The 282470-nt window shown below is 35.8% G+C and overlaps 3 protein-coding genes across 7 annotated transcripts; 1 reads left to right on the top strand and 2 right to left on the bottom strand.

The window, feature by feature from the left end:
* The first annotated feature begins 3007 nt into the window (after positions 1-3007).
* WDR17 (WD repeat domain 17) lies at positions 3008-152461 on the top strand. 5 transcript variants are annotated; one of them, XM_037831043.1, is made up of 31 exons: positions 3008-3204; positions 32993-33115; positions 39182-39310; positions 45397-45580; positions 47686-47916; positions 56188-56439; positions 90757-90879; positions 100296-100480; positions 101149-101317; positions 109569-109660; positions 111900-111982; positions 113697-113783; positions 117119-117283; positions 119463-119665; positions 120746-120895; positions 120981-121111; positions 121392-121517; positions 122499-122654; positions 124974-125038; positions 128144-128276; positions 128747-128838; positions 129921-130020; positions 132322-132461; positions 133446-133466; positions 135326-135437; positions 140207-140348; positions 140658-140760; positions 141729-141830; positions 147264-147362; positions 147689-147872; positions 150051-152461. In XM_037831043.1, exons 2-31 carry the CDS (start codon positions 33050-33052, stop codon positions 150168-150170), a joined length of 3945 nt encoding a protein of 1314 aa, XP_037686971.1. In that variant the 5' UTR covers positions 3008-3204; positions 32993-33049; the 3' UTR covers positions 150171-152461. The 5 variants fall into 5 exon arrangements, with proteins under 5 accessions (XP_037686971.1, XP_037686974.1, XP_037686975.1 ...); XM_037831044.1 differs by lacking the exon at positions 3008-3204 and adding an exon at positions 13172-13190; XM_037831046.1 differs by lacking the exon at positions 32993-33115.
* On the bottom strand, positions 150514-162266 carry SPATA4 (spermatogenesis associated 4). The gene is made up of 6 exons (XM_037831048.1): positions 162036-162266; positions 161021-161150; positions 160504-160622; positions 160175-160395; positions 156242-156358; positions 150514-152704 (listed from the first exon to the last, which is right to left on the bottom strand). The coding sequence occupies exons 1-6, from the start codon at positions 162251-162253 to the stop codon at positions 152631-152633; spliced, it is 879 nt and encodes a 292-aa protein (XP_037686976.1). The 5' UTR covers positions 162254-162266; the 3' UTR covers positions 150514-152630.
* A 26746-nt stretch (positions 162267-189012) lies between these two features.
* ASB5 (ankyrin repeat and SOCS box containing 5) lies at positions 189013-238876 on the bottom strand. The gene is made up of 7 exons (XM_037829109.1): positions 238548-238876; positions 197919-197998; positions 195749-195856; positions 194377-194527; positions 194079-194213; positions 191820-192011; positions 189013-191050 (listed from the first exon to the last, which is right to left on the bottom strand). The coding sequence occupies exons 1-7, from the start codon at positions 238741-238743 to the stop codon at positions 190923-190925; spliced, it is 990 nt and encodes a 329-aa protein (XP_037685037.1). The 5' UTR covers positions 238744-238876; the 3' UTR covers positions 189013-190922.
* Positions 238877-282470: the final 43594 nt, after the last annotated feature.

Below are 282470 nucleotides of genomic sequence, written 5' to 3' on the forward strand. Positions count from 1 at the left end.
CTGCGAATGGGATGCCTGCCCAGCCTGAGAGAGCCATCATGATCTCTCCACGACTTCTCGCCCTGTAAGTAAGCCCTGAATAAAAGTTCATGTATCAGAAAATGCTCGTTGTCTTCTTTGGCCTCTGGACTGACATGGCCCTCTTGGACTGTGACAACATCTGAGCTTGGAGTTTACTTGTGAGAATATTTTTTATTATATATTCAATTTTCTAAATAGATAAAAGAATATTTAGAATCTCTATTTATTCTTGGGTTAACCTTATAACTTCTGGTTTTCAAAAATTTGCCCATTTTGCCCAAGTTGTAAACTTTATGGATAATTTTTTTCATAATAAAATTTAACATCTGTGGTAATATTCTTTCATTAGTGACACTGGATTTCAGTGTTTTTCCTCTTGTAATTACAGAGATGTTGATTTTTCAATACATTTTTTGGTTTTCTATACATTTATTGCACATCAGTTTGACCAGTTTATAATCAGTTTTTTTTCTGTTTTCTTAACCTTTTTACATTATATAAGGGTGAGAGGGCTTTTCAGCTATGTGAAATAAAGTACATTTGGCTAAATTTTCCTACAATTCAAATTTAAGAAGTTCTTCCCTTTTTGTTTTCTATTTAAAATATACACTTATAAGGCATTTTACTACATTAAATTACATTAAACACATTTTCAAAACCACTGCTCTCACAGAACATGCCTAGCTTTGAAGATGTCATTTAGTTCCCCTAATTACCCTGCTTTCAAATTTAATCATGAAGAACCTAATATACTCTAAATGTTAAGAACTAATGATTGCCCTGAAACTAAGTCAGAGTGACTGACAATTTTCTTTGTTGTGAGATGAGAACATCACATTAAATATCTGTTCAATAAAAGAATGAAAATCAGAGAAAAGAGACAGTTCCCTTAGAAATTAGGTTATATATTTTTTCTCCAGGTTCTAGAACTAGCTGTAGCCATGATTTGTTAAATCTCTTGTTCAAAAATAATTAAAAATCATGATAAAGGGAGAAGAGTACTGAACTGGGAGTCTGGTTTGTGATTCCACTTCTGTTACAAATATAGCTCCATAAATTTTGAAAATTCTGTAAGTTTTCAGGCCTCAATAACCTCACCTCTAAATTGTGAGTGCATAACCAGAACTCATTCAGTTTTATTTTTCTAACCGGAGAGTTGGAGCAATTATGACCAAACAAGACAAAAGACTTCTATCCAACAAATGGACCAAGCTAGAAATTTTGTCTTTGACAAATTGACTTCATGTACATTATCAACCATTAAGCACAGGACCTGGCAAAGTATTAGCTATAAATGAAATTAAAGAGCATAGAATTATATAAAAATGAAATTATTCTCACATGATATTCTCTTTTCACGGTTCTTATTTTCATTGTCTTGGTTCAGGCCATAGCATCTTTTCCATGATGGACCGCATTTTTTCCTCACTAATCATGCTTTTATCTCTCCCCACCCTTATATATCTCCAACATTTCCAGAGGTATCTTTCTTCAAGACAAAGTCCTACTTTTAAAAATTTCAATGGCTTCTCTTGGCTTGGAGGTTAAAGTCTAAACTAAATGTAGTTTTCAATGTCCTCCTCAATCTGGTCTCTTCTAATTTTACCATTTTAATCTTTTGCTAATTTCTATCTCTCCTCATTATCCTTAGATATTCACCTCACCTCCTCCAGAGAAGAAAAAAAAAAAAAAAATCAAAATTAACTAAACTAATCCGGTACTTTCCTCATTTTGTGCTTTTTGTCCAGGCTGTTTCTGCTGCACGATATGTCCTTTCCTCTTTTTTAATCTGGTGAAATCCTATTTATTAATTAAGTCCCTGTGCAAGTACCATCCTTCCACCGAAGGCTTCCCTGAATATCCTCCCTCATCTATAATCATCTCATAGCATTTTTATATAATCCCATTTTAGAACTTAATGCATCGAGTTATGTTAATATGTTCTCTGGTAGACTATGTGCTAATTTCTTCATTTATTTATCTATTCATCAAATAATCATCAGGTATTTTTTTTAGAATGCAAGAAACAGAGTTCAAGATATTTATCCTAGCTTTTAACAAGTATTTTCTATGTGGGGAACCAACTTAAAATTTTACAACATATCGTATTACCTGCCTTGGAAGGGAATAGTCTCTGCAGAGACTACTTTGGAAAAAAAAGAGAAGAAACATCTACTGTAAAAGAAAGTAGAAATAACGTCCCAGTAATTTTCCCTGGTTAGGGTAGACCATTAATTTATTAACTACTCAGGGTCCAGCACACAAGCTCTTAAATATCATTGAATTCACTTTATTCAGTATATATGAAGGTTTGTTTTCCTCGAGTGTGTTCTGCTACAGGCCAATGGTAGTGAAGATAGTTCAGAGATATAAAGAAAACATGAATGATACCAGGTATTTCCATTCAACCAGATTCCACAGGAAAATGTCGGTTTTGCTCACTGTGAAGGCAGGTATATTTAGTAACAACATACAACTCGCCTAAAAGAGATAATCTCATCTTCAGAGGTTTTCTGCAGAGCAATTTGAGCCCAATCAGCGAATAATGAAGGGCATGAGAGACAGCATCTTGCACTCACACTCCGGGATAAGGCTCAAGAGGAGGGCAGCCACAGGCTAAATCCACCCCACCCCTCCCCAAATCTCCCAAGAATGAGTCAGGGTGATTTATTTATTGTATCTTTGACTCATCTCCCTACAAAGTTCAGACAACGTACTTGGGAAAGTGTTAGGTGGTGAGAACCCTGGCGGTTCATCCTTAAATCGGTTCCTCTTCACTTGGCCTCATGACAAACCTGCCTGAAGCCTTGCTCCAGTGCCTGGGATGTACATCATCTGCGCAGACTCCCCGTTGCCAAGTAACCACCTCCCAGGAAGTAAGTCCCCGGGGATCGTCACACGCTTCCGCCTTTCCCCCAGGCTCTCCAATCAGCGACCAGTGTGGCTGTCACGCGGACCTCTGGGGCGTGGCGAGGAGAGCGAAGATCACTGTTCCCTGCGCCCGGTTGCCGCTGTCGGATTTATGGAGCGCCTCTCCCCGCCCCTCGGAATCCCCGGACCGGTCACCCCGCCCCCGGGAGCCCGCGCGGGCGGGGCGGGTTCGCTCCCGGGTCGGGCTCGCGCCGTCTCTAAGCTGCTTCAGCACCTCGGGCTGTCCGCTGCTGCAGACGCTTCCTCCTCCAGGTACGGAGCGGGTGAGGCCGCTGGGTGTGAGATCTGGGCGAGGGCCGACTTCAAGATGGTCTTTGAACTGCGGTGGCATAATGTCAGGGGGAGCCTTGACCGCTACTGCGACCATGGACTAGCGTTTTGTGCTTCCCTCAGGGTTTTGAGCTCGATGGTGCCTAATGGGTTAATCTCCAGAGTTTTATTAGAGTCACGAAGCGGATTATTACAAAGCATAGCAATCAGCCGACATTTATATATTTGAACTACTACCGGAGTGTAAACTAGGGCCTTTAGGAGAGATGTCTTTATTTTCTTTTTAAAGGTAATTAAGCAAGTGGATGTTGGGAGTTTAGATTGCCATTCTTATCACCGTGCCGCCAGGCACTTCTGTAAAGGTTTCCCCTTTAACATGGTGTTAATAGTGAGGTTTTTATCAAGCAAAGAGCTTTGAGTAAAGAGGAAATGTTTTCCACAAATAAAATGGTTTGGGATGTAAGGTAGGTTTATTATCTGTTAAGTAAGTCATGAAAAATTTCCCCCCAAAACTTAGAGTTTTGAGCATGCAATTAAACAAAAAATTAAGCTGATCTTTTACTGTAGTAATAAAAAGCAATTGATTTGAGTGAAATTTACCGAAAGTTTTGCATTAAAAATGTCACACTTGTTTATGTAATTTCTTTATCTTCCCTTAAAAGATGATATTAAAGTCTTTAAGAAGTTTCTAAATAGGAATATTCCATTCTGGAATCCTTCATTTTTAGAGTAATAAAGAAATACCCTTCAGGGAAAACTAACCAAAAAACAAAGACACAAGTTCATTATGATAAAGGTACAATATATGGTCAACAAAGTTCAATAACATGAGATTATAAAATGCCATGTTTAGCACTCATAACATTTCTGGGTAGCAATAACCAGAAAATAAATGAAAATACATTATGAAGATTTTTAAAATTGGACCCCGCAACATTCTATGTGTTTTCAGATACATGAATTGTCTTGTGCCTACCCTGCTTGAGGGGAGCTCAAGCTTGTGATGCTTTCTTACATCCTCTACAGAAAAAACACCGCTTTACATCCTTTTGAGATTCTGCCTCACTGGCCTAAGTGTGCAAGAAAATGGGCATAGTTACACCCTATCAGTTTGAGGGCCGAGGTTTGCAACAAGTGGTCTGAAAACCCTCTCTATTTTATGACCTAAAATTAAATATAGTAATTTAGTGATTATGAAAAGTTGTCAGTATAATAAAATTTGGGGAAACATGCCTAAGTGGCTTGTTTATAGATTAATGTTAGAAATGGTAGTTTAAAGCTACTGCATTAAGGGTTTCTGGGGGCTATTCTAAATTGGAATAGATCAATGACCTGTTTTAAAGGGCGTAGGAGAGAAAAAATCATGTATATTGAGTGAACACCAGGAACTGAAACCATATTAAAATGACTAGTTGAATTTTATCATTTATGTTGATATTAACAGAAATGCTTAAAGAACCTGGGCATCTCTGAAAAAAAATATGAAATAATGTTACTTACTAGTTTTGAAATTCTTTATTCTTTTTAATAATTAAAATATTGGTATGCTAAAATTGTTAAGTTACTTAGTAGTCATAATAATACCATATATTTTTAAAACCATAAATTAAATTAATTTAGAAAAAATATTTTTAAATTACTCTGTTCCCAGTGGAGGGGCTACTAGTTTTATTTTGTTGTTGTTTTTTACAGACTCTGTCTTGTGGCCCTTAGCCTGTCATCAAGGGGGCCAGTGGCAGTTTTTAAATTCCTCAAAGGATAGTAGCAACAGTTTTATTTTTGTATTTGTTTTTCCCTGAGAGATGCTAGAAGCCCAACATAAATGATTAGGTTGTCACTATCAATAAAATATGTGCAAATACTTCAGACTATCTAACTTGATTTGCCTACACACTGTAATGAAAACTAAAAAACATTTAAACAGCTTTGAAGGATTCACAATTCCTTTGTATATTCCAGAATTTATTTTGAAATCTGAAATATACAAGAAAGGGAACAGTTTATCAGATTACTGACTATCAATTTACCCAGCCATTCATGGTACTGCTTTCTGCAATTGCTGAATTCTCATTTAATGTTTTGTATATCTCATTTTATATTTTGTATATTTTGTATTTCAATTTAGCAGATTGAAATATTAAAGTGAAGTTAGTCATGTAGCTTCCCATGTATTTTCAGGAACAGAGATTTCATTGAGAGTATTTTAATCCATAGAAATCTAAGTATTGGGAGATTGGGAAAGAATTCTTATTAACTCTGGCTCCTTCTTTTCTTTTGTATCAGAAGCATATATATATTTCCAACATCAAAGACCTTGCTTTCTTCTGTGATAATCATGTGGAGATTTTTCTCTCACTGATGAAGAGAGTATTCCTTGGAGAGTAGTAAGCAATACATTAGATAGGGATATCTGAAGAGAATCTCAGAAATTCTCCAAAGAATCTACTCTGTAGAGAAATAAAACCAACGGGGAGCCTTTTTCTTATTTTGAGGTTACTTAAAATGTTTAAGAACTAGTAAGTTATTTGGTAGGGAAATAGTATGAAATTACCAGCTTGGACCTTGCCTATATTGACCAAAAAAAAAAAAAAAAAAAGAATCCCAACATGATTGATTAGAAAGATTTTAAAAATTCACATGGTAAAGCATTGTCTGTAACATTAGAAAACAGGAAGCAGATTGTTTTTCCTGATTTTAGTGACTAGACAAATATAATTGAAGATGAATTCAAACATTTTAAGTAGACTAGACTTTGCGAAGGACAGCCTGAAATTGGAGCCACAGCTGGCAGTTGTCATCCAGATGCCATATTATCAGCTGCTTGAGTGAGATAACTTTTTTTACATAATTATAAAGGCCCTGTTTTTACTTTACATGCACTTACAAGGCATGGTTTAGTAGGCTTATCTTTTAAAACTCTGGAATTTTACATTCTACTTTGAGAAACATGTAATATAGAAACAGACAGTAATATAAATCTACAGTAAGCTAGAGAAAGTATTGATATTATTTGCTATTATAGGGATAATTGCCACTGTTGTGTTCAGGAAAATACTGGTGAAAGGTATAAAAAAAAGAAATCCCCATGCTCCAATAGGATTTTGTAGCATTCACTACTTGGTTTATGGGTTTGAACGCTCAGTTTATCTCACAATAGGGGTTAGCAGTTTGATTTGTTGTTTTTTCTCCCAAATTCTTGACTCTTTAATTTCGCATGCATGGTACTCCAGGCAGGCCCATTTGCAATGATATATAATAATTTCAGTTTCATATCACACATATAAAAAACTCACTTTCAAATTGGGAAGTAGAAAATAATTCTCATTACACAGAGCACCACATGTTTGATGTGCTAGAGAAAAACCTTCATTTTCTAATGTAAATAGCTCCACACAGAGTCTTAAAAATAGAACATCTGGTTCATAAGAAATAGCTAATATTTAATTTAGTTCCACTTCTTGAAGGTAAAACATTAACTCTTAATGAAAAGAATTATGCAACATTTTATTCCTAAAGTAAACATGGTAACAAGTTTGAAGGAGTCATTTCAGAATTTAAACAAGAAGGATCCTTGGAGACTAGTTATTCCATCACCATTATTTTGTAGATGAGTACACAGAACACACAAGGGTTATGCTGCTCAAAATTAGGCAATAGGAAAACTGCTCTCAAACTCTGGCTTCTGACACTCAACATATTGCTTGCTGCCCCACTAAAGAGATACAAAATATATCACCAACGAATTTCTTCAAGTAAGTCACTCAAAAGTTTGAATAAATAAGATTAGATCACTTTTGTATTGTTAAACTATTTATTCTACATAATAAGCCAATGCATGTAGTCTCATCAGATAGAAAGTTTACTTAAAATATCAGTTCAAAAGTATATTCCATAATTTGTAAAATTAATTGATTTACTTAGCACAATTTTTTTTTTCTAAAATGTTTTTTGTGCTTTGAGATGCAGTTATCTTAGAAACTCTTTAATCTGCTTGTATCCCTATGGTATGTAAGTGTACATAGTCATCACACCTAGAATTGAATGTTAAGAATATAGGAAATAAGATGCTTTCAGAAGTTACCTCTGAAGCCTAGATTATGATTACTCTTAGGTAAAATTGTCAAGTTGGATATGTGTATTTTCTAGGCTTTCTCCCATTTTGGTATCAGATGCCACCTAGTACGGTGCTACTCAAAGTGTACTTTAAACTGTTAGCATCAGTATCACCAGGAAGCTTGTCGGAAATGCAAATTCTCAGGCTCTGCCCCTATCAAATCAGAATGTCTGAGGGAGGGGACCAGGAATCTTTGTTTTAGCAAGCCTCCCAGTGATTCTTATGCAAGAAAGAATTGGAGAAGCGCTCATAACAAGTACATTAAGTCATTGGATCTGGTCACTTCTTGAGCTGGTACTGTCCAAGAACAATTCCACTTTTGAAACTTTGCTTGAGAGTACCATGAACTACTAAATAAATGAACTCATTCCTGAAAATGTGATGATAGATACATTTCATTAATATTTGCATTGAAATAATAATAGCTTTTTGGACATAATGTTTCACCTCCATTATTTAGTTCATTGGTTCATCTTTAGGGAAATTTTTATGTAGACTAAGGACATAATTTTTGACAGATGGGTATTACATAGATAGCCGTCTGTTTTGATCTATACATAGTTCCTGCCTTAATTTAGGTTACTCATTGATTTTAGGACTAATTTCAGCCGTCTCTTAATGTATTAGATGCATATATTGAAGAAATTTTCAAGTTTACTGACTTTATGTAGGCTGTTTTCATTTTAGAGCTTCAAAACTTCCATTTGATTTCCTTTGCTAGTTTTTTCCAATTGACTTGTCAAAAAAAATTTTAACACCCTTTGCTCAAAACATAATAATACTGGTTTAAGTGACTTCTGCCAAATGGGGATCCAGAGTTTCACAGACAGATAAGCATAAAGACCCATATGCAAAACCCAACCGACTAATTAGAAGGAGAGGGGTAGTCCTTTGTTTACAGAAAAACATTAGTGGTATAACTTCTCAAGTCTTCATAGGCCAGTGAGGAATGATTCTGTTTACAAAAATAAATCATTTTTTTGCCGCATCCAATGATAGAACTACCCTATATATTTTTACAGTAATGATTTACTTAAATAAGTAAATCATTTCATAATCCTTCTTTCAGTGGAATATTTGCTTCTAATTTCTTATTTTGTGGGTGAAAATGTGTGATTTCTCTCTCTTTTATTTTTCCTTTGGCTGACTCTCAGAATGGTCATACCAAAGGTACATGAAATGACCCTGTTCAAGTGAAAGTATAATTACTTCTTCAGTCAAATCAAAAGTCATTTCCAGTTTTCAGCATAGGGAACTCTGTAATCCTCCAAGCTGCTAGAAAAATCTAATTCCGTAATTGAAATCCATAGAATTCTCATTTTAGTGGTTAAAATGTAGGATAGTTTAAAAATAAATATAGTGTGTAGATGGATGAAGATAACTGCATTCACTTTTCCAAGTCTTTGGGTCAGGATCTTGTTCTTCTGATAAACTATGCTTCTTCTCATATATAATTCCAGGTTTTTTTTTTTTTATTGTTTTTGTTTTTTTTCTTGATCAAATTGAAATCCATATCAGTGCAAGTGGTCATTTTGTGAGCCCAAGCTGGAGCTGTTCTAATGACATTATTCTTTTCTATTTGCAACCTAATCCAGGATTCTAACTCAGGATAATACCATACTTGTGACTTATTTTAGCATCTAAGCTTTTAAGAACATCATGATTTGACATATATTGGGAATGCTTAGATAAAATGCCCTGCCAAACATGTGAAATTTTAAACTCAGGAATGCTAGAAATTTAACAGATTAATTTCAATTAGTAGAAGATACTAGAGGCAGTTTTTCTGTGAAACTCTCTCTACTATTTGTTAAACTAGGTCAGTAGTTTTCAAACTGCACTATGCTTAAGAATCATCTGGGGTGATGTTAAAAAGCAAGTTTCCAGACTCTACTCCCAGATTCTGATTGGCATTGAGGTATAATTCAGGAATTTGAATTTTTATCAAGTTTCCCAGTTAATTCTGATGCAAGAGAGTGAGAACAACACTTCAAGATGTACTGATTAGGTATCTTTAAAATCCTATTTATCTTTGATAATCCATGGCTCTTACATATCATGGTGAGAATAGTAGTTATTTAGGATTATGGATACTAGAAACAGGAAAAAGAGCTCAAGTTAGTGGAAAAGTGGCTGCATTTGCTAAATGTTTTATAATAAACACATAGTACTTATATAATTAGTAAAAATACTTTTGCATAACTCTGAGCATATAGAATATTCAAAGTTCAGACAGATTTTCAGTAAGTATCTTAGTTTTTTTAAATAATAATAAAGGCAATAGATTCTGATAACAGAAAATTTACAGAATTCAGAAGAGCAGTGGGTTTAACAAAATTACCTTGAATTTCTACATACTGATATAACTGATCTTTTAATACATATTTAATAAACATTTTTTGAAACTTTTATTGATTTTTCCTACTATCTCTCAGACTTGCCAAGAACTCTTTAATCTTAGAAATCTTTGTTTTTCACTATCTCGTCTGCTTAGAATGCTTTTCTCCCAGCTATCTTTATATTTTGCTCTCTCATCTTGAAATCTTAGCTCAGTATCACTTAGTGAGGCTTTCCCTTGCCATCTTTAAAAAACTGTCATCTCTGCTCCAGAACTCCTTATTCTCTTTCTCTGCATTTATTTTTCTCTATACATCAAATTCTCTTGTTATATAACATATAATTTACTTGTTTGTTTATTTCTTATAGGACTCCCTCCTACAAAAATAGAAGCTCTGGGAGGGCAGGATTTCTATCTGTTTGTTGAGTGCTTTTCTCCAGTACTACAATACTGCCTAACACATGGTTGCTACTCAATAAATATTTGTTGAATAAATGGATGTGTTAAGAAGTCATTGTTAAAATTTTAGAAGCTACAAATAAGTCAAAGGAATAATTAAAAATTCTCCAAAATCCTGCTACTCAGAAATAGCCAGTTATGATATATATCACACTGTGATGTATATTCTTTTAGTTTTTTTAAATTTGAGAGTATGTATATATATGCATAGATATTAATTTTAAAGTATAAAAGCATATTCTTTTGTAATGTACCTTTTAAGTTAACTTACATAGAGTTTTCTAAATCATTGATTTATAATCACTCTTATGTATTAACTAAGATGGCCTGGTATCTGTATCACATGTTCATTTATTTTTGCCTAGGTTGTTGTTTTTCCTTTGACTTTGTTTATGAAATATTTTAACATAGATTTAATTTTTGAATTTTATTTCATGATTATTTTTAAATTATAAAAATAACTTTGAGCCAATTTCCCCCTAAGTGTCAAGAAATAAATTGGATCTACTCATTACCTTCATAAAAGGAGAAATTTAGTCTACCTTTGTTACCTTCTCTTCTTTTCCTAAATCCCAGTGCCTGGGAAAATAATCTTGGTTTTTTAGATTTGTATAAATAATATTTGATATTATCTGTCTTCTCTTTCAATAATTACTTCTTACATTTACATTTTCATAACCATGTGACTAAAAATTTTAGGTTTCTTTGCTAACTAACACTTTGTAAAATACATGCACTTGTATTCTTGAGTTCCCTGTTTTGAATCATTTTTTAAAAGCCTGTCATTTTTTCTTTAAGTAATTTTTTTGTGAAGATTACATGGGTAAGTTGCTTTCTAAATCCTTGCATTTATAAGAGTATATTTTGTTTGTTTGTTTTTCATTCACATAGGAATATTTTGGCTATTGATAGAATAGTAAGATCATAGTAGTTCTTCAGTTCAACATGATTTTTATCATTGACATCTGGAATTTAGTGCAGTGCCAAGTATGATTCCAATTTGACTTTTTCCTGTATACATAATAAAAAAATTCTACTTAGATGTTCCCTAAGACTATAAAGAAGTAACCCTTGGATTTTACAAATAACTAGTTTCTTTGATTTTGTTTGAAACAGCAGAAGCACATTTGATCTTCTTAATCTGGGTCTTTTTCAACCAGAAATGTTTTGTTGGCTACATCTTGGATTGTTGCTTTTGTTTCTGGTGTTTGCTATGTTTTAGTTTTCTCTAAAAATGCTTATAATATTTAGTGTGGGTTTTGTTTCCCTGTACACCATATCTTTCATTTTCTCCTTAACTTGTGAAACAAAAATGAAAACAATGAAACCCAACCTCTTTTTCTATTTTCCCACAATGTTTTTGTACAGTTTTTCTATTTTGTTCTCTGAATAATTGTTACTCTTTTGGCAGTTTCAATTCTGCCCTTTACTGATCTTTAATGTGTATTTTTTTTCTGCAATTGTCTTTTATTTTCTGCATGATCATTATTTTAACTATCTTTGCTTTTAACTAATCCTGTCGCCTTTTTGTAAGAACTGGTCATATCTGTATTCCTATTCTTGAATGAAAGGAGGCTAATATAGGCATTGATTAATGTCTTAGTTTTCAGGTTGCTGTGACAAATACCATACAATGATTGGCTATTTAATAACAGGAATTTACTGGCTCATGGTTTCGGAGGCTGGAAATCTGGAATCTAGGCATTGGGAATATCTTATTTTCTCCCCGAAGTCTGTAGTGTTCTGACGCTGGCATACCACAATCCTTGGAATTCCTTGGCTTGCATTTCTGCTTCCCATCACATAGTGGGCTCTCTTTACTTTTGTCTGCCCTCGATGACTTCCTTCTTCTGGCTCCCCTTAATAAGTCCTCCTTAATATAGACTAAGGCCCACCCTGATCGTTTTGGCCACACCTAAATAGGACCATTGAAATCCTATTCACAAATGAGTCCATCTTAACTGATAATACATATTCAAAGGGTCCTCCTATTTGCAAATAGGTTCATACCCACAGGAACAATGATTAAGATTAAGAACATGCCTTTTATTGGGGTACCTGATTCAATCTACCAGTTACCAGAAGGCAGAATGTGCAGAATGCTGCTTTCCCCAAACTGACTCTTCTAGGATGCTGGTCAAATATGCTTCTTATATCAATTACTGGTCAGATGGTGATTTTTGCACATCTCCTACCCTACTTGTCTTTGTCTAGAAGGCTTTTTAAAAGATAACTAGTATGACTTTGTTGGATGTCCTGAGGTGGAATTTTCTCCTTTGGATACTGACTGAATTGATGGAGAAAATACAAATCCAGTATGTTACTTGCCTCCACCTATGCTATATTGCTAAAAGTGGAATTTCCCAGGGCAGAGTACTACTATCCTCCTCCTATTTTTTTTCTCAATTGTTTTTCTCTAAAGGTGTAGTTGCTGAGTAGATATAGAAAGGGTTAAGGGTTATGGAGCAAGGGAGGAAGGTCAGGGAAGAGGGACATGACAGGAATGCGATGGAGTGCCGTGGCTCCACAGCATTGGAGAATAGCTCTGTTATTTTCTGTTTGACATAGATCTTGCTTTTCTAATCTTGGGAGAGCTAGTGAGCCTATGACAACGTGATTTTATACAAAGGCTTACTTTATTTCTAGCAGCTAGATGGTCCACTTATGACACTTTATATTACTTTTAGGGTAGTACCTAAGAAATAAATTATAGTGCATTTGTATTTAGTAGGAATTCCTCCCAGATCATGATGAGGTTGGTGCTGAGAACTTGCTTTGATTGCTATAATGATTTTTTGTATTTTTTTCAACTGTGATCGTATGAGAGCCAAGTACGATTCTTTCAGTTGTAAGCAACAGAAAACACAACTCCTATTACTGGCTTATATAAATAAAAAGTCCAAGGGTAGAGTTGTATAGTGTATGTATCACTCGTAGCTGCTTTCAATTCTCATTGAATATCCTTGTGACTCAACCCCTCTCTTCTGTGCTGTCTTTATTTTCAGTCTCCAGATGGTAGCCCCTAGCAATTCTAGATTCTCTCCTCATGACAGCAAGGTAGGTGCATTAGCTCTGTTTTCACATCTGCCATGGTTCAGATCCATAGAAGGGAGAGCCTAGGTTTCATGGTGAGACACATTTAAGCTCTGATTCCATCACTGAGCCATCAAAATAGCCAGGAAAATGATTGTCATAAATCTGAATAACCTGTTGTGTTCCAGGGACTGGAGATCCACCTATATCTGGACTAAATCAGAAGATTACTATACACAAATGCAGAGCTATTGCTGAAATAATAGATAGAGAGAGAATAGAAGAATAGAAAGAATAGAAGAGATAGAATGGAGGCAAACAAAAAATGTTCACTGTTGTATTTAAGTGGAAAATTGGAAGATTGTAAGAGACTATCAGAAGCTGCCTTTTAGCCTATAAGGCCTTTATGCTCTTATAATGCAGGTGACTGCAGACAGTATTGAATCTATGAGAAAAATAGAGCTTTGAACCTTGCAAGTTGGAGGAATGAAAGTTTTCAATTTGAATCTGATTGTAACATTTTTTTAAATAAAAGATTTATTTTACTACTTATATTTCCAGTTCTACTCATGTTTTAATCTTAGTCATGGAATCTTTAATGTGTAAGTATTGAAATGTAAACTAATTAAGAAATGTATTGGTATTGGAAAAGTAAAACCCATAGTGAGTTATTAGTAATGTAAATATTTGCTGTTCCTTAGCTCTTTTAAAAGTTTACAAGTACAGCTTCTAAAACACTCCCCCACACACATACCTCAACTAAATAACTTATATTTTGAGTATCTCTATCACCAGAAGTTCCATATTGAGTTAAATCAAGGAAATACTTGTTATTCTTTATACCTAGTCATCAGTAGTTATTTACGGCAGTTGACTGGTAGCCATTACTAAATTAAAAAAGAGTATATTTTGTGGCAAACATCAGAAGTTTTGTTTTGAGTAAGTTTAAGTTTGAGATCCTATTTGATATCCATGCAGTTGCATGTATGAATCTGGAGATCAAGTTGACGATCAGAATGGAGATATAAATTTGGGAGAAGTCAGCATTTTGGTGGTAATTTAAAGCCATAAGACTGGATGGGATCACACAGGGAATGAGTATGGAGAAGAGATCCAAGGAGTGATCTCTGGGGGCACTCGTAAGTTTTAGTTCAGGGAGATGATGGGGACATTAAAAAAAAAAATAAAAGAAAGGAAATGGGAGTATGCACTGAAATAGGAGGAGAACAGAAAGAGAGCACTTTCCTTGAAGGCAAATGAAGAAAAATGTTTCAGAAGGATGGATTCAACTGTGACCAAAAGTTGCTACTTCTGTTGCTGATAAATAATGTAAAATGAACCCTGATAATTGGCCAGTGGAGTTTAACTAAGTTTGGTAATAATAAGGTATTTATTAATCCCCAAACATAAGATGCATATTTAAGTCAAAACATTAGTTAGTCTGTTTGTAATATTTGAATTGTTTTTTTTTGCGTGTGTGTCTAGCAGGTAACATTCTCAAATATTTTTACTTCTTGCATCTCTTGTCTTCAGTCTTCTCCATAGCCTTCTTTTCTTTATCTTCTACTTATAGCTTAAACATTGGTGTAGCCAAAAATCATGTCTTAAATACTTATCTCTAGCTGGTCTTCATGGTTTGGCTCCTAACCTCTGTTTCTCAATGATTTTTAGGCACTTCCATGTTGAAGGCCTACCCATAGTCTACATTCAACATATCTTAATTGAGCTTCACTCCAAGACCTGGTCCCAAACTGAATTCCCTCTTGCAATGAATGGTGAAGGTTACTCAGACAGCTGAGATGTCTTCCTGGAGTCCTTTCTCTCTATTCCCATTAAATTAATAGCTTAGTCCCTCATCATTTCTCGTCTTCTTTTTTAAGTCTTACCACCCACTATCCTTCTTATAATAGTGCTAGAATAATATTTGTAAATCACAAAATCTGATATCATTATTACCATGCTTAAAATGTTTCAAGGGTTCCTCATCACATATAAAATCCAGTCTTTAGCCTGACCTACATGAGTTTTCATTACTTTATGTCTACCTATCTGTCCGATCTCATTTGTCACCATTTCACCTTTTGTACCATTACACTTTAGGTACAAGTGTGCCTAAAAGGTAAAGCCTTATTTTTTTTTACAGCCTTCTTGACATCCTCAAGCAGATTCAGGCACGTTTTTTTTTCCCTGCTCTTCTAAACCCATGTTCATTTTCTATTATAGCAGTTATTGCCTCTTGTTTTATAAATGTATTTTTGTAATCAGAAATGAGTCAATTGCAAATTACAGCGAACATAGCTAAAAGATACACCATTATTTTCTTTTTCATATAACAAGATGTCTGGAGATAGTTCAACAGCAGTGGCAGAAATGCAACATTTCTGCGGTTTTCTTGGCTTTCATTCATGGATGCAAGATGGTTGCTGCAATAATAGTGTTACATTAGTGTGCAAGTCAGAAGAATGGTGGAAGAATGACATAAGAAACTCCCACTTATATTTCATTAGCCAGAAATGGTCAGATGCATACACTTAGGCTAGTAATTGTTCATAGATAATGAAATCACCATTAATGGTGTTCCAGTTTGCTAAAGCTGCTGTTTTGCAAAATACCAGAAATAGATTGGCTTTTGTAAAGGGGATTTATTAGGTTACAGATTTACAGTTCTAAGGCCACAAGAGTATCCAAACTAAGGCATCAACAAGAAGATACCTTCACTGAAGAAAGGCCGATGGTGTCCGAACACCTCTGTCAGCTGGGAAGGCACGTGGCTGGTGTCTGCTGGTCCTTTGCTTCCAGGTTCTTGTTTAAAAATGGCTCTCTCCAATGTCTCTGGGCTTCTGTCTCTTTTAGCTTCTCTCTCAGCTCCTGTGCATCCTTGCTTGTTCTCCCAGGGTGTTTCTCTCTAGGCGTCTGAGGGTCTACACTTAGCTCTTCCAGGGCAAACTCTGGGCTTCATTTCTTAGCTTAGCATCTCCAAACGCCTTTCTGTCTGCTTCTCTTAGTGTCTGGGTCTGTGGGGGCTCCTGAGTGCTCTTAAGGACTCCAGTAAACTAATCAAGACCCGCCTTTAACGGGTAGAGTCACAGCTCCATGGAAATAACCTAATCAAAAGATCTCAGCCACATTTGGGTGAGTCGCATCTCCACGAATACAACCTAATCAAAAGATCCCACCCATAATAAGTCTGTACCCATAAGACTGAATTTTAAAATGTGGCTTTTGTAGGGGGCATAATAGATTCAAACCAGCACAAGTGGTTTCCTAGGCCAAGGAAAAGACTCTCTCCTCCTGGAGATCAATGTAATTCCACCTGTACTAGAATGGGATTCAGTTGGCAGGAAAGGAGATAGGTGGGAACGTTGTTGGTTAGACACCAGGTAGTGTTTGCATGTGTTTAGCTCTCCCTGACTTGAAGGGTTTATTTTCCTGTTCATCTTGTATCCTTAACATCTAGCATTAGTACCTAGCCATAATAGATGCTTGCTAAATATTTGCTGAAATAAGTGAAGTAAAATGTTGCAGAAGATCAATACATATTTTTTCACTAATAATATATCAATGTTATATGTCTAGAAAAATAATACATTTAATAAATTAATAATATGTGTAATAAGTCAAAATAGGTAGCATTCACCCTGCTAATTATATACTGCAGAAAGAAGATGAAAACATGATAGTTAATTATATTTAAAAACAAGAATTAAGAAGACTATAACTAATTGACATTATTGACTAATTCCACTTTCTAAAATATAATTTGAAATTATACTAATCTGACAGCTAACTCAGGGTTTGGTTGCATGTAACAGAGAAATGCAAAATAATAGTTGCTTAAACAAAAATAGAAGTTAATTTCTTTCTCACATTAAAAAAAAAAAAAAAAAAAAAGCCAAAGGCTTGAAGTCCAAATAGCTTTCAGGGATTCAGGCTCCTTCCAGCTCTCTGTTCTGCCTTTCCTGAGTATAACCGTCATCTCATGATCCAGGCTGTTGGCTAGGGCTTCAGCCTCACCTGCAAGTTCTGGGTGACAGGATGAGGATGAGCTGAAAAGAAGCTCTTTCATGGTAAATAAACCCTAATGTTTTTTTACTGTCAAAACTTGTGTGTATACAGTATATAGTAATATCCTTTCTTCTACTTCTAAAAGTATTTTCTCTAATTCTATGTTTTGCATTTTAAATGTGCCTTTCAATAACATTTTGAATTCGTTTGTTCTTGGTCTTATGAAATGGAAAAGGCAAACATGACTTTTAGATAGGGAACATACCCTTACCAAAAAACACATATTATCTTCAATGTTTTATTATATTTTTTCTTGCTGCATCAAGCCACTTTCATAAAAAAGTAAAATGTTTTTCTTTGAATTTTGATAGAACTGCATTTATATTCCTCAGAAATATAGTACATCTAAGAAATTGCTCAAAACAGATTTCCTTAGAAAATCAAATTATATCAACTGTTAACTTGGAAGTCCATTACATAGTCTAAAAAACTAAAAATATTTTGTTTATGATGCACAATAACATGTCTAGAATGTTTTAGACTAAGTTACCCTAGTGTACCTTATTTTGTTGCTGTTGTCATTTGTTTGAGTAGGTCAGTTAAAACATTTGGTTAGGATTTCTGGTTACATATGTTATGGGTCACAGTTCTACAACTTCAGCTATTTCATTATTGCTAATATGACATACATACAGAAAGGAATTAACTTTTGATGTACAGTTCAGTAAGCTGTAAATAAGTAATTTCAAAAATTGTTGTGGGTTACAGTTCCACAGTTGCAGTTCTTTCCTTATTATGAAATAATAGGGTATATACAGAAAGATGAAGACCTTCAAGGCACAATTCAGCAAGTAGCTATAGAGCAAATTTCAAAGAATGTTATAGGATACAGTTCCACCATGTCATTTACCTCCTTCCAGCTATTCCAACACCCCAGCATCTAAAAATATATACATTTATATAAAGTTTCAGTATTCATAGACCTTTGTTAGATCTTATCTTGTTTGTTGCTACTCCTTCCTCTCACTTAAGCTCTTTCTCCATCTCTAGGGTGTCCAGGCAGTGACTACCCTAATTTATTCATATTGAAAAGGGATATTGACAGTATGGGGAAGGGGCTGCTGATCTTAAAGAGGCTGTTGCCTGTGGGTTTTAGGATTTGTTTGGTATAGGAATACTCTGGTGGATTTAAGTTTCTGAGAGATAAAACTTAGTGAGTGCATCTTTTATAGAATTTCAGGTAGGAACCTAGGTATTTGGGGGCTACTTTTGGTAAAGGCATGGCATATTGTGGCCATTCAGGATGTCTAGCTGGAGCACCCATTGGCTTATTATTAATATTTATTTATAGGAACATATTCCTTTGTTGGATACTGTATTGGAAACATTTTCTCCCACTCTGTGGCTTGCCTTTACTCTTTTAATCATGTCTTGATGGAAAGAAGTTTGTAACTTTAATTCAATATGTCAGCTTTTTCCTTTGTGGTTAGCATTTTTTGTGTTCTGTTTAGTAAATCATTCCCTATTCCAAAAACAAGATATTCTCATTATAGTTTTTTATTAAAAGATTTAATGTTTTACCCTACAAATTTAGATTTCTAGTCTCTCATATGTTGAATTGTCTGTATGATATGAGATGGGGTGAAGATATTTATATATTTTGCATAAAGGTATTTGGTTGATCCAGATTTATTGAAAGACTGTCCTTTCCTCAGTGCACAAAAATCAGTTTACAATATATGAAGGGATCTATACTGGACTCATATTCTGTTCCATTATTCAGCTTGTCGATTCATGCATGATTACTACACTGTCCTTTTTATAACTTTATAATAAATAGTGATAGTTGGTAATGTAAGACTCCATATTTGTTTGTCTTCTTAAATCTGTCTTGGGTATTCTTGGCTATTTGCATTTCCAAATAAATTTTAGAATCAGTTTATCAGTTTCCAAACAAACAAACAAAAAAACCTGCTGGAAGTTTTATTGGAATTGCATTGAATCTATAAATTAATTTTGAGAGAATTTAAATCTTTACAATATTAAATCTTCCAATCTATAAACATGGTATATCCCTCCATTTATTTAAGTATTTTACAATTTGTCTCAAATGTTTTGCAGTTCTCAGTAAAGAGATCTTGCATATCATTTATAAGATTTATCTCAAGGAATTTGTGTTTTTGATGCCATTCCAAAAGGTGTCTTTAAATTTAATTTTCTGATTTGTCTTAGTTTCTCAAGGCTGCTGTAACAAAGTACCACAAACTGGTTGGCTTAAAACAACAGAAATTTGTTGTCTTGCAATTTTGGAGGCTAAAAGTCTGAAATCTATGTGGGAGAAACCTTCTTTGCCTCTTTCTAGCTTCTGGTGGTTTACGAGCTTCATTCTCGGCCTTATCATCACATGGTGTTCATCGCTATGTCTCCATCTTCATATGGTATTCTTCCCCTGGAAGAATTCAAATTTCCCCTTCCTAGAAGGACACCAGTCATATCGGGTTAGGGTCCACCCCAATCCAGTTTGGCCTCATTTTTAACATAACTACTTTCATCTGAAATCACCTCGTTTCCAAGCAAGGTCGTATTCATGGGACTGGAGATTAGTATTAGGGGACACAATTCAACCTATAACAGTTGTCTGTTGCTTTGTTTTTTTAATCACCTTCATACCCAACAATCTTGAAAAGTACACTTATTAATTCTAACAGTTTGTAGATTCCTTTTGGATTCTCTATATATACAGTCTTTGAATGACAGTTTAATTTCTTCTTATCCAATCCTTATGCAGTTTATTTGTTTTTCTTGCCTTTTGGCTGTGGCTAATGCGGGTATCCTTGACATGTTCCTGATCTCAGTGGGAAGGCTTTCAATCTTTCCCCATCAATTTTAAGTTGTAAGAGTTTATGTCTATAAATCTATATATATCTATATATTCTTTATCACATTCAATAAGCTCTCATCTGTCCTACTTTGCAAAGAGTTTTTATCATGAATTTATGTTTTTTATTAACTTCTGAATGTTGAACCACCTTACATTTCTTGAAAAAACTCTTGATTATGATATAAGTCTATATGATGTTTGCTATTAATTTGTTTAGGATTTTTATATTCTCATAAATTAATGAGAGAAATTGGTCTGCAATTTCCTTTCCTGTAAAATCTTTTTCATGTTTTGACATAATACAAATAATTTGTATTGCATTTCTTTATATATTTGTGAGAATTCACTAGTGAAACCATTTGGACCTGGGAGATTGATTGTGGGAAAGTTTTAAATATAGACTCAATTTCTGTAATGGATACCAGGTGATTTAGATTTTTATCATTCTTTCATCAGCTTTGATATCTTGTATTTATTTATCTTTCTGAGAAACTTGTCCATTCATCCAAATTCTCTAATACATTGGTATAATAGTGTTCATAATATTCTCTTATTCTCTTTTTGATGACAGTGGTTTCTTTAGTGTTTTCTGTTTTTCATTCCTGGTGCTGAAATTCATTAAAACAATTTTTTTTTTCTGGATCTGTTTTCTAGGCATTGATCTAAAGGTATAGTTAATTTTTTTCTATTGTATGTTTGCAAACTGCTTCATTGCTTTTTGTTATTTTGTAATGATTTCTTTCTACATTTTTAGGTTTCCTTTGCTTTTTTTTTCCTCCTAGATCCTTGAGATAGAAGCTTAAATCCTTGATTTTCTTCCTTTCTTATTTTCCTATATATATTATATATATGTATGTATATATATATATATTATATATATATATATATATATATAATATATATATATATATATAATTAAGGCTATAAAACTCTTCCTGCCCAAGCTCTGCTTTAGGTGAAACCCACAAATTTTTGTTTATTATAGCTTTACCATTTAGTGCTAAATGCTTTTGAAATTCCATTTCTGTTTATTATTTAACCAACAACTATTAGAAGTATATTGTTTAATATCCAAGAAGTTGTATATTTTCTAGTTATCTTTCTCTTATAGATTTCAAACTTAATTCCATTGTGATCAGAAAATTTACTTTGAATGATTTCAATATTTTAAAAATTGTTATGGGTCTTCCTTAAAGCCCAGCACATGTTATTTTCATAAATATTCCATGTTCATTTGAAAAGAATGTGAATCCTAGCATTGTTGGCTGCTGTATTCTATGTCAGTTGGGTCATTTTAGTTTACTATGGTGTTCAGCTCTTTTATATCCCCCTCAGTATGGAAAGGGGGAAGATGAGTACCATTACAGTAGCAAAATTGACAATGTTATTTCAGTCAGGTGGTCAAAGTCAGTATCAACAATGATAAATCATTTTGATAGTATGTACTCTTGATACAATATGATGAAAATGACTCTCTACCATTGTGGTCTTTCCCCCCAAAACCCACAACTCAAAGTCTAACAATGAGAAAAACACGAGAGAAATTTCAATAGAGGGGCATTCTAGAAAACAGCCTGACCAGTATTCCTTAAACTGTCAAGATCATAAATAATAAGGAAAGTCTGATAAATTTTTACAGACAAGAGGAACCTTTGGAGAAATGAAAGTAAATGTAATGTGGTATCCTGGGAGAGATCCTAGAATAGAAAAAGAACATTAAGTTAAAAACTAAGGGTGTCTGAATGAAGTATGAACTTCACTTAATGATAATGTATCAGTGTTGGTTCATTAATTGTAACAAATGTACCATACTATTTTAAGATGTTAATAATAGGCAAAACTTGGTGCAGAATATATGAGAACTCTCAGTACTGTCTTCTCAAATTTTCTGCTAATCAAAACTGTTCTAAAAAATAAAATCTATTAAAAAATTTGGGAAGATTTATCCATTGAGGAATTTAAAGATTGGTTTAAAAAGTATAAAAATTAGTTGAATTGCTAGGAAAGACCTGCTTATATTTATATTTAAGAGAATTATTTTGTAAGAACTGGGAAATAAAATTGGAATTGAGCACTTCAAGAGAACAATTTTAAGAGGTTTAAGCCTCCTTAGGGATGTACTGCATATCAGTAAATGCTTCATAAGGATTGAAAAGTAGAGAGGCTTATCTAAGTATAAAATTGATGAATTAAATACTAGTTATTTCAATGCGTTGGCCCCTAAATAACACATTTTAAATAAAACTTTTATTGAAATGTTATTTTATCAGAAAATATGCATATCATTGATGTACAGTGATGTGAATTATAACAAAGCTCCGTGTAATCACTTTCACATAGAACATTGCCAGTTCCCCCAGAAATCCTCCTCCTGGCTTCTTCCTGTCACTACCACCTTTTCCCCAAAGGAAAACTACCTCATGACTTCCAATACCATAGATTAATTTTGCTTGTTAATGGAATTATATAGTATGTATTATTTTTCTGTTTGACTTTATCATTGCTTTGTAAGTTTCATTCATTTTGTTGTGTAGAGTTCACTCATTTTCATTATGGTATAGTATCTCAGTAAAGATTGAACTACAGTTTTTATCTCTGTATAAAATTGGGGATTTTGTATGATTAGGGATTTCAGATAATGCTGTTATGGACATTCTTAAACTTATGTTTCAGTACACATATATACACATTCTTTTTGGATGTATAGCTAGGATTGTTACTGCTGGGTCTTGGGGAACGTATGTGTTCAGCTTTAGTAGATACTACCAAACAATTTCCAAAATAGCTGTACTTATTTACATTCCTACCAGCAGTGGATTAGTATTCTAAATTTCCATATTCTCACCAACATTTGACATTATCAGTCTCTTAAATTTAGACGTTCTGATGGGTGTGTGGTGGTATTGAATTGTAGTTTTAATTTATATTTAAGTGATGATCCCTGAGGTTTAGGGCATTTTCATATATATTCATCAGTCATTTTTGAAGTTCCTGTATAAGTAATTCATCCATTTTTTCAATTGATTGCCTGTCACTTTTCTTATTTATTTGTAGGGTATACTTATTGGTAGTATTCTGGAAATTTTTTTTTTTACTGTTTTATATATTGAAAATACTTATTTAAGAATTTTTATGCTTAATTTCCAAATATTTGAGGATTTTCTAGTTATAGTATTTGTATTAATTTCTATCTTAATTCCTCTGTATGATTTCACACATAGGCACAAGGTACTTTCTGAGAATTCAATTGTTAGAAATTTGTTCACCTTTGATAAATGTACCATGTACATATGAATAACAACTGTCTACTGCAGTTATAGCGTACTGTGTTCTATGTAGTTTAATTGGATTAGTTTTGCTGGGTTAATTTTCTTAATTGTGTTGTTTGAATCCTCCATATGCTTTCTCTTTTCTTGGGTTCCAGATCATGAATTTAAGTTGTATTGTATCTCCATCTGTTTAGTTTTTCAGTCTTAAGTTACTATATTTTATAAATCTAGAATTTTTATTGACTTCTCTTCATATTTTCCAGGTATTTTCTGAAACTCTAAATAATTTCTGAAACAAAAAATATTTATCACACTTATTTTAGCTCCATATTTGATAATCCAAATTTCTGAATCTCCTGTGAACCTGATTTTACTCTTGGTTTTTCAGTTAATTTTTGTCTTTTTAAAAAATTTCAGTTTTATTGAGGTATAATTTAGAGACAGTAAAATTCACTCTTTTTAGGTGTAGACTTCCATGAGTTTGGTAAATGTCAATAGCCATGTAACTACCACGACAATCTAATAAATAGAATTTCCCTCATCCCAAACAGTTCCCTTATGGCCCTTTTGTAGTCAGTTGCATTTCCCTACTTCCAGCCTCTGATCTGATTTCTGTCCCTATAGTTTTGCCTTTTCCAGAATGTCATATAAATTAAATTATATAATATGTAGACCTTTTTTAAATCTGGCTGCTGCTGCTTAGAATAAAGCTTTGAGATTCGTCTATGTTGTTGCATGTATCAGTCTTGCACTATACCTGTGGATTTTTCTATTTCTCCTGCCAGTTCCATAAGGTTTTGTTTTATCTATTTTGAAGATCTATTTTGGAATTCATACACATTAGGAGTGCTATTATTTCTTCTTGAATTAACCCCTTTATCATTCTGCAATGTTCCCCTTATCCCTAATTTGTTCTGAAGTCTATTTTGCTGATACTAATAAACTCCAGCTTTGTTTTGATTAGTGTTTAAATGATATTTCTTTTTTCTACCCTTTCACTTTTAAACTATTATATTTATTTTTAAGGCAGGATTCTTACAAACAGCATGTAGTTGAGTTTTAATTTTTTTATCAAGTCTGATAATATCTGTAATTTATTAGGGGTTTTTCAACCATTTATATTAACTATTGTAACTGTTGATTTGGTTGAATTTAACCCTACCATCTTGCTAGGCATTTGTATTTGGCTCATTTATTCTTTATTCCTTTTTCCTCCTTTTTAATTGAGCATTTTTTATCATTCCATTTTATCTTCACTATTGGTTTATTAGATCTATCTCTTTTTAAGTTATTTTAGTGGTTGCTCTAAGGTTTGTAGTGTACACCTTTAAGTTATCACAATCTACCTTCAAATAATATTGTATCATTTCATGTATAGTGTAGGAACCTTTCAACAATATTCTTTCTTTTATTCCTATAATTTGAGCTAATATAGTCATATCTTTTACTTCTGCATATGTCATAAACCACACAGTTCAATGATACTGTTTTCTTTAGATAATCAGTTGTATTTAAAAATTTTTTAACAAAGTTCCGAATTTCTATTTGATAGCATATCCCTACTGCTTAAAAAACTTCCTTTGCATTTCTTATAATTAAGGTCTGCCAGCAGTGAGTTCTCTTAGCTTTTGTTTGTCCTGTAAAGACTGTATTTTCCTTCCTTTTGAAAGGTATTTTTACTGGGTTTAGAATTCTGGCTTGACATTGTTTTTTCTTTCAGAAATTTAAAGAGGTTGCTCCATTGTCCTCAGCTTTCATAGTTTCATTAACATGGAAAATTATCAGCTAGTGTCTCTTAAAATTTTTCTTCTGCCCTATTCCTTCTCTTCATCATCTAGAACTGCAATTAAATATTTATTAGACCACTTGATATTGTTCTTTAGTTCTTGGATACTCTGTTCTCTTTTTGTCACATTTCTTTTTGTTTGTGTTTCGATTTGAATAATTTTTCTATTGAAATATCTTCAAGTTCACTCATTCTTTCAATGTAATACTTCATCTCTGACTTAGTGTTTTTATTTTTACTTTTAATATTTCCATTTGGCCCTTTTTTAAAAAAAATTTCATTGAGCTGCTGAAATTCTCCCATTTGTCTTATATATTGTCCCACCTTTTCCATTAAATCTTATGTCAATCATAGTTATTTTAATGTCCCTGTTTGATAGTTTCAACATCTAGGTCATCTTTGCATCTTGTTTGGTTTTGATTGCTCTGTCTTGACAATGGGTCATTTTTTTCTTACTTTTATGTATATATCATAATTTTTATTGAATACTGGACACTGTTAGAAGAACAGTAGATCTGCAGATTAATAGTGTTTATGTCTGGAAGTGGGTATACTTCTTCTCTCAGGCCAATGAAAGGAGGAAGGGTTTGAGTTAATCTAATCAGTAGTTGAGCTGGTTAGTTTGAGGTCTGGGATACCAGAGGGTTTTCCTCCTGCTCTATCACCAGATTTCAACGATCTCTGCTCACCTGCACCACAGGGAGGGTCTCTTCCCATGCTTGTGCTTCTTCCTCAACAGTAAACCATATGCTGTTTCTTATTACTTAGTATTAGGCTTGTGGTGGAAATAGAGGCTTCTGATTCTTAGGCAGGGTCGGTGTCTCTTCTCTCCCCTCCGCTCTGTGGTAGCCAATCTCTGTTTTGTATCTATAGTGGTGCTGGGCAAGAGAGAATTTTCTTTATCTCCTCAAGCAGTAGCAGACTTTTGCTTTGTTTTTGTGCAGGATCTGAGGCCCAAGAGGTTTTCCCGTCCTTTCTTTGGACAGACAGCTCTTGCACATACTTTTCTTCCAGAAGTCATAGTTTTAGGGATAGGAAGAAAGGCTTCCTATCCCTCCCCCAGGGGCAGGCCAGTTTTGCTTTTACTCCTTTCCCATTGTCTTTGGATGCAGAGTTTGCTTTCTCTTGCCCAGCAGCTAAAGAGTTTTGCCTCCTGTGATACTATTCAAGTCAGTGAGCAGGGTTTCTTGCCCATCAGCCAGCAACCAACCATGATACACTTAGAGGGACTCTCCCTGTTCTGCTGCCAGCCTTTCTCTTAAGAATCCAGTTGAGGTATGTGGGTATCTTATGAGTAAGTATGAACTCCCTTTGTGTCTGGGACCCTCAGCTATTCTTATCTGATACTCAGTTCACACTTGACCTTTAGGAATTACAGTTTTAGATGATTACTTCTTATTTGCTTTTATGACAAAAATCTCTTCCTCCTATGCTCTGTCAAAGGTGAAATACTTTGTTATGTCCTGTTTCTTCTCTGAGGGGCTTGTCATTCATTGGAGTTCCCTTGGTTCACTTATGACCTCAACTCTCTCACAGGTTCAAGAAAAGTTATGGTTTTTATATTATCCTTTTTTCTTTCTCATTGTAGGATGGTAGCAATGTTTGTAGCCTCCATCGTAATTGGAAACATAACTCCCAATATCTGTGGTTTTGCATGCGTAGGCATTATTTTATTGAGTGATGATAATTTATTGTTATTTTCTTCCAGAGAAAATATACTTTTGCTTCTTGCGGATATCCAGGTGGGGTGAATTTATTGGAAGCTGGCCCTCAGTCTTTCTGAGGGATGGTTTATTTACATTTTGTCCTTATTCTTAAATGGTGTAGACCCAGAGTGGTCATTGCTGAAAGGATGCCTTTGTCAGAACACTTTCTCCTTAGCAGCTTTTGAACTCCAATTTTTGTCCTGCCTTCCTTGTGAGACTGCCACAAATTCTTCTCCGCTGCTTAGTATTTCATCCACTACTTTTAAACAGGTAAATACTTTTGGGGAAAAGAAGTGCCAAAAAAAAATGTCTGGCTTAATTCTTTGTACTTCCCTTGTCTTTGGGATGTTGGCCTGAGATTTTACATATTTTTGTCTGGTTTTGTAGTTGTCCTGAGTGGAAAGATTGGATATACATAAGCCTTTCTGACATTGCTGGAAGCCAAGGTCTTACAGGTAAATTAAAAAAAAAAATTAAAATTCAGAATCATTATGACTATTTGATGCATGCTGGGTAAACCCTATATCAGCTCTCAACTTAGATTTTCTTCTTAGGTTTTTTATGTAGGTTTTTAATCTACTCAGGATGGACAACTCCTAAAAGTTGTAGTGATATAATGCTTTTGGTATCTGACTTCCACTAATTCTGATTCCTCAAATAGACCATCTATTCATAGTAAGAGTAGGCAGGGAGGTATGCCTAGATCTATATCGACATTTGCAAGTAACACCTCCAGCATGAAGAACGTTTAACTTTCTGAGTCTATCTTTCACAACTCTATGCCCTCTCCCACAACTCACCCAACCATGATTCTAGACAGGATCACTATGGAGACATGAAAGAAAATAGTTTTCAGCAATGTCATATTTTTCATACTCAGTTCTGCTTGTTTGATTGAACAAGCAGTGGTCCATGTTTGTTTATGTGTTCCCTTAGATTGTTAGGAAGTTTTAAATAAGTATCATTGTTGTGTCAAAGACAGAAGAGACAAAGAATGACTAAGAGTCCAAGACCTACAGATAGTACAATAGGTAAGAAGACATGACTTGCAGGACAGGAATCTAGTAGAGAAAAAAGGTAGCCTTCAGATACCAAAAATCCAAGGGATTAAGACAATATCATGGTCCTTTTCAAGTAAAACTGGAAGGAAAAATTAAAGGTAAATTAAAAGCAGGCATAATTGAGACTGAGTTTTAGAGAACAGGGAAAAAAAATAGAAATCATTTTACTCTGTTTAGGATTTTAGCCAGGGATGAGTAAATAAACAGATTATTGAATTTAGAGAGATAGTGGAGTATAACAAGAGTTTATTATGCTCACAGGTATAATACTGGGGTTTAACTGATTTATGGTCTCAGCTGATTGGCTCTGCTTCTCAGTGGCGCTGTGCTCCATTTATCTCCCGTTCTTCTTGGACCAGTGATAGAACCATGGCATGTTGTTCTCATGTTGATGAGATGGTGTGAGTGGAAACTAACATTAAGACCAAGGCTTAAAGCTGGACCACCCTAACTTCTGCCCACTTACCACCAGGCAAATCAAATCACATGGCCAAGGCCCAAAGCAAAAGATATAGATGCCCAGGCTGAGAGAGAGATGCAAAGATATTGATGCAGAGAGGGAAATAAAACAATCAGGACTAATAATTAGACCACAGGTGTTTTAGTTTCTGAGGTTGCTGAAAGCAGATACCAGAAAATGGGTTGGCTTAAACAATGAAGATTTATTAGCTTACGGTTTGAGGTTGAGAAAATGTCCAAATCAGGACATCATCAAGATGATGCTTTCTTCTTGAAGAACAGCTGCCAGTGTTCCTGGGTTACTCTGTCACACAGCAAGGCACATGGTGTCTGCTGGTCTCTCCCTTCTCTTCCAGGTTTTGTTGATTTCAGCTTCTTGCTTCTGTGGCACGCGCTCTCCCCCCCCCCCCACCTCCCCCACCCCCCGCCTTTGTAATCATTCCATTTGTAAAGCACTCCTGTAAAAGGATTAAGACTCACTCTGGGCCACGCCTTAACCAAAATAACTTCATCAAAAAGTTCTATTTACAATAGGTTTACACCCACAGGAATGGATTAGTTCTAAGAATATGATTTTCTGGGGGTACATACCGTTCCAAACCACCACAGCAGGTTACTTGTATGTTTGCATACTTAATGCCTGCAGTAAGTTTTCTGATGTTGCAAAACACTTTACGTCATTATCTTTGTTAATTTTATTTTACTTTGTGACATTTAGCCTTTTATTATTGTCATTTTCTTTCATCACTCATTTTAATAGGTAGTGCTTTAGTTTTCTGGCTGCTAAAACAAATACCATACTATGATTTGGCTTATGATTTGGCTTAAACGGTGGGACTTTATTGGCTCATGGCTTTGAGGCTACAAGGGCAAAATTGAGGCATCAGGAAAATGATTCTCCCTGAAGAGTGTGGCATTCTTGGGCTTGCTAAGGTGATCCTTGGCTCTTGACATTTCTGTGAAGGACCAAAGACATAGTGACATCTTCTCTTTTCTCTTCTGGGTTCCATTGACTTCCAGCTTCTGGATCTTCTTTGTGGCTTATCCTTTTGTGTCCAATTTTTTTTTTTTTTTCCTTATAAGGACCTCAGCCTTTTGGATTAAGGCCCACCTTCATTCATTTGGGGACATCTTAACTAATAACATCTTCAAAGGTCCTATTTACAAATTTGTTCATACTCACAAGACCAGGGGTTGGGACCTCAACATGTCTTTTGTGAAGGACATGAATTCAATCCCCAACAGGTAAAAAGAATTTTCTGGCTATATTATCTGTGAAGCGAGTTGCTATATGGTGTGTCATGGGAACACAGGCTCAGGCAGAACAGAAACTTTTAACAAATGACCTTTTTGTTACTTACACAGCCCAAAGGGTCCAAAGGAGCAGGGGAAAAGATTTCATTGTGGCTGGTCTCCCGAGGTGGCCATCTGCTCAGGTCAGAGTCAGTGAATAGCAGCTCCACACATCCCACTTTATGTTGGAGAGGAGAGACAAATCTGTGCTGCTTGAGAATGGGTATTTATAAACCCCAGGGAGAGGGAGCCCTGTCACTGAGGGTTCTTGCCCTGATAAGTAGATGGAACTGCTCGTTCCAGGTTTCGGTTTCGGGGTTTATGGTATGGTCAGATGGCTCCATTAGACCTAACATCCCCCCTACACCAGGGTGCAGAATGGAAACATGAAAACATCTGCTCAGAATAGAAAAGGAAGCAGGGTAGGTGAGGCCACTCACCACTATGTGTTGTGACTTCCCCAGCAGACTAAAATTAAATTTGTGATTTTATAAAACTATTAGTCAATTAAACCTGTGGATTAATAAAGAGATGCAGAAATGTGAAATAAGTGCCACCATGGTTGTCTCTTTCCTGACTCAGTTACTGCTAATTGATCATGACACACTTCCCCACTGAGTTCAGCTAAAGGTTTCAACTTTGCACCGCACCTAGTCACAAACACTCAAGATGGGGTGAGAGTTGAAACCTAATTACCATTTTTACATTAAGTGAACCAGATCCCATTCACTCTCAGTTGACAAAATACCTGGAGTACTATTAAGATATATGTACTTTTGTACAAGTTAATGTTTCATCTGAGGTTCCATGATGTGAAATATTCTGTTTTTCTCAATTCTGGCAAATATGATAGTGTTCATGGAAGAATGCCAGGAATTAATAAATCAGACTATTTTTTGCCTTAGAATCAGAAAGCTAATTTTAATTATATCAGATTGGTTATAGTATAATAAATACAAACCTTGGTGTCTGGCATGATTACAAAAGTAATCATTTTACCAAATCAAGTTTTTGGTTTGTTTTTTTTTTTGACCGTTTTAATAAACAGTTTCTTAAATGATTTGATTAGCCACTTCCATGCAAGGAATTGGATAGTAAACAGTTTCACTTGTCAGTGAGCACAAGACCTGTCTCTTGGAGACATTCCATAAGATCCTTTCCAATTTTCGGTAATATGTGCCTTCAATTCACATGACTTGCCACCAGATGGCAAACTTTCCCATCATTGTGTGTGTCAGTTCACTCAAGGAGCATTTTTGAACTTTCCATACAAAGTTGAATAAGGCATAGTTCTTTGCCTTGGGCAGCTCACAGTTTATATATAAATAGATAATTACTTAGTGCATACACATATAGATATGCAAGCACACAGACAAAGGATTTGGAGGATTTGGGAAAGGTTTCAAGAAGAGGGATATTTAATTTGGGTCTTGAAAAATATGCAAGAGCTCATTATTCAGAGAAAAGGGTGAAGGGGAAGGACACGCCAGGCAAGAGCATTTAAAAACTTCAAGGTATAAAGTTTTGAATGTGTATCACATATTTGGGAATTGCAGTGAAAGCAGGGGGACTACCAACTAAGATATTTAATTTGTTTGTACAAGGCACGATGATGGGTTTCACCTTAAGTGTTGGCATTAGGCATGAAGAGAAAGGGCCTTTTGAAGACACATTTTAAGGGTATTTTGATGAGACTTGGGAATCAGATGTAGTAAGAGTGGGAGGGGGAGTTAAAGGAATCTAAGATGGCTTGATATATTCAACTTGGATTACTGTCTCAAGTATAATATATTCACTGAAATGAGTAATGCAGAAGAAAGTAAAGAATGTATGGGGTGGTAGGAATTTAAACCTCATACTTGAAATAGATAAACTAGACTTTAAACATTTTGATATTGAGATTTCCAGGTTAAAGCAGAGGGTATCTAGGTTCAGTATGTAGTTAAAATGGAATTCAGGTGCTTGGCATGGGTAGAAGGATGTTTAAGTGTACTGAGAGTGAAACTGGAACCACTGAAAGAGTGGCTAGTTAGTTAGTTGATGGATCAGGTCTAAGTAGAGGATAAAGGTGGGGTAAAAAAGCTTAAAGCAGGACATAGACAAAGAACTGTAACTCACAATAGGATAAAAAATAATAGACCAAGAGAGACAACAAAGAAGGGGAATTGGGGGTCTCAAGACTGTAGGATAATGCAAGAAATTCAAAGTCTGAGCAGAGAGGCAGGAACAAAGCAAATAAAAGTATTCTGTAGGGCAGAATAACAACGATCAAGATTCAGAGAAGTCATTAAGATGGAAATAAATTAAGCAAGAGATTATGCCACTCCTGGAGTTTCTGTGTGACAAGCATTTTGGTTTGAAGCTTCAAGCAGACACAATTGAAAATACTTTCAGAGAATAAGGAATCATACTAGAGATAAGGCTGTTCCCAACTGGCTACATTTGTATGTATATGCTTTACAAGTGTATTTTTCTCTGCCTGAAGAGTGGCTATCTTACTTTTTGGATATGAAGCATGAAATGTGAATTACTCACATTGCTCAGTCATCGTCTCCCAATTCCCTTTTCTCCTTCCTTCCCTCCCTTCCTTCTTTCCTCCTTTTAAGTGTAAGTGTTCTGAGTTTGGTCAGGAATGTATCACTTGGGTCCCGTTAAATGTTGGGTGAAGCACCTAAAAGTTGCAGAGGATATTTTGAAGTCCAAATGTTCTCCTGTGTCACAATAAATCTCATATTTACCATGGTGAGTAAATAATTTCTTCAGGAAGTGAGTACAACTAAATGAAACCTAATTCATGTGCTTTTGATTGTGTGCTCAGTATATTAGCTCTGTATTAAGTGATGTGGTTTCTTTAAACTTTTTGTTTAAATAATTTAACTCAAATATTTAACTGGAAGCAAATAGAAGTTTAAGACTGACCTTGTCAGTGTACATCCTTAAAGCTAGATGTGCTCTTCTGTAGCTTTATGCCTCATTCCTGGGGTTAAATGGAACTGATTTTCTGCTGCTTATTTTATGATTATTCTAGATTCATTATATTTAATTTGATAACTTTCAAAAATCTTTTGCCTGTTTCTCACCAGAGTTAAATCTAAGCTGTTTGCAAGAATGTAAACTTTAAACCTGATAAAATATGCTGCAGCATTCTTTGATACTACACAACATGATTACTAATTTTTTTCGTATTTGAATATAGGCTTACATTTTCTAATTTAGCATTCTTTTAACAGATACTGATGTTTGTAGATTTTCAAAACGATTTCAGCTAAAATATTTGTGCAGTTCCAGCTTCTTGTACTGAACATCAATTCACAAAGCTGATTTTGATAAAGCTTGTTTAGTTGAAACACATTGTTGTTACTTTAGGTGCTGACTGTTCTGATGCCGAGTTTCCAATTGCCTTGATTAAAGTAGAAACATTCTATGGCTTGGATGACTTACATTTCAAATTGGTTTGAGCAAGATGATTGGTATGAAGGACTACAAAGAGTAAGATACATTTATGTTGTAATTATGCATTTCTGTGGTTTTTTTTCTGCTTTGCTTCTCATACAGCTGTATTTCCATATCATTTATATTGTTTTGTATTGTAAAATCTGAGAGTGAATAAGAAATTTATTTGGTAAATTTCAATGCAGAGGTAAGATTAAAATATATAAGGAGATTTAAAATTATGCATCTAAGAAAATCCTTTTTTTTTCTTTCCTGACTTCAGATGAATTTTTAGTAATGTTTTCAGGTTGTCTTTAGATTTTAAATATAAAATAACATTTTATTTAATGAGATTAATGCATGAAAATAACAACAGTTTCAAGAAAGTTGTTTCATGTAGAGAAAAAGTGTATGATAATGATTATTTATTCGAAAAATATGTAAAGAACAGGCAAAAATTTTATGCAGGATTGCCATGTTGCATCTGGTAAATTTTTAGGTTATTAATTATATTTAAAAAAATTTGCACTGTTACTATGGCAACTTTTGCATAGTACTTTGAAAATAGCATTTCTAATCTGTTATTGCAATGGTAGGGAAAATGCTGTTTACAAATACATCCTCAAAATGGATTTTGTTTAGAACAACATATGATTTCTCTTTGATTATTTTCACCTTTGTAATGGATGGAGTTCTTAATTATTTAAATAAAAGCAATTTGTTAAATTTTCTTTTCATTGATGAGTGTAACAAAAGAGCTGGAATATGTTCATGCAGTTTCACCAGGTTTTTTTTCCATTGTTCGAGGGCATATGCTGCTAAAGATATGCAGCACTAAATTTTTCTCCTCTTTTTCCTCAGGTTCCTGTTCTAATCATGTCAATCAAAGACAATTTTCTCAGTATCTTTCTCCATTTTAAGTATCTTAAATCCTCAGAAGTTTAAAGCCACTTGAACTTTTCTTCATATTCTCTATCTGTTTTTTTTTTTTAATCTGTGAAACTTGCTGGTAACATCTCTGTGGCCAGTAAATATCTAATTCTGGAGAATGATCCTCCTACTGTGAATCCTAAAGTATTCTGCAGGAAAGAGGTGGGAATTGGTGGGTAGCTTTCAAGCCTGAATTCCAACTTTATCCATAAATGATGCAAATATTTCAGCTTATGGGTTTAATAGTAGCACTCCAATGTCCATTGGAAAACACTCCTACGCACAAACACCTACACACACACACTACAGTACCAGCATCCTTTGTACTCCATGTGTGTATTTTAAACCTAATAACAAGTACATACATTTCTGATGTTTTAAAACAGAAGGCTTTTTTTCAAATACAGCCCATATATTTCTATGCAAGGGGTTGGGGATGATAGTCCAGTTGGTAGGGGTTTTTGGGAAACTGATTTTAAGAAGAATGTTTATTACTGAAAGTGTATGTCTCTTTAAGGGAGGCAGCTCATGAAGATTATGAGGATTTCAAAGGCTCTCCCCAACCCAAGCTGCTCTTTAATACTGTTACTGGATTTTCCAAGTGAATTTCTGGTTCTAAGACATAATAAAAGAATAACTGTTCTTATATGGAGAAATAGTCTGACCTTAAAATTACCAAGTCATCTTTATGAGTTTGAGCTCTTTCTGGGCTGTTTTAATTAGTTCATTCTTACACAGACTTAGATGAGAAGGAAAGATAATATTCTAAAGAAAGAAAAATTGGTACATGAATATTGACTTTAATTTCTCTAAAAATCTAGCCTATCATTTTTCAGGTTATGTTTATATGTATATGTACTCATATAATCAGCATTCAAATAACAGATTTTTAAGTAGATCCATTTAAAAAATATTCATAGGGAGAGATAAGTTGGATTTTTGAGTTAAAAATAGTAATTTGGAAGCATAGTGTTGGAAAAAATCACATACAAGTGTGAGTTTGATCTTTTAGCATTAAATTGGCATTTTCACTTTGATATAATTATCTATGGCTTATGTATGTATTTATACATACACATATATATGAACTTGATTTTAACTTAGTTTTCTGGTTTTATTTTTGTCAGTGTTGTAACTCTAGATTAGCTCTGTGTTAAATTTCATTATGATTATTTCATATCTTAATAGTCTTGCGTATTTAAAAGTGTGCTTTATTGCCCCTGCAAATCTCATGTAGATATACTCTTATCATGTGTTTTTTTAACACTTCATTCACTTACTGTGCAAAGCATCTTCACCATATATTCCCTATTAGACCTAAGATTAAATGTAATATAACATGTGTGCCTGTGCGTGCGTGTGCCTGTGTTTCATATGGTATAAGATTGAAACCAAAAATAGAATTTAGGTTAAAAAAATGAAAATAATGTATCCTCAAGGACTGTAGTTGCCAGGTTACTGGCACTGCCAATTGCATGTAGAGTGAGATAATGCTCAGGCTTCCTTCCAGATCCTGAATAATGGTAATAAATCTTCATTATTCAGTGAGCTGCAGGGTTTACCACTTCATCTTTTAAGTGATGTATGTTGTTTCTGGGTCAAAAATATTAAATTTTCTGAAGCAACAACTGGAATGGACATGGAAGTTCTTCAGTGGTTCACATAAAAATGAAACATTCTAAATTAAGGGTAATGAAAGTGGGCATAATACCTACCTGAAAATATAATTTTCAGTCATAAACATTAAATTGTGTTTATTTACACATATATATGATATATTTTGTAGGATTTATATTTGAAACATAAGTATATATTTTGAAAAGGACATTCAGTTGAATATTTTCTATTTTTGGTAATGCCAAATCACCAATTGTGTAAACATTTGTGCTGATTACCATGATAACAAAAGATGACTCCATGTTACATGTTTAAAGATTTTTCCCTAAGTAGAAACAGTTTAGTATCCAAATATAAATTCAGAATTTGGTCGAACAGGAATCAAAAGGTATTTTTACTTATACATAAATATTACATCTTTTCATCTCCTTGGCAACTGTAGATATCACTAAATAAAGGTTACTAAAGTACTGAATATATTTTCCAATGCTTTTGAAGAAGTAATCTATAAGTTGCAAATACTTGCAGGTTGTTTAAACACATTTCAGATTTTAAAATGCAAATACATTTTATATTCAGTGATGCATAATATCTTTTTATGTTTCATTCAAAATCATAGCTTTTTTTAATAAGCTACCATTTTGTTTTGTCCTATTTATTATTTTAATGACTGGATTGGCCAACATATTCAATTCTGAATTTTAAAATAATTTCAGTTTTTGGAATGTAAGACTTGTAAAAAGTTATTTAGGAACAAGGTCATACCAAATTGTATGTCAATCCAGGAATGTTTATGTTATCTAACTGGAATCTAAATAATAAATCAAATTATGCTGATAATTAAAGTAAAAATTTGTTGGCATGAATTTAGAAATAATGTATTTGTTTTAAGTAAATAAAATGTCAGCAGAAAGCGAAAATAATAAAAATGGCTCCATTTTACATGTTTAAAGATTTTTCCCTAATTAGGAGCAGTTTAGTATCCAAGTATAAATTCAGAATTTGGTCAAACAGAAATCAAAAGGCGTTTTTACTTATACACAAATATTACATATAATGATTATAGATCCCCAGGATAACCTACAAAAGCTTAACTTACTTATATTGAGACTGAAATAGTGTATATTTTCAGTGAAAAACTATTTCTGCAGTGTTACTAATTGAAAAAAGAATATAACTTTTTATTTTATCCTAGCTGAAGAAAATAGGTTTTATTAGAAGAGGAAGAAAGGAGATTTTTGTAGGAGTTTCTGAATACTCGTAAGCATTAGAAGAATGACAGAACTATTTCTTCATCATGTTGATTTCCACTTCATATAATTTGAATTTTTCTATAAATCTATCACTAGTTCCACTTACATAAATGTATTAATTGGCATGAAGACAGAAAGAAGAAAGAAAAAAGGAAGAAGGAGGGAAAAGTAGATCCAGAAATAGAAATATGAAATAAATAGAAGAAAGTATCTTAAAATCAAATGTGGGTTAATGCTCCACTGAAGAAACACACCTGATGAGAATTTACTAACCACTGAGCATTAAAGGAAATAAGAAAAATGAGGTTATGGTCAATACATAATCCTACTGTTCTGGTTTGCTAATGCTGCCATTATGCAAATATCCCAGAAATGGATTGGTTTTTATAAAGGGGGTTTATTTGGTTACAAATTTACAGTCCTAAGGCCATAAAAGTGTCCCAGCTAAGGCATCAGCAAGAAAATACCTTCACTGAAGATGACTGATGGCATCTGGAACACCTCTGTCAGCTGGGAAGGCGCATGGCTGGCATCTGCTATTCCTTTGCTCCCAGGTTGTGTTTCAAAATGGCATTCTCCAAAATGTCTCTGGGCTTGTCTGTCTTAGCTTCTCCAGAGCAAACTCTGGGCTACCATCTCCAAACCTCTCCAAGGATCTCTAAGCGTCAGCAATCAAGCGTCTCTCCAAAAGGCTCTCTCATCTGCTCTTGGGGCATTTTGTCCTCTCTTAGCTTCTCCAGAGCAAACTCTGGGCTAGCATCTCAAAAAGTGTCACCAAGTGTCTGGGCCTTGACTTAGCACATCCCGGGGCATTCTCATCTCTCTACCCTCTACTCAAGCTCCATTTAAAGGACTCTAGTAAACTAATCAAGACCTACCCTGAATGGGCGGGATCAAATCTCCATGGAACCTTTTAAGCAAGAGGTCACACCCTAATCAAAAAGGTTAATCAATCTGCCCCCACAAGATGGCATTAAAGAATTTGGCTTTTTCTGGGGAACATAATATATACAAACTGGCACACCCATGTATACAGAAGGGAGTGCAGAAAATAAGAAGAGACTCTGGATTATTTTTTTCATGACAGTACTAGCTATCACTGGCCCAGGACAGCCTTCTTTAAATTACTAGGTAGCAGGGTAGAAAGAGAAGAGGATAGCTAGACTGAGGTGGAGGGCTCCTGGGGATACACTGAACTAGCAACCATGAGACTTGAGTAAGGTGGCCATTGATCAGATATTTAGATATTTGTTTCGTATTGTGATATTTTACATATTGTGGTTTTAAGGCATTAATGTTATACTATTCAAATAATGTACTATTATTATACTATAGTACTTTATACTATTAAAAAAGTGAGGATGTTTTGTTCAAAAATTTATTCTTGAATGTCATTCATTAAATAACTATACTGTGCAACAGTCATCACACACCTGTTTTGCCCTAATGAGATTTTCTTGTTTGATGGATTCCAATATGATAAAAGACTTAAACAACCTCACCCTTTCCTGTTCTGCAATTTGCTAGAACAATTGAATATAGTCTTTACATATAGATTCATAGAATTCTTTGAGCTGCAAGGAATCTTAGAGTAAATCTAAGATTTATTTTACATACAAAGAAACAGAGACCCAAGCTAATGTGCTGTACTACATTGTCTCCGTCTCGGGGTTGTTTACCTACAGTTTTTATTCACATATAAATTAGCTTCCATCTTCCTTCTGTCCCCTCTTACCAATGAGCAATGCTGTCAACCCAGGTTGTGTACCTGCCATGTCTATGTCAAATAGTTTTTGTGAGGCCAAAATGAGTCATTGTAAAAAGAAAACTGTGAAGTTCTGATAGAGATTATAATCCTCCTGATATTGGCCTGTACTGTTTTAAATTTGAATTTGTTGCTTTTGAATGAAAATCACTGTATTTCACCTAAAAATCTGGATATTTCAATTTCTCTGGGAAGTTTCATGATGAATCTGTCAATATAAGCTGGCTTTCTCTAGTGGAACTACAGCCCTTTAGTTAAGATATGCACTTTCTATTTCACTGTAGTTCCTGTCACTCCTTATGGGCTTCCCACGTCTGTGGCCTAGTGTCATTTTTCATCTGACAATCTCTTGCTTCCCTAACTAAGGTTACCTGTCTGATGTCTTTAGACATTTGGGGTTTTAACTCCTATTCTCTGAAAATATAAGCTGGTATTTGCCCTGAAATTTTTTTCAGGGCAGAAAGTTAAGGATTGGAGAAGATATATGTAAAACAATGAATAGGAAATTTCGCTAATAATGAAATTGACTGTGATATTTCTCCAAATTTGTTTTTCAAGGCAAACATGTCCCAGGTAAGGCAAGTGGGACTGCTGGCTGCTGGATGTCAGCCATGGAACAAAGATGTGTGTGCTGCCAATGGAGACAGGTTTGCATATTGTGCTACTTTGGCCATCTATATTTATCAGGTAAAATTCACACTGATTCATTTTCATTTCTAATTTTAATAGGTAAAATTAATATTTAATTAATGCTTATGTTCCCATTACATGAACTGTAATGCTATAATTTTATTGCTATTTATGTTTTCTATTTTACTGCTATTTATACTTCATTGGTTCTACAAGTCAAACTTTTAGAAAATTATTATATAATATTATTAAATTAATAGCCAAATTTTAATTGATTTTATAATCTTTTATGGCTATTATTTAAAAATACTTTCTCTAAGAATTAAAAAGTCCCTTTTTAGGAATGATGAGAAATTTGTTTTTAATTCTTTTTGAACTAAATACCCATATAAATCAAAGGAACCCCTTTCTTCATTTATTTCAACCTCTGCTAAGTAAGTACACTTAAGATGTGAAAATTCTCCTATCAGTTGAAGAATGTGGGTAGTCCTATAGATATTATATTTTAAAAATTAGGACAGATGTAGAATATTGAGATATTCTTGGGGAGTAAACTGTTATGCCTTCCTTTTTTTTTTTATATCAAAGCTACATCCAGATATCTCTCATCTGTTCCCAATTTATAGAGCCAATGACCTCCTGAATATTTCAATACAGATGTGCCATAAGCATCTTAAATTCCGAGTCTTGTCTTTCTCCTTAAATCTGGAGTCATATCTCCATGAAATATGTTACCAGCTAACCACTCATCCAAACCAGAATGTGAGAGTTACTTTTGACTCCCACCTATGTTAACATTCTCTACTCTAGGTGATTAAGAGTAATTCTAGTATTTTGAACTTTTTATCATCTTCTTAATGCCCTTTTTTGTTCAGACCTAAGTTAATTCTTACCTGACCTATCGTAGTAGTCTCTTAGTAGCTTTTCTGCCTCTAGTTCTACTCCCTCTAATTTGCTCTTCAGTGTAATGCAAATCCCAATGTAGTACTCCTCTGCATTAAAATCTTCAACTGCTCCTTGTTTTAGTTTCCTAGATGCTAAAACACTTACTATACAATGGGTTGGTTTAGCAATAGGAATTTATTGGCTTATTGTTTCAGAAGCCAGAAGGCTAACTTCCTCCTGGATCAATACCTTCTGGCTAACTGGCAATCTTTGGGGTACCTTGGTGTTCTAGTTTGCTGATGTGCCAGAATGCAAAACACCAGAGATGGATTGGCTTTTATAAAGGAGGTTTATTTGGTTACACAGTTATAGTCTTAAGGCCATAAAGTGTCCAAGGTAACACATGAGCAATCGGATACCTTCACTGGAGGATGGCCAATGGTGTCCAGAAAACCTCTGTTATCTGGGAAGTCGTGTGGCTGGTGTCTGCTCCAAAGTTCTGGGTTTGAAATGGCTTTTTCCCAGGACATTCCTCTCTAGACTGCAGTTCCTCAAAGATGTCACTCTCAGTTACTCTTGGGGCGTTTGTCCTTTCTTAGCTTCTGTGGAGCAAAAGTCTGCTTTCAACAGCTGTCTTCAAACGTCTCTCATTTGCAGCTACTCTCTCAGCTTCTGTGCATTCTTCAAAGTGTCTCTCTTGGCTGTAGCTCCTCTTCAAAATGTCACTCTCAGCTGCACTTCAAGATGTCACTCACAGCTGCATTGATTTCCTTCTATTTGTCAGCTCATTTATATGGCACCAGTGATTTAATTTAGACCCACGCTAAATGGGTGGGGTAACACTTCCGTGGAAATTATTCAGAGTCATCAACCACAGTTGGGTGAGGCACATCTCCACGGAAATGCTCGAAGAATTACAGTCTAATCAACACTGATAGGTCTGCCTGCACAAGATTACATCAAAGAAAATGGCGTTTTGGGGGACATAATACATTCAAACCAGCACACTTGGCTTTTCTGTCACATGGCAATGCTTACGGCCATGTCTTCTCCTTTCTTCTGTGGGTTCCATTGACTTCCAGCATTTGGCTGCTCTCCATGTCTCTCCCTCCATCTGACTTTCACTCTGCTTATAAAGGGTCCAGTAATCCAGATTAAAGCACAACCTGCTTATACTTTAACTGAAGTAATATCTTGATGAGATTTTATTTATAATGAGTTCACGTCTCCCAGAATGCAGACCCAAACCAAGAAAATGTCTAAACTGGGGTATTCACCCCACTATGCAACTCATTCCCTAATATTAACATCCAAACTTCATATTATGACATTCAAAATCTTTTGTAATCTTCCTGAATCTGCCTCCCTTTCACCTTGTACTCCAGACATACCAAACTAATTGACTTTTCCAAACCATCTCAGTTTCATATCTTGCTTTTGCTTACACTGATTCTGTTTGCCTAAATTGTCTGTATGGAAAATACTTAATCTTATGTTTCAAATCTCAGCTCAAGTGTACAAGCTCTTTTCTGTATCCTGCATTTTCCCCTTTCTAGTTAGTGAGGGGTAAAATTGACCACCTCCCTACATGCTTCTGTTTACCAGAAGTGAATCTTCCTCATCTTTGAATTCTCAAATTTTTACACTCTGCCTGTCACTTAGCAGACATCATTAAATGTTTCCTGAATGAATGGTTATTAAAAAAAAAAAAACAAAAAAAACCTTAAAACACGAATGTCATGGCCCATGAGGGCTTTGCCAGTCCAGACGCCAAGGAAGACACTGGGATGTTATGAGACCTGAGCTTTTATTCAGGGCTTACCTACAGAGTGGGAAGTCAGTATAGAGATCATAAGATAGAGATCATAACAGCTCTCTCACACTAGGCGGGTACTGCATTCACAGGGAAGTTGTCCACTCGATTAAAGAGGATGGCAAGCCAGTTATAAAGATTTGAGACAAAGACATGGGAGGGGGTGGTGATTGATAGATAACCACAAGAGTGTCAAAAAGGAAGTGAACTATTAACACTTGAAGGTGGGAGGTCTGGGGACCATAGATGAAGGCTTATTCAAATCTGGGTGCCAGACTTTACGTTTACGTCCCACTCATTTCATGTTTTAAAGCTACATTTTGAGATTAATTTGTCATTTCTTTTTACTGGTTTATAGAGATGATAGGTTAAACATTAGCTGCCCAGGTCACGCAGACTGCTGTGCGACAAGTTCCACAGGCCTGTTTTGCTCAGGCCAGGGACTGCCAAAACAAACTTATTTCAATTAGGAGTAAAAAAAGTATATTGTTTAATTCTGGAGTAAATATTCCTTTTCAGTACTACATATTACCTGATTTCTGATAGTTCTGTAGCTTATTGATATAATCGCATTAATCCATAAAACAGTTAAATTTTGACAGTAAAGAGTAAAATGCTATGTAGTCCATTCCTAAGACTGTGAAAACTTCCAGCAAAGTGTAATTTCATTATAATTCACATTCTTTCATTTCTCATCCCCCACACGTAGCATCAATGCTTCCAAAAATACCTTCTTTTTTCTTCCATCTATGTCCTTTAAACTCAGTGTGTACTCCTAAGCTTCTTGTTACAAAATGCCTGCTACCAAAGTATCCCCCATTGTTAGGTCCCTATTTCTTGTCTTTTGTCCTCTCCATTTCCTCCTAAAGAAAAAGAACTTATCAGACAAGACATGCTGTTCTCCTAGTTATACACATGGTAAGAAATTAAGTGGATGAAGCCAGAACTTATTATTTTTTTATGTTTGTGTGTGTCTTAAATTTTATGAAGACATTTTATGACTTGAATATTTAGAAAGATTGTTCTAAAATTATTATTATAAAAACCTTTTAAGAATGTTTGCATGTCATTAAAGACTGAGGCAAACTAAAAATTACTCAGATTTGGAATTCAATGCAAACAGAGGTGACAGTTTGTTACGATATCTACCACAGATCCTTATACAGAGTATGTCAGTAGAAAATTACAGGTGACATTAAAATTAATTGACCTTATATTAATAAGTTTTATTTTAATGTGATCATCTTAATTAAAGTTCTTTGAAATTTATGCTACTAATAAGTAACACATTATTATTGTTTTCAGAGGAACTGTTTATTGAAGAACATCTGGTGTCAATGTACAGTAAAAGTCTGATACTCTGTCACACTCTGGATAATGATACTGATGGGTTATTAGATTCTTCTGAACTATTGATGATACTAAGTACCATTAGAATTTCTTTGAACCATTGAGTTGCACTAATTTATTGTATTAATTACTCTAATATATGGTCCAACAATATAACAGTACACTCTCATAATATTGAATTGTATTTATAGTAGGATGCCTGTGCATTAATACATTAATCCCTACAAATATTTCAGTATTCTATAGTGTGCTTATGGATACTATCTGAATAATTTGTATAGTCAAGTCATTGAAGGTCATTACTGTGCAGTGTTTTTCTATACAGTTATTGTATTTATAGACTCTTCTCTTAAATGTGTAACTCATATAGCAGATCTGTTAGATACATTAGGAATATTCACAATGTCTGTGATAACGTTAACTTAAAATTTAAGAACCTATTCATTGCTAATGAACAGAAAACTCATATATATATATTTAAATAAGCTAACTTAAAATTGTTATAGCTGCACTGCTAATCAGAGAAAACACCATTGGTATACTCTGTTTATCTTTAACAATATTTTCATCCAAATTTGTCCAGGAATAGCTGGAGTTCAAGTAATAGGTGATACAGAAATTATAGAAGAGAAAGCCTTAGGAAATAATTGGATCTGTAGTCAAAATTGTAGATACGAAGATGCTTGCTGCAGCATTTTAGGATACCAAAAATTAAAAGTTGCCTGAATGCTAAGAACTAGCATAATGTTTCATTCTTTCAACAATATTTCCTGAATACCTTCTATTGGTCTGTCATTGCTAGGCACTAGCAATGCAACTATGAACAAATCAGGCAAATTCTTCTCATGGAACCTATATCTTAGTAAGGGCAAGGGGGAGAAGTTAAAAAATAAGTAAACAAGCAAGCAAGCATTTTAGGACGAAAGATGTTCTATAAAGGCTATAAAAACAGGGAATGAAGGTAAAGAATCATGGAATAGGCTACAGGAAGATATATGAATTTAGGTAATGTGTTCAGAAAACTTGAGGAGGCGCTTGTGAATTAGACCTGAACAAGGAAATGAATAAGCAGGAGCAAATCAATGGGGAGAGAATTCGAGGCTTGAAGAAAACAGTAAGCATAAGGCTCTAGAGCAGAAATTACTTCGCTGTATTGGAGAAGCAAGGTCAGAGTGGACAAGGAAGAGATGATAGCAGCTGAGATTGGCAAGAGTAACAGAAGTTTGATTGTGTGGGGTCTTGAAGGTCTTGTTAGAGTTGGGATTTTACTGAAAGTATATGGTACAGAAAGGTTCTCAAGGTAAATATTTAATATAATAATGATTAATAATAAAATATAATTATTAATATAAATCATTAATACAATGATTTGGAAGACTTTTTAATAACACCATGAAAGATTCATTATATGCTAAAGGAAAAAAGTCAGGTATAACAAAGTTACATATGCAGTATAATCCCAAATATATTAAAAATGATAGAGGAAGTATAACAAAATATTGACAGTGGTTTCTTCAATTGAGAAATTTGAAGCTTTCTGCAATGATAAGATAATATACTTTTTAAAGTCTAAAAAATGTTCATGGATTCAGTTTAATTTTGACTGTTGTATATAATCTCCACTAACTAATGGGGAAACATTTACAAAGGAAATAGGAAAAATGAGGCTATTCCTTTTGTTCATTTACATGTATAAACACGACATAGTGCCCCATCTGAAAAACAGTAACAAAACGAGTCAGTGACACCAGTGCTCTGGAAACTTTGGACATCATTATACTGTAATAATGAACAATGTTCATTTAACCTAATTTCTTTGTGTTCAAATTTAGGTGAAAAATCACTGAGAATTTATTATTCCAAAACCAGGTTTTTTCCCTTGTAGTAGGTAAAGCTATGGAAAATGCAATAAAACTGAATTATTATGCATATCTAATTTACAAACATTTGTTTTTACTTGTTTTTAAAATGTGTTCTTATTTTTTTATTAGGTATACTAATTTTCATGTATGTAGCTTTTGTTTTTAATGTGATTATTAATGAATAATGAATTATCTAAAGTACTGAAATCTTTTATTTATATATTTTCTATTAGTTGGATCACCATTATAATGAATTCAAACTTTATGCAATTATGTCTGAACATAAAAAAACAATCACAGCAATCTCTTGGTGTCCACATAATCCTGATTTGTTTGCAAGTGGCAGTACTGATAACTTAGTGATCATTTGGAACGTCGCAGAACAAAAAGTCGTTGCTAAACTCGACAGTACAAAAGGTATCTTTATAACTGGGATTCATTTTATTTAATGAAGAATTTTTAATTAACCAATCTCTTTTAGTGTTATTAGTTCAGTTTTGAAAGTAGTGTTTTTTAAACTTTCTATATGTAACCATTTTGTGTGTGTGTAGAACTGAAACAAAATTTCATGAAATAATTATACTTACTACATATGATAAAGTAAAAACATAATATCAAATATAATTTCATTAATGTTTAAGTATAACATAAAAATTCCAAAATAAATGTAAGACAATAGATAAGAATTTTTAATGAAACAAAAGGACTTGCCTGTTTATTACTTTATTCCTCTCTGAAACATGCAAGGACAATTTTATTTGTATATTTGCTGGGAGCACTGTTGTGCTAGTTTCTTTCCTTATTTTCACTTGTGTCCAAGTAGAGAGTCCTGCTCATGCAAACAGGTCTTCATGAGTGTTAATAATATCATGATACTCTTTCTACCTAGCATTGGGAATTCTTATTTAACCATGCCATATAATGATGATAAAGTTAAGGTTAAGTAATCTTTTTTCTGTGTTAACTGTTAAAATAATTCAGTCTCTTCACTGAACACCAAGTGTAGCTCTATTGATGAGGGTTTTGACAGCTATTGTTGGATATATTTTCCAAGTTTTTTCTTTAAGTTTTCAATTTTTTTCTCTTAAAAATTAATGACTATACTTCCAGATTTAAATGAGTTAATATTTCCAGAGCTCTTAGGAGTGCCTAGTACATAATAAGCCACTATAAAATGTCTTCTGTTAATATTACACAATATAGCTTCTGGTCCCTTCACTTTCTTTGCTGTTTCTCTAAATGTGCATTCAAAGAGCCAGCATTTTAGTGTCCTCTGAGTGTGCTATGGTGGTTTGACTGATGCAGAATATTTTATTCCTTACTGGGGAATGTATCCTGTTAATGTATCCTGAAAACATGTCAACTTTTTCATTGTCCTTATTCTTGTGTTCATTTATTCATTCAATATGTAGTTATTCTCCTTATGTGCCAGGCTCTAAAACAGGCATCAGGCTTCCAGTTCCTATCTCTTGGAGCTTATATACTGTTGACAACTAAGTCTTTTGTTCATATCATTTCCTCTTCTTGGGTAATGCTATTTATTCCACATGTTTAAATTCTACCCCTCCTTCAAGGTGTAATAAAAATCCAGTTTTTGTCCAGGGCAGTAGCTCAGTGGTTCCCAAACCTTCCTACCTGTCAAAATCATTTGAAGAAGCTTATTAAAAATAGATTTCTGGGCCCTAATGCCACATTTGCTGATATGCCATATTAAGTTTGATGATTCTGATGCAATCAGTGAATGTATCTGTGTTTGAGAAATTCAGTAATCTATCGCTTGAGTCATAGATTTACAATAACACTTATTTTATATATGAATTTTTTTATCACAATAAAAGTGGGAATATTAACAATTAACTTTTGCATTTTGTCTTATAATGTGAGGCACTTTTACGTACATTTTCATAATTTCTTTTCTTAACATTCATGTGAAATAAGTGGCCAGCTATTTTTATTATCTCCATTTTATAGATAAGGAAACAGAGGCTTAAAGAGGTAACTTTTTCAATTCATTGGAACAAAGCAAAGATTTGAATCTAAACTCCTAATAAGAATAGATTTTAACATTGATTTATCATTATTAAATTCTGATAGTAGCATTTAACTTTTCATGCATTTAATACTTATCTCTGCAGTTTATGTTTAAGGTACTTTAAAGCGGGAATTGTATCTCATACGACCTTGTAATGCTGAGGGCCTAGAGCACACCTATGCACAAGTACTCAATAAGTATGTATTGCTTTAACATATAGTCTACTGAATTAAAGACTTGGAAATTTCTTTGACTATATGGAAGCATATGGTCAAAAAAAAACACATTTCTGGTTTATGAATCTAACTCAATAGTTTTCATTTCATTATGGAAATACCTAAAAATCTTTGGGATTACTTTATAAACCCCATTTATAAGGTAAACTTTTTTTCTTGTACTTTAATTTCTTTTGGAAATATATAAGGCAAACAATATTTAATAGTATAATCTTATTCCATGTCTATTTTGTATTTATGTATATTTATTCCAGGAATGCCTGCCTCTCTCTGCTGGTGTTGGAATGCAGATGATGCTGTGGCATTTGTCTCCCACAGAGGTCCACTGTTCATTTGGACCATCTCAGGACCAGATATTGGAGTGACTATACACAAAGAAGCTCATAGCTTCTTGTCTGATATCTGTATATTTAGATGGCATACCCAAAAAAGGGGGAAAGTTGTGTTTGGTCATATTGATGGAAGTCTTTCAATTTTTCAACCAGGTAAGAATTTTATCAGTCAGATCTCTTAAATTTTTTTTCTTGGCATATGTATTTCTTATTTATGTGGCATAAAGTCAATGGTAACCAGATTTTACTTTAAAAATAAAAATTGTGGAAATATTATCTGTCATTATGCTAATTCCAAATAATCATTGAAGTAAATTTTATTTATAAGGCATTGTGATACGTTCAGCTCAGCTGTGCAGATTTGACTTTGTCCCATTCAGTTTTTTGCTTTTTAAATCAATTCTTCATTTCTGCATATTTACTAAGAAAGTAATCAGACTGAACAAAGACATATATGTCTTTGTTATGTGACATAATGGGTCACTGACATGACTCCAGATTATTTTCCTACCTGTTTGTAAAACCACCATTCTCATGTCACAGCTCCTTAGCAAAGGATTTGAACCTGGGATAAGAAGGAACAGTAACCTTTTGAATCCATATTTGTTAATTAATTGGCTGAAAGAAAGGGTCTGAGAAATTAGTTTAATGGTCATTTTAAAAATTTAAACAGTAAGGTATATTGAAGAAAATGAAAAATTGCCTGAATAGCTCTTTGCTCATAAATAAGCATTATTAATATTTGGGAAACATGGTTTTGGCCATCTGGCATCTCTGTTGATGTGTGTGACTATTGACGGCTAGATGGACAGATGAAATTACTTTTTCAAGAATAGGATCACTACTCTCACAAAACATATTTCATTCAATTTATCTGAAATTAATTGAGAAAAATTTACATTGAACAGAAGAAATTGTTGAAATTCTAATAAATCTTTCTTCAGGAAATGATCTTTTTTAATGCAATTTTATTGAAGTATATCCACACACCAAATAATCCATCCAAAGTGTACATTAGTGGCTCACAATGTTATCATATAGTTGTGCATTCATCCCCACAGTTTTTGAACATTTTCATTACTCCAAGAAAGAAAGAAAAATAGAGAGCACCCAAAACATCCCATACCCTTTGTTATCCTCCCCCATTATTTATTTATTTTTGTCTTTATTTTGTTACTCATCTGCCCATATACTGGATAAAGAGTGTCAGTCAAAAGGTTTTCACAATCACACAATCACTTGATAAAAGCTATATAGTTACATAGTCATCAAGAAGCCAGTCTACTGGATTGCAGTTCAACAAGGAGATGATCTTTCTAAAATTAAAAGAAGATTATGTAAAACACTGATTATATTTTAAATACATTTTAAGCAGTATCTATTATTTACCTTTTTTTAAAAAAATAAAAATAAATGTACATCTTTCCCACCTCCTCTCTCTGCCTCTTGATAATTGTGTTATTATTAGCTTTATAATAGTGAAACAGGCTTTATAACATTTGTATTTTGTAACCAATTACTACAGTGCTTTATCCTTTTTCCTGTATTTAAATAGTATTAATATTTTTCATAGGCTTCTGCTTCAGCTTTTTCAATCTCCAGTTCTTTATTTTGATTATACTCTTGGCTGGATGAATTTTTCACAACTCATGATGTTTTTTCAACAGCTCATGGGTATTCTGTCCCTGAAATATTTTTGGGTTGGAGATATCTGACTGTTCCTTTTGTACTTCAAGGATAACTTGGTTCAGCATAATACTCCTCAATTACTCTTTCTTTTCCTTAGAACTTTAGAGACTTTACCTCCCTGTCTTTTACCATTAAATGTTATAATGGAGAAGTAGAAGCCCATTCTGATTTTATCCTCTTGACCTGACTAGCTTATAACATGGCTTTGACTCTGTAATATTTTTCTTTTTCTCTTTGTTTCCTGATTTCTGTAATCTCACTTACTTTTTCCTTTTATTATTTTAATGATTATATTAGTTTCCTATTTGTGCCATAACAAATTACCACAAATTTAGGGATGTAAAACAATGCAAATTTACCATCTGTGCTGGTTTTGATCTGTCATGTACCCCAGAAAAGACTATGTTCTTTTAATCCAGTCTTGTGGGAGCAGACCTATTGTGGGTGGGACCTTTTGATTAGGTGTTTCCATGGAGATGGATGTTCCCAGCCCTTTCAAGGTAGGTCTTTTAGTTCTCTTGCTGGAATCATTTATGAGAGGATAAAAGGCAGAGACATTCTGGAGAGAGCTCAGAGAAGCTAAGATATGTAAACCAGAGTTTGCCCCTGGGAGAAGCAAGCAGAGACCCACAGGAGCTGAGACAGAAGCCCAGAGACATTTTGGAGAAAGTCACTGAAACTAGAAGCTAAACCTGGGAGAGAAAGTTCAGCAGAGCTATCCATGTGCCTTTCCATATGACAGAGGAACCCTAGATGCCATCAGCCTTTCCTCAGAGATGGCATTTCCTTCTTGATGCCGTAATTTGGACATTTTCATGGCATTAGAACTGTGAATTTGCAACCTAATAAATCCCCATTGAAAAAGCCGATCCGTTTCTGGTATACTGCGTTTCCAGCAGCTTGATCAAACCAAAACCCCATTATACAGTTCTGGAGGTCAGAAGTCCATAATGGGTTTCACTGGGTTAAAATCAAGGTGTTGGCAGAGCTGAGTTTCTTCTAGGGGCTCTAGGGGAGATTCCACTTCCTAGCCTTTCCCAGTTTTTAGAAACTGCCTGCATTCATTGTCTCTTGGCCCAGCATTACTCCAACTTCTGCTTTCATCATCACACCTCCTCTGACACTGACTCTCCTGTTGCCCTCCTTCTCTTGTAAGGACCTGATTACATTTTACTTTGGGTCCACCTGGATAATCCAGGATAATTTCCCCATCTCTGTATCCTTAAGTTTGTCATATCTGCAAAGTCTCTTTTTTCCAGATATTAGGATGTAGATATCTTTAGGGGCTTGTAATTCTGCCTTCCACAATGGTGTATGCACTGTGTCTGCCTTTTGTAATTTCCTCATTCTTTGACAGTATCTTTGTGTATGTCCTTTACTGTTCCTTCTGGTATTACTAAGTTAACATGGAGACAGTTCATCTATTTGTTAATGATTACTATCAAGAGGATCAGGGACTGTCTTTTGCTTCATTTGATTTTGTTGTTTCAAACACTTCGTTTCCAAATCTCTTACTTCCTCTGCATTGGAGTCAGATTCTGTTATATTTTTGGTCACTGAGGCTAACAGTTAAACAACATAATTCAAAGGCTTTCTCTGTTTGGATCTGGTGAGTACCAGTTCTCTTTTGTCTAGCACTCTTCATCTCCTCTGGCAGTCTTCCCCAGTAGCTGGGAGAATAAAGATGGCTATGCATTGTGTTTCCTCTTCTTGCCTCTCTGGGGTGTGTAAGCAGATCTTGTTAGAGACATTCCCCACTTCTCTCCAGAATGGACTACACCCATAGATTTCATCAGGATTGTGACACTTCATTTTGAGGAATCTGTTTGCTGCCTGCAATCTGAAGGGAATTATGAGGGCCATGCTTTTGTTTTGGTTAAAATTGCATTCTATATATTTTTCATATTTTGGTGGTTTTCATTGCGGTCATTTCCTTTTCATTGACTATGATTTTCTCTTGTTTTGTTATTGTTCTTAGGCATCTTTGAAAGCTTTAAGACATAAGACTTTGAGACATATTGTATCTCAGATATAAGACATTTAGATACTGTATGCATATTTTAGAATAAAAAGTTTAGGGAGGAATCAAGGTGTATTTGTTTTTCTCTTTCCTAGGTTTACATCAGGATAGAAAGTATAATATTTCAACAGTCTGAGCTATGTGGCTTCCAGAAGAGGTCACTGTTTACTAATAACTCAATTTTCCACTTATTAAACAAAATAATTTATGTATCTGTACCCAGTCACTCGGTGTTATTCTGCTGGAGCTGCCCAGTACAGACTACTTGACTTCATGTATTTCACAGGATTTTGGTAGCAATTAATATGCGCAAAAGATTATGCAAGATATAATCCTTCTAGATATTTCCTCTTGCATACACATGAGCTCACAGCTCATAAAGGAAACATTGCTATTAGATATTTCCTCTTGCATACACATAAGCTCATAGCTCATAAAGGAAACAACATTGCTTCAATTCTAACATGACATTCTGAATTGCAGATTTGAAAGCTTGACACTGTTACCACTGGTATTAAGTTTCTTAATTTTCAAGAGGAATTGTCAACATTACCTTCTTAAAGATTTACTGGCAACACAGATGATTCTGTCTTTACCTAACAATATAGGATTTCTGCCCTCCAGTTTCTGGCAGGAACTTATGGCCTCAAGCGCTCTGATGTCTAGTCTTTATTAAAAGCTCCTGTTTTAGTTTCCTAGGCTGCTGAAAGCAGATACCATGAAATGGCTTGGCTTAAACAATGGGAATTTATTAGCTTACAAGGTTACAGTTTTGAAGCTGAGAGAAATGTCCAAATCCAGACATCATCAAGGTAATGCTTTCTTCCTGAATACCAGCTGCAAGTGATCCTTGGCTTCTCTGCCACATGACAAGGCACATGGCAGTGTCAGCTGGTCTCTCCCTTCTCTTCCAGGTTTCATTAATTTCAGCTTCTTGCTTCTGTGGTTCTCTCTCTCTGTATTCATCCCATATGTAAATGACTCCAGTAAAAGGATTAAGGCCCATCCTGAATGAGGTGGGTCCCACCTTAACTGAAGTAGCCTCACCCAGAGATCCTACTTACTTTGGTTTACACCCACAGGAATGGATTAAATTTAAGAGCATGTCTTTTTGGAGTGCATTCAGTTTCAAACCACCACACACTATCCTCGGGGCCCCCAAAAGACATGGTTTTTCTATATGCAAAATACATTCAATCTATCATAATATCCCAAAAGCCTTAAGTCACTTCAGATACAACTCTTAATACAGTGTTTCATCAAAATTGGTTATAAGTGTGGTCTGGGGCTCAATTCCCCTCCATCTCTGGACCTGTGAAACCTAGAGAACAAGTTATCTTTTTCTAGTATACAAAGGAGGAACAAGCATAAGATATACATTCCCATTCCCGTAGGGAGAAATTAGAAGGAAAACAGGGTCCCCAACAATTCCAGAACACTTCATTCGGTTTTAAGGTCTGAGAGTCTTCTATGGAATGGTTTTGTTTTCAGGCCTGATGGAGAAGCAGCCACCCCTTTCCAAGCACTTGCACAGAGGCCTTGCTATCTCTGAACACTGAGATGAAGGCCCACCCTCTGAAAACACTGGGATGATGGCTAGACTCCCTGCAATCCTCAGGAAATAGGCTCCAACCTCTGAGAACACTGGGGTGTATTACTCTTCCTGAACAACGGAGTGGAAGTCCTGGCCTCTCCAAGCTCCAGGACAGACCCTGTTCACACACATGGGGGGGCCCACTCTCTTGGCCCAAGAAGATGTCTTTGGTCCAAACCTTAGCTTCCATGGTTCTGTCCTTGAGGTGATTGTTCCTTTAGTCTGTCCCTTTTTGTCCAAGCTGGCAGTAGTTCCATGCATACGGATCCTACAAAAACAAAACAAAACAAAACAAAACATACCTGTTTTGCATATAGTACAGAGGGTCCAAACCATCAGACAGTGGAACTTCCCACAGACCCATCCTGGAACATTGCATCTCCAGTCCTGACTGGATCCATGTTCAGTTAAATCCTAGCATGGAGCACTGTTTCTGGGAGCTTGCTTTCTGGGAGTCAGAATTTTCCAAACCATCAATTTCTGGTTTCTTTGTGCCCAGAAGTTCAGTTATCAGCTTTTCACTTTCATCTCGCATTTTATCTGTAAGCTGCAAGGAAAAACCATTTTCACTTTTCCTACTTAGCTTGGAAATCTCCTCAGCTAAATACTCAAGCTCAGTGATTTCAAATTCTGTCTTCCATCCAACATTAGGACTCAATTTTGCAAAGTTCTCTGCCACTTTAAAACAAGAATCATCTTTCTTCCAGTTTCCAATATCACATTCCTCATTTCCTTCTAAGTCCTCATCAGAAGTACCTTTAGCATTCATATTTCTACCAACAGTCTCTTCGAACCATTCTAAGCCTTTTCAAACAGCTCACAATTCTTCCAGTCTCTACCATTAATCAATTCCAAAGCTGTTTCTACATTTTTGGAATTTGCAATAGCAGCACCCTACTCTCCTGGTACCAAAATCTGCTTTAGTTTTCAAGGCTGCTAAGAACATATGCCATGAAATGGGGTGGTTTAAACAGTGGGAATTTATTAATTTACAGCTTGAGGCAAGAAAATGTCCAAATCAAGGCATCATCAGGGAGATGGCTTTCTTCTTGAAGACTGGCTGCCAGCAATCCTTGGCTCCTCTGCCACTTGGCTAGGTACATGGTGGCATCTGCTGGTCTCTCCCCCTCTCTTCTGGGTTTCATTGCTTTCAGCTTCTTGCTTCTCTGGCTTTCTGTCTTGTACATCGTCATTCTGTTTATAAAGAACTCTAGTAAAAGGTTTAAGACCCATTCTGATTGAGGTGAGACATATTTTAACTGAAGTAGCCTCATCAAAAGGTCCTACTTACAATAGTAAGAACATGCTATACCTACAGGAGTGGGTTAGATTTAAGAACATGCTTTTCAGAGTATATACAATTTCAAACCACCACAGCTCCCTTGAAAGAGAAAAGAAAATATTCATGTAGGACCTCCTACGATAATGCACTTTATCCTTCATTTTAAATCAGTGATTTTTAAACTGTGCATTGTGATTGTGCATATTTATTTGTATATATTGGAGGGTAGGAAAGCTGGGTAGGTGATTCACCTGGCTTTTGGCATTCTGCTCCCTTTCAGCATGAAAAGCACCACTTCTGTATTATGTATTGGATTTATATGTAAAAAATCTTACATGATTTGAGGATTCCAGAGCAAAAGAAGTTGTAAAACTACTGTTTTGAACTATTTCTTAGACTAAACCAGATCATCAGAGAATGTTGTTTTTATTTTCAGAATAGAAATGCTTTAATTGAATTGACATCGGTATTATCCCATGGGTGTGCATTAATCATATTTGCTTTGTTGTATTTTAGAAACATTGTTGAGTATATTGTCCTTGTGTAGCACTATTTCCCCCTTCTGAAAACACACAGGAAACATTTCTTTCTGTTCTTAATTCTGGGAAGAGTTATCCTTCTTCTAAGCACAATCTTTGTTTCTTTATTTTTATTTGTTTTTATGCTGTGGACACTGTGAATTATGTAAACTTTCATGTTTTATTTCATCTTTGTTTTGCCCACCTGATCTCAAAGTCAAAATTTTTGCTCAACACTAACAACTATATAGACCATAGAATAACTGTATTATTTTATTTTTTCAACCCCAATTTTCCTTTTATTCAATTTTTTATATAGAAGTTGTCAACCTCATCTTTTATATTGACTTATTCATATTACATGCTTCTCTCCTTACCTGACAACATAAGTTTCCTACTTGTGTAATAACATGGAAACTGTATAACAATGATAAGAAAATAGTTATATAAATGAAAATATTGTACTTTCTCTCTATTAAGTTATTTAGATCGTAGTCTCTACATTTTAGTCTCACAGCCTTTCTTTTAAGAATGAGAAGACTGATTGATTGGCATCCCCATGTGGTACATCCAGCAGAAACAGTTGTTCCGTAGTGCCAGTTGATGTTCCTTTGCTTCATTTAATTCCATTAAGCTTCCTATTTTTCTGGGTGCCTTATTTTTACTGATAGGTGTGAATTATGATTATGACAAATGAGATGATGAATGAGGAAAGAATAACAACAAATGCTGATATGCTTTTTATAATATGCCACATGCTGTTTTAAGCACTTTAGACCAATTAATTCATTTAATCTTTTAAAAAATCCTATGAGGTAAATACTGCTGTCTCCATTATAAAAGTAAAGAATCTGAGGCCAGAGATGTTAAGTATCTTGTCCAAGACCACAAAGCTAGTAAGTGGTGGAAGTAGAATTGGGACCCAGGGAGTCAGCTCCAAAGTCTATGCTTTAAATATGAATTTATGCTTGTTCTTTGGATAAGCACTTCCCATATTCCCATGCTATTTCAATTCTGTGAAAATTTTGTTTAAATGACCAAGTATGTTGTTTGTTATTTATCTGTTGTTTTCTTGCATCCTTTCAGTAATAGGAAAAACATTCAAGATACTAGAGACTGACAAAGCCAAGTGGTTCAGTCATACTTTAATTGGGACAAATTCTAATTCCCTTCTGTTCATTCACTTGTCAATTATGCCTTCCAGATTTCCATCCTCAGTGCTCTCAGAGATTAGTAGTTTACAGAAGAGATAAGTAATATGATCTAAATTGTTTATTTTTTGTGAATTTTGTCTGAAATTATTTTCTTCATATTTTATTAGGTAATAAAAGTCAGAAACATGTTCTGAGACCTGAATCTCTTGAAGGGACAGATGAAGAGGATCCAGTTACTGCCCTGGAATGGGACCCACTATCTACTGATTATCTTCTTGTGGCTAATTTGCATTATGGAATTCGCCTAGTAGATTCTGAATCACTTTATTGCATAACAACATTTAATTTTCCCAGTGCTGCAGCCTCTGTACAGTGCTTGTCCTGGGTTCCTAGTGCTCCTGGCATGTTTATAACTGGAGGTAAGCTTCTTCTTTCCATGAAGTTTTCAATATGTGTGTACTAGTTAATTTTGTGCCAAACTTATTGATTTCAAATATCATTTATGGTAGTAAATTCTGTAATTACTTTTTTATACTGTATGTCATAAACCTAGTGACAAACAAAAATTAAATTAAGGCCCATTATTCCAGGTTTCCAGAACTACATTGTAATATATTATATATATGCAAATGTGTATGTGCAAAAGACAGTGAAAGTTCAATTTCATGCATGGCAGGATGACACTGAATGTGCTGATCAGAAGGACAGCCTAACTGTTTGGGACCTGTATTAGCCATACTGATAAATTTTGGCAGTCAGTGAGCAGATATGCCTAGCTAGACTCAGGTTGAAAATGAGAGTGGGTTTTTTCACCATGGATTGAAAGGATACTCCTTCATGATCTCTTAATCATGAGAAAAGTAGCAAAGATAAGAAGTGATGGGGGATTAAATGGAACAAGATGGTAGAGTGATAGGCCCCAGTGTTCCTTTACTGCCTCTCCCCCAGCAGCATTGAAAAACCAGCAGAAACTGGCAGAATCAATTTTCTCAGAACTCTGTAAAAAAGTTAAATGGTTGCAATAACTGAGCAAGTACCACATCAAGGAAAGGGCAACTTAGAAATGGAAGAAAAACCTTGTAGCACCTTGACTGGTCTTTCCATCACTCCTGTCTGGCTCATTTTGGAGCAGTGCCAACCTGTACTTCCAGTCCAGGTTCCTGGTCTTGGGTTCTTGAGGGAGTGGAGTAACCCCTGGACATATATGAGGGTGTATATATGCTGACCAATCAGTCAGCAGCCTAAGGGTCTGAGCCAAAATGCTCCTATGGTGATCCCAGAACTTTCTTTGGGTATAGACGTATTAGCAGGGCCTTAAAAAAACAATCAAATTCACAGCCACCTGGGGAAAGGAATAACTGTTTAAGAGATGGCCAGGACCTGGAAGAAAGTCTGCCAAATTTTCTGGGGAATGAGGAGTGGGGGGTAAGTTGGGCACTTTTGTATCCCTGTATAAGGTGGAATTGATAAGGCCAAGTATATACCCATGACAAGACTCATGGTCAGAAAAGACCCAGAGGACCCTATACTTCTTCCTTGGGCTGTTCTTTCTACTTGCTGTAAGACTGGATAAGTGCTGAATGAGAGCATCAGCACAGGGCCTATCTGCAGAGACTGGGAAAGGCAGTTTCTTCTCCCTCTCTCTTTCCCTTCTTCTGTCTTCTCTGTCTCTTTTTCTCTTTTTTCTTCCTTTTTTGTTAGCTCATGACATTCAAGGAAATCGCTATCATAACACTAATTGAATACAAACTTAATGAATAGAGAATTCAGTAACTACATGCATCAAGGGATACAGTTGTTGCATAGATAGTTTGAAAAAAATCACTAAACAAATAGACTGTTATAACCTTTAACAATAAGAAGGAAAAAACTGCGCAATTCCTGGGGGAGGAGAGTGAATTTGATTTCCAGAGTTAACAAATTAAGAAATTTAAGTATCCAGATTTCAACATAAAACCTTGGAAGGCATACAAAACAATCAAGAAAAGATGGCCCATTCAAAGAAACAAAATACTTCAAACAGAAACCATTGAAGAAGATGAGACACTGGACATACCAAAGGCTTTAAAAAATCTGACTTAAATGTACTCAAAGAGTGAAAGGAAAACACGGACAAAGGACTAAAATAAATTGGAAAAAATATGATATATGGACAAAAGGAGAATTTCAATGATAAGATGGTAATTAATAAAAGGAACCAAACAGAAATACTGATGCTGAAAATTACAGTATCAGAAATATAAAAAAAAATTCCTAGAGGGGTTCAAAGGCAGATTGGAGCTGGTATAAGGAAGATTCAGCAAACTTGAAGATAGAACAATTGCTAGTTTGAGCAACAGAAAGAGAAAAGAATGCAGAAAGGTGAACAGAGCTGAAGAGACGTCTGAGACCACATCAAATTTATCAGTAGACACATTATGGGAGTCAAAGAGAGATAAAGGGCAGAAGGAACATTCAAAAAAATAATGGCAGAGAACTTCCCAAATTTAAAGAAACACATTAATATAAACATCTAAGTTGTGTATGCTCAACAGACTCCAACTAGGTCAAACTCAGAGATCCACACTGAGACACAATATTATCAAACTATTGAATACCAAAGACAAAGAGTCTTGAAAACAAGAGAAAAGCAACTCACCACACACAAGCAATCCTCAGTAACATTAAGTACTGATTTCTCATCAGAAACCATAGTGGTGAGAAGGCAGTGGGATGCCATATTTAAAATGCTGAGGGAGAAAATTGTAAACCAAGAATTCTATATCTGGCTAAACTGTCCATAAATGAGGGAACAATTAAGACATACCCAGATAAACAAAAGCTGAGGGAGCTCATTTTCCCTAGATCTTCCCTACAATAAATGCTAAAAGGATTGTCCAGGTTGAAAGGATAGGACACTATCCAATAACTTGAAGCTGCATGAAGAAATAAAGATCTCCAGTAGTAATAACTACATAGGTAAATATAAATGCTAGTAGTATTGTGTATCTTATAATGTAACTCCACTCCTTACTACCTCCATAATCAAAAATACAAATGCATGAAATGTAAACGTAAGTGTATGATGGACACACATTGTACAAAGATGTAAATTTGTGACAAGAAAAGCATAAAAGGAGAGAGCTTTGGGAGAGTATGGGAACATGGTAGCCCCATGCTGTTGAAGTTAAGTTGGTATCATTTCAAATGAAATGGTTATAGATTTAGCATGTGAAATGTAAGCCAGTTGCTAACCAGAAAGAATATATCTATAAGGAAATGAGATGGTATTCTAAATGGTTCACCATAAAGGGAAACTAAACACACAAGTAGGCAGTAATGGAAAAAATGATGGACAACAAAGTTAAAAGAGTCACAAAAAACAAATAGCAAAGTGGCAGAAGTTAGTCCTGTATTATTAGCAATTACTTTAATTGTAAACAGTTGCAACTTCCCAAGCAAAAAGCAGAGGCTGGCAAAATGATAAAAAAGCATGACCCAACCGTATGCTGTTTGCAAGAGACACACATTTAAAGATATAAAATAGGTTGAAAGTGAAACGATTGAAAAATATTGCATGCAAATAGAAATCAGAAGAGAGTTTGGCTGCTAAAATAATATCGATAAAATAGGCTTTAAGTCAAATAGTGTTACAGGGGACAAAGCAGATATTGATGGAATGGTTAATTCAATGAGAGATGTAACAATTATAAACATATATGAACCTAATAACAAAGCCCCCATATATATGAAGCAATCATTGCCATTGTAGGGAGGAATAGATGGCTCTACACTGAAAGAAAGAGACTTCAATACACCACTTTCAATAGTGGAGAGAACTTCGAGACAGAAAATCATTAAAGAAATACAGGACTTGAACAATAACCAACTATACCTAACAGACATGTACAGAACACTCCACTCTTTACCGCCTACATAATCAAAAATACAAATGCATAAAATGTTTAGTTGCCCTTTATGGTGAACCATTTAGAATACCATCTCATTTCCTTATAGATATATTCTTTCTGGTTAGCACCTGGCTTACATTTGACATACTTAATCTATATGCACATGGATCATTCTTCAAGATAGACCATATGTTTGGTCACAAAACAGCCTAAATAAATGAAAATGGTTGAAGTAATGCAAAGTATATTCTCAGTGAAAATGTAATAATACTAGAAATCGGTAGGAGATGGACAACTGGAAAATATTCAGATATGTGGAAATTAAAAAAAAACAATCTTAAAAACCAGTAAGTGAAAGAAGAAATCAGAGAAAAAATTAGAAAATACTTTGAGATGGATGGAAAAGAAAACACAACATACCAAAACTTAGAAAATACATCAAAGGTAATATTCAGAGGAAAATTATTAGCTATAAATGCTAAGATTATAAAAAAAGAAAGATGTCAAATCAGTAAGCTAATCTCACACCTGAAGGAACTAGAAAAAGAAGAGCAAACAAACACAAAGTGAAATAATAAAGACTAGAGCAGAAATAAATGAAATAGAAAATAGAAAAACTGTTGAGAAAATCAACAAAACTAAAAGTTGGTTTTTGAAAAGATCAATAAAATTGACAAACCTTTAGGTAGACTGACAAAGAAAAAAAGAGAGGGAATTTACATAACTAAAATAAAAAATGAAAGTGGGAACATTACTACTGGCATTATAGAAACAAAGCTTATAAGAGGATACAATGAACTGTTGTACCCAAACAAATTAGAGGCCTAGATAAAATGGAAAAATTCCTAGAAACACATGAATTATATAAACTGACTCAAGAAGAAATAGAAAATCTCAACAGAACAATAAAATGGAAAGAGATTGAATCAGTCTTTAAAAACCTCCCAACAAAGAGAAGTCCGGGACAAGATTTGGCTTCACTGGCAGATTTTACCAAACATTAAAAGTGGAATTAACACTGATCCTTTTCAAAATCTTCCAAAAAAATGGAGAGGAGGGACATTAACTCATTCTATGAGGCCAACATTACCCTAATACCAAACCTAGATAAAGACGTCACAAGAAAAGAATCACCAATAAAATACTCACAATTTCAATCCAACAGCATATTAAAAGGATATACTCCATGGCCAAATAGGATGTATCTGAGAATTGCAAGGGTAGTTCAACATAAGAAAGTCAACCACTGTTACACAACACATAAATAGAATGAAAGTTTTTAAAAAAAAAAGGTCATCTCAATTGATTTAGAAAAAGCATTTGACAAAATCTAGCACATTTTCTTGATTAAAACACTCAGAAAACTAGGATAGAGGGGAACTTCTGCAACATGATAAAGAGCATAAATGACAACTCTCAGATGACATCATACTCAATAGTGAAAACCAAAATCTTTCCCATAAGACCAAGAACAAGACAAGAATGCCACTTACACACTGCTGTACTACAAGTCCTAGCCGCATCAGTTAGGCAAGAAAAAGGAAATGAAGGGCTTCCAAACTGGGAAAGAAAAAAGTCAAACTGTCTGTATTTCTAAATGACGTGATCTTATATAGAGAAAATTCAAAAGAATATGCAATAAAACTATTAGAGCTGATAAATAAATTCAGAAAAGTTGCAGGGTATAAGATTAACTTGGAAAATCATTTGTGCTTTTATACACCATCAATGAATGATCTGAAAAGGAAATCTAGAAAACGATTCAATTTCTAGTAGCATCTAAAAAATAAAATGTCTATAAATAAATTTAACAAAGGACATAAAAGGCTTGTGCACTGAAAGCTACAAATCAATGCTGAGAGAAATTAAAGAAGACCTAAATAAATGGAAGTAAGCCTGTGGTCATGGGTTGGAAGAATTAATATTGCTAAGATGTCAGTACTCCCCAAAACAATTTACAGAATCAATGCAATGCCAGTCAAAATCACAGAAACCTTTTTTTTTTTTTTTTTTTTTTTTAAAGAAATGGAAAAGCCATTCATCTTATTCATATGGAATGGTAAGGGGTCCTAAATAATCACCAACATCTTAAAAAAGAAGAACAAAGTTGGAGGGTTTAACTTCCTGATTTCAAAACTTACTACAATCTACGCTATTTGAAATGCTGTGGTATTGGTATAAGGACAGAAAAATAGACCAATAGAATAGAATTCAGAGTTCAGAAATAAATCCACACATCTGTGGCCAATAGAAATTTTTTTTATTAGAGAGGAGTTGTAGGTTTATAGAATAATCATGCATAAAAATATGTAAATTAGAGAGTTCCCATATATGACCCTCTTATTAATACCTTGCATTAGTGTGACACATTGTAATAATTCATAAAAGAGCATTTTAATAATTGTGCTGTTAACTATAGTCCATCATTTGCAATAGGATTCACTGTGTTGTACAGTCATGTGTTTTCTTTTAAATTTTTATTCTAGTAACATATACACACCTAATATTTCCCCTTTTAACCACATTCACATATATAATTCAGTGCTGTTAATTACTTTCACAATATGAATTCGTCTATATGTCTTTCTTTGTGCCAGAACCATGCTATTATGACCACTGTAGTTTTTTAATAAGTTTTAAAGTGAGAAGTATGAGCCCTCTGCATTCGTTCTTCTTTTTGAAGTGGATTTTAGCTAATTGGGATACCTTACACTTATAAATAAATTTGATAATTGGGTTTTCCATTTCTGAAAAGTAGGATGTGGGAATTTTTATTGGGATTACATTGAATCTGTAAATTGTTTTGGGTAGAACTGACATCTTAACAATAATATTTAGTTTTCCAGTCCATGAGCATGGAATGTACTTCCATTTATTTAGATACTCATTCATTTTAGCAAAAATTTGCCGTTTTCCATGCAAAGGTCTTTTATATCCTTGGTTAAATTTATTCTTAGATATTTGATTCTTTTAGTTGCTATTGTAAATGGAATCTTTTTCTTGATTTCTTCCACAGGTTGCTCATTACTAACATATAGAAACACTACTCATTTTTGCATACTGACCTTGAATCTACCAGTTTGCAGATATAGTGTTTGTTTGTTTGTTTTTGTTTTTGTTTTGTTTTAGCTCTAGTAGCTTTGTTGTAAAATTTTCAGGACTTTCTATATATTGTATCATGTCATCTGCAAGTTATGAAACTTTTGCTTCTTCCTTTCCAATATGGATGTATTTTATTTCTTTTCCTTGGCTAATTGCTCTGGCAAGAACTTCCAGTCCAATGTTGAGTAACAATGGTGGCAGTGGGCATCGTTGTCTCATGGATAGCTTTCAGTCTTTCACTATTGTGTGTGATGGTAGCAGTGTGTTTTTATGTATGTCCTTTGTCTCATTGAGGAAGGTTCCTTCTATTACTATTTTTCTAAGTGTTTTCATCAAGAAAGGGTGCTGGATTTCATCAAGAAAGGATGCTTTTTCTGCATCATTCAAGATGATCATGTGGTTTTTCCCTTTCAGTTTGTTAATGTGGTTATGTTATATCAATGTATTTTCTTATGTTGAATCACCCTTGCATACCTGGGATAGAGCCCACTTGGTCATGGTGTATAATTCTTTTAAGGTGGTGTTGAATTTGACTTGCTAGTGTTTTGTTGAGGGTTTTTATATCTATATTTGTAAGAGAAATTGGTCTATAATTTTCTTTTCTTATAGTGTCTTTATCTGGCATTGCTATTAGGTTTATGTTGGTCTTATAGATGGAGTTAGGTAGTGTTTCTTCCTCTTCAATTTTTTGGAAGAGTTTGAGCAAAATTGGAATTAGCTCTTCTAGGAATGTTTGTTAAAATTCACCTGTGGAGCCCTCTAGTCCTAAGCTTTATTTCATCGGGAGGGTTTTGATTATGGATTCAAATTTTGTATTATTTATTTGTCTTTTGAAATCTATTTCTTCTTGAGTCAGGGTAGGTAGGTTGTGTGTTTCTATGAATTTGTCCATTTCTTCTAGGTTATCTAATCTGTGGGCATACAGTTGTTCATAATATCCTCTTTTTTTAAATTCAATTTTATTGAGATATATTCACATACCATACAGACATCCGAAGTATACAGTCAGTTGTTCACAGTACCATTACATAGTTGTGCATTCATCACCACAGTTAATTTTTGAACATTTTCATTAATGCAAAAAAAAAAAAAATGAGAATAAGAATAAAAAATAAAGTAGAAAAGAATACAAACACCCAAAACATCCTGTCCCCTCATCTTTCCCTATTATTAGTTTATTTTTGTCCCCATTTTCTGCTAATCTGTCAAAACACTGGCTAAAGGGAGTGTGAGCTATAAGGTTTTCACAATCACACAGTCACACTAGATAAGATATATATTTATACAATCATCTTCAAGAATCAAGGCTACTGAGTTGCAGTTCAACAATTTCAGGTATTTCCTTTTAGCTATTCCAGTACTTTAAAAACTAAAATGGAATATCTATATGCCATGTAAGAATAGCCTCCAGAATGTCCTCATGACTCCATTTGAAATCTCCCAGCCACTGAAACTTACTCTGTTTCATTTCTCTTCCCCCTTTTGGACAAAGAAGTCTTTCTCAATCCCACAATCTGGGTCCAGGCTCATCCCCAGGAATCATGTCCCATGGTGTCAGGGAGATTTATACCCCTGGGAGTCATGTCCCATGTAGGGGGTGGGCAGTGAGTTTGCCTGCAGAGTTGGTTAGAGAGACAGGCCACATTTAAGCAACAAAAGAGTTTCACTGAGGGTGACTCTTAGGCACAATTATAAGTAAGCTTAGCCTCTCCTTTGCAGTAACCAGCTTCACAAGGGCAAGCCCCAAGATCAAGGGCTCGGCCTTCTAAATTGGTAGTCCCCAATGCTTGTGAGAATGTCAGTAATTCCTCAGGTGGGGAAGTTTAATATTTCCACATTTTACCTTAGTCTCTAAATGGGATTTTGCAAATATATTTTTATTCTCTACCCAAATTACTCTGGTATATATCAGGGAATCACACTAACCTGTACAAACCAACCCAGTCTCACTCCCTATTCAATGTTCCATGTAATTATGATGTTTGAATTTACTGAACATACAAGTTAAATTATGTAGTGCGCTACAGAAAATATAGATTTTTCACCTAATAAACATCTCTTCCTTTGGTCTCACACAGAGTTGAAGTTTTAAAACACTGTCAATATCATCCTTTACTCTTTAGTCTGATGTAACTTAGTCCTAACCAAGTCCATTTTGTCCATATCTCTAATTGAAGTCTGATCTCTTTTTCATCCTCTTTAAGATTTGCTGTATGGGATAATGCTGACATTCATAGCTGCCAGACTCAGGCTCTTAGTCTCAGGTGTCACACAGATACCCGAAGTTCTAGGAACTGACGAGGTTATACACAAAGACCTTAGCTTCTCAGAATTTAGAAACATCCATTACAACTCAGAAATAGATGTAACTGCTGTTAAGAGCTTACAATCTAAGAACCTTAACCCTAAGGCTTCCCCTGATAACCTATGTTCTCAGATTCAGTTCTCAGAGTTTACACATTATAGTTAGTCCATATTAGTGAGGCATTATAATGTTTGTCTTTTCATTTCTGATTTATTTTACGCAACATACTGTCATCAAGGTCCACTCACCTAGTTGCATATCTCACATCTTCATTCCTTCTCATAGTTGCCCAATATTCCGTTGTATTTAAACACCACGGTTCACCATTTGGTTCATCAGTTGATATACCCTTAGGCTGCCTCCAGCCACTGTGAACTGTGAATACTGCTGCCATAAAATGCACTGTGCAAATGTCCATTCATGTCCCTGGTCTTCCATGTATATACCCAATAACAGGGTTCTAGGACCTTATGGCAACCCCATATTTAGCTTCCTGTAGAATAACCACACTGCTGTCCAGATGGGCTGCACCATTCTACTTCCCCACCAACAGTGTTTAGGTTCATCCCTCTTTCCACATTTTCTCCAGCATTTGTATCCTCCTGTTAATTTTTTAAAGTTTTATTCACACACCATACATTCCCTCCTAAGTAACCAATCAGTGGTTCCTGGTATAAATCACATAGTTATTCATTCACCACCACAATCTGTATGAGGACATTTCCATTTCTTCTGCAAAGAAAGAGGAAGAAGAGAAAAAAGACAACAAAATAAAAGAAAAAAATGATGAGTAAAAATAAAAAATAAAATAAAATACAGTTAAAAGGTCAGGCAACAACACCAATGCCAAAGAGTCCCTTACCCCTCACTTATATCCCCCTCTTCTAGACATTTGGCTTTGGTATATTGCCTTTGTTACAATTAATGGAAGCATATTACAATGTTACTCTTAACTATAGACTCTATTTTGCATTGTCTGTATTTTTCCCCCAATATCATCCCATATTCAATACCTTGCAAAGTTGACATTCATTTGTTCTCCCTTATGTAAAAACATCATATATTTGTACACTTAATTACAATCATTAACCATTCTAGGTTTCACTAAGTTATACAGTCTTGTCTTTAACTCTATCTTTCCTTTTGGTGTCATATATACTCCTAATGTCCCTATTTCAAGCATACTCACAGTCATCTTTGTTCAATGTAATTACAGTATTGTCCTGCCATCACATAGTATTTTGTTAGCCATTTCTGGATCTATACAATCAGTCCTCTTGAATATTCTATACTCCTTCAGCATCAAATGCCCAATCTCTACCCTCTTTCTATCTACTAATACCTCCATTTCAACACTGTTCTCCAAACCTCTCTCTCCTTTCTTTTCCTATCTGTCTGTAGCACTCCCTTTAGTATTTTTTGTAGAGGAGGTCTCCTGTTTAAGAACTCTCTCAATTTCTGTTTATCTGAAAATATTTAAAACTCTCCCTCATTTTTGAAGGACAGGTTTGTTGGATACAGGATTCTTGGTTGGCAGTTTGTCTCTTTGAGTATCTTGAATATATCATACCACTGCTTTCTTGCCTCCATGGTTTCTGCTGAGAGATCCTCATTTAGTCTTTTGAGCTTCCCTTGTATGTGATGGATTGCTTTTCTTTTCCTGCTTTCAGAATTCTCTTTGTCTTTGACATTGGAAAGTCTGATTAGTAAGTGTCTTTGAGTAAGTCTTTTTGGATCTATTCTGTTTGGTGTAAGCTGCACTTCTTGGACCTGTAATTTTAGGTCTTTCATAAAAGTTGGGAAATTTTCATTGATTATTTCCTCTATTATTCTTTCTTCCCCTTTTCCCTTCTCCTTCTGGGACAACACTTCATGTTGTCATTCATTCCTTGGGACCCTCCTCATATTTTTTCTATTCTCTTCCCTATCTGTTCTTTTACCTGTAGAATTTAAGATGGTCTCTATTCTAGTTCACTAATCCTTTCTTCTGCCTCTTCAAGTCTGCTGTTGTGTCTCCAGTGTGTTTTTCATCTCTTCTGGTTGTGCCTTTCATTCCCATAAATTCTGCCATTTCTTTTTTCAAGCTTACAAATTCTTCCTTTTGGTCACCCAGTGTCTTTTTTTTTTTTTTTTTTATTCATAAATTGGTCTAGGTTTTATATTTTGTGGTGGCAAAAAACCATAAAAATATAGGTATCTGGAATTGTGACCCTGTAGAAATAAAGTTTAATTATAAGTGATCACTTCATCAAAATACAACACAGAATAAGATATTATCACATACTTTGTTTACAACAATAACATAGGTGATTAACATCATAGTCTGATTCCAAGGAGAGAAATTTTCTGGTTTTCATCAATTTTTTTTTTCTTTTTGACATTACAGAGCTGCTGCTTCTTTTAAAACAACCATGTTAAGCTTAATTTGAATGATTTAAATTTGGGATCCTATTTGTGTGGGTAAAGACACAATTTGGAGGATACTCAATATTTTACTAGGGAGTGTTTATCACAAATGATGGGATAAAGGTGCTTGCAATTAGTCACTTGGGATATGTAAAAATGGAACCTCTGAAATTGGATTTGGAACTAACTGCTCTGTTCTTAGTGTCTGATCAGCCTTAGGCAGTATTACAGTGTTTCATTAATGTCACCATTTAGTTTCATGGGTTAGGACACACTCCTTTGTTTCCACAAAGTAGATCACATAATTTCTTCCCCAGTCCTTATTTCCCCAGAGTTCTGTTCTTGGAAATCTACATGCATGTTAATGAACTGGAACTGAAACCTCTTCTATCCCAAAGATGAGTCTCTGAGAAAGCCTTGCAGACAATGGCATGCATTTCTAAGGCTGAGTCTAATTTTGCTCCAGAAAATACCAGGGGAACCATAGGGGTCCAGCCTCACGTTTGGGCAGACATTTCTACCATACTATGTTTCCAGAGTGGCACTAAATTACTCAACAAATAAATGTGCTAAAAGGAACTTTTATGTATGTTACATATTAGGAGTTATATTTATGGTACTCTCTGAACAAATACATTTGTAAATATATGCTGCTGAGACAAATAGATGTCTCTGATCTGTAGTAATCTTTAGTTATGGAAGTAACCACATTGCCCTTATTTCCCTTTAAGCCAATGGATTTTCATGCCTCTTGGATTTCTGAAAGGTCTTCAGAAATTTATTGCCACAGTTTCCCTTAAGAAAGCAGAAAGTTAAATAGCCAAATATCTCATGCACACATACATTTTTTTTTCCTCTTTCTTTACTCTGATCAGTGTTTTTGCTGAAGAATATATATATATATACACATAGTTGACACATAGTTTTCTCGGGCTTCAAAGTTCTGGGTATTCTACCAAAAGTATAATTCTCTCTTACATTAAGAGATTTGGAATGACATTTAGGATATTGCTGGCATCCAAACTTCTTTTAAGATGACTATCTCATCCAGTACATGTAGTATGTATAATATACAGCCCTCTGTTTCCTGACACAACATGCCATCATCTTTTAAGCAGTCATCCCTTAAAATATTTCTGGTAAGACTATGTATTTATTCACTACTGTCTGCTTGAACTGAATGAAAGGCCAGGGAGAAGAGCATAGAAGAAAGGCATAAGCTTTCCTTTTGCTCCAAGTTTTGTTTTGTTTTTTTCCCCTGTATTTGCTCCCCTTCCTTCCAACAGCTGGTCTGTGTCCCAGCACATTGCTAATGAATGCTAGCAGCTGCCTGGGTAGTGATCCCATTTCTCAACTAGCCAATGGGGTATTGCCAGTGAGATCTGGGTTTTAACTCACTGGGGAAAAGAAGGTTAGCTCTGTTTGCTTGAAAATCATCTCTGGACCATATGTGTGAAACTGTTCAAAAAAAGAAAGGAACAAGATAAATACAGTTTGTCCCTGGGATCTTTGTATTGTCTTTTAAAAGGAGTGTGCAGATGGTATAATATGCACCATTGTAAGCGTAATATGTCTGCTCAAGAAAAACTTCCTTTCTTTATAACAATTTGATTTTCAAATTACCAATGATGGAAAACAATTGAAGAGCAGTCATCTATTATTGTAAAAAGATTTAGCTAAGTTTTCCCCAAGTCTTATCTTAGATCTTGTTCCTAAACTTCCTGTATTATTTTATCAGGTTAATATTAAACATATAGCTCTTAGAGTAATAGTATGGAATCAGATGAGGTTAGAACAGACACCTGTGACCAAGGTGACTGTCTCCTAAGCTAAAGGGCATCCTTAAGGGCATTGCCAAGCAAATGCTTCAAGGAATGAGGCACCTGGAGAGATTCCACAATAATTTGCCAGCTACAAATGACAGTTGCATCACAGTGGAGATTGCGTTTCCATTGCCAAAAATAGGCCAAAAAAAGGAATATACAATAAAATTATTGTGCTCTTACCATACCAAGAACTGGAAATTCTTTTTTTTTTAATGTCAGTTTTGGGGAATTGAAGGTTACCATCCACTCTTTTATAGAAGGACTCACATGTTGTTAGAATCTTAATTGCAAAAGCATTTTTTGAATATCAAATATGTGCCAGAAACTATACTCCGCCATGATGATTATGTAGATGAGAGTACTCTTGACTGAAGTTAGGTCCTTCTATCTGGTGAAACTATCTTTCATTCCTGAGAGTGCAGCTTTGGGAGGAAGATGCCTGTGGCCTATGGCAGGCAACATGCTTGGCATTTCACAGGTGGTATCTCATTTAATGTTCACAGTGTTCAACTCTAACGTAGAACGGTAACGAGAAGGGGATTCTGGAAGAGTAATTCTGGCCTTCCCTCTTCACTGGAGGATGGCCAATGGCATCCGGAAAACCTCTGTTAGCTGGGAAGGCACGTGGCTGGCGTCTGCTCCAAAGTTCTGGTTTCAAAATGGCTTTCTCCCAGGACATTCCTCTCTAGCAAGCTTGCTCTTCTTCAAAACGTCACTCACAGCTGCACTCCGTCCCAGTGTCTTTTTATATCCTTCATCTCTTTTTTTTGTATTTTCTTTCAATTCATTGATTTGATTTAGAAGATTTGTTTTAACATCTTTAGTTGTTTCAACTCTTGAATCTCAGTTGAGCTGTTAGTTTGTTCCTTTGACTGGGCCATATCTTTGTGTTTCATGGTGTGGCTCATGATTTTTTGCTCTCTTGGCATCTGATTTTCTTGATTAATTTTTCTGGAGGTTGTTTTCTTTCTTTTGCCTAGGGTTTTCTTGTTGGATGTCTTTAATCTCTATCTTTTCTTTTTTTCTCTTGCTGGCCAGTTGTCACATTGGCTCTTCCCCCTCAGTGTTCCACCCAAAGTCAGGTACGCACTGTGGCCTGCCACAGGGATGGGACGTAGGCACTGGGCACCCCAGCAAGTTCACTGTGTGTGATAATACAAATCTGCTAGCTTCCAGTGGTGCTCTGTTTTCAGTCACCCAGGAAGACCTGGGTTTGTTTTAGAGCCCTGCTTTAACAGTTGTGTCTTCTGTATTTCTCAGCCATAATGTGGCTGGGTTTCTGTGTAGGACATGTTGACCAGCATCTGTGTTCCTAAGAAAGGGTCTGGAGCATCTTTTTAAAACTGTTTCAATTCTCTTGCACTTTCCAGACTGTCTAACAGATGGCACTGTTTGGTAGCTTACTTGTCCTCAAAGGCTACTTTGCCTCTGAGCACAGTCTGCATATACACGGGTGAGCTGAAACTTCAGGATTCCTTTGCCCTCTCTTTGCCAGCCAAAATCTGGCTCAGTGTGGGACTTCACCTTTGGCAAAGTACTTCCTCAGCTGACCTGGTACTCCAGCCATCTGCAAAGCAAGGGAACAGCCACCAGCTGCTGCTTCCCTCAAGGGTTGGGGAAGGGCTTTCAGATCCAGGACTGGAAACACAGTCTCTGTCCATGTTCTGTCAGTCTCTTTGTCCTTCACTGATTTGGGCCTTGAAATGTCCTCCACTATCCCCTGGGTCTTCAAACAATGTGGGTATGTCTCACTACTGTAAGAAATTTTATAGACTGTGTCCCTGGTGGTAGGGGTCCTGTCTGCTGTTTCTGTGCCTTTCCCACACTGAAACCAAATGAGGGGTTGAGGAGAGGACCACCCGGTCCAGGACAGAAGATTCCTACCTGATATTTCTCCTTCTCCAATTTGGCATTGTTAGCATCCCTCTCCAGTCTATATATCTCCTCCAGAGTTTCATACTTTTTTTGTTTAATCTTTGGAGAGAAGTTTTCAGTAGCTGTTTATGTCACCATGTTGATAATTTCAGCCCCATCGAATCCTCTTATGATCCTTTTTATTTCTTTGGGGTTAGTACTAATGCCCCTTCTTATTTCTTATTATATTTATTTGCATCCTTTCTTTCTTTGTCAGTTAGCTAAAGGTTTGTCAATTTTATTGATCTTTTCAAAGAACCAACTTATGGTTTTGTTAATCCTCCCTGTTTTTCTTCTTAATTCTCTAATTTATTTTTAGTATAATCTTTATTATGTCTTTTCTTCTGCTCGCTTTGGATTTAGTTTGCTTTTCTTTTTCTATTTCCTACAAGTATATGCTTGGGTCTTTGATTTTAGATTTGTTCTTTATTTAGGGTATAATTTTTCCCTCTCAGCACTTCCTTCACCTCATCCCATGAGTTTTATGTTGTGTTCTCATTTTTGTTCATCTTGAGATATTTACTGTTTTGAATCTATTGATTGTTTAAGTTATTTAATAACTTTCATATATTTGTGGATTTTTCACCTTCTACCTGTTACTGATTTCCAGCTTCATTCCATTTGGTTAGAGAAGAGGCTTTGTGTAATTTCAAACTTTTAAAATTTATTGAGACTTGTTTTGTTACCCAACATGTGGTCTCTTCTTGAGAATGATCCATGTGCACTTGAGAAGAATGTGTATCCTGCTGTTTTGAGGTAAAATGCTCTGTACATGTCTGTTAGGTTTAGTTTATTTTTTATATTATTCAATTACCCTTTTAACTTAATTGTTCTTCTGTCTAGGTGTTCTTTCCATTATTGAAAGTGGTGTATTAAAGTCTGTTATTAATGTATAACTCTATGTCCCTTCAGTTTTCTAGTGTTTGCCTCATGTATTTTGGGGCACTCTGGTTAGGTGCATAAATATTTTTGATTTTTATTTCTTCTTGATTGACCCTTTATTAATATATAGTGTCCTTCTTTGTATCTTTTAACAGCTTTTTTACTTAAAAGTCTCTTTTGTCAGATATAAGTATAATTACCCCAATTGTCTCTTGTTTACTATTTGCCTGGATTATCTTTTTTCATCCTTTCATTTTTACCCTATTTGTGTCTAAGGTGAGTCTCTTGTAAACAACATATAGTTGGATCGTGCTTTTTTATCCATTCTGTCAATTGGAGCCTTTTGATTGGATAGTTTAATCCATTAACATTCAGTGTTACTATTATGAAGGTAGTACTTCAGCCATTTTGCCCTTTGGTTTTTATATGCCATATCATTTTTATCTCTCTTTTCCTTTATTACAGCCTTCTTTTATGAATAGTTGACCTTTTGTGATGTATCTCACTGGTCCTTTTCTTATTCTGTTTCTGTATATTTTTAAAATGCTTACTTCATGTTACCCTGTAATTCACAGCCTCCATCTATAGCCTACTAATTTGAAAAGATACCAACTTAACTTCAATAGCCTACAAATTCTCTATCCCCACATCCTCCATTTCCCTCTGTAGGTAGTTGTTGTCCATTACCTCTTTGTATTTTGCATGCCCATCATTAGGAAGTATGAATTTTTCCTATTCAATTGTATTCTTTCTCTTGTGGGAATTAAAGAGTAGAGTTATATTTTGAGGATACACTACTATTGGGTTTTGCATTCACCTTTTAGTTACCTTTTCTGAAGATCCTCCCTTCTTCACACTGCTCTAAGCCATTCTTTCTTATCTTTTCCTTTCAACCTGAAGAACTTCCTTTAGAAATTCTTGTAGGGCAAGTCTTTTGGTTATGAGCTGTCTCACTTTCTGTCTGTCTGTGAATTTTAAACTCATTTGTGAAGGACAGTTTTTCCAGATAAAGAATTTTGGGTTGGCAGTTTTTCTCTTTCAGCACTTTAAATGTATCATTCTCACCTCCATGGTTTCTGATGAGAAATCAGACTTAATCTTATTGTGGTTCCCATATATGTGATAAATTACCTTTCTCTTGTTGCTTTCAGAATTCTTTCTTTATATTTGGCATTTGACTTTCTGTCTCAGAGAAGGCCTGTTAGGGTTTATTCAAATAGGAGTATGTTGTGCTTTTTGGACATGTATATTTATGTCTTTCATAAGAATTGGGAAATTTTCAGCCATTATTTCCTGAAATATTATTTCTGCCCCTTTCCATTCTTTTCTTTCTGGGACTCCCATAATGTGTATGTTTGTATGCTTCATGCTGTCACTCAGTGTCTGAGGCACTGCTCATTTTTTTTTTTTCCTATTCTTTTCTCTATCTGTTCTTCTGAATCCATGATATTGATTTTTCTGTCTTCTAGTTCAGTGATTCTTCTTTCTGTTGAAATCTGATGTTGTATGCCTCTAGTGTATTTTTAATCTCCATTATTATGTCTTTCATCCCCATAATTTTTGTTGTGTTGCTTTTTAAACTTTCTAATTCTTGTTTTTGCTCACACATTGTCTTCTTAACATCCTTTAGGTCTGTATCCACCCAGCAGTTTATTTCTATCCATATTTTCCCTCATCTCCTTTAGAGAAGATTTGTTTGAACTTCTTTGATTAGTTGCTCCAAATACTGTGTCTCCTCTGAAGTTTTAATTTGTTCCCTTAACTGAGCCATATCTAGCTGTTTCTTTGTATGGCTTGTGATTTTTTTGCTGATGTCTATGTATCTGACTATTTGCTATGCTGATTCTGAAGGTACGTTTCTTCCTTTTGCCTTGGGTATTATAGTAGATTGGCTAAGTGTTAAGTCTCTTGTTTGTTGTGTGGTCCAACTTTTCTTGGACCTTTAGAGTAGTCTGTGTTTAACTGTTCAAATTTTATCAGCTCTTCTGTACCTGATTATTGCCTTGGATAAGTGGTACAACTTTTAAGATTGCCCTTTTATGTGCAATCATTTCCCCTCCCAGAGAAAGCTTCCTTTCCTCTCTTCCTTCTCCAGGAATCCTGATTTGTTCTGTTTGTTTTATGCAGAGTTTTCTCCCCAGCTCAGATGATGTTTAGATTCTTTCCCTTACTCAGTGATCCCTTTTCCTTACACTTTTAGGTTCTGGGACCTCTCCTGATTTACAGTAGTACAGACCCCCTCCTCCTTTTTTTCCCATGAGGATTTTCTGACTCTGGTTACTACCTTGTCTTAGTTTGCTAATGCTGCAGAATGCAAAACACCAGAGATGGACTGGCTTTTATAAAAAGGGGGTTTATTTGGCTATACAGTTACAGTCTTAAGGCCATAAAGTGTCCAAGGTAACACATCAGTAATCAGGTACCTTCACTGGAGGATGGCAAATGGCGTCCGGAAAACATCTGTTAGCTGGGAAGGCACGTGGCTGGCGTCTGCTTCAAAGTTCTGGTTTCAAAATGGCTTTCTCCCAGGACATTCCTCTCTAGCAAGCTTGCTCTTCTTCAAAACGTCACTCACAGCTGCACTCCGTCCAGTCTCTTTGAGTCAGCATGTTTTATATGGCTCCACTGATCAAGGCCCACCCTGAATGGGTGGGGTCACACCTCCATGGGAGTATCCCACCAAAGTCACCACCCACAGCTGGGTGGGGCACATTCCAAGCAAATCTAATCAGCACCAAAACCTCTGTCCCACAAGACCACAAAGATAATGGCATTTGGGGGACAAAATACATTCAAACCGGCACATACCTCATTAGGGTATTCTTCCCCAAGGAGCTAAACGGTATCAATGCAGAATGGCCCATTTTTTGTTGAGGTAATCCAGCAACTGGAGATGGGGTTGGGAGTATGTACTTCATGCTAACAGCTCTGGCACAGTTTCTCGTTTTTCTTTTTCCTGAGGGCACTTTTCTGTGTTGTATTACTCAGCTGCTTTTGTTCCATCCATGATCTCTGTGGACTTGGTCCCTTTGCCTGCATACATGTAGCGTTCTAACTCTCTGCTGTGAGTGGCTCCATGGTCTGGAAGAACATGGGCCGTGCTGCCTCTGTGTGACTGTTAAGCTGCTTGGGACTGTGTAAAGGGGAGGGATCTGGACTGTAGGTCCAGGACATAAATCTCTTACCTGTCTGTGGCGGCTTTTTTCTTTTCCTTTGATTCAGCATTGGTTTAGTCCTTCTTCAGTCTTTATCATCCTGAAAATTTCCAAGCAAGTGGAATTTGTCCTTTTATTAGTTGTTTCTGAGGGGTACTTTTCCAGGAAATCCCTTACATTGCTATGTTGATGATGTTACTCCCCAACTGAATTTTTAATGCAATTTTATTGAGATATAGTCACATACCAGAAAATCATCCAAAGTGTACAGTGGTTCACAGTGTCATGATATAGTTGTGCATACATCACCACAATCAACTTTTGAACATTTTCATTACTCCAAAAAAATAAAAATAAGTATAAAAATAAAAAAGAACACCCAAAACATCCCATATGCCTTATACCCCGTTGTTTATTTATTTTTTTGTCTTTGTTTTCTTACTCATCTGTCAATACACTAGATAAAGGGAATGTCAGTTATAAGGTTTTCACAATTACACAGTCACACCTTAAGAGCTATATGGTATACAGCCATCTTCAAAAATCAATGCTACTGGATTATAGTCCAACAGTTTTAAGTATTTCCTTCTAACTATTCTAGTACACTAAAAACTACAAAGGGATATCTATATGTCACATAAGAATAACCTACAGAATGACCTTTTGACTCTATTTGAGATCTCTCAGCCACTGGAACTATTTTGTTTTATTTCTCTTCCCACTTTGGTCCAAGAAGTCTTTCTCAATCCCGCAATGCCAGAGCCACACTCATCCCTGGGAGTCATGTCCCACATTGCCAGGGAGATTTACACCCTTGAGAGTCATGTCCCACATAGGGAGGAGGGCAGTGAGTTTACTGCCGAGTTGGCTTAGAAATGCCACATCTGAGCTACAAAAGAGGTTCTCTAGGGTGACTATTAGGCATAATTGTGATCACGCTTAGCTTCTCCTCTGCAGGAATAAGTTTCAAAAGGTCAGTCCCCAAGATCTAGGGCTTGGCCTATTAAATTGGTTGTTCCCAGTGCTTGTGAGAATATTAGGAATTCCTCAGGTGGAAAGATTTACTATTTCTACATTTTTCCCTTAAAGGGGCTGTGCAAATACATTTTTATTTTTTGCCCAAATTACTCTGGTATTTATCGGGGCATCACACTAACCTGTACAGACCAACCAGATCTCACTCCCTATTTAAGGTTCCATGTAATTTTGGTGTTCAAATAAACTGACCATACAAGTTAAATTATATAATGTGCTACAGAAAATATAAATTTTGCACCAAATAAACATCTTTCTTTGTTCTCACACAGAAGTTGAAGTTTTAAAACACAGTTAATATCCTTTACCTTTTAGTCTGTTTTGCTGTAGTCCTAACCAGATCAGCTTCATTCTTATCTCTAATTGAAATCTGATCTCTTTTTCACCTTTTTTAACAGTTGCTTCATGTGTGATACTGACTTTCATAGCTGCAGAATTCTAGCTTTGAATATCAGGTGTCACACAGATACCTGAAGTTCCAGGGGATGACCAGGTTATACACAAAGAACCCAGCATCTCAAACTTAGAAATAACCTTAAAAACTCAGGAGTAGATGTGACTGCTGTAAGAACTTTAGGCACCTTTACAACAAGCCTTCCCCTGATACCCTATGCTCTCAAATTCAATTCTCAGTGTTTGTATGTTATATTCAGTCCACATTACTGAGGCGTTATGATATTAGCCTTTTCATTCTGGCTTATTTCACTTAACATACTGTCCTCAAGTTTTATTCATCCAATTGCATGCCTCACAACTTAATTCCTTCTTGCAGCCACTTAATATTCTATTATATGCATAACCACATTTTGCCCCTCTGTTCAACAGTTGATGTTCCCTTATACTACCTCCATCCATTGCAAATTGTGAACAGTGCTGCCATAAATACCAGTGTGAAAATGTCCATTCAAATTATTTTCAGTTCTTCTAAGTATATACATACTAGAGGAGTTGCAGGATCATATGGCAACCCTATACTTGGCCTTCTGTGGAACCACCACACTGCCTTCCAGATGGGCTGCCTCATTCTACTTCCTTACCAACACTGAATAGGTACAACCCTCTCCCCACATTTTCTCTAGCACTTGTATCTTTCTGTTTATTTTTTAAACAGTTTTATTCACACACCATACAATCCATCCTAATTAAACAATCATTGGTTCCACAGTCTATATAAGGATATTTCCATTTCTTCCACAGAGAAAGAAGAGGAAAAAAATGAATCAAAAATAAAAAATAATATAATAAAATAAAAAGGAGAAACGACAACACCAGGAATCCCATACCCTTCCCTTATATCCCACTGTTATTGATATTTAGCTTTTGTATATTGTTTTTGTTACAATTCATGGAAGAATATTAAAATGTTACTATTAACTATACACTCTAATTTGCATTGATTGTATTTTTCCATATACCTCCCATTTTTAACACCTTGCAATGTTGACATTCATTTGTTCCCCTTCATTTGAAAACTTTCTTATATTTTTGCATTTAATCACCATCATTTCCACTCTAGGTTTCAGTAAATTATACAGTCCCAGTATTTATCTTCTGTCTTTCTTTCTGGTGTGATACCTTCCCATAGCTTTCTTCTTCCAACCATACTCTCACTCAGCTTTGTTCATTGTACTTACAATATTGTGCCATTGTCTACCATTTTGTCTTTGATTTTATCTGTCCTATCTTATTTTATTTTTATTTTCTCTCTATCTCTCTTTTTACCCTTACTGATAGTCTTCATTTCTATACTCTTCTCCAGACCTCTCTCTCCTGTCTTTTCCTGTCTTTCTATAGTGCTCCCTTTACTATTTCTTGTAGAGCAGATCTCTTGTTCACGAACTCTCTCAGTGTCTGTTTTTCTGAAAATATTTTAAACTCTCCCACATTTTTTGAAGGACAGTTTTGCCTGATATAGAATTCTTTGTGGCAGTTTCTCGCATCAGTATCTTAAATATATCATACCACTGCTTTTTCACTTCCATGGTTTGTGTGGTGAAATCTGCACAGTGTTAATGAGCTTCTCTTGTATGTGATGGATCGCTTTTCTTTTGCTGCTTTCAGATTTCCCTTTGTCTTGACATCTGTCAGTCTGATTAGTAAGGGTCTTGGTGTAGGTCTAGTTGAATCTGTTCTGTTTGAGGCATGCTGTGTTTCTTGGATCTGCAATTTTATGTCTTTTGTTAGAGATGGGAAATTTTCAGTGGTTATTTCCTCCATTATTCTTCTCTTCTCCTTCTGGGACACTCATGACATGTATATTTGTGTGCTTCATGTTGTCATTCAGTTCTCTGAGGCCCTGCTCATATTTTTCCATTCTTTTCCCTATCTGAGGATTTCTGAGGTCCTGTCCTCTAGCTCACTAATTCATTCTTCTGCCTCTTCAAATCTGCTTTTGTAAGTCTCCATTGTGTTTTTCATCTCCTCTGTTGTGCCTTTCATCCCCATAAATTCTGCCAATTATTTTTTCAGACTTTTGAATTCTTCCTTATGTTTGCCCAATGCGTTATTTATATTCTTCATCACTTTTGCCATATCTTACCTCAACTCATTGATTTGTATTTGAATTGATTTAGCATGTTTGTTTGAACATCTTTAGTTATTTCAACTCCTATGTATCATTTGAAGTGTTAGTTTTTTCCCCTGACTGGGCCATATCTTTGTTTTTCCTAGTGTGACTTGCAATTTTTTTGTTGGTGTGTAGGCACCTGGTTTCCTTGGTTTATTCTAGAGGTTGTTTTCACTCTTTTACCTAGGGTTTTCTTGTTGGTTGGCTTTGTTCTCTATCTGTTCTTTGTTGTTCAGTTCAACTTATTCTAAACCTCTAGCCAAGCTTTTGTTTAACTGATCAGAATTTTTGAGCTCTTGTTATTCTGGCTCTTGCCATGCCTATGTGGCACCTTTTTATACAAGGAGGATCTACCCAAATATGATTTGTCCCAATCAGATTTTGCCAGACAAGACAGGCTCAGGTCAGAGGAGGAGGGTGAAATCAGTACCAAGTTTCCCTGAGGATGAGACCCAGCAAGTTGTCAGAGTTTTCCTGTGATGCCTGTAGACCCTGTGTGTTCTAGTTTGCTAATGCTGCCAGAATGCAAAACACCAGAAATGAACTGGCTTTTATAAAGGGGGTTTATTTGGTTACAAGGTTACAGTCCTAAGGCCACAAAGTGTCCAAGGTAATGCATAAACAATTGAGTACCTTCACTGGAGGATGGCCAATGGCATCCAGAAAACGCCCGTCAGCTGGGAAGGCACATGGCTGGCGTTTGCTCCAGAGTTCTGGTTTCAAAATGGCTTTCTCCCAGGACATTCTTCTTTAAGCCACAGTTCCTCAAAAATGTCACTCTTAGTTGCTCTTGAGGCATTTTTCCTCTCTTAGCTTCTCTGGAGCAAAATTCTACTTTCAACAGCCATCTTCAAACCATTTCTCATCTGCAACTCCTTTCTCAGCTCCTGTGCATTCTTCAAAGTGTCCCTCTTGGCCGTAGCAAGCTTGCTCTTCTGTCTGATCTTATATATTGCTCCAGTAATTTAATTCAGATCTACCCTGAATGGGTGGGCCAACACTTCCATGGAAATTATCCAATCAGAGTCATCACCCACAGTTGGGTGGTGCACATCTCCATGGAAACATTCAAAGAATTGCAATCTAATTAACACTAATAGGTCTGCCCACATAAGATTACATCAAAGATAATGGCATTTGGGGGGACATAATACATTCAAACTGGCACACTGTGCTTTTCCCATCCTGTCCTGCAGGTGTCACTTGTCAGCTCACAGCTACCCCCCTGGCATAAAGGGCTGCAGTGTCTTTAATTATCAGTACATTCTGTCCCTGCCAGGGGCATTCTTTGGACTGTGAGTCAGAAGTCAAGCTATATCTGTTTCTGTCCCCTCCTCTCCCCCCACCCAGCCTCTGTGGTCTGAATTCTCTGAAGGAGGGCTGCCACTTGAGCTGGACCCTGCCTCCCCTTTTCTTGGGGAATATATGCCCTTTAGGGAATTATTTTCTTCACTTGACTCCTTTGCTTTTTCTCTCAGATCTATCTTAACTCCACAATTGCCTGCGCCAGTGCTGACAATTGAAAATGCCTGAGGCTGTGTCTATTGAGCTACTTAGAAGAGAGGGAGAAAGGGGGGGGGAATAAATCCCCTTTTCAGAGCCAGTCCCCAGCCCCCCAGTTTCATCAACCAAGAGCTGGATTTAATTATTTACTTCCTGGCTGTATGTGCCTATGTGCCCCTTTTCTTTGGGCACAGTCTGTTTCCAGTGTTTTGCACTCAGCTGACTCCAAAAGCCTCTGATATTATTTACTTTTTTATGTTTCCATCAGCCCTGCCTCCTCTCTATTGGGGGAGACCTCAGGTTTCCTTTCCTGCTTGCTCTGGGTTTGTCTTTGCTCATAGCTTGTATTCAGTAATCCGAATTTGTCAATTGAAGCTGTGGTTGCACCTTGGTTGAGCTTCCTTCCCTTGCTCCTAGAACATACTGCTTCTTTTTCCCACAGGGAAGTGTTCCAACTCAACTTGCCATGCCACTGAGGGAGAATTGCCAGCCACCGCCATTAGGGGGCTTTACTTAAGTTCTATGCTGTGGCCTCTACCCTTTCACCCATTTCATACTGGTATACAATGTGTGTCTGATCATGTATGTCTCCCAAAAAGTTGTTCCAGACTGTTTACTAGTTGTTCCTGGCTGTTTACTAGCTGCCGTAGAGTACTAACTAAATTCCACACCTCTCTATGCTGCCATCTTCCCTTGCCTCTCTCAGTTGATTTTTGACAAGGGTGACAAAGACACTGAATGGGGAAAGAATAGTCTTTTCAACCAGTGGTTCCAGGAAAACTGGAAATCCATATATGAAGTAAAGAAATTGGAACCCTTCCTCACCCCATATACAAAAATTAATCAAAATGTGTCAGTGACCTAATTATTAGAGCAAAAACCATACAACTCTTAGAAGAAAACACAGGCGGAATTTTCAGTACCTGTACAGAGCAATGGATTTTGGATAGGAGAGCAAAAACACAAGCAACAATAGGAAAATAGGTAAATTTGACTTTATCCAAATTAAAAACTTCCGTGTATCAAAGAAATTTATCAAGAAGGTAAGGAGACAACTTACAGATGGGGAGAAAATATTTTCCAAAAATGTATCTGGAGGAGAACCTAAGATGGCAGCTGGGAGAGACAGGGCAAAAAAAAAAAAAAAAAAAAAAAAAAAAACCTCCGTGAAAAATACTAAATAAAAGCCAGAAAGTCACCAAGAACACCACTTCCAGTGATGCACCAGCTGGACAAGGTCTGCTAAATCCACAGGGACCATACTCTTGGTGAAACCAGGAGTCTGCATTCTGAAACCAGTGAGTAAGCCTGCTGAATGTCTGGCAGTCACTCTGTGGTGTGGGGAAACCATGGGGTGGCATTTGGAGGCAGACTAGTTTGTTTTTAAAAAAAAACAAAAGTGGCTGCAGATACGGCAGCGAGAACTGCACAGTGAAGTGTGGCAGGAAAGGGCTGTGCGAACACCTCAATATCTGGCATGGAAGATAGCCTTTCACGCACCAGCTGCTAATTGTCTCAGAGTGAGGCAGGTAGAGGTGAGCCAAAAGGGGAAAATAACCATGCCCTTTGTAGCCATCTTCCTGACAGTTTGGGAACGCTCCTGCCCGGTGTCAAAGCCACAGCCTAGAGCTGTGCCAAAAAACCCAGTGCAACAGGAAGTGTTTACAGCAACACACACATGCCACAATATCCCACAGCTAATTGTCCCAGACCTGGGAAGGCAGAGCTGTGTGGAAAAGGGTAAATTAACGCCCCCCATACAGCCATCCTTACAGCAGGCTGGGAATGCACCCACACAGTCCGGCGGCCCAGAACTTCCCTTGAGGGACGGTGCACACTTGTGATGTAGCACAACCTTCCCTCAGCAAAGGCCCTAAAAGGGCCCGGCTTGGAAGAGGTACCCCTTCTGAAATCCCAGGGACGATACGCCAATACCAAGGACTTGTGGATCAGCGGCAGAGACAATCTGTGGTGAAACTGAAATGAAGTTTTAGACTCTTGCAACAGCCTTAAATCTCCAGGAACACCTGGGAGGTTTGATTATTAAAGCTGCCCTCTCTCCCTAACTGCTCAGACACAAGCCCCACATTCAGGGCGGACAGGACCAAAAACACACCCAAACTTGGTGCACCATTTGGACCCCAGAAGAATCAGACCCCCACACACCACAAAGACAAAGTTGGGGAGAACTGACTTGAGGGGATTAGGTGACTCGCAGATGCCACTGGCTGGTTAGTTAGAGAAAGTGTACTCCACCAAGCTGTAGATCTGACAAATTAGAGATTAGTCTTTGAATGATCCTACATATCCTAAAAGAACCTTATCAAGTAAAGCAAATGCCAAGAGGCCAAAAACAACAGAAAATTTTAAAGCATATGAAAAAACCAGACGATATGGGTAACCCAAACCCAAACACCCAAATCAAAAGATCAGAGGAGACACAGTACTTGGAGCAATTAATCAAAGAACTAAAGACAAACAGTGAGAGCATGGCACAGGATATAAAGGACCTGAAGAAGAGCATAGCACAGGATATAAAGGACATGAAGAAGACCCTAGAAGAGCATAAAGAAGAAATTGCAGGAGTAAATAAAAAAATAGATGATCTTATGGAAATAAACTGTTGACCAAATTAAAAAGATTCTGGATACTCATAGTACAAGACTAGAGGAAGCTGAAAAATGAATCAGTGACCTTGAGGGCCACAGAATGGAAAATGAAAGAACAAAAGAAAGAGTGGGGAAAAGAATTGAAAAAATTGAAATGGACCTCAAGGATATGATAGATAAAATAAAACATCCAAATATAAGACTCATTGGTGTCCCAGAAGGGGAAGAGAAGGGTAAAGGTGTAGAAAGAATACTCAAAGAAATTGTTGGGGAAAACTTCTACACAATATAAATACGCAAAGCATAAATGCCCAGTGAACTCCAAATAGAATAAATCCAAATAAACCCACTCCAAGACGTATTCTGATCAGACTGTCAGATACTGAGGAGAAGGAGCAAGTTCTGAAAGCAGCAAGAGAAAGGCAATTCACCACATACAAAGGAAATAATATAAGACTAAGGAGTGACTACTCAGTAGCCACCATGGAGGCAAGAAGGCAGTGGCATGACATATTTAAAATTCTGAGAGAGAAAAATTTCCGACCAAGAATACTTTATCCAGGAAAACTCTCCTTTAAATTTGAGGGAGAGCTTAAATTTTTCACATACAAACAAATCCTGAGAGATTTTGCTAATTAAAGACCTGCCCTACTTCAGATACTAAAGGAAGCCCTACAGACAGAGAAACAAAGAAAGGAGAGAGAGATCTGGAGAAAGGTTCAGTACTAAAGAGATTCAATATTGGTTCATTAAAGGACAATAGGAGAGAAAGGGAAAAAATATCTGACAAACATAAACCAAAGTATAGGATGGCTGATTCAAGAAAAGCCTTCACAGTAACAACATTGTAAATGGATTAAACTCCCCAATTAAAAGATGTAAATTGCCAGAATGGATCAAAAAAATATGAACCATCAATATGTTGCATAGAAGAGACTCATCTTAGACACAGGAACACAAAGAAATTGAAAGTGAAAGGATGGGAAAAAATATTCCGTGCAAGCTACAGCCAAAAGAAAGCAGGAGTAGCAATATTAATCTCAGATAAAATAGACTTTAAATGCAAGGATGTTATGAGAGACAAAGAAGGCCACTATGTACTAATAAAAGGGGCAATTCAACAAGTAGAAATAACAATCATAAATGTTTATGCACCCAATCATGGTGCCACAAAATACATGAGACGAATGCTGACGATGTTTCCACAATAATTGTGGGAGACTTCAACACATCACTCTCTCCTATAGATAGATCAACCAGATAGAAGACCAGTAAGGAAACTGAAAACCTAAACAATCAGATAAATGAATTTGATTTAACAGACATATATAGAACATTACATCCCAAATCACCAGGATACACATCCTTCTCTAGTGATCACGGAACTTTCTCCAGAATAGACCATATGCTGGGACACGAGACAAGCCTCAATAAATTAAAAAAAATTGAAATTATTCAAAGCACATTCTCTGACCACAGTGGAATACAATTAGAAGTCAATAGCCATCAAAGACTTAGAAAATTCACAAGCCCCTGGAGGTTAAACAACACACTCCTAAAATAAATGGTTTATAATGTAGAATGTAGGGGAACTAGCGATGGAGAGCAGTTGGTGAAGGGGGAATGATAACCCAATAAGAACAGATAAGCTATCATGGGTGAGTTTAATGTTCTGGGAATGCCCAGGAATGACTATGGTTTGTTAATTTCTGGTGGGTGTGGTGGGAACAAGTTCACAGAAATGTTGCTGTATTGGACTATTTTCTTGGGGTAGAGTAGGAACATGTTGGACTCCCTTGTTACGATTTGTTTGAAATTTTTTTTTATTATGTTTTTTTAAAAAAATTTTTATATAGTTGATTTAAAAAAAGATTTAATTGAAAAACAAACAAACAAACAATGAAAAAAATATGCAGGGCCCCCTTGAGGAGCTGGTGGAGTACGCAGGGGTGTTGGGCTCCCCCACCTTGATGGGTGCCGATGTGCTCACAGACACAGGGGACTAGTGGTTTGATGGGCTGAGCCCTCTACCACAGGACTTCCCCTTGGGAAGAATGTTGCTACAAAGGAGAGGCTAGACCTCCCTATAATTGTGGCTAAGAGCCTCCTCCCAAATGCCTCTTTGTTGCTCAGATGTGGCCCTCTCTCTCTAGCTAAGCCAACTTGAAAGGTGAAATCACTGCCCTCCCCTCTACATGGGATCAGACACCCAGGGGAGTGAATCCCCCTGGCAACGTGGACTGTGACTCCCAGGGAGGAAATAAACCTGGCATCGTGGAATGGAGAACATCTTCTTGACCAAAACGGGGATGTGAAAGGAAATGAAATAAGCTTCAGTGGCAGAGAGACTCCAAAAGGAGCCGAGAGGTCACTCTGGTGGGCACTCTTACGCACAATATAGACAACTGTTTTTGGGTTCTAATGAATTGGAATAGCTAGCAGTAAATACCTGAAACTATCAAACTACAACCCAGAACCCATGAATCTTGAAGATAATTGTATAAAAATGTAGCTTATGAGGGGTGACCATGTGATTGGGAAAGCCATATGGACCACACTTCCCCTTTGTCTCATTTATGGATGGATGAGTAGAAAAATGAGGGAAGAAAAAAAAAAGGAGAAAAAGGCACCCAGTGTTCTTTTTTATTTTAATTGTTCTTTTTCACTATAATTTTTATTCTTATTATTTGTGTGTGTGTGGTAATGAAAATGTCAAAAATTAATTTTGGTGATGAGTGCACAGCTATATAATAGTACAGTAAACAATTGAATGTACGCTTTGTTTTGTATGACTGCATGGTATGTGAATATATCTCAGTAAATATGAATAAAAATAATGTATCTGATCAGGGTTTAGTATCCAAATACACAATGATTCTTACAAGTGAACAACAAAAAGACAACCCAATTAAACAAGTGGGCAAAGGACTTGAATAGACTTTTCTCCTAAAAAGATAATATACATGACCAATAACCACATGAAAAGATGGTCAGCATCATTAGGGATGTTGCAGATCATCAGGGAAATGGAAATCAAAACCATCAGGATATACCATTTCACACCTACTAGGATAGCTCTTATTTTTTCAAAAAGTTCTTCTCAGTAATGTTTAATGATTTCCAGTAATTTTCCATTTTCTGTATCTCATACATATCATGTTAGATTTATTTTTATGTCATATTTTTTATTCTACTGTAAATGGTAGCTTTATTTCTAATTACATGCTGCTAATTTATGGAAAAACTATTTTTGTTGTGTTTAATTTGCAAATTTTCTAAGCCAACTTATTAGTTCTGAGTTTTTTTTTAAATAGTACCTTAGTATTTTCTATGCAGCCAAACATGCAATATGCAAATAAAGACATTTTCCTTTTTCCTTTTCCAGTTTATATACCTTTTATTTCCTTTTCTTGTCTTATTAAAATTGCTAGGACCCATTTCATTGTTTATTAGACATGGTGAGAGCTGACATCTTTGCATTATTTTCAATAGGGAAAATGCATTCAGTCTTTGTTAAATATGATGTAGGTTCATAAATGCTCTCTATCAAATTGCAGAAGTTCCCTTCTAGTTCTGGTGTGATGAGACTTTATCATAAATGGGTATAGGATTTTGTTAAATTTGTTTACTGCATCTCCTGAGGTAAGGTATGTTTTTTTCTTTCTTTTTTTAAATTTTTTTGATACGGTGGATTATATTGATGATTTTAGATTGTTGCACCAACCTTGGATTTCTGAGAAAAAAAATCCACTTGGTTAAATGTTACTATCCTTTTTATATACTAATAGATTGGTTTCCCTAAAATTTGTTTTTCTACATTTTTTATTGTGAAATACAATATATATACAGGATAGTGATAACTTTCAAAGTACAATTTAACAAGTAGTTAGAGAGAGAATTTCAAACACTGTTATGGGTTACAGTTCCACAATTTCAGTTATTTTCTTATTGTGAAATGTATCATATATACAGAAAGGTGTTAACTTCAAAGTAGAATTTAAGTAGTTATATAGGTAATTTCAAGGGATGTTATGGGTTACATTTCCGCAGTTTGAATTACTTCCTTATTGTAAAATACATCGTATATACAGAACAGTGATAAGTTTTAAAGTACAATTTAATGAGTAGCTATAGAACAGATTTCAAAGAATGTTATGGTTTGCAATTCTGTCATTTCAGTTACTTCCTTCTAGCTATTCTAATACCCTAGAATCTAAAAAAATGTATTAATATAAAAATTCAGTGTTCATAATCCTTTGTTAAATCCTGTCTTGTCAGTTGCTACACCTTCCTCTTGTTTAATCACTCTCTCGACTTTCAGGGATGTGTAGATAGTGACCACCCTAACTTGTTCATATTAGAAAGAGGTGTCAGCGTTATGGGGAAGGGGACTGTATCTGGTTGATGTTCTTGAACAGAATGTTGCCTCTGGGTTTTGGGACTTATCTGGCATAGGAACACTTTGAAGAATTTAAGTTTCTGAAAAATAAACTTAGTGAAACTTTTATAGCATCTCTAAAGTTAGAGACCTAGGTATTTCAGGACTACTGTTGGTTAGGGCTTGGCATACTGTGGCCATTTGGCATATCTAACTGGAACTTGCATAAGAGTAATCTCCGGTATAGCCACTCAACTCTACTTGAAATCTCTTAGCCACTGTAGCCTTATTTAGTTACCTTTCTTTTCTCCCTTTTGGTCAAGAAGGCATTTTCAGTCCCTTGATGTTAGGGCCAGGCTCATTCCTAGGAATTGTGTCCCACATCACCAGGGAGATTCATTCCCCTGGGAGTTATGTCCCATGAAAGGGGGAGGCTAATGTATTTATTTGCAGAGTTGAACTTAGAGAGATAAAGGCCACATCTGAGCAACAAAAGAGATTCTCTCTGGAGGTACTTCTTAGGCATAATTATAGATAGGCTTAGCCTCCCTTTTATAGCCATAAGCTTCAGAAGAGCAAGTCTTAAGATGGAGACCTTGACTTATTAATTTCACATAGTATATGTTCTGTCCAAGATAAACAGTGTCTCACATTAACTTCACTTATGTACAATTATCATCACTCTTAATTTTAAACAAGTATCATAACACAAAACACCCCAAAGCTCTAATCAGCTAATTATTTATCCCTAGTATTAGTGTAGTACTGGTAAGGTATTCCTATTAAATATAGTCTATAATATTCCATGGGTTGTTTTCCTATATACTACTCTGTTAACTCTTTGTACCAGGGTCATACCTTAGAATTATAGGTATTGTTCATCAATTGGATTATACGTATCAGTGCCACACTGAAGGCAAACTTAGTCGAAAGTGGTTGTTGAAAGTCATATATCCCACAGATTAGCACTACAAATATAAATAAGTGTTTACATGATTTCCTAAAATTTTTAGGATTTTTCATATATGTTCAGGAGGTATATTGCTTTGTTGCTATTGTTTTTTGTTTTATTCTTTTCATTTTAATATCTTTGCCTGGTTTTGATAGCAAGAAATTCTGGCATAATAGAATAAATTGGGAATGATTTTCTCCTGTTCTCATTTCCGGAACAGTTTGTTTAAAACTGGCCTGATTTCGTCCTTAAATACGTGGGAATTGATGATTAAAGTGATTGGACCTGGAGTTTTCTTTGTGGAGACTTTTATCTATGAGTTGATTTTTTTTTTTTTTTACTAGATGTAAGATTGTCTGTTTCTTCTTGAGTGAGTTTTAGTAGTTTGTGTCTTTCAAGAAATTGGTCCACTTCATCTTTTGAGTTCATTGACTTTCTCTATTGTTTTTCTGTTTTCTATTTCATTGATTTCTGCTCTCAATTTTATTATTTCCTCCCTTCTTTTTGCTTACTTTTAATTTGCTATTATTTTCTAGGTTTTTAGGTGGAAGCTGGTTGATCATTAATTGGAGATCTTTCTTATTTTATTGCTATAAATTTCTTGCTAACCACTACTATACCTGCCTCTCACAAATTTTGATAGGTTGTATTTTTATTTTCACACAATTCAAAGCATTTTCTAATTTATTTATTTATTTTTTTACTTGTGGATATTTGGAAAATAGTATCCATCAAATATTTTTGAAGAAATGAATTTTTTCTTTTTATAAATGTAAAAGAATTTAAAAAAATCAGAGGTTAGAAGGTAAAAATGAGACTCCTTTGATCACTACTAGTGAAAGACAAAACTAAATCTGGGACAAAATTAGCAAAGGCCGTTGTTCTAGTTTGCTAATGCTGCTGGAATGCAAAACACCAGAGATGGATTGGCTTTTATAAAAGGGGGTTTATTTGGTTACACAGTTACAGTCTCAAGGCTATAAAGTGTCCAAGGTAACACATCAGCAATTGGGTACCTTCACTAAGGATGGCCAATGGTGTCCAGAAAACCTCTGTTAGCTGGGAAGGCACGTGGCTGGCGTCTGCTCCAAAGTTCTGGTGTCAAAATGGCTTTCTCCCAGGACGTTCCTCTCTAGGCTTCAGTTCCTCAAAAATGTCATTCTTAGTTGCACTTGGGATGTTTGTCCTCTCTTAGCTTCTCCAGAGCAAAAGTCTGCTTTCAATGGCCGTCTTCAACTGTCTCTCATCTGCAGCTTCTGTGCTTTCTTCAGAATGTCCCTCTTGCCTGTAGCTCTTCTTCAAAACATCACTCAGAGCTGCACTGAGTTCCTTCTGTTATGTCAGCTCATTTATTTGGTTCCACTGATCAGCTTAAGCCCACCCTGAATGGGTGGAGCAACACCTACATGGAAATTATCCAATCAGAGTCATCACCCACAGCTGAGTGGGGCGCATTCCAAAGAAACACTCAAAGAAATCTAATCAAAACTGATAACGTCTGCCCACACAAGATTACATCAAAGATAATGGCGTTTGGGGGACACAATATATTCAAACTGGCACAGCTGTTTAGTCATAAGTTTAAGCAAGGGAACCCATCTGCCCTGACCTTTGTTTCAGCAGGCATTTCAAGTTGTTAGCAAAGATATCATGCTTTATAGAGTAAAAAGAAAATATCCTGAAACAATCTGATTGGCAAATGTTCTAATTCATTAAGGTGGGATTTTTGGAAAAGCAGGATAGGGAGTTTCTAACTGGTCTTCAGGTACATTTGACAGTCCTTTTTGGCTGCAAGTGGAAAAGCAAAGAGTTTAAGAACATTACAAAAGAGGAAGGAATAGTCCTTGCTGAGGATAGAGGTTTTCTGTACCTGGCCATTTCCTAGAACAATTGGAGATCAATCAGTTGTTTTTTTTTGGTGAAATTATCTTAATGATCTTTAGGGGTGGGGAAGCTGCCATGACAAACAATATCTCACCCACTTTAATGAGTAAACACATAGGAAAAATTAAAAAACCATACCCCAAATTTCAAAATTGTATACTATTTTAGCTCCTTCTTTGTACACTCTGTGGTACTATTGTTAAAAGGGTATCAATAAGTTGTCCTAAAATGTTGCAAGTCGAAGTTTTTGTTATTACTTTTGTGTCTTGGCAATTTGGTTGTAAACCTAATTTTTTTTAATATAATGCCTTTTTTCCTGATCGCACTAGATTCTCAAGTGGGTGTTTTACGCATTTGGAATGTTTCAAGAACAACACCTATTGATAATTTTAAATTGAAGAAAACAGGATTTCACTGCTTGCATGTCCTTAGATCTCCTCCAAGGAAAAAATGTAAGTGAAAATATTATCAAATATTATTAAAATATCATATTTACTGCTATTGAATAAAATGTCTAATATTGTGACATAAGCATATCAAATCTATATGTTACTGAAGAGCAATTTTAAAAAATAGTCTTTGAAACTATATGCCAAAGTTACAATCATTACTAAATATGACTAAAATGAATATATTTAGAGTCAAACCACATTTTTAAAATGCTATTAAACACGAGTATCCAGATAATCTCAAATCATCTAAATGGGGAAAATGAATCAATGATATTGGCAAAAATAGAAATATCAAGAATAGTGGGATTAAAGAACATTGGTCTTAACTAGGAGACTTTATTTTTTAAACCTGGCTCTTTTGAAATTCATACACTTTATAATAGAGTTGATGTAACCTAAATGTTAAAAATATAGAATCCAGAAGAATATATTCCAAGTTTCAGTACCACTAATAACTGGATTAGTAGTATTGTGGATGTTCTATATGTTCCTTGTTTATTTTTGTCTGTTTTTTTTTCTCATTAGTATTCATTGCTTCCATAGTGAAGAAAAAATAAAACACACTAAGCCATAAAAGAAAAAAATCTGAATATTTTGGGTAGCTTTAGAATTAGGAATTTTCCTAAATGTAAGGGAAAATACCCCATCTAATTCCTAAGTCAGTCATATTTGCTCTGCACGTTTAGTTGTGTTCCCATTTTTGTGTGGACCATAAAAAACATGAGAAAGGGAATTTAGTGATTGAAAAATCTACAGTAATTGTTACTCCTCACTATTGTCTACCTTTATAATATGCTAAATAATTAGCAATTGCTATTCAAAGTAATGCTATTTTGGCTAGCAAATTTAATATTTAATTTATTTAAATAATGCAATTAGTGTAAAATCTCTATTTCAACCTTCAGCCTTTCCAGAAATTCAAACTTTTCTGAGGAATCCTAACACTTCTAGCCCATGTAAGCTCTAGAGTCTTGAAATTTTAGAATTGGAGACTGACATTGTTTATATATACTGCAATTTTCCTTCATTGTTTGTTTAGTGGCTATGAATTTACATATCATGGGATGACTGAAAGATCACAGATTTTTTCCATTCATAATTTTTTTCTTTTTATAAAAGCAGGCCATGACTATTAAAGAAAAATCAGAAAACATGAAGAAGTACATACCAGTCTACTCACTTTTGAGTAATACCTTTCAGATCACAGATTTTTGAAATCTAGTTTTTTCCCCCATTTTTTTTTCATGTAATAGGAAGTGTGGAGTAAGAACAATCAGCTGAAAATGAAATTTAAAAGTGTTGGACTTACCACCAAATTCTAAAATGAAAATAAATTTTACATAGATAGGTGCATGGAGGATGTCAAAACCACCCAAAATGTCACCAAATTAAATATTAGAAAAACCAATCAAAGAGCATATTGATTTTTTTAATCTTCATTTTATTGAGATATATTCACGTACCATGCAGTCATACAAAACAAATCGTACATTCGATTTTTCACAGTATCATTACATAGTTGTACATTCATCACCTAAATCAATCCCTGACACCTTCATTAGCACACACAAAAAACATAATAAGAATAATAATTACAGTGAAAAACAGCAATTGAAGTAAAAAAGAACACTGGGTACCTTTGTCTGTTTGTTTATTTGTTTCCTTCCCCTATTTTTCTACTCATCCATCCATAAACTAGACAAAGTGGAGTGTGGTCCTTATGGTTTTCCCAATCCCATTGTCACCCCTCATAAGCTACATTTTTATACAATTGTCATCGAGATTCATGGGTTCTGGGTTGTAGTTTGATAGTTTCAGGTATCCACCACCAGCTACCCCAATTCTTTAGAACCTAAAAAGGGTTGTCTAAATTGTGCATAAGAGTGCCCACCAGAGTGACCTCTCGGCTCCTTTTGGAATCTCTCTGCTACTGAAGCTTATTTCATTTCCTTTCACATCCCCCTTTTGGTCAAGAAGATGTTCTCCATCCCACGATGTCAGGTCTACATTCCTCCCCGGGAGTCATATTCCACGTTGCCAGGGAGATTCACTCCCCTGGGTGTCTGATCCCACGTAGAGGGGAGGGCAGTGATTTCACCTTTCAAGTTGGCTTAGCTAGAGAGAGAGGGCCACATCTGAGCAACAAAGAGGCATTCGGGAGGAGGCTCTTAGGCACAATTATAGGGAGGCCTAGCCTCTCCTTTGCAGCAACCGTCTTCCCAAGGGTAAAACCTACGGTAGAGGGCTCAACCCATCAAACCACCAGTTCCCTATGTCTGTGGTCATGTTAGCAACCATTGAGGTGGGGTAGGCCAGTACCCCTGCATTCTCCACAGGCTCCTCAAGGGGGCACTACATATTTTTTTCCTTGTTTTTTTTTTTTTTTAACCTTTTTAAATCAACTGTATGGAAAAAAAAAATTAAAAAAAAAAACGAAAAAAAAACAAAAAAGAAAAACATACAATAAAAGAACATTTCAAAGAGACCATAACAAGGGAGTAAGAAAAAGACAACTAACCTAAGATAACTGCTTTACTTCCAACCCGTTCCTACTTTACCCCAAGAAAGTTACATAATATAGCAACATTTCTGTGAACTTGCTCCTACTATATCCATCAGAAATTAACAGACCATAGTCATTCCTGGGCATCACCAGAACGTTAAATAGTATATCTGTTCTTCTTGGATTACTGTTCCCCCTTCCTTAATTGCTCTCAATTGCTAGTTCCCCTACATTCTACATTATAAACCATTCATTTTACATTTTTCAAAGTTCACATTAGTGGTAGCATATAATATTTCTCTTTCTGTGCCTGGCTTATTTCGCTCAGCATTATGTCTTCAAGGTTCATCCATGTTGTCATATGTTTCACGAGGTCATTCCTTCTTACTGCCGTGTAGTGTTCCATCGTGTGTATATACCACATTTTATTTATCCACTCATCTGTTGAAGGACATTTGGGTTGTTTCCATCTCTTGGCAATTGTGAATAATGCTGCTATGAACATTGGCATGCAGATATCTGTTCGTGTCACTGCTTTCCGATCTTCCGGGTATATACCGAGAAGTGCAATCGCTGGATCGAATGGTAACTCTATTTCTAGTGTTCTAAGGAACTGCCAGACTGACTTTCAGAGTGGCTGAACCATTATACAGTCCCACCAACAATGAATAAGAGTTCCAGTTTCTCCACATCCCCTCCAGCATTTGTAGTTTCCTGTTTGTTTAATGGCTGCCACTCTAATAGGTGTTAGATGGTATCTCATTGTGGTCTTAATTTGCATCTCTCTAATAGCTAGTGAAGCTGAACATTTTTTCATGTGTTTCTTGGCCATTTGTATTTCCTCTTCAGAGAACTGCCTTTTCATATCTTTTGCCCATTTTATAATTGGGCTGTCTGTACTATTGTCATTGAGTTGTAGGATTTCTTTATATATGCAAGATATCAGTCTTTTATCAGATACATGGTTTCCAAAAATTTTTTCCCATTGAGTTGGCTGCCTCTTTACCTTTTTGAGAAATTCCTTTGAGGTGCAGAAACTTCTAAGCTTGAGGAGTTCCCATTTATCTATTTTCTCTTTTGTTGCTTGTGCTTTGGGTGTAAAGTCTAGGAAGTGGCTGCCTAATACAAGGTCTTGAAGATGTTTTCCTACATTATCTTCTAGGAGTTTTATGGTACTTTCTTTTATATTGAGATCTTTCATCCATTTTGAGTTAATTTTTGTGTAGGGTGTGAGGTAAGGGTCCTCTTTCATTCTTTTCGATATGGATATCCAACTCTCCCAGCCCCATTTGTTGAATAGACCATTATGACTCAGTTCAGTGACTTTGGGGGCCTTATCAAAGATCAGTCGGCCATAGATCTGAGGGTCTATCTCTGAATTCTCAATTCGATTCCATTGATCTATATGTCTATCTTTGTGCCAGTGCCATGCTGTTTTGACAACTGTGGTTTTATAATAAGCTTCAAAGTCAGGGAGTGTAAGTCCTCCCACTTCGTTTTTCTTTTTTTAGAGTGTCTTTAGCAATTCGAGGCATCTTCCCTTTCCAAATAAATTTGGTAACTAGCTTTTCCAAGTCTGCAAAGTAGGTTGTTGGAATTTTGATTGGGATTGCATTGAATCTGTAGATGAGTTTGCGTAGAATTGACATTTTAATGACATTTAGCATTCCTATCCATGAACATGGAATATTTTTCCATCTTTTAAGGTCCCCTTCTATTTCTTTTAGTAGAGTTATGTAGTTTTCTTTGTATAGGTCTTTTACATCTTTGGTTAAGTTTATTCCTAGGTACTTGATTTTTTTAGTTGCTATTGAAAATGGTATCTTTTTCTTGAGTGTCTCTTCAGTTTGTTCATTTCTAGCATATAGAAACATTACTGACTTATGTGCATTAATCTTGTATCCCGCTACTTTGCTAAATTTGTTTATTAGCTCTAGTAGCTGTATCGTCGATTTCTCAGGGTTTTCCAGATATAAGATCATATCATCTGCAAACAATGACAGTTTTACTTGTTCTTTTCTGATTTGGATGCCTTTTATTTCTTTGTCTTGCCGGATTGCCCTGGCTAGCACTTCCAGCACAATGTTGAATAACAGTGGTGACAGTGGGCATCCTTGTCTTGTTCCTGATCTTAGAGGGAAGGCTTTCAGTTTCTCACCATTGAGTACTATGCTGGCTGTGGGTTTTTCATATATGCTCTTTATCATGTTGAGGAAGTTTCCTTCAATTCCTACCTTTTGAAGTGTTTTTATCAAAAATGGATGTTGGATTTTGTCAAATGCCTTTTCAGCATCTATTGAGATGATCAATTGATTTTTCCCTTTTGACTTTTTAATGTGTTGTAATACATTGATTGATTTTCTTATGTTGAACCATCCTTGCATACCTGGAATGAACCCCACTTGGTCATGGTGTATGATTTTTTTAATGTGTCTTTAGATTCGATTTGCAAGTATTTTCTTGAGGAATTTTTGCATCTATATTCATTAGGGAGATTGGCCGGTAGTTTTCCTTTTTTGTAGCGTCTTTGCCTGGTTTTGATATTAGATTGATGTTAGCTTCATAAAATGAGTTAGGTAGTGTTCCATTTTCTTCAATGTTTTGAAAGAGTTTGACTAAGATTGGTGTCAGTTCTTTCTGGAAAGTTTGGTAGAATTCCCCTGTGAAGCCACCTGGCCCTGGGCATTTATTTGTGGGAAGATTTTTGATGACTGATTGGATCTCTTTGCTTGTGATGGGTTGATTGAGGTCTTCTATTTCTTCTCTGGTCAGTCTAGGTTGTTCATGTGTTTCCAGGAAGTTGTCCATTTCCTCTACATTATCCAGTTTGTTGCCATACAGTTGTTCATAGTATCCTCTTATAATTTTTTTAATTTCTTCAAGATCTGCAGTTATGTCACCTTTTTCATTCATTATTTTGTTTATATGGGTCTTCTCTCTTTTTGATTTTGTCAGTGTAGCTAGGGGCTTGTCAATCTTGTTGATATTCTCAAAGAACCAACTTTTGGTGCTATTTATCCTCTCTATTGTTTTTTTGTTCTCTGTCATTTATTTCTGCTTTAATCCTTGTTATTTCTTTTCTTCTACTTGGTTTAGGATTGGTTTGCTGTTCATTTTCTAGCTTCTTCAGTTGATCCATTAGTTCTTTGATTTTGGCTCTTTCTTCCTTTTTAATATACGCGTTTAGTGCTATAAATTTCCCCCTCAGCACTGCTTTTGCTGCATCACATAGGTTTTGGTATGTTGTGTTCTCATTTTCATTCGTCTCTATATATTTAGCAATTTCTCTTGCTATTTCTTCTTTAACCCACCGATTGTTTAGGAGTGTGTTGTTTAACCTCCAGGTTTTTGTGAATTTTCTAAGTCTCTGATGGTTATTGACTTCTAATTGTATTCCATTGTGGTCAGAGAATGTGGTTTGAATAATTTCAATCTTTTTAAATTTATTGAGGCTTGTTTTATGTCCCAGCATATGATCTATTCTGGAGAAAGTTCCATGAGCACTAGAAAAGTATGTGTATCCTGGTGATTTGGGATGTAATGTCCTGTAGATGTCTGTTAAATCTAATTCATTTATCAGATTGTTTAGGTTTTCAATTTCCTTATTGGTCTTCTGTCTGGTTGATCTATCTATAGGAGAGAGTGATGTGTTGAAGTCTCCCACAATTATTGTGGAAACATCAATTGCTTCCTTTAGTTTTGCCAGTGTTTCTCTCGTGTATTTTGTGGCACCTTGATTGGGTGCATAGACATTTATGATTGTTATTTCTTCTTGTTGAATTGCCCCTTTTATTAGTATGTAGTGGCCTTCTTTGTCTCTCAAAACATCCCTGCATTTAAAGTGTATTTTATCTGAGATTAATATTGCTACACCTGCTTTCTTTTGGCTGTAGCTTGCATGAAATATTTTTTTCCATCCTTTCACTTTCAATTTCTTTGTGTCCCTGTGTCTAAGATGAGTCTCTTTTATGCAACGTACTTGCGGTCGCGGTTACTGCTTCTGGGGGGAGTGGCGGCCGGTAGCGGAGCCCTCAGCTCTCGGGGCTGCTTAAAGGGTACCGGCGGCAGGGGCTCTTTCCCGGAGGCGAGGGCGAGGCGGAGGACTTGGCCAGGTCCTCGGCGGGAGGCGTGCAAGGTGTGGAGGGCGGCGATAAGGACAAGACACTCTTCATCCAGTAGGAGTATGCGCCAAAGAGATTTATTCAGGGGTGATCACAGGTTATATAGGCTGGTAAGAAGGGCAGGGCTGGAAAGGAGGTGAAGTAGCCTTAAATGGCAATACTGAAGGGAGAGGGGCTAGGATTGGTTCTGAGAGGACGCAGGAGCCGTTGCAGCGGGCGGGAGTTGTTCTGGCCACGGTGCATGCGCGCTGGCGGTGGCAGGAGTTGCCTTGGCACAGGGGAGTGTGCGGGTAAGATAAGGAAGTGGGGAAAGGGCGGTTGGGAGAAAGGCGGTTTCCTCCGGCAAGCCTCCCCTGCCCGTGACATTTTGGGTGAGGAAAAGGGAGCTGCCTTGACCTCGCTCCCCAGGCTCGGGGGGGCTGCAGAGGGCACTAACGCCCGTACCTACTACCCTCCCCAGGGGGTGATATCAGGTCCCCTGGCCCAGGCCTGGTAAGTCGAGGTACAAGCTCAGTCACCCGCAGTACTGATGGTTCATTTTTTTTTTATCCATTCTGTGAATCTATATCTTTTAATTGGGGAGTTTAATCCATTTACATTCAACGTTATAACCGTGAAGGCATTTCTTGAATCAGCTATCTTATCCTTTGGTTTATGTTTGTCATATATATTTTTCCCCTCTCTCTATTAATATCCTTTATTGTACCCATACCGAATCTCTTTAGTACTGAACCTTTCTCCAAGTCTCTCTGTCCTTTCTTTGTTTCTCTGTCTGTAGGGCTCCCTTTAGTATCTCCAGTAGGGCAGGTCTCTTGTTAGCAAATTCTCTCAGCATTTGTTCGTCTGTGAAAAATTTAAGCTCTCCCTCAAATTTGAAGGAGAGCTTTGCTGGATAAAGTATTGTTGGTTGGAAATTTTTCTCACTCAGAATTTTAAATATATCGTGCCACTGCCTTCTCGCCTCCATGGTGGCTGCTGAGTAGTCACTACTTAGTCTTATGCTGTTTCCTTTGTATGTGGTGAATTGCTTTTCTCTTGGTGCTTTCAGAACTTGCTCCTTCTCTTCCGTGTTTGACAGTGTGATCAGAATATGTCTCGGAGTGGGTTTATTTGGATTTATTCTATTTGGAGTTCGCTGAGCATTTATGATTTGTGTATTTATGGTGTTTAGAAGATTTGGGAAGTTTTCCCCAACAATTTCTTAGAATACTCTTCCTAGACCTTTACCCTTTTCTTCCCCTTCTGGAACACCAATGAGTCTTATATTCGGACATTTTATATTATCTATCATATCCCTGAGGTCCGTTTCGATTTTTTCAATTTTTTTCCCCATTCTTTCTTTTATGCTTTCATTTTCCATTCTGTCATCTTCCAGGTCACTGATTCGTTGTTCAACTTCCTCTAGTCTTGTATTATGAGTGTCCAGAATCTTTTTAATTTGGTCAACAGTTTCTTTAATTCCCATAAGATCATCTATTTTTTTATTTAGTCTTGCAATGTCTTCTTTATGCTCTTCTAGGGTCTTCTTGATATCCTTTGTATTCCGTACTATGGTCTCATTGTTCATCTCTTTGAGTAGCTGCTCTAGGTGCTGTGTCTCTTCTGGTCTTTTGATTTGGGTGCTTGGGCTTGGGTTATCCATATCGTCTGTTTTTTTCATATGCTTTATAATTTTCTGTTGTTTTTGGCCTCTTGGCATTTGCTGAAGTTGATAGGGTTCTTTTAGTATTTGTAGACCAATTGAAGTCCTTATCTCTAATTTATCAGATCTACAGCTTCATGGAGTATACTTTCTCTAACTAACCAGTAGGTGGCGTCCACGAGCCATATTGATTTTTAACCTAACTGTCTTAAATTGCATTGAATTAAATTGGATGCTGCCAAGTTGCCTGTTTTATTAGTAATTCATTCTAATTTGGGTTTCTGTCATTCTCATTAAAACATTTCTTATATTGGAATAAAAAGATAAAATACTGGGAAATATTTTTCAGTATTCAGGTATGTAATTAATAATGAATTGGACTAGTAATTACAGTGTTATTGGATTATTAGTTTTGGATTATGTTTGCAAAAGACTATTGAGGTTCTAAAGTAGAGCTTCCTGAAAGAAGACAAATAGTAAATGAACAAAATATGGAAGAAAGAATATACAGATAATAACTGTTAAACAGGGGCATTTATGTAACTGAAAGTTGGAGAAATGAAAGTCTGTAAACAGTAAAAAAATGAAGAAAGATAAATTGAGATGCAAATGTATGTTAGTGCTGTGATTCTTAAATTTTTAGGATGCTAAATTAAAGGGAATTTTAAATAATCTTAAAGGTATTTTTATTGGTTTGGAAATTAATGGGAGTTATTTGCTTTAAAAGAGAAAAAATTATGTATGTGTGAGTTTGTATGTGCAGTAGGGGGGAGTAAGCTATTATGTCAGCATTTTGAGTGGATATTATAATTCAGAAATAATTATACTGTGCTTTAATTTACAAATTAAATTTACAAAATCTTAACAGATTGTAATTCCTCACACACAAATTTTAGTCTATTTCATTCTATCTGCACTCTGTGCACTTCTTTTCACAATTCTTTGTTTATATTTCCACAGTTTTTAGACATGCCACAGAAGCGTTCCAGTGGCAGAAAATGTGATCATTCTTTAAATGTTACTTACAATGATTCTGGATAAAAGAAAACAATGGAGCATCTTTATAAATTAAACCATGTGCTTACATTCCAGGATATGGGATGTTACTGTTATAAATATTTACCTTATTTTTTTCTTTTCTAAAAAATAGTTTTGGTCCAGTCTCCAACCAAAAATCATTATACATCCTCAACAAGTGAAGCAGTTCCACCCCCTACTTTGACACAGAACCAAGCATTTTCTCTTCCTCCTGGTCATGCAGTGTGCTGTTTCCTGGATGGTGGAGTTGGACTTTATGATATGGGAGCCAGGAAGTGGGATTTTCTTAGGGACTTGGTATGTCTATGGTCATTCCCTACTTTTAGTATCTTATTATTATTCTATTATGTAAAATGTTTATTTTGTGTAATGCCATGATGGAATTACATATAATATTGTTAAAATTATCTTCGTTAAGTAATGATATGTTAGGGCTTTCTCTTAGTACTCATTCTTTTGGAGTATGTCATTGGTTTAAAAAAGGAATATTTGCCTTTAAGGACTTTTAGTTTCAGTTTTATCTTGATCTTTTCTTATACTGTCAGAATAACTATACAAATTGTTAATAGTTGATGGCTTTATACATTTCTAGCATGCTATCCTATACATTATAAATAATAAGGAAAGTATCTTTGAATTGAATTGAAATTTAAAAAATGATACTTTTGAACATATTGCATTTATTTGCTAATTTGAAGGACTGTAGTTGAGTAAAATCTTGGTTGGTACAGAATAATACAGTAGAGTAATAACAATACAGTGAGCATTCAGTCACAGTGATGGTTTCAATTTTATGTGTTTTGCTTGCTGGTTATATTTTTCATTACTGGTTGGAGAACTGTTGTTCATGTGTCAGCTTGATTAAAAATGTACGATTTTGTTTATAAATAATGTGAATTTTTGTGGTTTCTTCTAACAATATACTTTCTGCAGTAGTTGTGATATTTTTTATGCTGCATTTCCAGGGACATGTGGAAACTATCTTTGATTGCAAATTCAAACCTGATGATCCCAATCTTTTAGCAACAGCTTCATTTGATGGCACTATAAAAGTTTGGGATATAAACACATTAACAGCAGTGTATACTTCCCCGGGCAATGAAGGGGTTATTTATTCCCTTTCATGGGCTCCAGGTAAGAAGCATTTTATTCAAATAGGGAGTACAATTAAATGGCTTTTCCTAAATTTTACTTTCATTCGAATTATCTTCTTACTGTCAAAGCCAGAAGAATATTAGTGTCAATGTGTTAGGTTAGTTCAGTTTTTGTGGGGTTTAGAATAGGCTTCCTGCAGAGGGACTTTGACTCTTGGGTCCTTTATTCAACATATTCATACAGAAGAGTCACAGTTAATCAGGATTATGTCTACATATGTAATATTAACTACATTTGTATAGCTATACCTTTAAATGTATAAAATATTTTATATGATAAAAATTTTATGAAAATTTGAATATAAATCAAATTCATGAAAATAAAATCACTTAAAATAAAAAGAATTTTATTTATCTAAAAATTATAATAGGTGCTCTTCCCTATTTGTAAATGTCATTTGTAAATAAGATTATATATCAAGTAACGGTTCATTTGTCACCATGTAATTCTATAGTAATTCCAACTTCGTGATATTAAAGAATTTTTGTAATAGGGTTTTATTCTTTTTTTTGATCTCAGAAAGATACTGTCTTTTGTACCTGTAAGTAAATTAAAAAGATGCCCAAGTAGGCCTCTGATATTTTCTCCCAATATAGTACCATTATTTTCCTATAATAAATAATTTTACATACCTAAATGAATTTTTATACTTTTTTTAAAATTAGAGAATGTGTAGTTTTACAGAAAGATTATGCAGAAGGTACAGAATGTCTATATACTCCCGTTTTACACATGCAGTGGTACCTTTGTTACAATTGATAGATAATTATACTATTAACTATGGTTCATTACATTAGTTCACTGTGTTGTACATTCCTAAGCTTCTTAAAAATATCTATGTGCTAGTAACATGTAAAATTTAAAATTTCCCCTTTTAACCATATTCAAATGTATAATTCAGTGTGTTAATTACATTCACAAGGTTGTGCTACCATCACCGCTATCCATTACCAACACATTTCCATTAACCATAACAGAAACTGTACAATTTAAGGTTAACACTCCATTCCCTACCACCAGCCCAACTCCTAGTAACCTGTATTCCAGTTTCTGACTATGAATTTGCTTTTTCTAATTATTTTATATCAGTGATATCATACAACATTTGTCCTTTTGGGTCTGGTTTGTTTCACGCAACCTGATGTCTTCAAGGTTCATCCAAGTAGTCACATGTATCAAAACTTCATTCCTTTTTACAGCTGAATAGTATTTCATTGTATGCATTTACCATGTGTTGTTTATGCAGTCATCATTTGATGGACACTGCGTTGCTTCCATCTTTTGGCAGTTGTGAGTAATGCCCCTGTGAACATCAGTATGCAATTATCTGTTTAAGTCACTGCTTTCAATTCTTTTGGGTATACACCCAGAAGTGGGATTGCCGTGTCATGGTAATTCTATATTTAACCTTCTGAGGGACTGCCGAACTGTCTTCCACAGTGGCTGCCCATTTTACATTCTCACCAACAGTGAATGAGTGTTCCTATTTCTCCACATCCTCTCTAACACTTGTAATTTTCCATTTTTTTTAATAGTAGCCATTCTCGTGGGTGTGAAATGGGATCTGACTATGGTTTTGATTCACACTTCTTTATTGGCTAATGATATAGAGCAACTTTTTCATGTGCTTTATGGCCATTTGTAGATCCTCTTTGGAGGGTACCTGGGATAAATCTTTGTATATAATTCTTTTAATGTGCTGTTGGATTCAGTTTTCTAGTATTTTATTGGGATTTTTTGCATCTGTATTCATAAAGGATATTGTTTTTTGATTTTCTTTTCTCATGGTATGTTTATTTGACTTTGGTATTATGGTGATGCTGATCTCACAAAATGAGTTTTTACTCCCTTCTCTTCAATTTTTCAGAAGAGTTTCAGCAATGTAGTTGTTAGTTCTTTTAAAGTTTGGTAGAATTCACCAGTGAAGTCATCTGTTCCTGGGTTTTTCTTTGGTGGTTTTTGATTACTCATTCAATCTAGTACCTACTTATTGGTCTGTTGACATCTTCTCTTTCTTCTTGCGTTAGTGTATGTAGTGGAGTATTTCTAGGAATTTCTCCATTTTATCTCAGTTATCTAACATGCCATACAGTTGTTCATACTATCCTCTTATAATCCTTTTTTATTTCTGTTGGGTCGGTGGTGATGTTCCCTTTTTCATTTCTGACTTTACTTATGAAGGTCCTCTCTCTTTTGTTCTTTGTCAGTCTAACTAAAGTTTTGTTGATTTTACTGGTCTTTCAAAGAACTAACTTGGTTTCATTAATTCTATTTTTTTTTTTTTTTAGTCTTTATTTCGTTTAACTCCACTCTAATCTTTGTTATGTCTTTCCTTCTGATTGTTTGGGTTTCCTTTGCTATTCTTTTCCTAGATCCATCAGTTGTGAGGTGCGGGTTCTGTTTTGAGATCTTTCTTTTTTAAGATTAGCATTTAGAGCTATAAATTTCCCCCTCACCACTGCCTTTCCTGTGTTGTGTTTTTATTTTAATTTATCTAAATATATTTCCTAGTTTCACTTGTGGATTTCTTATTTGCCTTACTGGGTTTTAAAGAGTGCATAATTTTAAAAGTGTGTTGTTAAGATACGTGAATTTTTCAGTTTTCTATTATTGATCTACCTTCATTCCATTCTGTTCAGAGAAGATACACTGTATGGTTTCAATATTTTTGAATTCATTGAGTCTTGCTTTGAATTCTACCAGTAGAATTATTCATGTGCACTAGAGAATGTGTGTCTTGTTGATGTTGGGTGACGTGTTCTATATATGTGTGTTAGGTCTAGATGATTCTTAATACTGTTCAGGTTTTTATTTCCTTATTGGTCTTCTGTTTAGATGCTTTATACATAATTGAAAGTAGTATATTGAAGTCTCCTATTATTAACATAGAATCATCTATTTCTCCTTTCAGATCTGTCAATTTTTGCCTCATATATTTAGGGTTCTGCTATTAGGTGTATATGTATTAATAATTGTGATGTATTCTTGTTGAATTGATTCCTTTATCAATATTTAGTGACCTTTTGTTCCTCATAACAATTTTTGACTTAAAGTCTATTTTATCTGATACTAGTAGCTACCCCAGGTCTCTTTTGGTTATTATTTGCATGGTATATTTTTTCCATTCTTTCACTTTCAACCACTTGTGTCTTTGAATTTCCTGTGAGTCTCTTATGAACAGTATATAATTGGGTCACACTTCTTTATTCATTCTACCAGTCTCCACCTTTTGACTGGAGAGTTTAATCCATTTACATTCAATGTAAATACTGTTAATGCAGCACTTCCTTCTGCCATTTTTTTAATTTGTTCTTTGTAAGTCTTAATAACTTTTCTCCTCCTTAATTATTCTGTTGCTACCTACTTTCATATTTGTTTTTCTGTATTATACCATTTTGTGTCACTTCTTTCTTTCTGTATATATTGTTCATGTATATCCTTTGTGTTTACCATGGGATTTAAATTTAACATCCTAAATCTGTAACATTCACATTTGATTTGATGCCAACTTTATTTCATTTGCATACACATGCACAGCATCTATATGCCTCTGTCTTCCCACCTGTTTGTTGTACTTCCTACAAATTATATCTTTAAATTGTATGTACAAAACCATGATTTATCATTACTTTTTGGGCATTTGCGTTTGAGACCCTATAAGAAGTGAAATGAGGTCTTACATACCAAAAAAAAAAAAACAAAAAACCAAAAAACAAAAAACAAAAAAACAAAAACACAGTATAATAGTACTGGTAATTTTATAATTATCCATGTGTCTGGTTTGTTAATGTTGCCATTATGCAAAGTACCAGAAATGGATTGGCTTTTATAAAGGGGGTTTATTTAATGCCATAAACGTGTACAGATTAAGGCATCAACAAGAAGATACCTTCAATGAAGAACGGCTAATGGAACCTGGAGCACCTCTGTCAGCTGGGAAGGCATGTGGCTGGCATCTGTTGTTCCCAGGTTGTGTTTCAAAATGTCATTCTCCAAAATGTCTCTGGGCTTGTCTCTCTTAGCCTCTTCAGCTCCTGTGCATATAACTGTCTGGGGGTCCCTTCAGTTTCTCCAGAGCTAACTCTGGGTTTCATCTCTTAGCTAAACATCCTTCTGTCCGCAACTCCAAGCGTTCAGTGGTCATCTTCAAAATGTCTCTCTCAGCTGCTCTTGAGGCATTTTGTCCTCTCTTAGCTTCTCCAGAGCAAACTCTGGGCTTAGCATCTCAATACATCAGCTCCAAAGTGTCTCTCCAAAAGTCTCTCTCAGCTGCTCTGAGCTCTTTCTGTTTGTGAGCTCCTTTATAGGACTCCAGTGATTAAATCAAGACCCACCCTGAATGGGCAGGGCCCCATATCTCCATGGAAAAAATTTAATCAATCATTTCATCCACAGTTCATTGAGTCACATCTCCATGGAAACACTCCGTCAGAAGATTCCAACCTAATTAACACTAATAGGTCTGCCCCCACAAGATTGCATTAAAGAATATGGCCTTTGGGGGGACATAATATATCCATACTGGCACACCATGTGATTACCTTTACCTGAGATCTTTATTTCTTTATTCCGCTTTGATCCACTGTCTAGTATCCTTTACTTTCAATCTGAGGGACTCCTTTATCATTGCTTGTGAGTCAAGTCTAGTGGTGATAATTCCCTCAGCTTTTGTTTATCTGGGAATGCCTTAATCTCTCATTCATTTTTGAAAGACAGTCTCACCAAATATTAAATTCTTGGCAGGCAGTTGTACCCTTTCAACACTGCCTTCTTGCCACCATGATTTCTGATGAGAAATTGAAACTTAATCTTTTTATGAATCCCGGTAACGTAGTTTTTACTTTTCTCTTGCAGCTTGTCCACTCTACTTTTCCTTGGCATTCAGTAGTTTGAATACTATATATCAGAGTGTGGTTCTCTTTGAGTTTATCCTGTTTTGGGTTTGTTGATAATCATGAATGTACATACTCATGTCTTTTGTTAACTTTGGGAAGATTTTTGCCATTATTTCTTTGAATATTCCTTCTGCCCCTTTCTCTTTTCCTTCTCCTTCTGGGACTCCCTTAATGCATATATTGGTATGTTTGATAATGTCCTTCATATTTCTTAAGCTCTGTCCATTCTTTTTTATTATTTTTTTCTTTCCACTCCTCTGCTGAATCATTTCAATTGTCTTTTCTTTGAGTTCACTGACTTTTTCTTTTGCCAGCTCCAATCTCCCATTGAAAACATCTAGGGAACTTCTCATTTCATTTTGTGGTCAAATGCAGTATTTCTGTTTGAAATTTCATTTCTGAAATTTCTATCTTTTTATTAAGAGTGTCATAGTAATCATTCATTATTTTCGTTATATCCTTCATTTCTTTCCTGTGTTTCCCTTTATACTGATGAGCATATTCAGGATAATTTTTGTAAAGCTGTGTGTATAGTATGTCTAAGGTCTGGTCTTCTTCAGTGAAGGTTTCTGGATTTTTATTTTGTTCCTTTAGGTGAGCTATCATTTCCTGTTTCTTTGTTTGTACACTATACATTTTAATATATTAAAGTGTTAACTCTCAGATTTACTCCCTAAGCTTTCCATTTAAAGTTTGTATTCAGCTTCTAATAAGACAAAGATGTTCTTAAGTGCCAGGAGGTAACCAAAACAAACAAATCAACACATGCAATCAACTGTTCACATTCTTTGCAAATTGTCTCTGCATTGGCTGGTGTTCTCCTTCAGAGTTTAGCCTTTCTGCCAAGAAAGTCAGCCTTAGTTGAATTGAAATGCAGGGTCCTCTCCATTTTATTTTTTGAGCTTGTATCCTTTCCTGGGCTGTGTTTACTTGCAGCCTTAGGAATTCCCCAGTTTGAAGGAATTTGAGTATGCCCTTTAGTTCCTATTAATGAGATTTTCTTACCTCCCTTGGTGCTCTGTTGCAGGCCACTTTGACATAATTGTTTCTTACACTGCTTTAGCTGTTTGCCAGCTGCTTCTGCCTGCAAGGCAAGTTTTGGGAGGGCAAGCCCAAGATGCGATTCCTGGTTCAGTATTTCATGCTACCATCTGAGAGTTTGGCAGTGAAGTACAAGCACCCCATTGCACATAGGGATTACTCTGCTTCCTTTATAAGAGGGCCAGAGACTTGCAGTGGAAACATAGGCTGGCTCCACTGTGTGGGGAGGGGCCAACAAAGGCATCATGAGCTTCTCCTAGTGTTTTAAATATGAGTTCTCTTGATACAGCACTCACAGTTTTGGCAGTTGTTCGAAGATTCTGTGGTGGCTCGATACCCAGGAGCATTTTATACTGCCATCTTGGTTGACTGGTTTTTCCCAGTAAATGAATTTTTCACATTAAAAAGAATGTTTTTTCCATAATGCTTTATATTTGCTCCAGTGGTAATATATTAATTTAAAATGCACACGTAACCAGTGTACAGCTTGTTTGGTAGCATATCTCCCCATATGCCAGGATTCTTAATCTTGGATCTGTGTCCACAAGGATTTCAGATACATTCAGAGTCTGGAGTCTCTTAGAATTTTATGCATAATTTTTAGAGTGTGTGTGTGCATGTGTATGCCTATATCTGTCAAGGCATGTCATAGTAATCAGATTTTCCAGGGGTTCCACAATATGTAAGATGTGAAGAGCCACTGCTTTATGTATCCCTTATTTCCTGCAAGAAGGACAAGATGTAGAAAAATGTTTTATTTGCAACTCTTAATAGCAGTAGTTGTTTCTGTAATCAGAAATACCCAGTGCCACTGCAGATACAGGGCCAATTGAAAAAACATTTATTTTCTTCATTAAGGAATGAAGCATAAAAAAAATACTAAGATCTCTTACCTACTCCCTTCTTCACATCCACCTCTATTTTACTTATGATTGTGATGGCCATCGTTTATTAAAGAAAGTCTGAGGTCAGAGAGGTTGAGTAACTTACTCAAGATGACTTACCTAGTGAGTAGTGATAGAATCAAGATCTAAACAATTGTCATTCTGACCCTTAGGCCTGTGTTCTTAATCATTGTAGAATACATCTTCACATAGGTCCCTCTGTGTAGGAATATAGAATCTGACTGGTCAGTGCAGTAACATAGCACCAACCTTCTTCCTCTTACAGAAAATATATGACCCAAACCTAAAACTTAAATGGAAATTGTGACTGTAAATGCCATCATTTTCAAATCACAGTAAAGCCTAAAAACATTCTTTTAGTCTATACATTGAGAATTTGTATCAAGAAAGTAAAAATGTTGGAAAATGTCTTTTTTTCATTGCTTGCTATGTGATTACTGGTCTACCACTATTTTCAGGTAAGTATGGATAAAACTTAAAAAGGTTAAAGGTTAATGAAGGGTGATAATTATGGAAATAGATTAGGTTATAGATGATTATATAATTTCCTCTCTATAATTTGGAGTAAATACTACAAGAAAAGACAAAAACGTACAAATAAATATGTTATCCTCTCCCCATTAATTTGTGAACATGAAAAGGAGAGCAGAATGAAAATACTTGAAATATAGTAAGGACCTATTTTAGCGTTGCAATCATTAATCACAAAGCGGTTTCTCCATATTTTTACTCAGGCAGCAGATGACAACTGCTCCTTTCTTCAAATGAAGGAAACATCTTTCACGATCTTGAAAAACAAAAATAAGCCCTGGAGTCTCATAACCATCTAGGAACTTAACAGCAATTAGATTTTCACAGATATGTCTCATTTCTTAAAAACTGAAAGCATTGTTTATGTTTTTAGTAGAGAAATTGAATTTGCTCATGTGTTCTGCTTACAGAAATACTTTTCTTGTTAGGAAAGTCAGGGAAATATGAAAACTGAATGTATTATGATATTATGAAGAATTATTGATAATTTTTGTAGTGTTCATGATAGTTTGGCCATGTTAATTAAAGGGTCTCTGTCTTTTAGGTATCCTACTGAAGTACTGATTAATGAAATGGTATGATGTCAGTAATTTATTCCAAAGAAATCCAGTAAGGGTAGAGACAAAACAAGATTGGCTATGTTTTGGTAATTGCGAAATCTGTCTGATGGATACATGGGAGCTCATTATACTGTTTTCTCTACATTTGCATCTATTTGGTGTTTCCATAACTAAAACGTTTTAAAAAAACTACTTTGCAAATTTCAAATCTTAAAATTTTCAAAAAATAAGAATGTTTTGGAAAGAATTACACTTGTGTTTAACATTTAATTTAATTTTTACCAAATTATTTCCTAAGGTGATTTAAATTGTATTGCTGGGGCAACTTCCCGAAATGGTGCTTTTATTTGGGATGTTAAAAAGGGCAAAATGATACAACGATTTAATGAGGTAAGATGTATTTATTTTTGGCTGAATAAAATAATGTCTTAAAATAATTCATATATTTTAAATGTTTTTCTTTCTTAACAGTTAATAACCAGGTGATAGGTATGTTCGCTAAAATGGAAGAAAATCCAAGAGAATTTTTACCTATTAAAGTGAGTTCTGAAAAATGTAGCTAAATTCACCTAAAATTGCCTTGAAGATTCAAAAGAATTTTGACATTCATCCTCTACAAAATGATCTAGGTGACTATTAAATAGTGGGAAGAAGACTAGGCTCAGAATAATGGGTGCCAAGTTATAGCGCCAGTTTTTTAATGTTTAGCTCTTGACCTAGGGAGAATCGCCTATAATATGAAATTGGATTATATAATTTCTTAGGTTTCCTCCTAGTTCTCAGATTCTATTATTCTGTCATAAGCCCCGAAAACTCTTCTCTTCCTATGTATAGTATCACACATTGTACCAATACTTCTGCTTGGAGTTAAATTATTATCCCATTTTTTACTGTGTTTCATCAATATTTGGATGTTATGTATGATTTAATTATAGTAGGGTAAGTTTGATTGGGGGGAAAATTATAAGATCTATGATTGCCTCTTATTGTCCTGAAGTTTCATTCATTTCAAACGATTACTGGTTAAGCTCAATAATTGATTTCTTTGAAATTGTTTAAGTATTTGAGGTGTACTGTGAAGGTGCCCTTTAGTAGACTTGATATCCAGGGTGTTCTACACTAATGTAGAGAATGCAGAGTGTTAGAGAAAAGTTACAACCACAGTTAACAGTTTTGCACTTACATAAAGAAACGTTGACAAAGATTTTATGTTACATCCTTCCATCTTTCTCTACATACAGCAATGCTCTTTCAGTTCAGCAATGCCCTGAACCTGCCCAGTTATCACCAGAACAACACTTACTCCATGCTAAATAATGGGATATAAGAAGAAAAGATGAAATGGACCTGAAGTGAAACTTTTAATCTAGATTCAACAATTTTATCCTTAGATGTCGTATCTGTTGTTTTCTTCTTGTGGCCTCTTGGCATCTTGTGACCTAAAATATTTTCCCATTAGCACTAGAACAGTCCGCAGCTTGATTCCAGCAACCTGACATGTGAATATCAAGGACATTCTTATATCCATTGATATCTTTCCCAGCATTCAGTAGCACAGTTAAGACCAATATCAAAATCACTTAAATCCTGAATAATAAATATAGGGAAAACCAGCAATACTAGCTTGATGAACAAAGCTATAACTGCCTTATATAAGGAAATTCGGGATATTAGAAAGCCATAAATGCCCTTTTCAAGGGGCTAGAGGAAGCTGACAGCAGACCTCCAACCCTTAACCTAAATGAGTATGGGGACTAGTTTTATTTTTTATCTACCTTTTAAAGTCTGCTCTCTCTTATCCCCCATCAAAAGGTAAAAGCAGTGAACTAGATATTGTCTTATGAATTTAAAACTATGTATTTAAATTCAGGATAAAAAGTCACTTTAAGTTTTCTCTTAACACCAGCCACATTTTAAGTACCATATAAAACTGAAATGTTTTTAATTAAAATTCAGAAATGAATTGACCACAACCTTTATTCACCCATGACACAATTGATGAATGATGTTCCCTTATATAACATATTCCCTCTGTTTTTAAAAATTCTCATTGTACCAGCTGTAACTTTACCCTTCAACCTTTCATCCGCTTCACAATACAGGAGAACAGGTAAATTCAAAGGGATTTCTTATAGGAATAACCTTAAATCTGTTCTAATTTGTTTTTGTAAAAATAAAATATTAAATTTAGGGGAACAATGAAAAATAACAATTATTTGCAACATATCTCACATTGCAGTTGTGGTAGCAATGGTTTTGAAAGTAGTTAAATAATTATCTTCATCTCTAGGCTAGAGTTTCTGGCAAAAGGCATTAAGCAGGGCTTAATTCTACATGTGGCTGAAGACAGGAATTATAGCTCTTCACCTTGTATCCAACAAAAAGAAATAGAGTCACCCAATTTATGCCTTAAAACAGTGGTTTTGTCTCTTAAGTTTTGATAGTTTTATATTCTCTTAATACTGTCTTAAAGTGTATATTCAGCCTTCACAATTGTCAATAACATGTCTGTTGATATCATCTAGAGCAAGTTCCTAATAGAAAAGTAATACTTAGAAGAAGTAAAAAAAATAAGAGAAAAAAAGAGGTGAATTATTTCTTATTGATAGGTATTTTGCATTTTTTGAAGCATGGAAAAAATGGAATATTCTGCATTGCCTGGAGTCATAAAGATTCCAAAAGAATAGCAACCTGCAGTGCTGATGGTTTCTGGTATGTATAATGTATGAAGTTACACTGTTTTAAAAGATGCATTTGACAGTAACTAGTGTATGATATTAGCACATACAATAAATTTTCAATGAGGTTTCATTACAGCTCTACCATATATCATAAATATTGTTTATTTGTAATCCCATATGGGCACATGCCATATTCCAATGATTTATTAGTAATAAATAATGATGCAATAATGTTTTAAAAATAAATAAATCAGTCATTGATTTCTAAATGAAAATACTACCTGAATTATAATTAAAAGACTGGATTCCTCAAAGAAATTCCAGGTGCTGTTAAAGAGTCCAAATAATTCTCATCACATTTTGGGAGGACTGGTATTTTAGTTTCACAGGCGATTCAGGAACTATTCTGTGCTCTAAAAACTTGTTCACAGTTTTATAGATGCTATTGTTTATAAAAGGATCAAAAGCTTTGCAAGAAGGGATAAAGTAATGCATGTGGTAAGTGCTTCTTTTAGGAGGTCACTAACTTCTCTGACATCGTGTTTCAGAAATATGTGCTTTCTAATGTCTGTTAAATCCAGGGATAGAGTAGGTTTCTAAGTAAAAATACATAGGGGAAAATTGTCTTTGGTTTAAAGATAATTTATTTTTAATCATATAAGGCTGCCCTCTAGCTACCTTTGTCAAGTAGTAAATCCTTCAGTATAGACACTCTTGGTTGTTGAGCATATAGAAAAGTTTGTTTCCTGTTAGGTATTGCTGTACCTAGTCCAGTTTTTCTCATCATCATTTCTTAATTGTAATGGAAAAGACAATACTTATGGAAAGCAAACGTCCTATCAGAAAGTTAAAATTTTCGGAAATAAAAATCTTAGTGTTTTTTTTTCCTTAAGAAGAAATAATTGCTAATTGACATATACCAAGAAACAATAGATATGCCTAATTTTTTTATTGTCAGACTTGATTAGCCTGTATGTTCAGGGCACTATTTATTTGATAAAAACCACATTCAGTGCTTAAACTTTTGTAACCATAGGTCACCACCACTCTCCAATAACCTCAAAAAGTTTTGGTGGACTTAATGACATTTAAGAGAGACTTTTCCAAAGACTTGTAAAATTCATTATATCTTGATTTATACACAGCTTTTTTTTTTCCTAATAGAATCAGTAGCTCTTGCATTATGATAATAACATAGCAGGAACTAAATAGAACTTCTATCTGTGTCATTAAAGTACATAGAATCTTTGGGCAGGGCGCAGAGGTGGTGGTATCCTTCAAAATTCTAGCTATATAACTGAGAATCTACCATGAAAACATTAACTTGTATGTCTTGGTCTTTGTGTAATAGCAAATGAAACCAGTTGTATATTGATCCAAATATAAATTTTGGGTGGCTAAATTTTGAAGCTGAATATATAATGCATATGTTAGTTATTTCATTATGTCTTAAACTTATTAAGCTATATTTTTTCTCAATTAAAAATATTATGTAAGAAAATGTTTTCTAAATCAGAATTTATCACCTTTAAATTGATTACTATTATCAGTATTATGTGAAGTAAATATCCTCACAATTGAGCATATCATCTATATAGAACACTTCTAAATGTTCCTTGTGCTGTGAAGCCAGGGTCTCCATCCTGAGATATTTATATTTTAATTGTACGAATCTGACTATGTTCCCTTGAAAAATGTATTGAGAATGCTTTTTTTTCCTTTTATCATCTTATAATTAATTTCAGTATTATTCGAACCATTGATGGTAAAGTGCTCCACAAATATAAACATCCAGCTGCAGTTTTTGGTTGTGACTGGAGTCAAAACAACAAGTAAGTATTTTTTTTCCTGAAATAAATAATAATTACATATGGAGATTTTAAATAACTGTAAGTGAATGCTATTCCCATAGGTAATATATACATCACTCTTTTTAGATAATGTTCCCCTTGTTTACAAATGAGAAGGAGCCATGTAAATGCTCATTTATATTAGCAGTCCATTTTTATTCCATAAGGTTTTTACACTATTTAGAAATACTGATTTCTTGCTCTCAAAACAACTTTCTGATACTTTGGAAAAAAACATAGGACCAACTAATGTAAACAAATCCAATCCTTAAAATAAAATAAATAATATTAAAATAAAAATAAATGTGGCTTCTGTGATAGGAATGTGATTCTTCTCACCTTTTTCAGAATCTTTGCACTGCTATTGTTTCACCTTGACTTTCCATTGTTCCCCACCTAGTATTAATGCCTCTGCACTGAATAAACTCCCAAGAGGTGGAACTTATGTGGATGATCTCATAATCTTTTGAAAGGTCAACTGTGCTTAAGAGCCCAATATTTAGCATGTAAAGATCAGCATAGAATAAAATTAAATCCAAGTCAAACCTCCACTAAAATTGGTTTCTTTAACTCATGCACTTCCCAGAATCATGTTTCAGACCACTGTGTGATGGGATTTAAAATAATTTTTAAGAGGTCAAATGTTCTTTAAAATTTTCTAAAAATAATGTGAATTATCTTATGCTGTTCCATACCATAGCTGGGAAACATACAGATTAAATAATAAAATCTTATTATATGTAAGTTACAAGTCAAACCACACTATATAAAATGATGAATCTCTGTATTTCTTTCAGTAAATTTAGAAGAATTAAAACAGAGAGATTATATGCAAAATGAACTATTGATTAGCTTTTTCCTGGTATTTCCTATCTCAACGACTGACATTGCTTACTACGGATATTGCTAACTACAAAGCTGCTGAAGCCAGAATCCTTGGTGTCATCTTTGATACCTTATCAGCTCTTAATTTCCATTTCTTATTAGCCACCAATTCCTGTTATATCCTCTGTCTAAATATCTTTCTTTTTCCAACCAACTTTCTTGCTAGTAAAACAATAACACTTGGTTTTTGGACTTCTACAAAAGCCTTCTAAATCAATTCCAAAATCTGTACTTATTCTCCCCACTACCTTTTCCCCCACACCACTTCTCTGTATTGCCATCAGAATGATCATTTGAAAACACAGATCTGATCACACCATTGTACTGCTTAAACCCTTCAGTACTTTTCCATTGGTCTTTGGATAAAATGCGAAATCTTAATAAGCTCTACAAGGAAAGACCTGTATAATCTGTTTTTTATCTACTTTACAAACCTAGTTCCTCCTTGCTCTTTGCATCTAGCTGCATTGGCTTAAAGTTTCTTGAACTAGCCTGGCTCATTTCCACCTCAAGGCTTTCACTCCTGCTGTCCCCCTTTATCCAGGATTCTACTCCATGCACCCCACCTGGGTTGGATATAAATAACTTCTACCTATCCTTCAGCTCTCACCTCAGACTTTCCACAGAAAAGTCTTCCTTGACCCTTCCCACCCCTCACCCCCCCCCCCCCATAGTTAAGTTTCTCCTATAATATGCCTTTGGAACACTTAATATAATAAAATGAACTTTTTAATTGTATAAGTAATTGCTTATTGGCTGTCTCACCCTCTAGAATGTAAGCTTCATAAGGGTAGCTAACTTAATTTTTGTGTACCACTATGCTCTTAGCAAAACACTGTGCCTTGAAAAAAAGAAGCATTCAATAAATATTTGATGAATCAACAAATGTATGGAACCAGGCTTGTCCCTGGTCAACAACAGTTCCACATTCTTATCTCTCTGTTTTACAAGTGTTAAAAAGCACTTGGCCAGTTGAAATAAAAATTGCATCTTAATGAAACATGCTTCATTGGTTAAGAAAGCTTCTCTTTTAAATGACACTGAAAGTTCTTTATTAACTAGCCATTATGCTTACTACCAAGCATACCTAATGAATTTCATTTTTAATTTTAAAAGTCTTTTAATGATGTATCATAATTGTATTTATATTCCATTTAGCATTTTAGGAGGTGAGAAACACCTTGAACAAATCCTAAAAGTCTATTCAGGGGGAATCTTTTGAGTTTATCATTTGTAAGTTTAGATGTGCAGTCTTGGAATGTTTGTGATATAATATCCAAGATTTTCTTATTTATGTATCTGCATATTCATATATACAAAAATATGCTCATGTATTCATGTAATATATGTATGTATACAAAATATATTTTCCATATGTGGAACCTGTTCCATTATCTATCAGTGGGCCTCAGGCAGATGTTACCTCTGCACATTTACACATTGACATGCCAGTTTGCAAACTAGTATATTTCTGCATATGGGATTAAATAAATATATGCATTATAATCCAGATCACAAAATCAACAGTTTAACATTTTGGAAGGGTTTTGATGACATTTGGTATTCAAAATGTCTAACTTCTACTCCTTTCTAATGAAGGGACTGTATATATGATCCTTAGGGTAGCTGTTGCTCAGGGAGACTGTTGTGCCAGGTACATGATTTCCACAGCTCCCTCCTAGTACTCATAATTCCTTTCCTAACAGTATTCAAGTAAGATTACTAGGGTACAAATAGTTGTTTATCTTACTCTCACTCTTATGAGATTAATAATCAAGGGCCAGTTGAACATCATATCCACATATTATATTTCCAGGGAATCCTTGTGTTACATCGAACAGTTAAAGCATCTCAAGGAGGGAAGTTACTAAAGAAGAAGGGAAAACTAAGACTGTGACTTACTGTCAGACGAGTTAACCCCTGGTCTGTAGGGAATTTTCCCAGAATAATTCCAGGGGAGAACATTATACTAATTGTAACCATGCTACAACCTTACCAGATGGTCTGGGCATGTACTAATCATTTGCTTATCAGAAAGTAAACTCATCTCATTACTCATCGTTGGAGATCCTTCTTAAAACCCAAAAGTTGCAATATATAATGTTAAGAGAAACATTCAAAAGAACTTGTAAGTCTAGATACTTTGAAAAAGACTTAAGAAATACAAATACTGTCACTTCTAATCTAAGATAAATAAAATAAAAACTCAATTAAAAGTGAAGGCTGAAACACTTTCTGTATGGGCAGTTTCTGCAAATGAGCAGTAGAATGATTATAACTGATACATTTTTGCTTAAGTAGGTATTTAGTCTAACTTCATTTAGGCTGCAAGGTATTTTATATTTAGAAATTAAAATGCTTCTATATTTAATGATTACTATTAATAAATATCAAAATTTACATATTTTAATGTGCCATTGATGATCTTTCAGAGACATGATAGCCACTGGCTGTGAAGACAGAAGTGTCCGTGTTTTTTATGTAGCCACCAGCTCTGACCAACCACTAAAAGTATTTAGTGGGCATACAGCGAAAGTGTTTCATGTTAGATGGTCTCCTCTGAGGGAGGGAATTCTTTGCAGTGGTTCTGATGATAGGTATGTATCTTTGGATTCTAATTTTCTAGTGCATAAAATCATAAACTTATTTGTTCCTAGAAATGTACATATTTATATGATCAGATTATGTATTAAAATATTTCATGTATGTAATTAGTTAACAAGTACCAAATTGCATTCAACCAATACGATGTGCAACTGTGCCATACTTATTTTATTATTATATTCATGATTTTTGTTGAATTATATGTTGAGCTTATTTTCATCTTATAGGGATGATTATTTTTATCTTATTAGCAACAAAGTTGACTGAAACAAAAATTGTAAAAGGATCTGTGGGAAAAGGGATCTGAAAAGATAAATCTCTGTAACATATAGGGAAGAGTTTAAGAATGTTCTTATATTTAAAATGGAAAACAGCTGTACTGCTTTCATTAAGAATGGAATAAAAGAAGATGGTCATAAATTTTAGCATGAGAAGATATTTAGAAATGAGAGTGACTTAACATTTTTTCTGGGTTAGTAAGAGATTCTGAAATCCTGTCTGTATTTTATATTCAAACAAGATAGATTTGTGTAGGATAGTTTATTTAGTCACTATTTGAAGATGGGATGGTTTAGATAAGGAAGATCTTACTTTATGCAAGTAAAAGTCATCTTGGCTAGCAACCATAGGTTTGATATTGAATTATTTTCATCTTGAAATTTTGGTATAATTCCAAATTTAATAAGAAAAATTACGAGATTTTTGTGAGTTATCACTTGAAATGTTGCTTCTAATAAGGTTATCATTTGAAAGTGAGTATGAGTCCACTTATGAGATTATTCTGGTCTCTTCATATAGACTTTATCCTCTAAATTATACTGTTCATTAAAAAGTTATAATCTTCAATCATTGTCTAGGAAATATTACTCAAAATGCTAGCAGTAAGCATTTTACTGACCTGTAGTGACGAAAACTGAAGGACTTTACTAAATTCTGATTATTAGTCTCTTTGCTGGTCATTGTTATTTTAAATGAAGGTCTACCTCACTTGTGTTATCTGGTACCTTTAAATAAAAGTCAGAATTGTACAGAAACCATTTACTGCTGATGTACTTATGGCAGAACCCACAAATATTGTGGTTCAGCCTGGGAGGCTTTAGGCACTCCTTATATTCAGTGGGGCACCTAAAAGCCTTTCTGATGTTAAACAAACAAACATACATTGTGATCTCAAAGCCTCAAGTTTGCCTTATCTAACTTATGTAACAAAAGTAAGGATATTTGTGCTTAGTGGCCCCAGGGATAACTTTAAAGCATTTTGATAAAAACCACTTTAATATATTCTTATTTATGAAAGTATGATAGCAAACTTATAATAATTTTAATGCCAACATATTTAACAAATTAGCACTGACAAAATTTAACTTATGATATATCTGGATGCTTTGTCTTCTACTAGGATAAAAAAAAAGAAGCTTTATATGAAGAAAGAGCTAGGTCTTGAAGAAATAAAAATATCTAATGTGTTACCTTTCTAGTACAGTGTAACCTTTAAGATATTGATATTTTGGTATTTTCTGTCTAGTCTAACAAAAGTATTGTGAATTGTCCAAATAAAATTGGCATTTGAAAGTTGAAATTGGCATTTGAAAGTCTCAAATTCTAATTTCAGTAACACTGATACGTTCTACAATCAGTAGCTTCAAGTAATATCATGAATCCAGTTATATTTAAAATTTTTACTTGATCTGAGACTGATCCACACTGATCCAGCAAATTATTTTACAACAAAAACATGAAGGAATTATTTACTATATTGATAAAAGTATAAGTATTAGGTATTATTGGAAAAAATCAGTTATCATACATGCTGTACTTTAATGCTTTACAGCTAACTAATTTGAAATTATATTTGTTTTATTGATCATATTTTCAGTTTGTTCTGGATATTTCATTTTAAGAAAGCTTTTTTTTTAATGCATAAACTGTGGAATAGTATATTTATTATCAGTATCAGATGACCAGTAAATGTAAGGGGAAACATGTATTGAAGTAAACCAACTCTAGTTAAATATTCATTTCCATCTTTTATAAAGAAGAGCATCTTAATACACCTTGAAAGATAAAATGCTTTTTAAGTATATAAAGAAATAATTATTTACTCCATTAAGAATATGCTTATAATTAATGATAAATAATAATCTTGAATGAAATATAATGCTCTGTTTTCAGTTCTGTTCGAATCTGGGATTATACTCAAGATGCTTGCATAAATATTCTTAGTGGACACACTGCACCTGTTAGGGGATTAATGTGGAATACTGAGATTCCTTATCTACTAATCTCTGGCAGCTGGGATTATACTATAAAAGTATGGGACACTCGAGAAGGAATTTGTTTGGATACTGTGTACGATCATGGTGCAGATGTATATGGTAAAGAGTTTCTCATTTATTTCTTCTTTTATTATATTAATATTATTTCTGAGCAGTACAGTATTTATGAATAAGTCTTGCAGGGTTTCACTTTAAAATAACATTTTTCTGACTAGAAAATATACATGTTTATTATTGAAATAGCAGAATATACCAAAGATATGTAGTAGAAAAAGATCATCAGAAATTAACAGGGGATAACTATTGTTAACACTGTGGTATCTTCTCTCTCTCTGAAGGTTTTTTGTGTTCCTGTACACACACACACACACACACACACACACACACACACACACACACACACACACACACACATATGCACATATATACCCATACACATGTATAGCTTGGATTGTTCTCACTTCACAGAGTTAAGAGCAGGAAATCAATAATAGAGTAGGTACAATTTATTTAGCCATTCTTCTATTCTTGATATTTAGAGCAATGTTTTGTTTCTGAATGTAATACTAAGTTTTTAATATAATTTAGCTGGATATGGGAAATCAGATTCTTTATTTTTTGCACATCACTTTATCCTCATTTATAGCCTCCAAACCCAGTGGGTGCGAGTGTATTGAGAATGCGAAAATATTTCCTTGGAGAAAATAGCCCCCCAGTCCGGCCACTAGTATCCATATGCTTTACCCCAAAAGCTTTTTAGTGGAGGCAGTGTGGGGCTAAGTGTCAGAGAGAATCACATTTTTTAATATTCTAAATTGAAAGGTCCAAACTTTCTCTTTATGTTGTAACTAGAGTTTCCATACATACATTAACTCACAAATTACCATGCACCCCCACTGCTACTACAGCATCCTTGCTGCTTAACTGACTGAAATATAATTTCAACATTTTCATCATGGATCATTTGCTTTCTAATCATTATCCAATTTTATATTTCTATTTATAGAATGCTTTAAATAATTCTTTACATTCTTTTATTATTTTCAGGCAATATATTAATTAAATGCAATTATATAGTACATTAGCTCTGAGAACTTTCTGTAGAATTTCTATGAAGTACACATAAAATAAAAATACAATATTTACTTCAGTTACAATAAGTTCATTTTTTTCCATCAGGTTTAACATGCCATCCAAGTCGCCCCTTCACTATGGCCTCTTGTTCCCGTGATTCAACAGTGAGACTCTGGTCGTTAACACCTTTAATCACTCCTTTACAAATAAATATTCTGGCAGACAGAGCTTGGGAAGAAATTATCGGGAACACTGGTATTGAATATATACATGTATTAATTTTATTTTAAATAATATTGTATAAGTGGTCTTTTCTCATTGAGTTATGCATGTTCTTCAGATTATGTTTTAGAGCAAGGAACACCTCCTCTATTGTGTGGTAAAGTGTCAAGAGATATTAAACAAGAAATAGAGAAACTGACTGATAATCCTCGAATGAAAAAGCTAAGATGGTTTTCAGAATGTTTATCAGTAAGTATTATAGGAAACAAACATGAATTTTGTCCCTTAAGCTAAATGAATCATTACAACTATTGTCATTAAGTAGTCTTTTATTTCCATGCACTGTCAGTGGATGGAAATAAGCTATACACTGTAAGAAAACAAATGTAAAACCAGAAACAATAAACAATATATAGTTGTTATAATTTTTCCATTAGGTATGCCTGCGTTATACCATTTCTGAAGATGCAAAATTTTGTGTGTCTTTTATTCACTATTATATCTTTGGTTGTTTTCTGTCACCTTTTAGCCTCCAGGTGGCAGTAACAATTTATGGAACTTGGTTGCCGTGATAAAAGGGCAAGATGATAGCTTACTTCCTCAGAACTACTCTAAAGGAATAATGCATTTGAAACATCTAGTTAAGTTTAGAACGGTAAGTAAAGTCTGCAAATATGACTTACTCAAGCGAAATTTGTGTTTGCTTTTTCACTATTGAATTATATAAATGATTTTTTAAATTTATGTAATTAGAATTGGTAGAATGAAATAAATGAATATTGAGGAAATAACTCTTTGGGAAAACCAATCATGAGGAGCTGAATTATTTTAGAACAGATTAAGGCAGCCATAGTTTTCATGGGATTGAATCTAATGAAATTCTTCAAAAGTCACTTGGAACTCCTTGAAATTCTATATCTTTACCTTATTGCCAGATGATTGTCACATGTGGACTGCTTTTATTTAGTCTCAGAGGACCTAAGAGACTGTGTTTTGCAGTATTTTTTATTAAAATTGATCATATTATAGCATTTCATCACAGAGGTATTATTTACCTTATACCTGCTGCCATACCCATGGACCCAGTGTTGGGACCAGAAATAAGAAATAGTTTATATATTTGCAATGAGATATCAATGTAACTGTTATAGCATGGAAAGAATTGTGCCAGGGATGTGGATTTGATGGACATACGGAACAGTTAGTTATTTTGAAGAAGATGTACTTATTTCTTTAATTGCAAACTAAAGCTCTAATGGCAATAAATGCAAAACCTATGAAAATCATCGGAGCAACTTAGAGTGAAGCAGTAATTTTGTGTTTTTATTAGAAGTCTTCATATATATGTATATTTTGACCAGATATACATTGTAGTCCTTTGCCATTTCCTTTTGGCCCCTGATTTCCATGTAACCACAGCACCAGGAAAGTTTTGAGCACAATGGGATTCACCTCTCCTTTCCATCTCAAACGCACACATGTACACCAAAATATTAAAGAAGTATTGATTTTTCAATATTTCATTTCTAGTGCTATATATTTTTTAAATACTTATCCATATAATGTTTTTATGATCATCTTTTATCACTAGCTCTTATATAACAATTTTAGAAAATTTTATTTTCTTTTTAACCAGTCTGAAGCCCAAGAACTAACAACAGTCAAGATGTCTAAATTTGGTGGTGGTATTGGTGTACCTACTAAAGAGGAAAGACTGAAAGAAGCTGCTGAAATACACTTGAGACTAGGACACATGCAGAGATATTGTGAACTTATGGTTGAACTTGGAGAGGTAATATGGTATTAAAGTAAAATGAATGAGTTGAACAAAGAATTCTAAACATTAGTCAAATACTAAATATTAAGCTTATTTTTTCAATCCTAATTAGTTCTCTGCCATCCCCTGATATCTGGTGTACACTTTAGAATAGTGATTCTCAATATGTGGTCTCCAGGCCAGCAGCACAACATTACTTTGGAATCTACTGGACATAAAATTCTGGGGCCTCATTCTTCCAGACCCACAGAATCAAATATTCTGGATATGGAGCCCAACACTATTTTAATAAGCCCTCCAGAAGATTCTCATGCATGCTAACGTTTGAGAACCACTGCCCTGGAATAGAATCTTTGTTTTGTTAGAACAAAAATCTCTATTGGGCAATTTTCTCTTTGTGGAATCCCCTTGCTAAGACTATTTTGTCACAACTAAATCCCACATTGACCAGAAGAAGGTTTTCCACTGAGGAACATCTGATGAAGGATACTCCTAAGCCATGTCCTGATTTTTTTATAGAGGACTGAATCAACAAAACAGATTTCTTACAAAAGGTTAGGATGAATCTGTGCTATTAAAATCAAGGAAAGAGTTTACCTTTGGGAGGTAGGTGGTAATTAAAAGAAAAGACAGTGCAAGAGGGGGCTTCTAGAATGCTCCTTATATTCTGTTTCTGTTTCTTCATCTGCAGGCTCGGCGCAGTTTGTAAAACTTCATTGAGCTTTTCACTTTTTATGTATATATATTTTAGTTTATTAAAAGTCTTGTGCACTCTCCGCCCCCTCCCCTCCAAATTCGGATGGTATAGACTCATCACATAGTTTATAATTTTTGAAAAGCTCTATGTTAATTAAATATATAACTACAAAGTATGATACTGAGAATACTTATAAATAAAACTAAGTAATACAGGCACACAAAAATATATCAAAATTAAATTCAACTTACCTTTTGTCAGAGACTAACAACAAATTACTGCTTGATCTGAAATAACAAAAAGTGCCACTTAAAAACAAAATGTTAAGGCATTGCAAATTAAAAGTATTTAATACAGAAGCAATATAATAATTTTACTTACAAAGAAGTAAAGGTTCTACTAAGTTATTTTTTAAACAGAGCACTACAAGAAAGAAGATCTATCAAAAATCAAGGAGAAAATGAATAAATAAAATTTGGTAGAAAAATGTTTTTTTTTTTTAATCTTTCTGAGTTTTATATTTGGGTATAATATATAATTTTAAATTATCTAAATCAAAGCTGATTGCACTTATGTATCCACTTATGCAGTTTAATAATTTTGTTGTATAGTTTTATCAATGGACTTAATTAAAAAATCTATGCTTGCAATTCTTTAGAAATATTAATGACTTTATAATTGTTCATTATCACTTCCATATTAATAGTTTATATCTCAATGAGTTTAATACTATGGAGTTAGGAAAATATTTAATTTTTCAACTTGCAAAACATCTGCCTTTATTAAAAGAGCTTGTATTCAAGGTTCATTTAGTCTACCTTTCAACTTCTTTCTTCCATCTGCTTCTACTATAATAAAACAAATTTTCCCTAAACACATATTTTTAAGGGGATTACCATTTGTTAAGCAAATAATATGACTTTAAATATATACTATTTAAAATCATTTAGAATTTAACTTATTTTTTCAGGCTTAATTGCAGTAGAACTCTAGTGTTTGGGGGACCCTTAATGAAAATGAAGTTTGAGTAATGTAGTGTTAATTCAGAATATAATCTCCTTAGTTTCATTACAGACTTGAGTTCAGGGAAATCCATGTTATCAAATAATAGTCACTGTCACCCTTGATTAAGCAATGAGCTCCTTAAATAGTATAATTTTTTAAAATAAGACAGATATTATAAATTATTATAAGGAAGAAATGATAAATAAAATTTATAAAAATGTGGAGTGAAAAAATAAAAATAGGAATGAATGGCATGTTTGATCAATAAAAGTAAAGATGAAATAAAAATTTCAGTACAAGTGGTAGTAAACCATAGAACATATCACTCTGATGTTGTGCTAGATGGTAAGTTAATATCGATCTTTTTCAAAATATATTTCTCTCTATCTCTTTCTGTCTCTCTCTCTCTTCTCTTTCTCCCTCCATCTTCCCTCCTCTTTCCTTTTTTTCTCTCTCTTGTTCTGCATTGGGAATTTTTGTCATACTTACAACTACAAAAATATTCCTAGAACTCCAAGCGCTTTAAAAATTCTGTATTATAAATATAAGTTAATTTTAAAAAAGAATCGGTTAATGGTTAGTCGGTACAATCAAAATAGGTGTGTTTATTCTCTTTTCTTCTTCTATTCTAGTGGGACAAAGCCCTGTCAGTTGCACCAGGGATCTCTTTGAAATACTGGAAGAAGTTAATGCAGAGGTAAAGCAGAGAGTCTGGGCCCAAATAGATTTTTGAAAATCATATGTTAAGAGGGAAGCAATACATGAATAGGGTAATAGCTTTTGAGATTTCTTATTCTTATGTTGTTTCAAATAATGACTCAATTTTGTATCTGCAGGTACAACTAAAATTAAACTAATTTATTACAAGTCATTTTGGTGGTCTTATATTTGAACTGAATTCTAAAGAAGGCAGTGGAAAGCAAATGTCCTCATGTAAATGAAGGGAGTGACAGATGAACATATTCTCTGGTTAACATCTTTCTATTGAAATATAAGTTGTAAGATTCTCTGAAGGTTATCAAAAGTTAGTGTAATACTTATTCTATAAATACTCTCAAAAATTATCTCTGTACACACTACCATTTCCTCTTCATGAATGTATGGGATGTACTGATGATAGAGAAGGGTCTAACCGTTGAGCTGTTAACTAAATGTCCTTGTTCTAGAATGCAATAAACTAGCACACTTTTTTTCTCGGACTATTCTTTATTCTCTCCTATTCATTAAATTGTTCATTCATTCAACAAAGATTCATTTAGTGCCTATGATGTTGCCAGTCACTGTGCTAAGCCTGTAGAGTATATTTAATGAGTAATTACCTTGCTTGTGGCATACAAGTGAGAAACTTTTATTTTTCTTTTGTGGGGCATGACTTAGGAAAAAAAATCAGCACAACTTACACAAATAAATATGAACCAAAGTCCAGGCAAGAAATCCAGATGGATTAGCACGTTTGTCATGGCACAGTGATCTGTTCCCTAGTGGCTACTCTCCCACAAGAAGTTAAGCAGCAGGCTGACTCCAGCCCTCAGACTTCAGGCTCCCTACCCTAAGCTCCAGAAATCCTAAATACTTCCACTTTCCAGAATCCTGACTGCAAAATTGTGAATGTCATTGTTTCCATTGAATCCATAATTAAGAAAAGTTAGCAGAGGATATTTATTTCACAGAATTTTTGTTCCAATCTCAGCAAAAACTTCATTGAATGGCATTTGGGCCCAGGGTAATCATCTACAAAATGAAAGTAAAAATTTTTATGTTTAATATCATGATTGACATACTTTTCTAATATCCAGTAATATTAATATGGCTACTAGAGTGCTTTTTATGGTAGGTATCCACAGGTTTAAAATGTAATATATCTTAAGGCATATTGGAACAGAGGGAACCTGATGTAGACTGGTGGTGCATTTGAGCTGAGCCATAAAGGATGAATAGGAAGGAAGCAAGGGAAGAGGCTAGAGAAAGCATTCCAGGCCTAGAGAGCAGTGTAAAGAAACTAAAAGTTGGCTACTGTGGCTGGAGTATAGAAACCAGGAGAAAATAGTGCTAAGTGAGAGGGAAAGGTAGGCAGGGGTTGAACTTCTTAGGATTTTATAATAAACACACTCAGAATATTTTTCCCTTTATCCTAAGAGCATTAGAAAACATTAAATAATTTTTAAAATAGTGTAGAAAGTGATTTGATCGAATTTGCATTTTGAAAGCTCATGTTTGCTAAAAATGGAGACAAAAAAAAAAAAAAAAAAAACCCAATGAAACAAAACCCAAAATCCTTTAGTAGAGGATTAGCTTTGAAGATGTTGAATTTGAGGTGCCTTTGCAGGTGAGTGACAATGTCAAGTAGGCAATATGTTGGTTCTGTAGCCCAAAGAAGAAATCTGTACAACATGGAGGGCAAAGTTAGCTTTAGTAAAAGCTATTTTGGCAGAAAGAGGTGACTGAAGCAAAATCAGAACTGCTTAAGATGAGAGGAGGGTGTGCAGAGAGAAAATGTAGATGGGAATACAGGCAACTCTTCCAACACTATTCCATTTATTTTTGCAACACCAGCTTTTTTCACTCCCTAGTCTTCATAATGTCCAGAAGATGGTCTCCCCACAACTTCTGAGTTTATAAAGCATTATAGATCCAGCCATTAAGACACTGTTTGGCAGCCTCTCAGCCCTAGTTCCACATTCTTATGAAGATAATTTTGTTGCTAAACAGCTTTTTTTCTAAGCGACTATAACAAGGTCACATAGCAAGGCCACATAGGAAAATCATATCTGTTGGAGAGTATTCCAATTACCATGAAATGGAGATTGTTAACTGGGAAGGCAGGAGATTGTTAACTGGGAAGTCAGAACATTGTGAGCTGAGCAAACAACGTAAAACACCTACAAAAGTCTGGAAATTGAACTCCAGTTCAATGAGAATTAGTTTATTTAAGGTACACGTTATATATTCTATAATGTGAGTAACAGTGGCTGGTAATAGCAGAGTAAATTAAATATACCAGTTTGTTTGTTTTTTTTTAATTTGGTAAGCATTAGAGGTAGAATAGCTAGGTTGGTCCATAGGAAAGTATCTGTGACATATACAGGGTAAAAGACAGAGACAGATCAACAGAGTGATGGGCACTGAGAGAGACAGAGGCAGGTACTCGCATACCCCTCACGAACTCCAGGATCAGGATCTAAGCAAAGTGCTTAGAAAATGTCTTCTCTTCTTTCCTATAATTCTCCTAATTTTTCCCTTCACGTACCTGGAACATAATTTTTTCTTAAGATTATCTTGGTTAGGATATTTACAATATTCTGCATTTTCGTATCAATATTCATGGTCTCATATCCTTTTTAACTATTTTTAAGCTACTTGAGATTAGAGTCTCTCTTATTTATTGTTGTGTAGACAAAAACATTTAGAATCATGTTGTCTTTAACAAAGTAGACACCCATGTATTTGATTAATTCAATTAAGAGTCAATATCCCATCACACACACCTAGTTTTCAGAAAAATAAATTGCCCATTTTAATATATAAGCTACATTAATTTAAGACATGAAATGTTTGGGGCATTTAAAATTTGAAAATAATAGTATTCTAAGGGCAACAAATACCTTTAGAATTTTTTGTTTTAGAAAACTTGTTTGTCTTCCATATGTGATTTGACTATAAAATCTGTCTTTTTTTAAAAAATGATATGCCAAAGAAGGCTTTATGAAATCTGCTGAGAATTTTAGAAATGCTTTCAGAAAATCTCAGTCCAGTTAAAACTTTGAAAATAGCAAACTTTAAAAAATTATTCTTGTTTTATTAGGAGAGCTGACCAGTTAATCCAGGAGGATAAGGATGATGTCATCCCATACTGCATAGCCACTGGTGATGTGAAAAAACTAGTCAATTTTTTTATGTCAAGAGGTCAACTTAAAGAAGCTCTGCTTGTTGCACAGGTACAACCACAATTCATACAGGCATACGTTGAGGGGGGGCAGGTAGAAGAGAGAAGATTGTTTTGATTGGCTCGCCTTCACATGATTGACAAAACCATGGATGGCTTGACTTCTGCCCACCTCCCTGGACTTCTCTCTTGACATCTAAATCACGATATTTTTGCTCTGGCCACACTGATACTATTTTAGATCTTTAAATATACAAGAAGCTCTTTACTCATTGCACCTACTGCTGAATGTTATATTCCATGTATTTGAACAACTTATTCTACTAATCCGTATTTACTTGAATCTGCATTTTGCAACTCACAATGGAGTTGTTTTATTTCTTTTCAAATTATAAGGGAATCTCCAAATTGAAGTACAGATTTCAAGAGTGATTAAGTGTACTTCACTCAAAATAATATTCTGAAATTGGTCAGGTATCAACAATTTGCTAAAGATTAATTACAGATTAAATTAAATTTTAGGCTGCTTGCGAGGGAAATATGCAAACCTTACATGTTTCTACACCTAAAGAATCTTCATATTCTGATGATATTTACAAGGAAGACGTGAATGAGTGAGTGATCTATTCTTTATTTTTGGTTAATAATTTTTATGGTTGATTTCTTTTTAGCAGTCTTTCAAGAGCCATAATCATCCTTCTCTGTATACAGGTAACTTGGCTGTCCCATGTCTTCAACTGCATGTCTCACCATGGTCTAGTTCCATTACAGCATCCATTCTTAGATGAATAGGGAAATGGCAGGCATGTAGATACAGTTTACAAACTTTTTATATTGCTTCCAGAAAAGCAAAATGCATTTCAGTAGAGATATTGCAAATAAAGCACCTAAATGCTTAAAAATGGATCAAACGTGGTGGAGGAAGTGTGGTGAAAATTAGGTGTACTGCTTTTTAATGTTTCACTGTAAAGTCAATATATATATCTATATATAGATATATATATCACAATAATGAAATTCATAATTCCATGACCCCTGTATTAGCATCTTGAATAACATTTAATTACTTTTTAAAGAAGAAATCCAAAGTTATTTACAAAAAGAAATGGAAATTAGAATTGTTCAGCCTGTCAATCGCCTTTTAAAATCTAATAGTCTATTTTCGCCTGCCCCTTTGCTTGGCTTCTATTAATTGCCCTAGGAAATAGGATATTTAAATATTTAGGACACTGTCAAGTAGAAAAGGAGTGTGAAATATTAAACAAATAATGTCTTGGGACTAGGGGATTCTACCCCGTATCTTTGCTCCTATTCTCTGCCATTTCTAAAGTTGGCATTTTGAAGACTTAGCATATACTAGCCATATTTCATATACCACCTAAATTTCTAAAAGTTTCATTTCAACCTGTAGTTCTTCCAAGGTTAAATTCTCCTATAGCTGAGTAATAAATTATTCAGTGCAGGATGGTAAGTTTTGAAAATTAGGCTTTTATTCTGGCAATTGTGTGGGGCTTATATACTGGGAAACACTGCTTTCTGGATTTTTTTTTTCCAAAAAGCAGGCTTTATACCTAAATCAGACTTATCAAATAAAATCCTATTTGGTCCCTTAATAGCCTGTTTTAAAGGGGCATTGGTTCACTTTTATGATGGAGTTGTTGTATTTATATAGAATATATACTTTTTCTCTTTCTAGACTCCTGCACAAAGTCAGTAAAGAACTGGCAGAATGGCATTTTCAGGATGGCCGAGCAGTACTAGCCACATGTTGCCATCTAGCTGTAGATAATATTGAGGTACAAAATTTTAAATCAGTTTATGTAAATGAAAAGCTTTAGAGATGTGACAGCCATCATATTTGAGGGAAAAAAATATGGTGACTTCCTGTCGATGATCTGGCTTTGCATGCTTTCCAAGCCTGAGTAATTACATGCCTAAGAAACACTCATAAATTCTAGACTGTGGGCTCTTTTTATTTATTTATTTTTATCACAAGATATATATTTGTAGCAACCATACTTAAAGTGTTTCCTCATATATGAAAAGCGGGGAAAGTGCTGGACCTTGGACTTATGATCTGACTTAGAGTTCTGTTTCTCTCACATACTGACCTTGGGCAGGTCACTTAACCATTCTGACTGTCCAATGTCCTGAACTCTAAACTGAAAATATGCGTACCTACCTTTCCTGTCTGTTCTAGTTTGCTAATGCTGAGGAATGCAAAACACCAGAGATGAATAGGCTTTTATAAAACGGGGGTTTATTTCACTACACAGTTACAGTCTTAAGGCCACAAAGCGTCCAAGGCAACACATCAGCAACTGGGCACCTTCACCGGAGGATGGCCAATGGCGTCCGGAAAACCTCTGCTAGCTGGGAAGGCAGCTGGCGTCTGCTCCAAAGCTCCAGCCTCAAAACGGCTTTCTCCCAGGACGTTCCTCTCTAGCAAGCTTGCTCCTCTTCAAAACATCACTCCCAGCTGCACTCCGTTTCCTCCCCCTGAGTCAGCTCATTTATATAGCTCCACCGATCAAGGCCCACCCTGAATGGGCAGGGCCGTGCCTCCATGGGAACATCTCATCAGAATCATTACCCACAGCTGGGTGGGGCACATTCCAAGCAAATCCAACCATCACCAAAACTTCTGCCCCACAGGACTACAAAGATAATGGCATTTGGGGAACACTATACATTCACACTATCTCACATATAATTGTTCATTTACAAGAATGAATACAAATGAAAGCACTTATTTTAAATATATGTATAGTATATTCCACACAAGTTACATTTTTAAAATACTTTTCACTTGATCTGTTAGAATAATAAACAAAATATTAAGTAAAGCTACAGATTCTGTTTTTTTTTCTAAATTATTAGAGAAGTTGTAGGTTTACAGAAAAATCATGCAGAAATTAGAGTCCCCTTTTGCTCCCCCACCCCCACCCCATACACACAATTTTTCCTATTATTAACACTTTGCATTAGTGTGGTACTTTTGTTACAACTGATGAAACAATATTATTAAAATTATACTATTAACTATAATCTACAGTTTACATTAGGTTTCCTGTTGTACAGTTCTATGGCTTTTTTAAAAAATTTTTATTCTGATAATTAATATACAACCTAAAATTTCCCATTTTAACACTTTCAAATATATAATTCTGTGGTGTTAATTACACTCACAATGATGTGCCACCATTACCACCATCCATTACCAAAACTTTCCCTCAAACAGAAATTCTATACCAATTAAGCATTAACTCTGTATTCCCTACTCCTACCCCAGGCCTGAAAACCTATATTGTAGTTTCTGACTCTATCAATTTGCTTATTCTAATTATTTCATGTCAGTGATATCATACAATATTTATCTTTCTGTGTCTGGCATATTTCACTCAGTACGAGGTGTTCAGAGTTCATCCATGTTGTTGTGTGTATTAGAACTTTATTCCTTTTTATGACTGAATACTCCATTGTATGTAATACCACATTTTGTTTATTCATTCTTGGGTTGATGGACATTTAGGTTGCCTCCATCTTTTGGCAAATGTGATTAATGCCACTAAGAACATGGGATGAAAATATCTGTTCAAGTCCCTGCTTTCAATTCTTGTGGACATATACCTAGGAGTGGGATTGCTGGATCATATGATAATTCTATACTTAACTTTTACTGATTCTGCTTTGCGTTTTTACTATTTCTACTTGAATATCTTGACTTTATGGAATAACTGACAATTGTACAATCTTAAGGAAGATTTTGAGAATTTTCATTTTTTTTCTCATCACGAGACCAAAGGCCATACTGAGTATGTCGCCGAGAGACTCTTATTAATCAATTACAAAAATACTAGCAAGGGTTCTAACCTCATAAATTCTGACCTTATAAAATTTTCTGTATTATGTTTTATGAGTTTTTCCATCTGAACATTGTGGTTAACTTACATAGGTACTTTATAGGAATATTGCAATCCATATTTTATAAGAATAATTGATTTAATACTACTTTATCTACTTTCTGAGCTTGGAGGGGAATGATGGTCCTATCCAGCATCTATGCAACTGAAGACATTATTTTCTTATTGAGCAAGCTTGCTATGGCATACCTGATCCGTGGAAATGAGTTGGAGTTGGCAGTCTGTGTGGGCACGGTACTAGGAGAGTCTGCAGCTCCAGCAACCCACTATGCCCTAGAATTATTGGCAAGAAAATGCATGATGATTCCAATATGGTAAGAATTTTTTAATTCAAAGAATCTTCTTGTAGTGATAGAATGCATTTTCTAACACTGCCGAGTGCATTTTATAAGATATTTGTTGGTAGAATATAGTATCTGTTTTTAATTTTTTTTATAAAAGAAAGGGCTGTGAGAGGTAATGATGATAATGAGACTGAAGTAGTGATGAGAACTACCATGGTTCTGTAATGAAATGTACCATGAACCCCTCTAAAGTAGCCCAGTCCCGATTCCATAATGTTTCAGGCACATAAAGCATCATGAGACAATAAACGTGCACTTCTTAAGATCATCAGGGTTACACATTCCCATTTCTCTTGGGGTCTCATTTTTTGACGTTCTGATCTTTGTCTTAGTTTAAGATTTGGAAAACAAATTTCCTTGTCAGTCTTAGATTTATATTTCTTTGATGCTCACCATCCCTGAGACTATCCAGTTATCCTTCCATCAAAGACTATAGTAGTCAATTACATTATGTACCATAACTTGTCTTAGAGCCATCCCAAGGCATGAAGTTTAAACTCAGTCACATTTCACAAAGGTGACTGGCTCCATGCTAAAAGCTATCATCTAAGTGAAAGGGGATTAATTAAAAATAACGAAGGTAAAAAAAAAAACAAATATTAAACAAATATGTTTAAAAATCTGTCAATTGACTCTAAGGCTTAGTTACTTTTACTATACAAAAAATCTTCTAAATCCTTGTAATTTATCCCTCTGCCCCCACAAGAATTCTTCCTTTAGACTTCCATAGCTTTATGTCCCAGAAACCAGGATAAAGTTCAAATTCTGAATATATTGATGCTGATTCTGACATAATCTAGATATCCACAGATTTTTTTAAATTTATGATAGCTTCACAATTTCAAGAGAATTTTCGTAATATTATAAACCAAAATCACTTCACTTTTTTTACATTTACTGGTAAAAGTTTGCTTCTTCTTGGTATTCATTGCAATTTCAATATTATCTTTTTAGCTTTCCATCTGTTGGATACAGGTATTGTTAAAAAAATATATTTACTTAAAAAATTGTATGCTGTCTAGGATGCCAGCTCTAAGAGATGTTTGTATTTTATTGTTTTACAGAATATCAATTTGTTTACATAATTTCTAGCAACTAAAGCCTAATTAAAATAATAAAAACAGCTAGTTACAAAACCTAGGTACAAAATCAGTCTCATGGTTTTATACTTAAAACTAGTATAATAAGTGAACTGTGGCTTTCTACAATACCAAATTATATATAAGTAGATAGATAGATAGACAGATAGATAGATAGATAGATAGATAGATAGATAAATTTCCCCCTTGGTGTACTCAGTTTTCAATAAGCTTGAATAAAATTAGCTAACCTTTCTGTAAATTTCACTTTATCAAGATTCATAATTCTATAGTAAGAAGTCAGTTTTTTTCGGTAGTTCATAGAAGTTTGAATGGAGCTTTAGCATAACTATTTTATACACTGTAAAAGCAAATGATAATTTCCATATTTTTGTGGACATTATTTAAACTTTCTGTTCATTTGTGGTATCAGAAAACCCATAAAGTCGTTCATACTCTTCAGCAAGAACAGATAAGCTACTCTAGTTTGAAACTTCAAAACATTTGACAATTTACCCTGCCCAGTGATAATAAAAAAACATGGCAGTTTGGGAATACCTTAAGATTAATTATAAAATAGCTAGTGGAAAGTAAAGTGAACAATCACTATAATATTTTAGCAATGTAGGAAATTATTTAGTAGAATGTTGAATTATTAAATATTTTATGTGAAATTTTGTTAAGATACCTCCCTATAGTTCTTTTATTCTAAAAACCTAAAATAAGGCAAATTATACATGTTACTGTCCCAGTGGTATATGAGGAATGTGTATATGTTTTAAATAACATTTTGGATTTGACACCAGAATTTGCATATTATCTTTATTCCTGTTCTAAACCAACTGTATTCTTCATTAAGTACCTCAGTATTTTCAAAGTAATGTATTCACACTAAAAGCATAGTGACCAATGTAGATTTTATTGAAGGTTTATCAGGGAGGTGAAGGCAGGTTTTACTCTCAGAGTCCATAGCACACAGCGTCATCAATTCCCGTATGAAATACCTGCTACTCTAAAGTCATTCTGAAAGCCTACATATCAATTTCTTAAAAACTGAATAATAATAATTTGAGCAATTGAAATCTAGGTATTTTCTAAGGTAATGATGTTGTATGCAACCAAAACCTCCCCACCTCGTGATTTGAAAAAAAAATATTTTATACAAAATATTTTTAGTGTAAGGCTGCTAATTCCATGCCGTTTTAAATTTTTGCAAGTCATTGATTTATGTCACTGATGGAATCTTGAAAGAGTAAATCAGAAAACAGCATTTCTGTCTTTGTTTTTCACCTAAAATTTAAGATATACACAGAACATGCAAAATTCTAAACTTCTTAAAAATAGTTGAGTATTCTACTGGTTTTAATGAGCTGGCTAATGCAATTTTCCATTGTTCACTAGTATAACAAAAGGTATTGAGAGATAGTTTTCACATAGTTTGCTTTATAATTTGCCCCAAAGAATAATATCTAAAACTACTTAATTTGGTTAAATTATTCTGTAACAATAAAGTTGATTGTAAATATGCAAATACTCAATTTAGGTATTTTATTTAGAAATTTCATATTTTCCCTTCATGCCCATTGGTTCTATAATCTACATTTAGAGGAGTTTCATAATTAAGTAGGAAATTAGTACTGTTTGTACCAATAGAAAAGCAAGGGTGGCATAATAAGGATGTCCTTTTGAAATCTTTCTAAATGTTATTTTTATATTTTATTCTCAGTAAAGTTTCCCTTTTTGTTTTGTGACTAGGAATTTGGCAGCTGATCTTCTCCTGATGATTCCTAATAATGAACTACAGTTAGTAAAACTCTGTGCTTTCTACCCAGGATGTACTGAAGAAATAAATGATCTTCGTGAGAAGGTATACTGATGACATTAAATATTCTAATTTGGAAATGCAGTGCTGTGATTTAACTAATTTTAGGTTCCAGGCAAATCTGGATACCTGCAGTGAAACAAATTTATGGTTCCTTTAGAACCCTTTTTACATATTTTATATTTTACTTAATTCTCATGAAATCCTGAAAAGCAAGGGATATTAGTCCTACTTTCCAAAAAGTGAAATTTGCCCAGAGAAGGTAAGGGACTTGCCTGAATTAGACAGTTAATGGTGGTATGCAAATATCAACCCAAGTCTCTTTCCAAATCCCAAGCACTTTACACTATACCACTTTGCTTCTTTGTATATGTGTATCTATTAACTTTTTAAAATAGACGACTTAGGGTCTTTAAATAAATCATTGAAGTATAGTGAAATTCACATTCACTATTCTGAAGTGCTTTTAAAAAGTTACTCCTTGGCAGAATATAGGAATTTATGTACCCAATTTACATACAAAAGCAACCAAAATATTCCACAAAAGAGGCTTATTTATATATATTATAGTACATTTGTATATTTCAATGCTATTCATTTAAAATGATCACGAAGCTCTATTTTTATTGACAATAGAAGATGGAACACATTTAAATAAAAAGATTACAAAGCAATGCACATCATATGATTTCATTTTGAAGGTAACTGTGTAGATACATATTTTATTTATGTGTTTTTAAGAAAATAGCTACAGTTCTTTAAAGAAAAAGAGAAGATATAAGAACCACATTTTCTCATTTTTAATTCTCAAAATAGTAAAGTTGTGTTTCACTTGTTTAAACCTTGATTTTTACCCCCGGTGGGTGAATGGCCCTATTCATTCAACGACATACACTTATTGAATATTGTGTTAATAGTGATACACAAAAACTGTGTATGAGTGAGTGTGTTTGTGAAATCAGGGAAAACATTTGTGAAAGAGTAAATGCCCAGAGTTTACAGGGTGTTGTGAAATTATGGTAGATTTTAACTTCTTTATATACTTTGTATTCTATGAATTATTTTCTGAATGAATTGTTCTTTACTTTTATAAACATAACAAATAAAAGCTATTTTTTTTTAATAATTAAAGGTTGCATTGAAGGAAGCAGGAATACTTTTTCTTAGATGTACCTTATATTTACTGGGCTTTGTTTGATGAATATTAACAAATATCCTCTGAGGTAAAAGGAGCTAACGTTAATATCGAGGCTTAGAGTGGTTAAGTGACTTTTCTGAAATTACACAGTTGTTAATGATAGGTGCAAGAATAGTATTCATCTAGTCTCTTCATCACACATGCTAAAAGGGGACAATTAAATTCTCTGGTCAGACTTCATTAATAAATTTTAGAAAGTCTATTGAATAGAAAACGTTGAAGGAACCCGGAAGAGAAGGGAGAGTCCAGGAGAGGCTGCTGTGTGCACTGCCCTGGGATAGAGGAGCCCAAGACCAAGGAAAACTGGCAGCCAGCCCCAGAGCACCAGTCTTGGGGAAGAAAGCATTGCCTTGATGATGCCTTAATTTGGACTTTCTCTTAGCCTCAAAACCATGAGCTAATAAATTCCCATTGTTTAAGCCAAAAAATAAATAAATAAATAAATAAAGAATGACTATTGAATACATGTAAAGGTGTTAATTACTGAACAATTATATATTCAATATATATTCAATTATATATTCAAATGTGATGTAAACTTCAATATATATATTCAAATGTGATGTAAACATATAATTGGGAATTATAAGATAGGACAGGAATTACAGGTGTGATCATCTTACTCTTTTTATTGCATTCCATTTAAGACCGAAATTTCATTGGGTACTATATATTCTTTTGACCCTTTGAACATATTTTAAAGTAAAGAAATTTTTCCTTTATCTAGCCTGGCACAATACATAGTACATAGCAATTGCTCAGCAAATAAATCTAATTTAGTGAGAGGGCAGGCAAGCAATATTAAAGGTCTCATACATGAGATCCCCCTTAATTTTGTTGTAGTATTTTTTGAGAGAATGAGATATTGAAGGACCTAAAATGTTCAATTTACCTAATTTTTAAGCAATAGGAAATATAAAACTATTGAATAGATGCATTAATAATGAAGAAAGCATCATAGTAACTTAAGGGAGAGATTTTTTTTAAATGTGAGAAAGGAGGACAGTTGGGAGGCAAGTCTCAATGGGAGGGGAGCTGGATGACTTTTTTTTTTTTTTTTTATTAAACTCAGTTTTATTGAAATACAGTTTTATTGAAATACATTCACACAGCATACAATCATCCATGGTATACAATCCACTGTCCACAGTATGATAACATAGTTATGCGTTCATCACCACAATCTATCTCTGAACATTTTCCTTACATCAGAAAGAACCAGAACAAGAATAAAAAATCAAAGTGAAAAAAGAACACCCCAATCATCCCCCCATCCCACCCCATTTGTCCTTTAGTTTTTATCCCCATTTTTCTACTCATCCATACACTAGATGAAGGGAGTGTGATCCACAAGGTCTTCACAATTACACTGTCACCCCTTGTAATCTACATTATTATATAATTGTCTTCAGGAGTCCAGACTGCTGGGTTGGAGTTTGGTAGTTTCAGGTATTTACTTCTAGCTATTCCAATACATTAAAACCTAAGAGGTGTTATCTATATAGTGCATAAGAATGTCCACCAGAGTGACCTCTTGACTCCATTTGAAATCTCTCAGCCACTGAAACTATTTCGTCTCATTTTGCATCCCCCTTTTGGTCAAGAAGATACTCTCAGTCCCATGATGCTGGGTCCACATTCATCCCCGGGAGTCATATTCTGCATTGCCAGGGAGATTTACAACCCTGGGAGTCGGGTCCCAAGTAGAGGGGAGGGCAGCGAGTTCACCTGTCGAGATGGCTCAGTTAGAGAGAGAGAGGGCCACATCTGAGCAACAAAGAGGTACTCAGGGGGAAACTCTTAGGCACAATTATATGCAAGTTTAGACTCTCCTTTGCAGTAATGAGCTTCATAAGGGCAAGTCCCATGATCGAGGGCTCAGCACATCAAACCAGCAGTCCCAATGTTTGTGACAACATCAACACCAGTCCAGGTGAGGATGTCCAACACATCTGCACCTTCTCCCAGATCCTCAGGGCTGGGGGTGGGGGAGGCTGTAAATATATTTTTTATTATCTGCCCAAATTACTCTGGGATGTGTCACTGTTTCATTCCAGCCTATACTAACCTACCGTATCTCACTTCCTATTCAAAGTTCCATGCAATTGTGGTATTTGAACAAATTGACTGTAGAGTTGTACCGTTTAGAAAATTTAGATCCTGTACCAAATAGGTATCTATTCCCTTGGTCTCATATGGAAGTTGAAGTTTTAAAACACAGTCAGTTTCAACCTTTACCCTTTGGCCTGGCTTGCCCTGGTCTTAACCAGACCTGCTTCATTCATATCACTAATTGAAGTCTGGGCTCTTTTTCAGCTTTTTTTTTTTTTTTTTTAACAGTGGCTGTATGCACTAATACTGACATTGATATCTGCCGAGCTCTAGCTCTGAGTTTCAGGTGTCTCAGAGATATGCATTGTTCCAGAGACCAATCAGGTTATACGCTAGGGGATCAGCATCTCAAAGTTTAGAGATAGGCCTTACAATTCAGGGATAGAGTTAACTGCTGTAAGAGCTTACAATCTAGGGACTGTTAACAATAATTATGTCCATGTTAGGCTATGTTCTAAGATTCAATTCTGAGTTTACACATTGTAGTTAGTCCATATTGGTGAGGTATTAAAGTGTTTGCCTTTATTTCTGGTGTACTTCACTCAAATACTGTGTACAGGATCCATTCACCTCGTTGTGTGTCTCACAGCTTCACTCCTTGTAGTTGCTCACTGTTCCACTGTATGCGTACACCACAGTACTGGATGACTTTTAATCCAGGTGAGCCACATGACCAGGGGTCACAAGATATCTTTTGCAGTGGAAGGTCAATCTCAGAGGTTGCCAGAGACACTGAGACCAAGTGTAAAACTATTAAGTGTTGCTTAAAAGCGAACATTAAAACTGAAACTTTAAAAAAATGAATATAATGTAATTTGCTATTAAAGGTAACTTAATTCCTACCTACTTTATGGAAGCAGAACAGCTTACTTGAGGGAGGAGCAGACTCTCAGTTTTAACAGAAAAAAAAGATTGTTTTAAAAAACGGGAAGTGTTAATTTTCATTTTACAGTGAATAAAAAATTTCATGGACTAAAATCTTCACTTTGTGGCATTTCAGAAAGTTGAAGCAAAAAACTTAGTTCGTATGTTTTTTGGCACTCTAATTGAAATAAAGTTACTTTGTTTCAAAGGCCTAGTGAAATTAAAATTATAGTATAGAGGACATGTAAAGGTCCACCTTTGTTACATTAGTGTAGTTTTTAAGAAAGATCAGTATATTTGTTCTAAAATAACTAATTCAGCATTTTTGCTACACTATATTTATAGGTACTAATTCCAATACTACAATCACGACAATTTTCTTTACTTCCACTTATTTTATTAGGTATTCATGAGATGTAAACTATTGACTCACTAGCTAATGACACTATTTATTGTCATTAGATCGTAAAGTCATTTCCAAAAATGTGGATTTGTAATATAAATAATTTCATTTATATCTATTTTGGGCAAATTTAATAAGACAAACATACTATATATATTAGAAAGATTTAGTATTTATATTGATATTTTTATCCCTATAAATTTTAGTAACATTGTCATCAAACCAATTATTTTCTAGTGCAAACTACCCACAGTGGAAAAATGTCTGCAGTTGGCTGAGACAGCCAATGCAGATGGCAATATATTTGAAACAATAAAATATTACTTGTTAAGTCAAGAACCTGAAAGAGCCCTTCCTATTGGTATTGACTTCATCAAAGGTGAGTTTCTAGTTGGTAGAATAATTTAAAACCTTGTTTATTTGATCTTTTCATTCATACCGATAGTCAACCTTAATATCTAGCACTCATCTTCCTAAAGTAAGAGAGGTTGCTGGTGTGAAATATGGCATCCCTTCTGATTTTATGATTATTGCCATTTGGGAGAGGGTGACTAGGAAAATAGTTATGATCTAAGGAATTATATAGAGGTATTGGAACTGACTGGCCTAGAATTAAGTTAAAAATTTGATGAACCAACTTTGATACTATTATTTAGAGTAATCTTTTATTTGGTTTTATTTTTGCTAGAACACATCAGTAGTTCAGACTGGACTTTGGATACCATTTACCCAATTCTTGACTTATTGAGTTATATTCGTACTGAAAACTTAGTCTTGCATACATGCACTGAGTGAGTACATTTTCTTCAAAATACATTACTCTATCCATGTATTGTTTTAAAATGACAATCATTTTTGGTGTTCAGATCAAGAAATTTTTCAAAAAATGACATTTTTTTATTCTTAAGAAAAATGTAGAGGTCAATTTGAAACAGAAATATTAAATCTTAGTGGTTCTATTTAGTAATATTTAGTCTTTATATGTTTATAATGGTTATATATGTGCACACATAGACACACACACAGTCACACACAAATACCCACCAGGTTCAAGCAAGAGTTCAAAGTTTGAGGATGGTTTGGGACAGAAGTCCTCAAGCAACTAGTGGTCATATTTACTAAATATCCATGTATGCAAAGCATCATACATGATGCTTGGCTTGGAGGAAAAAAGTGAGACAGGAAAGTTAGAAATAGATACCATCCCTGAATTCAAGTAACATTTAAGGACATCGTTATCCCATATAATTAAAGCCTCTAGAGGTTCATGCGTAATTTGCAAGAGAAGCTTTGAGCTAGTTTTGTTTTAACACCCATGTAGAAATGATCCACTGTGGCAGTCTGGGTGACTTTGGCAAATTCCCCTAGCAGGAAATGCAATGGATATTTTTTGCCCTTTCTTAGTGTCTACACAATATGCCAGGAATTTGTAAATTTGACTGAGGAGATCACTTAGGAATAAATTACATGAAGTAAAAGCCAAGGAAAGTAGAAAAGTAAGCACGCAATTGCTAAATATTACTTAAAGACTTGTATTTTAAATTAAAATATATGATGTAGCACAAATGTCTGAATAGGAATTTTTAACTGGTGAATAAAATGTCTTCCGCAAGTTTAGAAAATTTTCTAAACATATTTAGCTATAAATGTCACCCATCAAAATACAGAGGTACAAATACATGAACTACATATGAGAGTATAATGCTCTATGCCTCAAACTGTGGTGTTTCTTTAAAAAAAGAAATGTGTTCTTTTTTAGAGCTCGAAATGAGTTACTGATATTATATGGTTATGTTGGTGCATTGCTGGCTATCAGAAGACAGTACCAAAGCATTGTTCCAGCACTTTATGAGTATACAAGGTAAAAATGATGATTTCTCTTGCTGTTATGAAATTAGAGAAATTCTTTTCACTGAGATAATTTCTAAGTGGATCATAGAATATACCAAGTACAAGTTAATACACATCCATTTATTCACTCAGCAGGTGCCTTATAATAAAGCAGCACTTAACTATATGAAATAGGAATAAATATCATTTACAGCCTAAATCCCAATGTTATCTGAAACACAATAGAATTTATTGGTCTTGCATATCAAGATACTTGAGGCAGGCATTCCAAACTGTTAAAATTGTTCTTTGATTTCATCAAGGACCTAGATTCTTCCCTTCTTTCAGCTCTGCCATTCTTGATGTCTTTCCTCTTGCTTGAGTTAAACCATGGTTACAAGATATCTGTAACCCCAATCTCTACTGTAGGAAAGGGCAAAGTAGAAAGAGTTTGTGAGTAGCGTGTAAGTCCCTATTTTATATTCAGGCATAACGTACCTTCCTATTTTAACAGCTGGATGTTTCAGCCATTATCTTACACGTGTTATGGTCAAAAATAAAAGCCACTGTGCCTTCCATAAAAACTCATTTCCAAGTCAGCTGGTTTGCTAAATGACATAATAGGTAATCCTTTTAACTCCAAAAAATGCTGCGAGTCTTGAGGCCATGATTCTTACAGGGCTAGCAGTTTTTCTGAGTGCTTTTCATATGGGACAGAGGATTCTAAGAGAAATAGAAGGCTTTCTCATCTCTGCTGTCTCCCTCTTGAGTAGGCAAAGCAGTAACTGCCACCTGGTGCAGACTGAAAGGTAATATAGAGTTAATATTACCAGGGTACATAAGGTAAAATCCATATCTGCACAGACAGCATAATCATAATAGAAACTAACTTTGAACAGTATAAAATATATGATAGGAACAATAAGATGTATAACAAAAATCAAAATAATATTTAATGGAATATGTTCAGCTACATATAAATTCAGTAATAATGAAAGTAAAGCGAGAGAAAATGGCCACTTGATCTAATATCGAGAACAAAAGGAAGGGTTTTTATTCATGAAAGACTTGAGAGAATGTGTTTGTTTAGAGGAAACACAGTTCTGAATGAGAAATTTAAGAACTCCCCAATTTTGAAGAACTTCTCTGTCAACTCAAATGTTGTCTTATTGCTTATATTTCACTAACCCACTAAATATGGATTCCTGAAAGTTTTTTCTTTGTTTTTTTTCACTTTCTCTCTCTCATACTGTCCTCTTCTTCTCTTTTTTCTTGCTCCGCAATAACATTCACCTCTCCCATCTCCATGCCTCTTCTCTCCTTTCACCTTCCTATACTCTATCTTTCAGAAATCTCACCATTTTTATGTCTTCACCTATCACCTCTATAGAGATAACTCTATTTTATATTCAGGTGTAGCCTCTTCTCCCAATTCCTTTGTGTATATCCTGCAGCTTGCTGAACTACAACCTTAAACGCATTATGCTCAAAATTAAAAGCGTCTACTTCCATCTCAAATCTACTCCTTCTCCAGTGTTTTCTCTTTCTTCTGCTGGTGTTTTTGTATTTCAGTCACCCAGGACTAAATGATCAGGGTCAGAGTTGAATGTTTGTTCTCCTTTACTGTCCACATCCAATTATGAGGCAAATTCCCACATCCCATACCTTTTCTCATTTTATATACCACTATAGTTACTGTCTTCATTAACTCTCATTTATAGAAACCCTTCATTTAGTCACCCTGTCTCTGTCTTTCTCCTATGGTCAGTCAATTCTTTATACTTCAGCTGCATTAACCTTCCTGAAGCACCACTCTTGCTCAGATACTTTCCAAGACTTCCCACTGTCTACTGATAGCATTCTAAATCCTTTGTCTTCATTAGAGGTCCACAAAAATTGGGCTCCAACATTATCCCCCACTGTACCCTTTTATATGTTCTCTACCCTGGCAAAACTAAATCACTTGTAATTATCAGTATGTATGTGTGGTAGATTGAAAAATGTACCCCAATTTAGACATGATCTTACTTTTAATCCACGTTCCTGTGTGACTTCATTGTAAATAGGATCTCTTGAAGATGTTATTTTTAGTTAAGGTATGGCCCACTGAATGAGGTAGTGTTAATCCAGTTTACTGGAGTCCTTTATAAACAGTAAAAATTCAAGCATAGAGAGAGAAAGCCCAGGGAGTAATCAAAATCTGGAAGTCAATGAAAGCCTAAAGAGAAAGGAGAGAACATTGCCATGTTATGTGAGGCAGGGACACAAGCCAAGGAACCCGAAACATAGCTGGTAGCCAGCACCAGGATGTTACAGACATTGAAGAGAAAGTACCACCTTGCTGTTGCCTCAGTTTTGGACCTCTAGCCTCAAAACTGTGAGCTAATAAATTCCTATTGCTTAAGCAAACACATCGTATGGTAACTGTCATAGATACCTGACAAACTAAGACAGTGTTTGATCCTGGAAAGTGGGATGCTGCTATTAGAAATATCTAAAAATGTGGAAATTGCTTTGGAATCTGGTACTGGGTAGAGGCTGGAAGAACCATGAGGCACTTGATTGAAGAAGTCTAGATTGCTTTAAAGAAACTGTTGGTAGAAGTATGGATGTTAAAGATACCTCCAGTGAGTCCTTAGAAGGAAATGATGAATCTGTTATTGGGAACTGTAGGAAAGATGATCTTTGTTACAAAGTGGCAGAGAATTTAGCAAAATTGATGTCAAATGGAAGGCAGAACTTACAAGTGATGAATTTGTTTACTTATCTTAAAGGTTTCCAAGCTAAGTGTGGAAGGTGAGCCTGGTTTCTCCTTGAAGTTTACAGTAAAATGTGAGAGGAAAGAGATAAACTGAAAACTGCACACTTAAGCAGAAAGGAACTAGCAACAGATGATTTGGAAAATTCTCAGTCTATCCAGCTTAGCAAGCTCTGAGACCATGGCCAGAGCAACTCTGTTACAGACCTCTCTGAGCTTCTGGGAAATGAGTCCCCAGAGAACAGGGCTCCATGTGAGGGTTTAACTGAACAATTCTTAGTTAAAAAGGGTATGGACAAACATGGGTTCAGTCAGACATCTCAGAGGAAGTAAGGGTTGGAGATGCAGTTATCCAGGCAAGGATCATTGGAATGTCCTCTTGTCTGATGGTTTGGGCTCCCTTGAACTCCATGGAAAACCAGTAAGTTTGTTTGCAAAATTTATATGAACTGAAGCACTGCCATCCTGGACTGAAAGGGACAGAGAAGGGGCAAATTGAAGGAAGAATGACTTCAAAGGAAGAAGCATGGAAGCAGAAGTCTAAATCAAAAAGTTTTCCTTGGTCAAGAAGAAAGGCCCATCCATGCATGTGGAAAGCATGGGTCCACCCCTGCCTTGGAGTGGGCAGGCCTTCTGCCCCTGGGGAGAGTTCAGTCACCACCCCAAAGCTCAGAGAGAGTGGGGTCTATTCCCAGGTGTTTGGGGAGAATTTGGCTGCCACTCCAATACTTGGAGAAAGTGGGGCCTATGACCCACCTCAGTTTGTGGGCAGAGCGAGGCTGACGCTCTAGCAGGCCCAGAGGACAAAGCATCGATCCAGAGAAAATTCTCAAACCTTGAAATTTAATGGAATTTGCCCTGCTGGGTTTCAGACATCCTTGGGCCCTGGGATCCCTGTTTTCTTAAAATTTCTCCTTTCTGTAATAGGAATATCTATTCTGTGCTTGTCCACCGTTCTATTTTGGAAGCAGATAACTTGTTTTTTAGATTCCACAGGTCAACAGACACGACACTAATTTTGCCACAGGACAGACCACACCCATAAATAATTTTGAAGAGGTTTTGAATTTAGCCTTGTTACCTAAATGGCCTAAGGCATTGGGGATATCAGGATTAGTTGAATATATTTTATGTGTTGAGAGTAAACATCTGTTTGGAGTCCAGAGGGTAGACTGTGGTAAATTGAATTATGCACCACAATTTAGACATGTTCTGATCTTAATCTGCAATTGTGTGAGTGAAAATCCATTGTAAATAGGATCTCTTGAATATGTTATTTTTCATTAAGGCATGGCCCAACTGGATGAGGTTGGGTCTTAATCTGGATTACTGGAGTTCTTTATAAGCAGAAGAAATTCAGACACACAGAGAGAAGGCCACAAGGAGGAGCCAGAAGACAGAAGTCAAAGCCTTAATTTTTTGACTCCTCTAACCTCAAAACTTTGAGCCAACAAATTCCCATTGATTAAGCCAACCCATTTTGTGGTATTTTTCATAGCAGCCTGGCAAACTGAGACACTATGTAAGCTATTCCCTGATATTTTTTCACAATGCTCCCTTGTGTTTTTTGCCTCACTTCCTAATGATGCTTTACGTATAGTAGACCATCAAAAACTACTGGCACATGTGCATAAAACTGTATAAAAAGAAGCCATGTTATTTAAGGAATTCATATTGAAGATTGCCACATTGTCAATAAAAATTTTAATTCAGTATTTTTTATTGAAAAAATTGATAAGCCACTACCTGATTTGAGAGACTATTATTGAAATACTAGATTTGGGTGTGTGTGGGATTATTATTCCTTTCTGTCATCATTTCTTATGTCCCAGTAGAGTAATGACAACTGGCAACAGTAACCATAAAGGATAAAAAATGGAGGAAATGCTTGCTTTTACTATTACCTCACCTCTAAGCCTTGTGTTTTCTTTTTGTTTCCTAAACAACTTTTAGTTTTAAATTTCAATTAACTGGTTCCTTAAAAGACATACTGAGTTTATAACTTATTATGGAAACTAGGGCTATTAATTCTGTAAAGAATTAATTATAATTATTTTATGTTTCCCAGTTTTCTGTGCATTTGCATGATAGAGCACTATCATTACTACTTCTATTTTTTTTTCACACATCCCTGTCTTTAAAGAATCAAAATCAGCATTTCCATTCCTTTCTATTAGTTGACGTTCTTCTAAATGCTGTTCATTTATTCACTCACTCATTCAGCCAGTATTTATTGAACATCTTTAATTTCCCAGGAACTTAAATATCAAATATACAAGTGAGCACAATGTTCCTAAGTCCTTCCATCATGGAATTTACAGGCCTGATATGAATAAAAACAGTAAAAAAGCAATTGTAATAAAATGTGGTAAATGATATAATATCAATAATGAGGTTATCCTGAGTACACAGAGGCAAGAGACATATAACATATACCAGGAGAATGGAAAGGTAGATCAGATGGGCCTGCCAGCTAGAAATGATACATAAATGAATGAATAAAAAGTATTAGGGTATAGTATGTGTATATATACAAGCATACATACATATATATAAATATATGTATGTATATAGTCGTGTATGCACATAATATATTTTCTAAAAACAATACTTGTTAAATATAGAATTGAAGTTATTTAAAGTTCATATGATATTTTGATATCTTAGTTTATAATGTCAAATGTTAATTTCATTTTCACGTTTCAGTCAGCTCTTAAAGCGTCGGGAGGTATCAGTACCTTTAAAAATTGAACATCTTTCTGAGGAATTGGATGCGTGGAGAGCTTGCACCCAGTCCACCAACCGGTGAGTTGATATGATGTGAAAAATTGGAATGCAAAAAGTATTATTTAATATAATAGACAAACTTGTTGTAAATGTATATTGTCATTATTACTTTTGGCAGAGTAATGAGTCTTGAGTTGTTAAAATATATTCAGTAACAATTTACAATGCTGTTTTTTTTTCCTGCTTTTTTAAAGTCCTTTGTTTCACTGTGAATCAAGTATAAAATTGATTTCCATTCAGCTAGAATGGGGAACTAAATAGTCATCAAGGACTAATTCTAATCTAAACCTCAATAATTCTATGATTCTACAAAAATGAAAATGTAACATCTTTTGGAAATATAGATCAACAGAAGATTCTCCATATACACCCCCTTCTGATTTACAAAGAATGGTTTATGCAACTTTACTCAAGAGAATCAAAGAAGAACCACTCAAGGGAATTATTGGACCAGATTATGTGACCGGATCAAATCTTCCAAGTCATTCTGACATTCACATCTCTTGTCTTACGGGATTAAAAATCCAGGTACAGTCTAATGTCAGGCAAAAATTTTGTATTTCTACTATTTTTATTTGTTTCATTAATTTTAAAAAATATGATCTTAAAATAAGCATAAGCTGAAAAAAGTAGGTACTATAAAGCATTCTAGGGCCTGATGAGGAAACATTGTCCTTAGTGCTTCCATAGTTAGTTTCAATGACCTCTTTCTCTTTAAAATAAATTCAGAGAGATTGTCATTTTACTATTTTCATAGAAGAATTTCATGTAATAAGCATACTTAGTAACAAATAATATGTGTACTCAGAAATAAATATTGTTTTAAAATACATATAGATCAGTTCCTTAGGGAAATTAGAGTTCATTAAGGGAGACAAAGCAACAAAAATCAAGTTACAACTAACTATATCTCAGTATATTAACTTTAATATCTCCATTTGTGTTTTATAAATATGAGCAAAGCAATTTAAAACTGATAAATGTATAATATCTGAATGATTATTATGCATGCTCTTACATTGTGAATTACTGAAGTTTTTCAGTGATCAAGAATTATTGGGATCAGTCATGAGGGATGGCTAATTCTCAAGGAATAGTCCCTAACGTGCAATCAAATTAGTGATGGTGAATGATGCCAGGGCCCCCTGGTGTGGCCCAAGGGTGCCATTATCTCAAGTAAATAGAGAAGCCTTCTTCGTCCTAGAGCCAGGACCGATAGGGATCCCCATGAAGTAAACAAAGCTGAATCCCTGTGAAATGTCAATTGAGACTGCAGATTGGACTAAAAGAGCTCCCCCTCCCAGTAATACAACCGTTTTATTATTGGGATTCTTGACTAGAAAGCACTTAAAATCCAATCATTTCATTGCTAATGCTGGCATTCGGGGCCAATGGAGGTATTTTTTGGCTCAACCAAGTAGTTTGCTATTAATCTAAATCCTGCATGTAGTTTGACTTGCAACTGCAGGCTAGTTAAGTCTTCAGAACACACCAATATATCCCAAAAACAGAGACAACACATAATTGTATACATGTTTATCATCTATTTATGTTCAGAGTTAAAAAACTAAAGCGGTAAATTCAATTACATAATTAAGAGAAACACCATTGTGAAGTTTTTGGAGCATGTCTTCAATGCCACTTGCTACCCTTTATGTACCATTTCTAGGACTTTATACCTTCATGTCCCTTTTCTTCTTCTCATCAGGCTCCTTTTCTCCATCTGGGATAGCTAAATGACCTCACATGCTGTCTAACCTCCCTGTACCCAAACCTAAATACAGGAAAAGACCTATTAATTATCTTATATTTACTAAGGTACAAATAACTAATTCAGATGGGGTGTTAACCTCCCAGGATATTTCTATTTCAACAGAAAAGTAATGCGTTCAGTTTATAATAATTGTGAAATGTCAATAATAGGAAGATATCTACTTTACCTACTCATATGGTGAGATTCCCAATATCTAGAAATAATTTGCTAACAATAAACTATATCATTTGAAATCACAACTAAAAACCTGATAGCTTTAGACCACAATTAATTTTTATTGTATTTTGTGCTTTTTTAAATCATGCTTTTCTTCCTAAGAACTGCTTAATATAGATTCATGGGTTTCTTGAATCAGTTCTTCAGAACTATCCTTGACCTGGTATAAGTGTGTAGCCAAATTATATATATGCTAGTAAATTACATGATCGAACTTGATTTTAAATTATAGATACACGTACAGAACAATACATTCTTCATCTTCTGGAGAGTGGGTACAAGGTTTTCTGGCTTAAGTAATTTTCCCAAATGTATTGGCATAGATTAACATGATTAAAATAGTGAAGTTTATTTAAGTCTGTAACTAGGCATATCTGCTCTTATTAAATAAGTTAACTTTATAACAATGGATTAATAAAACCTTTTCTCGTTTGATTATTTAGTTTAATAATTGGTATTTAAATTCAGATTATTAAACTAAATTCTATTTGAAAGACATCAGGCAATAATGACATGTTAATATTTGAAAATATTGCTGTATTTAGTGGCAGTTGAGAAAAAAACTATTTTTTTTTTCATATTTCTAAATTTCCTATTTGGATTTCCTAAGTATTGCCAGTGACTTTTTTATTAGATTAATTCTACTTCTGAAAGTTTAAAATATATTGTGAATTTATAATCCCATTTTCTCTTTCCCCAACTGTCATTGTGTACAGGGCCCTGTATTTTTCCTTGAAGATGGGAAATCAGCTATCTCCTTAAATGATGCACTGATGTGGGCAAAGGTGAATCCATTCTCACCTTTAGGGACTGGAATCCGACTCAATCCATTTTGATAGAAGGTTTTTCTCCATGCTTAATTGCATTTTTGTAAAGAAGAATTTTTGTGGGTTAGTATTACCTTAACTTTGGTTGTCCAAGAACCAAATGTTGGGGGTGAGGGGTACAGAACTACAGTTGATTTTATTCTTTAATTTCAAAAAATAAAATATTTATGTAATGTAAAGAAAAAAATAGATGTCTCCTTTATAAAACAATAATAGTCACATTCAGGAGGAAAGTAATATTTAAATTATAAAGGACTAAATAATCCTAAAAAGCATAAAAGTTTCACAAAGCAAAAAAGGTACCAAATTTTTAATATTGTTAAAACATTGAAATATATAAAATATTGCAGCACTGAGAATAGGGCTTGACATATAGGAAGTACTTAATGAATATTTGGGTGAGTGTCTCCATAAATTGAAAAGTAAGGTTTGCTCAACTGATCTTCAAGTTAACAAGTGCCTATGTTGTCCTTTACAATAAGTGTAGTAAGCCACTAGTTTTAGCTCATATTTAATAAAGGTTGTCACAAGTTTGATAAATATGAATAAATGGATACACAGTCAAAATATTTTTCAGTTTTATTATTAAAAGAAGATAATGTTACCAAGCTTTCATCTGATGTTGAACTGTCTGATATAAAGGTTTAGGTTATGTAAGTATGGAAAACAATTGGGGGTGAAAGATACAAAATGCTGTCAAATATATATGAGAATTTGCATTAAATATAATTATTTTAAATAGATATTTGGTGGGTACAGATTTTAGTTTTTGATGAATTTATTATATAAATAATAAAACTAATTTATATTAACTTTCTTTAAAATTCAACAATTTATTTTATGAAAATTAGTTTCAAATAAATGTATGTAAGGATATTAGTTAAAATTTTGGATATATTATGGAAATTTAATTATTTTTAATATTTATTAAAAATGTAAAGCTGTAAAAAGTGTGATGTGTGACTAGAAGTATTGTAGTTGGACTAGAATTCTGGCTTTGAGATTTATGAAATGAGTACATAGTAGGATGAATAGTACTTTGATGCTCAAGTTGTTTTACAGGATTTGTAATATAGATGTTTTTGTCTGGCTTAACAGTAAGCTCGTATAACTAAAGTAATTGTGCATTTTGTTATCTTTAAAGTTATTGCATTTAAAATCTTTTTAAAACCTTATAATATGTACGTATTTATTATATTTATCAGAATGACTAATTCTAACTCATCAAAAAGAAATTGCAGGCTTAAATTCAATTTTATAAAAAATCAGTTATTAAAGAAACATAGAATGTATGAAATTCAGAGGTGCAGTGTTTAATATCAAGTGTAATGTGAAGTATTTTTTTAACTGAGTGATATGTATAACTCAGATTTTTCTTACATGAGGATTATTAATTGGCATGTATGTACCAGATTCAAAAACCCATGATTCTTGTTCCCCACAGGCATCATCGACAGGAGTAACAGTCATTTAAATGAGTTTAAATGAAGGCTGTTCATGGTGATAGGCAAGATTTTCTATGGACCAATATATAATAATAATCCATCAGAATAAAAGTTTAATTAATAAATGCTGTCAGTCAGAAGGAGAGATAAGTAAAAAGAAGCCAGCCCTTTCCAATACAGGTGTTGGGTCACCAGCAGAAGCAAAGCTCACAGTCTCATATAGAGAAAAGACAGAGCGAGGTCAGCTTGCTTTGTGGGCATTTGTCTCCTGTAGCCAACAGGACTAAATCCATGGCTGACTTAGGGAGATATCCTACTTGTTTGTGTGCTGCTGTAGTAGAGGAACCCCATTCCCTCCCCATCAGAGACAAATATACCATTAGGGTGTGAGCTGGATGTTGTAAAACGTGTCCGCCAGAATCAGACTGTCTCCGGTGAAGTTTACATATGCTTAGGACAAAAGGGGAAGGAATGTACTGGCAGTCCTCTTATCTACTAAGAGATTGTGTTTTATCCTGCCAGGCAGATACACCTGGTCCTGAGCACTGGATGTATTTGTGGGTCCCAGGGAAAGGCAGCAGGCCACTCTAGGACTGCCCCCTACCACAAATATCATGTGTAAATATACAGGAAAAGAATTGGTTCCTTTAATTTCTGGTGAGGAAACCATTTCAAGTAGATTCACCATTGCTACAAAATGTATGAGAAAGAATGCTTACTAGTCGTGGTGAAATATGTTTAACTGTACCTTTAAAGTTATTTCTGCTTGTTCTTTCTATACTAATAAATTTAATTTTGTATTTCCAACATTAACTGGCACATAATAGGTATTCAATAAAACACTGTTGAATTGAATGAAAAGACATGTTCTTTAGCCTAATTACAGCTAAGACTCCACTTTAATTTACATATTATTGAATTAGATCCAAAACTAGGTGGTTAGTTCCCTGTAGTATGACAAGAGATGGTGGCACCACTTCTTCAAAGCAATGTGGCAAGTCACTTTTCCATATTTCTGATCGTTTCATAATGGACTCAATTTTCCAGCTTGTTTCACATTAATTTCTCTATGTAGATAGCCACCATTACCTGCATTTGCTGGGAGATTTAGATAAAACAAAATTAAAATCAATTCATGGTTATTAAATATTTAGACAACCATCACTGTTTCTAAGTATATCAAAAATATGCAGAATGATTGGGAACAGACTGAGCACAGATTAATCTAAATGCCTGGTAAACAGAATATTTAAAGGAAGCATTATAGCAGTCAGGAAAAAAAAATCTGAATGTCACCCACCTCCAGAAGTCATAAGCAGAGCCTAAAAATAGCCAGGTCTTTTTTTGGTACATCTGATACTGAATATGACTCAATTATTTTTAGATAGTGCTTCAGAAAGCAGCTGAGCTAATATTGCCACGGTTTTGTACTTAGATTTGGCAAATCTACATAATTCATAATTCAGTTCCTGGAACTTGGATTGCTTTGAGGCATCCATCCTGGCCACCCAGACTCTGCAGGTCATTCAGTTCTAATGTGAATGGCCCTTGGCAACTCAGGAACCGATATCCTCTTGGTACATTATTTTTGCTAAATGCTAGATTTATGGAAACAAGTAGAGAAGCTTAAGTATTAAAAAAAAAAAAAAAAGAAAAAGCAAGGTTAATAACCTATATTACACTTAATTTTGTCAACCCTTTTTAGAAGCATTGCAGATGAACAACCTGTGATTACAATCCATTAGGTGTAATCTGAGATGGTAAAATGGGGTTAAATTCCTATAGTCTGGTGTTCTTGCCTCTCCTCCCTCCATTAACTTTCAAATTATGTTAAACTGACCTGAACTAATCATAGGACCCTCTTATCAGAAACAAGTGAATGGAATCCTTTAAATTTGGGGGAAAACTTAAACTTAGCGTGAAACAATTCTTAATCCATAAATTACCAAAGTCAGATCCACACCATTCATTAACTCCCTATATACCCAGACTGAGAGAATTCAAATATCTGGAACAGGATGCAGAGAAGTAAAAAACGTATGTTGTCCTTCCCATCCTTATCTTTTCTGCTGGATATAGACTCTCATAAGCCCATCAGCCATTTTGAAAAGAAGAGGTAGAGACACTGAAGTAAAAGAGAATCATAGAGGAGAGAGGATCCACAGAATCATGGAAGAGAGCATTGAGAGAACAAAATGGGAAGGGGAGTTATTTACAGCAGTTTATACATGATTAAAATTGTAAAAGCAAGAATCCATTTGTCTTGGGGTCCTGATTGAAGAAATGATAGTATCCAGTTTTTCCAAAAACTCCTATGTGACCCTTGAAAATTTTCCAAAAAGATAACAGACACAGAAAATACCCTTTAGCAATTCAAATATTAGTAGGCATCACTTTTTTATATATGGCCTATTTGCATTTTTTCTTACCCAGGAAGGAAGTCCCAGTGTGGCTTATTACTAGTCCTCCCTTTCTTTTAATTGTATCTCCCCAAGTGGGAAGTCATGCCCTTTCCCATCCCCCCCCAGTCAGGTCCAACTATCAATAAGGGAAATGAGGTAAGTAAGCAAGAAAAACAGACCCCACCTGCAGTCTCCCTCACCGGGCCTCTATGCCCATCCTCCTCCCATGACTCACCCTTTTGCTCCCTTTTCAACGCCTATCCTGCTGGAACTTTTGTCACACAGCACTAACCGAAGAAGACTGAGGCAGGTCTAGGAGGATGATGTATTTCCAGGCCCTGAAGATTAACTATGGCTACTTTTTTTTTCCATGGAAACATTGGTATGCACTTCTGTTGGGTTCTGTGGTGGTTTGGAGCTGTATGTACCCCAGAAAAACATGTTCTTAAATTTAATCCATTCCTGTTGGTGTGAACCCATTGTAAACAGGACATTTTGATGTAGTTACTTCAATTAAGGTGTGGCCCAGCCCAATCAGGATGGGTCTTAATCCTATTACTGGGGTCCTTTATAAGCAGAATGAAATTCAGACACAGAAAGAGAAAGCCATGGAAGCAAGAAGCTGAAGGTCAATTGAACCCAGAAGATAAGGGAGAGGCCAAGAGAGGCCACCATGTGCACTGCCATGTGACAGAGGAGCCCAGGAACAAGAATCACTGGCAGCCAGCCCTAGAACACCAGTCTTCAGGAAGAAAACATCGCCTTGGTAGTGCCTTGATTTGGACTTTGTCTTAGCCTCAAACCTTGAGCTAATCAACTCTCATTGTTTAAGCCAACCCATTGCATGGTATTATTTAAACACCAAGGAAACTAAAACAGGTTCTATCATGCTGAATACTGTGCATATGTTATCATGTTAAAGTTAAAGGGGTTTTGATGGGCTGCCTGTTATCTGGATATCAGAAAGTGTGCTCTGAGGACCATTAAACTAAACAAAACAAATTAACAGTGATGTGTGATCACATAGATTTTAGGAAATACTTCATTCCACACTTCTCTTTGATATTAACAATGCATATTAGCATTTTAAAGACTCTGAAAAGTCTTAAGTTTTTTTGCAAAAAGTCTGTTTGTTTGACATTGCTTTCCCAGACGTTATATACACAAGGAACTCTCCTCCAACCCCCCGCCACACACACACCCATAAAATCCCTATTAACAGTTTAGGAAACATGCTCTGTAGCACTGGGCCATATACGTTTTCTATAAAGGGCCGAATTGTAAATATTTTACGCTTTGTGATAGGATTGCCAGAAGAAATACAGGATGCCTAGTTAAAAGTGAATTTCAGATAAGCAATAAATACATCTTAGTAAAAAACTATCCCAAATATGCTCCCCTCTCAAATTATTCATTGTATTACCCTGTATTTTATATGCTAAATCTGGTAAAACTACCTGTGGGCCATATAGTCTCTTTCACAACTGTACAACCCTACCATTGTAGCACAAAAGCAGCCACAGACAGGCATGAGACAAACAGGTGTTGTCTGTGTTCCAGTACAATTTTATTTATGAACAAAGAAATTGGAATTTCATGTAATTTTCACATGCCAGGAAATATATTTCTTTTGATATATTTTTCAACTATTTAAAAATACAAAAATACATAATAAAACAAAAATTTTAATATAAAGCATAAAATATAAATATAAAACACTAAAATATATAAAAACAGAGCTATTCAAAAACAGGTGGTGGGCTGAATTTGGCCTGTGGGTCATAGCTTGCTATAATATAAATGTTAACAGAGATTTAACCAATGACTTCTTGTAATACAACTGATTGAGAAATCTAGATATGCAGGAATCTATATTTGCCTTAGTACTGATTCATCCTTCAACTGCTGGAGAATTGAGTTTTGAGCTCCGCCAACCAGCTTCACCTATTTCAGACTCACATATTTAAAGATAAATCAGAACAGAAATTAATCCGATATTAGTAGGCTGGGGCACCCTCATTTGGGAACTCACCCTGATGTGACTGGAACTTAGCAGACCACATGCCCCTCCACCTATCAAAAAGCAAAGATGTCTACCAGTCTAATGCACAGTTATAGACTGACTGCCTAGACCAAATTTTAACTACCTTTAAAAATTTAACTGAACATAGTAAACCAAAACAAAAATAATTCCATTTTGTCAAGTAAAGTGTTTAAAAAAAACATAACTTACATAAAACAGGAGCAACTTTTTCCTTTGAAATCTTTAAATTATTTCTGTGCCCAGTGGTTTGGGTAGGAAGATGACGAAGAGTAAATTCTCCCACTGTTGGTTTGACCTCAAACCAGTCTATAAAATATAAACATAAAAATTGTTGCTAAAGAAATCACAACAGTCATTGTCAAAATGACACCATAATTTAATATTTATATTCATGAGTGGTGCGAATATGTACGTTGTAACCCACTACTCCTCCCCATATCTTTCACAGTACTTTGATGCACAAAATACTTATTTGCATATCTGTACCATTTGTCTGAACAGAAGAGCACAAGGCACTGTTAAAATAACACAAACCAGAAAATGAAAAGGCATACAAAGTGAAGTTCTTGTGCAACATTTAGAAAATGTTAAGGCAATCTCTTTGTATTCCTATTAGTTTTTTTAAGTTTGTATTCATGATAACATAGATACAGAAAAGTGAACAAATCATAAGTTTACAACTTCATGAATTTTTAGAGTGAATATACATGGGTAAACCACCCAGCTGAAGAAATAGTACATTACCAGCATCCCAGACTCCACCTTCTGTCCCACCAAGACGCTACCCGCAAAGAGAAACACTATCCTGACTTCTGTCATCATAGGTTAGTTTTGCCTATTTTTATAGTTCGTTATAATGAAATCATACAGTACCTATTTCATTTTCAAAGAGTTTTATAGTACCAAAATAGGATCTTAAAAGTTATTTCTGTGTTTCTCATATTTTTATTAAACTGTCCCACTTGGACATCAATTTCCCTGAACTTCTCAAGATCACTTACTCCTTTGCAGCCTATCCTTCAGTGAGGCTTGAAAGAGTGTCTAAGGTAAGTTCTACTCATCAGTCATGTCCCGTTAACACTAAATACAACCCTGGTTAGTAGCATTACCAGAACTATAATTATCACAGTAATTACTTTGGCAACAGATGGGAAACCTAAAATCAGCAGTCTCAAGAATCAAGACTGGTGATGACCAAGTGCTGCTATTCATGAACCTGAAGGGTTGAGGTGATCCATGACTAAAGAGAAACTGTTCAAAAGGAGATGTCAGAGAAACAGGTTAACCTTGTGCAAAGATATCATGACTTTTACATAGAAGATTAAGGGGAATAGTTGAGATTTGTTCTAGAAATCAGAACTAGATCCAAATAGTGGAAGTAACAGTGAGATAGACTAAATGTAATCAAACATTATCTATGAAAAATAATGCCTAATTTTTATGTTAAAAAATAATTAGGCAGAATTAAAATGCTGGACAACAAAAGACCCTAAGTGGCAGAGAGTGATCAGAGCCATAGTGTTCAAAGGTCCTTATAGTGTTGAGGAAGAGTAAAGGTACTGATTGGTTTTAGATGAAGATAAATATGTATGTGAAAATTTCTAGGGTAGCACTAGAGAAGAAATTTTTTTATTTCCAAATCAGTAGTGGGAAGAAACTTTTGAAAAAAGATTCAGTCCGAAAGAAGAAAAGATAAATGAGACAAAAACAAGAAGCAGAAAAAGAGAACAGATAAAAAGCACAAAACAATATGGGATGTGAATGCAAATATGACAATAATCAGTATTAGTGAATTCATACAGTTAAATAACAGTAAAAGTAGCAACAAATGAAACAGCAAAGGTCCATGAAACAGAATACTTCATAAAAGAACAAATTGGGGGACTTCCTGTACCACTTATTATATATACACTTACATACATTTATTATAAAGCAATAGTAATTAAGGCAGTGTTGGTGTTGAAGTGGCATACATGCAGACAAAATTGGAAAGAGACCCTGGGAAAAGACCCATATATACACAGAAACTTGAAACAAGAAAGGGAATTTCAATTAGATGGAAAAAGAATCGACAATTCAAAAAATGGTGCTGAGATCATTGTTTCCCCATATCAGTTGCAGAATTAAGAGCTTAAAAGTCAAAGGCTGAACTTCAAAGTTTAAATATGGGAGAATGTATTTATAATCTTAGGATGCCAACAGTATTAACTCTGAAATTTGTATTCGTTTTTCATTTCTGCCATAACAAATTACCACAAATTTAGTGCCTTGTTTAAAACAACACCCCCCCACCCCCACCCCTTTTTTTTAATCTCACAGCTTTGTAGGTCAGAAGTCTGGGTGCAGAAGTCTTGAATCCTCTATTAAAGGGTCTCACAAGTCTGAAATCAAGGTGTTGGCAGGACTGCGTTCCTTTCTAGAAGCTCTGGAGATGAATCTGCTTCCAAGCTCATCCTGATTCTTAACTGAATTCAGTTCCCAGTGGGTGAGGTCCTCTTTTTCTTGCTGGCTGTTAACTGGGGCCCCTAAATGCTACCTCACATAACTTTTCACGCTTTCTGTGTGGTCCCCTACAGCAATGGCAGGTCAAGGCCCTTGCATGCTTCAAATCTTCCTTACTTCTCCCTCTGCCTCACCTTTCTGATTCCAGTTGGAGAAATATCTCTGCTTTTTAAGAGCTCATCTGATTAGATTGTGCCCAATCAGATAATTCAGGATAATCTCCCTATTTTAAGGGCCCTAACTTCAATTACATCTGCAAAATCCCTTTTACATGAAATGTAACATATTCACAGGTTTCAGGGAGTAGGGCATGGACAACTTGGGGTGGGGGGTGGTAGTAGGCATTTTGCCTAGTACAGAGTTTGATAAAATCAAGCTTTAAATATTAAAATTAAGAAATATGCATGAATGAAATTAAGAATCACATGTAAATAGTGTTCATGGATAATAATACTTTAAATCAAGAAAAATATGAACAAAGGTAGGAGGACTTGGAGGGAAGGTGGAGAATGCCATCAGAAAATGCAAAAAACAGGAAGGCAAAGGTAGTGGTAATTTCTTAAACTACATAAGGATACACAAGCATTTATTCATTTTTATCAGTCTTCTTTAAATTGTACATGTACAGTAAATGCATGCCTATAAGATAAATTTCACAACAAAATTTTAATGTTTAAAAACATACATTTGAATTTAAAATTCTGCAATGGGATTGATAATCTTAAACCATTCTTTACTCACGAATTCATGATTAGAATTACAAAGGAGACAGAATCAAGGAAGAGGAAGAAAAATAGTAGGAGGCAGAAGAATGGACAAGGGAAGGAGGACAAACATGAAAATCTATCTCACAATGTTGGGAGATAAAGCTGCTGCTGTCCTCTCCTTCCAGAGACCAAGTAGGATGTGACTCTTCTCTTCAGCAAATGGTGTTCAAAAGGGAAAGAAATCCTAAAGACCTACTTTTGCCTCTTTGCCTGAATGGTTTGGTGCCAACGGAAATTATGAGGTTTTTAGGTGACTGGAATCAAGGGACAAAAGATTCCAAGGCATGGGTGGTGTGCTAAATGAGTGTGAGAAAAACAAAGAGAAAGTTCACATACTTTGCAGTCTGCCTGGGACTCTGAGGACAAATGCTTTGGATGCGCAAAGAATTATCACTGACACCTCTGGAAAGTTGCCCCGGGTTGCCCCAATCTGCCCCTTCATCTACATACCAACAAGGCTACTATGGAAATGTGAATCATGGTAATCCAGGCTTTTCCTAAAGCACCTATATTCTGATGAACTCTCAAACATACCCATCTTCTATGAACTTGATCTATGAAGTACTTGTTTACCACAAAATTCTACATGAACAGGTTGGCTAACACTTTTCTCTAAAAGGAAAAATGTCTATACATTGCATTGGCCTATCCGTTCATCAAAAAGAATCAATTATAACTTAAACCACTCCAGTGATAATAAACCATTCCATTGCTAACATAAGTGAGGTGTTTTCCCTTTAAACCAATGACAGAAGAAAGCAGAAGTGGGACAGTGGCAGGCTTCCCTTTGATCTGTGCTCAAGAATAACATCGAGTTTGGAAGACTCAGCTGACTGTTCCCAAGCAAACTTACCTGGATTCAGTTTTCTGCTTAATTTTCTTTGCAACATTTGTAAAAGGAAGAGGAACTCTACTTTAAGTTCATTGCTGAGCATGTTGGGGTTGCTTAATAATTCTGATAACCTAATGTTATCTTTAATAGATTTTGAAGCTGTAGACCTGGGGACCAGGGGCAAATGCATCTGGTAACTATAGTCTGTGAAATTCACGAGGTCATCCTGGATACTTTTAATTCTGAAATAAAAAAAAGAAAACACTGTTCACAAGACACACTTTAGTAATGTTTATATTACCAAAAGTTTTACATTAAATTGTATTACTAGAAAATTCCAAATAACTCACTCTCGATGTGTTAACAAAGTATAAACCTCTTGAATCAGTATTTCAGGTACTCCGGCTTTACAGTGTATCGTTCCGTGGATTAGTTCTTTAGGCAATTTGAATTTTTTTCTTGACAGGAACTTTAATAGTAGAAAGAAAATATTTTCATTCTAAGAAGTTCTATAAAAATGTCCAATTACTTGTGAATTCACTTTAACCCCCCTTTTATTTGTCTCTCAACTAATTTTCTGATGTTCATTTTATTTATTAAAAGATAGTACTATTCAGCAAGAAAATCAACCATTACATCCCACAGTAATTTGAAATGAGTATGCTCAGTTTCATAGATAACTCAACAGCATAAATACCTGGAATTTAATAATCTACTTTGTCAAGTATGGGAACAAGCTGCTAACTCATTGGGATTGTATTCCAGCACACAATCACACCCACTCCCAGACACAAATAGTCAAGACATCACAAGTGCACTTTTTAAAACAAATTTCTTAACAGTAAATTTAAATGATTGCTAATTTACCTTCTCCAACTGTGCCCAGTTATCCAACTTGACTTTTAAAGAGGTTCCATTTTCAAAGGATGACAACTTAAGGTCCAAGGGGTAGTATATACTGAATATTTCTGCAATTAGGTAGCCATTTGAAAAATCCCTGATTTATAGCAACAGGGGGGAAAAAAGTAGTTTATTATACATTTGTATTATTGTGCAGTTAATTTATGCCCATCTAAAATTCCATGCCAACAAGAATGAACTTTGATAAACACAGTTTTCTTAAATCATTGCTCTGCGGTGGCTCCCTGCCACCAGAACAGCATTTTCATAAAACTATATACACACCAAGGCTTTGGTGTTCTCTTCATTATTTTTACTGAATCTGCGTTTTAACAAGATCCCCAGGTGTTTCATGTGTACATTAAAGTCTCAGATTCAGACGCATCTTTGCACAGAATACTGACATTAGTAAACCAGAGTCCTTGCCTGCCAGAGATCAATCGCTTTAATTCTTCAGGAATTTAGTTTGCAATCCCAAGCAAATATTAACTGTCAGTTTCGTTCAGGGTGGCTGCAGGTAAGCGGCAACCTTTAAAAATTCCTGATAGCCCTCAAACTAGACATCACCTCTGTTGAAAGAGAGCCTTGGTTATTATTAACACCCAACGTCCCTGGAGAAAGACTATTACCAATCTTTTCGTAGCCATCAAAGCATCCTATATTAGTTTGTCTACAAGTTAATGATTGAAACACAAACGAATGAAACGTCTCATCATATCTTTTTTTAAAAGCCCGCTCCCTAAGAGGGCGATGGTAAAGGTGTCTACGTGTTTGCGTGAGTGCGATGAGTGGGCGGGGGTGCGGTGCGGTGCGGTGGGGGAGGTCGTGATCTGAAACATAAACCAGGCCGCGGACAATCGAGACACAGTCGCCCCCGTGCGGCTGCCAGGCAGAAGGCGGAAAGGAGGCAGCGCGGATCCCAGCGCAGCTCAAGGCCGGATATCACCCGCCTAGGGGGTCTGGGCCGGTCTTGCTCTAGGACCTGTTGATGTTCCTTGGGAAGAAGCTGAGATCCAGGCCTTGGAGCCAGCGCAGAACGGACCGAGACAGGCGGGAGCTCTTCGGAAGTTGAGGATAAACCAGACCCTTCTTAGGCTTCCCTCGGATGGGAGCTGCTGCCTGTGGGGAAATTAACGGTGACTTGGATACGGCTGCCGCCGGCAGTGTCCGCTGCCTTCCTCCCAGGCCAGCGGCAGCCATGGCCCTTTCTGGGTTTCTATGGCAACAGCAGCGGCGGGGCGGGGCTTCAGCGATGCGTCAGCTGCCCTGAACCGCCCCTAATTCTCGTGCGTTGGGGACGGACGCTCTGGGTTGGAGACGCGAATTCTTGGCCCCCCAGGGCGGGGCGTGGGTGCAGCTACGGGGATTTAAACCTTGCGCCAAACTTTTAAATTCTGTTTTGGTTGAGTTCACCCACTTGTAAATTATTTTGAGCTTTTCTTCTTCCTCTTTTATTTCCTGGCTCGTAAATTTGCATTTTTATAATTTTGTGATTTCTTCCCAGCTGAAGGGTGGGCGTTTTGAGGAGTGATGTTTAGAGGCTCCAGAGGACAGGGACATTTTTTGTTTGAGGATTGGAAAAGATAGGGTTTTTTGGCTCCAAACACCAAGGAAAACCTGCAAATTTGATATTAGTAAATGTTTGCAGTCTACAAAATTTGCCATGCCTATTTCCTTAATTATTACGCTGTTTTCATAAAATTACGTATTTGAAAACAATTTTGTAAGTTATATTTGTACATTTCACAAAGATACGTTAGTGTGCACGAGCCTCAAAAGACAAAGATTCATCATGTCAGAATGCTATCCTCTTTAGTATTTATATTGACCTTATCCTTCATTGTGTAAGAGAACAAGTCTTCTCACTTTTAAAAAAACTAAGTTTTTGCTTTTTTTTTGCTTTCTTTTTTTTCAATCATGTTACCCCCTATATATACCTTAAAAATATTTTATTTTTACTTTGACTGTTAAATAGGTAATCAACTATTGTTTATCAGTTTCCTATGGTCCTATTTAGCTAAGTGTTCAAACCTCCCAACAACTTTTGACATTTTGCATTCCCAAAATCAAACCCTAAAGGATATCTTTTTTTATTTCAAACTGTCTTTTGGATTTTCCAGAGAGCCCCTAGAAAATCACAAAGGATTTGTTCTTTCACTTTATAAAAAGAGAGGTGCTAGAAACAGGCTCATTTGATACCTATGAGTTGCATGGGAATTGTTGTTAAATTAAAAGAGATTTTCAAACCTTCTGTTGGTTAAATTTGTACGGGTAAAATGTTATTCATATAAATATGTAGAGATAATATAAAATTCACTGTCCTTGATATGTCCTGATAATGACAGGCATGATAATAGGCAACAGTATAGGGTTATTGGTCACAATTTTAGTTATTTTTTTTTAAATGCTATATGCCACATTTTACTTTTACTCTGATGCTTCTCTGAAAGTCCTTGCATTCAACTACATAAGTCAGACCTTCGTCTTCAATTAAAAAAAAAGGGGGGGGGGGGCGTTGCTTTAAACAAGAAGTAAGGCTAGCATATAAATTATATTCTGTCAATTACCATAACCCTGGTAAAACTGAAACGGTGGGACAGGTCCAACACCTCCACATACTCCCTTTTGAACATCTTTAAATGGACTTTTTACAACTACCCCCTTCTATGGGATATGAATACGTCCTTGTTATCATTTATCTATTTTCTGGATGCATAAAGGCTTTTCCTATCACAAGGCTATTGCGCTCACAATAACCAAAAAACAAAACAAAACAAACAAACAAAAAAACTATTAGTCTTCATTTTCCCCACCTGGGGAATTCCTGCTATTCAGCTAAGCAATGGAGGTTCCCAATTTACTGGAACTGTAATCAAGAAACTTTTCAAGGTCTTACCCATTAACCAAAAGCTTCATTGTCCCTACCACCCTCAACTGTCAGGAAAGATAGAAAAAACAAACGGTATCTTAAAACTTAAATTAATCAAATTATTTGAATCCCTCTCTTTGTATCTTGGCATAGGGTTCTTCCCTTAGCCTTGATGGCCATAAGATCTAGCCCATCAGGAAAACTATGGCTAACCTATGAACTCAAAATGGGAAGACCTATGAGGCTTATTTTTTCCCCTACTTTGCTGAGCTCCAACCTATTGCAAAGTAAAATCGCTAATTATTGTAAGGGACTAATGGCATATACCCAGTTGCAGCATTCACAGATCCTGGCTGCCTTTCCTGAGATTCCTCTACAGTGGACTCTTGACCTTCAAGTATACCTTCGGAGACTTGGTATATTAGAAGAGACATCAGTGAAAGGCTACTTTAGAACCTAGATGGAAAGGGCCTTGTTAAGTATTATTGACCATCACTACTGCAATACAACTACAGGGAACTGACCACTTGGTCCACCTGTCACAACTAAAACGTGCTCCAGGCCCTTGAGAGATTATTCCTGTTTTAGATCTCTAGCTAAAATTAACACAAGCATTTCACTAGCAAACAACATCTAATGTAAACAGCTTCTGCCCAAGATGTTGGAACAAGTAGATGATACCCAAGATCGTGAATCATGACATGCCTGAATTTCCTTATTTTGTCTTTTCCTTTTCACCACCAGTCTAAATGGTCTCCTCTTCATCCTATACACCTTGCAATGCCCAATATCCATCCCCAATAATAACCTACCTTCTCCACGATTCTCTTTTATCTCCTCTTTACCCTATTTCTACCCTATGTGCTCTTATCTCGTCCTTCTAGTATCCCATATAGCAAATGAAACCAATCAGAGTAACTGCTGGGTCTGTGCCCATCCCCCACTTAGTCTAAAACAGGTGTTCTTCTAGTCCGACCCCCCCACACACCCTCCGCACTCCCCCAGCACCCCCCACCCCCCCTTACACTTGTAGACTGGACCCTGACAGGAAACGTCAGATAACAATCAGATAGCTCTCCTTTTTAGAATGACTCTTGGATGTCCCATAAGAGTCCCCAGGACTAGGATTACAATGTGACCTTTCAAACCCCAAGGACGTGGTGTTTTTACCAGAAACCAGACACATAAAAAATGGGTACCCTGTAGTGCAAAGTAAATGTTTGGTTTCTATATGGCAAAACTACTTTCACTTTCATGGGCCAGGAGCACACTATAGGGGTCAGACCCCCTTTAGAGTCACCAATTTTCTCCAAGCACCCCAAAGTTTTAATAACATTAGAAATTATTTCACTTAAGCACAAATTTCCAGTAGGCTGAAAGGTCAGGCAAAGGAAATTGTAGGTTAAATGGAATTAAGATACCTGGCAACATTGAAAATGATGACGATTATGATTCTTCTTTTGGAGTTTATACCCAATTAGCTCTACAAGCCAAAATCCTATTCCTTAAAGGCAACGGGGACCCTTATTAAGGTCTTCAAGGATGTTATTTTGTATGTGGACACAAGGCACACAAAGTACTTACCTGTAAATTGGGTTAGTTCATGTTATATAGCTATGTCATTCCCGAAATGGCTATTTGTGATAATTTCCCAAAAGGGAAAATTACGTACATGAGGGCTTATGACTCTTCCCTTACTATAAAAACTTATAAAGAGATGATTGCCAGACTAGAGGCAGGTTTAAATGGATCATGGAAAAACCCATGACCCAGGCTAAACTCATAGGGTGCTCTGTTCACCCTGTCATTGGGGCATCTATCTCCTGTGTTGCAAGATACATTGTAAGATTACAGATGTTATTAGAAAAGATAGCTACAGAGTTAGAGAAATCTATCTCCCACTTAGGGTAGGTCATCAGCTCACTAATGAACAAAATTGATTGGCATTACACTAACTTCTGGCTTCCCAAGGAGGTATGTTCACTAGTGGAACCCAGTGCTGAGTATTTGTAAATGACCGTCAAGAGGATATTTATAAAAGAGGAAGTGTTATCAGAAGCCTATGCTAGAGAAGCAGCCAGATCAAGCTACACACTTCCCAAATCTGAGTCATCTCTCTTTCTGGTTGGCCCCTAGGGTCATGGGGACCTTGGCTCAGAGATGTCCTAATAGGGACACTTGTTATCCTCTAAATTATATTCATAATATTATTCAGTCATTTCATATCTCTCTACTCTTAAATGCTACTATGCAGCCACTAACTTGAAAAATGTTATAACTGAGGAAACTAAATCAGTGTGAATAGGACAATGAAAATCTGGAACTTCAGCTAACCCATGAAATCAGTGATGAAATATGAGCGACTCTTAGTGATGAAAGAGAAACTAACAACATTTTACAACTTTACAACTGATAAAATTGTAAAAAGAAAGCCCTGAGGGCCCTTCAGAGCCAAAAACAAAAATAAAAACAAAAACAAAAACAAAAACCATGCCTTCCCCTTTATCTTTTCAAATTTGAAATCCTCACCAAGGCAGCTGACCCAGACAGCCAACCAAGCTCCTAATTTAATGCCTTTGACCCAGTACAAAATAAAGTCTACCTGCCCTAAATCCATCTCTATAAGACGGACAAACCCTCATCCAATCAGTAGGAGTAAGGCTAACTTACTTTGTTCTGTAAAAAGTGCTTTCTATCCCTAGAACCCCAAATCTACTTCCATTCTCTCTTCTTTTGCTGCAGCAAAACTTTTGGTGTTCAAATAAAATGCTGTAATCTGCAAATCTGACTTCAATTTGCCTTTCACAATAGCCACATGTAGTTAGTGGCTATCATTTTGGACAGCACAGATATAGCACATTTACACTGTTGCAGAAAGTTCTATTGGAAAGCTATACACTAGATTATTTACAGTGGAGAGATACAAAATATTTCAGTTCCCTAGGCTACTTAAAGCAGATATCGTGAAATGGATTGGCTCAAACAATGGAGATTTATTAGTTTATAGTTTGAAGCTGAGAAAATGTCCAAATCAAGGTATCATCAAGTTAATGTTTTCTCCCCTAAGACCAGCTGCCGGCTATCCTTGGCTCATTTGCCACTTGGCAAGACACATGGCAGCATCTGGGTTCTCTCTCTTTTCTTCTCTCCCTTCTCTTCATCTCTTTAACCTTCTTGCTTCTGTGGCTTTCTTTTTTTGTCTGAATTTCATTCTCTTATAAAAGACTCCAGTAAGAGGAATAAGACGCATTCTGGTTGAGGTAGGTCACACATTAACTGAAGTAGCCTCATCAAAATGTCCTACTTACAATGGGTCCAAACCTACAGGAATGGATTAAATTTAAGAACATGTTTTTGTGAGGTATGTAACTTCAAACCACCACACAGAGATATAAATATCATTAAAAAGATTGCATATTCTGAAGAGCTCTGCCATGGTAAAAATTTGTTAGTACCAGCAAGGAAGCAAATAATTTAGGAAGTCATCTCAGAAGAACTTTTGTGATCTGGAATCTTATAAGACATTATTTTGAACTGATTAAGACACTGGCTTTGGAGAGCAGATTCTGCCTTTTATTAGCTCTGTGACTTAGGTAAGTTATTTAACCATTTTTACTTGTAAAATATGGAAATTAGTAGCATATACCTCAAGGATTGTTGTGAAGATTAAATAAACCAGTTAAATATGTAAAGAGTCTAGAATGGTGTGCAGCACACTGTGAGAGCTCAGTAAGTAGGACTAATTGTTTCTAAGATCAGTGGAAACCTTTTAGGTGAAGAGGGGAGCAGCTAATATGAGCAAAGGCACAGAGATGTGAAAGGACATGATGAGTTTCAGAAAATTGCAAATAACCCATTCAGTTCAAGAAAGTGTTTAAGCATTAGCATGATGGATAATCCAAGATTTGGGAGGCAATGGGTAGAAATAAGACTAAATGATGAATTGGGTCTTAATTGTGAACAGACTTACTAAAGAGTTAAAACTCTATCCTGTAATAAATGTGCCAATAATTAAGCAAATATATCTCTGTTTCAAAAACAGAGATATATACTCTACAATACTCTATTTAGGGATGCTGGAGCTGGGACTCTGGGATGTGAGTTCTCTTTTGCCAGCCTTCTGGTAAATTCTGCCAATAGTGGGAGCTAGAGTGATACTAGCAGGCAAAAGGGAGAAGGGATTTGCTGTTTCCTGTTTGCTTAGTATTCATATCTGTATCACCACAGCAACAGTCCTTCACCTGGCAGTGGCAGTGGGTTCCAGTCTCCAACATTTTTTTTAGCACTCCTGGAGTCAGTTTCATCATACTCCCTCAAAGGTTTTAGCAGCTGCTGAGAAATAGGCCTCCTTAGAAGCCTTTTACTCTGGGGCCACTCCGCTGAGCTCCTGAAATATCAGCACCTGCTGTGTACACTCCTTCCTCAGAAATATGATTCTATAGGCCTTTTGCTCCAAGCTTCTCGGTGTGTATAACCCGAACCTCTTCCCTTTGTTCTCTAATTTTATGGATGGTATTTTCTTCCTGAAATGTTAGGATTAAATTGATGTTCCCATTTCAGTTTTTCAGTTCTTCAAAATCTGTTTAACCAGTTCTTTATATTAAATTCTTGTTGCTGAATAGATAGAGTTATTTCTGTTTTCCTGACTGAACTCTGAATGATATGGTACTTGGCACCTGGAGTAGGTTTTCCTCTACCACCTGCATCTTACCGAGTCATCTGGGGAACTTTTTCCTGTTCCTCAGGTCCTGTTGGTATGATATCATCAATGTAGTGGACCAGTGTAAAGTACTATGGGATGTTAAGACTCAAAATCTCTGCTGATCTTGTGGCAGGGAGCCAGAAAGTTGATTTGACCTAAGGCAAGATCATGAATGCCTACTGCCCATGTTGCTGGGTAAAAGCAAACTGCTTTTGGTGGTCTTTCAAGCTGTTATAGAAGGGAAAAAGTATTTTCCAGTTCAATAGCAGCATAACAGGAGCTACAAACTTTTCAAGATACTTCCAATGGAAAAGCAGCTATAATTAAAATTTCCTCCTCATTACGTTTCCAATAATGCACAGTCCTTCTCTAAGATCCATCCCTCTTCTGCCTAAGCCAAACAGCCATCAAAGTCAGGAATTGTTATTGATCTCTAACCTCCCCCTTCCTTTCTTCCACTTTGGAGATTGCTGGGTTGAGAGCAAGCATACATACTGTGTTCTGCTCCAAAAGGGCAGCGATTGTGACGCTCTGGAAGAGATCAGCCTCAGGCTAGTTTTACCCCTGGATAGATGGGGAAGTGCCTGATTCTGGAGTTCAGTTAGAAGGTCCATTTGGCCCTCGCACTGAGCTATAGCCTCCAACTCGGCCTATATCCATATTAAGGTGGTATTTTGTCTTCCATCTACCAGACTTTATTTTTCTATTTGGTCAGAATTTGGGCAGGAAAAAGGAATACTAATTGTCAGGTCCCCTCAGTGATCCCAATATTTTTAAACATGAAAAAAAATAATTAAAACAAGGAAGAGATTAAGAAAATGTAGAATAAAGTATGTACATTTTCTTTTAACATGTAAGTCTCATGTTTATCATAAATGCTGGTTTCTTTCATCCTAAATTCTACAATTTAATACAGAATTTTTATAAATTGTAAATATTTATACATGGAATTTTTACATAGATATTTTATGTAAAAATTTGTTTATATTTGCTCTATAAACAATAGTACATGAATCACAGATTTTTTAGAAATTTGAGGCTTTTATGTGATTGACTTCTCATAAGAAAAGTTATTTTATACACCATAATCACAATTTAAAATTCTTTAGGATCTGCTAGTTTCATCACCTTGCTGAAGGTACACTTTTCCTAGCAGAAAGTTAGTTTGTTGTATAATCATTAAGAATATGCTATGCAGTATTACTGTGAAAGTACACAGGGTTTAGTAGCTGATAGACTTTTAGAGAAGCAGAGGACTTTGGAGGTGTTCTAGTCTCATTCATCCTGCTCTAGACTCACTGGCCCTGAAGCATATTTGAAGGTATTAATGGTGGGCTAGTCATGGTTGTCCTTAATCTATTTTCGCTATTTAAAAATAGTGAAAGGAATAAGGAAATAACTGAAGTTGTGGAACTGTAACTCATAACAGTCTTTGAAATTTGCTTTCTAAATACATGTCAAATTGTACTTTGAAAGTGATTGCTTTTCTGTATTTATGTTATATTTTACAATAAAAAATGTAAAAAAAAATACACAGGTGTGTCATCACCATTGTCACAGCAATGTTACAAGGGTGTCTGCTAATAGTAAATAGAACAAGAACTTTACTGTATAAAGAAAGCTATAAAGATTAGGAGACCCAACATTACTCCCAAAAGAGAAACAACCTTCCCTTTCCTTAAGGTACTTGGGAGAAGTACACTTCAGATAATCAGATTATTATCTTATTAGAATGAGGAACCCATCAGATTTTCAAGAAGCTTCGTCTGGTAGCCAATAAGTGGTCTTAAACACTCCTGTCATCTTTTAATGTGTGGAAACATACTTTCTGTCCACCAAGTGCAAGTAATTTATATTAATACTGCACTTTTCCTAATGCTGATTGAGAATGAATGATTCAACAGCCAGCATCCACCTAGCAGATCCAGTCTCAGACCTACCTGAGATCTAGAAATGCTAAAGATCATAAATAATAAATGGTGCTTGATTGTTAAATCTCTCAATATAGAATCAATAAGGGGAAATAACAGAAGAGGTGGATAATGGAAAGGTTGAGAGTCACTGACCAACGGGAAGAAAATAAGCCCTTTAGGGGTAAAGTAGCTTATAATCATTAGATTCAGGGAGGGAATCTAAGTGTACAGAATTTTATTTCCAACCATGTTCATTACTATGGGCATGCGTACTTGTCTCTCTACAAAGACATGTGGGATAATAGCTTGCACATTGATTTGGGTGCATATGTGTGCATTAGCTACTTGTGTGCAATAGGTACTCAATAAATATTTGCTGAAAAGTAATTAATTTGCATTACATTTATGAGGAACAGATGTGCAGAATAAAACCTGAGTAACCAAGACAGAGAAGTGTACCTATCATTTGCAACTATGAGGTTGGTATAAGGGTTCAGATAACCCTCCCAGTGAGAGTGATTTACTTGCCTGTTACACTGAAGGGCAAAGTAAGGGACAACAATGTCAAGAACTGTGAAGGGTATGAGATTTTTCCCTACTTGCAAACTAACAAGTTGGCACAATGTCTTGAGGGCTGGCAGGAGACACAAAATTCCTGGGACAGAGATAGAGGACTTTCTAATGCACAGCATAGGCGGCAGCATGAGCAACATGTTTGTGCCAGTTCACCTTGACCTCTAAGTTCCACAGAATGACACAATGAGGCCCAGATGGAAGCCAAGGAATCCTGAGTTTAGGAAACCCCAATCTTTTATAATGGACTGCAAGAAAATCTGTCCAAACTTCGTTCTGGAAGTAGACACAACCTTTTTAAAATGGTCAACAAGCACATCTGCTCTCTGCTCTGGAGGAAGATACTATCTCTGTTCTCTAAGGATTCTTGTTATGCAAACATCTTTGAAAAGAGAGTCTCAAACAAAAGTTGTCAGTGCCTCTGCTCACAAGATGGGCAGACATGTGAGAGACCCATGGCAGGGAGTTTGCCAACAAGCACCACCAAATAAAGTTCCCTTTTCTGATCCTCACATTCATTTTGACAGCAGCATTGAACCATCAGTGTCTTTAGCTGTATTTAAGCTTGGCTTCTTGGTGACTCACTCCAGAACCTGTATGTTATTTATAATTGTCACTGGACTGGGATTTTCAGAGGTGGTAATTTTGAGAGGCTCTGATCCAGTTTCCAAGACACTCAAGATGGAGAAATAAGTTTAAACACTTACACAATCTTTTAACCATCTTTCTGAACTGAAACGCATGGACGCGAGAAAAGAAAAATACAACAAACCTAACATATGATGTAGGAATGTTGTTTATACTTAGGCAAACAGAACTTTAAACTTAAGAATACATCTACTACTTAAATTATTTCTAAATATATTATACTCCAACATTAGTATCTTAAAAATGACTACAAGATGAAATAATTTACCTAAATATTTTAACATCTCAGATGCTAAAGTTAATTTCAATTAATTTGGAAGTTAAGTAGTGGAGAGTCTTGGTTGTTTATCTCCCCTTAGTGTGAGTCACTTTATCATATTCGGACTAGATGCATTTTACAGGCATTTCCCCCAAGTGTATTAAAAATATATTTGACAATTTCATGTCTCTATTTGTATAGATGAAACTGTGGATAATGCTCATTAATGTAGTTGTAATTACTGCTAATGGTCAGTTACAATTGATAATAGCTATAATGAGCTATAATCATCTCTTTGCAAATGAAAATTCCAATAGGAATAGTTATCTTTCTCCGTCCATAAATACACTTACTCAAAGGCTTAAAAGCAAACCTTTCAGTCTACATTGTGAGTTTGTTTAAGAATGAACTAAAGAGCTATAAAGTGACAAACAATATGCAAGGTCATTAGATTGTATACTCTGATTACTGAAAGTTAAAACGTGAAAATTAATGTACTAGTCAAAGCAAGTAATCACTATGACAGCACACAAACCCCCAAATCATGAGTTGATCTCTTCCAAGCATTTCATGTCTACTCTGGGCCAGTGGGGGGTAAAGGTGGGGTTTCCACAGGCAGATAAATAGGCTGGCGCAGTACCCGCGTAATAAAGATTGTGTCACTTAGAAACATGTGGTCTCTGAGTTTGCTGCTGCAAAGGAAGAGAGAGATGGAGGATACACATTGGCTCATAAGTCGCTTAGCATGCAAGTGACATGTGTTACTTCTGTTACTGTGCATGAATGACAATCCAAACAGAGCAAAGAACACACGGAATAGTGAGCATTAGCCACCTCTACTGTGATTAGAAACCTCTTTCTGAAAAGAGTTTTATCCTCTGGGATATGCAGCATTTGGGGAGGCAAGAGAAGAAAGACTTCCTATGGCTTCTCCTTGAAAATGTAACCAAAGAATCAACTTGGGGGATCCTAGGTAGGAAGTATTTCCAAAGAATTTAACTGTCAGAAACTGTGTTTCTTCACATTCCACCCCCTTTTCTCTCCTGATTTGTTAACTCAAAATTTTGATCTTATGTACCTGGAAGAATGTTTTAAATTGGAAAAATGTCCTGCTAGTGTGGGGAGAGCACTCCTACTTTTGTTCAATGTTACAAATAGCAGTCATTTATCCCCTATGTAACTGTAGGGGTAACTCCAAATTCCTTATAAAATAAGGAAAAGGGGGAACTGAGAAATGAGGAGAAGAAATAAGACAGAAATACTCATTAACACTCCTGTATGGGGAGTCTATTTCTTATTGGAAATCTATTGCTGTAAAAAATACCCTCCAGAAATTAGTGGGTTAAATTATTTTTATTTTTTAATATAAATTTTTTATTAGAGAAGTTGTAGGTTTACAAAAAACTCATGTCAAAAAAAAAAAGAAAGAATTTGCACATAGCCCCCATTATTAGCACCTTGCTTTGCTTTGCTATATTTGTTTAAGAATATTATTACAATTGTACTATTACCTATAGCCCATAGTTTACATTAGCATTCACTGTTTGTGTTGTACAGTCCTATGCTTTTTTAAAATAGTTATTCTGGTACAATATGTGCAACCTAAAATTTCCCATTTAATAACATTCAAAAATATAATTCATTGATGTAAGTTATGTTCACAATGTGTGCTACCATCACCACCATTCAGTACCAAAACTTTTCCATCACCCCAAACAGAAATTCTGTACCAATTAAGTATTAAGTCCCCATTCACCACCCCACCCTTGTTCCTGGTAACTTGTATTCTAATTTTGGATGCTATGAATTTTCTTATTTGAATTATTTCATAACATTGTGGTCATACTATAACTGTCCTTTTGTGCCTGGTATATTTTTACTCAACATGATGTCTTCAAGGTTCATCCAATTTGTAGCATGTATCAGAACGTCATTCCTTTATATGAGTGAATAATATTCCATTGTGTATATACCACATTTTGTTTATCCATTCATATTTTTAATGCAATTTTATTGAGATATATTCACACACCATATAATCCATCCATAGTATACAATCAATGACTCACTCACAGTATCATCATATAGTTGTTCATTGAACACCACAACCAATTTTAGAACATTTTCATTACTCCAAAAATAATTATAATAAAAAATAAAAATAAAAATAAAAAACACTCAAAATATTTTGTGCCAGTTTGAATGCAAAGATTGCATTATCTTTGATGCAACCTTGTGTGGGCAGACGTATTAGTGTTGATTAGATTGTAATTCTTTGAGTGTTTCCATGGAGATGCGACCCACCCAACTGTAGGCAATAACTGATTGGATAATTTCCATGGAGGTGTGGCCCTACCCATTCAGCATGGGCCTTCATTAGTTTACTAGAGCACTATATAAGCTCAGACAGAAGGAGCAAGCTTGCTACAGCCAAGAGGGACACTTTGAAGAACACACAGGAGCTGAGAGAGGAGCTGCAGCTTACAGAGACATTTTGGAGACAGCCTTTGAAAGCAGATTTTTGCTCTGGAGAAGCTAAGCGAGGACAAATGCCCCAAGAGCAGCAAAGGGTGACATTTTTGATGAGCTGCAGCCTAGAGAGGAACGTTCTGGGAGAAAGCCATTTTGAAACCAGAATTCTGGAGCAGACGCCAGTCACATGCCTTCCCAGCTAACAGAGGTTTCCGTTTCTCAAGTGAAGGTACCCTATTGTTGGTGCCTTACCTTGGATACTTTATGGCTTAAGACTGTAACTTTGTAACCAAATAACCCCCCTTTATAAAAGCCAATCCATTTCTGGTGTTTTGCAAAAAGGCAGCATTAGCAAACCGGAACACATTCCATGCCCCTTATCCTCCACTATTATTTTTTTTCTTTATTTTATTACTCATGTGCCCATATACTGGATCCAGGGAGGGTCAGTCACGAGGTTTTCAAGATTACACGGTCACAATGTAAAAACTATATAGTTATACAATCATTATTGAGAATCAAAGCTGCTGCATTACATTTCAACAGTTTCAAGTATTTATCCATTCATCTTTGATGGACACTTGAGTTGCTTCCGTATTTTGACAACTGTGAGTAATGCTGCTATGAACTTTGGTGTGAAAATGTATGTTACAGGCCCTGCTTTCAATAATGTTGGATATGTACCTAGAAATGGGATTACTGGGTCATAAGGTGATCTATACTTAGCTTTTTGAGGAACCACCAAACTATTTTGCACAATGACTGCTTCATTTTACATACCTACCAGCAATGAATGAGTGTTCCTATCTCTCGATATCCTCTGCAACCCTTATTTTCTGTTTGTTTTTTTTAATAGCAGCCATTTTCATGGGTGTGAAATGGTATCTCATTGTGGTTTTGAATTGTGTTTCCATAATGGTTAATGATGTTGGGCATCTTTTCATGTGATTTCTGAACATTTGCATAACTTCTTTGAAGAAATGTCTATTCAAATCTTTTGCTCAACGTTTAATGGGTTTTTTTTTTTTTTTTTTTGTCTTTTTATTGTTGAATTGTAAGATTGCTTTGTATATTCTGGATATTAAACCCTTATTGGATATGTGCTATGTGTTCTTAAACATTTTTGCCCAATATTTGTCTTTCTACTTTTATGATGAAGTCCTCTGATGTACAAACATTTTAAATTATAATGAGGTCCCATTTATTTATTTTTTATTTTATTGCTTGTGCTTTTGGTGTAAAATCTAAGAAACCATTAATTAACGCAAGGTCCTGATAACGCTTCCCCATGTTTTCTTCTAGGAGTTTTTTTACTTTTGGTTCTTATATTAGGTCTTGATCCTTTTTAAGTTAATTTCCATATATGATGTGAAGTAGGGGTCCACCAACATTCTTTTGTGTATGGTTATCCCATTTTCCCAGCACCATTTGATGAATAAACTATTCTTTCTCCCATTGGCACCCTTGTCAAAAATCAATTGGCCGTAAATGTGAGGGTTGATTTCTGAGCTCTCAGTTTTATTCCATTGGTCTATATGCCTGTCCTTGTGCTAGTGCCATGATGCTTTGATTACTGTAGTGTCATAACAAGTTTTAAAATCAGGAAGTGTGAGCCCTCCAAATTCATTCTTCTTCTTAAAGATGGTTTTGGCTATTCAGGGTCCCTTATCCTTCCAAATAAATTTGGTGATTTGCCTTACCAATTCTGTAAAGAAAGTGGATGGAAATTTGATTGTGATTATATTGAATCTGTAAATCACTTTTGGTAGAATTGACAACAATATTCAGTCTTCCAATCCATGAACATGGAATGTCCTTCAATTTATTTAGGTTGTCTTTTGTTTCTTTTAGCAATGTTTTTCAGTTTTCCATGTATGAGTCCTTTACATCCTTTGTTAAATTTATTCCTAGATATTTGATTCTTTTAGTTGTAAATGGATTTTTTTCTTGATTTCTTCTTCACCTTGTCCATTACTAGTGTATAGAAACTACTGATTTTTTTTGTGGTGATCTTTTATCCCTGCCACCTTGCCAAATTCACTTATTAGCTATGGTAGCTTTGTTTTGGTTTTTCACTATTTTCTGTATTTAGGATTATGTCATTGGCAAATAGGGAAAATTTTACTTCTTCCTTTCCAGTTTGGATGCCTTTCATTTCTTTTTCTTGCCTGGTTGCTCTGGCTGGCATGTTCAGTAAAATGTTGAATAACAGTAGGTACACAATGTCTTTGACTTAGTCTTGATTATAGAGGGAAAGTTTTCAGTCTTTCACCACTGTGTTTGATGTTAGTGGTTGGCTTTTCATATATGCCCATCTTCACGTTGAAGAAATTTCCTTCTACTCCTAGGTTTTTAAAGTAGTTTTATCAAGATGAGATCTTAATTTTGTCAAGTGCCTCTTCTACCTCAATTGAGATGATCATGTGTTCCCCCCCCATTCTGTTTATTGGTGTTTTATATTAATTTTCTAATGTTGAACCACCCTTGCATACCTGGGGGAAATGCCACTTGATTTGATGTAAAATTATTTTAATGTACTGTTGGATTTGGTTTGCCAATATTTTGTTGAGTATATTTTGCTGAGGATTTTTGCATCTATATTCGTAAGAGATATTGGTCTGTAATTTTCTTTTCTTGTGGTATCTTTATCAGGCTTTAACATCAGGGTGACGTTTACCTTGTAGAATGAATTAGAGAATAGTAGAAAGGGGTGTTCTCTCCTCTTCAACCATTCGGAAGAGTTTGAGCAGGATTGGCATTAATTCTCAGAATGTGTGGTAAAATTCGCCTATCCTTGACTTTTCTTTGTTGGGAGGTTTTTGATTACATATTCAAACTCTTTATTAGTTATTTCTCTTTTGAGATCTATTTCTTCTTGAGTCAGTGTAGGTAGTTTGTGTGTTTCTAGGAATTTGTCTTTTTTTTTCTGGACTTCTGTAAAATCTATGGTGTAGAGAGGCTGAGCAGAGTGCTTACTCCCTGCATGTAGCACAATTCAAATATTTAGGGAGAGGAAAGGGGCTATGCATGCTCAGTTTTTCCCTGAAGCTTAACCCATCACATCCAGTCGCCTCTTCTCTCTCCTATGGGGAAGTGGGGAGTAGTGGGGATTGGGGTGGGGTTGATGGAGTAGGGACAGAGACGAGGAGTGCTATGCTAGAGGAGCTCCCTTCAAGTGGAAGAACAGAACAGGAATGGGAGAAAGGGTCCTGGCCACCCTGCCTTGCAAACATCGTGAGTGTGCAGTCAGTCACCACCCTTGGGGAGGGGGACAAATAATGATCAAGCCCCTTCTTGAATAGTGGTGGATGGGGTCGAAGAAGGCAATAGAAGATTAAATCCATGCCATAGATGGAACTGCTAAGGTTCACAGTCTTCACTTTCTAAATGCTCTTACTTCTCTTGAATAAGAAAATGAAATTAGGACTCAGAAGATGACAAGTCATGTCCAAAATGCTAGCTTCATCCATTCCAAGGAAGGAATAAACTAAGAATCCTGCTTTGGGCACAAGAATGGGAGCTGGAGACTTGGGGTCACTACTCCCTTCTTTGACCACAGCACCTCCCTTCCACCCCACTCCCACACCCCAAACAGCCTCCAAACTTTTCTTTTTTAAGGAGCCTGACATGGAGTGTTAATTCCATCTTGTGGATGGTTAAGGGAAGATCAAGAACAATCTCTTTCTTCTTTTGGCCTAAGTCAGGGATGTTAACACCCTGATAACAGAAAGTTGGAGACCTAGCCTGTCATCCTATCCAGAGTCAGCTACCCCTGCTGGGAAACATACCTTGAATTTCATATATTCTTTACCTAAACTCCTTACAGTGGATAATTTTGTAAGGTTCTGCAGAGTAGAAAGTTTCTTCCCATGATGGGACCTGTCCTGATATTGAATGTCCTGATTGGTTCTCCTACCCTGAATCAATGATTGATATCTTTTTTATTCTCTCCTGGCTATTGCCGGCCATATACCCGCTAACACTCCTACCTTATCTTCTTTGAGTCTTTGGTAATCGTCATGGCTGCCCCGCTTTGCAAACATGCTCTGTTTAGTGCAACACTAAAATTTTTCATACTTCTAAAAACCATTAACTTTAGTCATTGCAATAGGCAGAATTATTAAACAGGGAAGGAAAGAGCTTTTGTGCTGCAACCTAACTGAAGAGTTGTAGGATGGATGATCTTGGAGGAGAAGACTTAGATGAATCTTTGAATAATGGAGGAGGAAGGTATGAATATGACACAGTTGTGCCTGCACAGTTTAGAGTATGAGGAGGGCTATCAGTGGTCTGCACCGAGTGCCAAAGGGAACAAACAGATGCGTCAAAACCTAGACTGGGGTGTCAATAAGCCTTCATGGAAGAATAGCTTTTAGCTAATTATGGGTGGAAATGTAGCAGTTAGAAGGTAAAGGATGAATTAGGAGATGTTCCAGGCAGAGGGAGCAACATTTGCAAAGGCAAAGAGGCAAGATGAATTCTGGAAGACTCAAGCCAGTTTTTTAGTTTTTTGTCTTTTCTCTTAATGAACTTTCTTAAATCACTGTGAAGACCTTTCATGATCTGTCACTGAATCATCTGGATAACACTCTCTCACCTCATAAACTCAAATTTCCCATGATGGGCACTGACAGATGCACTCTCCCAACAAAAGTGGGTCCACACATGTCCCCTGGAATTTCAATGTTGTCCCAGGGAGCAGTGGGGGTGGGAGGGGAGAGGCTTGAATTAACTCAGTCCATCTGAACAGTTTACCCGGAGAGCCTGAGAAATCGCTGAATTGACTGAGTTTTCCCAGAAGTGACCAGATTGTGTGCTCTGCCACTTGATGAAAGGGAAACTTGAGATATAAATCAAGTACTGTTTAGAATTAAAAAAACTAGAATTTTTGCACTTTTTAACATGTGGTTTATAATATTTGTACCCATGATAGTCTCAGAGACCAAAAAAATGGGTTCTTTAAACTTATTTGAACCTAAAACTTACTTATTTAAAACCACAGAACTCAAAATGGGGAAAACACATCTTTTAAAATATGACAAAAACCAAGGCCTAGAAAATCAAAATGATTTGTTTAAGTTCATAGAGCTGATGAGCATCTAAAAACTGGTCTGTACTCTGAATAAATTTTCTCCTATCTATACTGAAAAGTTTAAGAATGATTGCTGGAGGCGGGGCAAGATGGCAGACTGGTGAGCTGTATGTTTTAGTTACTCCTCCAGGAAAGTAGGTAGAAAGCCAGGAACTGTGTGGACTGGACACCACAGAGCAATCTGACTTTGGGCATACTTCATACAACACTCATGAAAACGTGGAACTGCTGAGATCAGCGAAATCTGTAAGTTTTTGTGGCCAGGGGACCCGCACCCCTCCCTGCCAGGCTCAGTCCCGGGGGAGGAGGGGCTGGCAGCTCCGGGAAGGAGAAGGGAGAACTGCAGTGGCAGCCCTTATCGGAAACTCATTCTACTGATTCAAACTCCAACCATAGATAGACTGAGACCAGACAACAGAGAATCTGAGAGCAGCCAGCCCAGCAGAGAGGAGACAGGCATAGAAAAAAAACAACACGAAAAACTCCAAAATAAAAGCGGAGGATTTTTGGAGTTCTGGTGAACATAGACAGGGGAAGGGCCCTGAGGCGCATATGCATATCCCGAAGAAAAGCTGATCTCTCTGCCCTGTGGACCTTTCCTTAATGGCCCTGGTTGCTTTGTCTCTTAGCATTTCAATAACCCATTAGATCTCTGAGGAGGGCCTTTTTTTTTTTTTTTTTTTTTTAATCCTTTTTTCTTTTTCTAAAACAATTACTCTAAGAAGCCCAATACAGAAAGCTTCAAAGACTTGCTATTTGGGCAGGTCAAGTCAAGAGCAGAACCCTATAGGAGAGCTCTGAGACAAAACGCAATAATCCAGTGGCTGAGAAAATTCACTAAACACCACAACTTCCCAAGAAAAGGGGGGTGTCCACTCACAGCCATCATCCTGGTGGACAGGAAACACTCCTGCCCATCGCCAGCCCCATAGCCCAGAACTGCCCCAGACAACCCAGTGTGACGGAAGTGCTTCAAATAACAGGCACACACCACAAAACTGGGCGTGGACATTAGCCTTCCCTGCACCCTCAACTGATTGTCCCAGAGTTGGGAAGGTAGAGCAGTGTGAATTAACAAAGCCCCATTCAGCCATCATTTCAGCAGACTGGGAGCCTCCCTACACAGCCCAGCAGCCCAGAACTGCCCTGGGGGGACGGCACTCACCTATGACATAGCACAGTCATGCCTCAACAGAGGACCCGGGATGCACAGCCTGGAAGAGGGGCCCACTTGCAAGTCTCAGGAGCCATACGCCAATACCAAGGACTTGTGGGTCAGTGGCAGAGACAAACTGTGGCAGGACTGAACTGAAGGATTAGACTATTGCAGCAGCTTTAAAACTCCAGGATCACCAGGGAGATTTGATTGTTAGAGCCACCCCCCACTCCCTGACTGCCCAGAAACATGCCCCATATACAGGGCAGGCAACACCAACTACACACGCAAGCTTGGTACACCAATTGCACCCCACAAGACTCACTTCCCCACTCACCAAAAAGGCTAAGCAGGGGAGAACTGGCTTATCGAGAACAGGTGGCTCGTGGACGCCACCTGCTGGTTAGTTAGAGAAAGTGTACTCCACGAAGCTGTAGATCTGATAAATTAGAGATAAGGACTTCAATTGGTCTACAAATCCTAAAAGAACCCTATCAAGTACAGCAAATGCCACGAGGCCAAAAACAACAGAAAATTATAAAGCATATGAAAAAACCAGACTATATGGATAACCCAAGCCCAAGCACTCAAATCAAAAGATCAGAAGAGACACAGCACCTAGAGCAGCTACTCAAAGAACTAAAGATGAACAATGAGACCATAGTACGGGAGACAAAGGAAATCAAGAAGACCCTAGAAGAGCATAAAGAAGACATTGCAAGACTAAATAAAAAAATGGATTATCTTATGGAAATTAAAGAAACTGTTGACCAAATTAAAAAGATTCTGGACACTCATAGTACAAGACTAGAGGAAGTTGAACAATGAATCAGTGACCTGGAAGATGACAGAATGGAAAATGAAAGCATAAAAGAAAGAATGGGGAAAAAAATTGAAAAAATCGAAATGGACCTCAGGGATATGATAGATAATATGAAACGTCCAAATATAAGACTCATTGGTGTCCCAGAAGGGGAAGAAAAGGGTAAAGGTCTAGGAAGAGTATTCAAAGAAATTGTTGGGGAAAACTTCCCAAATCTTCTAAACAACATAAATACACAAATCATCAATGCTCAGTGAACTCCAAATAGAATAAATCCAAACAAACCCACTCCGAGACATATACTGATCACACTGTCAAACACAGAAGAGAAGGAGCAAGTTCTGAAAGCAGCAAGAGAAAAGCAATTCACCACATACAAAGGAAACAGCATAAGACTAAGTAGTGACTACTCAGCAGCCACCATGGAGGCAAGAAGGCAGTGGCACGATATATTTAAAATTCTGAGTGAGAAAAATTTCCAGCCAAGAATACTTTATCCAGCAAAGCTCTCCTTCAAATTTGAGGAAGAGCTTAAATTTTTCACAGACAAACAAATGCTGAGAGAATTTGCTAACAAGAGACCTGCCCTACTGGAGATACTCAAGGGAGCCCTACAGACAGAGAAACAAAGAAAGGACAGAGAGACTTGGAGAAAGGTTCAGTACTAAAGAGATTCGGTATGGGTACAATAAAGGATATAAATAGACAGAGGGGAAAAATATGACAAACATAAACCAAAGGATAAGATGGCTGATTCAAGAAATGCCTTCACGGTTATAACGTTGAATGTAAATGGATTAAACTCCCCAATTAAAAGATATAGATTCGCAGAATGGATCAAAAAAAATGAACCATCAATATGTTGCATACAAGAGACTCATCTTAGACACAGGGACACAAAGAAACTGAAAGTGAAAGGATGGAAAAAAATATTTCATGCAAGCTACAGCCAAAAGAAAGCAGGTGTAGCAATATTAATCTCAGATAAAATAGACTTCAAATGTAGGGATGTTTTGAGAGACAAAGAAGGCCACTACGTACTAATAAAAGGGACAATACAGCAAGAAGAAATAACAATCGTAAATGTCTATGCACCCAACCAAGGTGCCACAAAATACATGAGAGAAACACTGGCAAAACTAAAGGAAGCAATTGATGTTTCCACAATAATTGTGGGAGACTTCAACACATCACTCTCTCCTATAGATAGATCAACCAGACAGAAGACCAATAAGGAAATTGAAAACCTAAACAATCTGATAAATGAATTAGATTTAACAGACATATACAGGACATTACATCCCAAATCACCAGGATACACATACTTTTCTAGTGCTCATGGAACTTTCTCCAGAATAGATCATATGCTGGGACATAAAACAAGCCTCAATAAATTTAAAAAGATTGAAATTATTCAAAGCACATTCTCTGACCACAATGGAATACAATTAGAAGTCAATAACCATCAGAGACTTAGAAAATTCACAAATACCTGGAGGTTAAACAACACACTCCTAAACAATCAGTGGGTTAAAGAAGAAATAGCAAGAGAAATTGCTAAATATATAGAGACGAATGAAAATGAGAACACAACATACCAAAACCTATGGGATGCAGCAAAAGCAGTGCTGAGTGGGAAATTTATAGCACTAAACGCATATATTAAAAAGGAAGAAAGAGCCAAAATCAAAGAACTAATGGATCAACTGAAGAAGCTAGAAAATGAACAGCAAACCAATCCTAAACCAAGTAGAAGAAAAGAAATAACAAGGATTAAAGCAGAAATAAATGACAGAGAACAAAAAAACAATAGAGAGGATAAATATCACCAAAAGTTGGTTCTTTGAGAAGATCAACAAGATTGACAAGCCCCTAGCTAGACTGACAAAATCCAAAGGAGAGAAGACTCATATAAACAAAATAATGAATGAAAAAGGTGACATAACTGCAGATCCTGAAGAAATTAAAAAAATTATAAGAGGATACTATGAACAACTGTATGGCAACAAACTGGATAATGTAGAGGAAATGGACAATTTCCTGGAAACATATGAACAACCTAGACTGACCAGAGAAGAAATAGAAGACCTCAACCAACCCATCACAAGCAAAGAGATCCAATCAGTCATCAAAAATCTTCCCACAAATAAATGCCCAGGGCCAGATGGCTTCACAGGGGAATTCTACCAAACTTTCCAGAAAGAACTGACACCAATCTTACTCAAACTCTTTCAGAACATTGAAGAAAATGGAACACTACCTAACTCATTTTATGAAGCTAACATCAATCTAATACCAAAACCAGGCAAAGATGTTACAAAAAGGGAAAACTACCGGCCAATCTCCCTAATGAACATAGATGCAGAAATCCTCAACAAAATACTTGCAAATCGAATCCAAAGACACATTAAAAAAATCATACACCATGACCAAGTGAGGGTTCATTCCAGGCATGCAAGGATGGTTCAACATAAGAAAATCAATCAATGTATTACAACACATTAACAAGTCAAAAGGGAAAAATCAATTGATCATCTCAATAGATGCTGAAAAAGCATTTGACAAAATCCAACATCCGTTTTTGATAAAAACACTTCAAAAGGTAGGAATTGAAGGAAACTTCCTCAACATGATAAAGAGCATATATGAAAAACCCACAGCCAGCATAGTACTCAATGGTGAGAGACTGAAAGCCTTCCCTCTAAGATGAGGAACAAGACAAGGATGCCCGCTATCACCACTGTTATTCAACATTGTGCTGGAAGTGCTAGCCAGGGCAATCCGGCAAGACAAAGAAATAAAAGGCATCCAAATTGGAAAAGATGAAGTAAAACTGTCATTGTTTGCAGATGATATGATCTTATATCTAGAAAACCCTGAGAAATCGACGATGCAGCTACTGGAGATAATAAACAAATTTAGCAAAGTAGCGGGATACAAGATTAATGCACATAAGTCAGTAATGTTTCTATATGCTAGAAATGAACAAACTGAAGAGACACTCAAGAAAAAGATACCATTTTCAATAGCAACTAAAAAAATCAAGTACCTAGGAATAAACTTAATCAAAGATGTAAAAGACCTATACAAAGAAAACTACATAACTCTACTAAAAGAAATAGAAGGGGACCTTAAAAGATGGAAAAATATTCCATGTTCATGGATAGGAAGGCTAAATGTCATTAAGATGTCAATTCTACCCAAACTCATCTACAGATTCAATGCAATCCCAATCAAAATCCCAACAACCTACTTTGCAGACTTGGAAAAGCTAGTTATCAAATTTATTTGGAAAGGGAAGATGCCTCGAATTGCTAAAGACAGTCTAAAAAAGAAAAACGAAGTGGGAGGACTTACACTCCCTGACTTTGAAGCTTATTATAAAGCCACAGTTGCCAAAACAGCATGGTACTGGCACAAAGATAGACATATAGATCAATGGAATCGAATTGAGAATTCAGAGATAGACCCTCAGATCTATGGCCGACTGATCTTTGATAAGGCCCCCAAAGTCACTGAACTGAGTCATAATGGTCTTTTCAACAAATGGGGCTGGGAGAGTTGGATATCCATATCCAAAAGAATGAAAGAGGACCCCTACCTCACCCCCTACACAAAAATTACCTCAAAATGGACCAAAGATCTCAATATAAAAGAAAGTACCATAAAACTCCTAGAAGATAATGTAGGAAAACATCTTCAAGACCTTGTATTAGGTGGCCACTTCCTAGACTTTACACCCAAAGCACAAGCAACAAAAGAGAAAATAGATAAATGGGAACTCCTGAAGCTTAGAAGTTTCTGCACCTCAAAGGAATTTCTCAAAAAGGTAAAGAGGCAGCCAACTCAATGGGAAAAAATTTTTGGAAACCATGTATCTGACAAAAGACTGATATCTTGCATATATAAAGAAATCCTACAACTCAATGACAATAGTACAGTCGGCCCAATTATAAAATGGGCAAAAGATATGAAAAGACAGTTCTCTGAAGAGGAAATACAAATGGCCAAGAAACACATGAAAAAATGTTCAGCTTCACTAGCTATTAGAGAGATGCAAATTAAGACCACAATGAGATACCATCTAACACCGGTTAGAATGGCTGCCATTAAACAAACAGGAAACTACAAATGCTGGAAGGGATGTGGAAAAATTGGAACTCTTATTCACTGTTTGTGGGACTGTATAATGGTTCAGCCCCTCTGGAAGTCAGTCTGTCAGTTCCTTAGAAAACTAGATATAGAGTTACTATTCGACCCAGCGATTGCACTTCTTGGTATATACCCGGAAGATCGGAAAGCAGTGACACGAACAGATATGTGCACGCCAATGTTCATAGCAGCATTATTCACAATTGCCAAAAGATGGAAACAACCCAAATGTCCTTCAACAGATGAGTGGATAAATAAAATGTGGTATATACACATGATGGAATACTACGCGGCAGTAAGAAGGAACGATCTTGTGAAACATATGACAACATGGATGAACCTTGAAGACATAATGCTAAGCGAAATAAGCCAGGCACAAAAAGAGAAATATTATATGCTACCACTAATGTGAACTTTGAAAAATATAAAACAAATGGCTTATAATGTAGAATGTAGGGGAACTAGCAATAGAGAGCAATTAAGGAAGGGGGAACAATAATCCAAGAAGAACAGATAAGCTATTTAACGTTCTGGGGATGCCCAGGAATGACTATGGTCTGTTAATTTGTGATGGATATAGTAGGAGCAAGTTCACAGAAATGTTGCTATATTAGGTAACTTTCTTGGGGTAAAGTAGGAACATTTTGGAAGTTAAGCAGTTATCTTAGGTTAGTTGTCTTTTTCTTACTCCCTTGTTATGGTCTCTTTGAAATGTTCTTTTATTGTATGTTTGTTTTCTTTTTAACTTTTTTTTTCATACAGTTTATTTAAAAAAGAAGGGAAAGTTAAAAAAAAAAAAAAACAAGGAAAAAAAATAAAGATACAGTGCCCCCTTGAGGAGCCTGTGGAGAATGCAGGGGTATTCGCCTACCCCACCTCCATGGTTGCTAACATGACCACAGACATAGGGGACTGGTGGTTTGATGGGTTGAGCCCTCTACCACAGGTTTTACCCTTGGGAAGACGGTTGTTGCAAAGGAGAGGCTAGGCCTCCCTATGGTTGTGCCTAAGAGCCTCCTCCCGAATGCCTCTTTGTTGCTCAGATGTGGCCCTGTCTCTCTGGCTAAGCCAACTTGAAAGGTGAAATCACTGCCCTCCCCTCTACGTGGGATCAGACACCCAGGGGAGTGAATCTCCTTGGCAACGTGGAATATGACTCCCGGGGAGGAATGTAGACCTGGCATCGTGGGACGGAGAACATCTTCTAGACCAAAAGGGGGATGTGAAAGGAAATGAAATAAGCTTCAGTGGAAGAGAGAATCCAAAAGGAGCCGAGAAGTCACTCTGGTGGGCACTCTTACGCACACTTTAGACAACCCTTTTTAGGTTCTAAAGAATTGGGGTAGCTGGTGGTGGATACCTGAAACTATCAAACTACAACCCAGAACCCATGAATCTCGAAGACAGTTGTATAAAAATGTAGCTTATGAGGGGTGACAAGGGGATTGGGAAAGCCATAAGGACCACACTCCACTTTGTCTAGTTTATGGATGGATGAGTAGGAAAAAAAAAATAGGGGAAGGAAAAAACAGAGAAAGGTACCCAGTGTTCTTTTTTACTTCAATTGCTCTTTTTCACTCTAATTATTATTCTTGTTATTCTTGTGTGTGTGCTAATGAAGGTGTCAGGGATTGATTTGGGTGATGAATGTTCAACTATGTAATGGTACTGTGAACAATCGAAAGTACGATTTGTTTTGTATGACTGCGTGGTATATGAATATATCTCAATAAAATGAAGATTAAAAAAAAAAAAAAAAAAAAAGACGTAATGCTGAGCAAAATAAGCCAGGCACAGAAAGAGAGATATTGTATGTTACCACTAATGTGAATTCTGTGAAAAATGTACAATGTTTTATACTGTAGAATGTAGGGGACCTAGAGATACCAATTAATGGAGGGGGAATGATAATCTAATAAGAACACATAAACTATGGAGGGTAATCTCAATGTTATGGGAATGCTCAGGAATGATTATGGTTTGTAAACTTTCTTGGATATAGTAAGATCATGTTGAAAGCAATAGAGTTATTTTAGGTTTTTTTTTTCTCTTATTCCTTTGTTTTCTTAGGGGTTGTTAATTTTCTTGGGGTATGGTAGGAACATGTTGGAAGCAATGTAGTTATTTTAGATTATTTATTTTTCTTACTCCTATGTTTGGACATGGTTTATTAATTTTCTTGGGGTATGGTAGGAACATATTGGAAGCAAAGTAGTTATTTTAGGTTATTTGTTTTCCTTAATCCATTGCTTTGTTTGAAATGTTGTGGGGTTTTTTTTTTGGTTGTTGTTTGCCTGTTTGTTTTTAATTTTTTGATAAACAAAGTTAAAAAATTTAAAAAAAATCAGTAGAAAAATGGGAGTAAAAACTAAATGACAAATAGAGTGGGATGGGGGGATGGTTTGGGTATTCTCTTTTCACTTTTATTTTTTATTCTTATTCTGATTCTTTCTGATGTAAGGAAAATGTTCAGAAATAGATTGTGGTGATGAACGCATAACTATATGATCATACTGTGAACAGTTGATTGTATACCATGGATGACTGTATGGTTTGTGAGTGTATTTCAATGAAACTGAATTAAAAAAAAAAAAAAAGAATGATTGCTTAGGTTTCTTTATGAGAGAGGGCAAGCCTTCAGATAAACTAAATTACAAATTATAGGAATAGGAAAGTAGAGGAAAATGGGGTAAAAAGTGAGAATAAACCAAGGGAGAGGATAATTTTTAAAGTTATTTTGTAGACAGATCAGTCAGTTTAGTGTGATGCCTTTAGGAATAGTGAAAACATCAGTAGGTATATTTCAACCTTTTATTCTGAAGAGGCCCTTCTCTTACACTATGTTTCTAGTTACTTCCTCAGAAATATCAAATATACTCTGTGGTTATAAAAATAACGGAAGTTAAAAACTCTTCTCCCCAAAAGAAAATATTGCAATAGTGCCTTACTACAGAAAGTATTTCACTGTAATTCTTTAATCTTATGTCAAATAGGTAAATTTCATGTTTTTTCCCTTTGAGGATTTTTTTCCTTTAAGCTTAGTTTATATATATTATACATAGATGATAGATAGATGATAGTATATATTGATTATAAGTACTAATTACTTCTAATTAGTACTTAGATTACTAGTACTCTTGGAAGCACCTATTTCTTACTCTTCCCTACTCTATACTAAATGCCCATGATACAGAGCTTTGAAAACTGGTGGCAAAAAAAATATGTGCAGTTGAACCACAATTTCTATTAACCTCCATTATAAAATAAAATACTAATTAGAACAGAAAAAAATGTGTTTATTCCAAAGCATAATAATCACACTCCAAATACTAACAAACTTTTTATGTTACATTTGAATTAAAACAATTCTCTGATAAGGCAATCATATTCAAGCTGAAAGACAATTACAGATATACTGAACTTTTAAAGTGTCTATTTTGATATCTGATATTTATTTCTTTTATTGGCACAAGACCAGTGAAGAAAGTTGTGTCACATTACTCTTATATTCAGTCTAAGATTTTGCCTCAAGCTCAGGGAAAATATTAGTAGAAATGTGATTAATTAAAAAGCAGCTTTAATAGCTAATGATATACAATGTTTGTTCTATAATAAAAATCCATTTTAATGCAATTTGAAAGTGTTAAGTGAGGTATTTTGTAAAAGTTCCTAGCCACATAGAAGTTACTGTTTAACAAATGTGCTAAAGCTTTTATTCTAGCTTTCAAAATTGAATCAGATGTTCTTAATCACACGTTTTAAAAAAGTTCAATCTTAGTGACTTTGGGGTTATATACAATAATAGTTCATTTCCCCAGGATTGCCAGAAAACAGCCAAGAACCAAGAGGAGAAGAAAATAGGCCCCTGGGTTATTAAAATATTGGTCAAATATTTATGTTACCAAAATTTGATAAAATTTATGAAAACAATCAAAATATTTTTTTACTTTACACAGAATTCTAAGTATCTTATCTCAATTGTAAATCCTTATTAGTCTCAAATCTAGTCTAAATTACAAAGTCAGCATGCAAAAACTTTTTATTATATTTTAAATTGCACCAAGTACAGTTAAAGCTAAAGAGGATAAATATATCATTGATCCTTGCAGAGAGCACTAGTTCAGTACTATTTTCTTTTATACAACACATTATTTGTTATCACTTGCAAATATAGTCTATTCTGAACTCTCACTTTGTGTAAAAATAATTAGAAACATCTTTATTAAAGTCTATATACAGGGTAAAATTTTTAAGTTCTTAAGCTTAAGTGGCACCCCCTTTATATTTTCATTAAAAACCACATTTTAATGAGATTTTGTTTATTTGTTTGTTTTTAATCTTCTGTTATCTGCAGCCCTGTGCAGACCTGAGCCCTGGAATGGGACATAGGTATCTTTATTAATTAGATATGAAGTTCATTTTCTTCATTCAAGGTGAACATTAGCTACTGACAATTTCTGAAATGGAAGAAGGCTGGAGTGATGTATATAAAGGCACTGAAGAGAAAACTTAAGAGGCTACTTCTTAAGAAGACAGAGGTCTTAAAACAGCTTTAGTAAATATATGATGTTCTAAACATCTCAAGGTAAGAGGAGGGTATTGACTTTTAGTCCTACCAATCTCTGTAACAGTTTGTGAAAGTGGTGAAGTGACTTGTGAGTTTTTTTAAGGAAGGGGTCATTTTATCTTTTCTTTATGAATTGATCACTATAATAAGTGCACATTCAACATAGTGGATTTTCTGAATGAGAATCTTCTTATTTCAAAAAGGGTCTTGGTTATTTTTTCCTAAACTTTACTTATATATTTGTATTAGTATTTAAAATACAGAGGTAATCACTTAGAGGCAAAAAAATAAGATTTTAACACATAATTTGAAGATACAGATCTTTAAAAATATAATTTAATAATTTTAGTAAGAGCTCACATATTTTCTTTTGCACACTAAAAACAACCTAAAGTGGGGAAAGTCTAATTTTTTATGATAAAATATTGATATTTAAAATATACTATAGTCCAAAGGTTATAAAATGCCTAAATCAATACTACTAACTAGTTTATTTTGAATGAAATTTGATATTCCACCTTGTCCCTGGGTGTCCTCATACTCAATTTTACCCTATCTTTAGCATATTTTAATATGAAATATTCAATGCACAGATAAAATGGAAATTTTTGATTTTCAAAGTAGGTAGGATTATTTTACTGATTTATCGGTACTGTAAGAAATTCTGCAGTAACGTGGGTAGCTCGAGTTGTGGGATAAGGTGCAATCTTGATCTTCCTATGTAGTTTCGGATACAGAGTCGGCAAAGTTGGCAAAGAGAGCTTGGCATAGCTATAAGACATGAAATTATTTGTTAATTAAAGTACTTGTTAATTAAAATCAAAATAGATTTTACACATTGTAAGATACATAAACAGCTACTATGTTTTGTAGTAAACTAGGATAGTATGACCACATGACTAGGGAAATTTATATAAGTACTTATATTGCTTTTATTGATGAGATTTTATTATAATTGAGATATAGCCTATATCTCTTCTTCAAAACATTATAGTCTTCAGGATTATGAAATTAATTGTTGCATGTAAAGCCTCAGAAGCAAATTTTGCTTTGTGAATAAAAAAATCAAAAGCCCCCAGCAATGTCAAAAGGGGAAATTTTAAAATTCTATTTTTTCTCAACTTTAGTATACCATCTAAGCCACCATGAATTTTATTATAGTCACTGTGCCAACCTTATGCGTGATAGTATTTCCTGATTATGTTTCCAAAACATAATGTTTAGGCCCTTAAAAATGATGCATTGCCAAATATTAATTAGCAGATATTAAATCAGAACCATATATTATGCATTCTCAAAACAAACTGAGTATGTGTAACCCAAAGAATATGAAAATTTATATAAGATGAAAAAAGAAAATTGAAAACATCATGGTATCTTCTTTATAGATAGAATCTAAGTTATAAAATTACCTACTTTCGCAAAAATATTCCAAAGTTTTATGCCACTGTGTTTTTGCATGCCAACAAAATTTCTTTAAATTTCCATATTTTTCAGGCAAATATATTTTTGTGCTTTAAATTTCCACATGCATTCTTACCTTCGTGTTGAAGCAGTAATCTTTCCACCAAAGTGTTAGAAGTAGCTACATCTATAGGTCGCAGAAGCTCAGTGTTTTTCGCATTGATATCTGCTCCAAATTCTAGCAGTAAGTTTACAATTTCTATACTGGATTGCTGAGCAGCAGCGTGTAATGGGGTATCCCAATATCTGCCTTTCTGTACATCAGCCCCTATACGTAGACAGAGAATGATGGTAAACACAAAACTTGTTAGATAAGTCACTTACCTCAGCATGAAGAGCCAAAGGCAGGTGAATGAAGAATGGAACAAAGGGGGCCTTGATTCTATCTGCAATGAGTTATTTCTTCATATATACATACATACTTATAGTAAGGCAGTACAGTCTGTATGTTGGGTACACACGTTTTTTATATTGTTTTTTATACTTACTGTATCCCTGTAAGATCTAAAAATAAAAAAAGATTTAAAAAATTTTAAACACTACTGGAAATAATCATATTAACTAGTATTATAAACAGTGCACATATCCATTTTCATCATGGTTGATAGTTCTTACAATCATTCAAGAACTTATTGCACTTATTCTTCATTTATTTTAAGGCAACAGAGCTCTTTTAAATTTCTTGGAAAGCTCATAAATCTAGCTACTTGAGCTATTTAGCATGAATGTATATAGATTTTCCTGTTGCTTCTCACTTATGTACTTTAAGTCAATAAATATATAAAGGAACTGAGCCTCTTAAACAGAAAAGACATATTTCTGCACCCAAAGTAAATTTTTTTAAATGCTTACACTAAAAAAAAAAAACACAAAAAAACTAAATTATCTATTGCATAATTATTTTATCCTAGTGCAAGGCTTGGAATATTGTGTCTACACATTGAAGAAATAATCTTTAATGTTGTAAAAAGTAATCTCATATTTCCAGTACATAAATGGTCACAATACCAAGAAATGGCTACCAATAAAAATGCATAAGCATGTTTCAACTCTGTTTTCTGATGCTATCAGTAAACTAATGATGTCTCTAAGAAGCTGTACTTATTAAGAGTCCCTTTATGGCCCTTCTGCCACATTTGGATTTCAATAAATGTAATTGTTTTCCATATTTTAATCCAAATACAAGATGTTTAGTGGAAAAATGAATTTCCACAGCAAAATAAAGACTAGAAAGCATAAATCATGTTGAATATATCAATTTATGAGAACAGTGCCTGAGAATAACAATCAACAATTACCGACAGCATGTTCGCAATATTTTTTACCCAATTTAAAAATGTTCGGTGGAAAGAACAATATTCCTAAAAAAAAAACAGAGTAAAACAATACAGCATAAACTCTACTGGTTATACCAAATTTATAAGAGAACATGACTAGAAAACAACTATCGACCAACAATTGTTAACAGAATTCATGTTCAAGACTCTTACTAGGAGTAATGGGAATGAAATACTAGCTGCCTGCAAGAAGTTTAAAATTTAGCGAATACGGATAACATATATAAGGGATTACTAAAAATCTGTCATTATTTATCAGGGGCCAAATGACTGTCAAAAACAAAAAATAACATAGAAATCCATTTATTCACTTTATAAATATTTTAAGCGCCTACCACATGAGAAGCACTGTACTAGAGAAAAAAGACTGCTAGAGAAAAAAGGTGATGGAAAAAGAGACAATCTGTATTCTAAAGGAACTCCCAGTCCACAGGTGGGAGAGACCACTATGGTCTCAAGAGGTCAGGAAAAGCTTCTTGAGGGCTGAAGTAAGAACTTGGGGAATTGATTTGTTTCAAATAAGTAGAAAAAAGACAGGTAAGTCTTCTCAGGTAAATGGGACAGAGTCCAAAGTCTGTGAAAGTGCTCGAGTTTTCACGTTGGTCGAATAAAGGGTTCTCTAAGCAGTTACTATCCCTAAAATTTCTTTCGATGGATTTGCTCATAGATATACACATATTTGGCAACATTATACTCAGTCTTGAGGATCTTAATTTCATAACCCTGTATAGATAGACTCTACCATATATTCAAATGTCTGCTAATGTTATGCATGAAAAATACAGAGAATGTTTGTGAGCTTTGAGGTGAAATGGAGTTATAAAGAATGAAGTTCACTCTTATTGCCCACATGCTTATATATGAGAAAATTTACAATCAGAAAAGCTTTGTAACAATGAGATTTAATTTTTAAAGAAGCTCATTTAAACAAATAAATATGGGTCTGGGTGATTGCTTGTGTGTATGGACAGAATGGAAAAGATTTTAAAGAAAAATACCAGCATAGAGAAGTTTCCTGATGCAATGGAATTGCTGTGACATACAAGCCACATAGAGAGGAGTTCCGAGATGAGGAATGTCCTGGTCAACATCTACGTCCCAGGATATCAATATCTCTAAGCATTCATGGTGACCTGCCAATACAAAGGAGAGACGAGTTTACTTGTATTTATTGCTCACCCACCCCACACATCTCACCCCATGTTTCCTCCTGCAATGTTATTTACTGAAAGATAAAAGGTGCCCCATATACTGCTAAAGGAACTTTCTCGCCTCGTCACTTAATCCCATAAGTACCTTTACTGGCAGCCTCATGTGTGGGAGAAGGAAGACATGACTCCAGCTGGGCCTTGGCACCATATTCCAAGAGAAGTTCTGTGCAACTTGTACTGCCTTGGGAGCACGCATTGAATAACGGAGTCACGCCATCTATGGTGATCGCATTCACCTAAACCAAACCAAAAATCTGAGAACCTTAATTTTGCATTTTTTTAAAAGTTACATGATCCATTAATAAAAGGAATTGGGAAAAGATGTGCAGTAATTTTGAAAAGCATATTTTTTTTCTTTTTTTTTTTTTAATCTTCATTTTATTGAGATATATTCACATACCACGCAGTCACACAAAACAAATCGTACTTTCGATTGTTTACAGTACCATTACATAGTTGTACATTCTTCACCTAAATCAATCCTTGACACCTTCATTAGCACACACACAAAAATAACAAGAATAATAATTAAAGTGAAAAAGAACAATTGAAGTAAAAAAGAACACTGGGTACCTTTGTCTGTTTGTTTCCTTCCCCTATTTTTCTACTCATCCATCCATAAACTAGACAAAGTGGAGTGTGGTCCTTATGGCTTTCCCAATCCCATTGTCACCCCTCATAAGCTACATTTTTATACAACTGTCTTCGAGATTCATGGGTTCTGGGTTGTAGTTTGATAGTTTTAGGTATCCACCACCAGCTACCCCAATTCTTTGGAACCTAAAAAGAGTTGTCTAAAGTGTGCGTAAGAGTGCCCACCAGAGTGACCTCTCAGCTCCTTTTGGAATCTCTCTGCCACTGAAGCTTATTTCATTTCCTGAAAAGCATATTTAGTTCATACATATCAAGAAGGAAAACTTTAAGCCCTCAGGAGATAATATAAATACGATGGAGCAGAAATTCACATGAGTAAATACACAACTAGTAAAAATCAAGAATCAAACAAAAAGTAATATAATAATTAGGTACTTTTCAATTAGGAAAAAAGTGAAGAAGGAAAAAAATGCAACACCCAGGAAATTTGTGAAAAAGCCATTGCTGGTGGCCGTTAAAATTGGTAACTGTTTCTGAGAATTTATTGAAAGAAAATCATTCAAAAAATGGGTTTTAAAAAAAGCTTGTAAGTGTAAAAATGGTCATCTATTGCTATTTAGAGTTGTGAAAGCAGGAAATAACCTGAAGAATATTATTATTAAAAGAGTAGCATGCTACCCAGTTTTGCAATGATTAGAAATCCTTCTTACTGTGCTCTGTTCTCAGGCTGAGTCAATTCAGGAGCTTTATTTTTATACTGCTTTTTTGAAAACTATTGAGAAAGAAGGGAAGAAAGCAAAACGACAGCTTTGGTTCTCTTAGTCAGTAGAATTGAAATGCTGATGTTTTTAAAAGGTACCTACGTTGGCTCCAGCTTCCAGCAGAGTCCTGGCACAAGCCACGTGGTCTCCGAGGCAGGCTTCGTGCAACGGGGTGACATGGTCTATGGTTACTGCATTTACGTTATAGCCCTAAATATGACATGAATAATTTTGACAAGTGAGCAAAAAGTTACATAAAATCATCTGCTTAAGATGTCTTCAGAGAGTGATGTATTTTAAAGGTCAGAGAATATCAGGGAAATGAGTTTTAAGTTCAGCAGGGATTGCCAGTTCAAATCCACTGAACCAAGCAGGTGGCAGGACTCTTCAGCCCCACTGTAGCACCATCAGACCTAGACCTCGAGTATATTGTTTAATAGAATCTGCTATATTTTCTTTAAATTTTGCTTCCTTCATATTTTTGGTCTTTATGAGTTGTTTGTGGTTGTTTTGTTTTTTGTTTTGTAGAACTAAAGATTATCTATAGGCTAGATCACATGCAACTGGAGGAAAAATGCTCTAAACTGTAGTAAGTTGCTCTGTGAATTTTTGTCACTAAATAGATGTTACTAGGTTATATGCTAGTGGCTAAGAGCTCTGGCTATGGAGTCAGACTCGGGTTTGAATCATGCAGTATGTATGCAGTAACTTTCTATTTGGACAGTACTTAAGCCTCTAAATTCTAGGTTTATCATGAAGATTAAATAAGATGATGCATGTAAAGCAATTCTCACAGTACCTGAATTTAGAAAATGTTCGATTTTATTTTATTATTATTCAATCAAAACTAGACACTTAAAATTTTTTTATTCTAATTAAACATTCTAATGATACCAGTCTAAATTAGTATAAGCATTATTAGAATGTGAACTTCTTTGCTTTTTTGCTGTCTTTGGTAATTCATGGTCTATTGACGATACACTAAACACTGTAACAGGAAGAATTTCTTGGTCAAATCCCCATAACATTACAGATTACCATAATCGGTAATACCAGAATGGCCATGAAGAATCTTAAAATGAAGGCAAGAAGTAGCTATGACCCCATATTTTTGTCACTAGCAAGTGACAATTTTTAAGATTCTTTAACTTCTCTTTTCAACAATTGCCAAGTCGGCTAGCCAGCAGTCAGACTTGGAGAGCTAATTCCACTCTCAACGACAGAAACTTCAGAGCAGGTTGAGAGTTCCTTTCACGTTGGGCTGTGGGACACCCTCTGACTCTTCTTGGCTGGCTTGTCACTGGATATGAGATACATGTTGAGAAATATCATAAGACTGCTCTCCTTTCAAAAAACTGCATGACCCAATCTAGAGGACTATCCTTTTGAAATGACTGTTTACTGTTTTGTTTTTTCCGTCAAGTGATAAGCAACCAGAATAGCCACGTGGCTATCACAGAACTGGAGCGTCCTAAGGCAGCATCTTATCCTGCCTCTTCATTTTACAGATGGGATAACAGAGATAAGGTGATTAATTTCACCTGCCAGGCTAAAATCCAGGTCTTCCTGAGACCCAGAGAGTGCTGTTTAAGCTGAGTGATACTGCCCTTCTTTTCCTCATAGCCATCTGAGAAAATCCCTTTCTCCTTTCTATTGTGAAGCACTAGGGCTATGGCTTCCAGATCTGGGTGTACATTTGAAATCATATGGGAAATTTAGAAAGAAAATGCACAGGCTCAAGCCAGATTACTTTCTGATACAATAAGGAATTTGTGCTTTTCACTTTTCCTTTAGTGGTTCTGATGAGCAGGCAGGTATAGAAATGATTGCTCTATAGCTTCCATGGTCAAATTGCCATAATATATTACAGATTACTATAACAGAAAAAAATGTTTAGGGCATTTGGTCTGATAACTTCTTTTGGCAATTTTATAATTTATCTAATTCAGCAATTAGCTAAATAATTTACAGATTTTACAGAATGCAGCATACTTAATGTTTATTAAATAATACATAAATCCAATTATGACTTGCTTAAATAAGCCTGTTAATGAAGAAATACACTGTATAAGACATAAGTAAGATTATGCCAAAATATTTATAAAAAAGTTTAAAAAAAAAGCTCAGGGACTATTGACTTGACCAATATGAGTTAAAAGGCAAAAGTAAAATTTATTAAGCAGTTTTATTATATCTGAATTAACCTGTTTGACAGTCAATGTCATGTGCTCATGGGGAAGGGGCATATTTTAAGTGGCACATATAATTTTACCTGTGATAATAATGTTCTTAGAGCAAGAAGACGACCTTGACTTGCTGCTTCATGGAGTGGTGATCGATCTGCCCAGGAACCTGTCAAAAAAGAAAAAGAAGGAAATCAAAACTCTGTGAGTCAAAGTAAACCCTAACAGAGACAATCAATTCCTAAGCAAAATTATTCAGACTCTTCTCAACAAAGTGACCAAGATACTTACAACATATACCATGAAATTTGATTATTGCTCAAAGGATCCAGGTAGGAGATTTCCAAATCTAGAGGTGCCGCAATGTGTGTTCTAGAATTGACCTACCCCAGATGTACTGTAACTTGAACTATCCTCCAAGAAAGAGAGGAATTAAGGGCACCAGATCTGCCATACAAAACTCAATTTCATAGTTTTTCTGGCAGAACCCAGAAAAAAAATTTTTGGTCCATGTGCCAGTTTGGATGTATTCTGTCCCCCAAAACACCATGTTCTTTAATGCAATCTTGTGGGGACAGACATGTTAGTGTTAATTGGTTTGGAATCTTCGGATTAGGTTGTTTCCATGGAGATATGACCCACCCAACTGTGGTTAATATCTTTGATTAGATTATTTCCATGGAAGTGTGGTCCTGTCCATTCAGTGTGGAACTTGATTAGTTTACTGGAGCCCTATAAAAGCTCAGAAGGACCACAGAGCAGCTGGGGCTTACAGAGACATTTTGGAAAACACCTTTTTGAAACACAACCTGGGAGCAAGCAGATACCAGCCAATGCCTTCCCAGCTAACAGAGGTTTTCCAGATGCCATCATTGTTCTTCAGTGAAGGCACCCTACTGTTGATGCCTTTGTTTGGACATTTGCATGGCCTTCAGACTGTAACTCTGTAACCAAATAAACCCCCTTTATAAAAGCCAATCCATATCCGGTATTTTGTATAACGGCTGCATTAGCAAACTGGAACAGTCCTTTTATCATGGGTAGCGGTTGGATCATCCACATTCCCACACACACCACCCACCCTGCTGATCCCCCTACTCTTCCCCACACTGTCCCCACCCCGAGGTGTAGGTATCTTCAGCATGTTGCCAAAGAGGATGAGTAGTTAAGCCCCAAGCTCTGAAGAGTGGGACAGGCCAGGTGGGCCCTGGCAGGGGTGTCACAGTGCAGAACAGGCAAGCTGTCCCCTGTGGTTCAAATGGGGCTGATAGTGCCGAGAGCTCACTCTTGGGTCATTGAACCAAGGGTGAGCAGGTAGTGGCACAGAGTCCCCTCCAACTCCATGTCCAGGTGAAGAAAGCACAGATATGTCATGTCGTCCCCTCCCCCAATCCTCCTGGTGTCTTTTGCACCCTCCTCTTTAGGAAACTCAGTTTCCTTCTGCCTGGAGACCCCTTTTCTTTCTCTCCCCAGTTCCCACTTGGCATCCAACCATCCCCAGGAATTTACCCTCACCTCCCACCCTTCTGACCCACCCAGCTGGTTTGTAAGACATTGGGTTGGTGAACGGCGATTTTTTTCTTGTAATTTTAACAGGATCAGTATTATTGGTCTTATTTAAGGACATGGGATAATGTTAAAAGTTTTAAGGTGATTAAATATGCAAACTATGCAAACCAGAAAAAATGCATTTAAAGGACATCATTGAATAATAAGTAAAAGCTATACTGACTATAGAGAAAAACTTTCCATTGTAATTTATTATATGTATCAATATCTGCACCTTCTCCCTACTACCTTTGACTCCATTTTTTGATCCACAGAATGCAAAAAATAAAAATAATAAGTGAAAAAACTTACCAGTCATTTCTAGTGCAATTTAAATAAAACCATTTAACTATTGGTCAGAAACATGTTTTTTGAAAAGCATTATGTCTAAAGGGTGTTTAAATAGTTCAGGAAAATTGTTGGAAACATACCTGCAGCAGGTTGTTATTCCTTAGAAACCATCTCATCACCCCTACATTTTTTATTTTCAAAAGTTCTATACATGTACCTAACGGTCTATATTATAGTCAGACTATAGAACTTTGCCGCAACACTGTAAGCGATGCCCAAAAAGTTCTGTTGCATAAAATGTGGGGAACAGATCACAAGGTCAATGAAATGATCAAGTGAGCTGGCTACAGAAGGCAGATGTCAATTGCCAATCAACAATCTTTTCATGTCCAATGATATTATGGGATTTCACGGAATACACAAAACCTAAGGGAAAAGGGGCAAGTCTCTCTGCTGCTTATAGTTGATTTACAAGAAATGATAATAATAGCTAATGCTCAACAGTGGTTACCATATGCATGATATCAATCTAAGCACCATGTGTATTGCCTCATTAAATTCTCACAACAATTTCGTTGAGGTAGATAAAATTAGTACTCCCATTTTAAAGCTGAGGAAATGAAAGTTGGAAAAGAAATGAAATAACTTGAGTCACAAAGTCTATCTTCAGAGCCAACACTCCTAACCATGACACCCGCTGGGTTTTGCCCTTTGGATTGTGCAGTGTGATTTCACTGCAGGAAAGTAATCGGCTGTCTCAGAGGTCTTTGCTGAAACAATGATGACACCTGTTGTGTAGCACTAGACAACAGAAGGCTTAATGCTGAGAACGACGAAGACATTGTGATAGTCCATTCAAGGCAGTTTGGGACAGGAAGTAGTACTGCTCTTAATTCTCTGTTTCCTAATGCTAGAAAACTAATACAAATTGTACCTATGTTAAAACTTTTAAAGAGTAGGCCATAAAAATGAAAATTATCTTCAAAAATCCACCAATTCAAATATGTTAAGACTCAGCTGAATAATTTTAAAGCTTGTCATGTTCTTGAGCTATGAGAATACTCAGAGTTCTTCTAGCTCTCCAGAATTTTAATCCACAATATCAGCAGACTGTGCTCTTTCCATAAGGCCATATCCAGTGCTTTCTTTAACCTCAAATACATTAAAGTTTATTTGAAAAATAAGTTCAGGCTTCCTATCGTTCTGAAAATTCTGGAACAGGTATGAAGAAATTAGCTTGAGCCATAAGAGCCTTTTCAAATCCTGAGCTTGTGTCCTTATCACCGGTTACCAAAAGTTAGAGAGGACCAACCTGTGGGCAAGTCACAAATGAACAACCTTCATTAAATACCTAAGGATGTTGGGAATTTATTTGGATTGCTATTGTTTCAAATGTATGTGATTAATGAAGCAAAAATTCCTGTAACAGGTATGTTTTCTGGTCATGATCTTATTTCTCTTTCAAACATACTGAATCACAGCTATTATCAGCTGGAGTCCTTCAAACTTGTTTTAAAAATGGGAACTATTGCCCAAAGTACTGAGTGCTATTGGCAGCATTTGGAATAATAGTCTTGGGGTTGAGAAAAGCTAATTTCTTTAGGGATAATCTGATATGTCTAAATAAACACAGGGAACACATACGTAGTCCTTACCACGTGCCAAGCTCTGTCCTGATGGTTGGACAGAGGTTTACTTTTTTTTAATCCTTTGAGGTATGCACTATTTTATTATTACCCCTCTTTTCCACTTGAGGAAACAGAGACACAGACAGCTTAAATAATTTGACCAAGGTCACACAGCTAGAAAGGGGTAGATGTGAAATTCAAACCCCAGCCTCTTAATTTCGGAGCCAATACTTTTAACTCTGTAATGTTGCCTCTCAAAACACACACACATTCATGCATACACATACACATGCATGTTAAGCATTTTAGTAAAATGCAATATTATAAATTTCTCTGAGATTCCTTTCTTATTTCATTGGTCTATTTTTCTTTCTAATTTTCCTCCAAAATAAAACCGTCTAATCTAAATAGCAGTTTTGTTTCATTTAATTCTTAGCAAAAGTTGTAGACAGTTACTGTGAAAGGATGAGGTTTGACCTATAGCAATAGTAAAGTTTTGACCCATAAAGAAATGTGAGTAAATAATTCAAATCAAGGGACCCAAAATGACAAAGGACTAAATTTTTGGTGAAAAATTGTAGTTAATTTAGTGGGATTCAAATAAAGTAATTTTCTCATATTTTAATTCTGTTTCTTAGATATTCAAAGAGCTTCTTATTATCTCTTACAATTTAAAAATAAAACCATTTTTATTCAGATTTCTTTCACCTGATTTTTTTCTTTTTTTTGCAATCCGATTTCAGGAGTAAAAGACAAAAAAAAATAAATCTTAAGTATTTATGAGGGAAAAAAAAAGTAACTCCTAGAGTATGTCCTGGAAATTGTACAATTTCCTTCCAGTTTCTTGCACTAGTGTTTATCATGAATACCAGAACAAAGATAATTGAGGTTTAAAATTATGAAACTTACAAGTTTCAGAGGACTACTGAATTACATTTCCATGCTAAACATAGATATATTTAAAAGTTTCCATCTAGCATTGTTTCTTGCTTATCTAGAAAAATTTGTAAGCCAGACAACCAATTCTTTGAGTTTTCAGTTGAAACAAGCTTTTGTGTATTATTTATATCCAGTATGCAAAACTCCTATTATATATTAAAGGCAAAATTGTAATATTGCACACCAATTAATATTCGCTGGTAGGACAAATTTCGGTGGCAAACTAACATAAAACAAATTGGAACATTGTGTCTCAGTAAATAAAATGATGAACACATCACCATCACAAAGACTATTTTTTAGGGAAAAATCATGTTTTGAGTTCCAGCTTCTAAGAAGAAATTTAATATTTGAAAATCATATACTGCCATTTGTTTTATGATTAAAACAAAGTAACTTTATTGCAGAATTCAACTCTGGATGACTTCAGAATATATGTCAGTTTTCACTGTGAATAATTGAATAAGAAAATATGAAAATTATATGAACTTTTCAAATAGATTTCATGTGAAACCACTATGTTCACTTTAATCAGCAGAATAGTATAGATGAATAATGATTTAAATATTTAATGCTTCAATATATGTTTGAATTTAAATAATCATGATGCTTATAGGGATCATTTTTTTCCCTCAAGGTTTACTAAACTTCAGGATCCTTAACTTATCTCTGAAAGATGTGTGTTAAATTATAAGATACCAATTCATTATCACTGCCTGTTCTTTTGCTGCCACTAGCTAACATGGCAATTAACCAGGTGCTGGGGTTGGGAAAAGGTTAGGGAAATAGCCCTTGGTGTTCATTTTGGACTCATCTTTCCTAGTATGTTATGAAGACTTCTAAGGGACAGCAGACTTAACAGTATTTGCAGCTGAAGATTACTTGATATTCTTTCCTTTCAGCCCTACTCCCCTCATACTCAAGTGTTTGTCCCTCAAAATGATTATATTAGACTTCTGAGCAATTTCATCATTGCTTGCTGGTGTTAAAAAAAAGGAAGGAAAAGAGAGAAGGGAAAGGGTCATTCAGAAAACAGGCCGTGCTAGGGCACAATAAAGAAAATAAAGTATCTGAATTTTCCACTCCATATTCCCCTCCCCAATTCACCCTCCAGACTGACATAAAGTTTTCTGTGCCTGCTTTTCTTTGTCACTAAGACTCAAGCCCATCATGATAGGCAGAGAAAAACCTGAAGTCAGGTTTTACATATGTTGTTTGATGTTATTTCTGTTAATACTAAAATGTCAGAGTATGAGCAAGGAGTGACACAACCACTGAGAATAGAGTTGTGAATGTTGAATGAAGCGTCCCTGGGTCCATCAGGCAGGGGCAAACCTCCTGTGAGTGTGACATCCTGTTATTTTATCAGATGAACCCAGCTCTGCTACCTGTGTGGGACCCCTGCAACATCATTATTCCTTCAGGAAGGGGTGTGGGGAGAAGGAGGCAGAAGAGAAGGAAATGGAGACGAGAGAAGGTGAGAAATGAGATGACTGCCATGGCCTGAAGTTCCCGGAGGAAAAAGACTGAAGTGCTAGGCAGTCCTGGGTTTGCTTCTCAGCTTGTAACAGGGCCTTTTCAGAGTCATCAGACCCCTCTGAGTTTCATTTTCCTCAAAATGTGAACAGCACCACCCACGAGGCAGGATCCAGGGAGGATTAGCAAGGAGCCCACTAAGTGCCTGTTATATAAATAATAATACCTAGTATTATTTGCAAACAAACTAATAGGGCTGATTTAACATGAATTTTAGAGAAGAATCCTCTTTCCTCAAAACTAGGGAAACCCAAGCCATAAATGACAGCATCTATTGACAACTAATGTTTTCCTGTGCTGTCAGATTAATTATCTGAACTATATGAAACAGTAGAATGATTTATAAATGCCTTTAAGCCAACAATGAACAATTGTAGTTACAGACACTTCTCTTTCCCAAATAAGAAATAAAGCTGTATCAATCTATTAAGATTGATATATTGTATAGTATATGCATGTTACTCAGTAGAAACGAAATCTTTGATGTCTATTTGTTTTGAATTCTACTTCATTTTCAAGCAACCCCATCTCATTTGCTTCCTTTTAATTCTATAGAAGAATGCTTATAATTAATCTGGTAGCTGTGAGAATCAAAGGTTACTATATCACATTCCAATTTCTGTTCTGAACTAAGTCTTTACCTCTCCCTATTTTCCCTTTCACAATCTGAAATGAGCAACTACAAATGTCTATTCAAATGTGTTCAATATTTAGTATCTTACTTTTCAATACTGATACTTTATACTAGAAAGAGCTATCTGTTTTCTCAAGACCAAATAAACCACGAATATCTTCATGTACAACAACTTAGTAATTTTTAAATCATCTCAGCTTTTAATTGGTCATCGAAGATAAAAGCAGCACAACCCTTACCAAAAGGATGTTCAATTTAACTCTTTAGGATAAATTATTCAATGTGAAATTGTTTTACAAAATATCTGTAACTTTCATTACGTTAGTCAAATAATCTTACATTCTGATCTCTTTTTGGCTACACAGGAGATAGCCAACTATATTTAGAAACAACACTAGTTCCCAGACATCTGGCATATACTTTACAGGGAGACATGTCTGCCCTGTTCTGTAAACACCACATTGCTAGAGTAAAAACATGCACATTTCCAGCTATATACTGTTTTGCAAGGGTCTATACTATACCTAGGTCACCATCGCCCCATGGCACTTCAAGCCAGCCACTTTTGAGGTAAATCCGACTCATAACTTTTTTATTAGCATATAAAAAAAAAAAAGCCCTTGTCATTTGCTAGTTCTGTTCGGCCATTTTAAGGAGCTCTAAGCACCTTGTAATATGACCTTTAATCTCCTAAAAGAAAAACAACTTTTGAATATCTGATTCATTTTCAAAATTGCCTTTTCTTAATGATCACTCTTTATTTGAGAAATTGCTGATGTTAACTTTTTCTCCTTACAGTATGTACCCTGCAATAAATTAAAAGCCTTACAATTAGACTTCCGTCCATTTTATGTTTTGCAAAGTAAAACCACTTTATGTTCCACAAAGTATTTGCCTTCTTCCCATCTTAGTTCCATCCACATAAGTTGGATGTAGACTCATCCTACAGCTAACCTAGTGGCAGTGCCAGGGCTCTTTGAGTTTGGATCACATCCCTCTTCCTCACTGGTCTCAAAATAGGAAAGGCACAACACTGAAACGAATTATAAGGAGGGGAGCAGCAAGGCCTTCTTCATATATGAATCATAGTGCAAAATGTTAGTACACTTTACAGCTATAAAATATTAAATCAACAATCTTTTCACAAGTAGAGGTGGATTTGCTGTGAAGCCAGTGAAGTTTAAGTTCAGGACATCTAACTTGCTTGACCCTTTCTAAGGCCCTGTATCTAATTTCAGATACTGTTTTTCTTAAAGCATTCCCCCGAAATTGTATATGCTTCAGACCCAACAATATCTGGGCCAGACCTATTCAGAAGTTTACAAATTAATAAAAAAACAAAAACAAAAAAAACAAACACTAGGCTTTACCCGACTTTCAGCATGTAGTTTTTGACACCAGATTAACAGAGTCACCTAATTCCTTGAGGGCATGGCTGATAAGAAGGGGAATGATATGTTGCCAAAACCACACTGGTGGGTCTCTTCAAGAGTTGAGACTATTCGTGTCTTTCCATTATTATCACCTTCCTGCAAACAACCTTGGAATAATACTGATCTAAAACCACCAGTTTTATCTGTCTCTTGGGAGCTACAGATACAGACACTGAATTGCATGGTTGTGCAACTTACTCTAACTGGTTTCTTGTTGCCCTGCCTGTGAGCCCTTCATTTTCTCCTAAGGAGATAGTGGATGGGGCTGAACAGAAGAAACAACAGATGATGGAGCAAACTGCTATGGTTTATCTCAAGGAAACAACTAAGTTTTCAACAAAGTGGTTTCCTTTATGGATATCCAAAATCCAGAGAGAAAGAGTTTTAAGACCGTTTTCAGAAAATAGTGCTGTCTCTTGGGAGAGATGACTTAGCCATCCCATTAACTAATACTGACAATTGGAGTTCTGGCAGAACGTACTCGACTTGGTCATCAGAAGAACCTGAGTTCAAATTCCAATGCAAGTACTTACTAGTTATGCGATATCTGTGGTATTTAACCTCTCTGAACCCACTCAGTTTTCTCAGCCATAAAGTAAAGGAAAATTTGACCTACCTCATAGAGTTGTAGCAGGTGTAAGTACTTAGTATAGTATTAGAGACATTTGAACCCCACCCCTAAAAATTCAAATTTCATTTTCAACAATTACTTCAGTATCTCTGCCCCCATGAACTTTTAAAATTTATTTTATTTTATTTTATTTTATTTTTTTGCCCCCATGAACTTTTAACCAGGTCTTCTAAGCAGAAGAAAGAATAACTTGTTTAAGATTATGGAGCTTTATCTCCTCTCATTCCTTTTGCCTGGATATCTGTAGGGAGTGGTTTATTCAGAGACAGTTATTGTGTCCATATGGATTAACTCTCCAATCTATAGCTGCTACTCTGACCTCTGCCACAAATTTTACTGCTACATTCAATTTACTTCTGGACATTCACCTAGATATTTTTCTGTCATCTCAAAACATTTCTAAGAGGAAACTCATCATCTTTCTTTCAAAACCAGCTAGTCCTTTTTGCTTCCATGCCGTTTTAAATATGGTTAGCATTTCCTTCATCACCTGGCAACAATAATACAACTGTAAATTTAAGGATAATAATTTTCAAGGAAGCTTAATATAGATTATTTTATGTGCTTCTTTGCAAAAAGGCAGTTATTGTTGGCCAGGCTGCTTCTTTGGAGCCCAATTTCTTCTTTAACCTCACCACCCCAACTTCTAAATGTTGCACTGGTCCCAAAGCTCAGTCCTTGTATCTTTTCTCTATCTACATTCACTCTTGAGGAGATCTTAACTGGTCCCATGTTACAAATGTCATCATATGTTGATTACGCATTTTGAAAAATCTCCAGACCAGACTTCTACTCTAAATTCCATACTTTTATTTTGAACTGGATATTCAGCTTCTTCACTTGGATATCTAATAGGACACTCAAGCATAACATGTTCAAAACTGAACCCTCAACTTCTCCAAGCCTCAAACTTGTCCTTCCCCAATCTCTTCCCCATCAGTAAATGGCAACTCCATACATTCAAGTGCTCCAAGGCCAAAGACCTCTGAATAATTCTCAATTCCTCTTTCTCTCATACCCCACAGGCAAATGTCAGTAAATACTTTTGCCTCTATCGTTAAAGTGTAGTCCAAACCCTAATTATATCACACCACTGTTAGATCCCAGAAGAAGAAACTAACATGTAGACGGAGTTTCTGACCCAGGGGCCCCGCAGCTTATCTCACAGAAAACAGGTGCCCCATGAACTAAAGAATGAAGGCTGCTCAGAGCTGTTCAAGGCTGTTCCAGCCACAGTTAGCGCCTCAAAGGCGGGTAAGGCAAGGTCAGATACATACATAAGATGAACAACCAAAAAGGCCTGCTCTCCCTAGTTAGATAACGCAGCTGCTTTCTTAAAAAGAATACTGTCTCAGAACTCTACCAACCAATCAGCCCAAAACTAGACAAGCACTCACCCAATCAAGGCACAGAACACTACAGCAGTCACCCTTCCCAACATGGGTTCCTTTTTCTCGTTAAAAAATGCTGCTCTCAGATAGAGAGCCGGAGCCATTATCTTTCTTTCTTTCTTGTTGCTGGCTCCCACCTGCTTTCTTCCTCTAATAAATCACATACATTTACCCATAATGCCATTACCCAAATATAACCATTAAAAACATTTTGGTGTATAGCTTTTGAAACTTTTTTCTAAATTTGCCAGTTCTTTTAAATCAAGGTGCAACATGATACTCATATTGTTTTACCTATTTATTTTCATTTAATGATAGCTCATGGTCATCATTCCCTGTTAAAAATCATAGCTCTATAACATTTTAAATGACAAATTATAAAATATATTTCACTATATAGCTGTATAATAATTTTTAGGTTAATCCCCCATGAAGCAACGTTTAGATGACTTCTGTTTGGGAGATCAACATTACTATTTGTCTTCTGAATGTGTCTAATTAAATGCTTAGGATAAGTTCCTGCAATTTCAATATATATGATCAAATTACATCCAGCAAGACTGTACCTCATTAACAGTGTAGGAAAACTGTGATGTTAAATCTAATGAAAGCTTGCTAGGACTTGTCCTTTTTTTATCTAGTCATGGAGCATTTCTTTTATTATGGTCAAACAAAGATTTCTAAAAATGTACTTTCTTTACACAAAATTAAATTTTAAACAATTTTATAGCTATTCTCAACTTCCTGTGGAGTCTATCTGTATTGAAGAGTGTGAGATCATCCAGGGAAATGAATTTACTTTTTTTAAAAATTTTGCCATTCCTCCAACTCTACTATAATGTTAATACTTGTGGTCAAGTGCATATTTAGGTAATTTAGTCTTCATTTTAAAAATGCTGATATGGTCTTTTAATTCTACAATAATTTCCTGTAGTCCTCCTTGACTTTAAGGACTATGAGGATGATGTGAACTATTTGTTTATTACTGCTTTCAAATGTTTTTGTTTCCTAGCTGCTCAAACAAATATCATGTGATGGGTTAACAACAGAAATTTATTGGCTCACGGTTTCAGAGTCTAGAAGGCTTCCGGCTTGCTGGCAATCTGTGGGGCTCCTTGGCTTTTCCATCACATGGCAATGTACATGGCAGTGTCTTCTCCTTTCTTTTCTGGGTTCCATTGACTTCCAGCTTTTGGCTGCTCCCTAAGGCTTCTTCTCCTTGTTCGTTTTCCTTTGCTTATAAGGACTTCAGCTATTTTGGATTAAAGCCCACCCTGGTTCAGTTTGGGAACACCTCAATTCATGACATCTTTAAAGGTCCTGTTTACAACTGGATTCACACCCACAGGAGCAGGGATTGGGACCTGAACATGCGCTTTGTGGGGGACATGATTTGGTCCCCAACACTTAGCATCTGGCATAGTGCCTAGCACATAGTAGGTACTTAATAAACATTTGTTGAATTGTTAAATTGCCTTCTTTGTAGTCAACAACTTTTTATCCATGCTGTTTGTCCTTAATCTTTATTTTAAATTGTATTGTTAAAAAGTAATAAAAAATAAAAGGCATGCTTAGCAGTGGGGTGTGGCAGTCCAGTTGCTTTCTCAATCCTTTAAAGAAATGATGATATTTTATCCTATTTAAAATATGCACTGTATGTTCTTAAAAATTATATTCATTTATAAATAATATCCTTCAGATTCCACCTATTACATAGTAGATATAACTCAAGATTTTTTGTGGGTCACTTTTAACTCTGAATCTGCATTTCCAACATTTAAAAGTCTGTCACATTCATATTGGTGTCCTACTAAAATTTATGCTAACATATAGTCTTTTAAAAATTTCCCTCACTTAGCTTCTCTTTGATATTGTGCTCATTCTCCTTTATACATTTCAAGTTTTTTCTATTATTAAAATTAATAACTTAGTGCCAGAGTACTATAAGTGTTCTGTTCACTATGTTGCTTAAGTCACCCTTCTACCAGATGGGTTCCATATTTAATTACTTGTAAACAGTCTTTTCCGTACCAACCTAGAAAGATCTGCTGAAACAAAAATGTACACAATCCAGAGACTACAAGTTCACCATTGTGTTTAATATACGTTCATAAAAATGTGTCAGCAGATGCATTTTCCATACATTAATAGGTAAAAATGCAGTGCAGTCCTTTGCCATGCTGTATATTTACATTTCGGAACGCACAATCTGGAAAGCATCCACAATTTAAAGTTAGTATTTGCAAAAAAAGGTCAATATAGTTTATTTCAGGATACCAACAGATTTGAAATGGCTGCTATACTAACCTTGACTCGTCAGAATACCCCAGCTAGCTTTTCGTTTAGAAGAACATTCCTCTATACTCTCTAGCCTTCTTTTCATGAGGATCTGCTTAACGCAATTCCCTTCAACACTAAAACTGGACATGGTTAGGTTGATGTTTCTGTCTGTGACAACCAGGTGTCATAAATGCAAGTACTCTAGCCAGAAGAAATATCAGCAACTGGATTTCTAACTACGTCTTCCTTCCTTTCAGACTTTCACAAAGGTTCCTGTGTGCTAGCTGGAAAGTGGCCTCCACACTGACATCTATTCAGAAACACTTGGAGTGGGGCTGGTAGCTGCAGAATGGGGGATGGGTCAGACTTGCAGAAGCATTTTCTATTTTTAAAGCAGAGACTTAGATGCAGCCAGAAGAGTTTAACTATTTGCATGCTATAAAAAGTATAAAATTGCTTTTCCTGGTCAAAATGATATAGAAATGAGCTATGCCGTTCAAATATGAAAGCCTATTTGAATTATCTACAAATCAATCAAATGTAAAATTGTCCCTTGGTAACAGTTACAGACCGAATGGTGCAGTCAGAAAGCTCTGTAGCAGATAACAGTAAGAATGCAGCCGTTCTCCCTTATCCTTAGGAATAAATATTGTGTGTGCATTAGGGTCACCTTCCTTTCATCTGGCAAGGATCTAAGTTTGGAACTGGCTTCACTACAAAACCACAGTCCTCTTATTCATATAGGCACAGCTCACTATTGTGATTTTTCTGGAGGTCATTTCTAGACCACAAAGACGTCAGCAACCAGTTTTGAGTACAGCTGAGAATTTTCACCCTAAAAGGCAGAGGAAAAGGTGGTTGGAGAGATGAGAGGAAAAACCAGACATGTGCCTGGTATTTTTTTCTGGCATGAGAAGTTGAACAAGGTACACAGTCCACAACCGAGTCAAAAGCAACTACTGAGCCAAGACCTGACTCCTAGGATTAACTGAGCCGGTGATCATGTTACACGGTATTAGCATATTGAGATCTGGCTTGAAAACCTGTGACAGGTTCTGCTGTGTTTATTTTTTTATCACTAGTTTTTAGGCTCTATCTTTTGTTGGTACATACAGAAAAAAAATCATTGGGGTGGTGCCTTCATGTAACAAGAAAAACAACATTTAATGAGTGAACTTATCTCCCATTGCCTTACTTTACTAACATTTGTTCCCCAATTCGTATGCATAAGTTGAGCGTAATAATCTACAACAGCCACAGTAAAAGTAAATATTATTCTGTTTTTAAAAGAAATCTCAATTTTAATCTTCCAACTTTTCACCTTTATACTTTTCTTTTGTTATTGTAAAATAAATCTAGGATATTTTATTGTAGATATTGGGGGCAATTCTTGTACTCAAATCAATCTTGGACATCTTGTATCATAATTACTTATTTACATGTCTGTCTCCCCAAATAGGTTGATAGTACTCTGATAGCAGGGACTGAGTTTAGTATGTCTGTTCTTTCAAAGGCCTGCCACTGTGTTTGTTAACTAGTGGGCACTCAGATAGATAGATAGATAGATAGATAGATAGATAAATTGACTGATAGATAGAAAGACATAAATGTGGCAAAATGCTAAAAGTTGGTAAATTTGGATTTTTAGGTAGAGGGATATGTTTGAGTTCTATATATTGTTTGTGTATTCTTTTTGCAAATTCCTGTAAATGTTATTTCATAATAAGAATTTAAAGAAAAAAGATATAATATACAATAAAAAATAGCAGGCACTCAAAAAATATTAGTTTAAAAAAAATTAGAATATGCAATCTCCAAGAATACTTCAGGAAGGCTTTCTATAATCTTCTATAGTCTTTGACGATAATAAATTTCCAGAGCGGAGGGTGAAAAAGAAATCACTGAATTTGAACATAACTATTTACTTTGTTTACTGAGGTGTGTACTGACCTCAGTACACAGTATACATATAATAATTCACATAAATATTCAGGTGTACTAAGAAGAAACTAGACAATTATGTTTTTTTCTTTCAAAAAAAAAATAACATGGGATAAAAACAAAGGTAATTTTTAAAAGTGACTCCAAGGAATTGAAGGAAAATATTGTTATGATTAATTTACCAGAAAAGAAAATATAAAAGAAAAGATTGAAACAATTAGGTATACTCAGTGAAGAAAAATGTAAATGCCTGTATGATTTCGTAAATAAGAATACACTGTGAAATTAATGTGTTCAGAACAGACTCATTTAACTGCTGGATATCTATGATTTTATGAATGAGTGCACTGTGAAATCTGTACATATACAAAAGAATCTAAGTTCTTCCCATGTGTTAATGCAAAAAAGGTGAATTGGATAAACTGCAGTCCATCATTTGGCCCCTGTGAATGGGCAGAAGTTTTAAAGCAAGCCAGCATTAAGTAAAATGCTAAGGAAAATAAAAGAAATTTTATATAGAAGATAATGGACTCAGAAATATTGTGTCTCAGAAAAAAAAAAATGACTATACTAAAGATTGGAGATAGCTTAACCTCCAAATGCTAATCAAATTCTAAACTTTGTTAAGATGGGTATTAGTTTTAACTAATACTAATGGGTCTAAAATCTGGGGAACTATGTTTGATCTGGTCACCAGTTCTCAGTAAGAAAGTGATGCTGAAGCTGGAAAAGGTTCAAAAGGCGGCACTGTAAATCATCAAAGAGATGCAGGCACTTCTACAGGAGAGAAATCTTAATAATTTTAGATACTTCAAAATGGAAAGTTGAAATCTGCAAGTGATTATGGCAGAAACCTACATAATTGTGCCAGACACAAGAGTGAATAGATTTTTTCAAGAAATCCTGAAAAACTAGAAATTTAGACCACCTTCTGACAGTTTTAAAAGTCAAATTTAGGACACAAATGAAAACGCATATTTTTTTAAGATTACACACCCAGTCACAAACTTAGAGAGCTTATTGCTTCCCAGATGTGGTATAATCTGAAAATACAACTCATTTTAGAGAGATTTAGATAAGTTAATTAATGAGTGATCTACATTTAAAGTCTTTTGAGGGTATATCCCTGAGTTTTTGGTCTTAAGTCTTTTACTATCAGTAAAAGAAAATCTAGATAAAATAGACCTTTGTCTTTTCTGTGTTGGCACTCTTCCCCACTTTTTGCTATATAATATTTCAGACATATTCACATGCCCTTCAGCTAGCCTCAGTAATTTCCACCTCAGGACTAGTCTGGTTTCATCTATAACCCACGCACTCTCTTCCCCCACACTCCTAGGATTATTTTGAAGCAAATTTCAGATACGATATTTCATTCATAAATATTTCATTGTGCAACTCTGAAAGATAAGAAATATTTGTAAACATAACTATAGTATCACAATTACACACACAAAAATAATAATACCATATCTTCAAATCCAGGCTGCCAATTCTCATTTTCTAAAGGGAGCTCAGTTATAAACTTCCTTGTATAAATTACATACCCTTTAAATTCTTTACCTTGTGGAAAAGATGTCTCCATTCCCTGAATGTCTTTTTTAAAACATAAGATACCTATCTTTAAAAAACAATGTTTATTTTCTCCAAATTCCTAGGGTCTCACATAGTACAAGATAAAATATTCACCTTAAATCATCAGAAAGATACGTTAGTTTTATCTTTTACCTGTTAGTTCCAAATTTCCACCCTTGCAAAGTCGCATCTGGAATAGGCCATTATTCAGTTCTTGGAGATTGCATAGCTTTTGATTTCTTTACATGGCCCTGCATACATATTACTTTTAAGAGTCATCTCTGAGTCCATTCTTGCTCCATTTATTTTTTAATTCTGTTTTATTCAAACATGAATACGTAAATCTGTTGGCCTAGGGATGGTGAATGAGGGCAGATGAGGTCTGGGAGCCAGCCTGACCAGAAGACACAACATCTTGGGAAAAGTAGAGCAATTGTTATCCAACAGTTAACCCTTGTTTCAAGGGTCATTCATTTAGATAAAGGTTGCTTGGAAACCTATGGTGACATCTTGTGGTCTATATCATCTCCTCTTTTGGTTGGAACTGAGTGGTTAAGGAGAGGCTACAAGGGTCTGATAAATCACAATTAGAGGAAATATGGTTGGGATCATTACAAAACCAAACATACAATAGCAATGCCTAAACACTGAGGTGAAGGGTATTTTATTAGCATGTGTGTGAAAGGCTTTGATAATAAATGTTGTATAACAAGGTCTTTCCAATTTTACCTACTTCTTTGGTATGATTAATAAACTATATGCATAATATAAAATCCAACTACATATAGTTTGAAATAACAACATTATATAGTTGCACGCAATATATTTTTATCGTAGATCTTGAAACAAAACATTAAAGGGCTTCTGTAGAGGAAAATGTATATGTCCCCAGTGTCCAGGAAAACTTAACAATGGAAAGGGTAACTTTCTTTAGCTGTTGCTTAAAGATCTTTTCTGTAATATCCAAATGTTTGTTTCTTTGTATTGAAAGCTATAACCTTCTCAGATTTTAAAAACTATCTTATATAATGTTATAAAAGATGTCCCTGAATTTGGAATCCTTTAAACCACACAGAATAATGTAAATGATGATTTTTTAAAAGCACAGATAATCTTTATATGCAGAAAGAAGATAATAAAATAAAATTTTAATTCAAAATGCCTAAATGATTGAAACAATTAGGACTATCATAAACTCAACTACTAAATTCTGTTAATTTAATTTTCAATTGTATAATGAATAAACAAGGTGATAAAATGTCATTCATTCATTCATTCATGAATTCACCCATCCATTCAAAATTTGGTAGGTGACTACCACGTGTGATATCCTGGGACACAAAGATGAAAAGATGTCCCTGCCCACTACGACTGTAGAGGATAGAGGGGCAATTTAGAATCGCATGAACTTCTCTCACTGCCCATACCCTTCGCAAGCATAGGAATCAAAGACTCCCAGAGTCATGAAACATTCAGGAATTTCCATAGCTAGGTTGCATTGATAGCTCCTTAACTGCTAAAAAATGTTCATAAAACATCTAATTTATATATAATTCCCACAGAAGTTGCCTAAGTTATAAGTGATTCTCAACATACAAGATATGGTATTATGCTAAGTAGTACATTCCCATTATTGAGAGTTTTTTGAAGCCCAAAAGAAATTTGAAAAATAAAGCTAATATTGCCATCTATCTTTGCTGTTGTTGTTCTTAACATGTATCCTTGAAAGCATTTGGCCAGAATTTAAACTGTGAAATTAACAATGAAAATACATCAAATTGAAAGCTGCTAATGTAAAAGAAGAAATAAATATTGGTTTTATTTTTTATAACAGGACTTGACATGTCTCAAGACCTCTACTAAACATACAATGTTTAGAAGACAAGAAAGTATACACTCCTTTTAAAAACCCTAATTTTATTTCTTTATCACAATACATAAAAGTAAAAGATTTAAAATCTCATTAGTGTGATTTTTTTTTTTATAAATTTCACTTGCATCAGCAATTCATCTACAATTGATTTAACAAATCTCAGTATAGCCACATTTCTTAGTAGAACTACTCATTCTATTATAGTACAGTGGTTAAGTGCCTTAACTCTGCAATCGAAATACCAGAACTCAGACAAATAGTAAATTTATGACCTTGGGAAAATTATTTAAGTTCTTTGTGCCTCAGTTTCCTTATCTAGACTAAAATGGAGATAACAATAGCACCTACTTCACAGAAATTCTTTGATGATTAAATAAAATTGTACATAAACCGGAACAGTGCCTGGCATGTGGTCCTCAATTAATGTTAATTTTTAAGGAATTATTCCAAATAGTGTGGGATAGACATAAATGCATCATTCGTGCTTTCTTCATTGAATCTTGTCTTTCTGTTTAGGGTTAAATTTAATAAACAAATTAAAAACCCAACTCTCAAGTGCTACAGTTACTGGTAAATTCAACAATTATTTGTGGTTCATTTGTTGTTCAATGACTACAGTGTATATAAAACAGTTTTTGGCATATGAGATGTAAATTTACTCCTTCATAAGCAAAACAAAACAAAACAAACAACAACAGCCCATGAAAATCAAGCATCAAATAAACACATCCCAGAAGAGCCACAGACAAAAATACTTCAATTCTAAATTATGGGTGAGTCTACTGGTTGGAAAGAAAGAAAATCTGTTTAATATAATATGTAACGGATCATCCATTGTTAGATAAAAGTCAAAAAGTTTTAGAAGAAACTTACTTAAAATATTAACAATAAGGAAATTTTGGAAATATATAAAGGAGGAACCTATAAATTTTGAAGAAATTGGAAGCACCAATATTCTGGAAGCACAGAAATCTTCTAAATATTAATATTAATTAATATCAATTAATTTATTAATCCTAATATCAATTAATTTATTAATATTAATTTATTAATAGTAATAGTTGCTGGAAGTTGTTGCCAGTGGTAATGAAGTTAGATGATTTGGGCAGTCTCAAAGAAGAGGTTTGCTGGCTTGAACTGAACATTATTACTTAAGTTTTTATTTAGATAAAAGGCAGGCTAACAGACAAATAAATTATGACAAAAAACTTAAAGGTGTAATAATATGCTATAATGTCATATAATGAAAATTTCTTGATAAATTTAATTGTCATTAACCAGGGGCTTTCAAATGTGGATGCATAATTCAAAGAGTGCATAATCCAATTAATTACTTCATTGCATCAGTTTTTCCTCCCAAATTTCCTTTGTCCATATTTATTCATTTCCAATACCATCAACCTGGAGTCAAGGGCCTAGACCAAGCTACCAGAATACTGTAATAGTTACTAACTGTTGTCCCCACATCTATTCTGGCCATCATCAGTTCATTCTCTCTTTATAGATTATATCATATATCTGGGATTTGCTTCAAAATAATCCAAAGGTAATTTTTGTTGTTTTGATTTTTTTTTTTTTTTTTTGCAAAAGCAAGATTGTACCAGATGATTACTATCTTTCTGCCCAATTTACAGGCCAGGACTTTATTTTCAAAAAGGAAATCTTATCAGAAAAAATTCTTAGAAAGTTGATTCCTTTCATTGGATTTGGTTTGTTGCCTTTTAAAGATTTTTGCAGCTACATTTATAAGTGAGATTGGCCTAAAATTTTCTTCTCTTATACCGTCCTTTTCAGGTTTTGATAATGTATCAGTTAAGGTACGATCATCTGAGTAACACAGAATAAAGGATTCATTATAGCAATTCTACAACTGTAGGAGCTAGTTAAGAAGTCTCTGCAAGGCTGCTGCCTTTGCAGTTGGAGTTGGATGAAGACGTGATCGACTGCCTGGATGACAGTAGGCAACGAAAGCCAAATGTGAAGTGGAGCAGAGCAAAGATGTGCAGGAACCTATGAGGAAAGTTTGTAACAGTGGCTGTCTCTCATCTCCTCACACTAATAGTGGTGCCCTTCACCACATAACTGCACCTACACTTGGCCCAGGGCTCCAGGTAGTCCCAAGGGAGAACCAGGAGGGAGTTCAACTAGCTGCAGGTCTGTGTGTTGCCCCACACTGATGAGGTGACTAGCAGACTGCTGACAGCATGTGCAAGCTGCCAAGCATCTGGTGCCGGATAACAAACTTCAGAGTGCAAAAGTGGCTGCTCCTTCACTCTGCCTTCCAAATCTTACCCAACATTTCTTCTGACCAATCCAATCCAGAGAATCCTGGAAAGGTAGTTCCAGTGTAGCTAAGTTGCCTTAGTCAAAGCCACAACAGGTAATTAAGGTACTAACTCCATGAAATGGGGTCTAGTGCCTCGTTTGTTTCTAATGTGGTGGTTCACACATTAGAAATATTTCTTCCTGGAATGCTTGGTAAAAGCCATTGAAAAAAACTCCACCGTTTTTGGAGCTTTATGAGGAAGTTTTTAATCTATTATATGTATTTTCAGTTATTTGAGGACTATTCATGTTTTCTCTTTCTTCTAAACTCAGCTTTGATAACAGGGGAATTGTCCATTTCATCCAAATACTCAAAATTAGTCATTAAGTTGCTATATGATAACTTCTTATTGTGAAAATCTCTCCAACATCTGCTATTCTGTTCTTTTTAATTCCAAATAATTATTTGTTCCTCTTTTCTTTTATATGTGACTTGACAGAGGTTTAGCAATAATCTTATTATTTCTTTTTAAATGTATGTTTTGGGCTTGTTGATGTTTCCTATGTATGTTTTTTATTTCATTAATTTCTGCTCTCAGCTTTTATTTTCTTCCTTCAAATTGTGGAAGTTTATTGTGCTATTTTCATAATTTCTGAATAATTTCATAATTTCTGATGATTAACAAATTAGCATTAAGGCTTTTTCATTTCTAGGATAAGCACTTATGGTTTCACATTTCCCTCTAAGAAATACTTTAGTATTGAAGTATTTAATACCTTAATATTGTAATATTTTGATATGTATTGTTTCCATTATGACTCAAATCTATATATTATCTATGTTTTTTTTTATATTATGACATCTTCTTGACCTATGAGATACTTAAAAGTATTTTCTTCATTTCCAAACCTCCGAGTTTCTTTCTGAGTTGCATTTTCAAATGACTTCTACCTTAATTTTACGGAGATCATTGAATACGTTCTACATCAGAAGTTACAAACTATGGTCCTTCATCCAAATCATCTATGACCTGCTTTTGTCACTGAAGTTTTATTAAAACAGAACCATGCTGATTAGTTTGGTTTACACTACAACTGCAGAGTTTAATGTCTCTGACAGACACCCTATGTCCTCCTACAAAGACTAGAATATTTGCTCTCTGATCCTTTACAGGAAAATTTTGCCAACTCCTCATCTATATAATGCCAATGTTTTAAAATTTATTGAGACATGCTTTATGACCCTATATATACTAGATTTTTGTAACTGTTCAAAATGTGCTTAAAAAGAATGTGAGTGCAGAGTTGTGTTTCACAATTAGAACTATCTTTTTAATTTGTTCTATTGGCTTATATATTTAATGAAATCTGTCTGCCTAATCTATCAATTACTAAAATAATTCTATTGAAATTTACCACTATGAAGATAGATTTTCCTGTTTTTCCTTATACGTATATTTATTTTGGCTTTATATAATTTTAAACAATTTTTATTTGGAGAATGCAAACAATTGTTACAGCTTTTAGGTAACTTCAAACTTTTATTATTATATAGTTGCCATGTCATAATTTTCTTCACCTTTAAGTCTATTTTTTGTCTTATTAATGTAATGATACCACTTTCAGTTAGTATTTCCCTTGGACATATCTTTCTTGATCCTTTTACTTTCAATGTTTTGAATCCATATACTTTATATAAGTCAAAGGTGAAAATATATTGCTGGATATTACAAAAATTCATACTGAACATTTTTATTTTTTAACTAGAGTTCAGTCCATTTATAGTGATTTTGTTTACTAACATATTTGAATTTATTTTTCCCATGTTATCTTTGTGTTTTGTATTTGTCCCACCTTTTTGGTTCCTTTTTTCTCTTACTTCAGTTTGTGTTTGGATTAATTAGTTTTTATCATTCCATTTTCTCCCTCTTTTACTTTTAAAGCTATATATTGTATTTGTGATTTTTTAATACTGTCTGTCCCTGCAATTTTATTCAGACTCAAATATTAAGGAGAGCTAGAAGAAAATTGTAGCCAAAATGTCTGCAGAAGTGGCATCTTCTGAGCGTAAGTTTGGGGTGGCACAAGCCTCATATGCCAAAGCATTAATTCAGTGCTGTATAAAGTGTCCTATGTAAACCACATTTTCATCCACAGGTGAATATATGTAGAGCATGTGATACCCAAACTGCTACCTCTTATCTGCCAATTATCACTCTGGAATGGTACTTATGATTTTGAATATGATTAATCTGGGATAGCTTTTTAGAAACAAGACTGCACATCTACTGTATAGGGGTAGTCTTTCTCTAATAGTGGCTACCCTTTTGTTTAAGCTCAATTTTGTCCTACTGCCAAGTGAGAATAGCCAAACTGTCAAGTCGCCTCAGTTAAGATGACCCATGCCTTACCTCAGCCATTCCCTCTTTGTAATCTGTCCCCTGAAACCTGCAGCCTAGATCTTAAAGAGTTTCCAGATCATCTTAATTATTCCTTTCTTCATTCTCAGGAAGCAATGAGCTACAGTATGAAAACTATGCAAACATAATAAAACTACAAAAAAAAAACCACACAAAAAATGAATTGATGTTGGTATAAAATTAGTAATGCTTATTTAATTCAAGTTAATTTAAATTGTTTGTATTGCTGTTAAAATATCAGTATTGGAACAAGTGAGAAATTTTTTTTTGTTTCATTTCTACCATAAGGAGAAGGGCTTTTTCAGATACTATGAAGACAATTGATGAGCCAGAAAATAAAAAGAAGAAAGGAAGAACAATAAATAATAAACTTTTTAAATAATGAGCTTTAAAAAAAAAAGAAAGCAAATAATTTTTTTAAAAAGTAGAACCTTATAGGTCATCTATTAGGAATGTTTTAAGTGTAGTATGTATTTCAAAGATGTAAGAACGGACTCTTTGAAAGGTCATGTAGTTTAAACCAGTCTTGTAGCTCTAGACATGACCATGGAATGCAGGTGTAGGTAGCCCAGGCCAAAGGGCAGCTGCTTATCAGTGAGATGAAGCACTATGGACTGTCCAGACAATAAGGTAAAGCAGTAACCATATCCTTGATGATGTGAGGAATACTAAAATAATGTATTTGTTCTCAGTAAAGCAAATGCCTGGATATATGCACAGCTAAAAGTGTTGGAATTATAGAAAAGAACCCAGTTGATGTAGTAGAAACAGCAAAGAATGTCCTTAAAAATGGTAAAGGGTATTCACAAAAACAAAAATCTTCAGAAAACATTATAGTTAATGTTGAAAGATTTCCATCCAAGGTGAAAAACAAAACACAGGCACTCACTGTTACTACTTTATTCAACAGTGTGCTGAAGGTTTTAACCAGTGGAATAAATGAAGAAAAAAAAAATGATGCAACAATTAGAAAGGAATGAACAAAACTGTTATTAGTCACAAATAATATGATTTTCTACATTAAAAAACTCCACAAGATCTACATATTCTTATTAGAATTAATAAGATAGTTTAATAAGGATGCTGGGGTTAAAATCAATATACAAAAATTAATTTTGTTTCTCTTATAATCAAATTAGGAAAATAAAAATAAAGATTCTATTTATCATAGCAAAAAAAAAATCAGTACCTTAGAATAAGTTTAACAAAAAAATACATAAAGCCTCTTTGGGGGCAATATTAAAACATTATTGAGAGACATAAAAGAAAACATATACAAATGGAAAAATAAATCATGCTTATTGATTGGAAGATCAAGTACTGCAAAGGTGTAAATTCAGCCTCAAATAAGAGTTATAGATCCATGAATTCCAACAAATGAACCAACAGATGTTTTCAGAAGCTCACAAGCTGCTTCTAAAATTGATATGTGGGATGATTTTCTATTGCAAATAGCCAAGACTACCAAAAAAAGAGCCAGGTGGGGTGTGGTTTGCTCTACCAGATAACAAGACATATTCTAAAGCTATGGAAACGAATATAGTGTGGTAGAGATCCAGAGAGGTATAACTAGCAAGCGAGCCCAGAAACTGACCCATGCATGAATAGATACACAGTGGGCACTGCAAGGACTACAGGTTATAGCATCTATGAGGGGTTTCTAACACCTCATGTAGAAAGATAATTGGCTCTCAATCTGGATACAAATGCACTTACACCATTCAAAAAATCAACTCCAAGTGGATTAATGAGAAAGGAAAGCTTTAAGAAAAGAATACAGGAAACTTTTTTCATTACTTTGAAGTACAGAGGATTTTTAAGATAAATTACACTAAAATATTAACCAACAAGGAAAAGATATATAAATTTGACTATTTGAAATCAAGCTTGGGTTCATCAAAAGAAAAACCATAAAAAATGAAAAGCCAAGCTACGGAAGATATTTGGAAATAGTTCTTTAAAAATTTTTCATTTTCTAACTTTTAGAATACAGAAATTTGAAAATCAATGGGAAAAAAATAAAAGCTTTACTATAGTTTGCAGCAACCATTTTGGAAAACAGTGTGATGCTATCTAAAAAACAGCAGATACACACACATTGCCACTCCTAGAAATATACACTCTTATTTGTACTAGGTGTTTATGGCAATATCATTAATAATTGCCCCAAATTGGAATGAAATTTACAGTACTGAAAATGATTGAATTCCAGATACATAGTGATAAATTTTTCTAACACATTGTTCAGTGAAAAAAGTAATACATGAAAGAATATTTAGAGAATGATTCAATTTGTATAAAGTTCCAAATCAGGCTAAACTAAACTATATCAATTAGGAATGCACTCACAGGTGCTAAAACTGCAAAGAAAAGCAAAAAAATGATTTCTATAGAAGTCATCACCCTCCTTTTGGAGGGCAGGGAAGGGTGTTGTGATTGAACAGGGATACTTGGAAGGCTTCTGGGATTCCAAGAATGTTCTGTTTCTTGATGTGGATGGTGATTATACAGATTTCTGCTTCACAGTCTTTTATTAAATTCTATGAATAGGGTTTTATTAGCCTCTACTGATTTTTTCTGATAAGTATACTTTATGATTAAGAAAACTAATTAACAAAAAGAGCCGAGCCAAAAAGACTTAAACATGGAGGAGGAGGTTATCAGAAAATGTAACCCCCAGTAAAGCAGTTCTTCTTTATTCCAAGCTGCACCCACTGCCTAAATCTACTGAATATCTGCTTTATGTTTGAAGGCAACATGAGACTTTAGTTCCCCTATTTTGGCTGAAGAGTTGCTATTCACCTCTATGGAATAAACAGAGCATTCAAAAGGATCTAGGAACTTTCTCTTAATATGGATAGAGTGCCCAGGGGAGAGGGTGAGGAGAAAAATATGGGGTCCCAGCTATGGGACAGTATTCCAGACTAGCTGGGGATCAAAACTGCCAACAATGTATTTCAAGTAACCTTAGGGGATCTTTGAAAGGAAGTGAATAAGTGAATTACTGTCTGCAAGATCACAGGAAGTGTTCTAAGATATTCCTCAGTATACGTTATTTGGTGATTCAAGACAAATTGTGATGAATAGCTTAGTAGAGGACATTCTACATGCTCTGGAATAGGGAGGCTGAGGTCCTGGGTGTGATAAATTCACAAAAAGTGATTTGGGTTCTCTGTGCTAAAAGCTTCTCTGGCACAAAAATGATTCACCAATAGTCCACATAACATTAAAGAAATAGCAGTATTTCAGAACTAAAGTGGACCTTAGATTATCACTTACTTAGTGATTTATAAATGACTTCAAAAAGCATGTGAGTTCAACGGAGCTACCTCAGAGTATGTCTGCAAAGGATGGGGCTCTGTCTTCAAAAAGTGCAGCTTCTATTCTACCAGCTTTACAAATTGTCTTCCTAGATATTCATAAAATAAAAGGTCAGTGGTTTAAAAAAGAAAGATTAAAAAATCACTGATCTTGTCTAACTCTTTCATTTTGCAGATAGAGAAATGAAACTGAGGTTGAGAGATGGCAAGTGTCCTCCCCAAAGCCACCCAGCAGGTTACTAGCAAAGCGAGATGGAGACTGCGATTGCCTACTTCAACCTCTGCTCTTCCTAATATACTATTTACTACTATCCAACATCTTTTACAAACAAATCTAAACCAGTGACTATCAAGTAAGGAGCACAAAAACAGATCTAATCTACATCACTAGGTTTTTGTGAGAATTTAATGAGTGTGTATGGTACTTGTTTAGAATAGCCCTGGCACATGTGAAAGACTTGTGTGTTTACCGTGACACTTTCCTTTTCTTTTCCTTCTCTTTACCTGTTTATTTTACATACTATTTTATCTCTACCCACTGCCAACTTCAAACTTTAAAATAGTCACTCAAATCCATATAAGGAATGAAATCAGCAACCTGTGTTCTCTAGCCTGAGGACAACAGCTGCTGGGAAGAAAATCTGATATGCACCATGGACAAGGACTTAATGTAAGAACAATTTTACACATAATCCTTCGCCTCCCTAGCTCTAGCCACAAATAGTTTCATCAGTGCCAGCCACATGCTCATGGAGGGTTTAGGTGGTTGGAAGCAGTCAGAGTATTTTATGTTGATATTTTTCATGAAGATTGAAAAGAGGGGCGACTGACATTTGTTTCTACCATGTTGAACATAAGTGCAGAAGAAAGTATTGAGAGCAGAAAGTAGAGAGCCCCGAGTCCCCGGTGTGTTGGCTTCAACTCTAACTTTATATGCCAAGGCAGCAGCACATCCACTCTAGCAGATGAGCTCTGGGTGTCCAGCAGACATCTGCCCTTGTCCAAACACATCTGTGGAAGAGGCCTAAGCACTGCGGGGGCTGCTGCTTTCTCTCCCTTTCGTTGCTTTGATGAAGGAGAAGTGAGTTCCTAACTCTGGAGACAGAACATTCCTCCCATTGTAAACCTTTCGGCTTCTACATGTGAATCAACCAGTTACATACATACGCAAAAGCAAGATTTTCCAATTAATGCAGATACTAAAGAATTAAGGACACAAATTAACAGAGTGGCTTGGAGGGCAAAGAACTCAAGTCCAGAAGTATTTTTCAAATATTGATTCTAAGTTCATATGTGCCGTGTTAAGCACTCAATGTTAAACAAAGGAAAAAAAAAACACTTAATATTTAAAGTTTGTCTCAGAAAGTTAAAAATATTGAGAATAAAAATGAATTCACTCAGTGAGAAAATCAAAGGGTGAACAAGTACCATTCTTATGAAAGGCAAGCAATCTTTGAGTTAATATTATATGAAGAATATGAAGAATATTACAGAAAAAGATTTGAATTCATTTAACAGTCATTAACTGATCCTAGTTAAAAAGAAACATGTGAATGGTTTTGTGTTATTTCAGTTCATTTTGGGGTGAGGGAATAATGCCAATTTTATGAGGTTAAAGAGAATCATGGAAAAGGGAAAACAAACCAGATGAAGAAGAGGGAGTGCGAGGGCATTACTTATAGATTAATCTCTAGACAGCATTGGTTTTCTGTCTTCATTTCACCTTCGAGAATTCACTCCCAGTCACCATCTATCTGTTCAGTGTACGTGGGTCCAGGATTTTGGGGGAGGCACAGTTAGAATAGGCTTAGCCCAGTGTTGAAGCTGGTGATAAAATCCATGTACTTATTTAAGTTTGACTTCCCTTGCTTTGTCCATCCCTCTTTTCCTTCTTTTTTTCCTTCCTTCTTTGAATATTTATTATCTGCTATGTGCTAGGCATTTTACTAAGAGCTCTGAGAATGAAAGAATCCATCTTCATGAGGCTTAAGAGCTAGTAATGATAGCCTTAATAGTGTAGCCAAGGTCTAATTTGCTTAGAATAGCATGTGAAAGGGGAGAAAGCAGCACAAGAAGGATTCAGTAATTCTGTGTCTCACCAGGACTGTCACAAAGATCCTGAAAGATAGGCTTTACCTGATACAGTGATGAACTCTGGAAAAGGACACTGTTCATTTAATAATGTATATCAAAAAACCAAAATCCTGCAAATGGTCAGCATGGTGGTGTCAGAAGCAACATCAAAAGACCGGGGCTCATGGTTTGCCTTTCCTCTAAATTGAGCAAGTCTCTAAATTTTAAAGCCTCTGTATCCTTCACTGCTAAAAAAGTATAATACCATTTACTTATGTATAGAACAGTTATGAGGATGTAAAGGGATAGCATGTATGGAAAGACTTTGTGAAATAGAGTAAAAATATCAAGTTTTATCATTACAATGTGTAGGTAAGTTAAATCAAGGTGTGGGAACAGAAAAGTCACTAAAAGCACCCATTGAATCATTTACAGGGAATTTGAGGAATTCATTTTACTTTTAAGAGGATTTTTTTTTTTTTCATTTCTCATCTTTTCTTCCTCCTACAATATTAGCCACTTGATAGCTACTGGAAAAGCAATACATAGATAAGCTTGGTTTAGAGAAATACAGGATATGAAAAACCTATATTTATAAAATGAATCGATTGCTTGTTTACAAAGGGATTTCTTTAAATAACAAGTTTACCTGGTATGAGAAAAATTGGATAATTTATTAAAAGCTGTATATACTCAACTTACAAAACACAAGTATGAACATATTCTGGAATATCTTTGTGGTATTTTTTCAGGTTGTAAACATATAATTTGAGTACCTCAAAAACACAAATTTAAAAGCACCTAAGATTTAGCTGTTTTGAAAAATAACATTTCTGTTAGAATATTACAATTCTGATATTACCCCATGGAACTGGATTTCTATCATCTCAGAGGACAAATGGCCAATATCACACAATCAACATTATTTCCTAACAGTCCATTAAAGACCAGACTCAACTGAGCTACCTTCTGATAATTTCAGGGGTCGTCATATACTGCTGTGCTACTCAGAAATGCTACCCTCCAGTTTGTGAAGACACTATTAGACAATGCTTTTTTCATAGCTTAATTCTACCTGGAGAAAGTTCATTGTCCTTCATCAAACTTGACTACTGCCAAATTTTCAGTAGTCAAAGTTGGTTTTTTACTTGATTGAGGTTTAGATGTAGACCTAGTCATACATACTCTAGGAAGGAAGATAAAGCCCCTTCAGTTTTTACAACTAAAATCATTAATTGTCCTAATGTTTTTGCTCATCTCTTTCTTTCCCAATTATAGAAAAAGAAAGATAAACATCATTATTTTTGTGATTTATTATTTTCTAAAAGAGGCATAGTCACCTTTAGATAGCTCTTGCAATGGCTTGATAAAAGAGCAAGTGTTTCTGCAAGCAGTAGCTCTTGGAGGACCTAGAGCCCCAGACAATTTAAAATATGGTTCAGATGTCTAGGTTTTTCAATGTTTCTATGAAATAATTCTGCATCCTTATTTCTAGATATAATCTTCTTATTAAAAAACAAAATGGCTCATTTTTCTCTTTTCCCATATGATAAAAACATTTTGTAAAATATGTTCTAGTGAAAAACTATGTTTTGGCTAGTTCCTGGAGAGACCAGCTGGCTGAAAAGAGGGCATAAAGGAAAGAGCCAAATCCCCAAACTAGCTGACTCAGCTCTTTACTGATGTTGTTGCCATTGTTATTTTGTCTTCCCCCTCCAGCTGTCAGGGATTAAGAGGAAAGAAAATCAAAAGGCAAGAGGCTTTTAAGAAGGATGATTTGGCAGAGGAAGTTCATATCCGGTGCTTTGACATGTTGGAGATTAAGCAGCTGCAACTCTTTCTATGGCACAGACTCTAAAAGAATGGTCAGAAATGTACTGTATATGTGCCGTAGCAGAGGATTCCAGAAATGGCACTGAAGTCTTTCAAATTCAGATTTATCATGATATTCTTACAGAGAAACCCAGGTTTTTCTACAGTACAGCCATGATCAAGTATTGACATGTTTGTCCAGGAAAACGTTTTGGTCAGTAGAATTTCTGTTAAGAAAATTTTTTTTGACAAAGTAAGATCTCAGAAGAATTTCCTGCAAGTAATTTTAAAACTCCCAGCTTTAATAGCCCTCCCATCATAACATCTATCCAGGTCTGAACTCTCTGCATTACATTGCTCCAATCCTATGTCATGTCTCAGAATGTCTTGCTACCTTTTGTGGAGCCTATAAGAGAGAGTATCTGAATGACGCGGATATCCTGAGTCTCTATGCATAAAACAAACTGCTTATTTTTTATTGTAATTTTGGCGTACTTCCAAGTGTGGGCTAAGTTTAGCTAAAATTAAATAGCTGAAATTCTCTAATAATTTATCTTCTCTATGGAAAAGGCCAATAGACAAATTACTGGGTGGTGCAGAGACCTTATGGATCCTTCAATCAGTGTGAAAAACCATGTAGAAGAGGCAACAGATTACAAGTACAAGTTTAGATGGTATCTGGGTTTAAGTTCTAGTTCTTCAATTGCTAACTGAAAAAGCTTGACAACTTAACCTTTCTGAGCTTTGGTTTATTACTGATAAATTTACATGTAAATAAAACTAACCACTTAGAGCTCTTAAACAGTGTAACATAAATAGCTAACATGGTGCTTAGTAGATCATGTACTTAGTAGAGAGGTCTTAATATTATTATGTGCTTGTAGCCATTGTTTGCTAAACACAAATCGTTTATTGTAATTTCACTCTCTTTTCTGGTTGATGATTCTCTGTGCCATTAAATTGTGGGTAGTTCTTTACTGTTTTTGAAAGTTTTAAGGGTACAATATAAAGAGCTAACATTTAGAGTGTTAACTATATGCCAGACACTGCTATGTGGTGTAGGTATCATTATCTCCATGTTACTGATGAAGACACCCAGTAAGGCCTGCAGACTTTAAGCAACTTTCCAAAAATCACACAGCTAGACAGTGTTGGGCCACGATAGAACAATTGATGTCTGGCTCAATCACTATGCTAAATGCAGTGTGATTTTCACCACCATTTTCTCCTACTTATTCATTCAACAAATATTTTCTGAGTTTCTTCAATATTCAAAGCAATGTTTTTGCTCCATGCTGTTGACAGTTATTTCAAGGATTAAGTGATTTTTTTCACCTAGTAAATTGTAATTTCCTTTCTCCAGAGTAACAGCAGTTATGAACGATCTACTTTCCCCAAAATCTTGGTACAAGTCAGTCTCTCTTCAAGGATTCAGCCAGAATCATGTTTGGCTCATGAGACTCCAGGTTAATTACAAACCTCTTTTTCTTCATGGCAGTTAAATACTTTGTTTTTCAAAAATCTTATTTCTTCAATAATCAAAACATTCATTATAGTACTATAGACACAGGTTTGTGGTAAATTGTGTGTGCTTGTTAAAAATTGAGCTTTAATCAGATGTGGCCCTCTCTCTCTGGCTAAGCCAACTTGAAAGGTGAAATCACTGCCCTCCCCTCTACGTGGGATCAGACACCCAGGGGAGTGAATCTCCCTGGCAACGTGGAATATGACTCCCGGGGAGGAATGTAGACCTGGCATCGTGGGACGGAGAACATCTTCTTGACCAAAAGGGGGATGTGAAAGGAAATGAAATAAGCTTCAGTGGCAGAGAGATTCCAAAACGAGCCGAGAGGTCACTCTGGTGGGCACTCTTATGCACACTTTAGACAACCCTTTTTAGGTTCTAAAGAATTGGGGTAGCTGGTGGTGGATACCTGAAACTATCAAACTACAACCCAGAACCCATGAATCTCGAAGACAGATGTATAAAAATGTAGCTTATGAGGGGTGACAATGGGATTGGGAAAGCCATAAGGACCACACTCCACTTTGTCTACTTTATGGATGGATGAGTAGAAAAATAGGGGAAGGAAACAAACAGACAAAGGTACCCAGTGTTCTTTTTTACTTCAATTGCTCTTTTTCACTCTAATTATTATTCTTGTTATTTTTGTGTGTGTGCTAATGAAGGTGTCAGGGATTGATTTAGGTGATGAATGTACAACTATGTAATGGTACTGTAAACAATCGAAAGTACAATTTGTTTTGTATGACTGCGTGGTATGTGAATGTATCTCAATAAAATGATGATTAAAAAAAAATTGAGCTTTAAATAAATCTAAAAATCTCAATCATTGACTCCAATTAACTTTCATAAATAGTTTTTTTAAAACTATTATCATTAGTTTCAGTGGGCCCTAAATATTGAACTTATTTAAACTGTCTTCACAGCTGAGAAAGTTACAGAGTTTGGATAATTTGCAGTCATTATTTTAGGACCTAATATTCACAATATAGGAGATAGTCTCTTCGATACAAACCAGTCTTAGGTTGTTCTTTTCTTTGAATGATTTTAATTAGCCATAAAATTTAGCTATTCTACTAGATTTTACTAGATGAGCAATTTCATCAACACTGTAGGAGGGGGAAGAAAGAGGAAGGCTCAGATTTTCACTTAGTTCCTTTACTTTCAGTTCTTGGAAAGTTACTATGAAAAAGTATCATTCTTTCCCAGACTCAATAGAGCTGTAATTCAGTGCATATAAAATCTAAAGGAATTGTCAATTTTTCCTTTTCCAAATCCACCAGGGAATGACATAGAGTTTGGAAAACAGAAATGGCTCATAAATCTCTTCAGTGGTTAACCAAAGACGTGTTTATTTGTTACTGAGGAGCTGAGTCACTCGCTAAGTCACCTTTTCTTAAATGGTCATTATTTAACCGCTATTGTAGTATGTTGAGATCTCTTTAAAAACATAGATTCCTTTAGCTCTTTGGCAGCCTCACTTGACTCAATCAACTAATGAGATCTTGCAGCATTATGATGGTAAAGAGCAGATTTTCAATGGATGGGCCTTAACTTTCTCATTTTTATTTTTCATTTAAATCCTAGCTGTATACTTGAAAGATGAGGTGATTCAGGGCATCTATTTAAAAACATTGATGGCATTTCTGTATTAAATTTCCATTTGTTTGTACTCTGCCCATAGTTTAAGAGCATAATCCTTCTTGAAAGAGTATATGTATTTCGAATGTTTCTATTTTACTTGATAGGCAATGATGACATGGAAACTTCAGCTGCCCTGATGGAGAAAGGATGCCTTTGTGCCATTTCAGAAAGTTATTCACATTCCTGACGTGCCCAAAATATTTACTGTTCTTCTAGTCCCTAGGAAAGAATGTTGAAAGGATATTCAGATATAACTCATAATATATAGTGGTTAGTTTCTGTAAAGATGCATGTAACAACCAACATTTTAAATAAACTGGGACAGTTTAGTTTTTAAACATTATTTAACCCTTTCTTTAAAGAAAGATTTCTCTTAAAGCCAAACATTAAGATTCATGAAGATAGATTTGCTCTATTTAGAGATGATGGGGCCCATTGGAACACTGTACCCTCAACCACGCTGGTAGCTCAGCCCCTGAGTTTCTTCTAGAAAATTCCTAAATTTACATAGAGGATAAATTTCTAAAATGCTCACCTCTGATTTCCAATGGGGAATTACAAGATTAAGAAAAAAAAAGTGAAGTATATGCTTGCCATCAACCTACATTTCACGGAGTAGATTTGTTTAATACCAGACCACCTGGAAGTTTCTTTCAGCACTAACGATTTAACAATTTCCTCAAGCCTCTCTCTCTCCCTGGCCTGATATTCTTTGTGCATTTCCAGGCTAAAAATGGTCTGCTTTGTAGCACTGCTGAGGGAAGGCTGGAAAGAATGGATGACTTGTGCACTATGCAGCTGGTAAAGAAGAAATGCCAAAAGTTCTACATCAATGGTAAGCAAAGTTTTTTAAAATAACTATTAAACGATTTGAGGGTGGCTTAGGGGTAAGAGGCATTCCAAATACTCCTCGTGCTTTCAGTCGTTGAGATGGATTATCTGTCACTGGGGATAATCTTCCTCTCTTCACTCCAGTGCAGAGAAAGGGCTCAGTGTGCTACAGTTGTTACAGGGATCCACAAAACTGCCATACAGCCTCTCTGAGGATGTGCTTGGCTGAGTCAGTGTTTGGGAGGTATTCTATCTTTTTTGAGATGCAATTCATAAAATACACATTAAATCATTACAGCAAAAACTCATAAAATACACATTAAATCATTACAGCAAAATTAAAAAAAAAATTTGGTGATAATTATTTCTATCCTTAACGAATGATTCTTTTTAACATGCTGAATCCAGTAAAGTTGTTATAAAGCTCTTAATAAGAGTGGGGCTTTTGGATATATGATTTGAGAATGTGTCTTTATTTCTCTCATTGGCACCAACCACCCAATGTGCACCCTTAGCTTACATGTATACTTCAACTTTTGCTCCAGATGAACCAGGCTTGTCACTGATATCACTACTTACAAAGTTTAGTTCCACATTCTAAAATTTTCTTTTATTCTTTATATTCAGCTTAGTTTGGTCTCCATTTGTATCTAACCAGATATGTTTTGTCTTTGAAATCTTAAGTTCCCCCCTTTCTATGAAATGCATGATACTTTCAGCTACCTTCAATCTCTTCCTTCTTGACTTCCATAAAGAACATTAATTGCAGAATGTGAGAGTTTTCAATTCAGCCCCATTTTATAATCTTCTAATTGCTTGCTGATTTGTTGTTTCATGTGTACACTGTTTGTCTCCCCTTACCCAAGTCTCCTTTTACCCAGAAAGCAAGTCATATACTCTCTGTTGTAAAGATATATAGCATGTAGCATAAATATTTGAATCACTGAAACCTATGCCAGGAATAGACTAATATGCAAACATCTATTGAACTTAATAAAATTTAAAACTATCAGTTATATCAATGAATAAGAAAAATAGTTTACTTAATAATCATTTTCCAGAAGAGATAGTAAACTGGAAAGCAGAAGGTCAAGACCTTCATTCTTTAACTGTCCTTATTATATAAAAATTTTATAGAGTTGCCTATATCAGTGTCACTTCTTAAAATTCATTTTGAAACTTTTTCACCAGAATACTTAAAATTTTTCAAAAAGCTTAGTAGATAAGCAATGAGCCTATCTGTTCCCTTTCTAAAAGTAAATTTTTAAGCCGAACTCTGAATCTTAAGGTAAAGATGTAACTAAGAGATATATGGGGTATAAAAATCAGGTAGAGAAGTGAAAACATTAATAAGGGGTGAAAATAGGGAATTGGGGAATTCTTGAGCATCATGAAAAAGTGTACATGCATGATTGTGGGAAAGTGTATGTATGCAGTGAGTACAACTTTTATTTAACTGACATATCCCAGGTAGAATTATTCTTTTCTCTCTACTCTCTCCTCTACTCCCATTGTTCAGCCCTGTAAAATAGCACTTATCATGGTTTTTAATTACTTGATTATCTCTCTGTCTCTCATTAGACTTTACACACTTTTTAGGAAAGGGACTAGGGTTTGTTTGGCAGTTTATCCTTAATGCCCAGCACAGTACCTATCACACAGAAAATACATAATAAACATTATAAGTAATAAATGAAGAAATAATTGAATGACTAAAGGAACAGAGGAACAAAAAAGGTGTAAGAAAATTCCTAGGATAACTGATTCCCTAAACCATTACCAGCTATTTCAAGTTCTTTGATTCCCAAAGTCCATGCATTTCTTCACATATAGACAAATAGAAAGACGTTAATACATTAGAATTTAACACAGTCATTTCTAAACTTGGAACTTTGTACCTAGATTCCATGTTTAATTCACAGTTTGATAATAGTCTCTTTCAAAAAAGCTTGCTAGCCTTCCGAAAAAATAGTAGAGTTTGGGCAAAAGCAAATCCTCTTTTAAAAAAGATGTTGGTAGCACTTTTGATTATAAAGTCAGGTCTTTCATCATAGAAGAGCAGTTCTCTTAATTCAAAATTATTCTTATGTAAGTTGTTTCACTTAAATAGAGTAAATGTGTCCAAAACCCTCACACCTTTGGGGTTATTTTTATACCTTTATATAATGAAGAGCATCAAAGAAGTCATTCTACAAATTTGCTTCCTGTAATTTTTCATTGCAGAAATTCTGAGAAACTTTCCTAGCATAACTAAGTTGGTGCATAGTCAGCACAGCAGCAAAAAGAAAAACAACAACACATGAAACGACTTGCTCCTCAGAAACATGTATAATTAATTTTATTGCTGCTGTTTGCTGGCATCTGCTATAAAGTTAAGTTCCCAACTTGTTTTTAAAACTAGAATGGACTTTACTCATGGAGAAAGCAAGATGTCAGATCCCCTGTCCTATCATATCAAATGCCAGATGTTTTCCCACCCAAGTTACACTCTTCTCAAAATGACAAGTACTTTTGCCATTTGACTTGTGATGGTACGTTAACATTGTATCCTATTTGAAGCATCAACAAATAGACTTGATAAAAAATAATTACATACCTAATAACAAGAATAAAACCAAATTTATAAAATCACAAGAACAAATGTCCTATCAGATGAAGGATTATTCTATATTAAGTCTCAAATATGAAAAGATGACTGCAGAGAGACATGACCTAGATGTTATTCCCCATAGACCACAATATGGTCCATGGCTGCACAGGTTCAGAAACCTGACCTATCAGCAAAGCTGGAGCAAATTCACCTATCACAGGATTTAAACTCACAGAGCACAAGACACTGAAGATTGATATCAAGATGCAAATACATTAATTTTTGATGAAAGCCGTAAATGTCAGATGGATGGAAACACTCCTGCAGGCAAGCCAGCACATCCTCTTTTTGTGGGCAGATCTACATAGGGAGCCAAATGGCCATCAGAAGGTTACTTGGTGATCCAAAACTGGTACAAAGAGAATATGCTAAATAAATAAAATGCAATAGTAAAATTCAAATTTTAGTTCCTGACTTATCTTGATATTTCACACTGGATACACATGGGTAACTCACCAGATTCACTAAGAAGCTAAGGGTACATATCCCAAAGGTGGTCTTGGTTGGGAACTGCAGACTTGGCCTCTGTGGCTAATCAATCCATCTTCTGATTGACATGTTTTCCTTTAGAAATGTTAATGTCTAAATCTGGGAGCCACTCAGTCACCCTGAAGTAACATGTACTATTTCTGCCAGTGCTATTTAAAGGCATCCTCAGATTCATCCTTTCTTCTCTTTTTTGTTTTTGTTCTTTCCTTTCTATCCACATACCACCAACTAGTCTAAGACCTCATCTATTTATGGCAGTGTACCAACCAACTGGTCTACCTACTTCATCCCTCTCCCATTGTACAATTCAAAGATTACTACTATATAAATCTACATCAAATTATGGTTATATATGTATATGTATATATGAGTATATCTGTATGGGTATATTTGTTATATGTGTATGTGTGTAGTATGTGTATGTGTATATGTGTGTGTGTATATATATATATTTAGTTTGTGTGTATATTTACATGTGTGCGTGCATGCATAGTATACATTTATTTTCTCTTATTCCCATCTTCACTCAAACTAAAACTCTTGCTCACTCCTACTGCCTTCAAAATAAGTCAGATTGTTTAAGTTACATTCAAATTCGCTCATATCTGGGCCCAATTATTATCATTTTTTCACTACCTGAGCCCTCTACTCCAGCCGAATCTATTGTCTCCCCACATTCTATGTTTACCCCCATATTTTTGCCTCAGCTAATATCTGGGGTCAACTCAAGATATGTCTCCTCTGTAAAAATATCTCTGAAAATCCAAATCCATCAGTGACTCTTCCATTTTTTGGATTCATTTGGTACTTAGTAATCCAGAAAAGAATTTTTATATGTATGTAGCCTATCTCCTTGATTAGAATATAGACTACTTAAGGGTGGGAACAACAAATTTTGCCTTTCTTGTATCCTGTTATCTTTCATGTCTTGATATTAGGGTTGCTCAAAAAATGTGCTTAGGGCTGGCCCTGTCTACTTGTAGGGAAAACTCCTGAACTTTCTTCAAAGCTTAAGACAGACCTTAAAAATATTTCTCTTAATAGAAGGAAGGAACTGCCTCTTGAAGTGTCCTTGGAATATTAGTAGTTCATGGTTTCTTCTGGCCCTTGGAGTCATGTCACCAAAGCAATGGACTTCCCCACATCCTGATTTGTATTCTGCACCGTTTAATATTACAGCTGAAAACACCTTACAACTCCTATTCTTCTCACTGTCAGCTATAGTGCTAGCTTAAAAATAGACTAGACCTTTGATAAACAGAGATTGTAATCAGGACATTTAACAGTCAGAAGGATATAGGAAGTAGTCACATAGAAAAGCATAAAGAAGAAGAGGTCCTTTCAATATAATGGTGGAATTGATAAAAAGTCTTCAGTTCAAAAGATGAAAAATAGATTTGCCAAGTTTATGGGAATAGCAAAGGGATCAAGAAGGAAATAACCTTAAGCTATTTTAGCTACTGTTTAGCTTTTCCGCATTCTTGTTGTATAATCGTACCTCGGTCTCAAGCCTGAATGGGAAGTACTTTAAAAAATTACCCTGCATTTGACTGAGCGAGCTGATTTGCAGTAGTAACTAGCAAGATTAACAGTTCCTTTCATTTCATACCAAAGTACTACTGCTCATGAGAAGGACATCCAGAATGTTGTCAACAATGTCTTCTGTGAGTATGAAAGGCATGAAAATACACACATTGTCTCAGATTTCATGGAATTTGGCAACTCCATATCAGAAATGTTGGGGGAACAACCTGGCTAAGTTTTGAAAGTAGGAATGAGAAACCTAATTCAAAGTGGAACAAAGGTGAGAATCTTCCCTAGGAAGGAAGAAATTGCTGGATTATACAAAGCTAATTAAGTCTGATTACTTAATTATAAAATATAAACAGAATAAAAAATAGTTTGCAGTAAAAAAAAAAAATGAAAAGCTATGTTAAAATGGAGAAAGTAATAATTTCCTGGACAAGAATGAACTCTCATAGGTAGGAGATTAAGGGTTTGTAAGATACATGATTCTCCTCCTAATGATAATATAACACTGGAGACTAATTAGGCTTACACTGAATAGAAATTCTGATAATAAAGTCTATTGTTTAATATATAGATTAATGCAAGATATTGGAAGGGAGAATTTTGTTAAGTAGATCTAACAGTAAACAACCCAAGACAAATTTTAAAATATGTTCCCTTATTCAAATTCTCGGGAAAAATGTTTTCTATTAGTGAGCGTTGATTTCTTTCTTCCTTTCCTTCTTGGGATCTAACCGTCGACTTCTAATATATCTTAAGACCTCGTAAGACAGATGGGAATGAGGAGGCCATTTAATTTCCATGACTTCCCTGAAGAAGCCCACAGAGATCAGTCTAAAGAGGACACAATCGTTTCTTTTTACTTATAAATATGCCCAAAAGGAGCTTTGATAGCTTCCTCTAAAACCCTTCTCAACCCACAAAAAGTGTCTCTTTCTTTTTAGCCAATATTTCATAATTTTACGTAAGGCAATTCTCATAATACATAGACAAGACTTTCCTATGATGTAATGAGTATAAGCTGCCCATGAAAGTAGATTTATCACCTTACGATTGTATGTTGAGTCATATCTAGAAATATGGTTATGTTTTAAAATCTAGCATCCTTATGTTTGCTGTTTTCTAAACAAAACATTTCATTTACCAGCTGGATTTTTTATTTTCAATTGCATCACTTAGTGATATGTCACATTTAAATACGATTATACCAGTTCTAAAGCAGAGTGAGTGGGTGAAGGATTAAGTGCTACCAATTACCTCTGCATCTCATCCTCTCTGTGAGAGTTTCATGCTGGCTTTAGATTTTCCTCACTTTGAATGTGTAAATAAATCCCTCATTTTACATAAGAACAATCTTCCTCAAGAAAAAGTGTCTTGATTATTCACATCACACACTAGAAGAGATTTTCAGCTTTCACTCAAATTTCCATGTATCTACAAAGTAACCTAGATTTTACAATGAATTCTACCACAAACTATAAAATGTAGAGAAACAGATTTTAAGAAGGCAAGCTTTCTGCTCTAAGTGCTCTTGATTTTTTTTAATCTACCTTCTCTAATTGGGTGATAGTGAATTCTGATTCTGAAAATTTAAGTTACTTTACAGGTATTTTGCACTCTAAAATGTGCATGCACGCCTGCTACTTTCCAAACCAAAAATTAATCAAAAGACTATAAGAAATTAAAATATCACTTTGAAGTTTACCATGTGAATTATTTTTATTGTACAGATTATTGGTTCAATAGAACATAAATAGTTTTACATTCTTTTAAGTCTACGACTAAACTTAGTGTTTTCACATCTTGGTCTCACACTTCAGTTTCTTCTAAAGAATACGAATGTACTTGGCTGCACACATGCAAAGTTTGTGGATTCATATTCCTATCTTCTTTTAATTATTTTTTCACAAATTGAGCCATAACAATTGCATCGGGAAAATGTGTCATAAAGTGTTAATTTTTATCACACCCTTCTTTATTTTGTAATCAAATGGTTTATCTTAGTAAAATAAAGTTGTGAGAAACAAATGAAACCTTCAAATATTTTTTAATAAGTATTTTACATGTAACTAGAGATTTGATTTAAAAGTCATAATTCAATATATGTTAAAGGACATTTGAAGTGCTATAAATAATTAACTCTAAAACTATGATTTGGCAAATGAAATGTTTAAAGTTTTTAAATGATTATTAATAGAAAAAAATATATTTGATAGTATGCTATTAATCTATTTGGCAATGGAACCTTGATGTTCTTAACCCAAACATTTACACAGCAAAGTAACTTTCTCTTTCACGAAACCACGGAGTCAATTGACAAATATTTTCCGTAATGAGAGGTTTACAAAATATCTACTTTGAAGCAGCCTATAAAGAAAAGCATGTGATGTTTTCTTGGATGCTGCATCAAACGGTAGTTAAACTCAACTTGAAATAAGAGAATATTATCATAAACATACCTTGTCCTTGGGTTACTCCATAAAATTCAGCTGCTATCCTTGCTGCTTCTTTGCGGTTGCCCTTCACAATGCAGAAATGACTAAGGATGGCAAGGCTGATTTTCACAAAAAGCTTAAAACAGAAAAGTGAAAGTATTGTAAAGTAGACATTGGATAACTGTTGGGCAAATGGTCGGCTTTCTTCTAACACTGACATCGCTGCACAAGAACGTGCGGCAGTTTTTAGTTAGATCCAAGTTTCAAATGCTCCTGGCTCTAGTCCGGGATGCTCTGAACAGCTGGTCCTGAGGAAAGAAAATATCAGCTGGTAATGATGCCTACAGCTCAGAATATTTATACTGTCCGTACAAGTTCTTTGCAAGCTCCTATTGGTCTGACAATATTCCACGGAAGCAATTGCATCATGCATCCCATTTATGAGACTCCTGACTTTCCATTCTCAGTTTAAAATGACACCCCGCCTCCCTGCTCTGGATTTTGAATTCCAGATATTGAAATTTATCCAAAACGATTTCCTTTTTGGTATCTAATCATCAAGAACAATTTGAAGACTTTGGGATCCGGTCCCTGTTGTTAATGCAAATGGTACACATAATATCAAGGTAAAATTAAGCCAATCAATTCAAGCCTTTTAAATGGTACTATTTGTGGACCAGGAGCTAGGTTACCAAATCGTCAATGACCTGATGACTACTCATCAAACTAGCCAATTACGTTGCTTTCACTGTTGTCAGAAATAACTGATTTGTCTACACGTGGTTAGATTAGAAAGCCTTAGAGTAATAACTTTAGGGCTGTGCATTCATCCAGTAATGCTTTTAAAGCACCTACTGTGTGTCAGCCATTTTGCTAGAAGCAGGGGTTGCATAGATGAATGTAATGGTTCCTGACACAAGGATATCAAGTCTAGAGGAGGAATCAGGCAAGGAATCAGATAAATATATATGTATATATAGATATATAAGTAGATACATAAATAGAATATAAGCAGGGACAGAGAAGCCTGGGAGCACAAAGAGGAAGAATCGAATCCTGAAAAGGCTTCCTGAAGGAGGTGGCATACCAGAAGAATTATCAAGTAAACATAAGTGTTTCATTCATACTGTCCAAAATCAAGCAAAAACAATGTGCTTTTTAGGCCAAAACCTTTGTTAACCCCTTCTGATTTATTTTGTGAATGAATTGCAAGTGTTTATATTGGAATCATTAGACAAGCTACATTTTAAAAGAGAAATAGCATCAATTCTTAAGAAAAATAATGCAGTATGGCAATATTTTGGCAATTAAGCCAAAAATAATATGCCAAAATTCAAAATGACATATTATACAGGTAGCTTATTTATAAGTCTAGCTGACCACGTTCAGGGCCTCTTAAGTGTGGTACTGCTTCCCAAATCTTCTGAGAATTTCCAAAGTAACAAATAACAATAAAGTTATTTTAAAAGAAATATCTATTCCAGGAACAAAAATATCTCATCACAAAATAGAAGTGGCTCTTCTTGGAATACAGGACCATATCAATGACTGGTCACATTTGTAAGCACGCACTTACATTGCCTTAGTGTACACATTTTTTGCTGTGTATCTTATCATTTGGACAATTTACATGAAACTTTCCTGAGACAAGGGAGATGTTGCTGTAAAAGAAATGTGTCAAACAAATCAGGTTTCTTTTTTTGCCATTGGCTGAGTGGTTTCCAGAAACATCAATTAGGTTGATATAGTAGAAAGCAATTTCCAAGCTCTTTCTGAAAATGGCCATTGGTTTTGTAATCAGAGGCAGAATCCTAGACCGAGCAGCCATGAATCAGACCCAGTGTGTGATTTCACATGTACTGACATTAACTTCAAAGTATGGAGGGTAAACACTCCAACTGAGTGTTCCTCTCTTTCACTGGAGATGAGATTGTACCATTTAGGTAATTACATGCCGATCACCCCCCAGTCATTCTCCCCTCCGGCTTGGTGATGTGTGACCACACACTGGAGAGGCGTGCCCCGGGGACAGCTGGGCCGTCACAGTGCTTTGAGTCACTGCACCGGCTTCCACCTCAGTGCTTCAGAATCAAAAATAAAACCCGCCTTAGTCACGACCAAGTGTCCATCTAAAGTTTCACTCCTTCCTCTTTACCAGTAAGTGCTATTATAAATCATCAACCCCACATCAGCTAAGCAGGAGCCTGGATTCTTTGGGGTTGAGAAACACTTTTATTTCATGAAGGCTGCCATCACTGAGGCATTAAGTTTAACCCCCTGTATTTTACTGGTAGAAAAATGCTGTCAAATATTTAGGATTTTATGTCAAAGTAGGTCAGGTTTTATTTTAATGCGTTCCTTGATCTCTACCTCTATTTTCTGTGTCAGTCTCCCTTGGCAAATTTCACCATCTCTATTTTTTGTTTATCACTAAATAAAAATTAAAACCGAATAAAATAACTCATAGTAAGTATACTCATCAAATATAAACTAGATGCTGCATTGTTCACATTACAGACCCTTCCAAATAAAACCATGAATAACAATAATATTTAAGATACAGGAAAAGTATTGTGCATCTATTTTCCTGGCATTATCATTTTCTTTTAAGAACTTTTCTTTTAAGCAATTTATTGAGATAAATGCTTTTATAATTTACCATGTTGAGCAGATAAGTTGATTGGTTATTAGTGTTCAGGCTAATACATCCCTCCTTTCCTAATCTTGTTGGTTTCAATCAGCCAATATTCATTGAGCACCAACTGTGTGCTCAACATTGTGTTACTAGAATGGGTGATGTGACAGCAGTAAAAACATAGGAAAAATAATTTATTGAGGTTCTACTGTATGATATTATGCTCCACATAAATCTTCTCACCACTTTTTCCGACTCTGAGGGTGGGTATTATATTTTAAAGATGAGGAAGGTTGGGATCAGGGAGCTTAAGTAGCCTTCCAAAGTCAATGATGAGCAACAGCACTGTTTGAACATAGTTCTGACTCTAAAATACATTCTTGAGTTGTTGCTGTGTTTTCTTTTTTAAGAGCTTACAATCTGATTGAGCAAATACGACTCATGCATCCAGAGACTGAAACACAGTCACACAAATTCAAAAACACACACATTTACAGCAAAGAGATCAATATAAGATCATAGTTAATCAGGTACCTAAATTAGTAGGGCAGGCTAGGTGTGTTATGGTGATTAAATTAGATGGAAACATGTGTGTTGAAAAAATGGAAATAAAGGAAAAGGGGAATATTGCATGATTTAGCTGATACTTCTTGACTATGCAAGACTAAAGGTCACTGAGAGGTTCCCGTTAAAAAAAAAACAAAAAGGAAGCAATTAGAGGGGCAAAAGGAGAACTGGATAGAGTAGTTGGGATGGTTAATTTTATCTGTCAACTTGGCTAGGTTATGGTGTCCAGTTGTTTGGTCAAACATTGGTCCAAATGTTGCTATGAAGGTATTTTGTAGATATGATTAGCATTTAACATCAGTTGACTTTAAGTAAAGGAGAATACCCTCAATAATGTGTATTGGCCTCATCCAATCAGTGAAGGCTTAAAGAGCAAGATCTGTGGTTTCCAGAAGAGGAAGAAATACACCATCTACACCTGAGTTTCCAGCCTGCTGTCTTCCCCTATAGATTTGGGACTCAAAGCTACAATATGACCCTTACTGGACCCACCTGCCCTACAGAATTCAAACTTGCCAATCTCCACAATTGTGTGAGCCAATTCCTTAAAATAAATCTCTTAATATACGTACACACACACACACACACACACACACACACACACTCATCCCATTGGCTCTGTTTCTCTGGAGAATTCTGACTGAAACTGTAGTTGGAATAGTGTACTAAAAATGCTGGGGATGCAAAATACAGTCAAATAGCTGAATAAGAACAGAAAGGATGAGGATGAAGGAAAAGATATTGGATCTGAATAGAAGATGTTCACTGATGACTTTCATTTCAGTGTTTTAATAAGGTAATGGCGAGAGAAACAGGAAATTTTTTTAAGGAGATAATCCTTAAAGCAACTTTAAAGGAAAGAAACTTTTTGTTGTCATCTTTCTAGGTACTGCCTCTGCTCCTCACCACTGGCTGGTATCAGAGGAGAGCTCCTCGGCAAGGCCAGCCTCTGGATCCTAGCCTTTCTTCTTTCAAGACGTTTGCTCACCCTTCTCCTTTAGTGTCTTCAGGGTATTACATGAAAAGGCATTTTACATTGTGATGGGATGGTCTTATGGCATGAAGTATACACAAAATAAACATGTTTCTGGGACTTAGTTTCATGTCATCCAAATGTTGAAAATGATAAGACAAAGATTAGACTTTTAAATGTGACCAGATCAGCCTTTAAATTCTCATGAATAGAGAATTTCATTACCAGAATTATGTGATTAAATTGTTTTGACTAAGCTACAGTGTTGATCCCAGCTATTAGATTGAAAATGACAACGGGACAATGTAAAAATTGCCTTCATTTTATCTCTGGCAAAAATTGCCTGTTTTTTCTATGTAGAGGAAATATAGTGACCCCGTTGAAATAACCATTTTCTTTTCTTAAAAAAAGAAATAAAATCCCTATTACCAGCTTCTGATTCCCTAGTAGAAATCAAAGGTTCTATTTGAATATTTTATTCCTAATATTCCAAAAAACAAAACTATATTTCAAACAAGAAGACTACTAATGTTCGGCACAATAACGGGCATCTTCCCATCCCCAGAATAGGGTTGCTGAGGATGAACTGAAAACAGTGAATGCAAAAAAGTCAGAAAAGTCATTTGTCCACAAATCTGAGGGTCAATGATTGCTGGCAAAATGAAAGGCAAAAAATTATACAAGTTATTATTGGTAATATAATAACTCACTGCTGTACTTAAAACACCATTGAAAATATAATTCTCATTTTTTTGTTTTGTGAAATCTCATAAGTAAAAATTAAAGGCAAATGAAACCCTTAAATGTTTAGAATACATTGAAGCCTTAGATGTTTAGAATACATTGGAATTTGAAATAAAAACAGAAATATTTTACACTTCAAGGTGAAATACGAAAGGAATCATTAACTGAATTTAGCTTTATTGCCATTCAGTAGATGTTGTTTAATTATAATCTATCTTCACTTACTCTACAGCTGCACTCATGGACATGGACACTTCACAAAGGCGAATCAAAGCATGTTGTCATAACTCCTGTGTAGGTTTGGACACTGTGATGTAATGCTTCTGTCATAAACAATTAACATATTCACAGCAGAGCTGTGGGTGCCAATTCCTAAGGTTCCTAGCAGATATCCTAACTGTTGATGAAGGATAAACTCTCAGAGATTTTATAATTGTAAATATTATTATTATTTATTTTGGGGGTTGGGGAAGTTTGGATGAGAGCTATTCTGTTTTGCTTACCTGTATTGCTTGGGAGTTAAGTCTTGCTTTTGGCCTCTAACCATACTTCTAGTGTAATGGAACAAAAAGGTAATTTCTACCAGCATTACCATAAACCATGAAACTTATTCAGAGAGTTGTCATTAACTTAGATTTTATCCAGTCTCTCTGGGGAAATTCACGGGATTTCTCTAAAACTCACTTATTGTTATAAGCCCTAATAGGGGTTGCTTTAGATCAAACAGGCTCTAATCACCTGTGACCCAGGAAATCTTGGCTGAAAACTGGTAGCTCTGTGTGTTTGAAGGTAAAATAAATAGGTAATTTTTTTTTTATTATACTTATTGAGTAGCTTCCATATGCTAAGCACTGTTCTTAGTGTCTTATCTATTACAATGGACTTTTTTTTTTTTTTCTTTTTTGCAAATCTAGCATTTCTTTAGAGAACCACTCTTCCTCCATTGTTAGTCTAAGCAGTTGACTTCCTGGCTTCAAAGAAGGACACTTTGCCCAAGCAGGCCAATGAGAGATATTTCTGAGGCTTCTAGAATTTGGGAAAAGGTGATCTTACTCTGCTTGGGAGGCTAAAATGGCAAAATCTAAGCCAGTGGATGCTAGAAGCTATTGTTGTCAGTAAGGAAATAGCCTACCTAGAAATTAAGCCAACACAAAGGAAAGCACAGTCACGATTGCAGAGGCAGTATCACGGCACCCTTATTTGAGAACCTGGATCCAGCTGCACCTGAAAGCAATAATATGAAGTAATAAATTCCGTTTTGTTGTTGATATTTAAACCAATTTGAATTGGGGTTTCTTTCACTTTTACAGAGAAGTCCTGATACACTTATGTTTTCTTGGGAACTTATGAAGAAATTATGTAGTAGTCATTATTATCCCTTTCTGTAAAACAGGTGAGGACACAGACTTATAGAAGCTAAGAAATTTGACCAAGATTATACAGCTGGGAGTGGAGGAAATACTGGGACCCCAACCTAGGGCCTTCCCCACTGCAGTTCTTTTCAGGCTATTGCTTATATATTAGTATTGAAACAAACATTCATAATGTCTGGCTTACCTGCGGCCTTCCCATTTTACCCTATCCTGTCATTCACAGTATATAAGTGGATTATAAGTAGGTCTTGGCAAAACACCTGTGTATTTATTTCATTGGGTTGAAGCTAAGTGGCCCCACTCAAATCTTTGGTGATTAAGAATTTGTTCCAGCCATCTCATTTTAGCCACCCAAATACGTAAAAGTGTATTTAAGGAGAAGCCTTTCGCTATAGCATTGATTTCAAGACCCAAGGGAATTCTTTAAGTATTTCCAGTATGGCAACTTACTAAGTATTCTTACACATGTTTAGAAATTAATAATATTCATTTCATCAAAGAAGAAAAAAATATATCATTTATCTTGGAATGTGGCTGACTGACTAATAAAATTGGGAACTGTGAATGACCTTGTTTAGTATCCTAAGATTCTAGTTTCTTTGACAATATAGCTGCTACTTTGTGTGCTCTCCTTCCAAATTTACTTTTAACTATAGTTGTGAATTTTAGGGAAAATTCATATTTTAAAAGATTTTCTTATTAGATTTAAAAATCTATTTTTCATAAAACAAAAGCAGTGATAGTTTATATTTTATCTTTTCCCAATGATTTACACAGTCAACTTTGAACTCTTCCACATCCCCTCCATTTCCCACCACCCTTCAATCCCACAGAAGATGAGACAAAAGTAGTGGAAAATGGCTGTGGAGGCCGTGGTGGTCACTCTTTCAATAGTCCCCCCCTCAGTGGCTGGCTAGTCCCTGCTAGCCCTAATAACTTTGAGTAACATCCATAACATGCCTGTAAACACGTTATACTTGCAGGCAACAATACAAAGCTGGGAATGGAGGGCACTTTAGCTACCTAGGGTATTTACTCATATCTGGCTTATTCACCTCTGCTTCCTTCCCACTGCACCCAGCTAAGGAGAGAGTTTATTCTTCCATCTATTTGTAGAAGAGAGAAAATGTGCTGACTTCATCTTTTCCTTGAGAAGTCTAATAAGGAAAACTATGTGGAAAGAATACTAAGTATTTGACCTTCCTCTGAAATATTAAATATCTCATCCAGCATGGTAAAAAAACATGAATTCAAATCCTGGCTCCCACGTTGATATGTAATCTTGGATGAGTTGTTAATCAACCTGTGCCTCATTTTTCTCATATGTAAAATGCCCCCATAATAAAAGTATCTACCTCACATCTTGTGAGGTTTAAATGTGATATTTCATATAAAACACTTCACTGCCACGCGGTAAGACCTCAGCAAATATTAGGTATACTGTAATCATTTCTATTATGTTGTTATTTAAATTATTTAAATTAGGATACTTTGAATGTCAGGCCCTGAAATTTTGCTGTGTGCTTGTCTAACTAAATGTCCTATTTCCAGTGCTACAATATTCACTCTCTATTAAAGACATGTAGTTATACAAAGGAAATCTATCAGACTCCCTCTGCTGTTAGAAAATGTGCCCATTCCTACAACCGTAATTAAAAACCAATATTATATGCAAGATAAATGATACATATATTTTTTGCTTTGTGTTATGAAGGATAATTGTAACTTTCAAAGTTTTTGTTCATTGCAAACATGTTGAACTATTTTATATATTCTCCCAAGCCCCGTGACAAAAGTATTATGCAGTTTTGGATACACTGGGAAGAGAACAGGTGGTTCAGGTCTTAGAAATAAAGCTGATCTCACACTGGAATTCATGCCTCCAGGTTTAAGAAACCAAGGTCTGGAACTGGAAAACCTTACCCGAAGATGTGATAACAGCAATGATAAGAAAAGTAACAGCAAAAATATATTTTGTTATTTTTTTACTACGACTCTAAACTAACCCGGGAGTTAATTGAAATTGTATCAGTAGGAGAATGAAGACAACGCAAACTGTATGACCGCCTTAAATCCTGGGCAGTTGCTCTGATGGGCATCTAGCCACTGTCATTATCTATGTCCCTGGATAATCAGGGCGAGGCAGCAGAAAGTATGTGCCAAGGTGAGGAATTTAGAAGCCTCATGATGGAGTCCCAATTGTTCTAATTATGAGCTGTGTGAACTTGGACAAGTTCCTGAATCCCTCTAAGCTTTGTTTTCTCACTTATAAAAACAGGATAATAGTTATACTGTAGATTTATTTTAAGGGTTTGTGAGAGTTTGCCCTGAATGTTGTTTAATTTCCCTTTATATGTAACCCCTCAAATTTTGAGCCCCTGACTTTATGAACCTTCCTAAAATAATAAGTCCCTACCCTCACCTAGTAATAATTAAAAAGTCAATTTACCAGTACTAGTTACTAACTGCAACCTACACACTCTGCTTCACCAAGTCAAGATACTGTTCCTTCATTCAACACATATTTCTTGAGTGTTCACTGTATGCCAGACACCATTGGGTACTGGGGATCTAACAGTAAAATGCACAAGATGGGTAAAGTCCTTTCTCTCCCTGTGTTAAATAAACTCACATCAGCTGACTCTGTCTGGACTTGGAACAAATAAATGTCCTGCTTTTAACAATAGATTTTCTCTCAGTTTTGCAATTTGCTTTCCTTTGTCTAATGCTCAGAATGTAAAATCAACAAAAATTCAAGAGCAGCCTGCATTTGACCACCAATCCCAGCGTTAGTTTACCCTGGATATTCTCTCCTTGTCTTTCTCACTTGGCACATGAACCATTCTCAAGCCTGGCTTTTCCTTCTTTTTTTCATGGTAACTGCCTCCTAGCTTGACTGGTCAGGCTTTCCAAGCACTGTCTTTTGGGGAGCTCCCCCATATGGCCTTAGCCTGAAATATCACCAGAGGCAGTGGTGGGCTTGTAAATATTTTGTAAAGACAAATAAAAATGAGTATGCATTAACATTAAGGTTCATAAAACCAGGACCTTTTTTTTTTTTTTTTTTTTTTTTTTAATGGCAGGGGAAGGCAGATTCCATAACAACACAAGCTACTGGCAAGAGAAGGGCTTCCTTTATCCCCTGATAATTTGGCAGTTCCTACAGGGAAGAAATGAAAGATCACTATCAGAATAAGTGACCATTAGTGAGGAATTACTGAGGGTTAATAGGCATTTAAATTGTATTTTTTTTTTCCCATCCTTGACTTGGGTGAGCCTCTTCTATTCCACAATCACCCTTTCCAAGCAAGTTCATTTAATATTTACCCAAGTTTTGTACCAATGGTTTATTAAAAAAAACAAAAACAAAAACAAAAACCATCAGCAGCATATTTAATGGAACTAGTTATTTATTCTAAGGTTATCTGAGGGCATGTTAGGGGTATTCTCTACTCAGATATGAACAATTGTGGAGAGGCAGCATTGCCTCTGAAGCTGACTGACTGGGTTTCAACACTGGCTCTCCTACTTGCTAGTCCTGTGAACTTGGGCAAGTTAATTAACCTTTCTGTGCCTCTTTATTCATTTTTAAAATGGAAATGCTAATAACTGCCTCAATGGGTTGTTATGATTATTAAATAAGTTAATATTTAAAAGTGTTTGGAACAGCAGCTAGCACATACTAAGTGTGTTATAATAATTCCAAAAAAAAAAAAAAGGCAACTAGACCCAACTGATGAAGACTAAGTTGGAGGGTACAGCTTAGAGTAAGAAATCCCAATAACATAGACATGCCTCAAATTTAAATGTGTGTCCGCTCATTTCCCAGGAGAAACTAAAATTCAAATAATGAATCTAGGGATGTTCATAATGGATATATAAATGAACCCAAACTGGAAACAACCCAAATGTCCATGAATAGGAGAATTTATAAACAAATTGTGATATATTTATGCAAATAATACACTTGAGCAATAAAAAGTAATAAACCTGGATGACTCTCAAAAGCATACATTGAGCAAAAGAGTACATATTATATGATTTGTTTTATATGAAGTTCAAGATCAACAATAAAGATACAGGGGAACAAAAATTAAAAGAGATTGATTTCTGGGAGAGGGGGATAACTGGAAATGGAAATGAGAGAACTTCTCAGGAAGATGGAAATGTTATTTATTTTTATTTGGGTGATAGTTACATGGGTATATATATATATATTTGAAAATAAAACATCATCAACTGTATATTTAAGATCTGTGTATTTTACTCTATGTAAATTATACTGCATTAAAGTAAACATTACACTGACAAAATAAATCCAGGCTTCTGGTAATAGTAATTAATTAAGTTACAAAATTATCATTGGAAATAAAGGAAATCTGGATGAAATATTAAATCATGCTCCTAATAGCATCAGAGCTATGAAGAAAGTGAGAAATTACTTCGCCAAGAATCCAGGATAAGGGAAAATTCCAGAAACAGGAGAATTGGGGCCATTTTTGTCCTGGGAACATTTGTCTATCATGAAGGGATGGTAGAGAGGCTAAGAAATCTGTGGTGATTTGAAGCTGTATGTACCTAAAAAAACGTATTCTTAAATTTAATCCATTCATGTGGGTGTGAACCCATTGTAAGTAGGATGTTTTGATGAGGTTACTTTAATTAGGAAGGTGTGGCCCACCCCAACCAGGATGCGTCTTAATCCTATTACTGGAGTCCTTTATAAGAGGATGAAATTCACACTGAGAGAGAGAAAGCCACAGTGAGCAGCCAGAAAGTGAAATTCAACAGAACCCAGAAGAGAACTAGGGGCCAGTAGAGGCTGCTGTGTGCATTGCCATGTGGCAGAGGGGCCGAGGACCAAAGACCACCAGCAGCCCGCCCCAGAATGCTGCAATCTTCAGGGAGAAATCGTTACCTTGAGACACCTGGATTTGGATTTTCTTTTAGCCTTAAAACCATGAGCAAATAAATTTCCATTGTTTAACTTGACCCATGTCATGGTATTTGCTTGAGCAGTCTAGGAAAGTAAACCAAAATCCTTCTAAAAATTCCTTGTGTTAGGAGGAAGTCCAAACCCTGCCAAGAATACAGGCCGTGGTAAAGTGTTGCTTACTTAGGGTTCATACCCAAAAGGGCTGGACTCTAGGAGTTAGAATGAACCAGAAATAAACCAACCCTCTCCAAAGACTGCAGTATACATGGTCTAGAAATATTCAATCCGTGGAATTAGATTAATGTGATTTAAGGTTTCTAGTGCCATAGGCACCTGACAGACAAAAAACAAATGCTCTCTGAAGATAATATTCTAGAAACTTAAATTATTACTATACATATTTTTCTAAATATGTCTTGCACTCATTCAAAAATAACAAGATATGCAAAGAGATATATCAACATGAATAAGGACCATCACAAATAATAAACAACAGAAACATACATATAGGTATTCCAGATAGTGAAATTTCCAAAAATGGGATATATATAAAAAATATTTTACTAAGCTCATGGAAATGAAAGTAAATGTTAACATCTCAGCAAGAAACAGGAATTTTTAAAAAAGGATATCACAGATTTAAAAGTGAAAAATAGAAATCCTAGAAATGAAAAACTTAATATCTGAAATTAATAGCTCAATGGATGGGTGCCCTAACAGATTAGATATAACTAAAAAAAAAAATTATCTTAGTTATCTGAAGTTAAGGAAGAGGAAACTATCCAGGATGAGAAAGAAGAAAGAATAACAGGAATAGAAGGTACATTAGAAAATCTAACACATTTAATTGGGCTCTTAGAAAGAGTGGAAAGAGAGAATGGGACAAAGGCAAAATTTGGAAAGATAACGGTTAAGAATTTTCCGAAAACCAATGAAAGATACCAACCCACAAATTCAAGAATTCCAATGACTCCCAAGCATACAAATTAAAAAAAAAAAAAAAATCCTCTGTGTGAAGCACTGTGAAGGATCTGAGATTTTACCTTACTTGCAAGGTAATAAGTTAACGTGCCGTAGTTCCATAGCTGCTGACAGAACAGACAAGCATCTTGAGTCAAAGACAAGTGACTTTATTTTTCATGGGACAGCAAACAGCATGAGCATCAAGTTTGCATCAGTTCTTTGTGCCTTCCAAGTCCCGCAGGGTTAATGTGGTGAGCCCCAGGTGTATGCTGCATATGCAGTGAGTTTTTGTCACTGCTGAGGAACTCCAAACTTTAGGAAGCAAGATCATTTTTTATAGGCAATCTGCCTGCCTGAACTTTGGCTCAGAGGGAGACACTTTCTCTCTCCCAAAACTATGCTATACAAACATCCTTGAAAAGATAATCCAGAAAAAAAGGCAGCAAGTGTTTCTGCTCACAGGAAGAGCACAGACACAAGAGAACTACAGAGAATTACCTCCCAGCAATATTTGCCCCTCATTTCTACACCATCTTGGCTTCTGGCAAATTCTCCCATTGGTGCGCCACTCTGCCAGCTACTGTGATTAATATGAGTTACAGAGGATGGGACCAAAGATATTCAGTTTGTATGTCATAGCATTTAATTAAGGCTACTATTAACAAAACTCCAAGCAGCAGAAAGAGGATAATCTGCAGTATTAATTTCAACCATTCTTCCAAGTGTCCTGGACCCAACCAGCTGAACATCTCCCACAAACCATCAAGGTCTGCCTGCCAGTGCTGAAGTAATTTCACTGATTATTTCAATTAAAGTTAGGGACAGATTTTGTGCCACCTTTTCTAATTGGAAGACACTCATTGTAGGGTTAACTGCACTCAGAGTATGCATAAAGAACGAGTCAGTTATCCCACTGGAGGTCCTCCAAGTAATCAAGGGTAGCTTCATTTTGGAGAGATTTTTGCTGTCATCTCAGGGCTAGGTGACCCATTGGTAGTGTCTTCTAAATCACTTCTAAGATGCAAGCCACCTTGATTTAGGGAGGTAAGAGAGTTAATGCCTGCCTTCCACACATGATGTACAATCCCAAGGGTGCACATAGTGCCCCTGAAAGGAAGCACTGTTTACAATTGTTGGGCCATTCTAAGTGATACCTATCTCCATCAGTGGCAGCTGTGGGACAAGTGTTGACCATGCCTCCTGGCCAGCTGATAAATCTGGATTCCATGTTCAATTTAAATAACTGAGTCTAGTCCATGTTATTGGAAGGATGGCCTCAGGGCAGCCAATCCAGCCTGTCTGGTTTGTTCAAACTACAGCCAGGTGGCATTTGTCCATGTCATGGGAAAACTGAGTGATGGCTATGGGAGTGTGAATGGAGAAGCTATCTGGAGGTATTGACAGGGAGGAGGTGCAGGAGTTGAGGCCATCCCCTGTTGTTTCCAATAAACTTCTCAGTAAGGTTAAGGGGAATGGTGATCAAATTGTGGTTAGAGCCACATGGCTGGGGTTGCCAGAGCCAGAACTTAATTAAATTGAGGGTGCTTGCTGTAACCTGGAAAACGACACCCGGACATTTCTCTTTGTGAGGAAGACTCTCAGGGTGTGGACCTTTCTGAATGGCAAAGAGCATTAACGTCCCTCCCTCCCTCCTCCTCCCAGGGTCTGTGTTCCCTCTTCTGGTGCCCAGGCTGTAGTTCCCCCTCCACTGCCACAAAATTGCTGTGTCCCGTTCCAATAGTTACAACTTCCCCTTCTTTCCAATCATCCGCTACTCACATTCAGACTCTTATTCAGAAGAATCAGGTGAAAGAGGGAAAAGGGCATTTTTACAAAACATAGAGACCAATTATATCTCCAAGTTTGGCCTATGTGGGCCACTGTAGGGAGACTTGGCACACATTGTCCACAACCAGTGGTCATTACTCTCATGATCCAGGATGATGCCTCCCCAAAAATGAACCCCGGCCCCTGAACTAGGATTAAGTTTGAATCCCCAAGGGTCCCTTTTGGCTGGACTGCCATCAAGCGGGGGCACTAACCAAGCTGGATAGGGTTGCTCAGGAATGGTAAGGGCAGAATCCTCAATTTTTGTAATACACCTTTATAATTCTTACCTCTTTCATTGTGATCTTTACCCAGGAAGCAAATGAGAGGGATTGCACCCTTTCTGGGGGCAGCCACAGTCAGTGACCAAGCTGCCTTACAGGTGTGAGGATCAGGAGGACGTGAGGGAAGCAAAGTCAGAAGACTTTTTGAGTTTATTTTTGAGGAGCGTCTTCCAATGCTCAACAATACAGATGCCTGTAGACGGCAGGGAGAAAACAAAGCCTATTGAATACCTTGACGATCCTCCCACTGTTTATAAAAAGCACACAACTGTGTGTCTGTTCCAGTTAGCTGACTGAACTGGAAAAAGAAGTTAGTAGTGAGGCTCCACCAGTAGTCCCAGGAGAGGGTCAAATTTCTGATGTAGTCCACCTGCCAGGAGTGGGTGGGGACCATGCCCCACGCCACGCAGCCTCTCTCTCTCTCCGGGATACAATAGAGTCAACTTCTGACAGGAGTCACAAGTATGATGCAGTGGTAGCCTCTGCATTAAGTAACATATGTTCTTTGTTAGTGCCCGATCTGTTATCGTGGATATGTTCCATGTTCAGTATGATGGTAGATCCAGATAGAAATGTTTGGTAACTGGACGGTACAGATTCAGTTGGCAGCTTGGTTCTAGATGATCTCATCAGAAGTGTGGGCTTGTACATGAGTGACCCAGATGGATCATTTAGCAGCGTGATTCGTTTCAAAGTTTGTGACACCAAAGAGGAGTATCTTTAATATGCTGGTCTGCAGTTTTGCAGGTGGCAGATCAAACAACTAGGCCATTTAGGCAGCAGCCCAAGAATCAGTAAAAATATAACAGTTTATCAAGGGGAGTGTTGGTCAGAATTATGAGAATGGAGTTGTATTCTGCCCACTGAGTGGAGCGACCATATCTATTTTCAGTTCTGCATTGTTGGCACTAAGGCTGAACAGCCACAGTGAGCCAGTGAATATCATCTGTTTTCAGCTTAGCCAAACCATCAGCATATCAGGCCTAGGCATTTAGTTGGTTATGCAAACAAACTTCAGCTACACACAACAACATGTATGAATCTCACAAACATAATGTTGAAGAAATTATTCCTGCAAAAAAGAAGTACTGTGTAATTTCACCTATATAAAGTTCATCTAAAGGCAAAACCAAACCATTATATTTCAAGATACATACTTACGTGGTAAAAGTATAATAAAGAAAAGCTAGGCAGTGTTGACCACAAAAATCAGGTTAGTAGTTACCATTGTGGGGCAGGGAATTGTGACAGGGAAGGTGCACATGGAAGAGGGAAATGTTCTATTTCTTGAGCTTAGGTGATCACTTTATAATGACTTGTTAAGCTGGACATCTGTTTTATGCATTTTTTAATATGTTGTTGAACATCACAATTAAAAAAAAACTAATTAAGTCCCTTCAAAGTCTAAAGGGCTTGGAATCCAAAATCAATCAACTTATCAAATTCACTCGCTCTTCTGAGTCCCAAGTCAAAAAAGTATTAAGCTTCACACCAATATTCATAGCCGCATTATTCACCATTGCCAAAAGATGAAAACAACCCAAGTGTCCATCAACTGATGATTGAATAAATAAAACGTGGTAAATACATTTGATGGAATATTATTCAGTCTTAAAAAGGAATGAAGTCCTAATACATGAAACAACATGGATGAACCTTGAAGACATCATGTTGAGTGAAAAAAGTCAGACACGAAAGGACAGATATTGTGTAATCTCACAGATATGAAACAACGAAAATAGGCAAACCCATAGAATCAGAATCTAGAATATAAGTTACCAGGGGATGGGGTGGGGATAGGGAATGGGAAGTTAAGGTTTAAAATATATAGGATTCCTATTTGGAATGATGGAAATGTTTAGGCAATGAATGGTAGTGATGGTAGCACAATATTGTGAATGTAATTAACAGCACTGAAATATATATCTGAATATGATTAAAACAGTAAAATTTAGATTATATATAAGATAACAGATTAAGAATTTTTTAAAAATCCATGGAACTGCACTACATAAACATTGAACCATAATTTAAACCATGAACTATAGTTAATAATACAATTATAAAAATGTGCTATCATCAATTGTAACAAATGTTCCACACCAATGCAAGGTCTTAGTGGTGGGGTGGTGTTCTGATTTGCTCTTGCTGCCAGCATGCAAACTACCAGAGATGGATTGGCTTTTACAAAGGGAATTTATTTGGATACAAACTTACAGTCTTACGGCCATAAGGTGTCCAAGGTAAGGGGGTACGTTCACTGAAGGATGGCCATTGGTGTCCAGAAAACCTCTGTTGGCTTGAAGGCTAGTGCCTGGCATCTGCTTGCTCCCAGGTTACATTTCAAAATGGTGTTTTCCAAAACGTCTGCATCAGCTTCCAACAGCCATCTTCAAAATGTCTGTTTCAGCTACAGCAGTGAGCTCCTTCTGTCTGAGCTTATGTAAGGCTCTAATAAACTAATCAAGGCCCACGCTGAATGGGTGTGGCTGCGCCCCCATGGAAATACTGAACCAATAGGTTCCAACCTAATCCACACTAATAAGTCACCCCCACAAGATTGCCTTAAAAAATATGGCTTTTTCTGGGGGACATAATATATACAAACCAGCACAGGTGGTGTATGGGAATCCTGTATTTTAGGCATGATTGTTCTGTAAACTCACAACTTCTGTGTGTGTGTGTGTGTGTGTGTGTGTGTGTGTGTGTATAAAGTTAAGACCCAAACACAAGTTTCCTAATTTCTTATTTGGCTCAGCTTTGGTCAGAGGGATTATCCATAACTCAGTAAAATTGGGGTTCCCGCAACAGCTCCAGCCCAGGTTCTCACTTAAATTACTGTAATAACTTCAGGACATCAAAAGTCATATTAGCTTAGTGCCAGGTCTCTGATGTTCCCCATTTATTAAAAAGTTAAAAAAGATAGTAGGTCATATAAGATTATTATATCCCCAGCCTTATACCCCACAAATGTAGAAAACAAGCCAATCCCCTGTTCCTGGCAATTATCCCTCCAAAAATTACATTCCTAGGACCTAAAATCAGTGTTGCCAAAGGCCGTGGCAGAAACTCAGTGGTATCTGAGCATAGGAGGGTGGATGAAAAAAAAATCTGGGGTTTACCTTTACCAGATTGCTCATCAAAAGATGCCAATTATACATGTGAATTTAAAGAAAAGAAAATTCTCAGCAAAAGCTTAATTTTGTTACTATGAGTTTTTCCCTATCTGGAGAGAAAAGCACACCTCAGAGAGTAACATTTTTGACACTGATGTCTTTTTGCAAAGATATGAAATTTGCAATGGAGACAGTTCTAGTCACCAGGTCTTATTTGAGGTACTTTTCTTTCCTGGCACTCAAGAGCTTATGGGTGCACTCTTATAGTAATATATAGTAATAGCACCTCCACAGTATATGGTAAGCAGATGGTTTTAGTCTTGTGCCTCAGAGGCTGCTGCCACTGTTTTTTTTTTTTAATTTAATTTAATTTATTTATTTTTATTCTTTATTCTTTTTTTTTTTTTGCCTTATGGAATTGCTTAGGCTTAAGAAACATGTATTTTAGACAAGGTGTTCAACAAGTTACACACTTCTTTTTCAACTGAAAAATCACCCTCAATATACTCCTGAACTGAAGCTGCTTTAGGAATTTTTAATGCATGCTCCCTGACATACCTAGGGATGCCCATATAAATTCCTCCAAATACTATCTTTCCTCCACTTTGAATTCTAACATCTTCTTGAGAACAATTCCTCAATCTGGGTAGTGCAGGTTTTATCAGCAGCTTGGTTCTAGTTTTCATACCTACTATGTCACTTTTAAATTTATCCATTGATCCTTTGAATATTTTTTGTATTTGACCCCATGGATAAATCACATAAATTCAGGTTGATTGTTCCAGAGACTAGCTTGAACCTGAATGTAGAATTTGGGGCAATCCAGTTTTAAATCTAGACCCTTATTAGCATTCTGTGGGAGCAAAGCAGTGAATTATCCTGTATTCTAAAAGCAACAAACATCCTGCCTCCTAATATCTATTATTATATAGAGGATATTATATATATATCCTCTTTCCCAACAATGAGCATTTGTTCCAACTCTTATCCCACTAGTATCTGCTGAGATCTCAAACTCTGAAAATGTACAACAAGTGCAACTCAATGGAAAACTGCAGTAGCCTATACCCTTGAACTGCACCTTTGCTGAAGTCTTTGCTCCAAAAAGATGCAGTCCAAAGGCTGTTTGTTTAAAGCCACTCACACTTGCAATTCCATCTTTATTAGAAGCAGCCACCTGTGGACAGAGCAGAGACGCCATAAACTGCATGGACCTATCAAGGTCAACAACAGCATGGCCAACTTAGGACACAGCAGTTAAAAGCCATAGCATTGTAAACAGCTGGCTAGACTAATAAAAGCCTCTACAAGCCTCCAAGCAGGTCACATTATGACTATCTGGGCCCTAGACACTTTTTCCTTTATGGGCCACTTCCATACAGAATAGAAAATGTTAAAATAAAAAATATAAAAAATTTTATGACTCTGACTGCATTGGTATAAAGGCAAATATAATCCAAGATGGATTGTATCCATTTCTTTTCTTCAAAGTTTATAAGAATTGCTTAAAAGTATTGTGGGCCTTAAGCACTGTGCCTATTATGCCTACAGGGTAAAGTCAGCCCTGATGCCAAGGTCAGTGTGCCCTGCCCACACATGAAAATCTAAGCCACAAGCCCAGACCTCGATTATTCCATGTTGGGTTTTGTTCTTTGTAGCTTATTTCTCAGTGTTCCTCGCCAATGTAATAAAATGACAGTTTTGAAGGGCCCAATAAATAGCATCTTTTATCCTTCCTAGAGAAAGAAGACAAATAGTAAGGAAGATGGGAGTTAAAATAGCACCTTCAAAACCAATAGAAACCAGATTTAATAATATCCATTTGATCTTACATTTACTATAAAAATCAAGTGGCCTTCACCAGAATTAGGAAGATTTATGTACTCAGCTGCAGGCAATGCTAGACTGAAGCAGACTGTTCCAGAAGACAGGGAAGTGCTTTCTCTTGGAGGAAAAGCAGACTATGCCTCCTTCTGTTGAGAAGATAGCTCCTAAGAGGTTGAATGGAGAATGGAGAACCAAGAGTTGAGCATGTCCTTCCTAGATTTTCAACCCACATTTATCAACAAGATTAGTTACTGAATTGGGACAGGGGAGGAAGAAGTTTAAGTCAATTAAGATTTGAAGAGAGTAACAACTGAATTATTATACCTGGGAAAAAGGACCAATATTTCATAAGTATTTTTCTCAAGAGTCCATGTTTCATAAGAATATTTAGAGGCTCGCAAAAGATTGGCAGAATAGGATGAGAAGAATTACCCTCAATATTGTTTTGACATTTTAAGTGTATTCTGCAAGCAGAAGAATAAAGTAATGAAAGTTGTACATCACTTATTCAATAAACAAAAAACACGTATTAAAATTCTTTTGCAAGTGGGGCAAGATGGTGGTGTAGGGAGGTGTGGAATTTAGTTAGTCCCCTAGACCAACTAGTAAATAGCCAAGGATAACCAGAAAATAGTCTGGAACAACTGATGGGGGGACATCCATGACTGGACATCATACAGCAGTTTGGAATGGTGGAACGGCTGAGATCACAGCACTGAACTATAAGTAAATCTCCCCAAACTGAGGAGCTGGCACCCCTCCCCCACTGGCATGGCAGGCTGAGTTGAAATACTTCCCTATGGGTCCCTGCCAGGAGCAAGGGAATAGAGCTCAAACAAGCTCCAATTGTGGCATTAATTAACAAATTTGGACAACTGAATACATGCTACAAGCACAGATAAAACTGGAGCAAGCAGGAAAGGAACATGGAGCTTCCTCCTGGCAGAGAGGAGGTGGGGCTGGCAGAAAAAAAAAATAAATAAAAGCAGAGCTTTTGGAGACAACTGAGCTCAGAACAGTGGAAAAGGCCTGTGTCCCCCCAAAAGGGGCACACAGAACTGGGTATCAACTCCAGTTCTTGCCTGGTGGAGGGCTGGGGACTGGCTCTGAAAATGGGGCTTCTTTTTTCCTTTTTTTCTCTCTCATTCTAAGTAGCTCATTAGAGAAAGCCTCAGACATTTTCAATTGTCAGCCACTGACCCAGGCAAGGGTGGAGTTAAGATAGTAAGAGAGCCAAAGGAAAATCTCAAGTGTAGAAGATAATTCCCTAAATGGCTTATCTTCCCTAAGAAAAAGGGTAGCGTGGGGCCCCAGCTCAAGTAGCAGCCATCCCTCAGAGAACTCAGACCCCATGGTCTGGGGGAAAAAAAGCAACAGAAATAGCTTAAGCTTGGCTTTTGACACACTCAATCCCTGGCTGGGACAGGGTCCACTGAGAATTAAGAACACCATACCTCTTTATGTTGGTGGGGAGCTGAGGACTGACAAGCACCATCTGCTGGACAGATTAGGAAAAGGCCTCACAGGAAAGTCTGACAATCTTCTGGGTCACACCCTCAGGGAAACCTGATAATGAATATGGCTTCCACCGAGACCTGGGCCCCTCTGGTCTGGGAAAATCTGATTGGGGTAATCAAGGAAAACAGATGCCTAGACAATAAAAAATTATAAATCACACTAGGAAAAACAAAAAAATATGGCCCAGTCAAAGGAACAAACTTACACTTCAAATGAGATATAGGAGTTGAAACAACTGATTAAAGATCTTCAAACAAATATGCTAAATCAATTCAAAAACCAAATCAACGAGTTGAGGGAAGATATGGCAAAACAGATGAAGGATATAAGAAGGCATTGGACAAACATAAGGAAGAACTTGAAAGTTTGATAAAAAAAATAATTGGCAGAACTTAAGAGAATGCAAATCACAATAGAAGAGATGAAAATAAACAATGGAGATATTCAACCCCAGATCTGAAGAGGCAGAAGAAGGATTCAGGAACTAGCAGACAGGACATCTGAAATCTTACACAGAAAAGAACAGATAGGGAAAAGATGGAAAAATATGAACAGGGTCTCAGGGAATTGAATGACAAAATGAAGTACATGAGTATATGTGTCATGGGTGTCCCAGAAGGAGAAGAGAAAGGAAAAGGGGCAGAAGCAATAATGGAGGAAATAATCACTGAAAATTTCCTATCTCTTATGAAAGACATAAAATTACAGATCCAAGAAGAGCAGCATACATACCCTAAAAAGAATAGATCCAGGTAGACTGACTCCAAGGTGCTTAATAATCAGATTATCAAACATCAGAGACAAAGAGAATTCTGAAAGCAGCAAGAGGAAAGCGATCCATCACATTCAAAGGAAGCTCAGTAAGACTATATGCAGATTTCTCCATAGAAACCATGGAGGTGAGAAGGCAGTGGTATGATATATTTAAGATACTGAAAGAGAAAAAACTGCCAACCAAGAAGTCTATATCCAGCAAAACTGTCCTTCAGAAATGAGGGAGAGTTTAAAATATTTTCAAACAGACACTGAGAGACTTTGTGAACAAGATACTGCTCTGCAAGAAATACTAAAGGGAGCACTACAGGCAGATAGGAAAAGACAGGAGAGAGAGGGTTGGAGACGAGTATAGAAATGAAGACTACCAGTAAGAGTAAAAAGAGAGAGAGAGAAATAAAAATAAAATAAGATATGACATACAAAATCCAAAAGACAAAATGGACAGCAGACATTACATTGAGTGAAATTAGCCAGAAAAAAAAGGATGGATATTCTATAGACTCACTAATATGGGCTAACATTGATGAGTGCAATTTGAGAGTTGAGAACATAGGTAATCAGGAGATAGAAAGAGGTTAGATGGAGAACCTAAGATGGCAGCTAGGAGAGACAGGGCAAAAAAACACCTCCGTAAAAAATACTAGATAAAAGCCAGAAAGTGACCCAGAACTTCAGTTCCAGTGATGCACCAGCTGGACAAGGTCTGCTAAATCCACATGGACCATGCACTTGGTGAAACCGGGAGTCTGCATTCTGAAACAAATGAGTAAGCCAGCTGAACATCTGGCAGCCACACTGCAATGTGGGGAAACCAAGGGTTGGCATTTGGAGGAGGACTAGTGTTTTTTAAATAAAAACCCCAAAGCTGCTGCAATACGGCAGCAAGAACTGCATAGTGAAGCGTGGCAGGAATGGGCTGTGTGAATGCCTCAATATTTGGCATGGAAGATAGCCTTTTGTGCACCCGCTGCTAATTGTCTTGGAGTGAGGAAGGCAGAGGTTAGCCAAAAGTGGAAAAAAACCATGCCCCTTGCAGCCATCTTCCTGGCAGGCTGGGAACGCTCCTGCCTGGCACTGGGGCCACAGCCCAGAGCTGCGCCAAGAAACCCAGTGTGATGGGGGGGGGGTGTTTCCAGTGGCAGTGCACATGTCACAGTGTCAGGCATGGACAATAGCCTTTCATGCACCCACAGCTAATTGTCCCAGAGCTGGGAAGATGGAATTGTGTGAAAAGAGGGAAATTGGCACACCCCATGCAGCCATCCTTACAGTAGGCTGGGAATGCACCTACACAGCCTGGAAGCCCAGAACTTCCCTTCAGGGATAGCATGCACTTGTGATGTAGCATAACCTTCCCTCAGCAGAGGCCCTAGAAGGGCATGGCTTGGAAGAGGGACCCACTTGGAAATCCCAGGGACCATATGCCAATACCAAAGGTGTGTGGGTCAGCAGCAGAGACAATCTGTGGCAAGACTGAAATGAAGGTTTAGATTCTTGCAACAGCCTTAAATCTCCAGGAACACTGGGAGGTTTGATTATTAAAGCTGCCCTCCCTTCCTAACCACCCAGACACATGCCCCACATTCAGGATGGACAGCACCAACAACACACCTGAACTTGGTGCACCAATTGGACCGCAAAACAATAAGACCCCCACACACCACAAAGACAAAATTGGGGAGAACTGACTTGAGGAGAATAGGTGACTCGTGGCTGCCATCTGCTGGTTAGTTAGAGAAAGTATATGCCATCAAGCTGTAGATCTGACAAATTAGAGATTCATCTTTGAATAATCCTACATATCCTAAAAGAACCCTATCAAGTAAAGCAAATACCAAGAGGCCCAAAACTATAGAAAAATTTAAAGCATATGATAAAACCAAATGACATGGATAACCCAAACCCAAACACCCAAATCAAAAGACCAGAGGAGACACAGTACTTGGAGCAATTAATCAAAGAACTAAAGATAAACAACAAGAGCATGGCACAGGATATAAAGGACATAAAGAAGACCCTAGAAGACCATAAAGAAGAAATTTCAAGAGTAAATAAAAAAAAAAAGATGATCTTATGGAAATAATAGAAACTGTTGACCAAATTAAAAAGATTCTGGATACTCATAGTACAAGATTAGAGGAAGCTGAACAATGAATCAACGACCTCGAGGGCCACAGAATGGAAAATGAAAGAACAAAAGAAAGAATGGGAGAAAAAATTGAAAAAATCAAAATGGACCTCAGGGATATGATAGATAAAATAAAATGTCCAAATATAAGACTCATTGGTGTCCCAGAAGGGGAAGAGAAGAGTAAAGTCTAGAAAATGTATTCAAAGAAATTATTGGGGAAAACTTCCTAAACCTTCTACACAATATAAATACACAAAGCATAAATGCCCAGTGAACTCCAAATAGAATAAATCCATATAAACCCACTCCAAGACATATTCTGATCAGACTATCAAATACTGACAAGAAGGAGCAAGTACTGAAAGCATCAAGAGAAAAGCAATTCACCACATACAAAGGAAACAACATAAGAATAAGTAGTGACTACTCAGCGGCCACCATGGAAGCGAGAAGGCAGTGGCATGACGTATTTAAAATTCTGAGAGAGAAAAATTTCCAACCAAGAATACTTTATCCAGCAAAGCTCTCCTTCAAATTTGAATTAGAGCTTAAATTTTTCACAGACAAACAAATGCTGAGAGATTTTGCTAATAAAAGTCCTGTCCTACTTCAGATACTAAAGGGATCCCTAAAGACAGAGAAACAAGGAAAGGAAAGAGAGAGATGGAGAAAAGTTCAGTACTAAAGAGATTCAATATTGGTTCAATAAAGGACATTAAGAGAGAGAGGGGAAAAATATATCTGACAAACATAAACCAAAGGATAGGATGGCTAATTCAAGAAAAGCCTTCACAGTAATAACATTGAATGTAAATGGATTAAACTCTCCAATTAAAAGATATAGATTGGCAGAATGGATCAAAAAATATGAACCTTCAATATGTTGCATACAAGAGACTCGTCTTAGACACAAGGACACAAAGAAATTGAAAGTGAAAGGATGGAAAAAATATTTCATGCAAGCTACAGCCGAAAGAAAGCCAGAGTAGCAATACTAATCTCAGATAAAATAGACTTTAAATGCAACGATGTTGGGAGAGACAAAAAAGGCCATTACATACTAATAAAACGGACAATTCAACAAGAAGAAATAACAATCATAAATGTTTATGCACCCAATCATGGTGTCACAAAATACATGAGACAAACACTGGCAAACCTAAAGGATGCAATGGATGTTTCCACAATAATTGTGGGAGAATTCAAAACATCACTCTCTCCTATAGATCAACCAGATAGAAGACCAACAAGGAAATTGAAAACCTAAACAATCTGATAAACGAATTTGATTTAACAGACATATATAGAACATTACATCCCAAATCACCAGGATACACATTCTTCTTTAGTGATCATGGAACTTTCTCCAGAATAGACCATATGCTGGGACATAAAACAAGCCTCAATAAATTTAAAAAGACTGAAATTATTCAAAGCACATTCTCTGACCACAATGGAATACAATTAGAAGTCAATAACCATCAGAGACTTAAAAAATTCACAAACACCTGGAGGTTAAACAACACACTCCTAAAATAAACGGTTTATAATGTAGACTGTAGGGGAAGTAGCGATAGGGAGAAATTAATGAAGGGGGAATGATAACCCAATAAGAACAGATAAGCTATAAAGGGTAAATTTAACATTCTGGGAATGCCCAGGAATGACTATGGTTTGTTAATTTCTGATGGGTAAGGTAGGAACAAGTTCACAGAAATGTTGCTATATTAGGTTATTTTCTTGAGGTAAAGTAGGAACATGTTGGAAGTAAAGTAGTTATTTTAGGTTAGTTGTCTTTTTCTTACTCCCTTGTTTGGTTTGTTTGAAATGTTTTTTACTTTATATCTTTAAAAAAAATTTTTTTTTGATATAGTTAATTTAAAAAAAGAGTTGACAATCAATGCAATATATGATACTGGAGTGGATCTAAGAATGGAGGAGAAAAGATCAAGGGAGGCATAAGAAAAAATTGGAACATAGAATTTAAGCTTTTTTTTTAAATTTTTATTTTGAAATAAATTCAAAGTTACAGGAACAGTTGCAAAAACAATACAAACCCCATACACAGCATACCCTGACCCCCCTCCCCTGATACCCTGATCCACCGACTTTAATATCCTGTCACACCACCATTTCTCTTTCCCTCCCTCCCTCTTCCCTCCTTCCCTATCTATCATCCATCATCTATTGCTCTGTCTTCTGAACATATGAGAGCTAGCTGCACACATCCTTGAACAAACACTATAATTCACATACACAATTCCCATGAACAAGAACATTCTTTTATGCAATCCCATTAAGCGCAGCTAAGAAGTTCAAAAAATTCAACATTGATACAAAGCTTACATTCTATATTTCCTTTTTTTTTTTTTCCCCTTATGTCCCAACTGTGTCCCTTTGAGCCTCCAGTCCTCCATCCTCAGATCCCATCCAGGATCATCCTTGGCATTCAATCGTCATCTATTTAGACTGTCTTTTTTTTGTTTTTTTCAATTGTGGAAACATATATACAGCCTAAATCTTCCCATTCCACCCCCTCCCTAGCATTCCATTAGTGGGATTAATCACATTTAGAATGTTGCAATGCTATCACCTTCCCACATCCATTACTAGAAATTTCCCTTCACCTCAAACAGCAACCCTACATTCATTTCTTAACTCCCCATTTCCCCTTCCCCCACTTCTCATAACCCATACTCTACTTTTTCATCTCTATGGTCATATTTTCTGATAATTTCTTTGTGTTTATTGTGGGGCTTAAATTTAACCTCTTAAATCCATAACAATCTTGGTTTTCTTTGATACCAACTAAACTTCAATAGGACCTGTAAACTATGTTCCTATGCTTTTCCATTCCCCCGCCTTTATATTGTTCTTGTCAAAAATTGCATATTTTACATTGAGTCCAAAACCACTGATTTGTCATTAGAGTTTATGTATTTTATATCCTGTAGGAAGTAAATAGTGGAGTTGCAAATAAAAAATTATTGACTTCTATTTGTATTCCATTGTGGTCAGAGAATGTGCTTTGAATATATTCATTTTTTTTTTCAATTTATTGAGGCTTGTTTTATGTCCCAGCATATGGTCTATTCTGGAGAAAGATCTGTGATCACTAGAGAAAAATGTGTGTCCTGGTGATTTGGGATGTAAGGTTCTATATATGTCTGTTAAAATTCTCTATTTCCCTCTCTCCTTTCTTTGATTCTCTGTCGGTAAGGCTCCCTTTAGTATCTGAAGTAGGGCAGGTCTTTTATTGGCAAAATTTCTCAGCATTTGTTTGTCTGTGAAGAATTTAAGCTCTCCCTCAAATCCGAAGGAGAGTTTTGCTGGATAAAGTATTCTTGGTTGGTAATTTTTCTCTCTCAGAATTTTAAATATACCATGCCACTGCCTTCTCACCTCCATGGTGGCCACTGAGTAGTCACTACTTATTCTTATGTTGTTTCCTTTGTATGTGGTGAATTGCTTTTCTCTTGATGCTTTCAGAACTTGCTCCTTCTCTTCAGTATTTGACAGTCTGATCAGAATATGTCTTGGAGTGGGTTTATTTGGATTTATTCTATTCAGAGTTCATTGGGCGTTTATGCTTTGTGTATTTATATTGTGTAGAAGGTTTGGGAAGTTTTCCCCAACAATTTCTTTGAATACTTTTTCTAGACCTTTACCCTTCTCTTCCCCTTCTGGGACACCAATGAGTCTTAAATTTGGAGGTTTTATTTTATCTATCATATCCCCTAGATCCATTTTGATTTTTTTGATTTTTTTTCTCCATTCTTTCTTTCGTTCTTTCATTTTCTGTTCTGTGGTCTTCTAGGATGCTGAGTTGTTGTTCAACCTCTTCTAATCTTGTATGATGAGTATCCAGAGTCTTTTTAATTTGGCCAACAGTTTCTTTTATTTCCATAAGATCTTCTATTTTTTTTATTTACTCTTGCAATTTCTTCTTTATGGTCTTCTAGGGTCTTCTTTATATCCTTTATATCCTGTGCCATGTTCTTCTTCATGTCCTTTATATCCTGTGCCATGCTCTCATTCTTTGACTGTAGTCCTTTGATTAATTTCCCCTAGTACTGTGTCTCCTCTGATTGTTTGATTTGGGTGTTTGGGATTGGGTTCTCCATATCGTCTGGTTTTAGCAAATGCTTTAAGATTTTCTGTTGTTTTTGGCCTCTTGGCATTTGCTTTGCTTGATAGCTGTGATCTTCCAGGACCTCTGCTGAGGGAAGGCTGTGCTAGGTCATAAGTGTGCGCCTTCCCTCAAGGGAAGCCCCGGGGCACTAGGCCGTGCAGGGGTGCTCCCAGCCTGATGCAAAATGGCTGAATGGGGCATCTCAACCCCCCCTTTTCACACAGCTCTGCCTTCCCAGTTCCAGGACAACTAGCTGTGTATGCACCGAAGGTCATTGTCCATGGCCGATATTGTGGTGTGTGTGGGGTGCCGTGGGATACACTCCCCATCAGACTGGGTTTCCTGGCATGTCTCTGGGCTGTGGGTATGGCCCCAGGCAGGAGTGTTGCCAGCACGCTGGGAAGCTGGCTGCAAGGGGTGTGGTTTCTTTCTCCTTTTGGCTCTCCTCTCTGTCCCTCTGGCCCTAGGACAATCAGCAGCAGGTGTGGGGAGGGCTATCCTCCACACCAGACACCGAGGCATTGGCTACAGCCCGCTCCTGCAGTGCTTCACTGCGTGGTTCTCACTGCCTTATCTGCAGCCGCTCCCGGGTTTTTTGTTTTTTTTTTAAAAGAACTAGTCCATCTCCAAATGCCAACCTGAAGTTTCCCCACACTGCAGCATGGCCACAGGACTTTCAGCTGGCTTACTCACTCCTTTCAGAATGCAGACTCCAGGTTTCACCAAGTGCATGGTCCCTGTGGTTTTAGCAGACCTTGTCCAGCTGGTGCATCACTGGAAGTGGTATTCCGGGTTGCTTTCTGGTTTTTATCTGGTATTTTTCATGGAGGTATTTTTTTTGCCCTATCTCACCTAGCTGCCATCTTAGGTTCCACCAACACACTTCTAGAATTTAAGCTTTATATCCATATTAATTTTCTTGAATTAACTACAGTTAAGTTAATGACATAAGTGAATATCCTTGTTCATATGAAATGTACATGGAAGTGTTATGAGTTCAAGGAGTATGATATGTGCAACCTGCTCTCAAATGTTCAGAAGATGATAAATGGGTTGATAGATAATTGATAGAAAGATAATAGATATAGTTGAAAGAAAGAGAGAAGAGAGGGAGGGAGAGATGGAGGGAGAGAGGAAGGAAAAGGAAGGAAGGAAGGAAAGAGAAAGAAAGGTACTACAAAGGTAGCAAAACATAAAATTGGTAGATATGGATATCTGGGGGTGGGAGGATGTTGGAGTTCTCTGTATGGGGTTTGTATTGTATTTGCAACTGTCCTGTATGTTTGAAATTATTTCAAAATAAAAATTAAAAAACAAAGGAAGAAGTTAGAGATCAGACATTTGATGCTGCAGGAGGACAGAAGCTTCAACAGGATTGATTGTATAGATCCAGAAATGGAATGGATAGCATAATAGTGTGTGATGGTAACACAATATTGTAAATACTCTCAACAAAGATGAGTGTGAGTGTGGTTGAAAGAGGAAGGCTAAGGGCATTGTATGACACCAGAAAGAAAGATAGAAGATAAAGACTGGTTGTATAACTTAACGAAACCTAGAGTGGTCAATGATGGTGATTAAATGTACAAATATATGAATGTTTTCAAATGAGGGAGAACAACTTAATGTCAACATTGCAAGGTATTGAAAATTGGATGGTATAGGGCTAAAAATACAATCAATGCAAACTAGAGTCTATAGTTAATGATGACATTGTAAGATGCTTCCGCTAATTATAACAAAGGCAATATACCAAAGCTATATGTCTATAAGAGGGGAAATAAGGGAGTGATATGGGGTTATTGGTGGTGGTGGTGTTGTCTGACCATTTAATTCTATTTTATTTTTATTTTTCTTTTACCTTTTGTGTTTTTATTCTTCATCTTTTTTCTCCTTTTCCTCTTTCTTTGAGAAAGAAATGGAAATGTCCTCACATAGATTGTGGTGGTAAATGCATAATTATGTGATTATGCTGGGAATCATGGATTGTTTACTTAGGGTGGATTGTAAGGTGTGTGAATAAAACTGTTTAAAAAATAAACAGAGGGATGCAAGTGCTGGCGAAAATGTGGAGAGAGGGATGAACCTATTCCCTGTTGGTAGGGAAGTAGAATGGCACAGCCCAGCTGGAGGGCAGTGAGGTGGTCCACAGGAAGCAAATGATGGGGTTGCCATATGGTCCTACAACCCTATTATTGGATAAATACTTGGAAGAACTGAGAGTGGGGACATGAGTGGACATTGCACACTGGTGTTTATGACAGCAAAATTCACAATTCATAATGGATGGAGATGGCCTAAGGTTATATCAACTGATAAACAGAATGGTGAACCATGGTGTATTCATACTTTGGAATACTGAGTGGCGGCAAGAAAAAATGAAGTTGTGAGGTGTGCACCTAGGTGAATGGACCTTGAGGACAGTATGTTGAGTGAAATAAGCCAGAATCAAAAAGACAAACATTATAACGCCTAACTAATATGGACTAACTATAATGTGCAAACTCTGAGAATTGAATCTGAGAGCATAGGTTATCAGGGGAAGGCTTATGGTAAAGGTTCCTAGATTGTAAGCTCTTAAAGCAGTCAAATCTACTCATGAGATGTAACTGTTTTCTCTAAGTTCTGAGTTGCTTAGTTGTTTGTGTATAACCTGGGTGGGCCCTGAAACTTCGGGTATCTGTGTTATACCTGAGACTCAGAGCCAGAGTTTAGCAGCTATGAATGTCAGCACTACCTCATATGGGAAATATTAAAGAAGCTGAAAAAGAGATCAGACTTCAACTAGAGATATGAATGAAATGGACTTGATTAGAACTAAGGTAAACCAAACTGCAGGAAAAAGGATGATGTTGACTGTGTTTTACAACCTCAGCTTCTGTGTGAGACCAAAGGAAGAGATGTTTATTCGGTGCAAAATCTATATTTTCTGTAGCACACTATGTAAGTTAACTTGAATGGTCAGTTTATTGAAACACCATAATTGCATGGAACTTTGAATAGAGGGTGAGATCTTGTTGCTTTGTACAGGTTAGTGCGAAACCCCGATACATCCCAGGGTAATTTGGGCAGAGAATAAAAGGTATTTGCAAAGCCCCCTTGAGGGACTGGGGAAAAGTGTGGAAATGTTAAACTTCCCCACCTGGAGAATTCCTGATAGTCTTGCAAGCATTGGGGGCTACCACTGTAGTAGGGTAAGCCCTCAATCTTCGGGTTTGCCCTTATGAAGCTTGCTACTGCAGAGGAGAGGCTTAACTTACTTATAATTGCTCCTAAGAGTCACCCCCAGAGAACCTCTTCTGTTGCTCAGATGTGACCTCTCTCTCAAAGTCAACTCTGTAGGTAAACTCAATGCCTTCCCCTCTATGTGGGACATGACACCCAGGGGTGTAAATCTCCCTGGCAATGTGGACCATGACTCCCTGGGATAAGCCTGGACCTGCCACCGTGAAATTGAGAAAGACTTCTGGACCAAAAGGGAAACGAGAAATGAAACAAAATAAAGTTTCAGTGGCTGAGAGATCTCAAATGGAGTTGAGAGGTCATTCTGGAGGTTATTCTTATGCATTAGATAGATATTCCTTTTCAGCTTTTAGTGTATTAGAATAGCTAGAAGGAAATACCTGAAACTGTTGAACTGCAACCCATTATCCTTGATTCTTGAAGATGATCTTATAACTAAACAGGTTATATGGTGTGACTGTGTGATTGTGAAAACATTGCAGCTCATGCTCCCTTTATCCAGTGTATGGACAGATGAGTAGGAAAAAGGGGGACAAAAAGTAAATGAATAATAGGGTGGAAAAGGAGTGTGAGCTCTCTTAGGTATTCTTTTTTACTTTTATTTTAATTTTTATTCTTATTTTTAGTTTTATTTTTCAGAGTAATGAAAATGTTCAAAATTTATTGTGGTGATGAATGCACAACTGTATGATGATACTGTGAACAACTGATTGTACATTTTGGATGATTGTATGGTGTGTGATTATATCTCAAAAAATTGCATTAAAAAAAGAAAAACGTGTTTTGCCTAAGTCCTTTAAAAATGGCTGGTTAAAAATTTTTTTTCACATGTGATAGAATAAGCCTTGGCTCATTGTGGAGTCTAATAATTAATTACTGTATATACAAAAAGTATGATATTGATTCCTTGGACTTGAATTTCTGTTGCTAGATTGAGCAGCACTGAAAACAAACACACATGGTAGGGAAAAGAAAAGCCTTAAATGAAGTTGCCATTTATTATTATGAAAGGATTCTCATCTAATTTCTTCCTCAAATCTCTGTTATGTTCATTATTCAATCACAAAGTATTCATTGAAGGCCTTCTATGCATTAACTGAGAATACAGTGATAAGACTATTTTTGCCCTCATAGAACTTGCATTCTTATATCTTTTATCTTAAAATAAAAGGGACTCAAAAGGCTCAAAACCTACCAGCAAATTATACCAAAATTTTGAACCATATTCTCCTAATGACAAACAAAAATATTATGTATAGAGAGTTGAGATGATAAAGGGTAGCCTTTGAAATCTTGGGACAGCTATCAACCAGTAAAAATGATATCTGCTGGTCATTTACAAGTCATAAATATCGTTATCAGTTGCCAAACCATTTTTTTTTTCTCAAATCTGCAGGTATATGTAAAAATGGCATCCTCATAAACTGATAGTAAAGAATTACCATAATCAGGTCACAATCAAACAGGAGACAGCTTTATTTATTCAATGGTAGTTTAACTGGAATAAATATCCCACAATATACAATTTCAGAAAAATTTTTTATATGTAAAGTCTTCAGGTTTTTTTGTTTGCACATCTTTATCTCATGATAATTCACTTTATCAATTAATGTCCAGCTCCGCCAAGATATATTTAGTCTTGGTGGAGTGTTAAACTCTTTTTTTCATCAATAAATGCCTGATGAAACTTGCTAACCAGATAAATGTTATAGGTTGTGTATAATGTATGAGATGAACTTTCAAGGTGATTATCCTTTAAATTTTCTTCAACTAATATGCTTTTCAGTGAGCACCTATATATCATGATCTCTTAAATCCATTTTTTCAGTCTTTTTAAGATTGTCCCTGAATAACTGATTGGTAGAGATATCTTAATTTGCTTATTGTTATAATTAATGGTAACAATATTGTGCTTTTCTAGTAAGACTGTTACTGTAGTAATTATTCTACTTTTAATAATCACTTTAAAATTGCTTTGATATATTATTAGTGTTAGCCATTGTTACCATGTCCCTGAAATATACACACAAACACACATATCACATGCATACACGTACACTCACAGAGTTGGTTGAGGGTAACGTGGAAAAGTTTCCTGTCCACAAATTCTCTAAACTCATGAGAGGAAGAAATAATGTTGCAAATTATAGTTTCTGGCAATCCAAATGCCAAATACAACCATTTGTGACAATACAATTTGAGGTAAAATTAGGAATTCTCGGAACAATTATACAAATGTATTTCAACCATTCCTGCTGGAGTAGTTCTCAAATATCAACAGGTTTTCTTAAGTTCCTTATTTATTTCCAAGTATATTTTGGTTTTGGTGGGTAATTCCAAGTGACTTCCCTTGTGCCTCACAATAGCTTCCAATTAATGACTTTCTGTTATGTACCAGGATGTGTCACTAAGTCAAATGGGAGGCCACTGAAAGGCTTTAATAGAAGCAAAGGAGGATCATGTTGGCTGGTATATCCGTGAGTGCTAAATATTTCATGAAATAATGCTTGGGCTTCATTTTAGGAAATTACCCTCAAAGAAATTTATCATCAGTGCAATTGGAAAAGCACAGCCACAGACAATCATGATTCCATAGTCTAGTTCTGAATATTGTGTGGTGTTTTCCTCATAAATAACTGCAGTTCATAGCTATCTGGTACCTTGTGGCTAATCTGAGTTTAAACTTTGTAAACTGAATTATCATTATAATGTATCAGCACAGGCTTAGAAGTTAAAATGGCTTGACAGTCCAGAAAATAGACTTGTACTAAGTCTAATGCCACAAAAATGTTTTTTTTTAAATAGGTATTACACAAAGTCAGGATTTGTGAATGACTCTAGGATAAAAAGAGAGTCGATATTAAATAGCTCCAGAAAGATTAGGAGTTCTTTTTTAGAGTAGGTTTCTGTAACCTAAAAAAAAAGGATTTACAAAGTTCTGCCTTAACAATTCTTTTTCATGTAGACTTCTGATATACCATAATGTATATACCTGATTGCAGAGAGTAGAATAACCATGCCAATTAGTTTAAGCAAAAAGGGATTTATCAAGGGATGTTACAAAGCCCACAGAATCACTAGAAGTGCAGGTGGAGCAAGCATTGGCAGTCCTAGGAATAACTCCCAGAACTACACCACAGACTCCTGTGATGAGAGTGGCTGCCTCATCTGACCACAGACGTGAGCTACCTCTACCATTGTCAAGAAGATGATACTATTGGGGACTACCAGTTTAATAGGCCAAGCCCTCGATCTTGGGGCTTGCCCTTATTAAACTTTTTCCTGCAAAGGAGAAGCTAAGCCTATTTATAATCGTGCCTAAGAGTCACCTGCAGAGAACGTCTTTTGTTGTTCAGATATGACCTTTCTATCAAAGCCAACTCTGCAGGTAAACTCACTACCCTCCCCACTATGTGGAACATGACTCCCAGGGGTGTAAATCTCCCTGGCAACATGTGACGGAACTCCCAGGGATGAGCCTGGCCCTGGCATCATAGGACTGAGAAAGACTTCTTGACCAAAAGAGGGAAAAGAAATGAAACAAAATAAAGTTTCAGTGGCTAAGAGATTTCAAATAGAATCAAGAGGTCATTCTGGAGGTTATTCTTATGCATTATATAAATACCCCTTTATAGTTTTTAGTGTATTAGAGTAGCTAGAAGGAAATACCTGAAACTGTTGAACTGTAATCCGGTATCCTTGATTCTTGAAGATGATTGTATAACTATATAGATTACACTGTGTTACCATGTGATTGTGAAAACCATGTGACTGACACTCCCTTTGTCCAGTGTATGGAAAGATAAGTAAGAAAATAAAGTGAATAAACAAATAAATAATAGGAGGGAAAAGGGGTAGGGGATCTTTGGGAGTTCTTTTTAATTCTTATTCTTTTTTTTTTTTTTTTTTGGAATAATGAAAATGTTCAAAAATTGATAGTTGTGATGACTGCACAACTATATGATGATGCTGTGAAACATTGATTGCATACTTTGGATGATTATATGGTATATCTCAAAAAAATGACTTCAGAAATATATATAAAAGAAAAAAAAAAGATGTTGCTGCCACTAACGACCACCCAAACCATACTCACTCTGCTGTGATTCTAGAATCACCCTCACCCTTATACTCAGAAACAACCATGCCAGCAAATAGGGCTGTCAATTCCCTGTTTCCTCATATGGCTACTTCCAAATTAAATGCTGATGAAGTATATCTGATTGGTGAAGCCTAACTCAAATGACTGTACTATAGCAGCATAGAAGGCTGGGAAATTAGTTTTTAGATTCTTCTTGGGGAGGTGGAATGCATTTAAAAGATTTTAGGTAGGTATGAATGACAGATGTCCATCACAATGTAACATTTAAAACACTTCACTCAAGGTTAAGCTTTATTGATGCCGTGATCAATGAACTCTATCTTTGACTTAATAAATGTATACTGAATGTGAAGGAATAGAAAAATCTGGGAAACAAAGAATTGCAGATGCTTGATTTAGAATGATTCTCATGAATGGTTATTTAAGCATTTGCACTAATATCCTCTGTAATAATCAGCTGTTAATCCACTTCTTGGGAAAGTCAGATTTAAACATGCTTTCAACAAAACAGAAATGATCATTTGAGCTCGTTGCTTAGAGTTGCTGCTTAAGAAACTTATTTATAGTGTTTTAGATTTAGTCATGTTGACATGTTGCTTTTATAATTCCATGAATAATTCCATGAAGTCATCAAATAACTTGTTCCTACCTAGATAAATGAGAGACACTGAGGAATCGTCATTGAACATGTTTTGGCACAACACATAGTCAACGAGCTCAGCATGGTTTCATGGTTTTCTAATTTCTTTGCTTCTAGAGTTAACCTCACAGCATATGAATTCTCAGAAGTAGGCTGACTGGAATTAGTTGTTTCAATATGTTCCAAAGCAACTTTTTGAATAAAGTATCTACTACTGTGTGATGATTGGGCAAGTGAGCAAGAAGTAGCAACTACCGTAGACTTAATGGTAAGGCATTTGTGTGTCAGAGGATGGGAGATAAATACAACAAAAATACAGGAGTCTTCCACCTCAGTAAAATTTCTGGGTGTCCAGTGGTGTCGGGCATGTCGAGATATCCCTTCTAAGGTGAAGGATAAGCTGTTGCATCTGCCCTTCCTACAACCAAAAAAGAGGCACAATGCCTAGTTGGCCTCTTTGGATTTTGGAGACAGCATATTCCTCATTTGGGTGCCCTATTCCAACCTATTTACCGAGTGACCAGGAAAGCTTCTAGTTTTGAGTGGGGACAAGAACAAGATGAGGCTCTGCGACAGGTCCAGGCTGCTGTGCAAGCTGCTCTGCCACTTGGGCCATATGATCCAGCAGACTCAATGATGCAGAAGAGTCAGTGGCAAATAGAGATGCTGTCTGGAGCCTGTGGCAGGCCCCTATAGGAGAATCACAATGCAGGCCCTTAGGATTTTGGAGTAAAGCCTTGCCATCCTCTGCAGATAACTACGCTCCTCTTGAGAAACAGCTGTTGGCTTGCTACTGGGCCTTAGTAGAGGCAAAATGCTTAACCCTGGGCCATCAAATCACCATGAGACCTGAGTTGCCTATCATTAGCTGGGTGTTGTCTGATCAGCCAAGTCGTAAAGTTAAGCATGCACAGTAGCACTCCATCATAAAATGGAAATGATATATATGAGATAGGGCTCAAGCAGGTCCTGAAGGCACAAGAAAGTTGCATGAGAAAGTGGCCCAAATCCCCATGGCTCCCACTCCTGCCATAATTTCTTCTCTTCCCCAGCCCAGAGCTGACTGAGGGAGAGAAAACTAGGGCCTGGTTTGTAGATGGTTCTGCACAATATGCAGGTACTGCCCAAACGTGGACAGCTGTGGTACTGTAGCCCCTTTCTGGGATGTCTCTGAAAGACAGTGGTGAGGGGAAATCCCCCCAGTGGGTGGAACTTTGAGCCATGCACTTGGTTGTTCATTTTGCTTGGAAGGAGCATTTGTATCCTGATTCATGGGCTCTTACTAATAGTTTGGCTGGATGGTCAGGGACTTGAAATGAAATGATAGGAAAATTGGTGGCAAAGAGATCTGGGGAAGAGGCATGTGGATAGACCTTTCTGAGTGGGCAAAAAACATGAGGATATTTGCGTCCCATGTGAATGCTCACCAGAGGGTGACTTCAGCAGGGGAAGGTTTTAATAATCAAGTGGTTAAGATGGCCTATTCTGTGGATACCAGTCAGCCTCTTTCCCTAGCCACTCCTTTCATTGCCCAGTGGGCTCATGAACAAAGTGGTCATGGTGGTAGGGATGGAGGTTATGACTGGGCTCAGCAACATGGACTTCGATTCACCAAGGCTGACCTGGCCACAGCCACTGCTGAGTGCCCAGTCTGCCAGCAGCAGAGACACACATCCAGTCCCCAGTATGGCACCTTTCCCCAAAGTGATCAACCTGCTACTTGGTTGCAGGTTGACTACATTGGATCTCGTCTATCATGGAAGGGTTAGCTATTTGGTCTAACTAGATAGACACATACTCTGGATATGGTTTTGCCCTCCCTGCACCCAATGCTTCTGCCCAAACTACCATCTGTGGACCTATGGAATGCCTTATCCACCATCACGTATTCCACACAACATTGCTTGTGATGAAGGAGTCCACTTCACAGCAAATGAAGTGCAGGAATGGGCACATGCTCATGGAATTCTCTGATCTTACCACGTTCCCCATCATCCAGAGGCAGCTGGGTTGATAGATGTTGGAATGGCCTTTTAAAGACTCAATTATGGCACCAACCAGGTAAAAATACATTGCAGGGGTGGGGCAATGCTCACCAGGAGGTTGTGTATGCTCTGAATCAGTGTCCACTTTATGGTGCTGTTTCTCCCATAGCCAGGATTAACAAATCCAGGAATCAAGGGGTATAAATGGAAGTGGCACTACTTACTATCACCCCTGCTGATCCACTAGAAAAGTTTTTGCTTCCTGTCCCTGCAAACTTAAGCTCTGCTGCTCCTCCAGGAGATACAACAATGATTCCATTGAATGGGAAGTTAAGACTTCCACCTGGCCACTTTGGGCTTCTCATGCCTTTGAATCAACCAGCAAGGGAGGGGATTACCATATTGACTGGAGTGATTGATCCTTACTATCAAGGGGAAATAGGACTGCAACTACACAGTGGAGGTAATGAAAAGTTTTCCTGGAATACAGGAGATCCCCTAGGGCATCTCTTAGTATTACCATGCCCTGTGATTAAAGTCAATGGAAAACTGCAACAACCCAATCCAGACCGGACTACCAATGGCCCAGAAACTTTAGGAATGAAGGATTGGGTCACCCTACCAGGCAAAGAACCATGGCCAGCTGAGGTGCTTGCTGAGGGTAAAGGGAACATGGAATGGGTAATGGAAGAAGATAGTGATAAATATGAACTACAATCATGTGACCAATTACAGAAATGAGGAATGCAATGGCATGAATATTTATTCCTCATTTTGTTATGAGTATGTTTATATTCGTACATAAAGCAAATATATTTGTTTCTTCCTGATCTTGTCTCCTTATCGTATGACATAAGTTGTATTGTTCATGTTATACTATTTAAGTGATAGGATATCATATTTAAGAGTGAATATTATCCAAGGACTTGCTCCCTATCTTGGAGAGATTTAATGTGTTTCTGGTTGTATGCAGCAGAGTTGAGTATCGTTAGGCGAAAAATGTTTTATTGTTTTTTGTTTGCAGATTAAGTATTGTTTAAGATTATTTATATAGCTGCCAAGTTGACAAGAGGTGGACTGTGATGGTTAGTTCATGTGTCAACTCAGCCAGGTGATGATGCCCAGTTGTCTGGTCAAGCAAGCACTGGCCTCTCTATTGCTGTGAGGATATTTCATGGACTTAAATTATCAGTATGTTGATTGTTATGTGTGGCTGATTACATCTGCAGTCAGCTAAGGGGAGAGTCTTCTGCAGTGAGGTGTTTAATCTAATCAGTTAAAGGCTTTTAAGGGGAAGGAGATAAGTTCACCAGTCAGAGGAGAGAACTTTCATCTCTGCTTCCACCAGCCAGCCTCTCCTGAGGAATTCATCAAAGATCATCGGAGTTGCCAGCTTGCAGCCTGCCCTGCAGAATTTGGACGTGTGCATCACCACAGTTGTGTGAGACATTTTTATAAAATCTCATACTGTTTACAGATACCTCTTGTTGGTTCTGTTACCCTAGAGAATCCTGACTAAAACATACAGTTTCTGGTTGGAGGCTCTATTTGATTCCTTCCAATACTCATAGAGAATTTGGCTGTTTTTGTTAACTTTCCTGTAAAGTTTCTCTTCTTTGTTACCCAAAATTATTGTGCTAGGCCTCAGTGAAAGAGATGATGAACAAGTCTTCATTAAAGCAGTCTTCTAAAGAGACAAAAGCCTTCTGGCATAACCTCCTAAATCAGATAAAAAAGAAACAATAGAAACGTCAAACCAGTATTTCATTGCCTATAAAAAAAAGACTCTTCTTCTTTGACTGGCTTAATTAAAAAAATGGTGTGTTTTGTTTTGACCAGTGTGCTGGTTTGAATCTATTATGTCTCCCACAAAAGCCATGTTCTTTAATGCAGTCTTGTGGGGCAGACTTATTAGTCTTTTGATTAGGGTGGGACGTTTGATTAGGTTGTTTCTATGGAGAAGTGACTCAACCAACTGTGGGTGAGACCTTTGATTAAATTATTTCCATGAAGGTGTGGACCCTGCCCATTCAGGGTGGGCCTTAATTAGTTCACTGGAGTATTTAATTATTTAAGAGAGTTCAAAAGCAGACGCAGATGCTGATGCTTGGGGATGCAGACAGAAGGATGTTTGGAAATGCTAAGCTAAGAGATGAAGTCCAGAGTTTGCCCCAGAGAAGCTAAGAGAGGACCCAAGACGCTTAGAGAGAAACACCCAGGGAGAAAGAAGGACGCAGACGAGTTGAGAAAGAAGCCAAGACAGAAGGTCACAGACATTTTGGAGAAAGTCATTTTGAAACATAACCCAGGAACAAAGGACCAGCAGATGCCAGCCACGTGCCTTCCCAGCTGACAGAGGTGTTCTGGATTCCATTGGCCTTTTTTTCAGTGAAGGTGTCCTCTTGTTGATGCCTTAGTTTGGACACTATTATGGTCTTAGAACTGCAAATTTGTAACCTATTAAATACCCTTTATAAAAGCCAATCCATTTCTGTTATTTTGCATAACAGCAGCTCTAGCAAACCAGAACAACCAGTCTAGTAATATACTATTCTATTTAAGAATAGTAATTCTATTAGCTTACTTTTATAAATATGTTATAGTTTCTAAATCATTTTAAAATGCACTATCTTATTTAATTCTCAAAACAAATCATCTGAACAAAAGCATTGGGTGGGCTAAATGTAGATTACAAATAAAAAATGCCAATTTAGCTATTCTTATACATGATCTAAAAGGTTGCTTTCAATCATTTGAAATCATTAAATATTTTGGTTTTACTTAGGCAACTATGACAGACACTGACAGATATTTCTACCCCAAATAGTGCTACTAAAAATAGTAGTAGTTTAGTCAACATCTGAAAATACATTACAAAAGAGAACAGTGAAATGACTTACAAAAAGAGTAAACATATGAAGCAGCTACAAATTTCACCTTAAAAGATTGTAAATAGTATACAACAAATTAGAAAATACACATATATTCTCATTCACCCCAGAGTACATTTTGGATGTTTTGGAAATGTTCTGTACACATATTCTGTAATTTTACATTGATGAGCACACTGTGATCACACCTGTTATTTTTCAGTGTGCTGCAGATATGCTGATCATTTAATTTGTATAAAACTCTAGTACGCACACTTGTCCAGCTATATGTGAAAGACCAGGGATTATAACGTTTGCAGCATTGGGTCTGCTTCCTTTTCCATTCCTTTCTTTTAAGACTATAGTTGCTTCTGAGATCATCACCAATCCACTCCTTTTCTTTCTTCCTATCCTTGGTATGAAATGTAAATAGATTCTCCACTAGCAGAAAATAACAAGAAGGTCCTCTGGATTTCACCAGCACACAAGTCGTAAGTGTGTTTATTATGACCTTTAAGAGCTTGTTTCTAACAATAGTGCACATCTGCAAAATAAATGGCTTCAGCCCATCCCATTTCTTGCTTCTTTCTAGAAATCCCCAGCAATTCAAACACTGAATTCAAATCCCAGAATTCAAAGCCCAGTGTTGAATTCAAACACCTCCTGTAATTGTCATTACCGAAGCTCTGTTGCCCATTTTAATATGCCAGAACTGACCTGGGGCACTCTGTTTGACGTACTTCCTGCCCTCTGCTCACACCACCCATGGAATGGCACTCATGTCCCATAGCTCCTGGTACCCTTTTGGTATCTTCTTTCCCTCCACCCGAACCTGCCGTCTGAGGTCCTAGCCCTGTTTTATTCTAGATCTGGGTCATCTGTATTCACTACACTATCACTATCAGGTAGGAAAACACTTTTACCTTTTTTGTGTACCATTTGGGTGTGGGGGATGTTTGTTTTTAATATTCATCTTTATTAATTTATCCTGAGAGAACACATGAGGTGTTCTAGATCAGAGACTGCTTTGTTATTAATCACTTTACAGTAAATAATAAGCATGTTGGAGCTCTTTTCCCAGACCTTATCCCTGGGGCAAAGAGATGAAAGCCAGGTGGAAAAGTCTCCTATGGCTATTTCTTGAAAGGAGAGAAAACTAAACAAAACAAAGAAACAAAACATCACCTTTGCTCCTTTGAGACAGGATAGAAAAGATCCTGGGTTCTCTCCCTAAATTTTTGGAATGTAGATACAACTTTCCAAGGACCAGATAAACCCCTGTGGGGTCTCAGACTTCTACAACCTCTAGAGGTTTCCAAGATCTGGGCTTCATCCCTTTTGAAACATAAATACCTAGGAGTTAGCCCTCCAGTCTTCCTGGCCAATTGGGACTAAACTTAGAGACCTAGTCTCCCGGTAACCATTTGGCCCTCTCAGGGATATAAGAGAAGTTTTATTATCCTTTTAGATAAGAGCAATTAACTACAGATGGCTAGAGATCTGAATTTCACAGTATGTGCCAAGTAAAATGCTTTAAGTGAAAATTTAAATAAGCATTTCTCATTTGTATATCATATACACTTCCATGTCTCAGGGGACTTGGACTTTTTACAGGAACACTGAGAAATCCAGGGAAATTTTGCTTCACTACAGGGGGTCTGTATCATGGTCTCAAGAATGGCTTGAACCCCTAGTAACAGAGGTTTTTTTTGGTAGTGGTGGTTTGTTTTGCTTCTGTGATTTTTTTTTTTTAAAGCCTTTCCATCCACATAGCTTTATCCTCCTTTGGAAGCTGGGGTGGGGAGTGGTAGTAGTTTATTATGCTGCACTACTTCACTTAGAGTGATTTTTTCCCTCTATCAATTTCCATGTGTTCTCTCATTACATTACGGCTTTCATCGAAATGTCATGTCCTTCATATTGTCTACAAACCACAATTAGATCTTTATTCAAGTTCTTTCCCAAAATATCCCTAGGTTTCAAGAAAATCAGGAGGGATGACTAAATATGATGGGAGTCACCTAACTCCAAATGTTGGTGTTCATGAGTTTTAGCACAATCTTAGCTCTTACAAAGCTGGGACCCTAGCAGAAAGAATAATCTGGGAAGGAAGACTCTGCTGTAGGACTTCGCTCTCAGAAATTATGATTTAGTGTGGTCCAGAAAACTGTATTTTAATATATCTTCAGGTGCTTCTTTTGCAGCCAAGCATGAACCAATATTTGGGAACCATTGTTCTAGAATATCTTGGTTTCAATACTTTACATTGGTGAGCACAGGAATGTCTGGTCTGGCATTTGGAATGGATCTGCCATTTACTTGAAGGGTAATTAAAAATAACATTTCACTACATTACAAGTACAGTTACTATTTAAAACATAAAGATGAATAAGATGAATATAGTTTATAATAAATTAGCAAGACTGTATATATCATAATTGTGTCAGTTGTGTTGAAGTCACTAAAAGTGAAGCCTTTTTTCTACGTTCTGAATTGACATTTCATGACAATAATTATGGGTATTATCATTTGCAATGGATTCTTCTTTCAAATAATGCTTAGAATAACCTGTTTCAAAACCACTGTTTTCTTCCCAATTCATTTTGTATAGACTACTGCCCCCCCCACCCTGATCACAATAATGCAACTAGCTTACATCGCAAAGTTTTATTTTATTGTATACAGCATAAACTGTGGTTTCAGATTTTAGATACAAGATTTGGATGAGGAATGACCGATTAAAGATCTTTGTAGTACATGATGGTCCCATGGGCTGACAGCCTGGATATATAGATTGAATTGGAGAGGAGGGCAGGGATGAAAAGAAAAAGTGAAGTCTTGGGGAAAAAAGCATCAATAATAACCATAATAAGGGCAAATAACATTTACTGAGCACCATAATATACATATAAATTACATATCCTAATATTTGTAATAGAAATCTATAAATATATAGAGTACATAGAAATACTGAAAGTAAAGCTCTATTCTCAGGGCATTACATGTTGTAATACCCTATGAGGTATTACTGTTAATAGCTCCATTTTACAGATAAGGAAAGAGGCCCAGGAAAGATGCAGTAACTTGCCCAAGGTCACAAAGCAGACAGCAGATTGATTTTCAGCAGAACTGGATGGCTACAAGATCAGCCAAAATAATGTTAGGAAAGATTTTAAAAGATCCATAAGCAAGAATATCTAAAACTTAAAGACAGTGTAGAAAATGAATATAGCTTATAACAAGATCACAAGATTGCTTATACCAAAACTGTGTTGCTGGATAAGAAGTCCAGGGAGAGAGAAGC

Source organism: Choloepus didactylus, chromosome 3 (assembly GCF_015220235.1).
Source record: "Choloepus didactylus isolate mChoDid1 chromosome 3, mChoDid1.pri, whole genome shotgun sequence".
In the NCBI taxonomy this organism is placed as follows: domain Eukaryota; kingdom Metazoa; phylum Chordata; class Mammalia; order Pilosa; family Megalonychidae; genus Choloepus; species Choloepus didactylus.

Bases quoted from the DNA above. Each gene is read 5' to 3' on its own strand.
- ASB5 (XM_037829109.1), bottom strand. From the start codon at position 238,743: ATGTCAGTGTTAGAAGAAAGCCGACCATTTGCCCAACAGTTATCCAAT. The intron at 197,999-238,547 runs GTATGTTTATGA...CTTTTTTGACAG, and splicing joins TGGAGTAACCCAAGGACAAG to GTTCCTGGGCAGATCGATCA. The intron at 194,528-195,748 runs GTAGGTACCTTT...GGTTTGGTTTAG, and splicing joins TGCTGGAAGCTGGAGCCAAC to GTGAATGCGATCACCATAGA.
- SPATA4 (XM_037831048.1), bottom strand. From the start codon at position 162,253: ATGGCTGCCGCTGGCCTGGGAGGAAGGCAGCGGACACTGCCGGCGGCA. The intron at 160,623-161,020 runs GTAAATTAGCAA...CTACTATTAAAG, and splicing joins ACTGGGCACAGTTGGAGAAG to TTCCTGTCAAGAAAAAAATT. The intron at 160,396-160,503 runs GTGAGTTATTTG...TTTTTATTTCAG, and splicing joins ACTTTGTTAACACATCGAGA to AATTAAAAGTATCCAGGATG.
- WDR17 (XM_037831043.1), top strand. From the start codon at position 33,050: ATGGCTTGGATGACTTACATTTCAAATTGGTTTGAGCAAGATGATTGG. The intron at 45,581-47,685 runs GTATCTTTATAA...TATTTATTCCAG, and splicing joins TAAACTCGACAGTACAAAAG to GAATGCCTGCCTCTCTCTGC. The intron at 100,481-101,148 runs GTATGTCTATGG...CTGCATTTCCAG, and splicing joins GGGATTTTCTTAGGGACTTG to GGACATGTGGAAACTATCTT.